Here is a 270,993-nt window from a genome sequence, read left to right on the forward strand (position 1 = left end):
CCACAGCAGTAAGAAACTCAACGGCAAATGGGAAATGCATTAAATTAAGGGTTGTCTTTGTACATGGAAAGGAGTCTCATCCTGGAGGAAAACAATCCATCTCCATACCAACCGTTTGCAAAATTTATTCTTTTAGGACAGGTAGTGAAGCACAGCAACTTTATTTCCTGAAGGTATTACTTAATACAGAGAAATTACCCAAGGAGGAATTTGTCCTGGTTTTCTGGCTAATACCTCTTCCTCTATCTTCTCTGCCAGGTCCTGTATACAGGTGATCAAGACTCACATATCTCATCTGAAAGACAACATTTACAAAAGCACTGTGTCCCAATCACAATCACAGAACACTTGTAAGTGATGAGCTTATGGGGAAAGACCAGGAAAAATCTGTTTTTCTAGTTTTTCCTTGCAATCACTTCATTCTCCTTATAACAAGCACTGCTTGGAAGCCACTTATTATTTATTTCATACACTAAAAATGTTCAGGATATTGTTGTATTTCTGTAATTGAAGCTAATGGAAACTTATTTTTAAAATACTTAAATTTTCTTGTTCTGCTCTGCTACAAGCCGGACATATTCTGACAGATTCTGAGATGTACAGCTTTTATGAAAATATCATTAATTGTCAGTAGTATGATGGATCCAAGACCCAAAGATCAAATTCCTTTTCTCCAAAATGGAAACTGATGTGCCAAGAAAAATCAGCTCAGCATGACAATGCCATCTGAGAAAGGTTCTGGACAGGAAAATGCTACCATGTTTGGCAATTTGTGATCCCGATAAAGCACTATAAATTTTTTTAGTCTGGTTATTAATTCCAACACTGTAACTTCAATTATCAGGTCTGTTAAATATCCTCTGTGACTTGTATTTCTGCACCACTTTAATAAGATGAAATTCAAACGAGAAAACAAGTGAAGAATAAATGAAATGCACTAGATTGTGTATTAATAAAAATATAGTGAAAACTCCTCCTTATAACCTTTTTTACAAACCTCTATGTCAGAAAGTAGGAATTTTTTTATGTTTGCAATTCTCCATTATCTAGTAAACTGAAGTGTGGCTTCAGTGCTGCATGAAATACAAATTCTGAGCTAAGCTGTCACTCATTGCTGCCCCAAGATTAAATTGACATTTTGGGTAATATTCTGTGGCACATAATGTAAAAACATAGAACCCACTCTGGTGAGATGCTGAGAATCACTGATTTCAATGGAAATTGAGGGCATTTGGACTCACTATGAACCTTCACTTCTTGCTATCATATCCATGTTTATACCAGCCCATCAAACCTTGTGTCACCTCAGACTGGAGTTGAAATCAAACATCAAAAGGAGAAAACGACAAAAATGCAAAAGGACACACTGGTGCTGAAGTTCATTTAAATTTCAAAATAAAACTCCTTGCCAGCTGAGCTCTGTGCAGTACTTGAGTGGGAAAATAAGAATAGAAAAAAGTGTATGGTAGACTGACATTTCTGGGAGTCACGAGTTTGAGGTTACCTGTCTGAACCTGACGTGGACATGCTGTCTGACCATGAGCAAGTCTTTTTATTTCCTTTCTGTAAAAATCAGCAAAATGTCAGGTGGGTGAGAAGATTGGGTAATGCTAGCAGTGCAGTCCCACATCCTTCTGTAAGTGGGAGAAAGCGCAGAAACTGTATATAAAAATATGGAGATGGCTATTTGAGGAAAGTGCTCTACAAGTTCAATGCATTTTGACCTTATGCAAACTAGGAAGTCGTAATCTTGAGTAAACGGACTGAACACATGAACACCTTGATGACAAAGATCCTGCAGAGCTGAGAAAGAAAGTTCCCTTTAACCTGTCACAGATTTCTGGAGGTGCAGATGGAGAAGAGGAGTGGGGTAACGGTTGTAATGTCTCTATTAGCACTTCCTGGTTTGTTGTAAAATCTTCTGTGTCATTTGATGTGCTTGTATTTGCAGAGCTCCTCCTGTTGATTTGGGGGCTACATCTGCCTCTTCTCTTAATGACACAGACAAGTGAAGACAGAAGATCAGAGCTCTGTGGATGGTGTGAATGGCTGCGTCTGAGGAGGTGTGGAAGAATAAGTGTTTACATAGCTGGAAGATAATGTGCTGCTTCATATAATTTATCAGAGAAATCTGAGACCAAAGTCATGGGGGGGGGGAAGGATAAATATGGAGCTTCTGTGCTAGATATGATTTCAACAATATAATTTCAATTATAAGAGCCACGTAAACAGCAGGAGAATCACAAGGGCAGCAGTAAAAGCAGATGTGTTCACATGAGTCCTGATTTAGCAGTTCTGGCATTTTTATAGAGGATGCTTCATCTTTGTCATTGCTATGGGAATAAAAAGAAGGGGAAATAATAAAAGCCTCCTGAATTTCCTCTGATTAATCTTCTATATCTTTTCTTGTCTATTAGCCAGAGTTCAAAAATAACTGCTAGACATAACAGTCTGACAACACAAGGGAATGATGGGGGGAATTTTATATCCTCATTAGCCAATTGTGGAAAATACAATTTCTCTGATACTGCATCCAGATCACTCCTTTTTCAAATAGCTTAAACCAGTGGCAGTACAGTACAGAATTGGAGGCCAGAGAGCGTTACATTGTTAGGGGGTGGCCTTTTGTGTAACCAGGCTGAACACTATCTCCCCGCTGCCCTTTACATTAAGCCCAACAGCTCAACTGGAATATAGCGACTTTCCTAAATGCCTTCAGACCTGATGTGAATACGAGAGAGAGAAAAACCACCACCACGAATTTTTTAGCAATGGCCAAGCACACTCATCATTAAGAGTCAGTATCTTGTTTCCCATTTAAATTTGTCTGCCTTGGTTCCTGGCATGACTTTCTCAGAATGGCTGAAGACCTAGTCCCCAGCATTTTTTCCTATTAAGAGATGTACAATTTGCAGTTAATTTGCCTCGCAAGGTCCCTTTTGATACAGTACACAGAGTGATCTTTTGAAGAATTAGGTCAAGCCATGGGAACAGTAACACAAAGCTCAGCGCGGTAACTAGAATGTAAAAGTACTGACAATCTCTTCACTGAGAAGCAGTTGCTCCCATTCTCAGATCATTTCTGTGAATCTCTTATGCACCTTTTCTAATTTTTTGAGATTGTTTCAAAACATGTTGCTATTAAAAATATGTGGAACAGTTCTGTTCCAGGCTCACCTGTCCCTGGGGTAAAAGCATGGCTTTGCCCTGCCTTGGTGTCCTCTCTTACTACCGACCAGATTTTAATTTTTCTTCACAGTCGCCTCCATTCACCTTTTCACTCTGTTTAATCCCAAGTGGTTTTCAGGAGCTGGTGATTTGCCAATAAGTACCCAATCTCTTGGTATGGGCTAAAGTTTCTATTCCTATATATTAGGATGTATTTGCTGTGTGAAAATATTTGCTGTATGAACGGGCCGGCATATTGAATTATTCAGATGTCTCAAAAGACTGTCTAGCCTTCGTCAATATTTACCACTTTACCAGTATCACCCGAAGTTTATGTCAGGAATGAGCTCAGGATTATTCCCAGATCTTTGCAGAACTTTTGGTAGTATTCATTCTACTGGCAACACTTGCAGAATGTTTGCCAGTGATTCCTCACTGAAAATTACTGTTTAAAATTTGTCTGCTAGACAAGAACAAATCCATTCTAAGATGTATTTTACTGATACCACACTCCATATATTTTTTATGATAATGGTGTCTCTTATTAAGAAGTCTGGATGTATTACAGTTAGGTGATTATTAACTAAAGTTGTAAACTTATCAAAAAAAAAAAGGAAACTGTGTTTGACCGGATCTATTTTCCATGATTTACCAGCATTAATTATGCTGTCAACTTTTAATTCTTTAACAGATGAATCCCTTACAGCTTTCAGATTGATGTCAGACACAGCCCACATATAATTACCTGGGTCATTCTGCTCACAGTATGAACATTAGCACAATGTAAGTGTTCTTCCAATCTGGAGGAATTTTCATGGCATATCAAGGCAAACATATAGCAATGGGCCACAAATCTCGCCAGCTTTTGCTCATCAGCAACCCTGCAGCTGATTCCAAGTTTGCAGGAGTTTTTATGGATGTCATTGCAACTCTCTGAGTCACTGAAAATAGCTATGACTAAACTGTTATAAAATCTTCTCTTTACAGGCAAGGTGCACTGTGTTTCTGTGTATTAAAGAGTACAATTACCCTATGGCTGAGGTGTCTTTCCAAAGCCAGATGACTTTCCTGCAGTGTAACACAGAGAATTACAAAATCTCGCACTGCTATTTAATTTTTTTTTTCCCCTCAGTGTAACATCTGATTCCTGGAACCAGTTTTGCAGTTTCATTAAATCCCTTAACACTTTCAGCGAAGTTCCAGGTCGAGGCTCATCAGATGAGCAGTTGGTAGACATACTTGATAATGACTTACATTCATAGATTCATAGATTCATAGATTTCTAGGTTGGAAAAGACCTTAGAGATCATCGAGTCCAACCATCCCTAATCCCCATTAAACCATGTTCTCAAGTAGATCATCCACCCTATTCTTAAACACATCCAGGGATGGGGACTCAACCACCTCCCTGGGCAGCCTATTCCAGTGGCTGTCAACCCTTTCAGAGAAGAAATACTTCCTAACATCCAACCTGAATCTCCCCTGACTAAGCTTATGCTCATTTCCTCTTGTTCTATCACCCATCACTAATGTAAAGAGTCCTTCCCCCACCTCCCCACCATCTTTTCTCAAGTATTTATAGGCCGTAATCAGGTCTCCCCTCAGCCTCCTCTTCTCCAGGCTAAACAACCCCAATTCCCTCAGCCGCTCGTCATAAGTTTTATTTTCCAGCCCCTTGACCAGTTTAGTTGCCCTTCTTTGGACTCGCTCCAGGAGCTCAATATCTCTCTTAAAGCGAGGGGCCCAAAACTGGACACAATATTCCAGGTGCGGCCTCACCAGTGCCGAGTACAGGGGCAGGATCACTTCCCTGCTCCTGCTGGTCACACTATTCTTGATACACGCCAGTATCCCATTGGCCTTTTTGGCCACCTGGGCACACTGCTGGCTCATATCAAGCCGGTAGTCAACCAAGACCCCCAGGTCCTTCTCCACCAGGCAGCTCTCCAGCCACTCTTCCCCGAGCCTATAGCGATGCTTGGGGTTTTTATACCCCAAGTGAAGGACTCTGCACTTGGCCTTATTAAAGCTCATGCCATTGGCCTCAGCCCAGTGATCCAGTCTGTCCAAATCCCTCTGAAGGGCCTCCCTACCGTCGAGCAGATCGACACAGCCTCCCAGCTTGGTGTCGTCCGCAAATTTACTGAGGGTACATTCAATCCCCTCATCCAGGTCATTGATAAAGATGTTAAACAGAACTGGACCCAGCACTGAGCCCTGAATGAATGATTTTTTTTTCATTCAATATGAAAAAAAAAACCCAACAGATAAAATATGTTCAAATTTAGTATAGAGACTTTTTTTTAGACAACTATTTGTGATATCAGTAAAAATTCACCTCCCTTCTTCTCCCTGAAATAATCTATTGGATATTACAATAATAAGGGAAGAAGAAATGGAAAAATTAAGAGAGTAATAATCAAGTTTTTAGGAAGAATTAGTGACTGAGAAATATGGAGATTTTGATGGAAACACTGTAAAAATAAGATGCCACCTTTTTTGAGAATTTTAGGTTGTTATCAAATTCTGAAAATGTCGCATTTTCATGAACAATATGCAATACGTATATATTTCATTAATTCAAAACTCTTCTACTGATTTTTAAAAGCCATTAGATTATTGTGACCCTCATCTGTGATCCTACAATATAGAGAGGACTTCCAAGAATATGTTACTGTTTCTTGCTTCCCTGCATCTGGTATCAGTTGGTAACGATCAAACTTTTTAGAAAGAAACATCTAGTGCTGATCTAACTTCTCTGTGTGATATTTCAGGTTTAATTATCTTCCCCGATAGATCTTCCAGTTTATTTCTAGTGTGAATATCTTTTACCTCAGCTTTCAGCTGTGTTTTTGTATCTACTCTGAAGATCCTCCATTAGCAATGTTTTCTTCCCTTTGTAGATACTTCTGAACTGAAAACAGACTTTCCCTTAACCTTCTCTTTGATAATCCAAATATATCGACATTTTGAGTGCGTTGCTACAAGGCATGTCTTTCAATCCTTTAATCATTCTCAGGGCTTTCTTCCCTGAGTTACGTCCAATTTCTCAGTGTTTTGCTTGAAGTATAGATGCCTAGCAGATATTGCACTACTGTTAAATATACTTTTTCTAGCTCTGCTTGCTCTACGTTTTTTTTCTACCACACCTATGGACACGGCCTGCACTCAACTTGCTATCAGCCACAACCCATTTTTCAGAACCTGTGTGGCTTCCCTATATAAATCACACAATCCTACATTCCTTTTACACTGAAATATTGCTTCTACTTGCCCATAGCAAAACACATATGGGTTATTTTTGCTCTCCTTTGTAAGCAATGAAGATCTCTAACTATTCTCCTTCTTTTTTTGGTCATGTATCAAGACTGTTTATTTGTGTCATCTGAATGCTTTATCAGTAATAAGGGAATATTTTCTTCCAGATCATTGATAAAAAGATTAAGCTGAACATGGCCAGGATCTGAGTCCTATTAGGTCCTCACTAAAGAGATACTTATTTCATGGTAATTTAATAATGTTATTAATGAATCAAGACCATTATTTCTTTTGTTCCTGCTATGTTTAAAAAATGCCTCTCTTGTGCCCTTGTTTCAAATGGCTACTGATTGATCCATGTTCAGTTTTCCTTTTCTTACTTTTGAGAATTTTTATTTCTTATTTACATCGCTTTCTATCCAGTTGTCCTCTTCTGTGAGCATGAGCACATGTGTGTGCACAATAATTGCTTGCACCTATTTCTAGACTAATTTTATAATACAGTACCCTTCTGGTTTTGAGTGTCGTGTTTTCCTGGGACTAGTAAACCATCAACTATCTCCCCATTACCTTGCACATTTTGCTCATAATCTTTTTTTCTGAATAATGCACCTCACAATCACATTGTGCAGTCCAACTACAAAGCTATTAATAAACTCAAAAGAAAGAAATAATATCATAACAGAGGTGAAGGACAGGCTTGAAAAGGGAAAAGAGCAGGTCATTTAAAGTGAGGAAATAAACCTGCCAATTGCAATAAAGTGAGCAGCTTGCCAGTGAAAAGAGAAGGAGAAATAGAGAGATCAGGAGTCAGGAAGATTTGTCACAAGGCAGATGACTTGACAAGGAAAGTCCCAGTCATACCTGGAAATAAGTAATAATTGAAAAAAAATATTCCACAAAAGAACTATAAACATACCACTCCTTGAAAAGGGAAAAAGGACTTTGTACTTGAAATGAGACTTAATCAACTAAACCTGTATTCAAGATCCCTGTGGCATAGCTGTATGCTTTTCAAATCCTAAGTAACATCAAAATACCATGGATGTCAACTCACATTCTAATGGAGACTCAGTTAATTGGCAAAATTGGTCTGAAGTAGTTTTAGACCATCTTATCTAGCAAGGCTCATTGGCAGGGCTTTAAACTAGATTTGAAGGGGGAGGGGGAGAATATCAAGAATGATAAAGATATGCTGGAAGTACCTGTAGAACAGAAGAAGGGAATTCCAGCCGCTCCAGCCAAGAAGTCAGATTCATACCGCTGTCAGCATGGCACCAGTGCCAGCACCGAGGGTCCAGAGGCTGAGGAAGGATCGCAGGTATGTTCAAACGAACTTACACTGCCATCCAAGAGAACCCCTGTCGCTCCAGCCAGCGAGTCGGCTTTGTCGGAGGCCCAGCTGAAGTGTATGTACACCAACGCACGCAGCATGGGAAATAAACAGGATGAGCTGGAGATGCGTGCACATGAGCAGGGCTACGACCTTATTGGCATCACGGAGACGTGGTGGGACGACTCCTATGACTGGAGTGTCAACATGGAGGGGTATAAGCTTTTTAGAAAGGACAGGAAGGGGAGACGAGGAGGGGGTGTCGCTCTCTATGTCAGCTGGAGTGCGTGGAGCTTCGCCTGGGGTCAGAGGAGGAGCTGACAGAGAGCTTATGGGTCAAGATTAGAGGACAAGGACGGATAGGGGATGTTACGGTAGGGGTCTGTTACAGGCCACCTGGCCAGGAGGACAGAGCAGATGAGGCGCTTTATAGCCAGATAGGAGCAGCCTCGCGGTCACAAGCCCTGGTCCTCATGGGGGACTTCAACCACCCTGACATCTGTTGGAGAGACAATACGGCAGGGCACAGGCAGTCCAGGAGGTTCCTGGAATGCGTGGATGACAACTTCCTCCTGCAGGTGATAGAGGAGCCGACAAGGAGGGGTGCCATGCTCGACCTTGTGCTCACCAACAGGGAGGGACTGGTGGGTGATGTGAAACTTAAGGACAGCCTTGGCTGCAGTGACCACGACACAGTGGAGTTCAAGATCCATGGGGCAGCAAGGAAACCGTTCAGCAAACTCTGTACCCTAGACTTCAAGAAGGCGGACTTCAGCCTCTTCAAGGACTTGATGGGCAAAGTGCCGTGGGAAGCGGCCCTGGAGGGACGAGGGGCCCAGGAAAGTTGGTCCACATTCAAGGAGCATCTCCTCCAAGCTCAGCAGAGGTGCATCCCAATGAAGAACAAGTCGGGCAAAAAGACCAGGAGGCCTGCGTGGATGAGCAAGGAGCTCCTGGACCAACTGAAAATAAAGAGGTTAGCCTACAGAGGGTGGAAGCGGAGACAGATAGCCTGGGAGGAATACAGAGAAGCTGTACGAGTGACCAGGGATCAAGTGAGGAAGGCTAAAGCCCTGAAGGAATTGAATTTGGCAAGGGATATAAAAAGCAATAAGAAATGCTTCTATAGGTATGTAGGTGACAAAAGGAAGTCCAAGGAGAATGTAGGCCCCCTCCGGAAGGATACTGGTGCTCTGGTCACCCGGGACATAGAGAAGGCTGAGGTACACAATGAATTTTTTGCCTCAGTCTTCACTGATAAAGCCTCTTGTCTTACCATCCAAGCTGTGGAAAGAACTAGCAGGGACTGTGAGGATGAACCACCGCCCACTGTACTTGAAGAGCAGGTTCGGGAACATCTGAGGAACTTGAAGGTGCACAAGTCCATGGGACCTGATGAGATCCATCTGCGGGTCCTGAAGGAACTGGCGGATGAAGTTGCCAAGCCACTGGCCATTGTATTTGAGAAGTCGTGGCGGTCTGGCGAGGTCCCCGAAGACTGGAAGAGAGGGAACATAACCCCCATTTTTAAAAAGGGGAACAAGGAGGACCCGGGCAACTACAGGCCGGTCAGCCTCACCTCTGTGCCTGGCAAGGTCATGGAGCAGATTCTCCTGGGAACCATGCTAAGGCACATGGAGAGCAAGGAGGTGGTGGGTGACAGCCAACATGGCTTCACCAAAGGCAGATCGTGCCTGACCAACTTGGTGGCCTTTTATGATGGGGTGACAACATCGGTGGACAAGGGTCGACCAACGGTTGTCATCTGCCTGGACTTGTGCAAAGCTTTTGACACTGTCCCGCACGACATTCTTCTCTCTAAACTAGAGAGGCATGGGTTTGATGGATGGACCACTCGGTGGATAAGGAATTGGCTCAATGGCCGTACTCAGAGAGTAGTGGTCAACGGCTCGATGTCCATGTGGAGACCGGTCACAAGTGGCGTCCCTCAGGGGTCTGTGTTGGGCCCGGCCCTCTTCAACATCTTTGTCGGTGACGTGGACAGTGGCATGGAGTGCACCCTCAGCAAGTTCGCCGATGACACCAAGCTGTGTGGTGCTGTCGATACGCTGGAAGGGAGGGATGCCATCCAGAGGGACCTCGACAGGCTGGAGAGGTGGGCCCGTACCAACCTCATGAAGGTTAACCAGGCCAAGTGCAAGGTCCTACATCTGGGTCATGGCAATCCCAGGCACAAATACAGACTGGGCGGAGAATGGATCGAGAGCAGCCCTGAGGAGAAGGACTTGGGAGTACTGGTGGACGAGAAGCTCAATATGAGCCGGCAATGTGCTCTTGTGGCCCAGAAGGCCAACCGCGTCCTGGGCTGCATCAAGAGGAGCGTGGCCAGCAGGTCGAGGGAGGTGATTCTCCCCCTCTACTCTGCCCTCGTGAGACCTCACTTGGAGTATTGCGTCCAGTTCTGGAGTCCCCAACATAAGAAGGACATGGACCAGTTGGAGAGGGTCCAGAGGAGGGCCACGAAGATGATAAGAGGGCTGGAGCACCTTTCCTATGAGGACAGGCTGAAAGAGTTGGGGCTGTTCAGCCTGGAGAAGAGGAGGCTCCGGGGTGACCTTATAGCGGTCTTCCAGTACCTCAAGGGGGCCTACAAGAAAGATGGGGAGAGGCTGTTCAGGAGGGCCAGTTGTGATAGGACAAGGGGTAATGGTTTTAAAATAGAGGGAGGTAGATTCAGGTTGGATATTAGGAAAAAATTTTTTACCATGAGAGTTGTAGAACACTGGAACAGGTTGCCCAGAGAGGTGGTGGATGCTCCATCCCTGGAGACGTTCAAGGCCCGGCTGGATGAGGCCCTGAGCAACCTGATCTAGTTGGAGATATCCCTGTTCCTTGCAGGGGGGTTGGACTAGATGACCTTTGAAGGTCCCTTCCAGCCCTAACCATTCTATGATTCTGTGATTCTATGATTCTATATCACCCTGAAGGACCATAGAAAATTATATGTGCAAAAATACCCAAGCTGTTTTTTTACCAATACAGAGCTATATCCACATCAGGAGCATTTTGCTGGCATGTACGGTAGCATACCTGCAGCAGAAAGGTGCTTTGAGCACAGGGATGGTCAAAATGTCAGCTGGTAGGTGCCTTTTCCCTGACATACAGATTTAGGTCGGATGCCTGACATATGAGTTTAGGTACCCTGCCTGAGAGAGTGCTGGCTGTAAAGCCTGAGATGGACACTGTGCAATCAGAACACATGCATTAATATACGTCAGTAAATGCTTGAGACAAATTATGAAGAGGTGTAATAAGGACAATAATGTGTTACAAATAACCAGGAGCCGTGACATGGCTGCGCTTTATTATACTGAAAGAGCTTTCTAATGAGGATGAAGTGGGCATCATTTAATCAGTTCAGTTTTTCTTACCAAGCAGATTACCCCATTGAGACAAACCTGCTTGCATGGTTTAATAAAACACGTTATAGACAAGAATTATATTCAATGATGTTGCAACCTAGAAATTCAAATGAAAAATGAGGTTAAAACTTTAGATTTACTGTTTTAATTAAGCATCCTAGCTGCTCCCCAATCTCCCATCCCTTGTCTATCCTAAGGTCATGACAGCAAGATCGGCAGTCTACAAAGAAGCATCATCAGTGCACAGGAAAAGATATTGAAATAATATATTTTTGTGTCTTATTCTTATTACAGGGTTAGAAAAATTTCATTAAGAAGAAAACTAACACACTCCCACATCCCGGCAAAAAATCCCACATTGTAAAAAGAAAAGGGGAAGGGAACAAAACGTTTCCCATAGCATAAAGAAAAACTACTTGGAGTTGCAGGACTTGAAGAGGAATGGAGGACACTTTGTGTTTTGAAGTTCTCAGCATCTCACAGGGTTGCACTGAAGCAGAGATATCACTGTAAAACATAAACTGCTTTGAAGATAGATGGGCCAGCTTTCACTGTACGTATAAGCAAAAGAATGACAGATGTATTGTAATTCAACCTCAGAGGAAATAGATACATAATTTTCCTTGAATGCCGTGTGCAGTTCTAAGTTGCTTAGTTTCTAAAATGATGCTCTGGTGTTGGGAGACGTTCAGGGAAGGGTATCACGGAGGACCAAATCTGGGGGAGGCTCCCATGGTTTTGGCTGAAGGAACAAGCAGGCCAAGATCATCCCTCTGAAAATATACGAATAGGAGTAAGTGGAAATAATCTGGATGTACAAAATTATAATGGCACAAAGAAGGTGAAGAAGGAGCAACTGTTTCTTCCAGTACGAGAACTAGTAGCCTACAAATACAGGAACTTGGTGCAAAACAAAACTAGAAATAGTTGTTCACGCAATGGTGGTAGGCTTGGGACACTTGCTGACAAAAGAAGCTATAAATGTGAAATGTTTGCATAGGCTTAAGGAGAGCTGGACAAACGCGTGTGGAGGATAGGTACACTTTGGATCACTCAATATAGAAAACACATCAGGCTCAGAAAATTCTCTAAGCTGAAAGTAGTTGGGGACTAGGAGATGACTCAAGGTATCAAATCCTCCTGTCCTGTCCCTACTCATTGCTAGCATTCACTTGTAGCTGGAGACAGGATACTGGGCAAGTCGAGCCCTTGATATCCACCATGAACAGCCATTCTGATTTTTGTTAAAGTGGTTAAACTCACTGATTTAAAATTGGAAGAAGACTTCTGAAAAAAATCCACCTATAAAGTGGCCATTCATTTCCCCTCATTAACTACATGATTAGGGACCCCATTACCTGTTTTCCTTTTCCAAGACAGCCAGCCCTTCTTTGATCATCTGTATCATAATGAGTCATTCCTCCTGGTGAAAAAAACCCCAACTCTTCACTGGAAGGAAAAGAATTTTTAAAATCTTTTTGCAAAGCTTTAGCACAGTTGGACCCTGATCTTTGACTGGGCAGTGCTTTTACACAGACCATCATAATTAGCAGGAAGAAACTAAAGAAAAGAAGCCTCATTTCCTAATCTATTGTGGCTTGCTGAATTTCAGTGAAAAGTAGAGGATCCCAGCACAAGTTGTCACTCAGAATCAGCCTTAGTACACTAATATCCTTTAAAGCACCAGCCAACTAGATATTTAGGAAAAGGCAGAAGTTTCCAAAGGGTTATTCAATGGTAACCAATGCTTCTATATTCTCTCTTGTCATCTTCAGCAACATTGCACATTTTACTCATCTCCTTTCATCGCCTTAGAGATTGTAACTTGGGATTTTTAGGAGTACTCTTCAGTGCTCTCTGGCAATGACCAGCTGTCTGCTGCATGGGAGGTAACTGTCTCCCCATTTCATTCTGTCCCTAACAGTAGTGGACAGGCGATTACTATTCTTTTCCTGTTTTGGTTGGAAAATCTGGATTCCAATTACTGCAGCAACTTGGAATTAGACAAAATGTGCATACTTTAAAAATGCTTTGTCCCTATAGCTGTGAGACTCAGATGGGGTTTCTGAGACCAGAGGTGTGAGATAAAGCACTGAATATATTTCATAAACTGTTATCCAGAGGTTTAGTGTGATGTAGGTCTGTCTTTGTCCCCTCCAGCACCATTCACATCCCCAGGCCTGCCAGGGAGCATCAGGAGCTGCTGTCAGTGGGATCCAGCTCATGGCAGCTCCAGGCAGGTGCGAGGTGCCAGGTAGGAGGAGCAGGAACCTCCTGGGAGTGCAGGGTGTTGCTTCCTCGCTTCCCTTCAGCCTCAGTCTTGTGCATCTTCCCTCATCTGCCCCCCAGCCCTGCAGGCAGTAGAGACAGCCAGACTTTCAAATGTACACCTGATGCAAACAGAGCGGGGAAGGAAAGATACTATTTCTTTCCTGGAATTAAACAGCCCCTAATACCTAAGCACTCAACTGAAACCCATTTGATGCCATACATGGCTGGGGAAAACGTTTGGTTAAACTTTTTTCCATGCACTGATATGGTTTCAGTCAAAAAGTCTGCAATGTATTGAAACTAGGGACAGGATAAAGGAAAAGGAATTTAATATCAAAAGTTTACTTGGCCCCTGCTTGGCACAAGAAAAGGAGGGCTTCTGCTGCACTTTCACATGGAGTGCAGAGAAGGTGCCCTGGCATCACTGTGGGGCTGAGAGGAGCATGGAGGAAACATAGCCATTGCTACATGCACACACACATGCACGTAAGTGTGTGCAGAACATGGTCCTGGCCACCTTCCTCTGGGAAGAGATTCACATTTTGGTGCTCCAAATATTTATAAATGAAATCCAATAATCTCGATGGAAACTGCAGATCCACTTTGTTGTCCAGTGTGTAAAGTTTTGCATTAAGCAGGTGAAAAAAGGTGGCTCATCCTTGCAGGACCTTGTTATAATGAAGATGCCAGAAACTGGAAGAGTATTTGGTGAAGAGCAGGTGCAAGTTACCATTTTAAGACTCCGCTTTGTGCTTGGGAGGACAAAAAGAGAAATGGAAATGGAGCCCCAGATATTATCTAGGGCTTGGGCAGGGGGAGGCAGTGAATAACTGCAGTATCCCAGGTATAATTGGGAAAAGATAAGACTCACATCAAAAGAGAGCACTCCACTTCCAGCATCTGCACAAAACAACACAGTGTCAATAAGGATGAGAAAACAAGTGATAAGATGGAAGTACTGTTTTAAGTCTTACAAAAAATCAGCAGGAAAAGAAGGGAAACCTGGACAATATTAAATAATACGTTTAAATCTCCCAGGATATCAGAACTGTACAGTCAATATTAATCTATTGAATTGACCATAGGAGTAACATTAGTTGATAGAAGCTCTGTCACAGTTTCCTCATCTTCTAAAGAAAATCTTTAGTAAAACATGTAGTAAAACAGATTTAGTGGTATAATACAGTTTCTGATACAGCTGCTGTATTTTGGCTCTCCAGTCTGTATTACCCTGCTGTAATTATACTTGCTGCAGCAGTATTTCCTTAGGGCAAATCCTCCTGCGAAAGCCGTGAGGTATTTCTGTGTCGGTGGCAGGAATGATGTTATTTTTACTTCACTGTGGGATTTTCTAAATGTTTCCACCTGTTAAATAGAAATTAATTCTCCTAGGGAGAAAAGTTAGACTGAAATAGAAAGGAGAAACTTTTCTGAATCTTTCTATCCTGTAGTTGTTGAGATCACATTGGAGAAGAAAGGCACAGACATGAGTGACAACTTATAAATTTTTACAATTCAATGATGAAAACTTTTCTGTTTTCATGATAAACAAAAACTTGAAGCTCCCCACCACCACCCAATACTTACCATAGTGTGGTAAATCACTGCACAGTCACTACAAATGACACAAATGATACCACTTAGCACTGGTTTGAGAAGAAATCGGTGCATAGCTAGACATGCAATGTGGAACAACATCAAGATGATGACGCTTAAAAGGTGGTGTTTTTGCCATATATAACAAAAGTTTGCAGCTCACGTCCCTCAGTAAAATACCTCTGGTTTGCAGTTTTGTGCTGAGATATTTTGCCCCTAAGGGGTTGAGCACAACTGGGTTCATGCATCCTCCAGCATCACCACTTCACTTCCCTGTCAATAACAGTAAGGTACAGCTGGAACAGAGAAGTCTATGGCTCAGCCGTACTGACCTACGGGTGCTCTGTGAGGCTTTGAGGACTGTTGACATCCACCACAGGTATGGATATCTCCAAGGTGCCTGGTTTCTTGGTGAGACAGTGTCTATTCAAGACTGACAGAGAAGGGAACAAAGTTTGCCTGGGCTATGCTGTCCATGCAGGTGTAGTTGAGGAATCAGGTTGGTGGCTCAGAGTAGGCAAAGAGAATGCAGAAAGGGCAGAATGTATGTTGTCTGAGCCTATGTTTCATTATTTGGAGCTGAAAACATATATGGGATGTATCAGAGAGAGAACATTATTCCCTTACCTGGAAAACAGTCTTTTTCTGTCTGTATAGCAAGGATAATACCACTTAATAAACATGGGACCTGTGAAGCCGAACTCTTTTGAAAATGTGAGGTAGCCAGATAGTGATGTAATGACCTGCTCTTGAGGTATTTGAGATGGATAAAAGAAGGTCACAAGTTTTGGAGGGAGAACTTGTTAAAAATGTGCATAACCTGTCACTCATTCATGTTGAAATATTTTGAGATAATGGATCAAATTTTTAAAAAATTTTGTGAGATGTAAGATGAAAACAAGCTTTGGAAACCTCCATATGTTTCTAATGGAAGAGAGTGTATTTATTTTCAGCTTTACCTGGCAGATGTAGTGGAGGTTCTGGCTGAGGAAGAACTGTGACTTCTTGGAGGTCTATTCATGCTCAGCTGCAATGAAAGTCATGTCAATAGCCAAAGGTATTACATTCATGTACTATGCCAAGTGCACACTCCCTGGGGAACTGGATAATCCCTTACGCTCTGTGTGTAGATATATACAAAATCTGTTAATGAAAAATTTACAAAGAAAAACATCTGCAGTCAAGGCTGTCAAGGGCATACAGTCTTCCTGGAAGCAACACTTCGCTGCAGCTATGACTCTGGGTTGCAAGCTTCCAAATATCTAGTGCAAAGCTAGAGGAAAAAAGGGATTATGTGCAAACAGAAACGCAGAGGAAAAGCACTTGGCATTAAACCTTGAAAATGCAGTGTCTACTATAGAGTCAAATATGGAAAGCTGTTGATTTGGCTTTATTCAACAGCACGTGTGAGGAAGGTACACATCATTTCAGTCTCATTTCCTACTTGTTCTCTCTTCCTTCTGGTGGGTGTCACAGCCTCGGTCTCACAGTGGGCACTGTGCTCTTCCCCCTGCTTAGCCAGCACCCATTTTGGAAATGGAGAACTGCCTGGCTGGCACGCTGCAAATGCACACGTTAGTCAGCTCTTGATTGCAGGAGAAACACTATGTCGAGATTTCAGAATAGAAATAACCCTGCAAGAAGATGTCTATGAGAATAAAGTTGTTTAACTGAAGTTAAAGGTGAAGGTAAATGAATAAGACATAATTAACTAAAATCTGATTTTATCAGTACTTTTGTTCTTCTGCTCATACAATATTACAGACTGGAAGGGAGAGGAGAAATAATGTTAGATCATAACCTTCTCTTTGTTAACATAGCTAGCTTACTATTGCACATCTACTTCGTTTTTCCTGCTGCTGTTGTAATCTTCCCAAGAAACTCTATCAGCTCTTCCAGGAAAATAATTTCCATATGAATGGATTGAACTTTGAAAAAGTAAGCAAAAAAAAGCTTGGATTTTGTCCTCTTTTGTTTTCTACTTTCAAATTCATTAGAAGGCAGATGGAGGTGAAAGAAAGGCCGTACTTAACAGAAGGAGAGCGTGTAGCAAATGACACATTGAAGGCTGATATGTAAATGCCTTTCTTTTTTCTTTTTTTTGGCTCGGGCTTTCAGAAATGCAATTGTTTCCAGAAGCTTATCAACATTCATATTAAGAAAAAAAGAGTTACAAAACTGACCAAAGGGAAAAATCTTTTGAATAAAAATTAGTCAAGTTCAAGCTTTTACGTCATGTTGAAATACTCTCTGGACTACTGTCGCGGTTTAGGCCGATCCGGCAACTAAACTCCACACAGCCGCTCTCTCACTCCTTCTCCAGTAAAGTGGAGAGGAGAAAAATATAACAAAAGAACTGAGGGTCAAGACAAGAACAGAAAGGGAGCACCCACCAACCATGGCCTTGGGCAAAACAGACTCAGCTTTCTTAAAGCAAAACAATTTATTAATTGTTACTTAAAAGAATAAAGACAAGCAAAACCAGTTACTTAAAAGGATAAAAAGAAACAAGGCCAGATCTTAAAAACAACACCTCTCCATCCCCCTTTCCTTTTCTTCCCGGCTCTACCTTCTACCCTCAGCAGCGCAGGGGTACAGGGAATGGGGGAGTGCAGGTCAGTTCATTCCATGTTGTTACTGCCACTCCTTTCTTAAAGGAGGAGGAGTCCTTACACCATTTTCCCTTGCTCCAGTGGATCCCTTACTCACAAAGAAAATCCACAAACTTCTCCAGCGTGAGTCCTACACACAGGATGCAATCCTTCCCCATCAGATTGCCCCAGTGTGGGCTTTACCACAGTCTCGGATTCTTAGGAGTTGTGGCCACTCACTTCGACGTGGGTCGTCACGCAGACTCTAAATGCGCCTCTACCTGTGCCCATGCTTCACGCCCATCCTCAGGTTCAGGCATCTCCTCTAAACAAAACACCTCCCCACTGGCGTGGGTCATTCCATGGACTCTAGATGCATACCGTCCTCAGGCCCAGGCATCTCTTCTCCGACGTGGGTTCTCTGACGGGCTGCGAGTGGGTCTCTGCTCCACCGAGACCATCATGGCTTCAAGGGGGCCGCTTGCCATCTCGCCACCGGTTGCAAGGGAAACGCAGCTCCGACACACCTCGTCCCATTCCATCTTCACTGACCTGCTGTAGGTGTAGCCGTTTCTCTCAGGTCTCAGTCCTCTCCAGATGAACTCAGCCCAGCAGGCACCCCGGGAGCGGGGTGCTCCCCGAATTCCCCAAGTGGCTCTGCCGCGGCCATCCTCAGCGGGTGATGCTGGCCCGACGTGGGCAGCCGCCCGGCCGGGTGCCGGGGAGTGGGGGCAGTGCTTGCCTCCCCTCTCCTCGCTCCTGGGCAAAAGCACACCTTTCCGGTTCCTCTGTCGCGACTTAAATAGGGCAATTCGCAGAGGCGCCAATTGGCTCAAACCTCAAGGGGGATGGGAGTCCGATCTGCTGGCCAGCTCTTGCCACCAGAACTCCTCCCACACATCAAACCATCACAACTACCATACTAGGCTGAATATAAAGTAAGACTTTATCCAGGAAGCCTTACTAAGAGCTTCTATCACAGAATTTAGGACCTTTAATAATTCACTTGCTTAATATTAAATTACTTCCTTGGAGTGAATTTACTGAACATCCTTTCTAAGAGATCCAATAATACCCCTGACAGGCAGTGCTGGGCTGTGCAGCAGAGAGCTGCAGAGCTTGGCAGGACTTGCTGGGGTGAGCACCTGGGCTGTAGGAAAGGAACAGCTCAAGATGGAGGAAAGCCAGGGATGCCTCCTTCATCTGCAAGAGCCAAGGCTGTTGCATAGCATCAGAAGCTACCGTGAGGAAGACCACACGCAGCCTAGGAGGGTGAGGGGGCAACTGCAGGGCCACAGAGAGGACTGTGTGTCGTATGAATTTGGGCCACAGGAAGCCAACAGAGGCAATCTGAAAAGTCTATCTTTGAGAACTCATCAAGTGCAGAAGAAATTTCAGAGGACAGAGAATGGCAGACATGGTTTCTCTCTTCAGAAACAAAATAAAGGAAGCCCTTGAGAATTTTAGAGAAGTCAGTGTAAGTTCAGTACCTGAGAAGATCCTGCAACAATTTACTACATGATTGATTTATAAGCATCTATAGAATAACAAGATGATAATAAACAGCCAGCATGGATTTGTGAAAAACAAATCCTGTCAAACATACTTGATTTCCTCTCTTTATAGGCCTACTGCATAAGAGGAGAACAGTTGATGTGACTTCTTCAGTAAGGCTTTTGACACAGTCCTAAATAATATTCTCCAACATCTCCTAGCACAGTGGGAGATGGCCTGGTTGAAATTACTGTACAGCGGATAAGTTGCTTGAAAAAATACAGTCAAAATGATTCACATTCTTATCAACACTCTCTATCAAACCAGACAAGCATTTTATACAGGCTCCCGCGGGGGGCTATCTTGGGCCAGTTCTGTTCAATAATTTCATTAACAGTTCAAATGATGGAATAGCATGTATACTAATTTGCTGATGACACCAAGCTGGGAGGGGTTGCAAGCTCTATGGAGGACAACTTTAGAATTTGAAATTATCTTGACAAATTGGAGAAATGGCCTGAAATCAATACGATGAAATGAAATAAAGACAAGTACGAAGTACTGCATTTAGGAAGGAAAAAAAAATCAAATGCAGAAATATACGCTTGGGGATATTGAGAGGGAAGGATATGGGATTATTCTGCAGAAAAGGATCTGGGGCTACAGTGAACCACCATCTTAATATGAGTCAAAAGCAGGAAGCTGCTGCTCAAAAAGAAAAATGTCACGAGATGTGTTCATACAAGTGTCAGATAAGATACGGGAGTTAACAATTTGACTGTTTTCAGTGCTACTGGAATACTGTGTCCAGTTTTGGTTCCCTCCTTTGAGAAAAGAGGGTCTACAGAAAAAGAGCAAGAATGCAACAATTCAGGCACCCTGAATTCTAAGGAAAAGATATGGTTTGTTTTCTTTAGAAAATTGAAGATAGAGGGGATATAATAATGATCTTCTTTGGTCTGTTGAAACCAAGACAATAGTTAAATTTGCAATAATGTAAAATTCTGTTATATATTAGGAAGCATTTTCCAGTTCTCAGGCTAGTAAGACACTGGAAAAAACTTTCAAGGAAAGCCTTTACATAACCTTCCCTGGAGGTTTAAGAAGTTAGACATGTCTCTTAGGAGTGGTGTGAAAATACTTGGTTCTACTGTAAAGCAAGGGTTTGACTTAAAAGTTGTCTTGGAGTTTCTTTCAGTCTTGCAGTTGTATGATTTTGGGGAAGCTTTTCTTGATAGTCTGCCTACATTTTTAAATGTGTACTCCATTCTCTCGAGTCCTGAATAATTCTTTTCCTAACAGATACATCACCACCATGTTTCCGACAAAAGATGCTTTGATTTAGAGATCTCACTGAAGTCCGTGTTGGAAATCCTGCTGACTCTGACTGTTGCCCCAAAATGGGGTTTTCAGGAGACAAGTTCAAAATGTCTTTACTTTAGTAACTGTGAAAGGCTGGGATTTAAGGTCTCTTCAGAAAATATACGATGTGATCCCTGCTAACTGGCTCCTGCTAGAGAGCAGATGTTGGTGTTTGCATCAGACAAAGCTGGGTTGAGCTAACTCCTGTTAGAACTGCTAATGGTCCATTATATTATTTGAAGAGTGCTACAGAGTGTTTATCTGGTGCTGTTAGCTGGTTATATTTCATTTGCTAATCACATCAAGTAAAAAAAATGTCATATTTTTTCATTACACCAACTCCCTTGGTTAGCCACTTGCTCTAGGCTAATCCTGTTAGAGCTGCATCTTGGCAGAGGCACTTCTGGCAAAAGAAAGTCCAGATACAGGACAAAACTCTGTTTGTCCTGCCAAGCACGGTCTTGGCTGAGATTACAAGGTTGTTAAAAACTGTGTAAGCAGCCAGTAAAGTGCAAATGTCCATAGAACAGTTTTGCGGATAATTGGTTTGCTAGTAATGCTGTCCTTGGCATGGAGAGGACCTGGATCATGCACAATATCCAAAACAGTAGTAGGAGATCCCACAGGTCTCCCATACTGTGACAGAGCATCAAACCTGTCATGGTTTGATGTGGAGGGGGGGGTGGTTCTGGTGGCAGGAGAGGGGTTTTGCTCCCTGCGACCTCCCCGGTTTTGGAACCGGGTTAGGTTTGGTTCTGGCCACCAGATCAGACTGCCATCCCCCTCGGGATTGAGCCAATAGGGCGTCTCTGCAAATTGCCCTATTTAAGTCGTGACAAAGGGACCGGAAAAGGTGCTTTGCCCAGGATTGAGCAGAGAAGGGAGGAGGGCACTGCCCCCGCTCCCTGGCTCCCAGCCGGGCAGCTGCCTGCATCGGGCCGGCGCCGCCCACGGAGAATGGCGGCGGCGGAGCCAGCTGGGGAACTCGAGGGCACCCCACTCCCGGGGTGCCCACTGGGCTGAGTTCACCTGGAGAGGACTGAGATCTGAGAGAAACAGCCGCATCGACAGCAGGTCAGTGAGGATGGAGCGGGAGGAGGTGTGCCGGAGCCGAGTTTCCCCTGCGGCTGATGGTGAGATAGCAGGAGGCCCCCCTGCAACCAGGACGGCCTCGGTGGAGCAGAGACCCACTCGCAGCCCGTGGGGAGAAGATGCCTGAGCCTGAGGATGGTCGTGTTGGGGTGCACGACGAGGCGGAGCGGCATCTGGAGTCTTCGTGACAACCCAAGCCCGAGCGAGTGGCTACAGCTCCCTAAGTACCCGAGACTGTGGTAAAGCCCACACTGGAGCAATCTGTGGGGAGGGATTGTTTCCAGTGGGCTGGACTCACGTTGGAGAAGTTTGTGGATTTTTCCTCGTGGGTAGGGGATCCATTGGAGCAGGGGAAAAGGGTGTAAGGACTCCTTCTCCTTTAAGAAAGAAGCAGCAGTAACAGCACGGAATGAACTGACCTGCACTCCCCCAGTCCCTGCCCCCTGTGCTGCTGGGGGGAGGAGGTAGAGCCGGGAGGAAAAGGCGGGGTGGGGGGAAGGTGTCGGTTTTAAGATCTGGTTTTGTTTCTTTCTGTCCTCTCAAGTAATCGGTTTTTGTTTCCCTTTGTCCTTCTAAGTAATCATTAATAAACTGTTTTGCTTTGAGAAAAGCTCTGCCTGTTTTGCCCAGGACCATGGTTGGTGGGTGCTCCCTCTGTTCTTGTCTCAACCCTCAGTCCCTTTGTTTTTTTTTTTTTCTCTCCTCTCTACTTTACTGGAGAAGGAGAGACTGTGTGAGTTTTAGTTGCTGGATCAGCCTAAAACCACTACAAAACCTTACCTAAAGGTCATACCTAAAATTCAAACGATGATGGGGATGATTCCAGCAACAAATGCAAGCAGACTTTAATTCAGTGGGTACCAACAAACCACCTTGCAATGTATCAAGCAAAACTTGTCTGCAAAGGGTGTAAATTCTTCATCTGTATGCATTCAGAAGAATGTATCTTGTCCTCTCTCAGATTCATTTGGCCAACAGCAACTTGTGATTTTCTCAGCCAGAAACTGGATGCAGGAACCACCTCTCCTGACACCTCACTGCTCTCCTGACATGGGTGCAGACTTACGCCTGCCCCATCATCTTGGTGCCAGGCACACAGGGCTATCAATACTGGGGAATTTCCTTGGAATTGGTAGACTTCTGCCTGGAATTTACTAGAACTGTGTTAACACATTAAGTCCTAAAGGGCTTTCAAACCTCTTTTCATCACTTTCCCTAGGCCACACTGCCATGGGAGGTATCTGCACAAGCAGTTGCTACTTCGCTGTGTTTCAGATGGGCCTCCAGGCAACCTGAAGTTTCAATCAAGGGTCTTTCGGCTGTAGGACGTGCCCTCTCCCTCTCTGCTTTGCCAGAAGAGAGGTGCTATAGTCCTCTGGGCATGCTATTTGGTCTGTGTTTTCTTCAGGTTGAAGCTGGTATGTGAAGGTTTGGGTTTAATTTTTATCAACCCACTTGTTGCATATACATATCATAGAATCATAGAATCATAGAATCGTTAGGGCTGGAAGGGACCTTCAAAGGTCATCTAGTCCAACCCCCCTGCAAGGAACAGGGATATCTCCAACTAGATCAGGTTGCTCAGGGCCTCATCCAACCGGGCCTTGAACGTCTCCAGGGATGGAGCATCCACCACCTCTCTGGGCAACCTGTTCCAGTGTTCTACAACTCTCATGGTAAAAAAATTTTTTCCTAATATCCAACCTGAATCTACCTCCCTCTATTTTAAAACCATTACCCCTTGTCCTATCACAACTGGCCCTCCTGAACAGCCTCTCCCCATCTTTCTTGTAGGCCCCCTTGAGGTACTGGAAGACCGCTATAAGGTCACCCCGGAGCCTCCTCTTCTCCAGGCTGAACAGCCCCAACTCTTTCAGCCTGTCCTCATAGGAAAGGTGCTCCAGCCCTCTTATCATCTTCGTGGCCCTCCTCTGGACCCTCTTCAACTGGTCCATGTCCTTCTTATGTTGGGGACTCCAGAACTGGACGCAATACTCCAAGTGAGATCTCACGAGGGCAGAGTAGAGGGGGAGAATCACCTCCCTTGACCTGCTGGCCACGCTCCTCTTGATGCAGCCCAGGACGCGGTTGGCCTTCTGGGCCGCAAGAGCACATTGCCGGCTCATATTGAGCTTCTCGTCCACCAGTACTCCCAAGTCCTTCTCCTCAGGGCTGGTCACGATCCATTCTCCGCCCAGTCTGTATTTGTGCCTGGGATTGCCATGACCCAGATGTAGGACCTTGCACTTGGCCTGGTTAAACTTCATGAGGTTGGTACGGGCCCACCTCTCCAGCCTGTCGAGGTCCCTCTGGATGGCATCCCTCCCTTCCAGCGTATCGACAGCACCACACAGCTTGGTGTCATCGGCGAACTTGCTGAGGGTGCACTCCATGCCACTGTCCACGTCACCGACAAAGATGTTGAAGAGGGCCGGGCCCAACACGGACCCCTGAGGGACGCCACTCGTGAGCGGTCTCCACTTGGACATCGAGCCATTGACCACTACTCTCTGAGTACGGCCATTGAGCCAATTCCTTATCCACCGAGTGGTCCATCCATCAAACCCATGCCTCTCTAGTTTAGAGAGAAGAATGTCGTGCGGGACAGTGTCAAAAGCTTTGCACAAGTCCAGGTAGATGACATCCGTTGGTCGACCCTTGTCCACCGATGTTGTCACCCCATCATAAAAGGCCACCAAGTTGGTCAGGCACGATCTGCCTTTGGTGAAGCCATGTTGGCTGTCACCCACCACCTCCTTGCTCTCCATGTGCCTTAGCATGGTTCCCAGGAGAATCTGCTCCATGACCTTGCCAGGCACAGAGGTGAGGCTGACCGGTCTGTAGTTGCCCGGGTCCTCCTTGTTCCCCTTTTTAAAAATGGGGGTTATGTTCCCTCTCTTCCAGTCATCGGGGACCTCGCCAGACCGCCACGACTTCTCAAATACAATGGCCAGTGGCTTGGCAACTTCATCCGCCAGTTCCTTCAGGACCCGCGGATGGATCTCATCAGGTCCCATGGACTTGTGCACCTTCAAGTTCCTCAGATGTTCCCGAACCTGCTCTTCAAGTACAGTGGGCGGTGGTTCATCCTCACAGTCCCTGCTAGTTCTTTCCACAGCTTGGATGGTAAGACAAGAGGCTTTATCAGTGAAGACTGAGGCAAAAAATTCATTGAGTACCTCAGCCTTCTCTATGTCGCGGGTGACCAGAGCACCAGTATCCTTCCGGAGGGGGCCTACATTCTCCTTGGACTTCCTTTTGTCCCCTACATACCTATAGAAGCATTTCTTATTGCTTTTTATATCCCTTGCCAAATTCAATTCCTTCAGGGCTTTAGCCTTCCTCACCTGATCCCTGGTCACTCGCACAGCTTCTCTGTATTCCTCCCAGGCTATCTGTCTCCGCTTCCACCCTCTGTAGGCTAACCTCTTCATTTTCAGTTGGTCCAGGAGCTCCTTGCTCATCCACGCAGGCCTCCTGGCCTTTTTGCCTGACTTGTTCTTCGTCGGGATGCCCCTCTGCTGAGCTTGGAGGAGGTGCTCCTTGAATGTGGACCAACTTTCCTGGGCCCCTCGTCCCTCCAGGGCCGCCTCCCATGGCACTTTGCCCATCAGGTCCTTGAAGAGGCCGAAGTCTGCCTTCTTAAAGTCTAGGGTACAGAGCTTGCTGAGTGGTTTCCTTGCTGCCCCATGGATCTTGAACTCCACTGTGTCGTGGTCACTGCAGCCAAGGCTGTCCTTAAGTTTCACCTCACCCACCAGTCCCTCCCTGTTGGTGAGCACAAGGTCGAGCATGGCACCCCTCCTTGTCGGCTCCTCTATCACCTGCAGGAGGAAGTTGTCATCCACGCATTCCAGGAACCTCCTGGACTGCCTGTGCCCTGCCGTATTGTCTCTCCAACAGATGTCAGGGTGGTTGAAGTCCCCCATGAGGACCAGGGCTTGTGACCGCGAGGCTGCTCCTATCTGGCTATAAAGCGCCTCATCTGCTCTGTCCTCCTGGCCAGGTGGCCTGTAACAGACCCCTACCGTAACATCCCCTATCTGTCCTTGTCCTCTAATCTTGACCCATAAGCTCTCTGTCAGCTCCTCCTCCGACCCCAGGCGAAGCTCCACGCATTCCAGCCGGTTGCTGACATAGAGAGCGACAGCTCTCTATGTATATCTGTGTCTGCACGTGTGTATCTTGTTCAGAAGATCTCACCCTTTCCCCTGTTTATTTCACCTTATGGAAAAAGTAACTTTACAAGTTTTATAAGTAAACTTTGTAGATCCGACATAGTGGTTTAGACAGTGTGGCTGCAGCTGGTTTGAAAGGAGATGGTGAAGCTGTTGTCTCCGGGGGTGCCCTGTAGCTCTCAGGGAGCAGGAGTGCCCTGCAAACACGCTCGCATGACGAGCACAAGTGTATTACTGGTTGGGTGTGCTGAAGTCGGCGTTTTGGAAAAACAGATCTTTCTGTGTTTGTCAAATTAGCAGAGATCCAAGGCTGTACAGCCCTATTTCTTTATAGTCATATGTTGGCATTCAGGAAAGCCCACAGCAGCTTGTTGGCTTAAGGGCAGCCCCACAAGGTTTATCGGTGGCACCAGCAGCACGAGACACGAACCAAGAGGTGTGCTTGTGTGTCCAGCTGTTTCCCAAAATGTCAAAGGCCTTCTGTAAACTGCTCAGGGAGATGGATGTATGGTACGAGAGCAGCCTTCCTGTGCATACAGACCTAGCTAAATCCTTGCCCAGAACCCTTTACTTCGTTAGCCTTTGAGGATTTATCGACCTTATCAAGTTCCTGTAAACGAATGACTCGCTTTATTTTTGTTAGCAGATGGCTGAGACTATTAGTGAACCAGTTTATGGTGTGTGTTTGACATGCAGGATTAACTTCTCTCTGGAGGTTGAAGTTGTTAAGAAAAATATTTCATATTTTTTTCCCTTAATCTAATATTTACTTCTCCTGATGCACAGGTATTCTTACTAATCACTCTAATTATATAATTTAGAGCATCCGAAGCCTGCTTTGTTTGTTTCCTACCTGATGGCACATTGTAGGCATAGTGTGGCAAAGCAGTGGTCCCTGTGTTACTCCGTGCTCTGCAAGTAGAAGAGAACCATGATTCTTATGGATGACTTCACTATTTTTATTACTCATAGTTATCATATGACAGTGTATCAGTTTTACAGATTTCAATATTTATTTCAGAATGAATGTGACCTTAGTCCAACTCCATGTTTATTTTTATTCTTCCTTTAAAATACAATAAAAATACAGTAATAGCATTTCATCATCCAAATTTTTTGAATTTTCTTCAGTCACCTATGGAGTCAAAACCAGACATGGGGGAACCATTCTGTCCCAGTTTTATAAGAATCTTAAAAGTTATCAGCAGAGAGAGAGGCTATATAACCAATTTTCAATAAAAAGAAAGGCTGTAAGCAGAGAAACGTCCATGAGTATGAGTTATATTACCCAGAAAAGAGTCTGAATGGGAGTGAATGAAATGACATCATTTCAGGACGACACAAGTTCATAATAGAAAAACAAAAGACGATGTAGAATTTCCAAAGAATCCAACAACATTGCCAAAAAGTTTATGTAATGAAAGATGAAACTGAATGACAGATAGTTGCTATCAAATTAACTGATAGAAATGCAAGGCAGAAGGCAACCTCATCTACCTCAGTACTACAGTACTCTAAATCAAATAAATCATGAGAGAACACAAAAATCACCATGGATATCTCATTGAAAAAGTTTCAACAGGAAATAAAAAAGCAGATGAAATAAATGTTAAACTGTATTAAGAAGATGACAAATAATAGCACCAAATCAAAAAACCAAATACTTCCGCTGCAGGTCACTGAAGCCCCATTAACTAACTTAGAAGGAGGTCTCTAGGGTGCATAGTTTCAAATACTCCAGCTAAAAACATTACATCTGAAACCAAAGAAAGGGGTAATACCAAAAATATGCATACAATGTATTCTTCTGTATGAAGAGAGCTTTTAAAAGCTGGGATAGAAAAATGAGCAAGCATATAAAGCAGAAAATAGGATAGAAACTGACGTCTACTACTGACACTGTCAAACTCAAGAAAAGCATCCACCCTTGTAAAAATCAGAAAATCCTCGAAGACAAATCTTTTCCATGCATTATACAAGTCATGTGGAATTCGCTGTCACTGCTTCTGAAAGCTTAGCAACAGTGTCCTGGTTTTAGCTGGGACAGAGTTAGCTCTTCTTTTTAGCAGCTAGAAGAGCTCCGTGTTTTGGTTTTACTCAGAGGCTCGCTCTGAGAAGAATGTTGATAGCAAGTTGATGTTTGTGGTTGGAAGTGAAACTCCAAGGACTTTTCAGTGTGCCGTGTTCTGGCCGGAGTGCAGAGGCACGGCGGGATAAGGGGGGAGCATGGCTGGGACAAGGGGGACATGATTCTCCTTGTGATTTGTGGTGGAACTTAAGATTGAGGGCCAAACTGGCCAATTAGTATTCCCTATCATGCAGCGTCATGCCCAGTATAAAAGTGAGGGTCAGCCGGAAAGAAGGGTTTTCGCGCTTTGGCTCTTTTGCCGCTTTTGCTCTTTTGCGCTTCTGCGCTTTTGGGTTTCCCGTTTATCCTTTAATTCTCTCCCTCATCCCTAGGGCTGGGGGAGGGTGAGTGAACGACTGTGTAGGGTTTGATTGCCGGAGCGGCCTAACCCATGACAAGCAGTTACACACTTCTGTGAGGAAGAGAGCAAGTGGGCTTTATTGTTCTCTGATGCACTGCCATGTGGTGGGAAGAGGCTCTGCTGTTGCACCAGAGTCCCTTACACATCACAGCTGCCAGCAGCCTTAACGAGATTAACTGCTCTTCTATTAGCCAGGATGAAAAATGCACAAGGCATGTATGTCATATGTCCCTGGGTACTTTACAAAATCAGATAAACCATGGCAACTTCCTGCTTTCCATAGCTTGCCTTGCAATGAAGAACAGGATTCCCCTATACATACAGTAGTGCCTGGCCTCCTTTTTGAAGGTACAAAGCTTAAAACCAAATGAAGCTGTACGAAGCTGTGCTAAACCAGTTTGCCACTGGCCATCACTGAAGGCAAAAACCGGATACAATTGATCTGGTTTGGTATAGTACAATTCCTCAGGTTTCTGTCAACCATAGTTGTCATTTACTCTTCTGGGAGGAGAACGCAACATATAACCACTTAGGCATTGCATATTCTCTTTGAAATTTTTTTCTTCTAATATTCAGATTGCTGAAGCCTGGTGTGAATTTTAAATTAAGGAACTAGTGGGGAGAATGCATTTCTTTTTGTTAATGGCTTTTCCTTTCAAGCCACATTATTATTCAGTTGCCATGGTTTATCTGATTTTGTAAAGTACCCAGGGACATACGACAATGATCGGGCACTCAGAAATACACTGATAGATAGACATAGTATATCTGTAAAGGGTAGAATATTAACATTTTCCATGTTGGTGACCACCTACTGCCTTGGTCAGCTAAAATCAGGACCCTTTTTCCCTTATGTGTTGAGTATATTAGATAATTGACTTATCATTATAATTCCTACTTAACTAGAAGAGAACAGATACCCAGCAGAACTGTTCCTTCTTTAGAAGCAATTACATATTTTTAAAGTAAAGAAAAAAATTTTATTTCAAATGTAAGCTTCCCAGTGCTTGCTCATTTGTGGTGTTCTTGCTTTAAAAGCTGTTGCGTGTTAACTCTCCTGCACTCATTAAGAAAGCATATATGCAGTAAAGCTCTGTGCACTTCATTTCACACAGCCGTCTCCGGAGACCACTGGTCCACTGCAATCTCAACATCTTATTTACAAGTCCTCTGGTGTGGGGAAAAAAAAGATCAAAAGAGAATGTTTATATTTCAACCTGAATGTATTTGTAGTACTCAAAATACAACATGCTCCACCCCAGACAGAGCTTTTGTTGGCTCCGACAAGAATGCTGTCTCCAGAACACAGGTCTTCCTGCATCACGTTGTAGGAGGGATGCTCTTGGCAGCCTTTTCTGTCACCATCTCACATTGATCTTGGAGGCACTAAGGTTTTCTGGACTATCGTCATATGTTGTTAAATGCACTACAATAACACAAACTAGTGCAAATCAGGGCATGTGTCTGGACAATGCTGTATCAGGCTCCGGCTGGCTGTGCAAGCTGAAAAGCAGCTCATTTAACAAACTCAGGTCTCCAGCTGGTCTTTTGCCTACATATTTTGAAGAATTTTTACCTTCCCAAAATGCTTCTTTTGTCAAGCTCTCGACACACACATTTGTGTCCCACACGGCCAACCAGCTCCTTTGCTGGGTAAATTCTTATCACGGTGAGTAATGATAACATGATCAATTGCCAAACAAAAATAGGATCCGGCCCTGCAGACTGACCTTGGTCCTTGCAAGGGGATGGGCACTACGCTCCTGGTCTCACCATGTACTTGGCCTAGCTTTAAGCACTTTAATTGTGCTTCAGGCTCAGAGGAGTAACTTGCATGACTAAGCCATAAGCTTGTATTTTAGACAGTTATTGCTCATGGCAGGTTGCTCAGCTTCTTGCAGGATCAGTTCCACCAGGGTACGGACGGTGTGAGTGAGCAGAAATGAGCATAGCAGTGAGGTTGTGTTGCATCCTGGTCTTTTGAATGAGAGCATTGCTTCAGCCTGCACGCAAAGTGGAAATGGTTTTGGTTTGTAAATGATAAAAATCACATCATTCCAAAATATTTATATAAAATACAAACACTATATGCTCAGGTAACTACTAACTTGCAGACTGTCCAATACCGATCTACTGCGTTATTATAGGAGGAGGTGTATGCTTATAGGTGCATCCATATGTGTATATATAGGGGTTTTATACCTATTTTCATCCATCCACCCCCATTTGAATAAAAGACTTATAGTAACCGACTGTGAGTGTGGCTTTGGTGTTACTCCGTAAAACTATTAGGATGAACTGGTATTTCTTACTATGATTTACTTCCTAGAAATTGCAGCCACATTAATGTACTTTTTATATCTTCCAGCTTTAGTCACTAAGATTAAACTAAAAACAAAGGCAAGTAATTATAAATGTAGAAATATGCATTATAATCCATAGGAGAAAAATAGTTTACAAAAACGTCTAATAATAATATATTTTCTACTTCAAGTCTAATTTATTGAAATTCATTCACTCTTCTGCTTGTAATATGCTTCTTCCTAGACTTTAATTACTTTTAAGCTCAATGAGGTATCCAATTGAGACAAAAACTCTCTGAATCCATCTTGTATCAGGAACAATATGGTCTCTGTGTCTACAGGCACAGAGCTCTTTGACATCAGTGGCCTTGCAGAAGCCCACATTCGTCCTTACAGGAAGAATTACAGAGCTCACGGCCTCCTCAATTTCCAAATGGTTCAAGAGAGACTGCAAAGACACCGTCAGTGCTCTTGGTTAGACTTGGAAGGTAATCCAAGCTTTTGCCAACAGACCAAAAATCTACCTTGTTCTTGCTCAGGCAAAACTTTAGAAAAGAATGTTCTTGTAATCTGTGGTGCATTTCAGGCTCACATCCTTTCTCTGCCAAATCAATTAAAATAGGTGCTGCTACACTGGAAAGAACTCAAAGAAAAGCAACAAAGACTTACAATTATAAAGTAGACCCATGGCCTCCAGGGCAAAATAAAATAAACTTAATGCAGGATGTACAAAACCAGCACAGAAAAGCAACTCCAAAGAGACAGCATAAGATATCCAGAAGGTAATATCAAAGGAAAGAGCAGGAATTGGTTCAGGTAGCCAGAGTCAAACCTTTTAAAAAGAACGTGTTTTGATAAACCCTGGGATTGTTAGGGATGGAGTTAATTAAACAGGTAACCAAGAGGGTGATTCTCTAAGGCACCTTGGTGAGGGACTGGAACCAGGTCCTCCAAGCCAATCAGGTAAAACACAAAAGATAATCTAGCGTTATAGTAATAGAGGGACACAACATCCTCTAGTACTGAGAGGAAGTTGATTACAGGGCCGAAGTTAACAGAGGGTCAGAGAGCTTGCTTTAGGAATGGAAGTTAAAAAAGCTAAAGAATTGATACTGAAGGAAAGCAAAAAAAGAGCATCTCAGCTGGTTACTGGTTTCTAGGGACATAAAGTGCTGCACAAAGTTTAATTTGGGGTATAGGATGGAGTGATGTGCTCAGCCATCAACTTGTTTTGCTTTTGCAGATAACTGCGACAAAACCTCCTCAGTAGTTGAATCAACATGCAACCTCTTTAGTAGTTGTATCAACATGCATCCTTTAAGTACTTCGTTCTCATGGCCCCCTGAATTCCTTGGTGTGATCCAAAAGGACGACACAGAAAGACAAAGGCTTGAAAATAAGGAGAGGCACATTTGGGCCATGTGCAGGAGCAGTAGCACCATGAGGCTGAAGAGGAGCCTCACAAGGGGCATCTCCATCCATGCACAGCTCCTAAAGCGGCAGCTATGGAACTTCCCCTCCAGGACTGAGAGGAGCTTCTGGGCACCTTATCCGGGGCAGTGAACCTGCAAAGGCCAGAAAGCTGATCAGAGAGATGGCCAAAATGGAAATGGCTGAAAAGAGGAGTGTGTGTGTCTTTGGCTTAGTCACTCTGAGACCTAAGAGTAGTCTCCAACCTGGTTTCACAGCTTAGACTCCTGTGCTGGTTGCCTGAACCGGCCTTTCCAAGCAAGAGCAGCTGAAAGGGGGATGGAAAATGATTGTGTGAAAGGAGTACCAAGGTGGGAAAAGGCTGAGAGAATGGGAAAGAAGAAATAGGGGAAAGCAAGAGGAATGAGGAATCGACATCAATCTGTACGTTAAGGGGTAGGAAACTTATCTGGAAACACCAGGTTTCTGTCCTCCTCTAAATGAGTATTTAGCAGAAAACACTGCAGCAGGGGCTGGCTTTCAGGCAAGTGTCCTTGCCACTCTGCTGTTACAGAGTTATTCCTGCTCTCAAGAAGTAGCTCCTTTTCTCACAAGCATTTCTACAAACACCCAGGAGCAGACAAAAAGGATCTCCAGAGACTTTGCAGAAGAACATTTACTGGTCACTTCAGTCGCTTAAGCATAAACATCTAGTGCCAGGTGAGTGCCTTAAGCTTTCCCTCATCTGCTTCTTTGAAGGAGGATAGCCTTCCTTAAGTCCTGTGGTGCATCCACTGGCTGTGCACTGATATCCCGAAGACACTCAATGGGTTTCAGGCCACCAAATCCTGTATCCCATCTCCAGTGACTGCTGGGACCTGACATCAGCCCTAGTGTAGACACCTGAATGCAAGGGCTTCAGTGTAAGTGTACGTATGTGTCTCTGAAGCTGAATCCCACCCTTAGCCAGCAAAAGGCATTGGTCACTGCTGGCTTTAGGTAGCAGCTGTATAGAAAATTTTGGAACGCACATTTGGCTGGCTACAGGGATAGTTTGATTCACACATCTCTACCTCTGTTGGTATAGACCTAAAACACTAGACTGTACACATCCCAGGGGAATGGACCATTCAGCCCTGAACAGAAGGTAATAGGCAACATTGCCCCAGGGGTTGCAACAGAGGAGTATCTCCTGGTACCATGCCGAAGGTCCTAAAGATGCACTAAAGCTTGTGTTAGGCAGGAAAATGGTACATGCTCTACCGGCGCTTCTTTACAATAAGGGCAGGACCATAGCCCCTTTGCACTGTAAGGTGTTAGTGACAAATCGATGTTGCAACTAACAACAAAGATGAATCTTTAACGTAATCAGGACAGCTAGAGAAAGAAGAAAGCATCCGTGGCAGGTTTCCGTATGTGTGAAAGTAAGTTGTTCCTCAAGCTGACAAAAAAAGAATTAATGAAAATGGTAATTGAAAGGAGAGTTTAAGCCTCAGTTTCATGTTTAAAGAGCCAGAGGGACCGTCCCATCCCCCAGTACAGGCTTCAGTGCTCAGCAGACACTGTGCTCTTCGATGCCAAGAGAGTGGACAGGGACACCCGGCAGAAAGTTAAGACTGTGGACTATCTACAAAGGACAATCTCGCACCTCTCAAAAAACAGATCTTGTAGAGAGGCTTTGGTGCCCCTTGCCTTCCCCAGATCCCTGCTAGTCGTGGCTACGGTAATGTCAGGAGAAGGAAGGGGTACAGACGATGTCTGGTGAGGCTGTTCATGTATTGGTGATTACAGCAAACACTTCATGTAGAGTATGAAAGCAACAGCCCACGGGATTACAGAAACATGGGTTATAGAAATATAGTATGGCAATTGGGCATACACCCATGGTATGGAGCTTGTCCATCAGAGTCACTTGAGATAGGTTTGCCCACATCTGGTTCTGTAGTTCTCAGCTCAAGAGAGCTGCCAAATTAATGGGCTGTCCAAACAAGGAGGGCACATTTTTCTGCAAGCTTCCCGTAAGAAGTGGAAAACAATGCACCTTTTTGTTCTTATGCCAAAGTTATGCAGAAAAATCACCCCACTATCAAGACGGTCACATTCAATTGAATAGCACTTGGTTTTTTTAATGATCTTCTTGTCTCTTGTCTGTACCCTGGGGAAGATTCCTGCTACCGTTTGCTCTCCAGTCCTGAGACTGATCAGAGGAATCACGTAACCCTCCCATTGCCTACATGTTAACACTCCAACAAATGCTGTATTTTATTAAAATACCATTATAGCCTCTTAGTGACTTTCAAAAATTAGGTCATTGCCAGATCAATGCAGCTATGTTTACTTCATTTCGGGGATTGATTTTGGTGCTTTAGGAGGATAAGCAAATGGCTCATAATAGTTGACTCCCTTTGGCATTGTAGCATTGAGCAGTTTGACTGTAGGCTGAACGAGTAAATCTCTGTATCTTTTAAATTTCATTTCTAATCAGTCTTAGGGCAAAACTTTTACTCTCAACCTGCAAATGACATTTTGCTTCTGGTACTGTTCTTTTATAAGCCGAAAACTCCCATTGATATACAGAAAAGACAATATTAGAGTCAGGAGCCACGCTGCAGATCTGAGAAATGGTATTGCTCTTATGATGCCCTCGCATGCTGTGAAATGCCTCTGTAAGAAAGCGGCACTCGGCAGTCGGGTTTACCATCATTCAGCAGCTTCCATAAGAGATGTGCTCTGGTTGCAAATAAAAAAATGTTCCAGTTATCAGCTCTGCGGGCTCAGAATGGGCTTTGCGGTTCAAGCCACCGTCTTTTCTTCTTATGTGCCATCACTAGTGATAAAGCGTTGTGAGTCATTTCAGTCCTCAGAGTCACTTGTGTACATCTGTTTTCCTGCAGCCCAGATGCAAAAATGTTAGGATTCAGTAAATGACTCAGTTGATGATGTTTTACAATGAAAAGCATCCAGCTAATGTCCCATCATGGTACTTACTGGTTGTTCTGAGATAAAGGAACCAAAACTGTGTACAAAAAGAGGAGATTTACCACTCCAGGACATGCTGATGACCCTAATCTAGAGGCTGTGTACATGGGAAAGCATGGTGTTGTATACAGTAGCTTTTTGGAGCAGTGTAAGGCTAATGGTTGCCAAGATGTTATATCACCCTCCTTGGCTATGGCATGTGCCCATTATGGGTAGTTGCCTTCACCCTGTGGGTCAGTTGTAGGGAAAGCCCTCTGCTCTTGCATAGAGAGCTTCTGTTGCCCGCGGGGAGCCAGGCAGGCACTGTGAGCTTTGGGTGTGCTGGTCGTCTCCAGCTGAGGAGCATCCCCATGTGCAGAAGCATCCTGCTGCCTTCCTGATCCACCACAAAGTGCTAAGAGACCTCTCCTTCAGACATTTATCCAACATAAATGAGGCTTTTCATCTGACCTGTCCTTATTATTATTGTTTGCTTTGCCACATAACATGTAGAGGTACAACATATATTTAGTTGAAAAAAAAATACGGGTTTATGGCATTCTGAATGGCTTCCCATAAAAAAAAAAAATCATTTCCCAGAAGACATAAAAGTCCTGGATCTCTCATAAATCACCCCAAGACACTTGTGTTACAAAGTAATTGAGAATCCAGAGCCTCTTAACCTTCTTTTAGCCCTATTTTTCATCACATCTCCTATAGTTGAAGAAAGTCCTGCTTGTGGCAGGATATTGTATTTAGTACATTACCCTATATGCCCTTGCTGGACCTCAACACTTGCTTTTCAGTACTTTCCAAGGTATTACAACTTATGCTTTCTTTAAATCTCTTCCAGTGCTAGTTTTGTGTTTGTGTTTTTTTTTTTTTTTAATAAACCACAATCAGTTTTAGGAAGTCCAACATTAACAGAAGTGGTTCAATAGCTACTCGATTGCCTTGAGCTTTTCAAACAGTGCTTGAAAGGAAGGATGTGGTGAGACTGATAATGGGATATGGCGTCTTTTACTTCCAAGATGTCAGCTTGCAACCAATGTTCTTGAGGTCATTCTGACTGGAAAAAAATATGTGAAATGTGCTTGTAACCACCTTCATTCTCTCATGGCCCCTTGCTTATTCCAAAAATGTCTGCCACTGCGACAGGCAGAGTTATGTAGCAGCCTGAGCAAGGGGCAGCAGGTGAAGATGAGACGGGCAACGCTTGCAGCCTATTGTAGGACTTGTGACAGTGTCTATGACTCATAGGATGACAGAATGGTTTAAGTAGGAAGGAACCTTAAAGATTATCTAGTTCCAACCTCCTGCCATGGACAGGGACACCTTCCACTAGATCAGGTTGCTCAAAGCTTCATCCAACCTTGTCTTGAACCCTCCCAGAGATGGGCAGTCCATAGCTTCTCTAAGCAATCTGTTCCAGTGTTTCACCACCCTCACAGTGAAGAATTTCTTCCTTAGATCTAATAAAAATCTACCTTCTTTCTGTTTAAAGCAGTTACTCCTTGTCCTAGCATTAAATGTACTTACAAAAAGCCCCTCTCCAGCTTTCTTGTAGCTCCCTTTACGCACTGGAAGGATGCTAGAAAGTGTCCCCAGAGCCTTCTCTTCTCCAGGCTGAACAACCCCAACTCTCTCAGCCTGTCTTCATAAGAGAGGCGCTCCAGCCCTCGAATCATTTTTGTGGCCCTCCTCTGGATCTGCTCCAACAGCTCCATGTCCTTCTTATGTTGGGGACTCCAGAAATGAATGCAGTACTCCACCTGGAGTCTCACAAGAGCAGAGTAGAGGGGCAGAATCACCTCCCTTGACCTGCTGGCCACGCTTCTTTTGATGCAGCCCAGGATATGGTTGCCTTTCTGGGCTGCTAGCTCACATTGCTGACTCATGTTGAGTTTCTCATCAACCAACAGCCCCAAGTCCTTCTCCTCAGGGCTGCTCTCAACCCGTTCTCTGCCCAGCATGTATTTCTGCTTGAGATTGCCCTGACCCATGTGCAGGACCTTGCACTTGGCCTTTTTGTACTTCATAAGATTCACACCTTTCCACCTCTTAAGCCTGTGAAGGTCCCTCTGGATGGCATCCCTTCCCTCCAGCGTGTCAACCACATCACACAACTTGGTGTCGTCAGCAAACTTGCTGAGGGTGCACTCAATCCCAGTGTCCATGTCGCCGACAAGTATGTTAAACAGCACAGGTCCCAATACTGACCCCTGACGAACACCACTCGTCGCTGGTCTCTACTCGGACATCAAGCCATTGATCACAACTCTTTGAGTGCAACCATCCAGCCAATTCCTTATCCACTGAGTAGTCCATCCATCAAATCTATGTCACTCCAATTTAGAGACAAGGATGTTGTGTGAGACGATATCAAATGCTTTGGACACGTCCAGGTAGATGATGTCAGTTGCTCTTCCCTTATCCATCAATCAATGCTGTAACCCCATCGTAGAAGGCCACCAAATTAGTCAGGCAGGATTTGCCCTTAGTGAAGCCATGTTGGCTGTCACCAATCACCTCCTTATTTTCCATGTGCCTTAGTATAGTTTCCAGGAGCATCTGCTCCATGATCTTGCTGGGCACAGAAGTGAGACTGTCTGACCTGTAGATTCCTGGGCAGCTTCCTTTTTAGCCTTTTTAAAGATGGGGCCTACGTTTTCCCTATTTCAGTCAGTGGGAACTTCAGCAGACTGCCATGACTTCTGAAATATGACGGATGGTGGCTTAGCAACTTCATCCGTCAGTTCCCTCAGGACCTGCGGATGCGTCTCATCAAGTCCCATGGACTTGTGCACCTTCAGGTTCCTTAGATGGTCTCAAACCTGATGAAAGTACTTTCTTTTTTAGTTAGCTCTTAATTATCACTGAAACAATTGAAAATTAAACTGAAAATATGGTCCCACAAAGGAGGAATAGTAAAGAGATTTTCAAATGTATTGTGTTTTCAAAACTTTAACGGTTTGCAAGGCAGCCTCACTAGTTTCGGAGATAATCATTGTTGCTGAACATTTAAACTTAATATGGAAGGAGAAAGGTCTTAAGACCCCTTTCTTTTAAGGATGATGCCTCTATCTCAGGTGAACACTGAAAGACATTGGCAAAGCATTGTGGAAAAGCTGTGCTGAAAAGCTTGAGCCATAAGTGCTCTGTGAGAACGACATTCACGCGACTCCCAAAACTCCAGACAAATCAGACGGAATATCTGATGCTTTGGGAGTCCTGGTATATGCAACACAACCTGCATGCTCCTGCTCATGAAAGGCAAACTACTACTGTGGCACAAAGAGAGACTGTCTGTAGGCCCAGGTCTACAGATCCCACCTTTGTGTCAAGACAGAGCTTATTTTCCAGCCCTGCCAATGTAACACCTTCAACGAGCCAATTTAGCATCCCAGACATGAGCCTTCCTAGAGCTGACGTGGAATTTAAGAGAGGCAAGAGGGAAACCGCAATCTGAAGGTACCTATTGGTAAGAAATTTGTCTCACTTAACACTTCAGTAGAAGCATCACATTTCAATCCACTGTCCTCACCTGGTAATGTTCTTCCCATCCAGCAGCACCACAGATTATTTCCAGGATGGCAGGAATACATGGCAGGAAAATTCAGCATAGTCAAAGAAGCTGTGTTATGTTAGTCCCAAGAGTTTAGCATCAAGGGAACTGACCTTTACAGCAATATTCTGCTGCCCCCCAGGGGAAGAAAGGAAGATGTATGGATGGGCTCCAAGTGTCCTGTACCACTTCACCCCCACCTCCAGAGCTGAACTTCTGCTCCTGGACCTGCTTTCTCCAGTCTCTGTGCCTCTGGGAAATTATGTTTCAAACTACACTGTTTAAAGGACAGGGCCAGAGGCCGTAAAAGCAGTGGGTGCTGCAAGACTCTTTATTGCCATTTCACACAATGAAGTACTGAATGATGATTGCTTACCTGGGTGCGCGGTGAGAAAGGCGAGGTAATGCATATGTATGAGAAATCTGTTTGCAGAAACAGCAATACTAATGTCAATAGGCACAAGAATAACTTTCTGTTGCCAAATAACATACATTATTTAGCAATAATACATGTGCATAAATAAGAAAGTGCACAGAGTATATTTGCGCCTTCTTTCTTTTGCTTCTGAAAAATATTTGTTAGCAGTACAAAAAAAAATGTTGTTCATGAAAACAGACAAGGCTAATCTACTACACAATTGTCTACACATTCACATAGAAATATGATGCTCAAAATAATAAATCTACCTTGCTTAGGATCTTTCTAAATAAATGGCCTCTGAAGGCCACAGTAGATGTCCTGAAATTGGGACTTCCATGGCTTTCTAAGCGAAAACTGTTGTCCCAAAAATTCCTCCTATCTACCCACCCGGGCTTTTCCTCTGTATTTAGGCACATCACATGTTGTTGAGTCCAGTGTTAAATGATTCTGGAAAATGACAGGAGGTCAGTTTGATTTACTCCTCAATAATCAGTTTCTTTACCGTAAGTATATACCATTTGCATATACTATTTGCATTTGTCTATGCTGGTTTTTTGCCTGACCCTGGTGTTATTCTGCTGGCAAAGGCCTGAGAGCTCAGTTTAGGGAAAGCACAAAGAGTGAGAACATGGTATCGAATTTCTTCCACTCTTCGGTCCTTCCAAGTTAAGAGTAGAAGTAGTAGGTAATGCAAGTCAGAAAAAAAGGTACCACCTGACCCTCAGAAGCAATCACAAGAACAAGCATTCGTGTTTCATGTGATTAGTCTTCCTTCACAGAGAAATAACCACATTAACTCACGTTAGACAGGCTATTTCTCCAGATTTCCTGTCTGAAAAGTGAAAACATCCATAAAAAGCAACAGCAACACAAAACAAGCCTGAAAAAAATCAGTGCTTACTAAATAATTCCTATGGAAATGTAAGACAAGGAAACTGCATTATCTTTATTTCAGGTGAGAAATGACACTTGATGTTCAGATTTCAAAGGCGAGTCCTCAAGGTTAGGAAATATATATGCATCTGGGGCTGAATTAAGGCTGCTGGACAATTTTGACACCCAAGATTTCGTTGTGTTTCTGCCTTCCCTGAGCATCCCCAGGCTGTAGTGGCAGGTACTGCAGCTGGTGTAGGTGCCCTCCACCCTGTTGAACTGCTGGGCAGCAGGCAGGCAGCACATCCTGCCCACTACCAGCAAGCAATCCAGAGGGCTTAGCTGCTGGAGTCTGGTAAATCTTCCCTGAGCACCTGTGTGCAGAGCTTTTCATGGTGTCTTACACTTCATCTAAACTCAAGGAAACTTTCACAGAGACAGAAAAGTTCATAGCCCTGGTGTGTGATCAGTTGCCAGACAGTAAGTCTCTGTTTGAAAGCATGAAAGCATTTGACAAGAAACTAGTTAGGGTCATTTATTTACTTCTCTTAGCTTTTACCTGAGCTTAGTCTTGGAAACAGCTGAAGTGTACCAGCTTTTTTTAAAAACATAAAAAAAATAGAATGAGGCAGCTGACTGGCATGGGAAATGTCAAATCCAGCTGATTGCAGGTAAGAGCAGGTCCTTTAGTGACCAGAGATGGCCTGGGATTCCCTTTACTGCAGGACATGCCTTCACTTGTTGTCCATGTGTGTTGACACACAACCCTTTCCTCAGCTCAGATCTGTTTCCAGGGCTGAAGTGAGGTTACCCCAGGCTGTGGACCTGCTGTACAAGGGGCTCCTCACCTTGGTTCAGCCCTTGCAGGGTCCTGCTGGTGGTAACAGAAGCCTTCTGGGAACCTCCTCCTGGTACATGGCTTCGTTGAACCTATTGAGTCAATCTAGTCTTTAAGTCTTTTGTAAACATGTCATTCAGAAGACCTCATCTGCATAAAAGCATAGTTGTCTGTCCTACCTTGGCTTGGGAAGCATTGTCTTTCTGGTGCCTCAAAGTCATTCTTGTCACTCCCATTAAGATGATCTGTGTCTAGCCTGTCTTCTCTAATGCATCATTCTTCAGATCAGAAGGACATATATTACATATGCATTGAATTAGAGGTTAAAGCCACATCTAGGATGGTGATTATTCACCCTTACCATCTATTTCCAGGAGATGAGCAGGACTATATGGTCTCAACACACTTGGATAAGGTCTATTAGAAGTTCTTCTTTACACTAAGAAGATTCAAAAGCTCTGCAGCCTAAGCAAGTAGGCTTCCTGACAAGCGTATTTCATATTATGTACACTTGGTTTTATCCTAAACTGACTGTAATTTGTTAAGATACGGTACACAAAGAAATTAAACTATAAACTTTAAAGCATCCATCAATTTCAATTTGATTTGTTTAAAAAAGCTAAATTACGGGTTAACTCGGAAGGTAATAGAATTCAGAGAGAGAGTACTTGTGATACAAGGAGTCCCTTCATACATTAATTTTCATTTTTGGTGAGATGAAGTTTGAAATTAGATTCAGATTGCAAATTATAGCTTTGTATGGGCTCCCTATTGCTAGCTTGTGAAATAGTTAGATTCCTGAGGACGAAGCAATTTTACTTCCCATAATAGACTGCAAAAGCCTTATTTCCCACTGGTAGAATAATAGGTCTGCAGCTTGAAATGAGAGAGCCAAGCCTTTGCTCCTTGACTTGGTCACCAACAGGGATATATTAAACTAAAACATATAACTGAGGTGGAAAGAAATGGTATCATAAGGTGAGTTTCATTTTAATTCAAAGCTTTTGTCCGTCCTATCCTTTTCACTTCCCCACTGAAACTAACACTACGGCCTGAATTCTGCGAAGGAGGCTGTTCATCATTTAATGCCACACATGTACCTTACTTACCCTTCCCTGTACACTGCTCACTTCTTGTTTTGTACCAGTTTTTGGGCTACACAATGCTCACAGACGTAGGGGGTGAAAGGCACTTGTCTCCTTGCATAAACTGATGGACTCATTTAGTGGAAAAGATCCATTACATTTAGGGAAGGCAGAAGGAGTAACGTTTATGGCAACAAAGCAGATGTGTGATGCCCTGTAACCCTGGAGGTAACATATTAAGTTTGTAAATTGTCTTCCTGCTGTCTCCTAAGCATCTCCTAAGCATCCATGGTTGTATTCATCCGTTACTAATGCCTTTCCTGGAGTAGCAGGGAGGAAAGCTGCGTGGAAACACACCTCAGCAGGTGCTGGCAAGCGCTGGTCAGGACCGGGTCTTTCACTGGGCAGAGGTTGATGAGCTGAATTCATGATCAGCCAAAGCTTAAAAACCAAATGAAACTGCTTTGCTGTCTCCTGCGGCTTAAAGCAAAATGAGTGCTGTGTGGGTACAGAAATAAAATGAATTATAAAAATTTCCCAGAAGAAGAATGGAGGAGATTAAAAAAAAATTTATGGTGAAATTATCCAGAAATGTGGAAAACGACTGGAGGAGGTTTAAGTTTGAAGTCTACAAGAAAGAGATAGAGAAAAAGACATATATTAGGCTATAGTTCTGACTTTTGCTGGTTCTGAAGCATTTTCTGTTTTTAATAGCTCTCAATTAACTCAGACTGATAGTGAAATTGTGTTACTGCATGAAAAATGAGGAATAGTGGTAAAATGAAGCAAGTGTCAGATGTGCTTCCAGGGTACAAACCAGACTTTGCAACCAATCACATCTTACGATTTTAGCGATATATATTTCTGAGCAGAGACCAGATTGGGACTGGAAACTGGGACAAAAGATTTAAAGGGAAGTTTCAGTGAGTGCCAGGATTAACCCTCAAGAAAACAAACTTAGATTTTTCTAAGTAAAATTGAAGTCCAGTCTGGTATGAAGCCTCCGGAATGTGACTAGCTCTTTGACAGTCAAGAGTCAGACATGTTAATAAAAAGGATGCAAAACTTGAAGCTGGAGCCTTCAAAAAACAATGTCAGAAGCTATAAGTCCTTTAGCAAACACTACAAGCTATGACAAGGTCTGACCTTTGGGAATTAATTCAAAAATTTTGGTGTAGTGTATTGCTCAGTAAGAGTTTACAGAGAACCTCTGTAAACATTCTGTAAACACGGATGCACATGCTACATGGACAAAAACACACCAGCAATTTCACTGAAAACCTTTGTATAATGGACACCATGCAGGGAGATGGAGCCTGAAAGCAAATGGAGGTTTTATTCGTTTTTAACTTAGCAGAGATGAGTTAACCATCATGGTGTTAAAAGCAGCGATACTAACACTAAAAGAAGAAATACAGGAAATAAAAGGCAAAAGGCTAAAATTTAGGATGGAGGGTGAGAAATCTAGCTTCTTTGAAGCGGTTTGGGAATTGCAAGGAGAAAAACAATTAGAAAAAGGTTTAGACATAGCGGAAATGTTTGCATTCCTGTGGTGGAAACATGTTTGTCCTTTGGTCTTATTAAAAGTGTGCGCTCATTTGAGAAGCTGGGAATCAGAGACGCAGAGAGTCGGTGTGGTGATGTATTCCAAGGGAGAAGGGAGCTGCTAGCAGAGTAGAGGACAGAGCTGGAAGGAACATCTGCCCCGTGATTCCTATCTTTAAGAACTTTCTTCTCACATAAGGCAAAAGTATGAAAAGAGAATGGTTTCATGTCTCTGCAGACCTTAGAGCAGAAGAATCAGAAATGTAATGCTGGATATATGTAAAAAGACATAATTCTTCATCTATGCGTGGCTTCAGAAGGACTTAAATCAATATGTAACCAAAACATTTCCTCCAGCTATAACACTTGAACAGCTGGAAAAAATGGCTGGTATTTGTCTATGCATCATGCACCAGGACAGTGGCATTTTCTCACTAGGCATCCTCACTGGACTGGCAGTCAAAGTTGATGCATCTCTAGCATCCCTTGGTGCCTATCTGTGGACAAACTGGATCAAATCACTAGTGAAAGTAGTCAGTGGAGTCCAGAAAGCAATTAAACTGACAAAAGGATAGAGATAGTTCCTAACACATAAGCACTCAGTGATATCTGAGATGCCTTAAGGCATCTGAGCCATCTGCATGAGGCTGGTTGTAGTAGCACAGGCTCTATGGTGACATCTCACCTCAGTGAACTAGTTGCTGCTCACCAGGTGGGCTATGCTAAGGGATCCCAAATGGCATGTAACACTCATGTGCAGGCAACTGTACCGAGCCCTTGAATGTCCCACTGGGTACTTAGACGTTTGCTGTGCCTGTGAACACATTCATGCACATATCTCCATTTAAATGTCATAGCCTTGAGTTAAATTCTGCCCTTGGAGTCCTGTATCTAGCGTATGTGGGAGGAAAGGAAACACAGTAAGGTGTATGGGCAGCTCATAGGAAGTCTAAGAGAATGTCTAGTAGGATGTCTTCACAGGACAGAGAAAGCACCACGGTTCTTTCGAGTGTTGAAACAGGTGTGGACACCCAGCCTAAATCAGCAGCTGTTGTGCAAAAACGTGTGATTGCTCTGATGTGCCATCTCTGTGCTTCTCATGAAAAGTGAGAGAAGCTGACAGAAGTATTGAGTTGGAAAGCACAAAAAAAAGTTGTACATGGATGACTTCATGCAGTATAGTTGCACGTCCTCTTGCAGTTTTGAGGTCAAAACTGAAGACTGGTGGTTAATGTGCTGTGCATTCTAGCAAAAATAGGCTGTTAGCACACCCAGGAAGAGAAGGAGGCCTTGGCTTTGTCCTGTGACTGTAAATTTTCATGTCTTTATTTATGGGAGCCATGTGCTCGCTGAAACTGGTCATAAACAGTTAGTGCCAGTGCCAAAAAGAGCTCAAGCTCTGAGGAAGCAGAGATTCATTTTTTCAGGGCTAAGATACTAACGGCTAAGTGTTACCCCATCTCAAAAAGGAGAATGAGAAATTACACAAAGATGGGCAGCAAGGTACTGAGTGACTTCCACAGAAGGAATGGTTAAATAAACAAAAACTCTTGGAATCATGGACAGGATTGGGGACTAAAGTAGAAAATGATCGTTCATAGAATCAGAATAATTTATATTGGAAGGGATCTCTGAAGGTCAGCAAGTCCAACCCCTTGCTCAAAGCAGATCCAAACTGACAAAGTTGCTCGAGGACTATCCCAGCTGAGTGTTGAAATCTCCAAGGATGGAGATTCCACAATTTTACCGGGCAACATGCTGCAGCGTTTTACCACGGTCATGATGAACATCCTGTGTTCCAGCTTGTGTGCATTGCCTCCTGACTTATTGCCATGAACTCTCAAGAAGACCCTGTCTCTGTCTTCTCTACTCTTACATCAGATTTGATGGGATCCCCCCTGAGCCTTCAAGGGGGCTGAACAGTCTCAGCTCTCACTGCCTTTCTTCATGTCACAAATGCTCCAGTTCCTTAAATATCTTTGTGGCTCTTTGTTGGACTCTCTCCAGTTTGTCCATGTATCTCTTGTACTGGGGAGGCCAGAGCTGGACCCAGCACTCCAGGTGTGGTTCACCAGCACCAAGTAGAGGGGAAGGATCACCTCCCTTGACCTGCTGGCTAACCCTTGGCTAAAGCCTGCTAAGTTTGCTGTATTCGTCATCGTGCTGGTTACAAGAACTAGAGGGCACCTTTGCAATTGTCATGCGGCTGCATTAAAGCAAGAAGAAAGATTTTCACAAAACATGCAACATAACTGTGGGACTAATTACTGCAGTCTCTTTTAGAAACCAAAAGTATAAATTTGTTTAAAAAAGGATTAGATGGATTTGTTAGCATAGGCCTATTGTTGCCTATTAAACATGATAATTCAGACACAAGCTCCAGCCGAGGATGCCGCTAAGCTGCCAATTGCTGGAAGCTGGGAGGGCACACCAAGGGGAAGGAGCACTTCTCCCTTCTACCTTTTCTCTTCGCAATTGCTATATATCATTGTGTCCTCACTGGATTGCTGAGGAAGGATGAGCTAACGTCTAGCCTGAAAACAAGAAGATCTCATTGAATTGGAGAATAATAAACCCCAGATGTATCAGCAAGGGTTAGAGGTTCAGTGGGAAGTGACAGGAGGAGAGCACTGAATGGAGCATGTCTGACAGCACCACCACCCCTTGGAGGTGCTCAGCGATGCTTTCCTAAAGGCATGAAAATGTAGGGCCACAAAAATAGCTCCAGGGTTGACAGGTACAGGTTGTATCTTTTTGCTTCTCTGTATGGCTGACTGCATAGGGCTTTAAACAGGGTGTGAACGTAGGTGCGGTGAGGGGAAGGGTGCAGCCAGGTTCTGGAGAAATCGCATTTCAGTGCATTTATCTATGTTAAGATATTCTTCATGTCACTGAAATATGTACAGTGAGGAACCCTCCAAACCACACTGTGAAAAAATATGCAACATCCCCACGTGCTTTTGCAGAATAAGCTGCAGGAGGCAGGGGGGTAGGCTGAATGGTGGCTGCTCTGCCTTCCTGGGGTAGGCAAATTCTTGCACATATAGCATCCAGATTAACAAGGATTTGGGGGAGGCAGGCACACTTGTAAAGCACTTGACAGGAATGCAATGGAGCAAAGACCCAAGCAAAATGATGTTCACGTTAATCTGATTTCAAAAATAAAAATAAAAAACAGAAACAAAACCTGTCAGTCTGGTCCCAGCCAAAACATGGATCACTGATTGCCGAGTGAGACCGCAGAGGGTGATTATGGCTCTTAGCAGGTGGCTGGGATGGCATATTCCCAGACTTTTTATCAAGGTAAAGAGAAGCCTTGAAAAGGGAACAGAATTTGGTTTGGAGGCAACAGAAAGACAAACGTTAAGGCATTATGAAACACTTTTTTAAGGAAAATATGAAAGTCATTATTGCTATGTTTTATATTGCCCTCAAATGAACAGCGATATGGATGGAGTTGTTTAAGTTTATTGTGTGTGCCAAAGACAGGACATCAAGACAAATATAAAATCTGGACAGGTGACAGAAAAAAAGTGAATCCTTTTTGCATAGTACATTTACTTGGGCTTCTGGATAAATACAACCTTGTTGTCTGAGCACTGCTTGCCTCTCTTTCTCCTAGGGCTGAGCTACCTGGCAAAGTATTAGATGTTTGGGCCACAGGTTAGGGGCAAAAAACATGGATTAATATCAATTTTTCTAAATATCGAGAAATCCATGCTATCCCCATTCAAAGGAAAGTGAGAAACAAAATTGGCACACACTGACACTTGGCACAGAGCCTCTCCCACTGGGCAACCTCAGGGAGCAGTGTAGGCAGAGCCCCGTGCTTGCATATGGCTACACTTCAGAGCAGCACCAGGGAAGCGTGAGTCATCCTCTTTTGGTGTTTCAGTCAGCACCAACTGGAAAACAAGGATGCCCGCCAGTTGGAAACCAATGCCAGAGCCTCAAGGAACCTGAAGAAATATAACACAAAAGAAAAATGCGGGTATGACTTGGAATCCTGAAAAAGTCCATCCCTTCACCAAAATGAAGCAGTGCAGAGCTGATGTGTGAACTAAGGATCATAGCCAGCAGCAGTCTCGTCATCACGTATGAGGCTGCTGCCAAAACTGATGCACATTGTGGAGAAATAGTTGATAGCTTCTTCAAACCCAAAGGGAAAGAAATAAGAGGTATGAAATTAGACATTTTGTTACAAATAACTCACAAAGCCTCTTCGGGCTAGTACAGACAACAAACATATGATTCAACTCAAGAAAATCACAATACCAATCACTTCCCTGCTACCCCACAGAGGCAGGGAAGAATTTTTAAGCAGGACTTCAGGAAAGGTGATACCATAATTTTGTAAAAGCATGGGAGAAAGTATAACATTGTGTTAAAAAATGGAAAAGAGTGAGCCATGATGAAAGGTACTCTTGATGTGTTGTTGGATGTTCTTCCTCCTATGGAAGGGAAACTGCAAATATATAAGCCTTCTTGCTTATTACAATATATGCTTCACATAGCTTTTTTTTGATTGCTTATAAATGACTTCTCTCTGTGTTAATCAGTTTGTCCTGCTTTATTTATATATACTATGAGTCCTCTCGCTTTGATGTGCCTGTGCTCCTCAGTCTGAAAGGTGGAAGGCACAATTAGCAGATCTGAACCTAAATATGCAGCCTGCCCTCCCTGAGTCCCAGGGCTTGTGCTGAGGCATCACGGCTTTGCTCCTGAGCAGGAGCCCAACGCAGGCGACCTCCTGGGAGAGAAGTTGCCAGGGATGCAGACTCAAGAGTTTTCCTCAAGGATAAGCACCGAGATGCTATCCAGAGTCCTGGAAGTGTTCCCTCTTGCCCCAGCTTAATCCGCATTTCAGCTCCAGGCCAGCTCTTTTTGGTGCCCACAGCAGACCTCTACAGAGCTAAAAACCAGATTAAACTGCAGCAGACAGCTTTCAGGAGCTGAGCTATTTTTTTCAAAGGCTTACTGAAGTATCTCTACATTACAATGCAAACTGCACTGTAGATATAGTTTAAGTATAACTTGCTTTATTTACACATATCCCTGATCTAGAGAAGAAAAAGCCAGAAGGCATGCAATGCAATTCTTCTTGCAGGAATTTTACCAAAGAGTAAATCCCTATTTCCCAGGGGTCAACTTTACTTCGGAGACTGATGCAAATCAGCACCTCTGGCAGAGAGCAAACTATTTTGCTGCTCATGCAATTCCCTCTCTCTCTAAGCTGATTCTGCATAAAACCATAGCATAACTTGAAACTCATGGTCTTAAGAACAATAACTTGAAGACTGTGTTTAACATAGCAAGCGTGCAATGGTTAACATAATAATATATTTATTCATGAGCTATCTAATAACTGAGGAAGCATATTTTACCATAATGCTCAGATACAGAAAAACAAACACTCTTTGTAGTTTTCCTTGCTGTTTCGCTTGCTTGGGTATATTGATAGTGCTAACGACCATGGTTTGTGCCTTTTTTTGCTAAACACAGAAAATCCCTTCTTTGATAATATTGTGCTGTGATGGAGTGATAAGAATTAGGGCCGTGCACCAGAGAGCCGTCTTCCTCCACAGAGTGACTTTGAACTGCCAGGCCAGAACGGCAGCGAAACGCGGTGTCACTGCCGCCAGCTGCATCCCCAGGGAGCAGGCGATCGGGCTCTGCCAGGGGAGCCAGGAGCAGCTAAAGCTGAGCAGAAAGCAACAGCAGAGGGTCATAACTAAAACCCACACGTGACATCGGTTTGAAGTAACTGCATGTATGCATGCTGCTCAGGGCAAGGGGAAAATCTGGTCTGATTGCAGCAATTTGGTTAAATCTCCCACTAATTCTGTGATTCTGTAATTCTCTTTCTATCACTGTATGATAATTTAACTCTTTCGGAATTAAACCCTTACATGCCCTGATACCCGCCTGCACAATTTCGGGGAGGACAGTGGACCATTTTTGTTCATCTGAAACCCATGTAAGAATTGGCCAGACATAGTATGCCATCACCTCCCAAAATTATCACTGGAGGAAGCTCTACAGTTTATTATGCATTTAATTTCTACATTGTTAACTTCTTTGCCAGACATTTTGGGCTTCACCTTAACTCCCTAGGGATCAAAGGCTGCTGGAGCAAGCGTTTCCCTCATATCAATGTGCATGGTGCACAGAAACTTGCTTTCAGAGCTGTAGGAGGAAAAACCTGCACGATCTATTGATACAAGCTGCACTGCAGGAGCAGAGAGACAAGAATGGATTAGACTAATATATACAAACACCTTCCCAAAGAGTAAGATAAGTTTTCCTCCATGCTGGCAGTGAATGAGCAGATTTCTCCATTTGCTTTCCCAATAGACAGGAGCACCTGAGGTAAAGGTATATTACGAATACACCCCTTGGGAGACTGATGCTGTGTTTTCTGATGACCTGTCAGCTTGCTACTTTCCCTCGATTTATTTGAGCAGTGGTGTATGTCTATCTACAGGGTGCATATTTAGAGAAAGTGGGAGCGTCTACTCAATCACTACAGATAGACATCCAAGAGTGAGATTTGGCTGCTTGGAGGTACGCTGTTTACTGCCTAGCATCAGTTTGGATGATGATCTCTCAAAGTCATGGCCCAAAAGAAGTCACAGATGATTCGTATGATTTGAATCTTATCCTTGGCTTCAAGTGTCTGTGCGTTTTATTCCGTATCTAATTAGCGTTGCAAAATCCCAGTTCGTAAACACTAATTGGAAGCATGGGAGGGTAAGTGTTCGTGTAAATCTTCCTCTGCATCTTTAAATGTATTGGGTGCTACAGGTAAACAAATCTGACACTGGAAAAATGCCTGAGAAGTTTTGCCCATACAACTTGAATATTTGAGCCTGCATGTGAAAAGAAAAAGGGTGTTTTGTTAAAGCTGGTTCAGAACAGGAGTCAGGAGGAGTTGCAGACAGGCTGAGAATTGCAGATAGCCAAAGGAGTAAATTGATAGTAAAAAATAGTAAAAACACAATTTGTAGACCTTATAATTAGCAGTAGTAGTATAATACAGCAATAAATTAAATGAAAATTTTTAGTAGAGTGGATGGCTCAGGGGACTGATAATAAGACTGTATTTTGAGCTTAGTGTCTCTTGCCAGCCAGTCACTGATTCTGAAAATGTCAGACTGAAAAACAGGAAAGATTACTACTATGTGATTCTAAATTAGTTTATTGCTTTAGTCTAGTGTTTCGCATCCAGCATAGGGCCTGTTGTTTGCTGACTCCATGAAGAGGACAAAGGCTCGATGAATGAAAAATGAAAACTGCACCTCCCTGGAGAAACTCTTGCCTGAACAGGTATGAAACAGACTGCTGAGGATTAAGAGGCAAACTTGTATTAAATGTGATTTTAAATATACTGTTGACATTTCTAGTGCTGTCAGTCAGAGCTTTTGGACAATTGCTAACAAAACTAGGGACATAGCAAGAGCTAATAATTGAGAAGTGGAAGAAATAAAATTTAAACTCACCATATTTTTCAACATCAGACTGATGAATTCTAGCATAAAATACCAGGAAAATAAATGGCTGATTCTCCAGGCATAAAGCAGATCCTTCTGAAAGAAATGTTCATCCAAATTACTGACTTTGTGTTATCAGCTTTCTGCAGAAATATCAAAGTAATACTAAACTGTATTATAAAAGACATCTGCCTATTGGCATAGGCAGACTGTCTTTTAGAATCATAGAAGCATCGACGCATAGAATCAAAGAATTGTTTAGGTTGGAAAAGATCTTTAAGATCATCAAGTTCAACTGTTAACCTAACACTGCCAAGTCCGCCATTAAATCATGTCCCTAAGCACCACATCTATACGTCTTTTAAGTACCTCCAGGGATGGTGACCCAATCGCTTCCCTGGGCAGCCTGTTCCAATGCTTGACAACTCTTTCAGTGAAGACATTTTTTCCTAATTTCCAATCTAAACCTCCCCTGGTGTAACTTGAGACCGTTTCCTCTTGTATCGCTTGTTACTCGGGAGAAGAGACCAACACCCACCTCACTACAACCTGCTTTCAGGTAGCTGTAGAGAGCGATAAGGTCTCCCATCAGCCTCCTTTTCTCCAGGCTAAACAACCCCAGTTCCCTCAGCCGCTCCTCATAGGACTCATGCTCTAGACCCTTCACCAGATTCATTGTCCTTCTTTGGACAAGCTCCAGCATTTCAATGTCTTTCTTGTAGTGGGGGCCCCAAAACTGAACACAGTATTCAAGGTGTGGCCTCACCAGTGCCGAGTACAGGGAGACAATCACTTCCCTCATCCTGCTGGCCACACCATTTCTGATAAAAGCCAGGATGCTATTTGCCTTCTTGGCCACCTGGGCACACTGCTGGCTTATATTCTGCTGACTGTCGACAAGACCTCCAGGTCCTTTTCCGTTGGGCAGCTTTCCAGCCACTCTTCCCCAAGCTTGTAGTGTTGCATGGGGTTGTTGTAACCCAAGTGCAGGACATGACACTCAGCCTTTTTGAAACTCATACAGTTGGCCTTGGCCCATTGGTCCAGCCTGTGCAGTTCCCACTGTAGAGCCTTCCTACTCTCAAGCAGAAAGGGTTGGTCTTTTTTGGTTTTGGTGTGTTTTTTTTTTTAACTTTAATTTCTATTATGAAAAACACATGAAGTAAGTAAACTTCAGTTCCTAAAGCACCATTTAAGTCAGGAGAGAAAGAGAACATCCTTCAATTACTACTGCATTATGCAGAAATTATTATGCGGAAAATAACTGAAGAATGACCCATGGCAGTGACTTGTTAAAAGCTTGGGGAGATGGGATAATTTCACATAAGTTTCTATTAACAACCAATCAAAACTCAATTTGATTTGGTCTCCTTCTTATCACAACTTTGATCAGGTTCTTCTGTGGCAGATAAGGCCCTAATATTCTTTCATCAAAAACTTAATTATTCTTTGGTGTCAATGCTATGCTACCATCCACATCAACTTGTCTCTCCTTTCTGTAAGTTCTGTTCCTCAACACTGCTAAGCCCATCACTTTCCTGGCTGTGCTATGCTGCGGCAATACCAATGAGACAGTACCCCTCCTGCAACAGATATGCCTTCAATTCATCAGGCTTATTATATATGCTTCCAGCAACGTTTACTGTAATAGATATTTCATATTTCTTTTCTTCCTCCTACTGTTCTCCTTCTCTATCATCACCCTCTCAACCTTTGCCTGCAGTTCAGGTCTTTATGGGCCTAACTCTGATACCACTTTACACTGAAAAATTTTTCACTAGAAAATTGACTCCTGATTTACAGTGGGGTAAATAAAACATAGCCTCAGGCCTTTGGTCTCGAGATTTCTATCTTTCTCAGCCTTAACACTTAAAAATGCTATGAGTGATTTCTGCTGATACATTCAGCTCAGATGCAACACTCTCTCCTCCCTCCAGGCCTCCCATATTAAGAAAAGAAAAATAAAAAAGATGCATTGCCTTATCTTTCTATGATAATACAAGTAGCAGAAAGAGGGGTTTGAGATGCCTTGAGAGCATTAAAAAGGTTTTTGTCATCTCAAGTGATAGAAAGGACTTAGTCACCATAAAATCTACTAACCATAAACTGCATAAACTTCACATACATTTTGTGTTATTAGTATTACAAAGCATTTATATAGTGCCATACATTTCCATGGCCATTTCTTCCAAACAGATAAAGCACATTCCCTTCCTCAGAGAGCCTGCAATCTAAATAAGTCAAGACAAATATTGTACGTGATAAAAATAGAGGACAAAAGTTCAGGAGGAATTGATGTGTGGAGACAGCTGATAAGGAGAAGAGTGGAAAGGGAAATGATTAAAGATTGCTATTTGGGATCCTTTCAAAACTCAGGAGAGGCTCGGCATACTGTGAAGTTTATGGCAACAAACGCAGTACTGGTAAGAACTCAGCTGCCTTTATACTTTGAAATGTATTTCACATGGAAGAAATGCTGCCCAGCCAAAATGGCTCCTTCTGGTCTGTCCAGATGAATTATACATAAAGAGAGTCTGGATGAATTATACATAAAGTGGGCATTGGTTTGGATGCAATGTTTGTATATGTGAACAATTTGGGATTTCATAAATGGGTCTGATTTTCAAAAGGGACATACTAATGCATAAATATACTGCCTTTTTGATGAGGAATCTCAAGCTGGACATCCAAGACAGAGGCATCTGACACTGAGGAGAAGGTCATAGTTTGCGAGCAGGGTTTCATTGGCTGACGAGAGCTGCTGGCCGCACTCATCCAGGAAAGCTGCTGATCCAAGGAAAAGCAGAAAGTATTTCAAAAAGCACTGCTGCTTCAGCATCCATGTCTAGCAAACTAGAGGCGACTGTGGGGCTTTCCGCCTCCAGTTCGAGTTGGAGGGCACACGTGGCCATAGCGCTTGGGGGGTACCTGGTGCTTGTGGGGTACCTGCTGTGGCAGCTGCCTGGAGACAGTCTGAGTGCCTCCTTCAAGAGAGGCTGGCGCAGGGTCCTCCAGGGAAGGTATGCACCTGAACCCCTTTCTGCCTGCTCCACCAGGCAGCCTGAGCCAGGGCAGGAACCCGCTAATTCACCTTACGGTCTTCCTCTGTCAAGAGATGTTGTGCTGCATGTAACCAAGAAGGCAGAGGCAGCTGGGGCTGAACCAGAGTCCGATCTGGGTAGCAGAGCCCTGGCCCCAGCACACGGGAGGTGCTGTCTGGGACACCTCATGCCTCTGCTGTCAATCAGCCTTCAATTTAATGTCCTGTCCTTCACGTCCTCCAAAGCCAGCACTGCCACACTCACCCCACCGTTGCAGAGGAGACTGCTCTCAAGAAATTCATCACAGGACTCCACCGCACAAACAGGGTCTCACTGAGGTCTGACGCTGTGATTTCAAACTTTGGTTTGTTATTAATATTAAGCTTCTTTCTCTGACTTGCTTCAGGCAGCATAAGCAAAAGCACAGCTATTTGGTTATTCATCCTCAGGGCATTTACCCAAAGTCATACAGGTTATTCAGAAATTCAGAAGAACTACTTAAATGTCTTAGATGAAGCAAAACTAATTAACATCTTTAAAGTTTGTAGGTACAGGCCCACCTATAAGTCTATATCCTTATATCAGTGCATATTTTGAAAAAAATATGGAGCATCACACAGTTTACATCATGGACTAGGAAGCAAAAGCAACGTTATCACAGGAGAGAAAGCAAACACAGTTAAGTTGAATATTCAGAAACAAACAGGAGAGGAGGATGTAAACAACATCAATACATACATAATTCAAGAAACATTGTTTGAAAGTGCACACTTCACTTTAGAAAAGACTTCTAATTATGAACAACACAGGGAGGAGAGGAGGAAAAAATGTCAAATAAGTAGCATTTGATTAGGCCTGCTTAAAAGAAGTAAGGGCAAATATTTAGGTCCAGATTCTTTAAATGTACAATTTTTTGCATGTTCTTATTATGTGCATAGTAAGAATTATGTATAAAATACACAGCAAGAACCAGACAGATAGTCCAAAATATATCACTTGTCTCCCTCCATAAGCATAGAGGCTTGGGACCTCCTCCTTCTTCATGAGCCGAGCCAGTATCTAAACGTGTGAAGTGCTGATCTCTTCCTACAAAATGCTGATTGCTCTTAGCACATCACGAGAGAAAAGATGTCAGTGGAAACTCCAGCTCAAGAAACAAAACAGTCTCCCCTTAGATTGGACAGAGCATTTCCAAAACCCCTGGGAAATAGTATTCCTCAAAACAGCAGGCATGACAAATGGGAACTAAAAGCCGAGTTTAATCCATTCACTTCCTTTTAAATAACATGACCGTGAACAGAAGCTGAAAAAAAAGAATGAGTCTGGAATGGATTTGTTTCAAAACTGGAGACACAAGTAAATCTCATGTTTATGAAAGTTGTTCTTATTGGGAGACAAAGTGTAACTTGTGGAAAAATAATAACGGCATGCAAGAGAGATGCAATTCGTCACTATTTTCTACCATAAGGAAAGACCTACCTCCAACTCAGATTGCATCCCAGCAGGAGATATTAGGAGTCTTTCCAATTTCTAAAGCTTTTTGAAATTATTTTCAAGACCACAATTTATGCAATTATTAATGCTGTCCTCCAGTTCCTGCTTGCTTCTTTACATGTTTAATCATAACTGAGAGAAAAAATCCTGCACGTAATGGCTGAATCCACCGCAAACCCGGACAAATCATACTGATGAAATGTTTTGAGATGGTATCTACCCAATGCAAATAGACACAACCCGCCAAGATGCTGAGCTGCTTCCTGGATTTCTAGCTCATTAGACTAGGGGCATTTCAGGGCAGGGACAGTCTCTTCCTTTGTGTTTCCAGAGGAAATATCTAAAGGTTGTTATAGTCCCAAAGAGGGGCTTTTGGTGCTACTACATTCAAAGTCGCTGAAGAGCAGTCATACCTGAGCTGGTAAGGATTTGATCTTCTCCATTAACAAGACTGGTCTCAGGACCACTGACCTTGCAGAGAGGGGAAGGAGGGGAGGGACCCATTAGCTGCCCCTTTTTTTGCATCCTGGAGTGTTGCCAAATTGCAATGTGCAGTGGGGCACTGTGTAAGGCAAAACCCCTCCTCCATCAGCTGTGGTAAGCACGCCTCCCACAAGAAGCTGGGCTTCTGAAAAGGCACACATTCCTCTTCTTACACACTTGCTATCAAACATGGAGCACAAAGTTACATCACTTATGGTGCAGGTAGTATTAGCAGCTCTAGTAGGTCCCAGCCGCACTGTGCTCATTTTGGAAACTCATGTATTAGGAGTGTTTTGCTGCTGCGTGCTCCCCAGCAAAGCTGGACCATGGTGTTGATGGGATAGAGCCGAACAGGAATTTGCATCTCCTTAGTTTGAGGCACTGGGAATGGACAGAGGGAAAGTGTCTACATGTGAACTAGTCACCGTAGGACCAGTTGATATGATTAGAGTGAAATAGGTGTGGGGGGAGTGGTTTAAGATTTGTTTAGATGTGCGTTTTAGTATTAGAACAATCATGCTTCCAGAAGGGCATTTGTGGGATGGCAAGCACTGTCCCATCTCCCTGCACTGTGGAAGGATGGCCCCCATGGGAACAAGTACTTGTACAGGGACATCCACATGCATGAATGACCCTGATGTGGTTCTTGTATGTCTTCAGAGAGGCGCTTTAGACAACAGTAAACCACAAAACAGTAACTCACCTGCAATATCCTGGTAGGGGAGGGCTGCCAGTAGCCTCAGTATTCTTCTGTCCCAACACCTGGTGGCTGGGGCACCGTGCCAGGTATGCTCTGGCCTGTGGTGCTGCTGCAGTCTTGGTCTGGCACATTGCTATGGAGGCAACCACCACAGAGGAGCCTCCCAGAAGCACCTGAGACTCCACAGCTGGGACAAGTTCTTTGGGGAAAGGTAGGACAGGGAAGAAGACAGGAGCTGGGCAGTGGACGGGCTGCGACAAGTAGCAGCAGCCTTACGAGTTCATGGCATCAGAAGAAAAAACATTTCCAAGGAAGAGTTCAAGGCCATGTTGGATGAGGCTTTGAGCAACCTGCTCTTGTGGAAGATGTCCCTGCCCACAGCAGCGAGGTTGGATGATCTTTAAGGTCCCTTCCAACCCAAACCATTCTATGATTCTATGAACCCAGAAGGAACTATGTAGAGTTCATTGCAATGCAGGAAGCTCACAAAAGTTTTTGGACAGAGAGCAAACCTTGATAAAGCACAAGGAGATGGGAGAGAACTGCTTATGTGTCCTTGGCTGTAATCCACCTTACTCTGAGTTTCTTGATTTAAGACATTCACTGTTTTAGTTTCTCATACAATTTGCCCTTAGACATGTAAAACTCACTGATATCACTTTAAAGACACCATGCAGGTAAATTTACCTCCTCATGCTGGCCAAACTGGGATCCTATATCAAGGACTCCCTCAGAAATGGGAGACATGGGTTCAGATCTCTCTTTGTTTTGTGAGACTTCAGACCTGTCTGTCTTACATCTGTGCTGAGCACTGCCAACATTACGCTATCGAGTTGGGGGCGATATTTGCTTTTCTTATTTGAGCTTCTCCAAATTGCAGAAGATTAATTCAATAACCGTAGGCCAAATAATATAACTAATTGAGGGTCATTGAACAAGAACTTCTGGTTTCAACTCCTGTACTAAGGAGTGCTTAGACATTTTATTTATACCAGCCACTGGATACAATGCAGAAGCTTTTTCTTCCAGCAGAGACTGTCCTTGCACCATCCCCTGCTTTCAGCTGAGTGTTGCAATTAGGAGGTTACAGAGTTTGTGTTTTGGGAAAATGCAGCAATTTAAACAGTGGGAGATTTTGGAACATATATGATATTTTCAAGGCCTAAGTTCTAATGTGCCCTTGACTATGCACCTAATTTTAAGTATATGAGTAGCCTCAAGTAGCCAACTCTAAATGAAATGCAATTTGATCACTTGTAAATAACTTTTCCTTTATTTTTACTTCTTATTTGCTTATTCTGATATTGCTTCAGGAAGAAAACAAGATATGTCTCAGCTTCAGAAAGGTGAAAGCTATGAAACAATCTGGTATCATTTTATCAGACACGCACATTTTCAGTCACTACGTTTCATACAGCTCGCTAATGCGCCCACTGAATATTCAATAAACCTAAATAAACAGGTGAATAAAGAATTCATTTTATATATATATATATATATATATATAAAAGAAGAAGATGTGACACTGCGCTTCTGCACTTACTGTGGTCCTGTGCATGTCTTATCTTCATTTGGTACAGAAACTATTTAATTGATTTTGCAATCTGCCTACACCTATTATGGGTCCAAATGAGCATTTCCTTTCATGCTATAAAGACCTAAGAGAAGCAAATTAAAAACTGTTCTCACGGACACATTTCTTTTGCCTCTTGGAGCAAGATTCTCCTTCTCTCTCTGCAGCATCTTGGGCACTTACCTAGATGAGAGGTCTCACCTCCACCCCACACCCAGGGTCTGCAGCAAATGAGGCCAAGCAAACCCTTCCAGGTACTTAGATGAGTTGAATACCTTTGAAATGTGAAAGCTTAAGATCTCTTTTCAGAACACACCACTTTGTGGTCCTTCCTCTTCCTGAGAAGCCACACGCACTATCGGCGGGTCACAAACGAGACAGTCCCTGTGTCCTAAAGGATATGGGACATAGACTTTCACAAAGATGTGAAGAATAGGACAGTGAAAAGTGATCTATAGTATTGCATATAAAATTCAAGGAGGTATAACACGTAGGGGAATAATGCACACGAGAGAGGAGATAGATATCCGTAGTTACTCAGCATCTGGTACTGGCAATGGCTCCTGGAGTTCAACCTCACCAGTCTTCAGACAGAGCCAGCTTCCACCTACAAACTGCTCAGTGGTGCAACAGTCACTTCTTCATTTTCTGCCTTGGCAGGAGACGAAGCCTTCGTGAGAAGCTAATGTCACCTTTCCAGGAGGGACCAGCGAGGAGACCTCCTATCTGACTTCTCTGCAATTAAATTACTTCGGTTGTGTCCTTCCTGAAGTGCTGTCCTTGTACTCCATAACAGGAGATACCTGAAGTAGTACTTCTGCCACTGGGACTGCCACTGGCAAAATATTTCTGCAGCAGAATCTTGTATTTTCCCAACAATTATTTAAACTTATTGTGAGCTTAATCACATTGGAGCCTTATCATAGAAATCGTCAGGCTATTTCTATCTTTACTTCCAGTACAGTCTACTAACCCAAATACTTTGTTTACAGTTATTTCTAGAGAAATTAGGATATCTTATTAGCCTTCTGTCAATGTTGTTGCTGCTGTGGTTCACATTGTTAATTAACCCCTTACATAGGACTGCGTTTTAGCACTCTTCTTGCTAATATTCTCAGCTGTGTTAGCCTGGCTCTAGCTCACACTCTTCTTATTTAAGTATGCTCCAGCAGTGATTGTGGTGTGAAAGCGATGCCTGAAGGCTAGGGGCGGGGTGGGATTTGGGATGAGGGGGAGCTTTAAAGCCAATCCCACACCACCGCAGTCAGGGGCAAATCCTCAGTGCCCACCATGGCCCAGAGCATCACCCACCACCCTGCTCCTCTCCCTTCTGCCTTGTTGGCTTGGGGTCTCTTAGAGTAAATGTCGTAGAGAATAAAACAGGTTACACATCTACAGCTGCTTGTTGATTGCCCCCTTAACATTAAGCCTTGGCTCATTTTGTGTCTGTACCCTTTCTCTCTGTCTGCCTTCTTTTTCACACGTCTCCCTCAGATTAACACTCCTTTTAGCTAATGCTAGATATTTTTAGAGATGCTCTCACCTATGCGCACGCTTTCCTGTTGCACTTCAAGAGAAAAGAGAGTCAATACAGAGAGGAAGGAAGTCATTGGCCCTACCAAACAACACCACGACTCTGGAGGCAACTGGAACAAATAGCACATCTTTTACAAACGGCAGAAGATTCAAGTTGCCTTCCTGTCGATTTATATAAAGCCAATTGGATGGATTTATTTCAGAAGTCAGAAGCAGAAAACATTTATAGACATACAGAAATGACTGATGATGCTGCAAACACGCTCTCTTGGCTTTGCTCCATTGTTTGGCTTAGAAAATGCTTTTGACAAAGTAGAGCTGCAGTCTGCAAGTAACTTTCTTCATGGGTGATCAACTTTAACAAGAAATATATGGACCAGATTTAAAATCTGGTTGAATAAGCTATAGTCATACTCTTACGAAACACGGGGTCATTGCAAAGCTGCCCCTTTGTCCTTTAGGTAAAAACCTCCTTTTGGTAATCAAGTTCTACTCAGACCGTTAATGGATTACGAACTGGCTGTGCTATGTACAAATCGTAAAGTTCCTGTTTATGCTGCACAGTGCTTGCAAGAATAAAAATCACAGATATCTAATGTATGCTCCCCTCTCCTGCAAGCCTAACCAGACCAGACCAAATGATTTGATGAAGAATTAAGGGAGGGATAGCCATTCTGTTGCCTCTGCTGTTTGCCATTCTGCAGACCGCTGTTGTATCTGGTAGAAGGTCTGTCTGGCAACAGACAGTGACAAATCAGAGCCGTCACTGTCCTTTTACAGAAGCTCGTGCAATTACAATACACTCTTTACTAGACAGATGGGTCCTTCCTTGCAGTTCTTCCAAGTGCAGGCAGCTTTCTGCATCCTTACATCTCCACAAACCGAACTTTTTTGTGTCATTTGAAAGAGTCATTTCTATATGTTGTAAAGACTCTTACACTTAATGTACATCAGGGTTCGATTTTGCGGCAGGGGCCTTGACTTCCACATACTCATTCCTTACCACAGAACTTCTAAATATCAGAAGCACAGTTTTATTATAATAGGCATATGCTCCTTCATTATCCATATGTTGTTGCACATGTTAGTATTTCCCCTTTCCTCTCTCAGCTTTAGTATGCCCCATTCCAATTAGTCCATGCTCAGTTTGTCTATGTTTTGGACTATCAGGAAGATCTTATCAGGAGCCAATATTACAGTATCATATGTTAAAATGTTATTTTGTGTTGCTTAAAAAGTCCACATAAAAATAGATTTTACAACCCACTTCAGAATCCTCAGTTCTGGCTATATCATGTAAGTGATAAATTATTCAGCTTTATTTTATGGAATTTCTTGTAATGTAATTACATGAAAAATCTCAAATTGTGTAAGTGATAGAGTGATTAAGATTTTAAATATCTCATTTACATGCTGGTGGTAATCTTTTCATGAATAGAAGATGAGAAGTTATTGGTTTATGAATTCTGTCTGAAAGAATGTTATTCACAGAATTCAAAAAATAGCTATATAGCTACTCTTTCTCCCCTGACTTTTTATCTCCAGATGCACAGAAACACAGTTTTGATTCCAGAACATGCTCCGCATTTAAATAATAATGGAGCATAAGATAATAACAGAGCACAAGCTCTGGCTGAAGAGTAATTCCAGCTCTTCTCCAGTTCTGACAGGCACATGGTTTCCTTACACGAAATTTACGACTGTAGGAGACATAAAGGAAATTCTTACTGGACACACTGTTACATAGCTATGATGTACAGTTCTTGAATATCGATTTGGTTTTCAGACATGTTAAATTTAGGTCCCTACCTGGCAACCTCTCCATGTGTTAGCCCTTTCTGCAGTGTTCGTGTTTCTGCACGCAGTACATGAACATCACTACTGTAGTCTTAGCCATTGGGCAAGGTCTTTGCCAGGTTTTAGGATCAAGTGAGCTTTGAAGAAAAGGACCTGGGAGTCTTGGTGGACGCCAAGTTAACAACAATGTGCCCTTATGGCAAAGGTGGCTAATGGTGTCCTGGGCTGCATTAGGAGGAGCTCTCATCAATGTATATAAACACCTGAAGGGAGAGTGCAAAGAGGTCAGAGGCGGGCTCTTTTCAGTGGTGTCCAGTGAGGGAGTGGGCACAAACTGAAACACAGGAGATGACATCTGGACATCATAGAATGGCTAGGGTTGGAAGGGACCTCAAAGATCATCTAGTTCCAAGCCCCCTGCCATGGGCAGGGACACCATCCACTACACCAGGTTGCTCAAATCCTCATCCAACCTGGCCTTGAACACTTCCAGGGATGGGGCATCTACAACTTCTCTGGGAAACCTGTTCCAGTGTCTCACCACACACAGAGTGAAAAATTTCTTCCTTATAGCTAAACTAAATCTGCCCTCTTTCAGTTTAAATCCATTGCCCCTTGTCCTATCACTACATGCCCTTGTAAAAAGTCCCTCTCCAGCTTTCCTGTAGGCCCCCTTTGGGTACTGGAAGACTGCAATAAGATCATTCCAGAGCCTCTCTTCTCCAGGCTGAACAGCCCCAACTCTCTCAGCCTGTCTTCATAGCAGAGGTGCTCCAGCCCTCGAATCATCTTTGTGGCCCTCCTCTGGACTCGCTCCAGCAGCTCCATGTCTTTCTTGTGTTCGGAACTCCAGAGCTCAATGCAATATTCCAGGTGGGGTCTCACGAGAGCAGAGTAGAGGGACAAAATCACTTCCCTCGACCTGCTGGCCATGCTTCTTTTGATGCAGCCCAGGATATGGTTGGTTTTCTTGGCTGCCAGCGCACATTGCCGGCTCATGTTGAGCTTCTCATCAACAAGCACTCCCAAGTCCTTTTCTTCTGGGCTGCTCAATCCATTCTCTGCCCAGCCTGTACTTGTGCTTGGGATCACCCCGACCCATGTGCAGGACCTTGCACTTGGCCTTCAGGGAACACTTTTTCACTGTGAGGGTGACAACACTGGCACAGCTTGCCCAGGGAGGTTTTGGAGTCCCCATCCCTAGAGATATCCAAAAGCTGTCTGGACACGCTCCTGGGCAACTGGCTCTGGGTGGCCCTGCTTGAGCGGAAGGTTGGACCAGCTGACCTCCAGAGGTCACTTCCAACCTCAATTATTCTATGTTTCTGTGAATCCAGCAGTGCTTTTAGGCATCCATATCCCGGGCTGCATCAAAAGAAGCGTGACAAGCAGGTTGAGGGAAGGGATTCTTCCCTCTGCTCTACTCTTGTGAGACCCCACCTGGAGTACTGTGTTCAGCTCTGGGGACCCCAACAGAGGAAGGATATGGAGCTGTTGAGCGAAAGACAGCTGCAAAGATGATCTCAGGGCTGGAGCACCTCTCCTATGAAGACAGACTGAGAGAGTTGGGGTTATTCAGCCTGGAGAAGAAAAGGCTCCAGGGAGACCTTCTAGCAGCCTTCCAGTTCCTAAAGGAGGCATACAAAAAAGCTGGAGAAGGACTTTTGATGAGGGTATGGAGTGATAAGACAACGGGTAATGGCTTTAAACTGAAAGAGGGTACATTTTGATTAGATCTAAGGAAGAAATTTTTCACTCTGAGGGTCATGAGGTACTGAAACAGGTTGCCTAAAGAAGTTGTGGCTGCCCCATTCCTGGAATTGTTCAAGGCCAGGTTGGATGAGGCTTTGAGCAACCTGGTGTAGTGGACCATGTCCCTGCCTATGGCAGCAAGGTTGGAACTAGATGATCTTTAAGGTTCCTTCCAACCCAAAGCATTCTATGATTATACGATCCATAAAATGTAGTATTCTGGACGTTGTTAATGGTGTGAATCCAGGATATCTGATTCTCATTACTTGTTCCATTTACACTTTGTACTTTCATCTTTAGAGCTCTTAACACTTTCTCAACCAATCTATTGACCAGACTTCAAATTCAGTCTAACTTCAAACAGAAAATACCACGATAGTGTCAGATGGCTTTAATACAACTTTGTTTCCTCACCAAGAATAAGCTGAATTCTGTTTCTCTGAGCAATAAAGTAATGCAAGGAATGCCTTAGCAAATAATGTTTGTTTCCTGATGTTTTCTCTCGTGTTTTCCTAGATTTTTGTGTCACAACTTCTCTTGTCTGGCCAATACTGCTGTCTCCTCTCTCAGTGCCTCTGCTCTTCCTACAGCTTCTCTCAAAGACACAAAGACCTTCACAAAATGTACCCAGCTTAACACCTCCACCACCATTTGCCTGCATACACCTTTGATTTGGATGGCAGCACAAATCTGTCTTTAAAGTAGAGATGGCTGCTGTTTTAGCTACCTTCTCCCATTGGCATGTCAAACTTTCTTTGAAGTGTGGCAGGTTGGTTACATGCCCCCAACTTGATCCAGAGATGTAGGAGATCTAACCTGTCATGTATCAAAGTCTGGCAAACTGCACATACTAGATCAGCTTGTATTCTACAGTGTTGAATTCTCTGTTACAGTGGTAATGCAACACTGAATTAAAGTTTTTCCTCATCTCCTATTTTCTGCTTTGCTTGATTTGTGGATTAGATAAAAAATAAAATACAATGTATGGGTATATGTCCTGACAGATACTCCTGCTCACACATTTTATAATCCAGAGTGTTATCATGCAAGCGATGGCTTTCCTAGAAGACCATTCTATTAGAAACAAGGGGTGCATTTCTGCTCTGGTGACAGTGATGTCAATCAGGACTGCACATCTCCTTTGAAGCTGATAGAATAACAATGGTTAAAAACAGTGAAAGAGTGAAAGCCCAGGAGTTATCCCAGATAATCCATAATTTTAGGGTTACAATATCACCCTGCTGCACTGCATTTGCAATCAATGGAGGGAAACTCAGCACTTTCTTATCATTACAGATCTCCAACAGTCCATTAGGTAAGAGATGAGAGACAACAGAAAAACAATAGATAAGAGTTTCTGAAGTTGCAGTAGCCTTTTGGCTGAGACCCATGGGGTAGTTTTTATTCCCTCCCAAGCTCAGATACTGTTGCATATCAATGGACTGAACCGCCCCACAGTGCCATGACTGGGCTGACCCAGGTACGGGCCTGGCTGGCCCCATGGCTTGGTCTCCGCTGGAGGCTTTACTCCAGCCCCACCTGCTCCCCAGCCCCAGCTCCCTGCAGCACCACCCACCCCACCAAAAGCCCCTCAATGAGACCATTCAGCTTTGCGACAGATTCTCTGTTTTTCAGGATCTTTATCTCCACCTCTGTTAAGATTTGAGTAACAAAAATAGTCAGTCTTACAACCAGTACTTCTTTTATTTGCCAAGACTCTGAACAATCACTGCTTTTCACTCGCAGAGTAATGGAATGATTACAGCAGAGTCAATTACTTGTTTTGGGGTAGGTGTTACTACCAAATAAATAATAAAATGTTCATCCTCTATTCTCTTCAAGAATCTTTTCTTATTGGATAATCATAATGGTTCTGCTGATGCATTATAGCAAAGCTGTATCTCCTTAGTAAATGTTGCAGCAACTGTATGGTGTCTCCAAGGTGCTGTGTTCCCAGGGAGGGATGAGGTCAGTGAGTCTCCCAACTGTGTCGCCCAGGACCACCACGTACCAGCTCCCATTTCCACAGAGGCTTTTCTTTTACCTCCCCATCCTCACACTTCTATCACAAGTTGAGCTGAATTCACACCTGAAAAATGAATTTACCGTTTGTCATACAAGAAACTTACAAGGATTACGTAAATCAACACCAGCCAGAAAGTGACCTGGACAGTTGCTTGCAGGAGAGGAAAATCTGATATAATTATTAATGGCAAAAGGTTACTTATCTCATTATTTTAAATGGAATTCAAAGTAAGGAAAGTTGATAACACAATACTGTCTTCCACTTCATCAGTGTTTCTGAGCAAGTATTTCCTAGTGCTTTCTTACTCAGGACATTTAGCTTGTTTTCTGCTTGCAAATTATTCATCAACAATCTTTGGTCTTAAAATATGGTGGTTTTGTTGTTCCAGAGTAGTTTAACAGACAGATTTCAGTCTCTCGAGTTCTTAATTTAGGGTATTTGCTATTCACTTTTCATCCAGAGGCCACCATAATTTCAATTCGCTGACTAGAGTAGAAATTCAGCCTGTCAACCAACTTCCTACAAAATAAACATATGTGCTACTTATTTTTTCATCTTCTTCTGCTTCCCTTTCATATTTTCTTATCTCATTTCATTTTCAGCAGCTTTTCCTCCTACCTCTCTTTTTAAGTACCTCTTTCCCTTTTTTCTTTCTCCTTGCCCCTTTTTCATTCCATCCTCCCCCAGTCTCCCATCCAGCATTTTCTTGAGTTTCATACAAGTTTAGAAAAATGTATTTTCTACAAGTTCTCAAACAAGTTTTCCAAACTTGTATGAGACTGTTTTCAGAGGAGAGAAGGTTTGCCAAGTCAAGCCCTTTTCTCCAGAGACTGTTAACACCAGTTTACTCCGGAACAGAGTTAATAAGAAAATTGAGAAAACACCAATTCATAGTTTCAGACTCAGCAGTGCTGCATAAAAATGTGCCTTATTTTAAAGAATGTAATAAACTTTTATCAGCAGCTGAAATCTGAGGATATATATATTTGTTTGTTGCCTATGGCAAACTAAATATGTTCAGTACATGAAAATTCTCCTAGTAGGAAGAGCTCACTTGGACATATTACTAAGAAAAGTACTTTGAGAGTTTTCTGAAAACCACCAGCTCATTGATGGGAGCTTGTCAGAGAGCAGAGGTCCTGCTGAGAACCTCAAAAAATGCCAGTATGATATTAATGGTTCTGATGAAGAGTCCTTTCCATCCGTCCAGCTAATGTATCTGAAGTCGATAATGAGTAACACTGCATGAGTTGCAAGCAATAATTTCTTAAAGCATATATGTCATGGGAAAAGCAAGCAGTGATCAGCTTTACTTTCTGATCAATTAACAGCACTCAGACAAGCAGAACTCAAATTATTTTGAAACCCCAAATGAACTGATCTAGTCATTAGGAAGTCTGTGGTGCTGCTTCGTGCAAGCAGCTGTTCATTTTATCATATTTACTTTTACAAATGACTGTTATCATCCTGCAACCTTAGCTTTATGGCTCTTTGGAAACTACCCAAGGTTTGATTTTTGAGGACTCTATATGCGATTTAATCTACTTCAAGAGAGAATATTGGAAATGTTGAATGAATTGGAATTGCAGTAGGAAATGTTTTAACAGCTATTTGCAAGTAACAAAAACACGATGTAAGCTCCCTCAGACAGCCCTTTCCCAACCGTGGACTTTTTGGTCAGGGAGTTTGGTCCAACAGGTCAGGCAAGCCTCTGTGATTAGGAAATGCCTGACAGCTGCTCCCTTTTAAACAGTCTGAGATCCATGCCTCACAACGGCCTGCAGAGACCAGTCCCCAAGGCCAAACAACCTTTCACTGCACACATTTCCATCGCATTCACATGGAACTGCTGGAGCGAGTCCAGAGGAGGGCCACGAAGATGGTCCAAGGGCTGGAACACCTCTCCTATGAAGGTAGGCTGAGAGAGTTGGGGCTGTTCAGCTTGGAGAAGAGAAGGCTCCGGGGTGATCTTACAGCAGTCTTCCAGTACCCAAAGGGGGCCTACAGGAAAGCTGGAGAGGGGCTTTTTACAAGGGCGTGTAGTGATAAGACAAGGGGCAATGGATTTAAACTGAAAGAGGGCAGATTTAGATTAGACATAAGAAAGAAATTTTTCACTCTGTGTGTGGTGAGGCACTGGAACAGGTTTCCCAGAGAAGTTGTAGATACCCCATCCCTGGAAGTGTTCAAGGCCAGGTTGGATGAGTCTTTGGGCAACCTGGTGTAGTGGAGGGTTTCCCTGCCCATGGCGGGGGGGTTGGAACTAGATGATCTTTAAGGTCCCTTCCAACCCTAACCATTCTATGATTCTTTGATTCTATCATCATCTGTTTAACTCACAGTGCCATTGCTCTCCCAGGAGCCTGAGTAACCCTGTGACTTCAACTCATTGTCAGATGACAATCATTGTTGATGGCAGGAAACAACGCAGGATTTGACTTCCCAGGACATGAGCAGAGCCTTTGGGATGGGATGTGTTAGAAGCGGGAAGGAGAAAATATATAAAAAACAATTTCTGTGCTTACTACAGCAACGCCTAGGAGCCCGGCAAGTGGGATCACATGCAGCTGGCCAGCGCCACCAGTGTCCTGCCCCAGACCAGTGCTGAACATGCTAATGAGCCCCAGCACAAGCCAAATCCTACTTTCCTTCCAGGACAACTTCTCTTCCTCTTGTTCTCTCTCTTATCATTACTACTGTTGTTATTTTAAGAACAGAATAATTGGAAGGGAAGAAGGAAAATGAAAGGAAAGGGCAATTCAGGTGAAGAGGGAAAGACGAGAACCAGGGCAGAGGGAAGCACCTGCTGAAACTCTACGTGTTGCTTTCCCCTTTAACTTTCAGGCACTCCTGGATCCTTTCTTTCCTTTCCTCTCCTTTCCTTTCCTATGTGCAGGTTGCTTTTCAAGATGGATTGCTTGGCATTCACTGATTTTTTTTTCCCCAAACTCTTCATTTGGCAGCACATGCTACAGCTAGTTATGTGTGTAGCCCAGGAAAAACAATTCAGCTGTAGATAGGTAGCTTGTAACTCTATTATATTGTAGAGAGACCCAAACTTTGCGAAAGAAACCTCAGTGTCTGGTGTGTTCTCTGTCATCCCTTAGTGACAGCACATGGTAGAGGTTAGTCTGTGTTGTTGAACGTCAGCTCCACCATGAGGGATGAAACATTGTTCCCCAAGAGCAGCAACCTCTCCTCCCCTTCCCCATTACAACTGTCCTTTAATGCCAGGAACAGACCCCCGGGGCTGGGCGAGGGGAGCTGTGCGGACGCACAGGCAGCCAGCAAAGCCTTCGTGCCAGTCCTCATCCATCTCAAGTTAAGATCAAGGCAGCGGGGACAGCAGGAGGGACTTCATCTGGGCTGCCATGTAACTAACAGCAAGTCACAAGCCAGTGCGCTTGTTTTACTAAATATGTTTTTATCCTGAAAAAAAGCCACAATTTTTCTCCAGCTAGGCAGCTAAAGCGTGCTTGCTTGCGCACACGCTACTGTAGATGAGGTTAACTCAATATTATCTTTATTTTGTATGGGCGCAGCATCGGCTGCTGAAAACACAAAAAGCTCTGCGGGTCTGGTGTTACCTTTTGCTGAAATGCTGAATGGAGCTGTGTTTTGTTAAAAGAGGAAGAAATTATCTACCCAAGGGAAGAAGTCCATCTGCCTGAGCTTGGGAGAGAAATTCAGTCTTTAATATGGGTCTTTCCTAAATTATTTATTCCCATTTGGATAGAATAAGGTTTCCATGGTCACTGCCCAGCTGTGATTTCTAAAGCACTACTCGCTGCAGGGATCCTCGTTCACTACCTTATTTCCAGTTGTCTTGCTTTCCCTTTATACGGGGGGATTTAATTGCAGAGTGCAGTTGAGCAAACCTGCCTTTCCATCCTCTCCGTGCCCTGCTACGAGGCGCTGTGGCTCTTCTGAACGACTCTGCTCCCGCTCATCACCCCACTGGCCTCTGCCCACGCAGGACCGTACACTACGATTGCCTGGCACTCCTATGGGTGATGGCTTTTTTTTTCATTTCCCTTAACAATCTTTATATAATACAGAGTTATGCCAAGATGAGACGCACATAGCAGCCCGTCCCTGTTGCTTATACACCTCGTAGCAATACTCACCTCTAACAGAGACCCAAGCTACAGGCTGCTTACATACAGCTGGGCAGCGCATGTCTGAGACATATGAGTACAAATTTCTTTTAATTTTTCTCTTCTCCAGTTATGCAATTAAAAGCCAAAGGTGTGTTGGCAAGATGACCGTCCTCGTCTCCAGGATGAAAGGTTTTAAAGCCTGAGAGGTGCTTGTATTGCTCCATATATGGACTCTGTACACGGCAGCGTTACTGCCCCTATGTCTTTATTTACTTCCTCAGCCGTTCAGAGTTGGTGGGAGTTTTGCAGACAGCTAGTAATTATTACTTCAGTTTTTAAAAAAACAGGAATATGCTTAGTGCTCTGATGGACACCTGAGCCACAGCCCTCCCAGGCAAAACCGTCCTCCAAGGAGCACTGCTCCTGCGACTCAAGGCTCTGCATCCCAGAGCTCATCCAGGGCTGGGCTCACCCCGAGAACAAACCCTCTTGCCCAGCAGCTTCTCACTCCCACTATGTCCTGGTTTCAGCTGGAACAGAGTTAGTTCTTCTTTTTAACAGCTAGAAGAGCTCTGTGTTTTGGTTTTGCTCTGGGACTCATTATGAGAAGAACGTTGATAATGCACTGATGTCTATAGTTGGTGCTGAGACCTCAAGGATTTTTCAGCTTGCTGTGGTTCTTGCCAGTGTGCAGAAGCACAACAGGCTGTGGGGGAGCATAGCTGGGACAAAGAGCCCACAACTGTACCCTGTCCCCAGGTCAGAGACCCTGCGGATGCTCCAGCTCCCTGTGCCCACAGCCTGTGCCAAAAAGCAGCAGAAACCTCAGTTTCGCACTGAGATAAATAAAAGGAGAAGAGAGCGCTAGGGACAACGAAGTGGCAACTCCAAAATGGTTTGTTTTGTTTGTGTGAAACCCCGAGGTAGCTTTGGCAAGCCTGTTCACAGGGTTAGGCCAGAAAAGTGCCTGGATTGAAAACTTGGCACCTAGCATAACAGCTAGCAGAAGACTCTCTGACCTAAGTGGCAAAATGCTGGCACAGACACAACTATATTGACAACAAGTGTTGTGACAGAGCCCCAGCTTGGCCTCAGTTTTGAGACCTACACTTTGTCCTTATCAAGCCAAAGCCACAAGAAAGCCATCGTTCATTAGAACAGAATTTAAAAGGCTTTGCATTTTCAACATAGAAAACTCGAAGGGTTTTATATAAGCTTGCAAAGGAAAAAAGTTTGGGGCAGGACAGTGTGAGAAATAAAGTTCTTTGTGGATAAAACATCCTTGCAGATGTGTATTATGTGTTGGTCATGCGAGAAGAGCCAGTCTCCCAGAGCCCACACCTTACTACCACCTTGACCTCTGGATAGGCTAAAGGCCATTTTAAAGGTTGCATTGCCCTACATCTCTAATAAAAGGGAATTATCCTCACAGGCTGCAGGTTCTCCAAGGAGCAATAATACATCTTCCTTGGAAACAAGAACCATCACACCACAGTGTTAGTGAACTGGCATTTTCCAGTCACACAAAAAAGACCCATGTGGGACAGGCTTGGCCCCCAAAGCTATAATCTAGAAAATGTATTGTTCTTCCAGGGTTTGATAAAAGAGATGCAAGGACAGATTTGCCTGGACAAATGCTAAGCAATGAGCTGAGGGGGAAAAGTTCAGACGTACATCTGCATGTGTTTTTTGAGAACCACCACCATTCCCCATTTCCACTTTCAGCTCACGCATCATTCACTCAGCACTCACTTTGCTACATTCACACGATGCACTACTGTGATATCATGCAGTTGGAAAAGTTTCGAGCTTCGCCAGGAGAGAGTAATAAAAAGCCTGTTATTTTTCAGCTGCTTACTTGGATTAGCTGATCATTTTTGCTCACAAATTCTGCTGGGTCTGGACCTCCTGTGCAATCATGTATAACCATGGCTAGAGAGCGGATGGGCTGAAGAAGAAAAAAGTCCTAGGAATTAGCTGCTTCCCTGATCAGTCTCTAATTTGTGTCAGAGGAGATATTTGCTGTTTCCAGTAATTCATTAACTCTCTATTGTTTCACAGCGCATACAGCAAAATCTTTGTAAAATGTTTTACCGCTAAATCCCTTGCTGCTATTTGTGGCTCTGCTGCTATTCAAAGGGATTTTCAAGGCTCTGGCTCACATCTCCATGCACCGCTCCTTCTAATGGCCGGCACTATGGGAATCAAAGACTCCATTATATCAATAGATGGTACCTGTCACTTTGTAACATGCTTTTTATGGCAGGATATTTATTTTTCAAAGATGTATTCCTCCCTCTGTAATCCTGCATGTTCCTCCTTTACACTTGCAACGTGCCAGGCTTTAAAGCAAAGGACAAAGCAGCTGAAAATAGGAGTCTTTCCACCCACCCAGTCCATTTCTTTTCAGATTGTGAGAAATTAAAACACAGGGCTTTGTGGATGAATTGCTGTCAGAGTCATTTGATAACTAGGATCCCAGTAGAAGCTTTTATAACAACATTAATAACGACGCGCTAGCACTAAGATCCCCGCATGCCGCATACCAATAACACCAGTTAGAATTATTGCCTTCAGATAATAAATCACACTTTTTTTTTAAGGAGACAAAAAATTATTAAATCTGCCTCCCCTCCCTACCTCCCCAGGATTCAATAATGGGAGGGTTTTTTTTAAAAAAGCTGCTCAGAAGCACAATCCTGCTGCATCTCTGTCTGCCTGATGGCTGTACCTCCTGTGCCCTGCAGTGCAGTTATTCACTTAGAAGAGGCAAAAAAACACCCCCCTGTACTTTGATATCTGCTTTCTGCTTCATTAACAGTGGGGCAGGTTTTGCTAGTCACCAGCAGTGATGTGGGCTGGGGCTGGAGGGAGGACTGCCTCCCAGCCTGGCTGGGAGGATGCCAGAAGATACAGCATCTTTTCTCCTCAACCTAAAGGACGGGCAGAAGAAGGGGTGAATGGAGCACAGGGCAACACATCCATCAACTGCACCCCAAGACATGAGAAGTCAAGCACAAATTATGGCAGTCTTGATGTGACTCTGCCTTTCAGGGACTAGCACATGGGGTTCTCTGATCACCCCCTTCCTCCTCTGCAGCAGTTCCAAGCCCCTGAAGTTGAATATCAGGTTAACCAACCTTTAGGGTTGCCAAAGGAGCTGACTCTGGGCTGGGGAGGTCCAGTGAGGAGGAGGAGGAGTTTCCAGATCTGAATCCCACACTCAGCTCCAGGATAATTTTATTGGGCTTGTTCTGGGATGCCTGATACATTGGGATGCGCTCCAGAGAAAGCACGCTTGCTACCTGCACCATAGGGCTACAGCGGAAGACGGAGGTGCCAGACTAGTGTGGCACAGGGGGAGGGGCGCTGGGCACTTGTCTCAGAGGGATAAACAGCAGCTGGGCTGAGAATAAGTGAGATGAAAGCAATTTTGTTTCTCCTTCATTTCCCACACCAAGCACAGCTCTAATGAAAGAAGACCAGGATGGCTGAGTTTCAAGCAATTATAACAGCCTGGACTTGGTGTTACAGACCAGCAGCATCGATTCTTCTGGGATATGAGACTCTTTCTCTGTTCTTACCTTTAAGCAGTGCCAGTCGGTGGAATATAAAACTGGAAAGGAGCTCCTGAGCCTTTAATACCAGTCACTTGCCAAATACGCTGGTCATGCTATTTCATGAGCTGACCAAACTTCGTTTTGACAATGACCCCGTTTTGTACCACCACTATCCGTTTCCACATCCTCAGTACACTGATAATGAAAAACATTTTATAAAATCCTGCCTGCATGTATTCCTGGTTGTTTCTATGTGAATGATATCCTTTGGCTTAAAAAGCTTTTCTTCTATTCCTCCAGAATTTAGTGTCACGATGTATTTTCAGGGAACAATTGCATCTCTTTTCAGCTTCAGAAAGACTAAGTGAGCCAAGCCCTTGCCTTTCCCTCCCACATCCATCCCACAGGCCGTCCTCTGCAGCTCCTCCATCTCTCATGCACGAGGGTGCCACCACCATGCACAGCACTCTAGACAAGGTCCCAGCATGGTCTTCTACAAAACTGCCTGAATGCCACTTTCACTCCACTGAAAACATGTTATCAGGGATATCCTCAGTCTGGATTTGTCTTTCATGGTTGGATCACACTGATGACGATATTCATCCTGACTGGTTCAGTGACCCAGTGCTTTCTAGGCATTTCCATTTCCATCTGACAAATTCCTAGTTTTTAGTGCAAATTCTCCGCATTAACCTTTAAGTAATCTTGTCCTTTATTCTGCTGAAGTTTATCATACCATCTGCCTCTTTGGGATAGTCACTTTTTCAGCCTGATATCTTCATCTTTAGCCTGGAGAAGAGGAGGCTGAGGGGGGACTTGATTACAGCCTACAAATACTTGAGAAAAGATGGTGGGGAGGTAGGGGAAGGGCTCTTTACATTAGTGATGGGTGACAGAACAAGAGGAAATGGGTATAAGCTTAGTCAGGGGAGATTCAGGTTGGATGTTAGGAAGTATTTCTTCTCTGAAAGGTTTGTCAGCCACTGGAATAGGCTGCCCAGGGAGGTGGTTGAGTCCCCATCCCTGGATGTGTTTAAGAATAGGGTGGATGATCTACTTAGGGATATGGTTTAATGGGGATTAGGGACGGTTGGACTCGATGATCTCTAAGGTCTTTTCCAACCTAGAAATCTATGAATCTATGAATCTATGAATCTTCTGCCGTATTAACAATGCTTCTCATCTTCCTGTCACCAGCAAATTTCAAAAGGACCCTCTTACTACTAGATTTAGGGATCGTTCACAGAACTCTGTCTCAATATTTCTATATTACATGTGTTTTTCCATGTTAGTTGATAATTTACTTAAACAGATAGTTCCTAATTTTTTAAGAAGAGTGTTGATATTTTATTCTGTTCCTTGAAGAATGAGAATTGCTTTATATCTGAGACTGATTTATATTTAGATCAATGCACCAGTTGTTTAGCCTCCTTGTTCTCCTCAGTATTAGCACTTTCCTTCTTCGTACTGTCCATCCCTCATCTTCCGTACTTCCATTACAGATTGTCATATTGTTGTTTATTTGATTTTTCCCTTTTTTAGTAATAGATCTCCAAGCATGGAGGTTAAAGAAGACCCTTCCATCCTTCTCCATTTCCAAGTTAAAATTCACATCACCGTTTATGTCAGCTTTAAGCCAAGAGGAATAATGCCCCAGCAGACAGACAGCTTTCTGGTTTTGCAGTGATACACAGAATCAACCACTCAGCATATTTGTGTGAGTGAAAGATGTGAAAATGCACCCAAGTGGTGCATTTTTTTTTTAATTCAGGGCACATATCCTAAGAAGATTCTGAAATCTGTACCATTTCCCTGTGTACCATTGTAAACATGACCACAATACAATACTTCATTTGCCTATGTATTCAAGCAACTCTCAATCTTGGAGAGGCTTTTATGCAACGGCATAAAAGGGAGTTTGTGGGGATGAAACAAGAGAGGAGTGGTATTTATGACACTTGTATGATCAAAAAAAGCCTTTGAATTTTTGAGGCAGAGGAGCAAGATCCCTGTGAAACTCTGAGGTTGCTCATCTGACAGTTGTGGGGCTGGCCCGGGCTGCCAGCACCAGCTGAAATGGGGGCAAACACGGGTGGCAAAGAGAGAGGAGTCAGTCTTCGGGTCACAGCATTGGGTCCTGCACACCCACACGAGCCCAGGACCAAGAGGTCCTGGCCAAACCTGGTGGGTGGAAGCAAAGTAGCACCTTTGACTCTGTTGTTTGCCATGAATAGCTATCATGCTACCCTATCACTGTGACTATTAATAAAAGAGAACAGAAAGAGTACTTGGAAAGACCCGTAAGCCCCTCATGCTGTGTTACAGACACAGCAGCTGTTTGTTTGTATATACAGCTGCTGTTACTCTTCAGTTGACAAATTTGATTTGTGGCCCTTAATATCTTCAAAGTAATGCTCTTGCTAATTGTAGTCATGCTATTGATTTTCATAGAGCCATTTTACTCCATATGAATCCATTGCTTTTAAGCCAATTAATCATGCATCGCTAACTTAACTGCAATGGCGGTTTTAATGTGAATATTCAAGTAGTGCTTCCCTTCAGGGTTTGTCAACAGCTACCATCTGAAGACAATTTCAAAGCCTTAAGAAACTGCTTAATATAGTTATTGGATGCTCACCAGTTCATAAGACCCTGCCCCAGCTGCCTCATATATTTTATGCAGAACAAAATCTTCTAATTAAGTAGATGAAAGAAAAAAATTAACATACCACCTAGGGGACCGAACATACATGATTATTAAGTATCATAAAAAAATGAAAAAAGCATGCCCAGCTCAAAAAAGGGATTAAAACCAAGATAACTGAGGGAGCAAACCTTCATTACACTGCAACAGGAAAATGAAAGAGACTTTAGGCAGACCTATTATTCGGACTGACACTGCAGGGATGTGCTAGAAGTAAGGTATAAGATTTTTGAAGCAGCTGTGTGTGCTCTTTAAGTTCCTCAGTCCATTTTCATTTCCTTTTTTGGGACGTCACTGGGGAATTTTTCTCAAAGAGGCCCTGCACATCTGGCCATGGATGCGGTGATCCTCCCCACCCAGCAGGCGCCAAGACCCTACATCCCACCCCTGCTTCTGGCTGCTGCAGTCCCTGTTGGAAACAAAGGTCTTGATTTTCAGCCCAGGTTCAACATGGACACAGGGCAAAGACACATTCCCCTGACCTTCCAAAAAGAGTGTCAGCAGCCCTCCTGTCCTACTCTGTGTCTAAGGACTTCTACTGCTTCAGCAACAATGTTTGCTACTGCATTGATGGTAGTCAACTGCACCATCACACCAGTCCACGTCCTCTCCCAAGCGATATGCACAGGCTAATGTCTGGAGAGCACAGGGATAATGGATGGATCCAGAGCATTGATTGCATCCAACCACTCCAACCACAGACACAATTATAAAGGTGCTAGCTGGCAACCACTTTGGGATAGAGACCATAGGAAAGAGGTATTTTCATTTCAGGTTTAACGTGACAAACTTAATGCCAGAAACGATAGAGCTACTGTGGTTGGTCCACCCCACCTTCCCACACCTCCAGTTTTCCTTTCCTGCCTGCAGAAACAGTTATCTTTACCAAGACTTTTTCCAGCTTCTTGTCTTTCTCTGACTGCATGAAGAGAGGTGTTTATTCTTTGATGGGCATCAATCACATTAGGGATATACTTTTGCATACAGTAACTCAAACTGAAACACAGCAAGGGAAAGAGCTGTCACGTCAGCATCAGCTGCACAGCCAGAACCAGAGAGTCAGTCCATGCTGGACTGGGCTCATACAGTCACAAGTCTGAGAGTGAAGATCTTAAACAAACTGAAGTAAAAGATTAGGGTGTGCAGTTCAGAGCATATGAGCCAGTCTTGATTCCTATATGCAGCCTTGGAGTCAATTTTGAAGAAAAACTAATTAAACATGGAAGATCAATGCAACATACCTGTCAGATAAGCCTAGCATCTTTCTTGGAAACTATAATTAATATTTTTAACTACTCTTATTATGCATTACTAAGACCAAATTCTCATTTGTCTAGACATCTGTGAAACATCTGCTATACAGTGACCCAGGAAATTATTTTGTTTTGAGAAGAATGAATACGAACTATGTAGTGTGAGTAAGGATGCTTGAAGGCAAAATGTCAACAGGATGGGCTGGAAGGAATGTTACGAGACTGGAAGGGATGGTGCAAGACTAGAAGACAATGATCAATGAAGTTTTTCAAGGACTGTTTGTGGTTTAGCATTAGCAACATTAATAGTGCAAAAAGTGGACGAGTCGTAACCAAATTTGCCAAGGACACCATCCTCAGTATGGGTGATACTGGCTGACACACAGAGAGAGATGGTCCTGAGCACAGGAGGAATCCCAAAGGAGTACCATAACACACAAGGCCACGCACTTCAGCAATAATAATAGTAGTAATAAAAGCGTGCACTGTAATCTAGGAGTTCCTCAGCTGGCAACAAACACTAAAAATAATGTGTGGATATATATGTGCATGTGCACATGCGTACTTATGTAAATATACATGCTTGTACACATACACAAGCACTTGTGTGTATTTGCAGATGTCCCCAAGCCTTGCAGCCATGACAAAGACAAGTGAAACGTTGTGGTGACTCTGACAGAACATGGGGCGTCATTGGTGTCTCATACAGTTCCAGTCACTTATGTACAAGAAAGTTGGATTTTAACTGGACTAGACATAGGAGAGAACTTTTAGGATGAACAAGGACTAGGACAGCTCCATTTGCTTAGCTGAGCAAGACCCTCAGGAAGGATGAGGCTCCTCAACATCAGAGGGGTAAACTCTAGGAAGGGAAAAGCTATTTCAGACAAAATACAATAATGGCACAACAGAAAAGTTACAAAAAACAGACAGGAAAAAATACAAGATTGGAAATCAGGAGGTGGTTTCTGACCACTGGAGCCAGCAAAAGCCACAAAGTGAGGCCAAGGCAGTCTCAGATGGGATTTGTGACCCAGTGCGTTGCAGGACCAGAAGATGCAAAAATCCTTTCTGAACTTGTACATGTAGGAAAGTCAGAGGCTCAGCAGTCCAGCACAGATGATTCAGTGGTGAGACAGCTATAGCTTGTGATGTTTGGGTGAAGGGTGCTTCATTCTGTGACAACACCAAGACCGACTTCAAGTGACCCCAATTCCATTTCAAATATCTCACATAGCTTTATTATCCATAAATCAGTTAGCATATTAAAATAAATTACAGGAAGAAATCCTTTACCTAGGGCCTTTAATAAAGCATTTAAATGTGCTCTCTTTAGTTTTGTTGCTTCCTATTTGAAATATATAAATAAATAATCAGTACATCAATTATTTCTATCTATTTTATAGTCAAAATGTAAAACATCTCCTGTAAGTACCCTTGTTTATTAATTTCTTTTTTATGTCCAAAAGAGAATTAGATAATGAATAACAGTTACGCTTATTATTTAACAATTATATTGAAGAAAAGTCTTGAGGCCTCCACAGCAAACATTACACGAAAAATATGGAGATATAAAGGAAGCACTCTGCTGCAAGGGACACTAGAGCCTTCCTCAACATAAATGGTAAGAAACAAATAGGATAATTTATCTAATTTTCTATCTATGTGGATAAAAGTACAACATCCCTCAGCACACTGGGTCCGTAAACTTGTAGCTATGAGACACAAATGCTGTGCACTTACATTCAGTATTGTTCATAGCATTTCCCCTGAAATTGGAAACTCTTCTTTCAGCCCACCTTTCTTGGACAGAAAGAAGTAAGAGACACATTTGCACAGGAACAACTAAGAACCGTCCATCACCATTGATTCTGTCTAACATTCTTCTTCTGCAGTGAACATGACTGACCTAATTCTTTTAGCAATTATTATTTATTATAACTTATTGTAAATCTAGAGCTATTTCAGCATCATTGGTGAAGATGCTCCAGGTTTACATGCAGGAATGAGAATAGAATCAGAACCACTACTTACAATAGAAAATAATTAAACAAAGCCTATTTCCTTCATACGAGTTACCCATGAATGGATTTAAATGTCACTGCTTTACCTTTATTCAAAATTTTCCAGTGATTTCAGCAGACTTATTTCAGCCCAAGGAATTCTGACACTCAGCAGGTGGCAATTCTTTCACAGGGTCACTAGACACAAAACAAAGACAATATTCTTCTGCAGGCACAGGAGAAAATGGCACATTTTAAATGCAGAAAGAGGGTCTATGAAGTATTTATGCCACTAGAAGCAAGCACGCCCTCACACAACTATTTAACTCTTTCTTCTTAATTGAACAAAAAGTTTTTTATGTAGATATTCACAGAAAGCCTATTATAAGATTTTTACAAGAGGAAATTATTTTCACTTGAATGAGCAACCACACTTTTTAGAATATATTTATATATTTATATATTCATATATTTATTCCGTATTTTCTCAGTGTGTGTAGAAATGCTGGCTCAATGGAGCCAATTTTTCCTGAGAGGTAGCTTCTGGCTCCTTTACAGCTAGTGACAATGTTACGTTCTGAAGTGTTATTACAATTACAGCACTGAAGAGATGTCATGATAACAAAAGTTAAGATTTTGTATATATTTATGAAATTCTACTTATCCCTGTGGGTAGTAATATATCCTCAGGTACAGAAAAAAATGTCTTCAATGCATTAACATTGATAGTATTATTTGTGTCTTAGAATTATAAATGCGGGATGTTAAAAAAACCTTAAGTACTGAGAAGTGATACGTTGCTTCAAAGATAATCCTCAAGGGATAAATCCCAAATGTCAGCTTTAAAAAGCTTCACATAGTGCATAAATATAAGAGCAGGAGGGCTGCAGGGAGCGAGGCAAAGAAGGTGCATCGTGGCTTTGCAAATACGACTGTCATCTAAACTTTTGTTGATTTATTTGGACTTTGCATCTTGCACCTTTCAAAGAGGGCAAGAGCTTGACACAAGGCTCAGTTCCACCTGGTTCAGTCTGTGAAGAGGGAGATGCGAGTGCACGGGAAATATAAGAAGGGCAGAAGAGATTGGTTTCCATCTTACTTTGTCATTTTTTTTTCCTGAAGGACAGTTCAGCACTGTCTGAGCTGGAGAACGCTAAAACTCTACAGCCATAAGGACTTTTTGCCATCCGAAAATATCACTACTGCTTTTTATTTTTCTCTACGCTTCCCTCTTGAACTGTGATTCAAGCTTTCCCATAGAGCTACCAGAGAGAAGCACCACAGCTGTCTAAATTAGCACCACTTAAAGTTTTTTTGGGGAAAAAAAAAAAAAAGAGAAAAATGTGCCCCTAAATTGCTGGTTTTCTGTGTTCTGGTCAACTGCAAACAGCTGCAAACTGAGAGTCACAACGCAGTGATAAGCTATTGCGCACGATTGGACAGTAACAGGGGATGCTGAATCAGCTGCGGTGTAGCCCAAAGGATGCTCGCTCGGTGGCATCCAGAGGGTGACTGTGCAAAGTGACGCTAGGAACACTTTCTGTTGCTTTTGGACATTGATTGAGACCAAAAGGCTGAAACCTCTAAGAAAGGAGTAAAAAAAAAAAAAGTAACACCAAGGTGGAGAGGAACAGACACAGATGGGAGAGTTGCAGAGGAAGAAAGCATTTCAGGGTAACTGCATGGAAAAGGAAGGAGTCGCATAAAAGGAGAATGCTATCTTGAAAACATGGTTGAGAAAAAAAATAAAGAAAAATATGAAAAGAGAAAGAGGTGCAGAAATACTAGATTGAAAACAAATAGCTATATCTAGAAATATAAAATACCATGATCTGGTCAGGAAGAATATCGGTGCAGGGGAGAGAGAGACACCATTGTAACAATCCCTCAGTTTTCTAGGAAGCTGCATTCAGAGAGGATCTTAAACTTACCTAGCCCCAGAGGCTCAGGGCTATATAACCAGCCACCAGTAATCTTGGACCTTTGCAGCTGTTTCACAAACTCTTCTAACAGAGCAAAGAAAAGGGTTCATGTGTCTAAAGGTCTTGCTCTGTGGAAGTCATCTGGTACTTAAAGGGGGCCTACAAGAAAGCTGGAGGGGGCCTTTATACAAAGGCATGTAGTGATAGGACAAGGGACAATGGCTTTAAATTGAAAGAGGGTAGATTTAGATTCAATATAAGGAAGAAATTCTTCCCTCTGTGGGTGGTGAGGCACTGGAACAGGTTGCCCAGAGAAGCTGCGCATGTTCCATCCCTGGAGGTGTCCAAGGCCAGGTTGGACGATGCTTTGAGCAACCTGATATAGTGGAAGGTGTCCCTGCCCATGGCAGGGGGTTGGAACTAGATGATCTTTGAGGTCCCTTCCAATCCTAACCATTCTATGATTCCATTATTCTATGACTCTGGACAATACTGGGAGTGCACAAGCAGAGCTCCTGCTCCTGCTCAGCTCCCTCTGCAAGCAGTGAAGGGCCTTCCCTGGCAAGGCAGCACACTGGGGAAATGAGGAGTATCAGCTAATGAACCTTCAGCACTCAGAAATAAGGGCAATGCCGGCTGTGAGCTTGTCCAGCTCGCACAAGGACAGGCAGCAATCGAAACACAGGAATACATCCCTGGCTGAGGTCTCCCGTGGCCCCTTCAGTGAAGTGGCTTTCAGGACACACAAAACTGCCTGAGAGGGTGGTTGCCCAAAGCTGGTAGCACTAACGAGGAGGGTGACCAGCCTGATTGAACAATAACCAGGGAAAGACAAAGAGACCAGGGTGGAGATACATTGGAGCAGGAGGAGGGGTAGTGACTGTGCTGGGGCACTGCCAGGTGTCACCCCTCAGCAGCCCCAGCAGCTTCTTGGGGCACACGAGAGTAGCTGGCACCCAGCAGGGACCCACAGCATGGGGGTGGCACTGGGGGGAACACATCTCCTGCGGGTGCCCATGAGGCCGGGTGGGACACTGGCCCACGGTGGTGCCTTTGTGGGATGCTGGCAGGGGTGCATGTGCCACAGAGCACCTGTGTCTCCACAGGAGGGTTTGCACATGGGTGCTTGCACCCACACACGGAGCATGGGATGTGCACTCTGCCTGGGAGGGGGGCCCTTAATCGTTGTGTCTATAAAAGCATGCTTAGAAATCTGCAGGCATTCGTTAACATTTTGCAAGTGTCTAGTGCTGTGGTTTATCCGATGCGTTGCTGATTTCAGTCCTGAGCACGGAGTTAGAATCATAGAATCATAGAATGGTTAGGGTTGGAAGGGACCTTAAAGATCATCCAGTTCCAACCCCCCTGCCGTGGGCAGGGAAACCCTCCACTACACCAGGTTGCTCAAAGCCTCATCCAACCTGGCCTTGAACACTTCCAGGGATGGGGCATCCACAACTTCTCTGGGCAACCTGTTCCACTCTCTGGGCAATCAGTTCACTGATTGCAGGTTAAATACACGCTGCTAATAAATCAATCAATTCCTTTAATCCAAATTTGATTTAAACCGTGTGAGCTGAGCAGTTTTTCCTTGCAGTAGGGCTGCACATGCCAGTGACGCTGCATGAAGCCAGGACTGTGTTCTCCATAGTGGTAGCAGTAATTGTGACACTGGGGACACTATCTTCCATGACCAATTTTAGCATCTAACCTAACTTCCAGCGTTCTCTTGATGGTGATCACCAGAGTAAAGCTACGCACCGTGCTCTTCACATTGAGGTCCAGGTTAATTCTTTTGTAGCTCCAGTTTCAGAGACAAAATGTCTCCAGTTGTCTGCAATGGTTGTGCAGCGTTGGATTATTTCAGATAAGTTTCAGTGGTGGGTAAATGAACTTGTGATTCTTAATGACAGCTGTAAGAGCTCGTGTCTTTGCTACTGTCATTGTGTTGCTGGACCATGACTGAAGAAACAACCACAATTTGGTCAGTTAGAGAAATGCAGTGAAATGCAGAATAACACCAACTGTGTGCATCTTGAAAAGGTACCTAAAATAGACCCAAGCCAACCTTCACTCTTTGCTGACTGCTGGACAGTTAAAATTGAGATCTAAATCAGGGTATCTTCTACATCATGAAATTATAATTTTCGTACTAGAAAGTATGAAAGAACACTGGCCTCTTCCTATGATGCAGCAGTGTACGCTGCTGATGCTGATGTGCTCCTGGGTAAATGTCAGCATAAGCTCTGCATTGTAGATATACTTCGATGACACACTTGAGTATATTATTCACAGATTTTTAGGACAAAGACTACGAAATTATTTCAGGTCGCAGAATGTTTAATTTCTGGGCAAGTTTCATAAAAAGGACCCAAATCCCAGCAGTTGATGATAAAATTATAGACCTATCTAAAATAAACAGGCAAACCTGCTTGGTCCAGATCAGCAGACGTCTGCCTGGGTGAATCATCACAAATGATCTACACGTAGAAGAAAAACCATCAGAAGTCAGTTTCTCACTGAACACCTTATGAATGTTTCCACTGCTTAAAAAAAAAAAAAAAAAAAAGAAAAAAGAAGGTTGCTTTGCTGACTGAATTCTGACAGAGGAAAATGATGTATTTCTCAGGTCCACTATGAATTGACTGGAAACCAGCCTACATCCATCGAAAACATGATTTTATGTGGAGTTGAGTAGTATGCTACATCTTCCTTTCTGCTTCCCAACGCAAGAGCGAATTTGCCCTAATTTCTTAACTACAGACAGGAAACGTGCCCCCAGCATGTTCTGCAAAATTGGGAGCTGCTCTATTTGAGCAGTGACCCCAGAACATCCCATACCTCCCGCCGCAGATTGACTGGCTCTGTTGGGCCAGAGGTGCTCCTGGTGGTGCTTCACGGTTCACCGCTTGCTGACTGCATCGGCCGGCTTACTATTCTATGGAAATAGCAGCTGGAAAATCGATAGCTCTCTGCTGATTAATAACTGATTTTCCACTGACCAAAATGCAGAGCTGCGTGGGTCGCACGCGGTTGCAACTCCACTTTTCAGGTGCCGGATCCGAAAATCCCCCTTTTTTCCTTTCTTTTTAAGAAAACAAACAAACAAAAAACTTTAATTTTTCTTCATCCCGGCGAGTCCTTACTTGCGCAGGAAGGGCGCAACCGCCGGGGCGCTCGCCGCGGTCAGCGCAGGCAGCGCGCACCGTCCTCCCTCGGCCGGGCGCTAGGTGGCGCTGCAGCCCGCCCTTCGCGCCGCCCGCGGCGCCCCGCGCAGCGCTGCGCCCCCGCGGAGGGGCCGTGGGCGCGGGCGGGCGGGCAGGTGGCGGGGACTCCCCCCCCCTCCGCCCCCATTTGCCGCCCCGCTCCGCCTGCAGCGCCGAAAAAGGGGCTGCGAGTTGCGACAGGGCCCCGCAGCGGCGCTTGGGTGGGTGTAGCGGAGCACTTGCCGCGGACCCTGCTGAGCCGCGGGGGCAGCTGCGTCCTCAGCTGGCGGCTGTTGATGTGCCGCTCCAAGAAAATCGTTTTAATACGCGTGGGTCGCGTCTTCATAACGGGCTGCACAACTTACTTGCAGGTAGGTTTTTATTTCGCAGCCTTCTACTTAACATTCTCATCTGCTTCATCTCACTGCAGGGGTGAGGAAGGGGCTGCTGGTAACATCACCTGGTCAGGCATTTCGGGGAAGCCAAGGGCAGGGGATGGTGCGATGGATGGTGCTGAAGACCTTGGATCAAGCGATATGGGCTCTGGTGTCTCACTGCAGCGTCTGCAAAGTGAGGACTGATATTTGTCTTTCATCACAGGAGCGCCATGAGCCCGGTGAGGATGCTGGCAAAGGGCTCTGGCATCCCCCGGCTCTGAAAGCACAGCGGGCTGCTCCTGTGCCGAAAGGCTGAAGAGCTCTTAGGGTGAGTAACCCAAAGGATCCCCCACATTTTGCAAATCTCTGCGGCAGATTTTCATTAGCATCACTTGTGGAAGAGCCTGCCCCTGCTCACGCAGCCAGGCACACGTACACTGAAGGCTGCACGCACGACCGCTCCTCTCCCAGCCAGCCTCTGCCCAGTCTTGCCTTCACCTCCCAGCCCAGCTCCAGGGCATCCGGCCAAGAGCACTGCCGTGATGGACAGCCAGAGCAAACGGTTCGCAGGGGTTAAAGCCAAGACCGTTAGACCATCTAATCAAATCTTTATTTAATACAAGCCCTTAAATTTACTCAGGGTCTCCTCTGCTGAACCCTCTGTATGTGCCTTGCTACAGTGTGTATTCTTGCAGGGTATCCAGCATGGATAACCAGAAATGGAGAGTTCACCACCCGCTTCTGCTGTTTCAAGATACTATTTGGCTTCACCATTTCAGACTTGCTTCATTTCCCATTTGATTTTGTTCTGTTTTATCCACCTGCCTGGGAAGGTTCTTATTGTAGCTTTCCTCAGCAGTTTGAAGAGCTCTTTAGCACCCAGATTTTTTCTTCTCATGAAGGTGTTTGGTCTTTCTCATAAGCCCATCAGCAGTAGGGCTTGTCCTTTGCTACAAGGCAATCCCTCCAAGGCTTCTTCAGCTTCAGAAGGCTTTCTGCACTGCTCACGATTTTTCAGCAGATGAATGTGACCTCCCTTACTTCTTACGGGTGAACAGCGGGTGCGTGTGACACGTCAAAGGGAAACATGCACCGCCATGTAAAATCAAAGGTCCTGATTCTCGTTCACGTTGTCGACCTTTAACTAACTCCAGGAAATCACATTTCGTTTATATCCAATGTATGGCTCCCCTAAAATGCCAGTGGTGGAAAGGGGCTGGACTGTAAATAAGGAGTTGGTTCTCAATTATTTTTATTGACTTAACACTAAACCACTGACCACACCGGTCAGGTTACTGCACTTCTGCTTCTTTTGCTCTATTAGAAGCACACACCGACTGGCACTCACCCCGAGCCGGCTGTGCGTGCATTCATAGTATTTTATAGTGGAGTACAAAGATTTATTTCCATCTTTATTTATTTAGTGAGGGCAGAGGTGCAGTTCTTGAGGGGGCTGATGCTCCGCGTTCGACTGGAGATGGGACACCTGACCGGCTTCTCTCCAGCCCTACCTTGGCACAACTTCATTCACTCCTCCAGTGGATACACATGCCTGATTTATGTCAGCATTAACAAAATAAGAATCAGGCCTGCTCTTTGTGCCCTAAATTTCCACTAACTCGGCCCACCTCGCTAAGACATCCCTGCTTCTGCATTCAGAAATTTCCTTTGTTCCCTTTCAGTACACAGCAGGTAACAGCTAAACAGGAGGGCTGAAAGGCAATAAATACATCTGCATTTCTAAGCGTGGCTGATGCTTCCTTTTCTTAAAATTACTTACATGTGGCATCTACTTGCCTGAGTCATTAATTCCCCTTTTACAGAGACTGCTTCCATTATTTTTATACTTTGTCCTTGGTGTTTGCTTACGTCGTCCCTGTTTTCCATGTCAGAGAGGACAAGGTGCTGTACCCCATTAAGGATGACTAATACATGGACAGAGAGGAAAAAAAGTGAGAGATTAAACCAGAAAGAAACGCATACTAAAAACATCACAGAGTACTTAACAGAAAAACCCTGCTGCTGGCATGAAAGCAATCTGGGAAAGGAGACTATTAGACAGCGAATGCATATGACTAAGGTGGAAATACAATTAAACCACCAGAGTAAAATAAGAGAAAATGTAGTAGTGAGGTTAATAATAAACTCCAGTCATGAAAGCACGAAGTGTAGAAGGGAAATTACACTGCCAGACATCACCTCTTTATGAGGCAACTCATTAAAACCAGGGCAGTACCACTTCTTCCACAGGAAAATTTGGATGGGCACGAGTGGGTGCGGACTGGAAAGAGGCAGCCTCGTCCAGGAGAGCTCCGTGTGGGCGCAGAGGATGGACGATCCCGCTGCAGATGCTAATGCAATATTTTCATTAATTGGTTTATGCGCTTACTGTGCATGTGCATCACAAAGACAGCTTATTGCTCACTACTACTCCCTTGGCTTCGCTTTATCTCATTCTGCCTCGCCTACCTGGCAATTTAAAGCCCCGTATTTCAATTTCATGACAGGACAATCTGTAGCAAAATCTTCGCTCCTCTCTGCTTCAGTCATCCCAGCTCATCTTACTCGTGTTTCGCCAGTACTTGACTCTCTTCATCCCGCCTGTCCTTCCAGCTTCAAGCTTTGCGCTCCAAACCCCCTCCCTAAATTCCTTTTCCCCCTGCTCTCCTCCTGCCTCTGCCTTTACTCAGGAGCGAACCCACTGCCCTTGGCTCCCTGTGCAGCTGGTCCGCAGTGTGTCAGGAGATGGGGATGTAAAAAGACGGGAGAAATCAGGAACCTTGCGGTGACAAGAAGGTTACTAGGCATGGGGGGGTGGGGGGTGTAAGTGTGGCTGCCTGTATAATTTTTGCCCAGTAAAAAGGGCAATAACAGTGAAAGAAACATCTTGATGAAAACAGCACATTTGCAAAAACATTTCAGGTTTGGTTTTTATTGAAAGTGAAACCGCTGTCAATACAATTTGCTGAGACTCAGAGACCTTTAAATAATTAGAATAACTTTTCTGCATCTAATCTGAAAAGTGCAGGGGTTGCCAGAATAGATGTTGTTTCCTTGTATTGCTCCACGGGTATATTATAAGCACACACTCATGCATTCATATGGGGAGCTTGTGAGCCTTAGCTGTAGAAGATAAGAATCTTCTCTAAATTCTTATAAGATAAGAAGTACTTACAAGATAAGTACAGAAACTAGAGATGAGAGTTTCTAGAGAAACTCTAGAAAGGATACCAGTGCAAAATTTCACAATGAATTTTTGTTTTCATTCTTTTCTGTTATGAAAGTTTTAAAAAATTGTATACTTACAAAGCCAAATGAAAAGTCATCTTGAAATTGCTTTAAACACAAATGTTAAGCACTGAGAGAGGTTCACAAAGAGACAGTTGGGGCTGGATGCCCCCTTCCCAGGGACCTTCAAAGCCTGTTAAAACCTGGTTCAAAGCTGCGAACGGTACCTCTTTTAATAAAAGAGTAGGAGGCTCTAACTTTCTATGAACTTTCTAGATATGGAAACCTCTGTGTTTATTTACTGGACCAGTCTGTATTTTTAGAAGGCAAATACTTTGAAGAGGGGTCCTATTTGTATAAATACATATATGTTTCTGTATGAATGGAACACCGCACTCATGAAAATGGTAACTTCAACACGTAGAGTTTGCTGATGACACCAAGCTGTGTAGTGTGGTCAACACACTGGAGGGAAGGGATGCCATCCAGAGGGACCTTGACGGTCTGGAGAGGTGGGCCCGTGCGAACCTCATGAAGTTCAGCAAGGCCAAACACAAGGTCCTGCTCATGAGTTGAGACAAGCCCCAATATCAATATCAGCTGAGGGATAAAGGGATTGAGAGCAGCCCTGAGGAGAAGGACTTGGGGGTGCTGGTGGATAAAAAGCTGGACATGAGATAGCAGTGTGCATTTGCAGCCTAGAAAGCCAACTGTATACTGGGCTGCATCCAAAGTTTCAGGGAGGTGATTCTGCCCCTCTACTCTGCTCTCGTGAGACCCCACCTGGAGTTCTGCGTTCAGCTCTGGGGACTCCAACAGGAGGACATGGAGCTGCTGGAGCGGGTCCAGAAGAGGGCCATGAAGATGATCTGAGGGCTGGAGCATCTCTCCTCTGAAGACAGGCTGAGAGTTGGGGTTGTTCAGCCTGGAGAAGAGAAGGCTCCGAGCAGACCTTACTGCTGTCTTTAAGTATACAAAGGGGGCTTATAAGAAAGAGAAACTTTTACCAAGACCTGTAGTGACAGGGCAAGGGGCAATGGTTTGAAAGCAAAAGAATGTAGATTTATATTGGACGTAAGGAAGAAGTTTTTTTCACAAGGGTGGTGAGGCACTGGAACAGGTTTCCCAGACAAATTGTGGATGCCCCATCCCTGGAAATGTTCAAGGCCAGGTTGAATGGGGCTTTGAGCAATCTCATCTAGTGAAGGATGTCCCTGCCCATGGCAGGAGGGTTGAACTAAATGATCTCTGAAGGTCCCTTTAAGCCAAACCATTCCGTGAATACTAGATGTGTAGTACTTTCTCCGTTGCCTCTCCTGTTCCAAGAAAGCAAAGACAAGCTGAGCATAAGGATATGGAAAGCCAGCTAAAGCTGTGGGGCCCCACAGGGCTCGCAACCCCAGCCCTGACCAGGCTGGCCGGGGAGTCCAACCCTGCACACCCAACCAGCACTCCAGCACAGCAGGCCTGGGGGAGACCACCAAAGGTAAAAGAAAAACGTAAAGCCAAGGGAAAAGTCAGGGAGAGATATTTATAAGAGCAGAACTGGCTAATGTTTCATGGCATCTCATTTTACGTGTGGGGGATGCTTCTGAAGGAGGGGTGAGGGTGAGCAGCAGCTTAGTTTCCAAGAGCTGCCTTTTGCTCCAGCTGTTTGTTCGACTTGCCACTGGCAGGATTTGGGCTTGCATGCTGTTTTCTTGTTTGATTTTTGCTAGTTCACTGTGCCCTGGAGGAGCCTTGAAGAGCTTCTTCCCTTTTCCTTGCCCTTATTGCTGCTACTGTCTGTTTTCCTGCAAATTGTTTTCTCTGCTGCTGCTATGAGTTTTCACACTTTGAGTTTCTTTCTAAGGTTTTCAAGGCTGCAGTGGCCTCCATACAAGGTACCTGGAAGCAAACGAGTTTGTATCAACCGAACCTGGACAAGAGGAAGTGTAATTAACACTGAAAGTCTTCAACACCCAGCTTATCGCAGCGTGGTGATAAAGCCAGACTTTTAATTCTCAGATCATCACATGGCTCTGCTTTGGGGCTGACCTAACTGAACATCCTCATAGAGCATGTGGGTGCCATCAAGCTTTGTGGACCATGGGGGTCCTGGTGGCAGAAGTGGGCCCCGCGGCCTGTGGTGCGATCACCCTCCTCCTCCTCTGCTGTGCTCCTGGCCAGCCTGGCCCCTTGAAAGGGGCATGGTGCAAGAAGATGTCTCCTCCTGGACAGGCTGTGGACTTGTGGGACATCTCCAAAGAGAAGCACTAAAACTATTGGTTCATAAACTCAGAGAAAAAATTAAAAGAGCTGGAGAAAGCAGACCCCGTATTTTATTTAATATACTCGTGATTAGTGAATGCCTCGCTCAGAGACAAACACAGGGTCAGCAATTCTACAGCCTGGGGAGGCTCCAAGCGATCCCTGCTGCCATCCCAAGTGGGAGGACCAGGCGACATGAAATCCCCTTTTTCTCCTCTCTAGCCCTGTGATTCCTGCCCTTCCTGCCATCTGTCCACTGGTGTCTCTTCAGTCAGTGCATAGAAATCACGATTTATTTTGTCCTCTCATCTCTAGTGTAGCTGGCATATATTCTCACAGAGAGGACATGCTTCTGGAAGGTGACAAACGTGGGCTTAAGCTGTCCCAGCTGGTTTTGGGCTGAAAGTAATTGCTAAGCTACTAGGTCAAGGAAGGGCCAGAGTAAGACGAGCCCAGCGAACACTGGAGTCAGCACACAAGGACGTGTACCCCATTTAGATGTCTGCAGGATGGTGCAGCAGCTGAAAAGAAAGGTTTGGGGGTGGCATTGGGTCATAAATTTGGGCTTAAGAAAATCAAACCTTTCATAAGCTCCAGTCTTAACAGAGGGTGGTAAAAGGGGAAGAATCCCTGGTGTGCTTTTCAGTTGAATGTATGGTGATATAACCTCTACATTTAATTCTCCTCTAGTTAAGCTTAAACTTGTGGAGAAATACTTGAATACACGTAAACAAGAAGTGACAGTATCCAGACCTTAAACACCTAACCCAATAGCCTAAAAGAAAGCTTTTAATGAAGGGGAAAATAATCCTCTGACAGAAAATAAACCTTACAAAAAAAACCCAACATAAGCAAAAGCTGAATACATGCTGAGATTCAGGGGAGGCAGAAGAAGGTTTTCCTTTAGGATCAAAATGGCATCCAGAAATCATACTTGAAAAAAAATAACCCTCAAACCTCCTCCCAAAATTGTGTAAGCATTTTGCAGTCCCTGAATGTCTTCAGCTTCCCTCTCCTGCAGTGGATGAAGTTCTTACTATATGGCCTTCTTCACTATGAAATTTAAATTACTTAACTATAAATTGCCTTCCTAACAGTGGCTGGCACCTTGTATTTTAGTCAAAGTCACTGGCGATGTGTCCAGGTTTCCTGGAAATACGTTCAGAAAGACTTCTATCGATTCAGACCTTCACACAGATCTATTATTCCCAGCAAAATTCTCCAGGGAGTGAAGTTTGTTTTTTCAGACCGTGCTCATGCCAAACAATCCTGTAGCACCGATTGGACAGGGCACTTGACAAAAGCGGTTTGGGGAAGATAGAGACATTTCATTTGATGGAGAAAATAATGTAAGAAAGTTCTATTGTTCTGGATATTTAATTCGATTTTCTTCCTCCTGGTTTCACCTCACCCCTGCAACTTGTTCTGGTGTGAAGCTTGAATGAGTAACTGAGCCTGACTATGGCAGAGCTGTGAATTATTTTGCCCCCAGCCTTGCGATGAACCTTGTGCAGGTGTAGGAGCCTATCTGCATTGCCGGATTAATGAATCCGTGTAAGGTGAACCCCTCTGCAAGCTGATGCAGGGAGCCTGATAGCTGGGAGTCTGACCTCCAACAGGTCCTCAGCTGTTGGAGGAAAGAGCAGAGCTGTGAGGAGCTGCAGGGGACAGAAGTCCTACAGAGGAGTGAGCTCTTTGCCAGCCTCTGCTGGAGTCGGAGGAGAAGAAATGAGGCTTGCCCGGGACCCGTTTGCCTTTTATTTGCGAGACTGGTAGGGCTGCTCCTGGTAAGGTACAGATACATTTCCAATTTGGGGTTAATAAAATTCTATCATTCCTTTGTGCTCTGCATTAAAGGAGCATTGAGCACAACTCTGTTTTGAACAGGTTTGATCATGAGACCTCAGACAAATGAGAATGGGAAGTTGAAAAGGAAAAAGCTTCTCCTTGGGAATCATCGAATCATAGAATAGTTTGAGTTGGAAAAGACCTTAAAGATCATCTAGTTCCAACCTCCCTGCCAAGGACAGGGACACCTTCCACTAGATGAGATTGCTCAAAGCCCCATCCAACCTGGCCCTGAACACCTCAAGGGATGGGGCATCCACAACTTCTCTGGGAAACCTGTTCCAGTGCCTCACCACCCTTGTTGTAAAAATAATTTCTTCCTTATATCTAATCTAAATCTACCCTCTTTCAGTTTAAAGCCATTACCCCTTGTCCTATCACTCCACATCCTTGTAAAAAGTCCCTCTCCAGTTTTCCTGTAGGCCCCTTTAGGTGCTGGAAGGCTGCAATAAGATCACCCCAGAGTCTTCTCTTCTCCAGGCTGAACAGCCCCAACTCTCTCAGCCTGTCTTCTTAGGAGAGGTGCTCCAGCCCTCTGATCATCTTTGTGGCCCTCCTTTGGACTTGCTCCAACAGCTGTCCCTCAGGCAGGGCTGCATGTCTGTCTGAGCACTCTGCACCCAGGCATCACCTCGGGTCACCACCAGCGACAAAGTAAGAGGCGGCACAGCAGGACCCGGTGCAGCAGCTGTGGCTGAAGAGTCCACTTCGGGCCAGGGCTCACTGGAGGAGGCAAGAGATGAGATGCAGGCAAAGCCCTGTAAAGCTTTGGGCTTTGTCTTTGAATATTTTTTTTCTGTGACTGAGGAAGAGTTGTTTACGGAGTGGACACAGATAAAGCAACTGTGTCTCCTGCTGAGGTAATTTAATTCCATGCAAACTTCTGCAAACAGCTCCTATCAGAAAAGTAGCATCACTCCTCCTAAACTTACTCTACCTTATCTTTATTTTTTGAAATCTAGGAGGCTGGACAACCTTTGTTTGTTGTTTGTTCTTATTCAATATTTCACATGTTCCTTATATCACTTTAGTGTCTGCTTCTCTTTTTGTTGTTGTTTTCTCCCAATTGGAATGTTAAGAAATCAGGCAAGCAATTTTTATTTCCAGAAAGCTATAAGCAGTTGAAGAAAAAGTTTTAATAATGAAAATGCCTGTTTTATTGCATTGCTGTCTAGAGCAGCAATATCTAAAAGGTATAAAAAGCATGTAGCTCCCTATTGAGGAGAAAAGGTCTGTTTATCACAAAAAAGACTATTTAGCATTGAAGGAAGTATTTAGTCTTCTGTAAGAGCTTAAAAACTTCTCATGCTTCCTTTAGTTTTCTACCTCTGTGCTACAGTCACTTACTGTCTCTGTTTGAAATTAGATTATGAATTCTTCGTGACTAGAGCTTCTTTATGTGCAACCAGTGCTGCAAGACCTTCATCCTGGTGCATTCTGTCTGTTTATCCATTCCCTGCAAAGAAGTTGTGCGTAAATGAGGACAAATACCTTTATTTACCTTGTGGTTGGATGAATTACACAATAGAAATGTTCTACTGAAAGCTTTGGACAAACAGCGGCTGATGCTCTGACCCTGTTAAAGACAGTGGCAAAGCAACCACCAAGTTACCAAACTGTGAAAATTTCATTTAGACATTCTAACGACCCTTACCACCTCACCTGACATTGTGAACGGGTGAATCTGCATCAGTACAGAGAGCCTGTGTGTAAGTAAAAGGAGCACACACAGGGTTTCAGGTGATGTTTTGCATCTGTCACAGAAAAACGCTATGGCGTAAGAAGGAGGAGCTGTGCTAAAAAAAAAAAAAAAGCATTAAAAAAGGTAGAAGTGTAAATTTGGTATCGGTCACAGACAGCCAGCTGGAAGAACAGGAGCAACCTGAAAAAATAAGGATGATCATTGCTACGTGATGCATCTGAGTACAGATATTAACTATCTTTCAAAAGTATTTTTATCTTACATTCTGCCTGGGCAAACTTCATTCATGCACTCTATAAATACAGGTAGAGGCGAAGGCAATGAATTATGAGAAGAGAAAGGACTAGCAAACCTAGCTCTTAAAATGATATATAATTTAACACTTAATCCTTTAAAAGATTCTGAGAAAGAGAAATGATTCAGACTTCACCATAAATCGTGATCTATAAAGGACTGATCTTCTCATGGCATGACTTTGGTGACTGTGACTCCATCGCTACATTTTAATCTAGCCAGAAACTGTTATAATAGAGAAGTTAATATATTTGTCACATGGAGCTCCAGGTGGAATTTGAAATCACTGTGCTGCACTTGGTCCATGAGGGTTTATATATTGCAATGTAGGTGAGGTTTTCTGAAAAGTCTACCCAAATATGCATAGCATTTTAAAAGCAATATGCGTGACTGACTTTGCATGAAACTCCTTTTTTTTCCTTTATTAAACACACAAAAAGAACAAAGTTATTTTTGACCAGCTATTTCATGCAATATTTCATGCGTGACGCTGTACTCGCATCAGCTGGCTTTAAGGAAATTTCTCCAAGAGTATTTTAGGACTTATTCTGAGCAACCTCTGAACTGTTAATGATCATTTCTGAAAATTGCAGGTGGACAGGAAGTCCCAGAGGGCTGGAAAAATGCAAACAACATCTATCTTAAAAGCAAGACTAGGAAGAAATCTATGGGACATACAATGATGGACGAGTTTAACGTCTGTACCTGGAAATACTCTCACAGAACAATCATTTGATAACCAACAAAACAGACAACAAAACAGTTTTGTAAAGAGCAAATCATATGATAGCATCCTAAGAAAATTCCTTAACATGGTTAGAAACCAAGGAAAAACACAAATTTAGACAGAATTTGTACTGACCGTTACTCATGACAATCTCACACAATATTCTCATAAGTAAGCTGAATGAAAATGACCCTGAAAAAAATTGAGGTGGAGGTACAACTTACTATGAAACTCTATTTGAGTTTATCATTCAGTGGGTTACTTAAACACAATGATACAAGAGATGGGGCCCTGTAGAAGTTTGTCCTGATCTGTTTGGTTGTATTCTGCTGCAGAAAAAAAGATCCAGAAGATGACAATGGATTGCAATTGAAAGTGCAAAATGTAACACTCTTGCAAGACATTCACATGCCCTTCTGGGATGCATTAACAGGTACAAAATATAGGAAGTGGTTCTTTTACTCGGCTTGGCACTAGTGACCTCAGCTGGAAAACTGTGTCCATTTTGGGGCTGAGTATTTTTAGAAGAATGTAGCTCTATGAATCACACAGCTCAGAGGTGAGCAACACAAATGGTAAGAAATGTGACTTCTTGGGAATGGCTGAAGGAATTCAGTCTGTCTTTTCTAGAAAGAAGACAAGGATGATGTCAAGGTTTAGCCCAGCTGGCAACGAAATGCCACACAGCCACTTGCCTCTCCCACTGCCAAGGAATGGGGAAGAGAATTAAAGGAGAAATGAGAAAGAGACTCATGGGTTGAGATAAAAATAATTTAATAATAATTAATAATAATTAATAATAATAATAGTATTTGAAAAAACACAATAATAGATATGAACAAGTGATGCAGAGTGTAATTGCTCACCACCTGGTGACCAATGCCTGTTCCATCCTGGCAAACAATCCAAAACCAGGTAAGTCCCAACACGGCAATCCCGGACGAGCGAGAGGCCCGAAAAGAGGGCGAGAGAGACATAGATACCACTCCAAGAGTCCAAGAGCGAGAGTCCCAGGAAGAGAAAAAGCCATTCTTTCTGGTCAACCCTCATCTATATACCAGGCACAATGCTGCATGATATGGAATACTTCATTGGCCAATTTAGCCCTTACTCCTAAGTCTAAGTTCAAATCATAAGGGCAGTTGTGGACCCTTTGTCTCGGCCATGCTCCCCCCCAGCATGTTGTGCTCCTGCACACTGGCAGAACACGGCAAGCTGAAAAGGCCTTGATGCCCCAGTGCCAACTATAAACATCAGTGTGCTATCAATGCTCTTCTCATAACAAACCCCAGACTAAAGCCAAAACACAGAGCTCTTCTAGCTGCTAAAACTAACTCTGTCCCAGTCAAAACCAGGAGAGTTTTCACATGTACAAAATATGTACTTTTCCTCTAAAATCAGCAGGGAAACAAGTAATCTCAGTTGCTGAGAGTAAAGGTAATTTAGATTAGACATTGTCCTTTTAATTGAATTAAAGGGCACTGAATTGAGCATTGGTTACCACAGGGACTGCCAGCATCCTCTACACTGAAAGATTTTAAGAGTGTCTGAGAATGGTGTAAATCTGTTCAATTTTGTCTCCAGGATGGGGATAGACTAAATCAGGGCTCCTTGTTCTGCCAACCATCCACAGACTGCTTGGACAGTTTGCTCAGCCTGCTGCCAGACAGAAGCCAGTGTGACCTGGGCGAGCTGTTCGGGCTGCCCAGCTCACTGTTTTCATAGAAAGATCCCTCAGACAGTGGGTATGTGTTGGCTTCCCCCACCAGAGAAGGACCAGAGACATTTGCAGAAGATGGTGGCTGGTAGCAGGCTCTTGCCAGCACAGTTGGTATGCTCAGAGCTCATTCTCTGCTCAAGTCTGAAGATACCTTGAAAATGGGGGAGCCAAGAATAGGTTGTGTGAAATACGAGGGCAGCAGCAGTATACACCCGAATCTGCAACAGAGGAGATGACTGAGCAGCTGTTCCTGATCTCAAGATATCCATACTGACGTCCTGGGACAACTAGTGGTCTGCAAGTCTGGAGTTCAGTGGTCCGTAACTGGCCTACAGAATCGCAATTCAGTAATTCCCCGTTAAAGAAGTGCCAATAAAGCTGGATGGCAGCCTGGGAAATATTCTGAACTTTGGCACTGATCCACTGGTTGAAAATGTGTGGAAATCATTAGATGAAATGACCTCTCGAGGTAATTTTCAACTTTAGACTGCAGAGATTTCTGTGAAGTAGTGGAATATATTCACTCCTCTATGGAATAACAGCAGGAGTAAAAATGGAAGAACAAATAACAGATAAAAAATTGTATAGTTCCAGTATCCACTACTGATAGAGCAAGTTCACGAGATTTTTCTCTTTATGCTATAATAATAGAATGTCAATTCAGATTTGGAAGAGCTGGTGTGTCAAACTATGCCTTTTGAGAATTACACAATATCTCATCTTTAGTGAAAACTTCTGGCAAATAGCTAAACTATGTTAAACTGGACTACCTGAAAATTACAAATAGTATAATTTGAGAGGAAAGTTGTGACAGATGCAACCACTTGCCTTGTCTTTCCATAAAGGATGAGATGCCTTATTCTTCTCAAATGCCAAAATTTTGGTCAAGGATTTCTGAAAGAATAATGTTCCTTAAAACAATACGATAAACCCAAGTCCTTGAAGTTCCACCTACTGGGTAAGAAAAGAAATCAAAGTTTCTGCATATGGTATCTCACTGATATGTACCGAATTCCAAGCTGCAGGGCAAGAAATCTGCTCTGGAAAGACCTCATTTTCATGCTTTGGGGCTTCACGTCTGTGAAAGCCATGGTGTCATTACACTGACACACAAGGTTGGATGAGGGCTTGTTTTCACTTGGGACCTGCTACTTGTGAATATCAGAGAAGTCCCCTGGCATACAAACACCTGTCACAGCCCCGTTCTCTGAACGAGGTGACTGATCTGGCTGACAATACGCCCTAAGCGCTATCTGAAGCTGCAGTCCTACATACAAGCCTCAGCAGAGCACGGCAGGGGTGGTCCATCCCTACTGCCATCCAGCCCTAATTATTAATTGTGGTGTATGCTACCATGTTTCTGTATCCAGCCTTCACCCTTAAAATGATATGAAATCAAAATGTTTGAACATGGTGAATAGGAGTGTAAGCTGTTTACATAATCACTGTTTACATTCTGTTAGAGGTGACAAAACCATCAAGAAAAAAATTGTCAGTGTTGATAAAGAGCATATCAGTAAACAGCAGATTAAGCAGGACACAGAGAGCCTTACAGCCCAATTATACTTAATTTGCCACGGACATGGTTTGAGAAAGAAATGCACACAATGACTTAGAGAAAATTGCTTAGCTTGGCCGCATCCTTATTAACAAAACAACAGTGCCTGAGGGCAAATTGTCCTTGAAAAATAACTCCTGGGAGTTATAGCGTGTCCTCATCCTTTGCCTTGAGATGAAGAAGAGCCCTTTCCTCCCATTCCTGCTCCCTTCTAAGGTATGAGACATGCCCCTTCTCCCTTGGAGAGCCAGGGTCTACACCACTAATCTGTTACGGGCCTTCAGCAGTTTGGTTTCGGGGATCTATGCAGCGATTTCCTTCTATCTTACAGCCAGGGTACCATGGATTTGGGAGGCTGCGATACCTTTCTCATCCCTGGTCTGCTGTTTTATCCAACTAACATTCCTGCATCCTGCGCAAAGTCTTATTGCCACCTTTTCCTGTGCTCATGCATCGACTGCAAGCACAGCGGCAAATCAAATTACCCTAGAAGTGAGTGTATGAGCCTTCAAGTAGTCTAAGGAAAGCGTCTCTACTGCTGTATTTTATCTCAGCTGTTCATGAAAATTGTGCTTTTTGTCCCACCACACCTTCAGCAATGATCCTGTGGGGCATTTTGTTGATCATATCTCAGAGTGATAGCGACCTTGCAATGAGTTTTCAAAATCATGAGGAGGAGAAGGATGGTGACATGTTGTCCATTGTTTTCAGGCAATGAAAAACAGATTTTAGAAAACTTTTATAATTTCATTAAACTAACATGAATATTAAGGACAGACCGTCAAAAATGACAGCCTAAATGCCCCTCTACTCTGCTCTCCTGGAGTTCTGTGTTCAGCACCAGGGTCTCCAACAGAAGAAGGACATGGAGCTTTTAGAGGAAGTCCAGAGGAGGGCCACAAAGATTATTCGAGGGCTGGAGCACCTCTCCTATGAAGACAGGCTGAGAGAGTTGGAGTCGTTCAGCCTGGAGAAGAGAAGGCTCCGGGCAGACGTTCTAGCAGCCTTCCAGTACCTAAAGGGGGCCTACACGAAAGTTAGAGAGGGACTTTTTCAATGGCGTGTAGTGATAGGACAAGCGGCAATGGCTTTAAACTGAAAGAGGGGAGATTTAGATTAGAGATAAGGAAGAAATTTTTTACAATGAGGGTGATGAAACATTGGAACATGTTTCTCAGAGAAGTTGTGGCTGCTCTATGCCCGGCAGTGTTCAAGGCCAGGTTGGATGGAGCTTTGATTAAGCTAATCTAGTGGAAGATGTCCCTGCCCATGGCAGGGGGGTTGGAACTAGATGATCTTTGAGGTCCCTTCCAACTCAAACTATTCTGATTCTAAAACAGACTGAAAGGTTCAATGTCTTTACTCATCTAATTTTTCCTAAAAAGATGAATTATGAGGAATTACCTAACGATCTTTAAAATGAATAACAAGAAAACAGGCTAGAATAGGAAAAGAATATTTTCAGGTTATTTGGATGAACTGGAATTACTCAAATTACCATTCCTGTGACAAAATCTCAGAAATCACTGTGCACTTTGTGAGTTCATGGGGAATGGAGAAAATCCTGAAGAACAAGAAGAAGAAGAACAAAGAATCCCGAGAAGGACAACCATATTATCACCTTTAAAAGGGAAGGAGTAGGATTATGTAAAGAATACCTGGCTAAGGACAGTACCACAGAAATGGACCTAAAATAGGTAACAAAATTAATCTAATTGTTCCGAGCATTGTATGGAAGGCATGGATGGGAAATACTGTCCTTCACACAGCACTTGTGAGATCTTAATCAGAGCAATATGAAAGTGGTGAGTTATTCTGCGTTTGCACTGAGACAGTAACCTGTGAACATGCAGTAACAGTAAGGCTTTTGATAAGCATCAGGAGAGCTTTCTTACCATCAGGACACTAAGGTACTACATCAGGAGATGGCTTGATTATCATCATGGGAAGTTTAGACAAATGTCTCCTGGCTTGAAATCAGCGGTTGGACTACATGACCTTTTGTGTCTGGCATTTCTACAATTTGTTTCTTCCTAGCACATACCTTGATTTTTAAAGCAATTCAGTTTTCGCCACATTCGAATTCCTGCTGCAAGCTCTTTGTTTTGTTGGCCATATGCTTTCAAGCGCAGAACAGTGTGCTGTGCTTGACAAGCTGGAAGGCTCCAGGGACATCCTGCTGGAACAACGCAGAGAAGAAATACTGGGAAGGTGAGTGAAGAGGGAAGGAAGAATATATTAGCTCTGCGGCTCGGTGGCAGTGTTAGAAATACCTCCAATGTAGGGCCAGTTCCCCAGTGTCGTTGAGCTCGGCTAATCATGGGCTGAGTTTGCAAGTTCAGCACAAGGGTACCGTATAACACATATATTTATGGTATCATGACCACAGCTAGGGTTTAATGAGAACTTCAGTGTGGGAGGAGACACCATGAACAGATGGAAAGGCAGCAGTAATCCACAGACATATTGACAAGGCATGCAGGCCAACTGGGTGCTGACCAAGACCAGCTGTCCCCTCTCTCTGGTCTAGTCTATTTGAGACAAAAAAAAGAGGCAGAGTTTCAAGTAACGGTCCCAGTGCATGAGTTTCTGGTTGGTGATGGCATACCATGACCTTTTTTCCACTGCCTGTCTTACCCATAACAAAGATGTTATCTTCACTGCCTTGGAAGTACCACTATACACAGCCTGCATCAGGATGCAGTAAACTCCTCTTTCTTTTAGGTATTGGATCTGTACAGGCAAGCCTATCTCAAGGAGAAAAATGTGAGCTTAGGGAGGAGATGGTTTGAAAAGGTACCTGCTCTTCTCCAGTCACGATAAATCCTCAGCTGTTCTGGGACTGTAAAGTGGTTATTGGACAGGAATCACACCTTCATACATGCCTTTTCACGTTGCCTGCCTAATGTCTCCTAAAATCCTCACAGAATCACAGCATCACAGAATGTTAGGGATTGGAAGGGACCTCAAAGGATCATCTAGTCCAATCCCCCTGCCGGAGCAGGACCACCTAGATCAGATCATGACACAGATAATAATGAACGGTAGGGAAATATCCCCAATTTGGCCAGCTAGCTCCCCAAACTCCCTGGAGGTTTGGGGAGGCAGGTACATGCTCTAGGTCTTCTAAGAGATCTGCCAGTCTCCAACTGCTCAGACACTACAGTGCCATAAAACACACATCATCTCAGAGATGCCATAAACATTCTCTCAGAAGTGCACTCTAAACACCAGTTTTCAAAACACATCTTCATGAAAAAAAAAAGCCAGATTCAGCCAGGTTGGCAAGGGCCAACCTAGAAATACATATTGCATTGTGAAACCAAGTCGCCAGCCAAAACGAAGGAACTTTCCTTTCTGTTGGTTGACAATAGGAGGCGTCACCCAGCTGCCTTGCAAGACAGTTTGCAAGCCTTGTCGTACAGTACCCACTTACCATGGTGATTGCCAGCTGTCTTGGTGTCACTGCTGTCAGCCCCAGCGAGACAGGGGGATGATTTTGTCTTCAGGTAGGGTGAAGAGTGCTTGCAGAGAAGTTTGCTTGAATTTGGCAATGCTGGTTTAAGTCTGGTTATGCTACAACAATCTGTTTTGTCAACGAGGCCTCATGTGGGTCTGAAGCATAGAGGTCTGAGACGTTCCTTTTTGCTTTCAAGAGAAACTGGAACAAATCTTTTGACTTCTCAAAGACAAAAAGAATACTCATCAACTTGAGGCTCTTACAAAAATCTCAACATGGTGAAAGAACACATTTTTTTATGAGGAATAACTCCAGGGAGTAACCTGGACCTGTTCATCTTTCAAGGGCATTTCAGTAAATTGCTGTTTCAGACCCAAAGAAAGGTTTGTATGCCTGAACACTTGTGTGCTTGAGGTTTATGTACTGTGTCATGTAGTCTACTAAAAGATATGTCTTCTTACAAGCTTGCCTGACATATGCTAGGACACTGGTGCTACAACAACATTACCTCATTAATATAACATTACATTACAAACAAAACATGGAAAAAAACATTCAACCCTCTTCGTAGCAGGACCAAGGGTCAAGTAGCCTTTTTCAACCATACGGCTTTTAACGTTCATTTTTTCATACCCAGGGCCTGCTCAAAATATAAGCAAACCAACCAGCTATCAGGTCTCTGGAAGAACTCAGGGGCTTCTGATACAAGTTATGCAAATGCAGGGGAGGGGTAGCCAAACAGCGTAAGGAGGATCTTCTTCGTATTATCTGAAAAGGTAGATTTAAAAGCAGATTGAAGGTGCAAAGGCTGAATCATAAGGTGAGCACTCGAAGACACTGCTTTAAGGTTCAACAACCAATTCTAGTTGTAGTACTTCTGATCCTCGAATGCCTGAGTTTGCTCTTCTGTTGATATTCTTGTAACAGGTTTTTTGTGCACGCCGTTTTCTAGGCTGTAAAGCAAATAAGCACTTCCCCTTCTGCGTAATTATGTTACCCCTGAGAGTTATGCCCAGAGATTACATCTTTCCCTCTGTCCCACCGACCTTTGCCCCTTGAGCAAATGCTGTAGTTGTGAGGAGTCACCTGAAACGCGGCTCAGCACCAGCGGGAAAGTCACTGGCACAGGTTTTGGAGGTGTTTGCTGTCAGCCAACGTTTGGTGAGAGCGTTGATTTCCATCTGCACCCGCGCTTGGAGGACACCTGAGCAGGTTCTTTGCACATCTGTTACCCACCTCTTCCCGTCGTCATCACTGAAGCCTGTGGCACAGAAGGATAATTGAATCTTTTCAGCATCGAGGATTCAGCTCTGCATTTCAAACTTATTTTGCCTTACGTATAACACATTTATTTTCCAGTAAAACAAAGTTTATTTTTGTGATGGCTTCCATCAATCTACGCATAGCCCGGTTCACTCTGCATGTCCCCCTCACACTACGTCACACCATGTCACGCCTGCCTCACCCCGCTCTGTCCCTACGTGGCATTTCAGAGCTCTGGGAGGCAGGTGTGACACCTTGCTCGTACCAACCGCCTGTGACCACAGAGGTCCAAACGGACTTCCGCAGCTCTTCTTTCCAGGAATCTGTCGCTGGTTGCTATAGTGATAAACAAGTTGGCTTATTAGGAAGAGGAACAAAGCACTAGAGAAAATTATTTCAAAATGGCCTATGTGGGTGCATAAACATGCAATCTCGTTCTTCATTGTCAGCTCAGGCAGCTGCTTTCTTGTTTCTGGAACAGCACAGACCCCATATCCGTTATTTTAGCAATCCCAGCCTGGTCTCCGCTGCCTATCTTTCTGACACACAGCGTCCTTCGCTTCGGAGTTAGATGATTAAATTTCTTGGGGGCTTCCACAACTGGATAGTGTAGGAAAATGTGCTTCTCTTAGAGAAAGTGTTAGGCAATCTGATGAGGCTGAAATAAGTTGAGGAGAAGAAGAGGACAGAAGAAATTATGCTTCTGCTGCGTCCTGTGCTGCTGCTGCTTGCTTTTTTTTTTTTCCTTTCTTCACCTCCCGCTGATGCCAAGATACCTCTATGCTGACACTTAGGGTGGTGGTCTGTGCCCGTCAGATGGCAGAACATTACATTCTCTGTGGGATGCCTGGCTTAAGCGTTGGTCTTTTGGGCCTTCACTAACATAAAATAAACCTGTTCTCATCTAAACCCCTAGACGCACAGTAAGTCCACTGAGATCAGGCTTGTGCGGTTGAATGTGCAGTAGACAGTGGCTGTTCTTTGACGCTCTGGTGAGATGTAGCCTCAGAGCTCTTTTTTTGGCTAATCACGCATTTTGATTAACTGAGCAACGCCCAAAGGTGTAAATTCAAACACTAGAAACTACACTGCATATATTTAATTTAGACAGGCAGGCTAGTCTTTTGCCTGCTACAATTTGAGTCACCTGGTATCTGGTTTTACCCGTCACAGAAACTAGGCTGATGAGCCACCTTTGCATGCCAGAGCTGATCACCCACTTTCAGTTATCACCAGTCACTGCTGTTGAAAGAAAACCATGAAACAGCCCAAAGAAATGAACCATCCTTGGGTTTAATCTATTCAATTACAGCCATGTGAAATAGGAACTATTTCTCTGCAGTGCTTTATCCACTAGTTAAAAATAATTGCCCATTTTTATGTTTATCCAAGTGGTTTTGCTTCTGCTTCCTGCAGGACTGTAATAGTTCTATCAGCTGCAGAACCTACAAAACAATCAATTTTAATAGCTTTTTTTCCCAAATGCTATCTATAACTCTCACCATCTTTCCAATATCTGAAAAAGAACAGTCTATAATGTTGTACCTAGCTTGACCAAATCCTGGTGTTCAGAAACTGAGGAGAAATCCAGATGGAGTAAGCAAAAGGCTTGGCCAGCCTGCACCCCGAGCATGTCCAGCCGAGAAGCTGGGTGGGTAGGGTGGGCTGTAGAAGAAGCCTTTAGACGGAGCTGCCTGGTGGGTGGGTGATCCTGAGTGGTGATGGGGGTATAAGTAAAAATAATTGAGTTGATTTCGAGAAAGTGGAGAAGTACTCGCAGATGGCACAGCTATAGCAACTGTCCCGCCATGTCTATCCTTTTCAACAGATGTTGGAAAGGCTGAAACCAATGAAGAAGAAAGAAACCGGGGCCCACAATTGCTGGTTGGCATTACGGTCCCTTATGATTATGTCCAGTCAGAGCAAGGTGAAGAGTTTCCAGTGTGCTCCAGTTAGAAAAAAGCCCCCGTAGGTCTGTAGCGAATGTTGTCAGGGATGAGATGGCTTTTGTATGTATGTGCACATGCACACTTGCACACACAAACGTTGCTTTCTAACACTGTGTCACACATCCCCCTGCCAGAGCCAGGCAGCCACCAACGGTAAGAAGTGCACAAAATTGAAGTGGAGGTAGTGGTTTTTTAAAACAAAAGAAAAACCAGGTGCCAAGTCCTGACACATCTCTGACAAAAATCTTTGGAGACTGGGGGCAGTGATCAGCAATACCATAATAGATGAGCCAAGCAATAAACTGCTGCAAACAAACAATTCTGGACCAGATCCTGAAGAGAAATGCCTGCCCACACATCCTCATACAACCCAGAATATGCACTGTACTGCTTATTGTGTGTGAAACCATAGGAACAGCCTGAGTCACACAGATTGGTACCATCCATCACAAGTTAGAAACGCGTCCTTTGTTTCAGAGTTGCACCTGAGGCCTCAAATCAAATGTGACAATTTTTATAATAACCAGTGCTAAGGTGTTTGGTAGAAAAGAATTATCTCTGTAGACAGTAATGGAGTGGTTATTTGACTGGGTTCCTCTGGTTTCCAAAGGAAGAACATTTGCTTTTCTTATCAAGAAACAACAGTTTAATAGATAACATTTGGATTGTATGTAGTGCCTTCATAAACTTTTACCTTTCCATCTAATACAACCCATACCTAAAGCTAACAGAAGATGATGCGTCATTGTTTGATATCACATCTGATGTACCTGACTCATGACCTCTGAGTCTGTTCTGTGGCACGTGAAAACATGTTACAAGGATTTTGGGGTAAAAATACAGTTATTGCGATTTGGTATCAAAGAGATGAGTGTCTCATACCATTACATTACAGATCTTCTGTACAGTTAGAAGCAGTAAGTACTACCTTAGCAAGCATATAGAAACATGTAGTTACCAGCTTTCAGGAACATAACTAAAGGGATGGAAGAACACCAAATAGTTCCTCAGGATACCTCCCTGGTGCGGAGTTAGTATTCGTGCTCCTTCCTAAAGCGCTGCAATTACGTTTAGCTGTTCTTACTGCTGCCTTTATTAGGGCCTGATAGCTGTAAACTATTAAGTATTCTCTCTAGGCTAAGCTCTGAATATGACACACAAGTCCACTAAAGATAATATTTATGGATGAAAAATAATATAAAGACAAAAATAATGTTTTTATTATAGTATTTTTAACTGTGAAGACTGTAAATTACACACAAACATTTGTAACCCTTAGTTTCTGTGTTCTGCCCCAATAGTTTTTTACGGTCCTGACATGGTATCACATAATATCCAGAATTGACCAGCTTTGAATTAACTTTTTGGAATGACTCTTGACTTTCAAACGAGAACAAGCAGTAGCTTCTTGGTATGTTGCTTTGATACATATGTTTGCATTATTTGAACGAATTATCTCTGTAAATAGGATTGTACTGTAAATGAGAAAACAATAGTATGTTCAGTCATTGGAGAGAGACGGTGGTTAGATGATTGTCCTCTAGATAAACTGCATCAGCACAAAATGGGCAACTGTAATTTCGTGTCCGAGATGTTTTTGATTTGGATATATTGAGCTGTTTATGCTCACTGCATTCCCCCATATTATTTCATTAATCACGTAACAGCCCTTCCACTCCTCCACTAAACATGCTAACTCTAATTATCTCTCTGCTACACAGATGTTTCCTCATTTAGATGTTCGGTGCCTGGTCATGTGTCACCCTCGCTTTCACATGGATTTCGGCTTGTATTACATCACTTCAATGTTTTTTCTGTGTGTGAGCCCTCTGGGTTAATATGTCCTTTTCAATAACACATTGATTGCTAGATGGATATGAATGATAGATACACACTGTGCCCACATTATCTGTGTTTGTTATACACAGGCAAATCTGAAGGGTGTGTATGAAACAGAAACAGAAGCAGTAGTTTAAGCCAAGGAGGGTAGTGTGTGAAGACACGACGGATTTCTCTAACCTGTGCTATTCCCACCGATAAGCCAATGTATCAGTGATGAATCACTCCATTTCTGATCTCAAACAGTCGACAGGACGGTGAGACCGCAATTTAGCCTATACAAGGTTAAATGCTTCAATCAGAGAATTAAGGAGAATTCAGTCATTTGTAAATACCAACGCTGTGCCTCTGTGTTTTTACAAAACACAAAGTTTTAAAAGCGTAATTCAAGCTATAAGGAGGTGTTTAGTTATGACAGCAGGGAGTCTTGAAAAACGCATCGGAAACTTCCCTGGAAGGAAAGGATTCGTAAGAGGTTTCAGATGGTGCATTTCGTGTGTGCTGCGGCACCTGACGAACGCCTTTTTCTCAAAATAAAGACAGGTGGATTATTATGAAATTCTCATATACGAGTGCTTTTCAAAAACGAGCTCTCAAGTCCGCCTGATCTATAGGGAAGCAGCACGGTAGAAAAACAGGGAAACGCGGTTCAGACCAGCGCAGGCACACGAGGCAGTACCTGCTGTGTTCCCCGCGGGCCCCCCGGTGCCTCCGTCGGGGGGCAGAGGACGGGAGGGATACACCGAATGACGGGCACCGAGGAAAAACGAGGAGAACCGCACAAAACGGCCGCTTTATTTACAACTTCGGACTTCTGCGGAGCTCAAAAACATTCCTCCGTTAAAAGAGCAAACAACAAAAATGAAGCGAGCGGCTGTCCGCCGGTACGAGGGGTGAGTACTCCGGGACGCACCCCCGCCGCGGCCGAGCACGGGGGTCTCCCCCGGCACGGCTCGGCACGGCCCGTCGGGCGGGCGGCGCTGCCCCGGGAAAGGCGTCCCGGCCGCCGGCCGAAGTTGGCGCTTGCCGCGGTGGCAGCCGCGAAGAGAAGGAGCCCCCGCCGCCGCTGCAAGCCGGGCCCCGGGGTCGCCCCCCGAGGGTGCCAAGCGCGGAGTTCGGCAGGCCGCCGCCGCCACCGCCCCCTCCCCGCGGCGCCCGGGGGCGGCAGCCGGAGCGGAGCGGGGCGGGGCAGGAGCCCCCCCGGCCCCCGCCCGCGGGGACCCTCCCTCCCGCCTCCCCGCCCTCCCTCCCCTCCCCGCCCCCGCGCACCGCCAGAGCCGCCCGGGGAAGCGGAGGAGAAGGAGCGTCTCCCCCGAGCCCCCCTCACCGAGCCCCGGCCGCGACGGCGCGGCGCCCCCGGCCCGGCCCGGCGATGCTGAGGCAGAAGGAGGAGGAGGAGGAGGAAGGGCGGCAGCTCGCAGAATAGAGGCGCGGCGGGAGCGGGGCCGGTCACCTGCCCCGCCGGGCTGCCGCAGGGCACCGCGGGGCGCCCCGAAACCTGCCCCGCCGGCGGCCCTCCGCGCCCGCAGGAGGGAGCGCCGCCCTGCCCGGTGGCCGCCGCCCGGCTGTCCCGCGGAGGAGCGCGGGCGGGCGGAGCGGCAGCCTCCGCCGCGCCCCGCAGCGATGCGCTGAGGAGCCGCCGCGCCCGTCCATGGGGCGGCGGTGAGGGGCGGCGCGGCGCGGCGGGAGGGAGGGCGCCGGGGGCAGGATGAAGTCCCTGCTCTTCAGCCGCTTCCTCCTGCTCCTGCCCTGGGTGCTCATCGTCATCATCGTGCTGGACATCGACAGCAGCCGGGCGCCGCTGCCCGCCCTTGCCCCCCGAGGCGGCGGGGGCGGTAGCGGGGGCGCCCGGCCGGCGGCGGCCCGGGCGCCCCCCCAGCGGCGGCCCGAGGCGGCGCTGCCCACCATCTATGCCATCACGCCCACGTACAGCCGCCCGGTGCAGAAGGCCGAGCTCACCCGCCTGGCCAACACCTTCCGGCAGGTGGCGCGGCTCCACTGGATCCTGGTGGAGGACGCGGCGGCGCGCAGCGAGCTGGTGAGCCGCTTCGTGGCGGGCGCCGGCCTGCCCTGCACGCACCTCCACGTCCCCACGCCGCGCCGCTACAAGCGGCCGGGGCTGCCCCGCGCCACCGAGCAGCGCAACGCCGGCCTGGCCTGGCTGCGGCAGCGGCACCAGCACCTGCCGCCCCCCCAGCCCGGGGTGCTCTTCTTCGCCGACGACGACAACACCTACAGTCTGGAGCTTTTCCAGGAGGTGCGTGCGGGGCGGGGGGCGCGCGCGGCCGCGGCGCTCCGCCGCCGGCCTCCCCTCAGGTGCCGGCCGCTTCCCGCCTCTCCTCGCCTCCCCTCAGGTGCCGGCCGCTTCCCGCCTCTCCTCGCCTCCCCTCAGGTGCCGGCCGCTTCCCGCCTCTCCTCGCCTCCCCTCGGGCACCTGCCGCTTCCCGCCTCTCCTCGTCTCCCCTCGGGCGCCGGCCGCTGCCCGTCCCGCCGCTCTCCGTGCCCCTCACCCGAAACCCGGGCGCGGGTGAGTCCAGCCCGCTCCCCGCCGCGGGCACCTTGCAGCGCCCCGTCCCTCAGCCAGGCTCCCTCTCTTGATTTTAACAGTTTCTTGTCCCTCCCCGCTTTCCCCAACTTTTTACTGCTGTTTTTCTCTCTTTCCTGCCGAGAGAGGCAAGTGTAGGGTTTATATAAGGGATCCTGTCTTTGTGTTAATACTGGGCTGAAAAGTGCGCTGTCTTTGATGTGTGTTTTTTATTTTTTTTTTTTTCACGCTGCGTCCCCTCTCCCTGTAGGGCAAACTCGCGTCATGAGTCCCCATCCTTCCCAGTTTTTCATCCAGAGACGGCTCCTTCGTGTGCAGTAGCCCAGGCTTTTCGAAGCCTTTCGCTCTTAAAAGCAGCAAATCGTTTGTGTAATGACTCAACACCCTTTCAGGAGTCTCTTCTGCGAAGGGACCTGGCTTTGTCTTTATTCACAGCCCCTTGGTGAAGCGCTTTGCCCCCTCTTTGGTGGGAACTGGCAAGCGCTGAAGAGAGGTTATCCCGCTTTCTTTTTGGGTTGCCCCTGGCAGGAAGGCGGGGTGTTTAATAAGTGGACATAAACCAGCAGAAGAAAGATCATGTACATCTTCCGTGACAGCTGGAAGAGTAACTTTGGCAGGGAAATGAAAGAGGGAAATGTAAAAGTAGATTGGCAGCAGATAGGGAACGTACAGGACTTCAGTCGAACTGCGGCACGACCCGTGCCTTTTGCTGGCGGACACACGGTATAGTATTTAGTGGTGCGCGCCCGTATTCTGCAGCTTGGAAGCATTGTGCTTCCCTGGATGCTTTGCAGTCAGTAGGTTAAAACGAACACGGTGGATAGAAATGTGAAGCACGTGAAATTCCCGAGAGCAAGTTATTTTAGAAATGCTTATGTTTGTGTTTAGATTCGTAATGCATCCTTCTCCGTGTGCAGGGTCTCTGTTCAGCAGGGGTGCCTGCCCGACTTCCTTTGCCCGTTGGGCATTCAGCGCTGAAGCTGCTAATTTGAAGACGTTTGCCTGGAGGCTAAACCTTTGTTGTAATTGATTTTCTTAAAATCTCCTGGCTGTGCTTAGCGCATTATAATGCAAAGTAGTTCCACCTACCGATCTTTGATGTGATGGGAGTGTCCACCTCTGTTCGGGGATATAATACTAATCTGATTAAATCTTAGGGAGTCTGTAAATTGATACAGAAAATACACTTCAGCACAATGAGTAGTGTGGGACAAAAGATATTCAGAGACGAGTCTCTACTTTTATTTTTTGAGTATAAACGTTAGGGACAAGGTAAAGGAACAGCATTGGCAGGCATGTCATTTGAGAGACCCACAGGTACTGAAAGGGGGTCAAGTCAGGTTTATTCTCGTATCGTTTTCTGCATTCTTCTTCTAATTGCTGTGAATGGTAAAACAAAAAGGCCCAAATTACCTCTCTAATCAGCTTGGAAATGCAGGAAAGGAAAGGGATAAATCTGTCTGAAGGGTTAACCTTGAAAATTGCAAGCACAACAGGCCATCTGTGTTTCCTTTTGCTGACAAGCATGGTAACCTCGGGCATACAGCTCCACAGTCCTAACGCTTCTCTTTCACCACGGTTCAGCAGCTGGAGAAGAGGTGTTTATGCCGAGTCCCGCGTTTGCAGGCAAACACACCTGCATGAACGAGTTTTCCTGAGAAATGTAGTGGCTGGAAAGCTCTGTTACAGGAGTGGAGAAGGAGCTTTTGCTTCAATTACCGCTGTCACGTTCCCATGACTGTTTTCTGAGGTCACTGACGAGCTGCTTGTAAGGTCTCTGGGATGCCGCTGGTGGTAACATGAGGAATGCCTTGTCGACCTGGCAAAGTTAACCGAAGTCCCTTGGCAGACTTTACCAACGGGATATGCCTTTACAACGAGTGGGAGGTTGCGTTTGGAGAGAGACAGTAGTCTTGTTTTCTGTCGAGGGAGTGTTTTTTCAGTTTGTTATCCTGCCAGGAGCAGTTCTCCAGACCTGCAGCCACGTAATCCCGAAGGAGGTCTGATAAACTGTCGTCTGCTCACTGGGGAGGGTAGTATAAATGTAGAGGGATGCGACAGGAGCTCTGAATTCTGGTCCTACCACCATCCTGTGCTGGCTGGGTGACCTTCAGCATGTCACTGATGCAGGCCCAGGGACATCTGGGTCCCAAACTGCCGGCAGCAATGCCTGCTAGCATCTGCCCGCAAGCAGTTATGTATATTTGCTGGTTTATGAAATAGAAGGTCTGTCTTCTTTGTAGTGGCTTTTCTTTTGAGTCGAAGTTGGTTTCAGTAACAGCAGTGAGAACTTGGGGGGATGGGAACCAAGGCTAGTCAGGACGGTAAAACCAATGTGAGGAGAAGCATTGGCGTTACGGGTGCGTTTCGCTCAGAGGTCGAAAAAGCATTACTAAGGAGCAGAAGGCATGTCAGGGAATTGCACATCAGTGAAGGATTATGTTTAAGGCAGCTCCTTTGCTGCGGTTTTCCCTAGTGTCCTTACAGAAGACGGAGCCTTTTTAACAAAGCAAAATCAGCCAAGCTTTTACTGTAAGTGGAGGTGTATAAACCGTAAGGGCATGATCAAAAAGGAGCATGCTTTGACATGAGATGCCATGGGATACTTCTGAGAGCTTTTGATGAAGAAATTCTAATCTCTTGTCCAAAGTATTTCTGTCTGGTACTTATAGGAATGAGTACCTTATATTTGATACGGAGTGAGCTGGGCCCAATAGACCTGGGCAAAATATGTTTTATGGAAATCGGGGGGAAAAAAAACCAAACCCAAACAGCTTACAGTAGTGTTTTGCTGGAAAATGTCACCATCTGGAGTAAATCAGGAACCCTTTAGTGCTGTTTATAAATTGTCTTTTTTCCTAAGACATACGATGGCATGTGAGTGTATAGCTTAGTTTTTGACTGGCAAAGCTACATCCTTCAAGATGAACTGGGCAGCACCTGAGCAGATTTAGTTGTCGTTTCTAGAATAAGGTGGAGAGCCTGTTTTGTCTTTCTGCTGCTACAGCGTATTCAGCATTGTCTCAGCTGCCCATTTTGTTAGGAAAGGCTCACTTTCCCTGGAAAGGCTTCGGGGAAAGGACCCATTGGTTCAGTGACTGTGAAATTCTTTAGAGTACTAAGTGGGGCTGCAGCAACGATGAAGAAGTATTTCCAGGAGTGGAGGTGTGGCCTTTAAGTTATTCCCAACACTTTCTGCCTGAGAGCATAATGATGGTCAGGTGAAAAATCATAATTTTCCTTTAATGCTGGTGGTTCTGGCATACTGTATTTTGTCATTTATTATTTTGTGATCTAGACCTCAAAAAGTAATTTCTATTTTCTCTGCTCAGATGTGATCTGTTCAGCTGGAGGTGTCCGTCTGCATTTTTCCATCAAAAACAACGGTCCACTTTCTGAAAATATCTTTTATCAGTTGAATGTCAGCCTGTGTTCATAACAAAGCCTCTGAGAGGCCTGAAATCCCAACTCCTGTGTTTGATATGCTTTACAGATATTTCTATATGAATCATCATAACTTCTATTATTTACTGTATGCTGTTCTTTTTAGAGTGACTTTGTTATGGTTCTTGTTGTGTTTGTGGTTCATCTTATTCTCGAATGCAAGCTATTGTAATATTGTGACTGATGCCTAGCAACTGCCAATTTTATATTTTAGACTTCCAGAAAGAAAACCTTAGATAAAGCTGGCATTCCACCTTCACAGAGAGATTTCAAAAACAAGATTAGCCTAAGCAGTGGAAACAAAGGATAGGCATAGATAAGTTCCCTTAACTCTTCACATCCTTTGTGTGTTTCTGTTTTCTCTGCCTTTCCCGTGTTTTGAGTAGTTGGCCAAAGGCCACCACTTCCTTGGCCCATGTGGGTATGTATGCAGGGTGGAGGAATTGGCATTGGAAGTCCACTCTGCTGTTGATTGTGTAGAGTCCCCTGAAACCTTTGAGGGTGAGGGGTGAGCCACTTAAGGAGTACAAAGAACAGGAGCAAAGGTCTTCATCATGTGTGAGAAAGTGAGCTTGCTGCATTCAGAAATGCACTGATTTTCAGACGTTCCTGTCTAGGTTACATCTGTCACCTTTGCTTGTATTTTGCTCAGACACCCGAACTGAGTCGTATGTGAAATTAAAATGCTTATATCTAAAACTATGATTTCCCTCACTGCCACCCCTAGGCCCTTGGTCCTGGGTGTCTAAAATTTTGAAGCAAAATTTGCTAGGTGCCTACAGCGTGCAAGTATGGTATGTATTACTGTCTTGTCTAAGTTGATGATTTGCACACTGGGTCTCCCTAGAGGAACCCATGCTTTAAGGTGTGATTTGAATACAGCCTTGCAGCATGGAGTTTGGAGTAAATCACAGCATTAAGGGGAAAAAAAAACCCCAAACTCTTATTTAATAGCTTAGCAGTTAGCCCTGTTGCCTGTTGAGTTGGGGAACAGAATTCAATTTGCTATAGCTGGTTGCCTGCACAAGAATGCCTTGACTAGTTGGAGATATCCCTGTTCCTTGCAGGGGGGTTGGACTAGATGACCTTTGAAGGTCCCTTCCAGCCCTAACCATTCTATGATTCTATGACTATGATAGCAGAGTTGAAGCTGGAAAGGAGGTTGGAGGAGAGAGGTCTCAACCCTTTCTCTTGAAGCTGAGGCAGCCTTTACAAGTAACTCAAGACTCATGGAGCCACAGTGAAGGTAAGAATCTGATCAGTGTAGAGGACAGTCAGCTGGATTGCTCTTCACAGTAGTAATTTAAACATCAAATTAAACCAAAAACTCTAATGTTTTGAGGTATTCTGTTGCTTATGTAGTGGCCTGAATTGCTCAAATAGGGTCATCCTCAAATCAGCCAGGTGGGAACAAAGATTCATGAAGAACAGAGACAAAATAGGAAACGTTTTGTTTGGCTAACGGATGTGACCTTCTCATTGAAGGCTGGGGCTGTCCAAATCTGGTAGTTTTCATAGTGACACTGTCGAGCAGAAGGCAAGTTATGTGAGTGATCCAGACTGAAAACATTTTCTTATACCCTTGCCCTTCACGCTCCCAAAAGGTGTGTACAAAGGTAGCGGATATTCTAATGGCTCTTAACAGTTTATAGCCCTCCAAAATAAATCCTTGTTATTAAAACCAGAAGGCATTACGTGTCACACAGGCTTCAGTTTTGCCATTATCATCTTGGTAAAATATTTTGAGAGAAACTCAAAAAAGACATTACAGAAGGTGATTCTCCCCCTCTACTCTGCCCTCGTGAGACCTCACTTGGAGTACTGCGTCCAGTTCTGGAGTCCCCAACATAAGAAGGACATGGACCAGTTGGAGAGGGTCCAGAGGAGGGCCACAAAGATGATAAGAGGGCTGGAGCACCTTTCCTATGAGGACAGGCTGAAAGAGTTGGGGCTGTTCAGCCTGGAGAAGAGGAGGCTCCGGGGTGACCTTATAGCGGTCTTCCAGTACCTCAAGGGGGCCTACAGGAAAGATGGGGAGAGGCTGTTCAGGATGGCCAGTTATGATAGGACAAGGGGTAATGGTTTTAAAATAGAGAGAGGTAGGTTCAGGTTGGATATTAGGAAAAAATTTTTTACTATGAGAGTGGTAGAACACTGGAACAGGTTGCCCAGAGAGGTGGTGGATGCTCCATCCCTGGAGACGTTCAAGGCCAGGTTGGACAAGGCCCTGAGCAACCTGATCTAGTAGGAGATATCCCTGTTCCTTGCAGGGGGGTTGGACTAGATGACCTTTGAAGGTCCCTTCCAGCCCTAACCATTCTATGATTCTATGAAGAGGTGAATATTTACAGTTTATATCAAGGAAGGGTGAGTGCTTCTTTGATAACTTTAACATAACTGTCCTAATTATTTATACACTGTACTGAGCTAGCTTCTGTGTATTTTTTAATGGATATATTTATGCAAAAGATTTAAAAGTAGTATGAATGAATCTGTTTATCTTTGGAAACATGGAGATCTTTTGTTGTATCTCGTTGAGCTGGTTGGAAAAATCAAATTTTGGCTATAGTCTTAAAAATAACATTGAGTAGACTAGACAGAATTCAATATTAGCTGGCTGTCATTAGTTATTTTCTTCATAATAATAAAAACATCTAAATATGAGTTAGCAGTGCATTAAATACCTTTCTAGTATATAAATGATTTAAGAATACATGACAGATTTTAAATGCAGGCTGACATTCCCCTTGCACAGAGACATGTAATACCTATCCTAAAGAGGTTGGATTAGAAAAAACTGGGAGAGAAACAATGAAATCGCTTAAAAATGAGAGGAAACAGTAACCAAAAAGCTATTTGAAACACATTTATCCAAATGAGGGACTCTGGGTTACAAAGTACCAAGCACTGTCTGTTTCTGCACTTTGGCGGCAGTCTTTTTTTTTTTTTTTTTTTAACCTGTGAAACTGATACTGTTACTATTAAAATTAATTAAACATGGTCAGCAGCTATTCAGAGGTATTGTGAACACAATCTCGTACAGTAACAGAAAGTAGGATGAGAAAAAGAATTATTAAGTAGAAGGGCCAAAAGGAAACAGGAATAGCAAATGTTTTGGAAGTCTTCCCCTGCAGAGAAATTGGCTCCTAACTGCTTTAGTTAAATTTAGTACAGTTTTCTCCTGTAGGGAAGCAATATTGACATTTGTGCCCAAGGATGCTGGTATAATTTAGAAGCATTAATCATTGTATCTGAAATGTAAAATGATGCTTGATAGAAGGGGGAATGAATTTGTCCTCCCTCTGCAGTGTAGATTGAGTATGAATCAGCACAGGAGGTTTAAGGCAGATGTTTGGAAAAAAGTTTACTAATAGTGAGGATGGTGAAGCATTAAATCAGATCACCCATGAGGGTTGGGGAGCGGGCTAGATCAATGACAATTTTTTTTTTTTTTTTTTATTTGTAGACCCTTTCTAGAAGTTTTCCCATAGAGACATACCCTATACAGTCAAGTTTCTGAAGAACAAACTTGCTTTTTGAAGTTACTATCCCTTAAATGTCACAGTCCCTGAACCACGAAAGCCACTGGCACAGATTTTCTATGACTCAGTACCTCCTTTGAAGTAGTGATGAGTAGGGGCAGAAGCTCCATTTAATGCCTAAGTAAACAGGCATAGCATCGTTGCAGCTGAGCTGTCCCTCTGGCTTTTAGTGCAGTCACGTAAGTTTTGTTGCAGCAGAATTTGGCTTTAAGTGGCCTGTGAGTAACGCAGGATGCCTGTTTGAAAACTGATAGGGAACCTGGCTGTGCTCATGCTTTAACCTGTAACATTTTCCTCTGTGGAAGAGTTGTAGTGAAGGAGCTCTAGATCGTGTCTTTGGTAATAATAAATCGGAATTTTGCATAGAAATCTGCTTGAGTCTTGCTGGGGGGGGGGGGGGGGGGGGGGGGGGGGTGGCGCGGGAAAGCAAGCCTGGATGACAACCTGTACCCTCACCAGTACAGACCATGAATTACACAGGGGTTGAAGTAAGAGAGAACATGGGGAGGCAGAAAACTTACCATGTGTGGCAGCCAGGTTTGCGTTTGCTGAGAGCTTTGAATCCTGGATACAAATACATCAACATAATGTTCCAAAAACACCAGGATGGTTGTTTCAGCCTGGAAGCCTTTTCACTGTAGGATGTATGGCCATGTTTCCTTCTGTCTGTCATTTGCCTTCATTCCCCTCGGGTTTTATATTTTGTTACTGGCTTGGTATCTTCCCTATCCATCAGTCTGGTGCATCCCATTAAGCAGCTTTTCTTGATTGACTAATGAGATTGCTATTTCTGGCAATGCTTTTATCACTCTCTTTTATAGCTCGGCTACATTTTCTGCATTTTCACTTGTTAATCTTTAGTGGTTCCTCTACTGTTGCTGTATTTACTGTTATATGCCCATCACATCAATGGGGTTTCTTTGGCCAGTTGTTACTCCTCTTTCCTGTCATATCCTTGCCCACTCCTTCTCAATTGTGTCCCCCTGTCCCCTCCCCTCTTCATTTGCGTTTGTTCTACCATCTTACAAAGTCCTTTTCTCATCTTCCCTCCTCCAGTACATCACTCTCCTCCTGTGCCCAAGACCCCCTTTCAACTAATCAACAAGTAAATAGAGGACAAAAGCATTTCCAGAGGGAGACTCATCCCACCTTCAGATACCTGTCTAAGACAGGCAGGGTGAACCACACAAGTATGTTCCTATCTCTGTTCATTAACTATACAAGTCTAACTAGGAGAGACCAGATGTCTAACTTGCAGAAAGTGTAAGACAAACATCATTCATGTAGGCTACTAGGAGTTGAAATGCTGGGTATTAAGACAGCATGTGCTACCTCATGTTAAAATGACAAGTAGAAGAGTAATTTAGGAAGCTGTTTGTAAGTTATAGGATTTTGGCAGTTGTTTAACCCACAGTGATATTTAGAATTAACATGTTTTTGAATCACCTTTTTGTGTCCCAATGATCAGCAGCATCGAATCCCAGATGCAAGCTGGCCTTTTAATCCAAATAATAGCTTTCTCCCTATCATACATAAATACAGCCTTAACACATCAGTATGTTAACTGCAGTAATGCTACTCTCAGAAGATTAAAAGAAATATTCCTACTTTCATGTGCCTAGCAAATCTCGAGGCTGTAACGTATTTCAGAATTAGCATAAATACTGGTCTAGATGTGCTCTTTCAGTTTGTACTTAAAGGGTTTGCTGTATTCTTGACACCGGCTTATTTCATTCTCCAAAAATTTAACCTGTGACAATAAAGAAGGTAACACAAGGACAAAATGAAGAGCTCTGTAAAGGGTTACTTACTTCCTTGTGATGTGTGGTGGCTTAACTGACTTGACTCATAGACACAGAGATGGACCCAAGACTGTAGTAACCAGAACTTCTTGGGTCATTTCATGCTGGTTTCGTGAGGTCAGTAAGATACTTCTAATTGACGAGATTTTCCTACAGATTGTGTATGGTAGAAAGTATTACTGTAAACCAGTCTGGTTCTGCTAGTGTAAGTGCTGTGGCTGCTACTGACCCAATTCAGAAGTCTCCTGTGATCTGGTTCATTCTGCAGTACAGCTGCCCAAATATTTACTGGGGCAAAAGGCAGGATGTGGACTCGACACGCGTTAGCTACTCTCTTGTAGTTAGAGTGTGCCTGCCCCTGTCTTGTGGCATTTTGTATTTACCATGGGTTACAGGCAGTTGGCACAGGGTGGCTAAAATGCTGTAAATCAGAACACTAGTAATTTGTTGAGGTATCCATACCCTCCGGAGGTATTAATGGCAACACAAAAAGGTTAGTGGGCGTCTGTGTTCATCCTGCAGTTAATACTGGTGCAGCGTAGTTGGGTGTGTGTGGCTTGATCATAGCCTTGGAAATCTATTGGAAACTTGCCTGTGTAGACAAGCCCAACAGGATGATTCCCTGTGTCTGATGTGTTTGGATGTTACTATAAATACACTGTTAGAAAAATTTGTGAAAAGTATGTATCATTAAAACCAGAGCTAAAAGATCTTAATGAGAAGGTTTAGCTGATTTCCATATCCAAATAGTTAATCGCTAACTCTGCATTTCCTAAATAAAGGAGTGGGAGAGATCAGAAAAATAATCTGAAGTAGGGAGAACAGTCACAGACAAACATGTTTAACAATAACCTGTAGGAGATTCCTGGCAGTCTCTCACTGGCAATTAAATAGTGATTTGGCTAGAATCCTTATGAGAAATCCCTATGTTGCCAACTGTGTTCTTATACAGTACGGACTGCTGCTACAGAGTGAGATGGTCTGACTTGCTGCAGCAGTTATTAGGGTGGAACAGAAAATTTTGCTAAACAAGTTTAGAGATACATGAGGAACTGAAGGGAGAGAAGGTGCGCCCCTCTCTTCTGTGTGCACATAGGTATTTGTGGATTTTTAAATATGTATTTTATGCCTTCCCTATGTGAAAGTTCTCCTAAGAATCTGCTAATGTTTCTAGCTTAGAAATGAGAACCAGAGTGACGTGATGTCTTTGTTTTTTCTGGTGCATCTCCTGGGAGTCTAGATGATATGCATGATAAATCTTTCACCTTGGCAGAAACGGAGGGAAGTGCTTAATATTTAACCAAGGTTGTCTTTTACTTGAACATCTATTGATAGAGGACTGCAGTTGCAAATATGTAAAACTGTGTTTGTTTTTGCTAAGAGGAGTGCTTGGGAGGAGAAAGGGGATAGCCCTTCCCTAAGGATAGACTTCAACTGCAACAGAAGACAAGAGATTGTTTTAAAAATCGATCAAATTAAGCCCAGGTTATGCTGAAATAGTTTAATACTTGCTTAAATAGGACCATATTTAAGCACAGTAGTTAAAACAGTGGCTTTTGATTCGGTGTGGTTAAATTGTGCAAGTTGCTGTGTCCATGCACTCATCCTCTCAAGTTCTTGTGCCAGACTCTGTGATTTTCCCATCAGGAGCTGCGCATCAGGTTTGTGTCATGTTATCTCGTGTTTACTGAAGGAAATGGTCTACTAACCAGTAAACTGAATTCACTGACTCCCAGTCATGCATGCTTTTTGCTAAGGAAAGAGTAATTTTTTAGTATCTCTAGATTCCTCTAGGTTAGATGAGGACCACATCTCCAGAATTACATTTAGTTACATTTACACCTTTGGGAAAAAACTCCCGTTACTGATAGCAGACTAGCAGAAACATCCTGCCCGACCTGCTTTCTGTCCTTCTCAGAAACTTAGCAGAGCTTTTCAAGAGAAAATGTAGAAGTTAAAAAGACATAGCACAAACTTTTTTTTTCTTTTTTTGTGAGCCTTTAATAGATCTGAGGTGCATCTATTGTACAAACCCAGTGTGTTGCAGGTAGGGGAAGAGATGTGTGTCACAATTTCTTATACTCTTTGTATTTGTTACCAGTTTCAAACTAGTTGTACTTATCTTAATGAGGTGACTATTTGTTAATCGTTATTATAATATTCTCTCTCGCTGGGCTCGTACAATATATAAGCAATCTGTAGAAATAAGCCTGCTGCAAGAATGCTCCAGTCTTGCAGATAAAAAAGATCCACTACACCTTGGAAAACCCAAACAAACAAGAAAACAAATACTGTTTTTTCATGGCTTTTAAATTTTTTGTTATAAAAAATAATATGAACAGGATACTTTCAGTAGAATTGGGGTATGTATGGGCTAAAGAGCTGGAGATTTCACAGGAAATGAGTGGGCACATGCAGCTTTCAAATGCTTACGCTGTTGGGCTGAAATCCATAAGCTAGAACTGCTTCTGAGTATCTAGTCTTGACGATTAACGCGTAGGCTTTCCACCATCACTTGCAAAAAAAAGCCTGCTGGGATAACGTACGTGCTGTCACGCTGTGCCTGCCTCTTGCAGATGCGTACAACCCGCAAAGTGTCGGTGTGGCCTGTGGGACTGGTGGGAGGACGACGATACGAGCGCCCGGTTGTGGAAAACGGCAAAGTTGTTGGCTGGTACACTGGCTGGAGAGCTGACAGGCCCTTTGCTATTGACATGGCAGGTAAGTACCACGCCTTGTGGTACGTGAAGGTTTCTCATAGTACCTATTCTTTTTTTTTTTTTTTATGAGTGGGCCAGAATCAGATGTCTTGGTGTAAGCAGCCTTTAAGACTTCTGAAGCGCAGCCGCTGTACGTAGCCTTTCAGCACTAAATATCCTGGAAGTCTTAAGCTTGCACATCTCATCTAATTAGGTTGCTTCTTGGTGATATCTGAACGTACTTTCACTTGGTTTTAATTTTATGCAGCAATTTGGCTTTTATGTTGTATAAATTGTTTGTCTGAAACAAGTTAATTGTAAATTAATTCATCCAATTAATTTTTGCAGAGAGGCCCTGCCTTTCATTGTGTCATCAATCTACTCCAGACAGTATAATAACAGACCCTTCTTAGACCTTATGTTGTAAAATGCTACTTTATAATGAAATTATTCATTTTTTTATTGGTTATTTGGAATGATGGTGATAACGGTAGATGGATATAGTTTGAAACGCTGGGCTTAAGGGAAAAATCACTGACAGCTATAGCCTAGTAGATGAAGGCAGAGAAAGCTTCAGAATGCATCTGATCAATCTTCTGCTGTGAAGTCAGCACACTGCATAGCTCTATCTTGCTGTCAGTCCATGCTTAGACAATCTTTTGTATATATTCACAACTGCCACATGAATCACCACTGTGCAAAAGTCCAATTTGTGACACAGCAGCAGCTGTTTTCCCAGGAAATGATACAATATTGGCACTTAAGCATAGGAAATGATACGATATTTGCACTTAAGCATATTCTGTATTCAGGAAGGAGAGGAAAGGGGAAAAGTAGGAATACAAGGGCAAGAACAGGGTAGCAATAGCCAGCCATTTTCTTTTTTTCTGAAACTCTTATGTTTTGGGAGTGGGAAAGGCCAGGGCTTTCTCATCTCAATAGAGTATTTTTACATGGATGGAAATGTTTGAAAAATGCATACAGTATTTACAGTACAACTGGTTAAAAAGAGTACAGAAGAACTAATAGTTGTTAACATCTCAAAGACAGAAACATCAACAGGTGAGTTTTTCTGCACTGAAGAAGAATTTCAAGTTAATAGCATCACCTGCTATGAAAATAAATATTTGAGTGTCTAGGAAGAGGCATTCCTCAGGGGAGAACTAGGTATGTCAATCCCTAAACCCATGCAACCCAGCTGTGCATTTTAACAGCCTCTGCCTGTGGATTTATAGATACATATTGATGCTGCCCTATAGAAGTGGTTATTTATGGGCATTTTAAAGATGATAGCATGGTTCATAATTCATTAGCAGTGGGCAAAAAGCCATTACACAACATTGACTGAGGGACTCTAACCCAGACATGAAGAGAAACACCGAAAGTTCTTAAGTTGTTGTTTACGCTTTGCAGTTACTGGATGAAACACTGGCATGAGGGAAAAGCAGCTCCATTAGGAACATTATCTGCTCGTACTTTTACCTAAGTCACAGAAGGGAAAGTTATAGAGACAAAGAAACAAGGGTTGCAAGTATACGAAGTTGTTGCAGATCCACAAACAAGGAGTTACTACTTTTGTGAGAGAACTTTTATTAGTCTTCAAAAAATAACTGAAGAAATTAAATTATGTTTTTAATTTCAGCAAGGAGGGAAGTGGATGCTGTGTAGGCTGGTAAAAAATTATGTTAAGCTTGCATCTTCATTGCCCTCAGGAATAAGGTGGAAGGGCACTGACAAACCGAACAGAACCTGTAAATCCAGAACTGCATAGGTGTCTGGACAGGTGCAGTCTACAGGATGCATGTTAATGCTCCAATTTCAACCCTCGCTCCCCCAGCCCCCCAACATACCTGTGGGGACTTGAAGGACTTGCTAACAAACCTGAGTCCATGATGTAGTACATCACTGGCAGTCCTTCTTCTGCTGGCACCAAATGGATAAGCAACTGAGGTTGTACAATATAGTGCACATAGGAACATCGAGGATCTCTTTTGAAAATACTACCATGAAAATAATTTGTGTATATATTAAACTGCCCAGCTGTCCACAGCTGTTTTAACGTTCCGATTCCCAAAGCACTGGTAAGGAGGCTCCCTTCGGTTTACAGAACTATCTTTGTGTAGCGATTTTTCACAAGAATTTGATCATGAGGCTGGGTGTGAAAAGAATAGCTATTTAAAAGGTTTGGGACCACTGATTTAACTTGTGGCTGTTCAGAGGAAGTGCATCCTTGCTTTTAAGCACATAAACTTCTTGTTCTAGACTTCACGACACAGGCCAGATTCAAATCTACTGCAAGTGGAGACAGGTCCTGCTGCTTTCATTGGCATCAGCTCAAAGACCCTAGCTGGCCAGCTTCCTGAGGCTGTTCTTTGAAATGTACTCACACACACTTTGAAATGAAATGAAAACACACTAGATCAGTTCAGTAAACATTGGTTATGTCTTTCGAGAAGTTTGTGCTTGACACTGCCATTCTCCAATGCTAAGTTGCATTCAGAAAGTAGAGTAGCTGTTTCCTGTGTTGCTTCTTCTCTGGCAGCCAACACACCATATGAATTAGTTCAGGTGTTTTTAAAGTTCTGCGTCAGTGTTAACTGTAGGTGGGTTCTAGAGTCTGACACAGACTTTTCTTACCCTCAGGGAAGGAAAGGGAGAGAGAATTGGGTGCTGTAAGCAAAAGGTGACATCGATTCTGAGGTAGGCACTGTGGTGTTTGTTTTAGACCTTATTTAAAATCTTTCTTAAGTGATGCTGTTAGTGGTTTACATTTGGCTTGTTCCCAGTGCCAGAGTTTTTAACCACCATGAGAACAAGTTAGATTGTGATTCTCCTACTGTCAAGATTGTTCAAAGAAAACAGATGCATGGTGTAAGTTGGCATTCCAGGAGCTGGTTACTTCAGCTGTAGAGATTAATCTATGCCTGTGAATCACTGGGCAAGCAGATTTTGGACTTGTGGTCCAGAGCTCATCCACTGTGCCCTAAGTCCCTCTGCTAGGGCCTGAGCAACCTTTTTTTTTTTTTTTAATTTTGCCATAGTATGAGGTCTTTAGCACATCTCACCTTTCTTATGGCCTGAGGAAAAAAGCTAGTCTATTAATGACCCTGCAAAACATCACGTATTTTGTATCAATCTAAAAGAGCCACTGCTGGAAGTCAGAAGTACGAAAGATTTTAAGTGAGTGGCTATGGCAGACACCAAACTCAAAAAACACCCAAACCACCCCTCCAATCGAAGGGTAACTACCATTTTTAAATGTTGAGTTTAAAACAGACAGCCTCTTTCATGGTGAATTAACCGTCAGCAGATGCCTTTACTATTAACTGCAAAACCTCCTGCTTGAGCACCCTCTGCCTTACTGCAACCCAAACAGTATGCCACAGGGAGAAGACACTCGTAAGAAGCCGACCTCAAACCACAGCATGTTCAAGGTAGTACCTTGAACTGTGTGGGAGCCAGTATATCTGTTTCAGCATCAGCACTGAGCATTAGCATTTATACACCCTGGAAATGATAAACATTCTCAGTTTCGAGCTTGCCTTCAGCTACTATCCTACCTAGAGCATTCAGGAAGCGAAGGCATTAATCATGGCAACAAAATCTTTAAAGGCCGTCTCAGTCTAACCGGATGAAGAAAAATGGTCCTGCCTTTTAACCGAAGCCATTGATCTAACGCAAGTCAAGGTGTGAATTAACAGAAAACGACTTCCACAGAAAGAAGCACAGATGTAATCTTCACTGTGTCTCCCAGGTATCTTGTCCTCCAACAAATGAATTCTTATCTAGGTGGCTCTTCAGCCAAATAGGTTTAATTTACAGCCTTGCATTAAACACAAGAACACCAAAACACCTCTTCATGCTCTGGCTATGGAATTGTCCTGTGATCTTAAGCCCAATATGACCTTGTAGGAATTATGATAAAGTAAAAGAATTGTATGTGCATAGCACTCTTCAGTTATGCTACATTGGAGACAGTAATCCTAGATTAATCCCTGTTTTGGGGATAGAATTCAAAATAACAATGTCTTTTCATCTATTACCACAGGATCATTATCTACTGAGAGAAATAACTAGTGCCAGTCTGGTCAAAACCTGAGCCATCTCCTCTCTTTTTGATGCCAAAATGATACGTCTGTCATAAAAAGTCAACTGAAAGTCATCACTAGAAAATGGCTTTCCCTCAAGTCCATCCGAAGTCTATCTACATAAATGCAAAATGTCATACATGTGAAATCAAAGCCGTTACAAAGCAGAGCTGAAGAACTAGAGAGCCAGGAGATAAGTCTCCTTGAATTACTTTATCTTTTCAAGTTGCAGCTTTATCGGATTCTTTTAAGAAACAAAAGACTGCGTGACCACTGATCAAATAAACTAACCTCAGGCCACAGGCCAGTCGGTGCACAGTAGTCTGAGTCCTTGCCACATACAATGCTCAGTTTAATAGTCTGACTTTTATTTGCTGCCTGAAAACATGGGGGATTTTTGATGGCACCCTAAAATGGTGGTTTGCAATAGCATGGTAGCAAGAGCACGTGATACATGCCGGGGGGGATGGCACATCTGAAGATCTGAGCTTAGGAACAATTCATCCTCAGAACCGAATCCAATTTTCTCAACAGAACCTAGGAGAAATTAACATATGGATAAGTATGGATTATGGGGGCCAGGGAGCCAAGCCATGACACGCAGACACGCAGTAGAAAATCTGTGTGTCTATTCTGCTTAGAACGGATTCCTTTTCCACTCTAAAAACTAGGACACTACACTAAATTTGGTGTTTACTTCATCTTCTCCTTCATGGATGACCAGCTTAAGTCTTAAAAATTAGATCTTAAATCTTCTAAAAAGAAACAGCAGCTCACAGCTGATCAAGGCTCCAACAATGCCTTCCCTTGCAAAGCAAAGCAAACATTATTTTTTTTTGTGCCCAAAACATCAACCACACTGAAGCCCAGTTGCAACAAAAATTTATATTGTTTTTCTAATTGAGAGGGGGGAAAAAAACCCCACAAAAGCCCTAACCAAAAATACAGAACTGAACAAGGCAATTTGTCCATCAGTGCTAAGTTTACAGTTGTCTTCCACGGTGCAGAAAGCTGGCTTTATGCGCTGCAGCTGTCTCTTGCTGAGGGAGCTCAAACGCTCAACCTTGGCTCTCCACAAATGCTGACACTTGGCTCCAAACAGCACTGGGACGGAGCCCACTTCGTGCTCCCTCACCGTCAGGCTACAAGACGTAGGAAGCAAGAAAGGCCTGTAGCCTGCTGAAGGCAAATCCCTACTTGGGAAGTCCAAACTGCTGTTCTTTTCCTTGGTTCCACTTACCTAAACCCAGGAGCTGCAGCAGCTTCTTGTAGCTTACTTCTTGCAAGCTTACTTCCTTGCATGTTCTTCTTTAAAAGCTCTTATAAAAGCCACAGATACTTTCAAGGAAAATACAGTAGCAAGATAATTCCAGTAAAAAAGGGGACAGGTTTATATTTCATTAGAGAAAGTTATACTCCTCCTTAGATTGAGAAAGTTTTAATACTGGCTTTAGAATTTAATGTTCTTCCAATTTTCCAGAACAGATGCCAAAACTGTTACTACTTCTGTCATAAAGGGGCAGCTGGAACCACTCTGAACTGACAAAAAAGGGATTTCTTTGGTAGGCTTGGCAATTAGACATAAGGAGTTACAAATGTGATTTTTCTTTACATCGGTTGGGTTTTGAGTCCCATTTAAAGAAGCATACGTGCGGCTGAACCTTGCTGAATGAAAACTGGACAGATCTGTAAGTAATGGCGAACTGAGAGATTCATGGGAGCGGCTTCGGGGAGGGCCAGTTTGTTCCAACCAGTGTTTTCTGAGTTTCTAACCTCCCTGGGAGGGGCCCAATGCCAACACGAGAGGAACGCACCGCAGGGAGAGGCACGTGCGCTGCTGCACTGGTCCTCCCGGTCGTGCTGTGCAACGCACAGACCAGCCACAGCCGGTCTTGCAGACCACTGTGGATGAAGATGACTCTCAAGCCCACAACAACTACACGGTGCACAAGGCAAAACATTCATGTGACTTGTCTTTCATCAACAACAATAATGTTAAAACTCTCTAAAGGCTAAAAATTTCTAAAGACCACAGTTGTTTTAAGCAACGTATTTTAACCTTTTTTCCGATTCTCACCTTTAAACCTAGAAGTGTTTGTACAGTATAAATTTTGTACATTTACTTTAAATTTAGGTTTACTTCTTAATTAGAAGCAGAAAGGAAGCATAATCTGAGATCTTAGCAGTACCTGACACTTCAGGCAAAAAAGCATATATTCTCTACGTGACAGGAAATTGGTTAAACACATTGAAAATACGGTGCAATTAAAAAAATCTGATTGTACCTTCAGGGCAAAACAAAACAATGTAGGAGGTACAACCCTACCAACTATTTTCCCTCCATATAATCAAATTTTTACACTTTTAAAAAGAACATGGGAGACTTCTAAGGCTTAAGTGTAACCTGCACAAAAATGTAAAGCCTAAAGGATTTTCCTAACATTTCCCCCCTCTGCTCTCTCCAAGGATTTGCTGTGAGTCTTCAAGTGATTCTGTCACATCCAAAAGCTGTATTCAAGCGTCGTGGCTCTCAACCAGGAATGCAAGAATCTGATTTCCTGAAACAGATAACGACTGTGGAGGAACTGGAGCCAAAAGCAAACAACTGCACAAAGGTACTGATTTCTACACTCACTAAAAAGCCTTTGTATCATTTCTGTAGATGACTGTACTAATACAAACGTTATTTTATAGGTTCTTGTATGGCACACACGAACAGAAAAAGTAAATCTAGCTAATGAGCCAAAATACCATCTGGACACAGTCAATATCGAGGTATGATGTGGAGACAGAGTTACAGAGGAAGGACAGTACAATGGATGTGTCAGAAGGTGTTCGAACTCAGCCAGCTAAAATAGCCTACTTCTGTGTGAGACCACCTTTTAATAGTCATCTGATGGACTTCTGTGGAAACAAAAGGAAGTTGTCAGATACTCTAATACGCAAATCAAGTGGGTGTGCTTTGTTCTAACTTGTTTGCATGCATTTCTGACCTCTCGTCTTAATAGACTGATACTTACCTTTGTTTTAAGGCTGTTTCCACCTAGTCAAAAAAAAAAACCAACAAACAAACATGGCTGCAATGGAGTGTTTTCAAAATCATCATTTATGTATATACTTTTTGTATTTATCCAGCTTAATGGTATAATTATAAACTGATTTTAAATCATGAACTGTTGATCTAAATATTTGCATAAATGGAACCTCCACATCGAACATGTTTTCTTTCATTAAAAATAGACTTCTTGAAGAAATAGTGGTCAAATAGGTCACAGAATAATGAAATAAAAACCCGCAATCGTTTATGGATTTATCCTTTTAATATAGGGAAATAACATTTTATCATTACGAGGCACCATAAAATGTAAACACAATCACTGTCATAAACCTGGATATCTCTGCAAGGAAAAATATATCTGTTCACACCGAGTCACCTTGTATGCATATTGTGCCACCAGTTCTCAGCACTAATACTGTGTATGTGCCTCGTGAGCCAGATTGGATACTTCATCACAGGAAACTCAAATGGATCAAACACTCATTTTTAAAAGAATAAACTATCGATTTGCAGAAGTACAGCAACATCCAGGTTTATCTTTCTTTCAATAACCATATTCCCTGTTATGCACACCATAATAACATCACAGTGAAATGTATGATGAAACAAAATTTGTCTGATACACTAGAAAACATTGCTCAGTGATACATTTACATTCTATTTATATATGATTAAACATTTGTTCATACAGTACCTTCTACAGGATTACTGGGTAATTTTGGGGGGTCAGGGTTCATATTTTTGGATATTACTAACATGATAGCTACATCCCTTATATGCAAACATTTGATCTAGAATTTCCAGGGGAAAAAAATCAGTATGTGGTTAAGCAGCTTCTTAAATATACGGTCTATGAAATCATGTGTTGTATGAAAACGCTGCCAATGATGTATAAATGGATTCTTGATCTGCTTTTCACTACATCAAGTTTAAATCAATATAGACCACAACACGGTCAGTCAGTTATATTCTTAATCTGAACAGCTGGGGAAAAAGAAAAAGAATATGTACATGGAAGGAACAGCAAAAGTAAATGCGTTTGAACAAGGAATGTCAGGTGGCTGTTCTGGGAGAGGCTGCTATTGCAACTTTCATTTCCACAGTTGTGTGCTGAGAGTCTGACCAGACGAGCTTCCAGTCCATCCTGCCGCTGTGCTGGGGGGCTGCCCAAAGCCCATCACGTTGCTGGAACTGCTGAGATTCATCCCAGCCATTTGCTGATTCATCTGTGAAGCACAGACAGGAGCCTGGTTAGCATTGGTGCTGAAACACAACACGCTCCTCGCCAAAAAGCAGTCACGCCGCCAAGCAGCAACCCAGTTGAAGTACGTTTCCCTAAAATTACTATTTCTTAGTAAATCAAAATATCAACTCAATGTAAGTTTCAAAGCATTTTTCAAGACAGCAGCTTTGCTGGAACCGGTTTCTTTTCAAGTCATCGCTGTTACGCATCAGCCGACTGGCTGCAGCACTGGGCGCCTGCGCCAAGTCTGTGCCAACGCTCCACGAGCGGATTTACAGAGCGTATGCGACAACAGAGCCTGATGTGCCTCCTGTGGCAAGAGCTTCCTTTCAAGTGTCAACGCTGACCAATACAATTGTGGCCACTGCGACAGAGAAACACCAAAGCAAGTAACTGAGCCTTGACTACGTTTGCAACTCCAGGTGTTTCAGCAATGTTTATTTGGAGACCTCAAAATCTCGAACACACAAGTTTTTATAGAAATTGTCTGTTTAGGTGGCAATCAACAAAGAACGAGGCAGATTTATAAACTGCAGCGTTAACCAAGTCTAACCGCTTTTGCTAAAGAATCTAATCAAGAGATTACGTCTTAAAAACCAAGTGAAATAATTCACATGAAATTAAAGACAACATCTAGTTAAAGGCGGGAAAGAGTCCAAAATTCAGCACATTCACTTCAGGGATGGTGCAAAAATATTTCTACTCTCTACAAATATTATCTGGTCACTGTAATATTCAGGGCTCGATGTAAAAGTATCCTTCAGATTACTCTCCCTTGCCTTCCAAAAAATAAATACTTGTTGACAAGCCAAAAACCTAGCTGTACAGACAGAGTAAAGATGTCCCTTCTCGTAAGCTGGAGAGCAGAAGAGCATTTGGAGCAATTAATATTCACAGCTGATGAATAGGGATGTCAGATAAGCAACATTAGATCCAAGCTAGAGCCAGCATTAGTATCATGGTTTAGCCTGCCCAGCAACTAAATGCCACACAGAAACTAAACTCTGTCACAGTCGAAACCAGGACAATTAGGTAAAAATCGGTTCATGTAAACATGAGCAAACAGTACCAGGTTCCAAAATGAAACTGAAGCACTGATGGAAAAAAAAAATTGTTAAATAAATTGCAAACTAACATTTCAGGGTAGAATTCAGTACTGTGTGCTTTCACATGCTTATCCGCAAAAACAACCCATCACTGAATGTGAAAATTAAAAAAAAGCTGATGAAAACATGCTTTACCTAGTCGTTAATCCCTTCCAGAGTCGAACTCTTAAGTAGTAGACTACGTATATAAAGCGTGCTACTCTGGTATGTAAAGCAAGCTCTCTCCCTTTCAGCTGGAGCCAGAGATTAGGTCACAGTTCCCCTACAAACCGTGGAACATCAGCACACTGACATCATCTGATGTGCAAATAGTACAGAAACACATTAAGGGCCTGTTCTATAAGCCAACTTTTAATATATATTTGATAAGCAGCATGATTTTCATTTCAAAGCTGATATGGGTCTTTTTAGAGTTAAGACACCTAGAAAAAGACTGTTAACAGTAAATCCACAGACTTTTTTGGTTTGACATGTGAAATTCTCACCTGTACTTTCAAATAGGGGCTGGTTTATCCACGTAAGAAATGCTGCACACCTTCGTAAACGTTCACACCACAGGACTGAGTAAAAACTAATACGATCCAGCCTAAATAAGTCACTGAGGTTCACTTGCTGTGGAATTATTAAATTGCTCTTATAATTTAAAGAACAATGTGAAAAAAAAACAGTTGCTATGATCCCTACTGAACTCCAAGAGAATCACATAGGTTTGTGTGTGTCCCCACAATAACGTCTAAAACACCTGATTTCAAGATGTTTCATTGGGAAATGTACAAATATAGCACTAAGTGCACACTAACACTTTTAAAGAACCTTTTAAACGTGTTTAAGAGATAAAAGGATCGCACGGATATACTACAGATAAATAATAGATTAGCCTAAGCAAACCATCTACAGAAGAATGTTGGAGTGCAAAGCGCTGCACATTCCACTGAAATTTATCCAGAAGTCTGTAAGTGAAAGTATCAATTGTTAATGGCTATCCTCAAGCAATCAAATTCTGCTATTAGTTATAGGGCTGTGTTTACATTTCAGTATTTTGTAACTACAGCTAAGCCAGCTTTTTACCTGGCTGGTTCAGGTGCCGGGACGAGAGCAGCGACAGAGGCAGAGAACTGAGTGTCATAGCAAAATTGCCAATAAATTGGCAAAATTTATTCTCTGCTTATATGTTATCTTTAATTATTCACAGATTTTTTTTTTTTGCCACGTGCCTCTGAGCAGTTCATAGTCCAGTGGTCTGTAACTTGGCTACACTGCAACTTTCCTCCTACAGCCAAACGTTTTGTGTCTGCAAAGAAGCATCTTTTCTAAAGCAGCCTGGTCTGGGAAGAGCAAGTCTTTACCTGAGGGAGGTTCCATTGAGCTTGTTGGTTTTGTTGCAATCCATACTTATTTTGTGGCGTGACCATCTGTCCCACCATTCCTCCTTGAGGTCCAACGACATTTTGAGGAAGTCCCATCACACCAGTTTGTGCAGTACCAGTAAATCCATTGGGCATTCCCATTCCTACCATCACGCCTGTGCTCTGTCCCATGACCGGCACCGATTGTCCCATCATGTTCCCCATCATCCCAGTTGCTGCAGGCACAGGAACTCCCATGGCTGGAAAGCCTTGAAAATGAGTTGATGGTTGTGTGGTAAATGGCATTGAAGACGACCCCATGAACATACCTGTACCAGAGAAGGGAAGATTTCAGCAAAAGCGTTTTGTGATTTTCTCCCTCGTCCCCACAAGCCAGCAGTGCACCAGAATAATTTTAAATAACTTTCTCCAGTGGGACGTCAGTGCTGTTAATTTAGTTTCTGGTAAAAGTAAGAAATCGCTTAAAACCTCTCAGAGGAAAGGGACTCACCATCAGAGGTTAACTGCCAACAAGAGTTTGGCAAATCCCTGTGGTGAACCAGCATCTCTGAATCGCTGTGTTGGAGGTCTTTGTTTCCAGACAAACGCAGCTAAATTCAAGATACAACAGCCAGTACTGACGCTGGCAGCCTGCTGTTTGCACAGCGGAGACTCGGACCTTCACCGATGAATCAGATGGCAGAAGCTGAATTCCCAGATCTTTCAGTAAATTTTATTCTTGATAATTTGAACGACTAAAAATAAATTAAAATCACAAACTTTTTTCCCCTTGGCTTCTCTATTACATTTTGGTGATTTTCTCATTTTTCTAAATGGTAGAAATAAAAATCTTCATTTGACTATGGGCGGCAGGGTACCCAACCATAGTTCTGTACTTGTAGGAGGCGACTATTCTAGGTAAAACTTAAAATAAGACTGCATAGAAACCTTCATAAAACCATTTACCCGGAGCGCTTTGCTGCTGCATGGTTCCTGTGCCATACAGCGATAGGATGGAGTCTTTGGAGAGTTGTTTCTTTGCCGACTCTTCGGATTTTGTTGTTTGCTCAGTGAACAGATCGAGATCCCCGGACGCCGCAGACAAGGTGGCAGCTGCTGGTTTAGTGGAAGTGCTCTGGGATAGAAAGGTCAAGACAGACCACTGAATGAAACCGGCAAAAGATGTTACGTTAAATATTTACTGCGCATCCTCGCTCCTGAACCGAACAAAACCCAGTTCGTTTACAGAAATTAACGTTAAGTAAATGAGGATTTTAAAATACGTGGTATGACCAAAGACAAAAATCAGTACGTATGATGTGGAAAGACCACCAGAGCAGACAGAAGTTAGAAAACATGCAAAACTAAAACCCCAACCAGCTCCAGGGCGTACACATACAGATTATTCATTCCTGTTGTTGCTCCCACGGTTTTTACCGGTAAGAAGCATAAATCACGAGCTGTAGTTAGATTATGAAAAATAATTAGGAAATCAATAAGGAGATTACAATTCACATCTCATTAATCCTCTCATACGCAGAATAGATTAGAGAAGAGCTAAAACAAAAGATTAAGTGCTTTGGAATCTATTACTACAACTAAGACGAAGAGTATTTTTGGAGAAAAGGCAAAAGTAAAATTTCAGTTGATCTACTTAAAGTAATAACATTTCTAAAACACAATTCTTTGTAATTGGCTTAGAGTTCTTTAAGCGCATTTCATTTATTGAAAAAGCCTAATTATCTAAAACTTACCTTTGTCTATGACTGAAAAACTAAAATATGTGCAGGATCTCGGGCTTTCTATTGCTCTTGCACAAAATGTTTTGGAAACAAATGACATCCAGGTGTGTCTCGGTGCTGTGGTTTTGCTGCTCGCACACATGCAGTTCCGCCTGGGGGCTCGCTTAGGTGTGTGTATTAGCCCATACACGGCATTCTCCTTATATTTCATAAAACACACAGCTCATCCCGTGACCAGTGGGAACTTTTAACGCAACTTAACTGTATATGCCTTGAAAAAGAGCCAGGATTGCAATGCATAGCTAAGTTATGGCCTTATTTTAGTCGAGCTAAATGATCCCCAACTGCTTAGCATACACCTGCCTAATCACAGAATGTTAGGGAAGGATCCAGAATCCACCTCAAAGGACCATCTAGTCCAATCCCCCTGCCAGAGCAGAACCACCTAGATCAGATCACACAAGAACACATCCAGGCGGGTTTTGAACATCTCCAGAGAAGGAGACTCCACAACCTCTCTGGGCAGCCTGTCCCAGGCTGTTACCCTTACCAGGAAGAAGTTCTTCCTCATGTTTAAGCGGAACCTCCTATGTTCCAGCTTATATCCATTTTCCCTTGTCCTATCATTGGATGCCACTGAGAAGAGCCTGGCTCCATCCTCATGGCAGTCACCCTTTACATATTTATAAACATTAATGAGGTCCCCCCTCAGTCTCCTCCAAGCTAAAGAGAGCCAGCTCCCTCAACCTTTCTTCATAAGGGAGATGCTCCACTCCCTTCATCACCTTTGTGGCCCTGCGCTGGACTCTCTCCAGCAGTTCCTTGTCCTTCTTGAACTGAGGGGCGCAGAACTGGACACAATATTTCAGATGCGGCCTCACCAGGGCAGAGTAGAGGGGGAGAAGAACCTCTCTTGACCTACTAACCACACCCCTTCTAATACACCCCAGGATGCCATTGGACTTCTTGGCCACAAGGGCACATTGCCGGCTCATGGTCATCCCGCTGTCCAACAGGACCCCCGGGTTCCTTTCCTCTGTGCTGCTCCCCAGCAGTTCAGTCCCCAACTTGTACTGGTACATGGGGTTGTTCTTACCCAAATGCAAGACTCTACACTTGCCCTTGTTGTATTTCATTAAATTTCTCCCTGCCCAACTCTCCAGCCTGTCCAGGTCTCTCTGAATGGCAGCACATCCTTCAGGTGTGTCAGCCACTCCTCCCAGTTTAGTGTCATGAGCAAACTTGCTGACCGTGCACTCTATTCCCTCATCCAAGTCATTGATGAATATGTTGAACAATACTGGTCCCTGTACCGGCCCTTGAGGGACTCTGCTGGATACAGGCCTCCAACTGGACTCTGTCCCATTGACCACTACTCTCCGGCTTCTGTCCTTCAACCAGTTCACAATCCACCTCACTACCCGATCATCCAGACCACACTTCCTCAGTTTAGCTGCGAGGATGCTGTGGGAGACTGTGTCAAATACTTTACTGAAGTCAAGATAGACCACATCCACTGCTCTACCATCGTCCACCCACTGGGTGATGTCCTCATAAAAGGCTATCAGGTTTGTCAAGCACGACTTCCCCTCAGTGAAGCCATGTTGACTGTCCCTAATGACCCTTTTATCCTTGATATGCCTAGAGACGGCACCAAGGAGAAGTTGTTCCATTATCTTTCCAGGGATGGAGGTGAGGCTGACCAGTCTATAGTTACCTGGGTCTTCCTTCTTGCCCTTTTTGAAGACCGGAGTGACATTTGCTTTCCTCCACTCCTCAGGCACCTCTCCTGTTCCCCACGATTTAGCAAAGATGATGGTGAGTGACCTGGCAATGACATCTGCCAGCTCCCTCAGCACCCATGAGTGCATCCCATCAGGACCCATGGATTTATGGATGGCCAGGTTGCTTAACTGGTCCCTAGCCAAGTCCTCATCCACCAGGGTAGACTCCTCCTCTATCATGACTTCCTCGGGAGCCTCAGGTTTCCAGGGCTCATCAGGGTAGTCTCCAGCAGTATAGACTGAGGCAAAGAAGGCATTCAGTAACTCTGCCTTCTTCTTATCCTCTGTCACCAGGGCACCCTCCTCATTCACCAGTGGGCCTACATTGCCTCTAGTGTTAGTTTTATCTGCAGCGTATTTGAAGAAGCGCTTTCTGTTGTCCTTGACCTTTCTTGCAAGGTTTAATTTCAAGGAGGTCTTAGCTTTCCTAGTTGCCTCCATACATCCTCTGACAGCAGACCTATATTTCTCCCAAGTGGCCTGCCCCTCCTTCCATGATCTGTACACTCTCTTTTTCCACTTGAGTTTGCTCAACAGTTCCCCATTTAACCATGCAGGTCTCTTGGTGCCCTTTCTTGACTTCCTGCCTGTTGGGATGCACTGGTCTTGTGTTCGGAAGAAGAGGTCCTTGAAGGCTCCCGCAGCACGTGCAGTTTTCAACTCTTTCTTAAACTTAAGGAATATCTTCCTAATGGCACCACCATGAACGGACTGGATCTGCAACCAGGTCTGTCTGTTTATTGTTACTGCACGCCGAAGTTTATCAGCCAGGCAAGCAGCCACCATGACACACACAGATATGGTAGCACACCCATCTTCTTGCTTAAAGCAACAGCCCCCAGACTTCTCCTGGTTTTGCTGGCGGGCTGCTGACCAGGCCCCGAGAACTCCGTGATGGTCACACTGGACTCGTACAAACACTGCAACATAAACATTCACCATTCAGCTTCGGAAACACATGTCTGACTCCTGAATAAGCTCGTGAATAAGGCAGTGCTACAAATTAGGGAAAGAATAACTACAAAACAATTCTGGTACCAGCTAAACTGGCCACAAATCATCAAGAGAAAGGAGTGTAGATTCACATTGTTGATGGGGAAAAATCTCCAAAACTGCTGTGGAAAAGGAAGAGAAAAAGAACAAGAAATGGAAACTCTGGCAACTGAAAACTTGCGTTTATATAACAGCCGATTTGGGCCACGGTCACCAGACCTTAGTAAGTAACACAAGGCAGGGCGGCGGCACTACAGTGGAAAGCAGACAGAAAAAGACCAGGAATTATTCAACTCCTGTGACAGCTTTTCTCTGGCCAATGTACAATTAAACTATCCATTTCTTTCTGTAAATACTAGAAAAGCTACTGCCTCTTGCTTATTACTGACAAAAATGTCTGATTGCAAAGCAAAATCAAAGTCTTTTTTAATGGGTAGTAGGAAGCCCTCTCCATTTGAGACAACTCTTTGTCAGTGTGGCACAACCAATCTTTGAAAATACCAGAGTTGGATTTAATAACACATTCAGGTTAAAGCCCATTCTAAATAACAGTATTTGTGTTACCGTGTATATAGCCAGGAAGCATATGAAGGGGGGCTGGAGCACCTCTCCTCTGAAGACAGACTGAGAGTGTTGGGGCTGTTCAGCCTGGAGAAGAGAAGGCTCAGGAGAAATCTTATTGCAGCCTTCCAGTACCTAAAGTGGGCCTACAAAAAAGCTGGAGAGGGACTTTTTACAAGGGCATGGAGTGAGAAGACAAGGGGCAATGGCTTTAAACTGAAAGAGGGGAGATTTAGACTAGATATATGGAAGAAATTCTTCCCTCTGAGGGAAGGTGAGGCAGTGGAACAGGTTGCCCAGAGAAGTTGTGGATGCCCCATCCCTGGAAGTGTTCAAGACCAGGTTAGATGAGGCTTTGAGCAACCTGGTGTAGTGGAAGGTGTCCCCGTCCACGGCAGGAGGCTTGGAACTAGACAATCTTGAAGGTCCCTTCCAACCCAAACCATTCTATAATTCTAAGTCCCATTACTGAAGTATTCCATACTGACACGGTCCTCCTACTATGGCATCTGTCTAAGACAGCCTCTGTACGACAGCCATGCTCAGCAGACTAGAGGAGTACCAGCAAGCAGTGGAAGGGAGTTAACAGAGGCAGCTTCTCCTCTGCTGGCTGCACTGCAGTAAGGAAGGGTTTTGCTTTTCTCTAGAAGGGAGAAGAGCAGACATGTCTGGTTTAGTTGTTGTTGTTTTTAAACAAATAATAGTATCAGAGAAACCTTTCTCATCTGGGATGAACCACAGTTTGGAGTGTCTCCAGATCTATGAAATACTGTTACTATTGGTGCTTTAATGGAATAAAGCAACACACGACATACGTGTACAGAAGAGAAGGGAGAGCCGAAGGCCTGGTGGACTGATCATCTATTATGTTTATATCACAAGATTAAACATTTATTTAATGTCTCTTCATTCAGTTTGGTTTTGGAAGATTCTTGAGAGGAGCCAAAGCACTGAACAAGCACTCCCTGAAGTTTTCACCAGCTAAATAAATGGAAAGTAATGCAAAATCCATGGCAAGAAAACAGCAGGTGGCATGAGAGCAGCCCTGAGGAAAAGGACTTGGGAGTGCTGGTGGATGAGAAGCTCAACATGAGCTGGCAATGTATGCTTGCAGCCCAGAAAGCCAACCATATCCTGGGCTGCATCAAAAGGAGCGTGGCCAGAAGGTCGAGGGAGGTGATTCCACCCCTCTACTCTGCTCTTGTGAGACCCCACCCGGAATACTGCGTTCAGCTCTGGAGTCCCCAGCACAAGAAGGACATGGAGCTGCTGGAGTGAGTCCAGAGGAGGGCCACAAAGAAGATCTGAGGGCTGGAGCACCTCTGCTATGAAAACAGGCTGAGAGAGTTGGGGCTGTTCAGCCCAGAGAAGAGAAGGCTCCGGGGTGATCTTATAGCAGCCTTCCAGTACCTAAAGGGAGCCTACAGGAAAGCTGGAGAGGGACTTTTTACAAGGGCATGTAGTGATAGGACAAGGGGCAATGGCTTTAAACTGAAAAAGGGGAGATTTAGATTAGATGTAAGGAAGAAATTTTTCACTCTGAGGGTGGTGAGACACTGGCACAGGTTTCCCAGAGAAGTTGTGGATGCCCCATCCCTGGAAGTGTTCAAGGCCAGGTTGGATGAGGCTTTGGGCAACCTGGTGTAGTGGAGGGTTTCCCTGCCCATGGCAGGGGGGTTGGAACTAGATGATCTTTGAGGGCCCTTCCAACTCTAACCAAAAAAAACCCAAAACCAAAAAACACAACAAACCACAACACTGACATGATTTTCACACATCTAACATTCTCATGCTACCCAAGGCCCCTGCAAAAACACACCTGGCACACACATAATAGTTTGTCTTTAAGAAAAGCTACACGCAGCACTCTCACACAGTCATTACTCCAAAACTAAATGCTCGTCAAGTGTTTGGGGAATAGACTGCTGGGCGGTTTCGTGATGCTACTGTAAGAGAATTTTTCAGAACTACTGGAAGTCATCTCCAATATGCTTCATGCTTAAACATACATAATTTTTGTCATCGATAGCTATGTATTACCTGTAAAAGGCAATACCTATCCGAAGGAAGTTTTCACTGTGAAATACTGGTCAGATGTGTCAGGACCACAAATCTGGTAGCTGAATCCATCACTTCACACTTTCCATCTGACTACACAAACAGCACATGGCTGACAAGGAGCTTAGATTAATACACAAGACTAAAAATAAGTATCTTCAGTTTGGCTTTCAATTTCTCAAAGACTGCAAAACAGCAGATAAAGATCACAACATCCCTAACATTTCAAGTTGGTCTGACAGCTGTAGCAGTCCAGATGGCTTTTGTCCATTGCCTGTGGTCTGTCACGGGGCACCACTGGCTCCATCCTCTTTGCACCCTCCCATCAGGTATTTATACACATTGATGAGATCCCCCTGAGACTTCTCTTCTCCAGGCTGAACAGGGCCAGGTCTCTCAGCCCTTCCTCCTAGAAGAGATGCTCCAGTCTCTTCCTCATCTTGGTGGCTCTTTGTATGTCCGTGTCTCTGTTGTACTGGGGAGCCCAGAACTGGACACAGCACCTCAGGGATCGAGGTGAGGCTGACTGACCTGTAGTTCTTTCGGTCCTCCTTCTGGTCCTTCCTGAAGACAGGATTGACATTTGCTTTCCTCCAGTCTTCAGGCACCTCTTCCAATCACCACACTCCTTCAAAGATTATCAAGAGTAGCCTCATAAAGACATTAACTAGCTCCCTCCGCACTTGTGGGTGCATCTCATCGGGGCCATAATCTACGTCATTTGCTTCAGTATTTCCTGATCTGATCCTCTTCCACCAAGGGTACGTCTTCCTTGCTCCAGCCTTTCCTCCTAGTCTCTGGGGCCTGGGATTCCTGAAGGCTGGTCTTGCTTGTACAGTCAGAGGCAAAGAAGGCTTTCAGTACCTCAGCCTTCTACATTCACATGTCCTATTGTCACCAGGACCACTGCCCCTTTCAGCAACAGGCCCACATTTTCCCTACTCTTCCTTTTGTCGCCTATGCACTTATAAGTCCTTCTGTTGCCTTTGACATCCCAGCCAGCTTTGGCTTTCCTAACTCCATCCCTGCATGCTCAGATAGTGTCTCTGTATTCCTTCCAGGTTACCTCTCCCTGCTTCCACCTTCTGTATGCTTCCTTTTTGTGTTGGAGTTTGGTAGGAGCCTCTTGCTCATCCATGCAGGCCTCCTGGCATCTTTTGCCTGACTTCCTACCTGTTGAGATGGACTGCTCTTGAGTTTGGAGGAGGTGATTCTTGAGTATCCATCAGCTTTCTTGGGTCCCTCTTCCCTCCAGGGCTGTATCACATCAAACTGTTTCAAGCAGATCCCTGAAGAGGCCAAAGTCTGTTGCCCTGAATGCCAGGGTCACGATCTTGCTGTTTGCTCTGCTCCCTTCTCTCAGGATCCTCAACTCCACCATCTCATGGTCACTGCAGCTACCTTCAACCTTCACATCCTCAATGAGCCCTTTCTTGTTTGCAGGTATGAGGTCGAGCAGAGCACTCCTCTTTGTTGGCTCCTTTATTACTTCGGTCAGGAAATTGTCATTGATGCTCTTTAGGAGCTTCCTGGATTGCTTTTGTCCTGCTGTTTTGTACTTCCAACAGATACTGGGGTGGGCTGAAGTCCTCCATGTGGACCAGGGCCTGCAAGTGTGGGGCTGCTCCTGGCTGTCTGTAGGCGGCCTCAGCCACTTGCTCTTCCTGGTTAGGCAGCCTACAGCAGACAGCCAACACAATGTCACCCATACCTGTCTGCTCTGAAGTCCCTACCCATAAGCGCTCAGCTGGCTCATCATCTATTCTCAGGCAGAGCTCCATGTGTTTCAGCGGTTCTCTCACATCAAGGACAACTCGACCTCCTTGTCTTCCCAGCTTGTCCTTCCTGAAGAGCTTGTGTCCCTCCACTGCAGGACTCCAGTCATGGGAGCCACCCCACCACGCCTGCACAATCCCAACAAAATCGTAACTCTGCCACAGCACACAGATGTCCAATTTCTCGTGCTGATTCCCCATGCTGCGTGCAGAAGTGCACAGACACTTCAGTGCACCTGTACAAATGCTCCAGCATGCTGACTTCCCCAGGGGGGTCTGGTGGCTCTTTTGATAATGGTGCCTTATAGGCACTTCCTTGCTTCCATGCAAAGCAAATGGAAGCATGCAAATGCTTGAGGTGACACCATTTAAGACCTGCTTTCCTTTTTGTTCACATCACTGCAGGTTCTTTGCTTGTTGACCCTGTCCATCACTTCCTTACAGGGCTGCTGGCAACTTCCTCACTGCCCCTAGTTTAAAGCCCTCCTTACCAGGCCACCTATCCTGCTTTGCCCTGCTTGGTGAGGTGGATCCCATTTCTTGCAAGCAGATGCTGATCCTCAAACAGGATCCCACAGTCAGAGAAACTAAAACCCTCTTGCCATCGCCAGTTCTGCAATCAATTGTTGACAAGCAGCATCAGTGCTCTCCTCTTTGCACTGTTTCCCTTCACCAGCATGATTGAGGAGCACACCACCTGGGTCCCTGTACCCCTCACTAACCAGCCCCAGAGCTCAGTAGTCAGCTCTTCCCTCCAGATCATCCCTGGCAGTGCCCACCTGCAAGAACAGCAAGAAGTAATACAAGTCTGGACAAGCTTCAGCACTTCCTTCACAATATCCCAGATCCAAGCCCCCTGCAGGCAGCAAAATTCTCTAGACAACCAATCAGGTCAGCAGATGGGTGCCTCTGTCCACCACAGCAGGGAGCTGCCCATTGCTATCACTTGCCGCTTCATCCTGGTGGCCTTGCATGGCTCAAGCATCAGTTGCCTCAGATGCTTCATTTGAAGCCACCTCTTCAGCTTTGAGATGAAGCTACGTGAAACAGTTCCGTAGTTGCAAGTCTTTAGGTGGAGCTAGAGCCACTTTCTCAGTTCCAGAAGTCATCAGCTTCCACTCTTCACCTTCCCCAGATTTTGCGCTTACTGCTCTGCCAGGAGCAGACTCTGCTGGTGTCTCCACTGCAGTCGGGGTCCAGGGCTCTTGAAGCTGCTGCGTCTGTGAGAAGATCCTGTCTTCCTCTCATCCTCTCTGATGCTGCACAGCTTCCTCACTTCCTGCCATAACTCTCCCACCTGGACACAGCTCTTGAAGAACAGCACACCTCCTGCAGGAAAGGACATCATCTCTCGGGGACTCGGCAAGAGGCTTCAGGCGCTCCCCGCAGCCTGCGACTTGCAGGGCTGCATCCACCATCCCAGGCTCTGTCTGGGTCAAAGCCTCTGCCCTGGCAGGGACAGCTGCTCCAACACCTGAAAACTGAGAGTTGGCAGCGGTGGAAACGAAAGAGAGAAGCAGACGGTGGGACACATGCAGTTGAGTGAAGGATCACAGAGGAGAAAACGGCACACGTGCACTTTCCTGATACCTGCAGGTCTCTGGCACTGGCTGGTATCTTGTAGGCAAGACAGGATGGGCTGTAGAAAAGCCAGGCCTCTGCTGCTTCTCATTTATATGGGGATAAATAATGGCCCCATATAACATTTCCAATTTCTCCCTGCTGACTGAAAAAGCTACCTGCATTCCAGGGAAGCAGAAAAAATACAGTCTAGCACATCATTACTCTTACACGAGTAAGTAAGGCAGTAGACAATTAAGGCCTTAAATTCTGTGTACAATTCTTATCCTTTACATATTTGCCGAGTCAATTGACTTGCTGGTTATTTCAACTCTTCCTGGTTTTGATTTTGCATATTCTGTTTTTAGGCATCTAGACAGTTCCACTAAAAAACATCAACTGTTATTTGCTGGTAATAACTGATGAGGAAACAAGAGCACTCAGCTGTATTCGGGTCACTACGAAATCACATCTATTCTCTTGCTTTAAGGAATTAGCAGCTATACCTGAAAAAGTCAGATGAAGATTTCTATCACTGTCTCAGGCGATACAAAGGAACATAATTATCCTTATAATAAAATAAAAAATTCTGATTTATTTCTTGCTGTAAGTCCAGTACCCAGGGCAAACAATATAGCCTTTTCTTTGCAATCAACCTTTTCTCAGCTTGAAGACATTTATCTCCCCTGCAGGCTCACTTCTAACTCTCCAGTTTTCCCCTCTCTAGAACTTCCAGTACTTTTCCTTTCCTTTAGACTCTGTCCAGCTGGTCCATGCTGGTTTTGAAGTATGATGCCTGCTCTGGAGGCACTGTGCGCCACCTAAGGCATTTCCAGCACTAAGGAGAGGATAATGTCTCCTCTGGATGTGATACTCCAGTTTTTCACTTGCTGTAAAAACAAGTAATATTTCTTCTGCTAAAGTTCTGATAGTTCAGCTTCTCATTTCAATTTTTCTTCTGTATATTGAGTTCATTGCCTCCTTCCTTGATTAACAAATTCAGCTCTGAATACTGTGTGCAAGAGTACAGCGACTACCTGAGTAAGATGTTTCAACATGACCCCTAAATCTAACTTGCCGCAAAGTACCGGCAGTCATCAGTGGACTCCCCAGATTCTCAGACTTATTGACAACAGTAAGCTGGGCAAGCACAAGCAGACAAGAAACTAAGAAACAAGCCAACTTCCCGTAATTGGAGACTGAGAATTCAATAAGTTGAGTATTAACCAATTATAGTCACCATGAACAGTGTCAACCCATGTCCCTCACATACAGAGGAAGGAATTAAACTTAAGCTTTCAGATATCCCAAAGTTTAGAGAGGGATAAAAGAAACATAAGCAGAAGCAATTAAAACTGATCATATTCGAATGAGAGGACTAAACAGCTCTCCAGTAAGACCCTGCTTAAATAGCATTCATAGTAAAGCAAATGCCTGAAATAACTCATTTTTTTCCATAAAACACTGAGGACTTTGACACATTATCATCATCACAACTTGTTAAAAAGTTGTTGAAGCTTGTCTGCTGATCTATGGCAACCATGTTAGGTACACACACCTGGCCTCAGGGGAAAATGAGCATTTAGAGAACATCTAGTTACCTAAAACATACTACAACTTTATATGAAAGTTTGTCCTGAAACAGACAGAAGGAACATATACCATCTCTACAAAAGTGTATTTTTGTAGCAATTGAACCAATTCTCAGCTCCCAGTACAATGCAAATCATGCACATGCACACAGAAAAATCCAAAAAAGTGTAAGTTCACTGGATTTTAGTATTCTGCTTGGAGAAGGATCTATGTGAATTAATACTTTCAATTAATACCTCACAGTTCTTCCCTTTGCCCCCTTCCTACAAGTTTCAGTGAAGAATGAAGATCACACTTTCACTGGAAGACATACCCATGCAAAGTCTGAAATTAAAACCTGGCTACAACAATTCAGGAAATTGTTTTAAGTACAGCTAAGAATGAAAGACCTTTGTCCAGTTCCTATACAATGTTTAGCAAAAAACCACTTTGTTCTAATGGCTATAATTCAGCTATGCTCACTTCACATGAAAAAGCATCACTAAACATAGAAAATGTCATTTTTTCTGTCCATGAATACTGCATAACAGGTACATTTATAGCATATGCCTTTTATCTAGCTTTACAGTAGGAGCTGGTTAAGTTAACTCTTCTTAAACATCCTTGAGTTTGCTAATATGCAAAATTCTAGGAAAAAAGTTACTTATTCATATATTGTTCTTTACCAGTACTTTGCAAATTCAACAGTTCTTAGTAGCATCCGGCTATACAGAATAGTAGGAAGAAATATTCGAAGTGTTCTTGAAAACTGTAGTAAAGACACATAGCTGAAAGCAGAGTAAAAGTGCAAACAATCCTGAATGCTCAAGTCATGTTTGAAAAAGGAAAACCAAATGCTTGTTTTCATTTGAAAATCACATCTTGGCTATTTCAACGGTCATAAATCCTAAGGTTTGCAGACATCACATTGTTTCAGCCTCATAATAAAACATTCAAACAGACATTTCTGTGCTCCGCAGTGCCATAAAAAACATGTGCATTTAGTACGCTGCCTTTCAGGTTAAGCTGGAAAAGAAAAGCAATTCTGTGAAAAATCAGTCATACATTGCTTCTACAAATCAGTTTGAGGAGCATCATTAAATTCCCTTCTCTTCTGATGTTCAGAAATCCCACTGTGGTATCTCAGAAGCACCTTCTATGCAGAACATCATGATGAATGTCTCCGAGGTGAGAAAGCGAGCCACACTACTCCACATTTGATCCCTTTCTCTACTTCATTTTTTTTTTAACTTCAATGCATTCTGTTAATAGATATTCAAACAATATCATTAAGTTGTTCATCTCAACTTAAGAATTGGCCATGGATTTGTCCTCTAAATTTTCCAATTCCAAAGGCAGGAACTGAACATTAGGGTTACTCAACTGCTGGGCTGAGTTCTAGTTTATGCTCACTTTTCCATTTGCAGTCTCACACAAAATAGTTACACAACACAATCACCCCACTTCTTTACTTCAAGTAATTAACCAAACTGAGTCCTTAAAACCCCTCATTATGGAGCATCCTTTCCAGTCTCCAATATTCTCCTGACTCTTCTCTGAAGCCCATACAACTTCTATCCATATTACAGGGTGAAAGACCTTACAAAATACTCATACAACTGCCAAATGAGAGGCAGCCCCAACTCCTGTCTGGCATCAGTTTCTAGACTAGATACCACCACCCTGAAACGCAAGGCTTGCAAGGCCTTGTTAATACCAAAGCAAATCAGAATATTCCCGTTACCCCAGTTTACCACACAATCCATTTAATCAGCATCAGAAACCTATCTTCTGCTACTTACCCATGTCCCTGCCTCTTATCTGGGGAAATTATCTGATTATACTACGTTTTCTTCGAGATTGCTGATTAAAAATGGAAGATAATCAATAATTAAATCTCGCTAGATGCCATAAGGACCATGTGTTTGATGAAGGTTCTGTTTGCTGCTCCTGATTACCGCTCTCGGAAAAAAGCAAAATGTCACTAAAAACCTGGACTGGTTTGTTAACAGCAAGTAAATATATGCATGCTTTCTAGTACACAAACAAGGTGATAGTTACCAGCTATTAAGAATATTATCCTTTCTACCGCTTTTTAATCCATTTAATAAGTGCCATACTTGGTCTAAAAACTAGCACAAATGAAAGATAAACCACATTTCAAAACATTTCTCTCTCACAGAAGATCCAGTGACCAAATCTTTGTCACAGAAATGCACTTTAAATGATCTATGTTCTTTAATTGCTAATATACATAATTCAATATGCTTTAGCAGCCACTCAATTATTTAACCCATCACCAACTATCACCACCCAGGGAATCACCCTTCACTTTGCTTTTCTCACTCTTAAATATTTTGCCTTCTTTTGGACTTCCTGTATTCTATAGCTAAACCATTCATTTAACCAGCAGGTCCATCACTTGTTCATGGAACAGAAAAAAGAGAAGCTGAAATTCTGAAAGGTCTCTGAGAAGACTGATTAGTCAACATCAATAGTAGACCAAAAATCTTTCCTCCTAAGCAGACAGTAACTACATACAGAAGTAGTCACTTCCAGCTTCAGAAAGGCAAGAAAGGGCAAAAACCAGAATTCAACCCTATCCATTACATGTGTTACTACCATCGGCCCATTTATTTTCAGGCCAAGTGGTAGATTCTATACTTGAGTTTACTCAATCTACACCCAAGCCAGATACATTAAAAACTCAGTGAAGCTGGAAATGGGCTACTGTTTTTCACATTTAGCTCTACGGGAAGGTTCATCTAGATCAATTTTGACATAAGGCAGTAGAACAGCAGAAAACAAGCAGTCAGATACCGTTATTTCTGGTACTTTGAACAGAGATTTCCACAACAGCCAAAAAAATCTCTACCAACACTTTCCTTTGCAATTTTAACTAACACTTCCAAACCTAAATGCAGGTATACAGCTCATTTCCCTCACCATTTACAGGTGGCTTAAGGCACGGTGGGAAGCGTGCCCTGTCTGTGGTTTTATGTTTAAAATGAAATGTGGCTTCAGTCTCTAAAACCCTACCTAGCATGTTGCACAAAGTCAGCCTTCAGCAACAACTAGGGGAAGGGAGAGTAATGGATATAGAATAAAAAATTACAATCAAATCTGCTGGACAACACGTATATGCTTTGAGGTGACCACAATGATCAACAGAATATTGGAAAACAAAATTACAATATGCCAGTTCAATCAGAATTCCTTTCCATCATCATCCCTTCCATTTGATATATTATGAAAACTACTGGATAAAGACAAGTACAAATCACAGGTCCCTTACAATGAATTCAGGAATATATATAATTCTCTCCGGTTCAGCTGAGTGAGACAGAAAGCCTTCTGAAAAAAAAGTTTCTAAATTACCCTAAAAGCACCTCACAGATGGGTAGGTACCTGAGTACTTCTCCAAAGCTTCCCTGTCAGAAGCCAGCCTGGGTAAGGAAGCCTGCACATGTGCATTCTGATCTGCACCAGCCATGCTCAGCACCAACACCTCATTGTTTGAGGCCGAAAGCTACTTTAAGAGAGCTGTAGTTTTGAGTATTTTCATTTTATGTCCCAAAGCTGCTTTTCTCAGCTACAACAAGCATGGCAATGGGGTCACTTCCAAACCTCATTATAACCCCATATAGCTTACGATGGCTATAAGGAAAGGGAGCAGGCCAGGTGCAGGGGTTATGCTACCCTTCCTTGAGGAAAGAAAGGCATACACATTCCAAGATGAGACAAAGATAGATCAGTCCAGGAAGCAATATTAGTTTTTCTTGATATCAAGTACGAAGCTTGAGACCCCAAGTTTTTAGCAGCTCTAAGACAGAAGCATCTGCTGTAGCCTTTCCTCAATATCAGCATCACAAAGCAATAAGAGGTCTTAACAAGTATGACTTAAAGTCCAATAATCTGAGAATATAAAGTAAAAACATATTCAGTAACACCTATTAAAAAAAAAGACAAAATAATAGAAATTAAAAGAAAACGTGACTACCATCATCAGGGTAAAACAGAACCCAGTTTAGCTGGATAGCGAGGGAGAATCAGAGGAAAAACCACACTATTTTCTAATTTTATATCCGAGTAGTTCAGAAGCTTGAAGATGTGAGAAAAATATAGCCATTAAACCTAAAGAGTCTTCAGCCATGAGTGTCGAGAGCACACATCCTTTCTGTGTGAATGAACAATTCCCTGAAGGAAAATATGCATATGCATGCACATGTTCATGCACACATATAACTAAATAAATTTTACCTGAGCAGGAGGTACAGCAGCTGCTGGTAAAGGATTAGAGATCATTGGACCGAAGATATCCAGGTCATCATTCAGCGCTGTGACAGTAGCAGTGCCTCCATTCGTAACAGATGCTTCAGCTGGACCATCTTAAAAAGACAACAGAATTACATTTAAAGTGGAAATTGTTAATATTTTAACAGCATGAGAATAATTAAAGCTGCCCATTCCCTCCCACCCCGCCCCCATCAAAGATGTATTCAATTTCTGAGATAAGACATTTTTCGGACTGTGGCATTGTTCAGATTTTTAAGTGCTTCTTTCCCTAAAAAGATGGTATACTAGCATGCTTCAGAAAAAACAAACAAACAAAAACCCACCAAAGCAAAACACTTAAACACTTCCCTAAGGACAGCCACGCCAACTTATCAGTACACATTACTCATTTTTAAAGTGTCTTTTTCAAGCACACCAACGTTTTTAGTGACAACTTAAACAGCTGTCTTACTGAGAAGGCCCAAACTTGGTAGTCATGTATCAGACAAAACACACCGATCTCTGTTCTTGAATTAAAATTCGTATTTTAGAATCCATAAAGTTGTTCTTGATACGCTAATTTAATCAAGCGTACATAATCAAACTTTGCATTGGGAAAAAAGTTCATCCTTCCTCCTTTTCCAAAAGTACTTTGCACTGACTTTATTCTATAGTTCTGCACGAACACCGCTGCCAGGCACACTGTGCTAATTATCCATAAGAACCTACAGCTCCTGCTCTGTACAGAGTTAACCTTCTATAGCCTTGGTGCTTGTAACCACTTTAACGCATGAGTACGCTCAGTGATCTAGGTGAAAGTCAATACGTGCAGGACAAAAAAATGGGCTGAAGAATTATGCTTTTAAGAAGAATTGCAAGAAAACACTTTCAAATATGTAGGGACAAAAATATCACAAAAAGTTCTTAAAGAATAGAGCAACCGTTTCTCATTTGATTTTAAGCTGCCTGAGAACAAATGGAAATAATTGGCTAATAAATTTTATTCCTAAGCGTATCACAAGTGGGTTGCCGTTACCACAGAGCTCAAAAGATAAAAGGTGAGTCTAGATTCTGCTGAACACTATGACAACTGCATAGTGTTAACAGCAAATTTCAGAAAGCTTTTTTAGGCAAAGCAAGAAGTCTCAAACTATCTAATACTCACTGGAGAAATCAGACTTCTCTGACAGAACAAACTAGCCGAATTAAGTCAAAACTTCCTCTCCAAATGAGACATGGCCTGATAACTGGCATAGCTGTTTATATCATGGGATGGTTGGGGTTGCAAGGGACCTTAAAGATCATCTAGTTCCAACTCCCCTACCATGCCTACATGGGCATCCATGGTATCATCCTGTATATCATGGGATGATCAGTATTCTAAAATCCCTAGATTACAGTACACTGAAAAAACTACAACTAACATCATAAAACAATTTCTACCTCATGCTTTAGCATGTTTAAAGAACAAACTTCCTTCTAGCTGCATCTGTTTTATCTATACTGTTTTCAATATTCAGAGTAAGTTTCTGTAATGCAAATTTTAACTCACCTAGCACCCTAATTAAAGGATTTGGGTTGATTTGTTTGCTTGTTTTTAAAGTCACACCATTACATATAGGTAGCTAACTTCAAATATATCCATCAGAAACTTCAGACATATATTTGCAAACGAACACAGCAATATATTTCAAATTTTAAACACAACACAACAGATCGCCACCTTTAAACTTTAATAAGCATCGAGGACATTAAAAAATAGTTGCTATATATTTCAGAGAAGCAGTCACTTCTTCCTTTTACTAAACCGCAAGAAGTTATTTTCCAGTGTCCTACCCCCATCACAGTTCTCCGCCTGAGTGAAAAGATCCATTTCAAGAGCAGAGGTCAATCATTGGAATATCAGCATTAACAGTTTAGTGATAACACATGAAACATGTGCCTTACTACCACAGAGAAACATGCAAGGCTGAAGCAGATGTGAAGTTTAGGCATATTAAGGTTTCCAGAATTCTAATGAAGAGAGAAGTGGTCTGATTGCAAAAGAGCACAGTTGAGATTCAATATTTAATTAAAATCAAATCATAGGAAGCTTCTAATACTTATTTAAAATAATACAATTCCATCTTTCACATAATTGCAACACTCCTTCCCATCTGTGAAGAAAATCACAGAAGAATAGGTATTTTATTCTTCTAAAAAAGACAAAAAAAAATAATAAGTTTATTACTTAGAAATAAGCTCTCCTTTTGCTCTCTAATTTTTTATTTAAGAATGTGAATAACTGGCAGAGTAGAGCAAGATTTATCTCCTTGCATGTCGAATATTAGGATTTTTCATTATTTTGTTCTGACACATGCAAACTCACTGCAGTTGGAGACTACCCTTCCCAGTAGCTCAGGATGTTGACAAGTTGGAACAAAATAGCAGAAACAGTAAGAGGCACCAGTCACTTCACCAGCCTGGAAATCACTTAACTGAGGAAACTATCACAGAAGACTGACAAGATTTTTGGCTGTTAACTCATCTGAGAAGGCACTGCATTCTGAAAACATCCGTTCAGAAGATCGCCACTCAGAGATGCCTTCTCATTTCTGTCTGCCTTCCAACTCTGACAGAAGGCGGCCCCCCTTTAGCTGCCATGCCTGAAAGTATTGACTTATTTTAAAGACTGTCACTGCTGTATATTTAAAAACTTGACACGGGAGTCAAATGTCAAAATACAACAACGTGGAACATGTCAGAAGCTACCACCATCCATGCATATCTGAATTTGTTCTTACTGTAGAGATGTTAACCTTTCCACCTTAGTACATAGAGGAAATGTGGCACAGCTATAGCTGCTACAGAAACCACAGCTTTGAACTGATTTGGGTATATGTAAAATCCCCGGCATATTTTTTAGGCACTCACTGCACGTTTTTCATACAGGGAATTACGAAACAACCAAACGGAAGGCTGCTGGCTTGCAACTCTTCGGGAGCTATATGCTTGCTTTTGTGACTATTTCAGATACACAAGCAGTTTTATACTCTAATTTACTATATATGGCAAGCAGACTCAGTAACAAAGACCAAAGTATATCGAAGGCAGGGATATGAGAAAGACGAAGTGAGTGGCATTCACAAGAAACTGAACCTCAGTAAATTTATTTATTGCCCAAATTTGTGCCAAGTTCGTTAAGGATAACTATACTGTCTGCAAGGACTAAGAAAGACCCAACTCCACAAAGGCAAAACAGCCATGGGAATGGCTTGGCAATATTACATCTTCTATGCTAAGCAAACAGTGAGTGGCTTGAACAACGGCCACAGGAGTGAAGTAGTAATGAAATTCTCTGAGGTGGCTATGTCGTGATTTGACTTTGCTGGGAGAATTGCTCTTCCAACAATTCTGAAACGCAGTTACAAAGCTCATCTGTGATTATGACAAAGCTACATACATACTAGCTACAAAGGCCTTCTTCTTCCCTTATCTCTGTTCTAATAAATGGAAGTCAGTGGACAGCAAAATGACCAAATGTATAATCTGCTCCAGCATTGCATCCCCACCAGTGCTTCAAGATATGTGCAAATAAATCTACTGGCAAATTAAGTAACAAGCTTCATTTGAGGTTATTCTGTAGACAGGCAGTTCCAAAAACATCTCCCCAAAGGTTCACTCTTTCAGATAAATTTAGGAATGTACACTGCATAACTTTCATGCAAAAGGATTGTCTGGAATTAATAATTTAGTGTTCTCATTTTCTCAGTGAGGCATACATACCATAAAAAAAAAAATCTCTTGTCATATTCCAAAGCGGTTCAGTTTCCCTGAATGTAAAAAAGCTTACCAAATATGACTGAAAATTTATATGTAATCATTTACTAAAACAAGCATTTCACATATTGAGAACATTCACTGCAAAACACATTCAAAAGAATACAGTATTTTTCAAGTATTTAATATGCTGCTTATAAATTAATACTACAAAACCCCAGGTTTTTGCTACATCACAAAAACCTTCCACTTCTTGCTGAATTTTACACTATAAATAAATATTTCCCCATCTGTATTGGTGCAGAGATCAGACATATTGAATTACTGTTTACAACACAGTTTTAAGTCTGTATGAATAGTATTAACAGGTGATCCTGTCTTACTGATTTCTCAAAAACGAAAGGTCAGAATATTTGTATCTATTAAAAAACAATTCCAAAAACACTTTCCCTGCCCCCCATGAAACTAAAAGACTTCAGAAAAATCTAAGCCTCAGAATATAGAAGAAACCTAACAGTGTTTTCTCTCTAGTTTATTACTTGTAGCAATATTAATATCTTCATTTAAGTGTGTGCATATATATAGGCATACACAAACTTGTACGTGAATATAATATTGAACACTTCTTTGTAGAGATTACAGATACTCTCAACTTCCAACGCACCGGGCCGTGGATTAGAATGTATGTCTTCCTTTCTCTCCCCATTTTAAAATACTTCTGTAGAATAAGAAAGATGCTCCAGTGGAGTTCTGAGTTCTAAATTATTCTAAATATGTTGTTTTTCACCCAACATTTGCTGCCTACCATTAAAAACTGTTTAGAAGAGATGACATGTATCCGACAGAAGGATACATGGCTGTAGTCCTTCCAGGGAACAGGTGAAAATCAGACTGAGTTACACAGGCCTGTCAAAGTATTTTGAGAAATTTATAGTTTTAACGAACAGAATTCTTATTACGGAAATGATCACAGAATTACCTTGAAACAACTAACTTTTAATCAAAAGTTTCTCCATCACTTCTCTGGAGAATGCATCCATAGCTAGGAATGAAGTATTAGATGTGGCAGAAACCATTGCAACGACAGCGTAGGCAGGGCCGAGCTTCCACGCCCCATCAGAGAAGGTAACGTGGAAAGCCAACAGATGCTGGTTTTCATTGCTGCTCCTAGCTGTGGTGCCAGAACTTCTCTTTATACATTTATGACAATATGACGGATAATATCCGACTGCTGTCCGCCATACTCTGCAATAGCAGATGCTGCTTCTGCTTTCTGATTAGGAAGTTTTGTTTAATTTGATAGTAGAAGCAAAAGCTATTCACCAGGATATAGTAAGTGAAGGGTTCCAGTGAAGTTTACATTTACAGTGCTTTTCTGCATATATTTTATTAATGCCTGACATGACAATTTCCAATTCAGTGCTGCCTTTTGTTATGAAAGTTTCACACACAGCATTAGCCCTCGGTATATTTGTCTGTACCAGTAGTGAGAATGACCAACAGAAGAGCTTCAAAGGAGCAGCGAGAAAGGGAAACAGCAAGAAAGAAGATCTGCTCTTAAACTTTGTGTTATGTTTCTGAAACTCATTTTCTATGGGGCAAAATATTTACAAGAACTTTGTTTCTAAGCTGCCAAGTATTTTTATATATAAAAACATTATGACAGCCACATTAAGACTTGCAGTGGAGGGAAAGAAGATGATTTTGAATATGCATATGACTATTTATTACACCAAATCATTAGCAAGGCAGTGCTGAGAGGAATAATTCAGTACTTTAAACAAAATCTTGTGCAAAGATACAAACAACGTTTTGCTGTCCCAAATTACTGTAGAATTATTTATCGAAATCTCCCCTCTTTCAGTTTAAAGCCATTACTCCTTGTCCTATCACTCCACGCGCCTTGTAAAAAGTCCCTCTCCAGCTTTCTTGTAGGCCCCCTTGAAGAACTGGAAGGCTGCCAGAAGGTCTCCCCAGAGCCTTCTCTTCTCCAGGCTGAACAGCCCCAACTCTCTCAGCCTGTCTTCAGAGGATTGGTGCTCCAGCCCTTGGATCATCTTTGTGGCCCTTCTCTGGACTCGCTCCAACAGGTTCATGCCCTTCTTATGTTGGGGGCCCCAGAGCTGAACTGACCGCGCCCCCCCAAGTGGAGTCTCACAAGAGCAGAGGGGCAGAATACCCTCCCTTGACCTGTTGGCCATGCTTCTTTTCACGCAGCCCAGGATACGATTTGCTTTCTGGGCTGCAAGCACACATCTCCGGCTCATGTTGAGCATCTCATCCACCAGAACTCCCAAGTCCTTTTCCTCAGGGCTGTTCTCAATCCATTCTCCGCCCAGCCTGTACTTGTGCTTGGGACTGCCCCGACCCACGTGCAGGACCTTGCACTTGGCCTTGTTGAACTTCATGGGGTTCTCACAGGCCCACCTCTCCAGCCTGTCAAGGTCCCTCTGGATGGCATCCCTTCCCTCCAGTGTGTCCACAACACCGCACAGCTTCATGTCGTTAGCAAACTTGCTGAGGGTGCACTCAATCCCACTGTCATTTTGGGTAAAATGAAAATTGAAGCTTTGCTTACTTAAGCGTAATCCTAACATAGCAGCAATACTATAAATGTTAACAAGTATCTATGTATGCATATATGATGTTTAGTATTTATAAATACATTTTTGTTATTTCTTAAATGCAGCTTTCCAACTTATGATCAACCGTGCTGCTTTGGTACTTACTAGACAGTACTGACAAAAGTACGCTTCTCAGATACGCAACATTCAGCTACATTTCATACCGTGATTAAGCTCTCAAAACTTCACAGAATTGCTTTAGAGAGCTTCTCCCCGACACAAGCAGATATACAACTTTTGAATATCATACTTTACCTCCAAGCATGCCAGATGAATGACCCATGACCCACACATGACATTCAGTTAATAACAACAACATAATAAATCTCTCCTCTCCTGGGCATCCATCGTAACTTACTTCAATGGTTATTCCTGAATGTGCAATTGTCTATTTTATGAAGGGCACATCTAAACATGATAAACAATATGGAATACATAAAATGCACTTTCATTCTTTCTGATAATTCTGTAAAGTAATATAGTTTAAAAATATTTCCATTTTTTTTCTGTATGCTAAAATAATTTCTAAGTGGCATATACTGATAAACAAAATGGTCCAAAATTGTCTGTGTAATATTCCAAGAAAAGATTCCTGCTATCATACACAGGTATCATATAATTTTTTACAAATATTAAAAAAAAATTGTTTTTATTTACATCAATCTGGCATAAGTGGAGACATCCTACTTGTAAGACAAAACCTGAAAACATCAAGCAGGACAGAGTGCACAGTTAACACCAGTGGGATGAAAATACAGCACCACCAATGACTTAAGTGCTGGAGAGCTTTGGTTTACATGCTACAACTTTCAAACTGAAAAATGTTTCCTATAATCCCCCTATTAAAAATTAATGTTATAAAATCCTGTATTATTGATTTTAGGATCAATTTTAAGTCCCTACATAGTCAATAGGGCACACTCTCAGCATGGACGAGATCCAATTAACTGTAGAGACCATTTAAAAAGCCACTTCAGTTTTAGTCTACAGAAATAGGTTGTGATTTCTCACAGCTTGGGAAGACAGGGCAAGAATTTGGGGTTGCACAGAAAGAACACTAACACTACTGCTTGTGGTGAACATAAGAATATTTAGCTCATATATGTCCATTTCCCCACCTTTCTGTGTGGAGTACTGAACTAAAACCTACTCTTAATCAAAAGGTCAAAAGCCACGAATGTTTATGTAGGTGGATCATCAAAAAGTGAATATCCAAGCAGCATCTCAGTAATAAACCCCCTGCACAGGAACTCGAGGGAACCACATGAATCTATTTAAAAAGGCTCAGAAGACGCATAAACACGATAGTACAGTCACTGAGGATATTATGCCTCTCCTGCTATTACAAGATTTAAAGCTACAATTTGCCCGAGTATATTATCTCGAGATTTCGCAATTGGTAAAGAAAAATAAAATACAATTTATTTTTAGAAAATTATCTTGTGTAGCTACAATTGCCACTGGGTAAGTCCTATCTCACAGGATGTTCACCTTCTGATGAGATCACTATTAAAAACTCAATTGAGACAAAAAGAGCAATGACCCAAAGCTTAACTCCATACCCAAAGCTAGCACTGAAGCCTACTCAAGAAAACACTTTGCAAGAGGCTAGGCTGCTTTGAAAATCAAAATTATTCTAGCATGAATTGTGATCCATTAAAATTATTTAATCTGCTCTCACAAGTGATTCTGATCTGCCCCAGTAAAAGCTACCACTGCTCTTCATTTGCAGAAATGAAGTCCTAAGAGAACAAGTCCTCATTAGAAACATGTCCACTCAGTAAGAAGAATGAGCTATGCAATTACATCCATTTTAATATTGTCTGATATGACATATCAAACGTTTTAATCAGCAGTGTGCTGCTGCAGCAACAAAGGTAAATGGGATTCTGGGCTGCATCCGCAGAGGCATTACTAGAGGAGATAGAGACGTGACCATCTCACTGTACTCAGTGCTTGTCAGGCCACACCTGGAGTCTGTGCCCAGTTCTGGTCACCACAATTCAAGACAGACGTGGACAGACTGGAGAGAGTCCAAAGGAGGACCATGAAGATGGTCAAAGGGCTAGAGAACCTGCCCTGTGAGGAAAGACTGAAGGAGTTATGTCTTTTTTCTCCCTGGAGAAGGCGCAGGGGGAACCTCATCACAGTGTACCAGTACTTACAGGGTGGCTACAAAGAGGATGGAGGCTCTCTCTTCACGAGGAACCACATGGAAAAGACAAGGGACAACGGGTACAAGTTGCACTGGGAGAGGTTTCATCTCAACATAAGACAGACATTTTTTACAGTGAGATCAATCACTGGAACAACCTCACCACGGATGTGGTAGAGTCCTCATCACTGGAGGTTTTCAAGATAAAATCGGACAGGATCCTAGAAAACTGAATCTAGGCTCCCTTTCCCATACGTTTCCCCTATGTTCCTTCCAACCTGGGCTATCCTATGGTTCTATGATACACTGGGTTGAAGTGATCTTTCTTTTAACACTACCTGAAGTCGTCTACTGCAGGGATTAATTAAAAGACAACCCTCCAAATGAAATATGCGAATCTGCTCTCATTAATACATAAGCTCATTTGCAGCTCAGTGGATTCCAAGTGATAGTAGCTTATTCCACTGCCTTTCAATTTGTTATTTAAGAGATCTTTTAACACTCCCTCCCCTAAAATTATGTTTTGTTAACATACAAATTATAAACTTTGCCCTTTGTATATCTCGCTGTGTCTCTTTACACTGAAGAAGCACAGCTGTTGAACACCAATTATAATACTCTTTCCATTGCATATTTCATCTCAAGTTAGCCTGTGCAATTTGAGTTCATTATCATATCATAAAACAGTGCTACCAAGATTCTTTTCAAATCATGACTAAAAGGATACAGAACCCTGACAATCTCAGAAGCACATATTGATTGAATTTTAGTTCTTAATTAGGTTGTTGGTCTGGTAAAGGAAAATAAAGGAGAATCAGCTTCCCATTAAGTCTGAATGACTTTTGGTTTTAATAGGTTCATTCTACATCCATAATCTAACTTCTACTGTGTTAATTAAGATTTGCTTGCTTATGGTAGCAGATTACTTGCAATGAGATATGGATCACAACACATACATAACTGGTACAAAAATAGTATTTTACAGCTACTCTACATCCAGAGGAAAAATAACATGCATTTCGAATGATAGTGTGAATCCTAAACCAGGGAAGACGTTCCTTGTTTTGCTGCAACATTATTCATACCTTAAAACCAAAAATTAAAAAACAACAAAATATTTTTCTACAAATTCAAGTTTTTAGAATAATTACATCTAACAGACTTATCAGCCTCCTCTAATATCCTGTAAAAATTACATAGAAATTTAAGAATAACCATTACATTGATACAAAATGAATATCCACACACAACTTTGAAAATTTTCCTAACAATGAACAATAAAAGAGATCATTCTTTCAGTTCCATTTTAAGATTCTATCTGATGGAAAAACACACTTAGAGTAAGACTAGATAAACGAAAGAAAGATTTTATGAATATGGTCTTCAAAAAGCAGAGAAAAAGCATAAAAGCACAACAGTATAGCCACACAGTACAAATTAAATTGTTTGAGTCCAAAGACAAACACACAGTTACCTACCAGTCAGAAAACAAAAGGTACATTAGATAAAAATGAGTGATGGTCACAGTCAGTACACTAAAATGTCCAATATATAAAGTTTTACAAGATACTAGCCAGCTGCAGTCAAACAGTTTACTGTTCTTTTTACTAACACAAGAGTTTTATGGTATAAGGTATTTTACAGATACACAATTCAGATGACCTCAGCATTTTCCTTAAGAAGTACACTTGTGCTATAAGCACTGAGGTACCAATATCCACTAGCCCTTTGAAGATCGCTTTGATAACTTCCCTTTCCCACAGGAGCTCATTACTCTCCTTAGCAAAATACAAGTATTGATATACACAGATCCCATGGCATTTTCCTTCATAGTTTCAAACTCATACAGACTGAATCTTACGGTTTTCATATTCAGCTATCAGTAAGCACTGAGAAAATGAAAGTATATTTATTAAAATATAAAAGGGTGTATCTGTGTTTGATTAAAAAACGGGTAATTATGTATTACTTACCAAGTCCTAAAAGGTCAATAGTGGGTTCTGATGACTTTTTTGGACTTGCTTTAGCTTCTGATTGCTGATCCTCTTTCTTCTGTGGCTTACAAGGAAAAAAAAAAAAACAAACACAAGTAACTTTTGTGAAAAAGACACAGTGCTTTAAAAATTCCCATTAAAGATGCTGCTCCAGTATAAGAAATAAAAGCCGCCTTCTGTATTTGCTTATCGTAATGAATCTGATTTGTAATGAAACAACAGGGCACATGACTGTAAAAAATTATCCTATACTTTCACTGGTATACAATCAATTTTTAAATAGATGTAAGCTCCAGGATAGGTTAAAATAAGCTGAAATCTTAAACTGAATGACTGCATACCATGCACTAGGCAAAAAGTCTATAATTTTATTTATTGACTAATTTTAGTATCCCAACTCCGCAGTTCTGCAGCATTAAAGAGAAAAAACCTTCAAGGTTTTAAAAGCTTAAATTTAAAAATTAGAAACTGACTAGTGGCACTATTTAGCCTTCCTAAAAAGAGCATCTGCAGAACATTCAGACTTTATATAGATGCTACACACAGATGGACGTAATCTGTGTTCATGGTCTTTTCCTCTGTAAACCTGAAGATAAATAACAGTATTTTCCTCCTTTGAAAAAGGGAACTCTTAGTATCTTCGTGCCTAGAGACTTCAAAATGTAAGATGGTACTGACATGAAATTTGATTATGAAAATGACTTCATAAATCTGTTTATAGTTTTCTCATACCAATATCAGGCTGATAGCCCAAATCCATCAAAACATCAATTTTTAAAATGAATACAAACTGGTTTATAGTAATGACATGACAAATGCATTCTCTTGCATGCATTTAATATATATTTACTCCGTACTTATCACAAAACTGTGAAGTGGGTTGGCTGATCCATGAGTACAGCCGTAACTGGAACAGATTACTGAACAACGGCAGTAGAGTGCTGTCAGGCTGGGCACTGGGCTGACACCAACAGAACCTGCTTCACTCATCTTTATCACTCCCATAACATGGCTTTGACAGAGTCACCGAGGCTCCTGAAGTCGTTAATTCCTAGTATTAGGAGAACTTCATAGTTCAACACACAGGTATAAAGTTCTCCTCATTTAGGCAATCCTTCACTCTCCTCTCTTGCAAACTGAGGATAAAGAGTAACGAGTGTGGTGTTTGTAAAGAGCCATGAGGAAGTTCACGAGTACTGAAAGATGGCCCAAGTGAACTGAAGCCTACCATACTACTGACACTCGTCTTACGTAAGCAAGACTCCACTGAAAATCTCCAAGAAAGAGCTACAATGAACAGAACTCCATTTCCGAAGCTACAGCGAACAGGCATCTTGACACTCAAACTGATCCTTCCTAAACTCTCAGAGAAATACTTGCTTCCTCTTGCCAAAAATCCTTATGTTGACTTTACATATCTTGTTTAAGACCAAAATTGTTTGGGAAACTGCCTGCTGGGAAAGTATTACATGGGTTCCCTGATTCCATATTGTATTACAACTTTCATCTCTGAGTATGTAACCTGAAGGATAGCACACTGATTCCAAATGCTACTCAATATTGCAGAGAAAAAAATGTTGTATTTGGGATGAGAAAAAAGTATAGGTTTTCAAAGTAAACTTTTGCATATCAAGATTTTTTTAAAAGTGATCATTCAAAATGAAGCTTTCTACAACTGACCATACCTCAGTAAATATGCCATAAAGCTTAAATTATGAACATCAATCGGAATTAACAGCGAGTATTTCAGAACGGAGTTTATCATAAAAAAATTGCACGTTTGGTTCTTCTCCAACACTGTAAGGAACACCACAGGTCACACAAACTGTAAAAAGAAGCGTTCCTGATATGTTGCTTAATGTCATGAAACTGACTTTTTTTGCTTAAATAGCTTAACAATTCTGAATATAGAACAACTTCTTTAAAATGAAAAGTAAAACTGTTAGAATGCTATTAAATGTGCAAATTTTCACTACTCCAGATTAGAGTTATGATAACTACCTAAAAGCACAAGTTTGAAATAAATTAAAGCTTGACAGGGTTGGTTTAGAATGCAAACTCTTCAGAGAAATCAAAACACTTTTGCATACATTAGTAAGAACTAAACAAATAGAGTTCAGCTAGCACTCTCTTTTATTTAGTACTTAGTACTGTATCAAATTAATCTGATTACCTAAACTAAAACTTTATAAATACAGTAGGAATAATCTAATTAAGTCCTCTGCTTTGCCAATGAACGTTTTCAGTAATTATTAAACGTATATTTGTTTCATCACTCTCTAAATACGAAAGGCAATGAAGATACAAGGTACAAAAATATGAATTTCTATAAAATTAAGATCTTTTAAGATACCCTTTTCCAACATCATTACCATATTTCTTCATTAGCAGTTTCTTCCCCATTTTGCTCCCTTGCCAGTACGTAAACTAACAGGCTTTAAGGTTACTTCATAGTTGAAATTACAGCAAATATTTCTAGATATTAATACTGCATTCATTTCCTTGAAAGAGATTTTCTCCTTAAAGCACTATTCAGCTCCTTTACAGCTACACAGTCTTCACCAACACACTAACCTTCAGTCTGAAAAATGAAAAAAAGCTATTAGTCATCTTACAATTTACCAGTACTTCATCTGTACAACAGTGGTCACACAAAGTAATATTCAGCAGCTATCTGGAACAAAAACCCTCTTTCTCTTACCCTTAATTTTACCTGCAATATTACGTTGTCCCTCCCGTTCTCTCATCATAACACCAGTTGCTGGAATTTTCTCTCCTCCTGCCTGATATTTCAAACAATTTTAAAATTCTGTATGCCTTTATTTCTGGTTAAGATATTTCATGCCACATACGAGAGCTTTGGGGAAAATTCAGAAGACACTTGTTTGGTGCTTAAGGTCTGCCATGACTCAGAGATGGACAGAGATTTCTCAAAAGTCACCTAAACTTAGGCATAAATTAAGTAAGGTTGGCACTAATGGGATGAGTTAGAACAAGAAACTTGCATGCCCGCAATTATTCTTAATTTAAATTGAGTACCTAAATAACCCCCCCCTTACCATGCTGTTTCTTAAGACAGCCTTGTTCTCCCTTTGGCCCCATGGATCTTGGGCTACCTGCCTGTACTGTGGTCCACTTGAGAAAGGTATAACGAAAAGCAACGCCTTACTGAAGTGTTCTGTAGTAAAGATCACGCTACATTTCTGGGTCTGGAGCAGAGGACTTCAGAGGTCCCTTCCAGCCTACATAATGCAGGCATAAACAAGGTGTTGAAACTTTCAGAAAAGAACAAAAAGGGAAGTCACGCTGGAGCCACTTGAAAATTTTATTCCAAAACAAAAGAGAAATGTGATGTTTAATTTCTTTTTAGTAGTTTTGCTCCAACAGGACTCATACATGACTAAACTTTACATACAGAGTGGTCTTTTGAGATGTTACACCTAAATACTGCACACAGTGAGCATAGACGTGTGCGACAGGCAAAAAATTGCATAACAAGGTAGTGACATTTCTTAAACTTAATGTTTAATTTAGTGTTGTGCTTTATCTAAAAATTACCGCATTTTGCAGAGGTGCAATATAGCATGACAAATGCCTGGGAATCCTGCTGCACTAAAATTCATCTCAGTTTCTATTACTAGTCTGCTTGACTCTCACAGCAATTATTTTTAAGTATTGACACCAGAACTAGATAAACTATTCTTCGTTGAGTCCTTTGGAAAAAGGTTGCATAGAAATAGGAGACTAAACAGCATTAAATAAACTGAAAATAGCATTAAAAATCTGCTATGAAAAAGCCCAGTAGAAGGGAACGGGTACACAATGTTGTGCACTTCTTTTCAAGTGGAGCCTTCAAGGTTACTGGGGCTACTATTTTTTTTTTTTTCAACTTTCAAAGTTGGCTTAGCAACATACACTGTTTTATTAAATTAAATACGTGGTTATAGCAATTCCTAGATATATTTACTTCGAGTCGTGCATGAACAGCTTCTCATTCAAAACCACCTTTATGGTACTAGTACAGTCTTCTGAAACACTGTCCTTGCAAACAGCAGAACACCAAAACATCTTTGATTTGCAGGCCTTACATTTCCATTTTTCACAGTTGTCACTAACGGCCACTAAACTGTTCTTCAAAGTTGTTCTCGCGTTAGAGTATCTGTTGAAAGTAAAAAATGTCCTTTGCCTGAAATTATTCTGAGATTACTAAAAACAGCTTGCTTGCAAATATCACTGAAAAAAACTGAGGCCAGAACAAGCTCCTAGGGAGTCAATTCTTCTGCGTCCTCCACATAATCAGCTTACTATCTAGCATGACTTGGAATTTTCTGCCTTAAGAAAAACTGAGCTCCTGTTTTGAAAAGAGCCACAATAATCCATTTAAGTTATCCCTTGTTCAGCAGGTATCAGGTACTTCGGTGAACTTAAGGCAATTAAAGAACTAACCTTACAAATATTTTCACCTATAAAGCACATCTCTTCAGTAGAGTAGCAGGGACACACTCATTATTCAGATCCAGTATAGGCATCATAAATTTTTGCAATCACATAGATGACAGGTAACTGGGATTCAGTAATCCTTTATTTATTTTTTCTAATGCTGTCCTTTTAGCCTTTTACTTCAGTACATTCTTCTGTAACTCCTATCTTCGAGGGCAAGAAGGAAGATCCAGGGAACTACCAGCTGCTCAGCCTCACCTCGATACCTAGGATGGCAAAGGAACAAGTAATCCTGGAAACCATTTCCAGGCACATGAAGGACAGGAAGGTGATTGGGAGGAATCAGCATGACTTCACCAAGAGGAAGTCATGCTTGACCACCTCAATAACTTTCTACATTTTCATGACTGGTTTGGCAGAGAAGGGCAGAGCACTGCATATTGTCTACCTTGACTTCAGTACAGCTTTTGACACTGTCTCCCATAAGATCCAGACAGTGATGTAGATTGAAAACTAACTGAATGTCCAGATCCAGAGAGTGGCCAGTCACTAGTGGTGTACATCAGGGATCAATACTGGGTCCAGTCCTGTTAAACATCATTAATGAGCTACACGACAGGGCAGTGTACTCTCAGCAAGTTTGCAGGTGACACAAAACTGGAGGAGTTGCTGATACACCAAGAAGGTTGTGCTGCCATCTTGAAAGACCTCAGCAGGTTGGAAAAATGGGCTGAGAGGAATCTCACGCAGTTCAGCAAAGGGAAGTACAACGTCCTGCTTCTGGTAGAAGCAACCTCAGGCACTAGTACATGCTGGGGAACCACCAGCTGGAAAGCACCTTTGCAAAAAAGGATCTAGAGGTCTAGTGGACACCCTGTTGACCATGAACCAGCTCTGGAATCCTCAGCACAGAAAATACACAGATCTGTTGGATGAGGTTGAGAGGAGGGCCACAAAAATGCTGACAAATGGAACACCTCTCCTATGAAGAAAGTCTGACAGAATTGGGGTTTTTCAGCCTGGAAAAGAGAAGGCTCCAGGAAGACCTTATTGCAGCCTTTCAGTACTTAAAGGGGGACTACAAGAAAGAAAGGGACAAACTTTGTAGCAGGGCCTGTTGCAATAAGACAAGGGGTAATGGTTTTAAACTAAAAGAGGGTAGATTTAGACTAGATATAAGGAAGAAATTTTTTTACAGTGGGTGAAATACTGTAGCAGGTTGCCCAGAGAGATGGTAGATGCCCCATCCCTGGAACATTCAAGGTCAGGTTGGACGAGATTCTGAACAACCTGACCTAGCAGAAGATGTCCCTGCTCACTGCAGTGGGGTTGGACTAGACAACCTTCAAAAGTCCCTTCCAATCCAAACTATTCTATGATTCCATAATATGCCCTTGTGGCAAAGAAGGCTAATGGTATCACTGGGGAGTACCAGGAAGATTGTTTATTGCCAGCAGTTTGAGGGAGGTGATGCATTCTTTCTACTCAGCACTGGTGAAGCCACACCTGGCGTGCCGTGTCCAATTCTGGGTTCCGCAGCAGAAGAGAGACATGAACACACTGGAGCAAGTGCAGAGATGGGCCACAAATCATAGAAACATAGAACGGTTTGAGTTGGAAGGGACCTCAAAGATCATCTAGTTCCAACCTCCCCGCCGTGGGCAGGGACACCTTCCACTAGGACCAGTTTTCTCAAAGCCTCATCCAGCCTGGTCTTGAACACTTCTAGGGGTGGAGCATCCACAATTTCTCTAGGCAACCTGTTCAAATGCCTCACCGCCCTCAGAGTGACAAATTTCCTCCTTAGATCTAATCAAAATCTCCCCTCTTTCAGTTTAAAGCCATTGCCCCTTTTCTTATCACTACATGTCCTTGTAAAAAGTCCCTCCTCAGCTTTCCTGTAGGCCCCCTTTAAGTACTGGAAGGCTGCTATAAGACTTCCCCGGAGCCTTCACTTCTCCAGCCTGAAGAGCTCTTTAGAATGCTCCAGCAATTAAGTGCGAGTATCTTCTGCAGGAATATTATGCAATATTAATACTCTATACTTAATAAAAATAATCTGGGGAAAACAATCAAGTACTACTGCAGGAGAAGTTGCTATGAGGATCCTCTGAGAGTCATGCCACGCTGATAGTATGGAAAGGTGAGTATTTAACAGGAGTCAAGAAAGAATGGAATAAGGTCAAGAGTAACTTTTTCTTCTATTGTCTGATCAGAATTTTTATTTTTTTATCCTTCTGAACAGACTGTTTGTGATACATTGAAGACTGATACAAATGCTACACCTTCATAAAATATCTGAATTTTGGCTTAATATTTAGAAAGTACACTAATTATCAAAATATTAGATAATCACATAGATAACAGTTCTCTAAGACTTGTGTTAACTGTATTTTATTAAAAGTATATAAAGCAAACACATGTGGTTGTGTGCTAAAAATTGATAAATGTGCTATCACGGAAACAACTCCCTATTCAAGTTTCTACTTTCATTCAATCCTCTGTTGAGCATTCAGTGATGACTGAGTCCCAATTTTATACCCAGTCAAGCTACATCTAAATCCTGCCTGCTGTACATCTACAATTCAATAAAAACATAATGTGACAGCATGGTACTAATACCTTATCTGTAAGTAGTCTCTAGGTAACAAGATTAATCATCTTTCAGAATCTAAAGAGCAAATATTTTAGAACAGTTATGAACTCCCCATAACTTTAAGTCTAACAAAATGAACAGTTGAGAAACTATGGCTACAGATAAAAAGCAGCATGTCTTTTCTACTTAAATAAAATGGAAATATAGAAATGAATTTTTGGATCTTCACTTCATTTCCACACAATTTCACTGGTAGTCAATTGGCTTGAAATTAGTGGATAGAAATATATGTGCTGCCAATCCACATATACTTCACATTGCACTTTGGTCAACTTTTAAATGGTTTGTGCTAAGAAACCAACATAAACAAAATTCAAAAGTAAAAAATTGTGGAGAAGATCAAGCCACCTGTCATTTATTACAATTTTAAAGCAAGCAAGTGCATAAATCTGCTTTAATATTTTTATGTAATGTAAATTGAGCTGATGCCTTCCTTAGTAGATGCTGCACCAGTCAGTCTGCTTGTAATTCACAGAGATACTGGCTATGATTTAATCAATCTTGTTCATTTTCCTATCACTTCACCTCTAAGATTTTAAAGCAATTTCCAGTCCATCAGGTTTTCATGGAAAAATTACAAAAATTTGTACCAAAGTTTTAAGTTTTATTTTGCTCAAATTCTGACTACATCCTTAAAGATCAAAAGAACATCATTGTAGAAAACTTCCCCATTTACATAAAATGAAAGCTTTCTATTCCATCATGAAAGAGTATCTTTTAATTCAGCAACCTGCATTTAATGTTGTGTTGCTGTGCCCCTCCCTTATTCTTTCTTTACTCATATTGTGCAACAATAAAAGTTATCTGAGTTTTAGGGGTAAGAACACTAGTTTACCCCAGCAAAAAAAAAATAAAAAAAGAAATTGTCCTTACTAGATCTCAATTTAAAAAACAAAGTTCAGTTTTATACAAACCCATATTACCTTTTATCGAACTCTCACAATGCATTGCTCTCAATACACCACTAGTAACACCAGTCTAGTTCAATGTAATTTATGTGAAACACTTCTCTTGAGCTAAATGAAACAAAAAAAATCAGCAAGTAACAGTGTTAATTAGTCTGCTCACACATTAAGTTCTAGAGTTGATTTCACAGACTTGTTTCTCTCTTATATGTTACTCTAAAGCAAATTATCTAGTAAATAAGGACATTTCTTTGACAAGGACAAGAGAACTGATATCTACTTTATACCATACGTTTTGGAAATTAATTGCCTGTATGGGTCTGGCTGGGATGGAACTTTATTCGTAGCAGCCGGTATGGTGCTACATTTTGGATTTGTGGCTAAAAAGCTGTTTATAACACCCCAGTGTCTTGGCTGCTGCCGAGCAGTGCTTGCACAGCGCCAAGGCTTTGTCTTTTTCCTCACTCTGCCTACGCAGCAAGTAGGCTGGGGTGAGTAGGAAGCTGGGAGGAGACACAGCTGGGACAGCTGTCCTGATCCGATCAAAAGGATATTCAATACCATATGACGTTGTGCCCTCTGAACTTTGCCCCATCAACACATGCCATACTGACATAATACTTTTGATAACTGTATCATTTTAGTTTTTCACAACCATATTCCTTGTTTTGCTAATTAAAGCAAGATAGCCTCTAAGCACCTTGTTCAATAAATTCAAGGACTACATCGCACACACACACATATACATATATGGCCAGCAATACTTCACCGCTGTTGGTGTATTTTTTTCATAGCCACCTTCTCTTGCCTTTCTCTATGTTCATAGACTTTGGCAAGCAGATACAAGGAGCACATTAGTCAAGTGAATCAACCTATATATTGAACTCACCCTACAAACCACAGTGAATTCCCAGGTTCTGTTTTCTCATTGAAGCTCAGCATATACAAGCCCTGAATCTGAGCATTATAGTTTTGCATTAGACTCATCCAAAGGTAAACTCCCACCCCCTGGAATGGGCAGCTAGAGAGCTGTCTGGCAGAGAGTTAGACAGCAAGTCTGCAAGAGATGGAATTGTGAAGAACATAAAGTAACACCTGAAGAATAAGCCGCATACTGTAGGAAGCCCAGTGTCTCAGTCGAGCCTTTCATTAGGTTTTGTTCAGCCAGCTATTTTTGGAGATAACCATTAAATAAATATTCATTCTGCCTCAGAGAAAAGAAAAATAATGACAGCAGTGCCAAGTCAATCCTCCTCCTTTCTCTGTACAAAGATTACAGTACAGCACACACCAGGTTGTCTACAAGGGACATGGTTATCTCATGGGTAAGACAAAAAGGAGGGTCAGTACCACTATGACTGACATAAATTCACACACGTAACAGGGTGCCATGAGGTCTGTTGCTGTTGTTCCCAATGCTCCCTTTCGGCAAAGCAACAGCTTTTCCTTTCCTGACTCTCAGTCCTGTGCCCATATGTCTAGCTACCAGGTGTAGAAGATGGGTAGGGGAAGACGAGAGAAGTGGAAAGCTTTTCACCAGCTTGCTTAGTTGACAGAACAGACAATGTATGTGAGGTCTTCTGATAAGTGTTAGACTTCGAAGGAGAAAAAAATAAGAATATTCGATCGAGCAGCAACTACATTGCTCTGCAGTTAACCCCATTCTCTTTTTTTAATTACTATTGTAGCAAAATAGGAAAATAATCCAAGTTTGTGAAATGATTAAGGACACTGCAATCCCTTCAGAACATTTTTTAATATGACCATACACTCCAGAGCCTATGGTCTGTCTAAACTCTGCATTTATGGGCTACTCTTCTGCACATCCCTGTTCACCAGCTTACTCTCCTCTGACAGAGGCGACTGAAAGCATTTTGCACTGGAATTGACAATGATGAAACAAACTTGTTTGGTAAGGCCTGGTTCAAAAGTGTCAGCATGCAGTGAAAACAGTGTGGTTATTTTTCATTGTAGATGAATGACTTCGGGGAAAAAAGAATCATAGAATGGTTAGGGTTGGAAGGGACCTCAAAGATCATCTAGTTCCAACCCCCTGCCATGGGCAGAGAAATCCTCCACTACACCAGGTTGCCCAAAGCCTCATCTAACCTGGCCTTGAACACTTCCAGGGATGGGGCATCTACAACTTCTCTGGGCAACCTGTTCCACTGCCTCACCACCCTCAATGTAAAAAATTTCTTCCTTATATCTAATTGAAATCTCCCCTCTTTCAGTTTAAAGCCATTGTCCCTTGTCCTATCACTACACACCCTTGCAAAAAGTCCCTCTCCAGCTTTCCTGAATAATCTTAGGTAATTCAAGTTTCCCTTTTCTGCTTCTGTAACCTTATGCCAATTATTTTCATATGTACAAACTTTCAGGGTTTAACACTTCTAAAAGACATATGACACCCCATAGAAAGATAAACCTCCCAAAATACTTTAAAAACGAGTGGAACTTTTGCTGAATTCACTACTACAAGATACTCGTGCATATAATTTAGCAGGTTTCAACACCAGCATTTAGGATTGACATTGACCTTATTCTCAGTTACGTTACCTGAAAGCATTAGAAGGCATAGCGTACATGGTGCAAGACGTAAGCCACATGACTAACAGCTCTGAAGCAGAAAAACTCTCCAGTCAGAGCAGTCGTAAGTTACTACCGTAAACATCTCTCCTACTCTGAAGCAAGATATCAGCCACTGTCAAAAACCTGATCCATCAGCTGTCCAGACCAGTTATCTGCTCCTATTTTCATACTGTAATATTACATGCAAAAAAGTTACTTCTCTGCACATTTTCCTCAATTTTCTACTTCAATGAAAAATTCATATGAATCTAGAATTCGGTCTGTTTCATACATACGTGGCTACCCATGCATTTCTTATTTCTATACCCTACCTAAACTGTAAGAAGCTTCATGAAAGCTGGAGATCCATCAAATAATTTAGTGAAAAGGACTTCTAACTTACTTAAAAGGTATTTCCAGTTTACTCGCTAGAGCTCATAGACGCTTCTATGGTTACTGAACAAAGGTCTTCCTTCGCTCTTATTAAGTAGGAATTGTATGCTTTGTGCATAAAGTAATTGGATTCCTTCCCTCTTCGTTACCTGCTTGCAACAAAACTTGCAAGACAGCATAAATGTTTGAGAATTCCCATAGGAGAAAATAATCTTAGTAATTTACTATAAGCTTGCAATAGGTTTGTAGACATGATTTTTCCTGACAGCTCATATACTTCTACTGTACAAGTTAGTTTAGTCCATATCTATTTAAAGCATTACTTACGTAGGTATCCCAGAATTTCTAAAGAACATTTTTACAACTTTTGTATCTTGACATGTAAACGAGTAAAATCGAATTCTTTCATAATACTGAATTTAAATCACATTAAAGATGAAACTTGTTGTTCTGTTTACCCTGCTATGAGATACCAGCATGTTTTTTCAGACTGGCAACTAAATATGAAGAAACTTAGAAATCAGACTAAGTCTTCAAAACTTACGATACTTTTAGCAAGTGATTAACTTCTATTGTACCTAACTAGCAAAAAAGCCAAAAAACAAGTTTACTATATTGAATCACAAGATTCAGTGGTATCATTATGAAGTTGTACAGACTACAGCAATGCTGCAAGCAAACTCCAATGTGTTTCTAATCAATAGAAAAAACTGCATGTCAACCAAAAAAAAAAAAGCTGCCACTCTTATTTATAAAACTAGAATTACCTCAAACAAACAGCTAACCTAAGGGGAAAATGTAAGGTTATTATTTAGTCTATTGTGATTATTCCAATGAATCACCCTCAGACACTGAACTACTTGTGCTGATGTGGGTAAGCTCATTTAGAGACATTTATACCAAACAAAACAACAAAACCAAACTGCTTTTTTTTTAAAAAAAAAAAAAAAAAAAGAAGATTCTGTACTCATGAAGGTCATCCAGTCAAAACACATTTCTGAAGGAAAACATTTTAAAGTAGTCCTCGATCTACATCTCCACTTTAAAACCTGAGTATACGGATTTCATCAGATTTTCAGAGTTAGGGCAATGTACTTGTACAAGATTATGTAAAATGTGTTATACCTTTAGTCATTTGAACTAAAAACTTCACAGCAGAACTAACAGACAGCTGCACCATAATCTTATTCCATTAATAGGATCTTATCTGGGTCTAGGCTAATATGCAAATAATACCTATGGAAAGTGGATTAAGACTATTCCTTTGTTATCACTTATTGACCACCCAGTACTACCATTTTAACTGAATTTAAAACGTTAGCTCAGATCTCATTTACTTTAGTAAATGTATTCCAAGAAGGCTTAAAACCTTTCATGTCTTGTACTTAACTGAATCAGTTTAGCTCTCTTCTAATGCATCAGATATTCTCAAAGGCCCTTTTACCTCACTCAAAACAAGGTATGCAACTGTAGAAGCATAATTTCCTAAAATGAACTTGTCTGTCAGCTTACTGCTGAGACTACAGCAAAATACCAAACATTAAATCTTTCACTTTAAATTCTTATATTCATGTATTAAATCTATATAACAACAACCATATTGGAAATGCTAGTTGCATGCATTCATTTCCAAATATATTATGTTCTTAAAGCTCTCAAGCTCAGAATAGGGTCTGAAATAAAGAGGGCAAGCTCTTTCTCTTAAGTTTGGCACTTGAAGAGAAGTGTCAAAAGATTGCAAGATGATTGCTAGGTAACAGTCGCAACAAGACGTAGGAACCTAAAGCCAAGCTAGAGATGGTAGGACTGCAGAGAAGGATAGGCACATCGTCTGAGTGCAGAGGTATCAAAGTTTTCTAGGGAAAAAAGGGCAAGGATTTGGGGGGCAAGGATTTGAGTAGAGTTTGCTGCAGCTCTGAATCTTTGAAATGACTGCATTTGAGCCCAGAAGCAAGGACCTGTTTACAAGGACACAAAAGGCAGAGGGAAAAGCTGTTTATCAACCCTTTTCCTATTTCGTATTATCTTGTCACGGCACTTGATTCAGATAAAACCCAAGCATTCTACTTTTAATCCAATAAAACCCATTTTTTACATCTTTTAGAAGAAATCATTATGAAGCAGAAAATCTAGGCAGATCCATCTTAAAGCTGTAGCTGATCCAGTGTACCATTACAACATCTATACATCAGATTAGGGTGGAAGTGTTCTAATGCACCTCAGTTTGCAAGCTGTGAAATACAATAAACATGGTCTGTATTTTTACAAGCTGTTTTAAATACATCTTCGGTTTTAGAACCGCATATTACAGTTATATGAATTCGGCTTACATATTTCTATTTTATTTTATTTTCGTTTTTCATTTAATTTTTTATTTCATTCTATTTCTATTTTCTATTTCTACATATTTCATTTCTATTGAGCTGATTAGCCTGGGCAAGACTACAATAATGTCGCTATATTAGTTGCAGTTTCCATTACGCTGTTTTCTTTTATAACTTTCCTTCTAAAAACCTTTTGAGTCATACATAATATAACATTAGTGTGCCCAATCAGAACTAAGTTGTATATACTTGCAATTCCTCCTTCTTACATCTCTAGACAAGACTGAGCTGTTTCAGGCACGGCAACTGACTGAGCTCACAGCGAAAAAACAATCCAATACAAGCATGGCTTTCTATCCCTGTTCATGAAGGTATGGTTAGCATTCTTTTTCTTGACTGTAACAATAGTGCTTTTTTGCTGAAAAAGGCTTTTTGCATGACACTTAAGTTCACCCAGTGTCTAGAACCTATACCCTTAGCCACTCAGCAGCTCAGACCTTGGATCTTTCCAGGTGCTGATACCCTACTCACTGGCTAGTCCAGCGTGAAATTTGCTAGCAGTTACACCCGTGTGTGAGCACAATATTGGTGCCTCCAGCAGCTGGTCTTAGACCTGATGCCTTGGCAATAATTGGCTTCTAGATGCTGGTCTCTCCACTTGCTGACCCTTGAGCTCCTCAAACCCACCATGCCTTTCCAGTGGCCGACAACAACCTCTTATCCTTCTTTCCTGGCAGTCCAACTTGAAGTTTGCTGGTGTTCACACACAGACACAGAAGAGACAATGCACTCACACACATTATGGTTGCAAACAGAATTTGGCAAGAACACAGGACAGCCTGCAAGTGACCAAGTGCTGGGCTCAGATGAGTATACTGCCCAGTAACCTGCATATATGTGACTGGTGCTTTTTATCCCCTTTCATCTTGCTTCCTCATGCTTTTTCCACCCCAATACACCATGATTCCTCCATTCCTCTGCTTTCGGTCTGTCACCTAAACATCCTATAATAAGCTTCATACAATATTCTCTGCCCCATCCTTGAATTCTCTTCTCTCTGCATCCCATCATAAGTCCTCAGCCTAGTATGCAATCACCCCTTAGTTGCCTGGGGTTCCTGGGAGAGAATTTCTTTCCTTGACCCACCCCACTACTCTCCTTTGACGGATCTTGGAGAAGCAGATCTGTTCTCTGAGTGCTCTGCTCTCACTCATTAGATTACTCTGGTTCTTCTCCCTGCCCTTGTTATTCTGATTCTTGCAGTCTTTATGTTTTAGTCATATAGTCTTAGAGCATCACACTTAATATTATTTTATATAAACCAGCTCCGAATTAGGACTTTTCCTAACAGAGTTCTGTTTCTTAGAGTGTTGGACTGACACTCTGTACTGGCATCTTTTCTATTGTTATGGCAAGCAGTACGATACAAAAACTTTATGAAGTCTAAGCATACTATGTCTATAGATTTGCATTTTAAAAAAGCCTCTCAATTAGCTCCATGGAAATTCAATCCTGTCACTGACAGCTAATCAGACTGAAATAAACCCATAGGTTAATTTTTCTTATTTCTATGCCAGCTTGATGCTTTCTTCTGCTGCTATAGAAGTTAGGAGTGAATTGATGAGTACTTTGTCACCCTCATATACAAGTACACAATCCTGTTTGACAAATGCAGAACTTAGTAAGAGGGAGAAATGTTTAATAAATACTTGTGCATTATTAGCTGTTCATGTCTACGACCATTAGCTGTATTAGTTTCTTCTTCCAGTCATTTTTTTCTCTCAGTTTTGTTCTCGTTTCAAATTTAACCACTTTGAAGCAATTACTTTACAAGTTAATTAATTTTAACCTATCACAAACAACACCAAAACAGATTTCTCTTTACTTGAGTAAACTCCATTTTGTCTTCACCCTCCACATCACCGTAATCTTTAACACCAACTATCAAGAAGCATTCTAGCCACAATCCAGTCTAGCAGTCTACATCGCAACTGGAAATGAGTCAAACTTATTTCTCCTTTTATTTCTCCAGTTTAAATAATGTGAATCTATACGAAATTTCTGGGTATTCTGAAAATGAATATTTTAATCATACTTACAAAATGTAAGGATTGCTAAAACTTTTTAGATTCATAGCTTCAAAGTTTCTGAAATTTTACAACTGACCCTTCAAAGTGATACTACAAGGGTTCTGACTTGCTTGTTCAGGCATCTATTTCAACATTTATGCTGAGATTCAACGACACAAACTTCTTTAACAGCACTAAAATAATCCATGTTTAAACAATGGAAAAAGATATACCGATATCTACTTACAGTGTAAACTGAGGATTACGTATATAAGACAAAAAAAATCTGTAGGTTATCTTGAGCAGAAGTTACCCATGTTACTACACAGTGGAAAATACACCATCTGCCTAAGAGACAAGCCTCCAGCACCTTACTCTGACATGAAGTACAATATCCTCCAGCTGAGAGACCATACTTGCTAGGCAGAGAGGCAGGACACATTTATTTTTCAACAGTAGACACTGACATGCATGGGGACCAATCTCGGAACTGCCCCCATTTTCTAGATGCAGGTGCCAATTTTATAAAGGAAAAACTTCAAGTAAACCTGAAGGACAAGCTCATCCAGTTGTAACCTTTTTTTCAACAGAGACAGGAGGCAATTGATTGCAGATGGATTAACAGTGTTGACTGATATATAAAGAATTTAGTTTTAAAGAGATGCTAGTTTTTGAACAACTAGGTCACTGGTGACGTTTCTGCCATACATAGCATCTCACAAAATTTTCTAGAGTGAGAAACTTGTCTATTTCCTTCAAATTGTGTTAAAGATGCTGCTTCTACTTTATCTTGGTCTTAGTAACAGGATGAATGCCAGAGACATAAAGTTTTCTGTGCAACTGCTGTAGTGCCATGAATATTTATCAAAACATAATAAATTCAACAGTCCAAATAAATACTCTTATTAGTTTTAGTAAAAATACACGCAGTCAACACCTATGTCAACTATGAATTTGAACTGGAAGCCACTGAAAGTTGCATGACACTGTTTGGAAGCTTGTTGAAACTCCTTATAACATTTTATTACTTTTTTTAAAAAACAATTTAAAGCTTAAGCTAATAATGGGGTTTTTAATTTTGTCAATGGCGTCTAAAGTTATTTTTTACAGAAAAGAGAGTTACTATCTTTACTCATAAGTATGATTTACACATCTGACAATGCCCCCCACTCCCCCATTGCCCTATCCTGATGGTTACACACTGGAGTGAGATCTCATCCATGCGGAGTTTAAGCACGTTCTAGCTTAAGCACAGTAAAATGAAATAGAACACACAAAGACACATGATTGCTTTTCTCATGCTCCAATGCTTGCATTATTTTAGGAAAACAAAGGAAACCTATTATTCAAAATAAGATAAGATTACTATTTGGAGTGACATTATTTAAATGAAATGTCTTTTTCCTGTTATCAACTTCATCTCATCCAATCCTTACCCTTCTCTACATTCAGTTCCATATATCAGTACCAATTCTTTAAAAATGTCATGCTTTTTTTTCTTGCACAACTGATTGATTGCACACAATCTCCTAACTAGTACTATAATTTTTATAAAACATTTTAGATGAGATTGTATATTTGCACTTTCAATCATGCATGCTCCTGGGGTTTCAAATGTCTCAGAATGAATAAGTCTTGGTCATACAGATGTTTTTATCTAAAGATACCATCCATCCACGAATAAGGCTGATTTAGTTCATGTTTATTTAAATGTGCCCACTTTTTTTTTGTTCAATATACACGAGTATATGTAGGTGTTGTCTTCCTAATTGTCTAAAAGTGATCAGGAAAAAAGGTGAAGCTTAGCACAAGCAAGCAGGAGAAACCTGAAAATGCCATCTATTAGTAAGTACTATCAACTGAAAAGCCAGGGCAGTTTTGGGTTTTAACCTTGCATGGAGCAAGAGGATCAATTAAAACTAAGCATATTTAACGATATCTTTTTTGTTAAAAATAGTTTGGCAAGTTAAACAAAGGCCAATTCAATCAAAGCAGCCCAAACCCAAGCTTGTTCTCATAGTTTTAAGATACCGTATCTATAGAATTAAAAAAAAAAATTACATTAAAATACTGTTCTGCTGCAGACCAAAGTTGAGAGGATCAAGCTGATACAGAGAGCACACACTGGGCAGAGGAAAAAAGTGATACCCTTCCTGTAGGTTGACTCCTTTTCAAACTCTAAAAAGACAAAGACCCTTCTCATCTGACAAAAAAGGTTTTCTTTCAATTGCTTCTACCTGCAATATCTATTTCTTAATTCCTTTGTCTACAACTCTCAGTACGTAATAAGAGCCATGACAGATTAATTTCATTAAGTAAGACTATTTTTCAAGGCAATTCTCAAACATAAGGAGTTCTTTGTTACGTGCAAAAGGAATGAATTGCACAGTTTTCGGAAGAATCAATTTGATTTGTCTTTCTCCAGATTAGCATTAGAAGCAACCAAAGAACTCAAAATAATCTGATCCCTTCCATAAGACTGAAAAGGTATGATTAGAAATAGAAAACCAGGCTGGGACAGGTCCATAAAATGCAGACTGGGAGAACGAAAAGCCTTAAAACCCTTCACCCTCTGTGAGGGTGGGAGGCAGGCATAGGGTTGTCCTATGTCTTATCATATTCTCCTAAATTCTGAGCTTTAATTTATATCTGCTCAGTCTGAGTTTGAGAAAACAAGGACTAAGAGTAAAAACAAGGCTATGTATTCAACCAGAGGGCAAAACAAGTTTCTATTTTTCTGTCCCCATGATAAACACTTGCTTTCCTATATATTATAATTTAGATTTATATTACATTTTATATAAAAATAAAAGAAAAAACATTTAAAAAATGAAATTGCTCAGAAAGGCAAATCACATTTAGAAGTCTAGGGAAGCATATTATTAACAGCTATTCAAGTGACTCAGCAAATATATCATCAATACAGTATGAAAATAAAGAAAACATTTAGAATATTTATAATGTAATTCTGTATTTAAATAATCATTCGAGTTGATATTTGTGAGTCAACTTATTACCACAATTTAGAAGTAAACACCTAAATATATCACTTCCACCAAAATGGTGCTTAAGTAGACACCAAAAATTTTCATAGAATCATAGAATGGTTAGGGCTGGAAGGGACCTTCAAAGGTCATCTAGTCCAACCCCCCCTGCAAGGAACAGGGATATCTCCAACTAGGTCAGGTTGCTCAGGGCCTCGTCCAACCTGGCCTTGAACGTCTCCAGGGATGGAGCATCCACCACCTCTCTGGGCAACCTGTTCCAGTGTTCTACCACTCTCATGGTAAAAAATTATTTCCTAATATCCAATCTGAATCTACCTCCCTCTATTTTAAAACCATTATCCCTTGTCCTATCACAACTGGCCCTCCTGAACAGCCTCTCCCCATCTTTCTTGTAGGCCCCCTTGAGGTACTGGAAGACCGCTATAAGGTCACCCCGGAGCCTCCTCTTCTCCAGGCTGAACAGCCCCAACTCTCTCAGCCTGTCCTCATAGGAAAGGTGCTCCAGCACTCTTATCATCTTTGTGGCCCTCCTCTGGACCCTCTCCAACTGGTCCATGTCCTTCTTATGTTGGGGACTCCAGAACTGGACGCAGTACTCCAGGTGAGGTCTCACAAGGGCAGAGTAGAGGGGGAGAATCACCTCTCTCGACCTGCTGGCCACGCTCCTCTTGATGCAGCCCAGGATGCGGTTGGCCTTCTGGGCCGCAAGAGCACATTGCCGGCTCATATTGAGCTTCTCGAAGCTCAATTTTGCTGGCTTTCATTCTTTCATGCATTCTCACAATGCTATTCAGTTTTAAAGAAGTGAAGAACACGAGAGCACTATTTGCTCCAACTCATTTCTCCTTGTACAAAATGATTAGGATGACAGCTTGGAATACTTTGCATAAGTAAAAAACATCCCCAGAGAACTATGGGGACTAATCGTTCCTCTCATCTCACTTGCCTAGACAGGTTGATTTTTGTGGGACTTTTAGCTGTCTTTAGGGGAAAACAAACAAATCAACCAAAAAAACACCCTAATAAGCTACATTAAGTTCTTCCTTTTTTTTTTAACTGAATATTTGACACACTGTTTTTCCTATATGAAGGGAAAAAGCTGCTAATACGATTTGCCCTCACTTTTATTTGAGGGGTTCTCCAGCACTTTTTAAATGCAAATAAGCTTATGTCAGTACCTCCGCCATGTGGGCCATCTGCTGCTGGTTGGTATCAGCTGACTGAGAGGCAGCAGCTCACTGTTATTGCTGAGTTAAAGAGGGCAATTTAGTCTCCACTTTGGGGAAGAAAAACAGCATTTGATACACTATATACTGAAAGATACCTCTAACTGACCCATTCCCGTCACTTAAATCAACTCTATAAACAAACAAGAGCCAATTTCAAACTCAAAATGCAATATAATAAAACAAACTGAACTCACAGTGTCAAATAATACTTCAGTTAATCAAGTTTAACTGCTGCGATCCTTCAGAAACATTCATCATCCTGATATGTTCAGAAGAATGAAAAAAGTCTTGGCTTTGAATGTCAGTATTAGTTTGCAAAAGCACAAGTAGTTTGTTCTTTACATCTTAACCATTTAACTTTACTGTCGTGATACAACACAATCTTGTCTTAAAAGGGCTCACTTTCAATAAATAGATGTGGTTTCACGGTAACTATGGCCTTCAATATGCAGTATTTTACTGTGAAACCATAACAATACTTCCATGAAAGTCTTCAGCTGATGTGAAACCTCTAAAATAAACACCACAGAAAGCTGAACTCAAACACTTCCAAAGCATTCAGTGCCATGGACTTAGCTGAACTTTCTAATTTTGGATATCAGCAATACTTGCCACATTTCCCAAGGATGGTTCTCCAAATCATGTCTGGCTTAATTCTGGATAGCTGGCACTGACATACACAACAGGTTTTCCTCATTTAAAAATTAAATGATATAAAAAGTTGAACCCTAAAAAAAAATCTGAACATTTAGGCATATGAATTTTCTCCCCCTTTACTTCAGGACCGCTCCAAAGCCTCAAGACGTCATACCTAGTTATGCCTTTTTGGTCTTAATTTGTACTGTAGACAGACATAAAAGCATCTTGAAAAAAACCCTAGAATTGTCCTAGCTGCTCTGAAATTCAAGTCATTCATAGAGCTCAATCCAAGTTCTACGTTCTAAGTAGTGCAATGCAAGCGCCTTTACTAAATGAAGTATTATTCCTTACACCATTTGATCATTCTCAAACACAGTCTTCTGCAGTCCATTCTTTGCAGCTCTTGTTTATCCTTGGGGCACACAGTCTCCCCAGTTCACTCACTGGCCATGTCCCAGCCATGTCCTTCATAGTCCTGATCCCTCAGCCCAAATGACTGGACTGCATCCCCTCTCCTTCCCTTCTATACAGGCTTCCCTTCAGTGGAAAATAGGTACAAGGTGGATGGGTGCACACAGAGCCTGCTCCAACACACTGCATGAAGAAGCACTCCTCTGTGCTATGAGCAGAAACTCTACCCAAAATGACCACACAGTTTAAATTTCAGTTCAGAAAACTACTATGAGGCTTTGGTAGCTCCCTCATGCACCAGCAGAATATGCATGCTACCTATTCTTTTTAGTCACCAAATGACTGTAAACTGAGCACATTCAATTACTCAAGGATCAACAAAAGTCCTGCTCAGCAGACATACTAGAAATAAAAAGGAGTTACTCTGTTCCCAACAGTCAGCTTAGGCAGAAAAGAAAGAAAGAAAAAGAAAATCATGGCTGATTTGGGAAATGTCACCAACTTCAGCTGTGCGAAGGAGTAATTAATAAGAAGGGAAAGCTCCTCAGCAGCTGATGAAAGGGTGGGCAGGATGATGAAGTTTAAAAAATGGCTATTAAAAGCCTAGCTGTTTTTTCTCAGCTACAAATTAAAAATTTTCATGTATTACCATTAAAAAAATGCATAAGATTGGTGGTCAAACTACCAACTTTCTTACCTCCCCACTGAAACAGGCTTTTAAAGTATCAGATTTATTATTTTTGGCCAATTTAAAATCTCTTAATCTTAATTGTGTGTACAGAACATCTAAAAATCGCTTTAATTGCATGACAGTCTGCCTTGTGCTATATTCTTCTTGCTATTGGCCCATTAGAAGCATTAAGAAGAATGCTATTAGCTCAGTTTGATTATTCATCCTTGCAATTCAACATGTTTTTATATTGCTAAAATTGGCATTTCTGTTGCTTGCAAGTAGTAGTTGCTTGCAAAAGCTGGGCTTTGACTGGACATCTCAGTCCCAACCGGCCCCAGTTTTCATGTCATGAACAACTGTATAATACTGTTTCAGCAGTCTTCCTGCAACCTTTTTTCCTTTTCTCAAAAGTAACTGTAAGGATAAGGTTATTTTAAGCATGAACACTGAGGAAACTTGAGGTCTGTAATTGTGGAAATGGCACAGGGAGAGAGGAAGGAAGAATCCTGGGTAAGTTACGTAAGTTTCTCAACTTTCTTCAATTAGACTGAAAAAAACATTACAGCTGCCAGCAGCTTGGCAATGTCACTTACTTTATTTTAAGAATTCTGCAGATCTGATGTGGAACATCATGTTTTTGGCTGCTTCCAATAAAACGCTAATCACTGAACTGGACTCAATGTGTAGCTGATATAGTAAGATCTTGTTATATTACAAATTACCCAGTAATTTTGTCACAGAAAGTGGAACAGCCCAGAAAAACAGAGTCAAACAAGTATCCTTGCTACTCACTGTTCTGCAGTAGATCCCTCCAATCTTGAGGAAATTCTACTCTACATCTGAAATCACTGTCTCCAACTCAGACGTTCATAAAAAAGTGTTTCCCACAAAACCCGCTTTAAGGACATCTCTCTTTAAGAGAGATATTGAGCTCCTGGAGCGGGTCCAAAGAAGGGCAACTAAACTGGTCAAGGGGCTGGAAAATAAAACTTATGGGGAGCGGCTGAGGGAGTTGGGGCTGTTTAGCCTGGAGAAGAGGAGGCTGAAGGGAGACCTGATTACAGCCTGCAAATACTTGAGAAGGGATGGTGGGGAGGTGGGGGAAGGGCTCTTTACATTAGTGATGGGTGACAGAACAAGAGGAAATGGGTATAAGCTTAGTCAGGGGAGATTCAGGTTGGATGTTAGGAAGTATTTCTTCTCTGAAAGGGTTGTCAGCCACTGGAATAGGCTGCCCAGGGAGGTGGTTGAGTCCCCATCCCTGAATGTGTTTAAGAAAAGCGTGGATGAACTGCTTAGGGATATGATTTAATGGGGGATTAGGGACGGTTGGACTGGATCATCTCTAAGATCTTTTCCAACCTAGAAATCTATGAATCTATGAAATGATGATTCTTACTGAGGAGCGATTTCAGTAAGAAAGCCCACTATTGGTAAATCAGTTAAAAGATGATTTTCTGTTCTTTTTACTTACCAAAGCATGCTAATCAACAAAGTATCTTTTATGCTGTGATTATCTGACACATTAACACAATATTGGAATAATGCAGTTTACTAAATCAATACTACAAGCTTTCAGCAATGTTTGAAAACGTAACAGAAATCATGCTAGACGTTCAGCTTGTTAAAGGCTAAAGATCAGTTAGTCACTGGAGAAAGGCTCTTACACGGATGTAGGAATGGATTAGTCAGTTCTGTGAAGCAGAGGTCAGAACAACAGAATTGAATATGAACATTTTAATTTTTTAGGATGCATATTCTTAAGAGCTAAGAAACTTGATATAAGATATAAAGAAGACACTAGGAACTTAAGACTTGTAGAAGTACATGACACCTGTAAAGAGATCTGAAGTTTTCTAGTTTCAACTTTTTACCGGTTTAAGTTTTGCCATTTTTTCCATCTTTATTGATTCTTCTACAGGATGGCTAAAACACTGCTGGAATTACCTTAATCATGAGATGTCTCAAAAATTGTGGTAGAACTGCCACTGCTTGGTCATGTCTTTTTAATTAATTAATTTCCCAAGACTGGAATGTCTAGACTGGAGATATACCATGCCTGCAATAAAGGCGATCAGTGACTTCAGATATGAAGTGTCCAAAGAATTCTCATATTCTGTTTCCTTCTGCACAAAGCTAACAACTGTGATAAATGGCCACTTACTGCTTGAGGTTGCTGAAAACATGATACTATGGTCAGGATGCCAGCATTCTCCTACTGATTCAACATGCAACATTTAACATATCCTATAGACAGTGTCTAACCAGATGTGAAGTGTAGTCAAGCTAAGAAGAATACGAACATTTATCAGCTCCCAGAAGCAGAATCACACCACAAAAGCAGCCATGTATTATTCCACGTATAAAAATAAAACCTTTTCATCCTCTATCTCACCAGTACTTTCCAGTGGAAATGCAAGCATTTGATATAAGTCTCTTTCCTCTGGGTTCTAGAAAGCGACTGTGATTTTAAAATACGTAAAGTTTATAGGCTGTGTCTAAAAATAGTTTATTTTGAATGATCTTTAAAAGCCTTGAAAAGCCTGAGCTTAAAGAGTCTCTTAAATTAAAAAGATGACACATAGATGAGTTCCATTTGAGCAGTCAGTGCTGACACAATAATAATGAAATAAAATATGCTGCAGTATTTCAAATATTTTGCAGCTGTTACGACAGCACTATTATCTAATGCAGATATATTTACCAAATGCCACATTCTGTAGTACAAGCATTTAAAAATCAAAATACTTCTTTCCACTTACTTAATCATTAACTAGTAATCTAATGGCATTTGAAATATAAATCTAATCAGTGGCATTTGAATTGGTTTTTATTTCAAGTGTTAGAGTAGTCCCTCAGCTGTAACTATGCACTGTCCTCTTTTCTCCTCACCCAACCGAGTATTCCCAGCCATGGAACAAGGTTCAGGCATCCTTGCAAAGGAAAACCTCTTTCCCTAGGACCAAAACTAGACCATTAGGCTCTAAAAAGTTAAGATTTCCAAACCACATCAATATTTTTAGCCTTTATAACAAAAGTATATCTTCCTAAGGACCAAAATAAAACATTTAATTTGGCTGGATGCCCTTGTAAAACTTCAATAACCAACAATTTTAATATTTTTATCGGTGTCATCCATAAATATGCTTTAACCTCCTACCATATGAATAAGGCTATCCTTTTTCCACTAGCTCAGCAAAACTACGTAAATTGTCATAAGTAAGTTTCATTCTGTACTAATTTATTACAAAACTGCTTTCTAATTTCAGAAAAAAGGAAACTGTATTGAGGAGGGCCTTTTTTCCCCTCCAAGTGTGCACATATTTTTGTATCTCTTTTTATTATGCAAAAAAAAAAACCCACTTCTATTTGAAAACTGAACTAGAAATACATCTGCAATCATAATGTATGAATACACAACATTTCTCACAATTGTAACACAAGACTGTTAGAGAATAAACTGACAGATGGAGACTTCAATGCATTCTGTGCACTACACTGCAGATCGGAACATACTAATGGATTCACATCATGTGAGAGAGGACATCTGTCTTAGAAGAAATTATTGTATATAATACTTAAATTACCCATTCCATTTTTGTATAATATTAACACATGAAATATTACTTGTACCTATGTTGCTACTGCTGCTCATTATGCTTTAATACAGCTTCATAAAGATGCACCTTAACTGTTTTGTCTGACGTGTTTTGTGACATGATCTACTTGAATATTTTCAAGTTATCTAGACTAGAGTTATTAATTCAATTCTATAAATAATACATTCAGCTTTAAAATGGATTCATTTATGAAAGACAGGTGATCATACAGTGCTCAATAAAAAGGAAAATTTTCTGTGCAAGAATAGCAATGGCATATCTTAAAAACTTTAATTATCTGAGCTTAAATCTTAACTCACTTCTCTCCTCCCCCAAACACATTCCTCATCATATTGTCAACCAACTTCCACATGCAAGCAACAGCACAAGTAAACTATTCATGTGGATTATCCAGATTGCTATTCATATAGACCCACATACATACATATACACACACATATTAAAAATTTCTTTTTTTTTTTTTTTCAAATCTTTATACATGTGTAATACTACGTGTGACTTTTAAATAACTGGAAAAAAATAAACTACTCTTACCTTTTCAACTGTTAATTGTTTTGATGGTTTTTCTGATTCTCTCTCTCTCTTTTTCTCTTCTTTCTTTTTCTCTTTCTCCTTCTGAAAAAAAAAAGGTATTTTGCTAGTACTCAGTAACAATGCATTTGCAAACATATTGAATGTCTTCAGTCATATAGAACATAAACAGAAATCTTCAGTTATTCCCTTCCAATTCAGAGTTTATGCTTCTATCAGCTCTGCTTCCAGAAGTGACTCATTTTACTCAAATAGTACTACTAAAAATGTTCTAACTGTGAGAATTCAAGAAATTCTCATATATAGTACTACTAAAAATACTGTAACTTTGAGAATTCAGGAAAGTCACTATTTCACCTGCTCATCTGCATTTCTGCTTATAAGCAGAAAGAAAAAAGAACCAGTGTTGCCTCTTCTAAGCTAAGCAGATCTGAAAAGAAAAATCCATTTACAAGTACTCCGTTAACTCTGATAACCTCTGTCATTAGGACGGACGCCATTCTCTTTGACCAAAGAACTATAATAAGGTAATTTGCATGCAGTTTTCTGCACAGAGTTGACAATTTTAAAGGCTAATCTACTAGTTTTTTAAAAATGCTCCTGAAAGCAAAAAGTTGGCTTGGACCATATGACAAACCCGCTGAGTCATAAGACACAAAATTTTTCCATAAAGAGAAAACATACGAGATCCTTTTTCTCTGAATGTGTCATAATGACATCATAGAAGATTTTTCATTTTAGTTTTGAATGCATAAATGGGGTAATATTAAAGACTCAGCCTGACTGAAGAAAAGCATAAAATATTCCTTAAGGCATCGTAACATACAGAAGATAAGGACTTTTTAGGCCAGCAATGACTTTGACACAGTATTAGTAGCGATTTTTAGACCCGGTAATCTCTCTGCATTTACCTTGTACAACTACTGCATAGTACTGGTGGGTATGCTTGGACGTTAAAATGGATGGAACAAGAGTTTACTATCCACAATAAAGGAGATCAGACAGTAGCTCCTAAATGTTCTTTCTGTCAGTAGACTTGGATCCCTTCGTTCAAAGCTTCAAAACAGCTTTGTTCTACACAACACTATTTTTGGATGGGTTGGATGGGGCTTTGAGCAATCTGATGTAGTGGAAGGTGTCCCTGCCCATGGCAGAGGAGGTGGAACAACATCATCTTTAACCTTTCTATGATTCTATGAACACAAAAAAGAGCATAGTATTCCAAACCGGAGGTTCAGTCCACATCATGTCTCACCTGTGGCAGTACCAGGTGTTCAAGTAAAAGTTTGTATGACTGGGGCAAGTATAGAGCAGTGTTTTATTTTGAGGCCATCATAACAACCTGAGACTTGCAGGCCTACTGAGCTAAGATTACAAATAGCCACACCTTTCAAATGAAGCTTAGCCTTTCTTCCACTACTGCGTCACCAATCCTAGCACCAACCTGCATTCTAAAGACTCCCTAAATGCTGTCACCATAATAATGTATTGTAGACAAATATACTGACAGAGCAGTAACTTTTCAAAAAGTCTTTCATTCCCTTTCCCCACTCCAACCTTCCCACGTCAAATAACTTAAATCTAATCTCTTCTCCTGTGGGAGTTTTTCTGTGTCTTAGACAACTGTGATTTGTTTCCTCTCCTCCTGGGAAAGGTTGTTGGAAGTGTCATAACAGTACACCTGTATTTCAAACACGTTACCTTGAGTTTACTTGAATAAGCGAAAGCAGAGTTAAAATTTTTGCATATGATCATCTTCAGGACGTCTTGATTTCCAGTTTGACTTCAACATTTTTTTAAAATATGTTTTGTTAGAGAAACCTCACTCCTAGACGAAAAAGTGTCTGGGAAGTTTTATTCTTCTGGACCTCGAGAACAAGGAGGGCTTGCACTAAATGTTGTATAGCAAACGCTCCATAAAGGTGACCAAATATAAACAAATGCCTCTCATTGCCCTTAACGAATCCCTGACAGCTTCATAGTGAATATATGAAGACTTAAAATAAACTGTTCACCAGCATTTCTGCCTCCACACGTCACAAAGACTACAGGAACTCTTTCGATTCCCAGCGACTTTACTTTCATTCACTTCATTTCCACTGTGGACTTGAAAATCCATACGACTTTCATCTTCACACTTCACAATTTCAATATGCAAGCTTTCTGCTTCAGCTCCATTAGATAAAAATGAATTCAGACTAAATAAAAACATTTCTCAGATGCTGTATTCTTGCCAGAATTTCAACTCAAGTGTTTCATTACTTGCAAAAGCAGTCAAAAAGCACTATGAAGATAATAAAATGAAATTGGCTTTATACCAGTCTTAAATTCTAAGCAAAAATTACTCATTTTCTTCCCCAAGTTCATTTCTAACAACATGGCATACTAGTTACAGAGAGGAACTTTCAAATCTGAATGCATCAAGAGAGGTGGGTAAGAAAGGAAAGGCGAGTTTCATTCTAAGTAGCTGCTGCTATTCCTGGTACAACCTAAAAAACACATCAAATTCACCAAGGCTTGTGGTCTAGTCCATGACACTGTCATTTAAATTTTAATTAATGTTTAAATATAGCTGCACTAAAATAATTTACAGCACTTGTTCACATTTTCTGTATTTAGAAGAAAAAAAATTATTTATGTTTAGATCATAAGTTATTTGATACACCGTATACAGTCTCAACTTAGAGTGAAGTATCCAAAAGAGCCTAATATTGAACATTCACATTCTAAAAAAATATATTTAATTATTGCTGAAAATTGTGACATGTACTGAAAATTCATACAAACGATACCTCATCTACTACTTGTTTGTCAAAGGCCTTTCTAAACAGTAAATGTAATGTTAGCACATACACACATATCCCAGCTAGAAGGGATATTAAAACCAGTATGAGTTAACAGAAGTGTCCCTGAATTATTTCTACATTTATCTCCAAGGAGATTGAACTAAACAGCTGGAATAGTATCGATAACTTAGATTCTGAAACAAGGAAGTAGTATAAAAAAAGAAACCAAAAATTATTCCTGAGGAGACAAGATAATATCACTCATGACCATTAGATGGGAATGAAAAGGTGTTTCCACAGTTTTGTGATACTAAACCAGAGCAGAACCAGAATTTTGACATATAAAAACCAAGAAGTAACAATCATGCATGTGCTTTGTCCCGCTGTATTGGTTCTCTTCCTTTTTGTGTAGTCCAGGAAGCAAGAAGAGAATTATTTTAAATGCCTGAAGTATTACCAGCAATTCAAATTCTCTAGTTACCTCAGTGAAATTACTCTATAGAAATGTAAACATTTGTGCAAAGCAGTAACCTGACAAGAGTTACACTCAAAACCAATATACCTCTGCTTTGCTCTTCTCAGCAGCAGCTTGCAGAGAAGGAGAGGATGCCAAAGGCTGAGCAGCATCAGAAGAGGATATCTGTATAAAACAGAGGAAAGAAATGAGAAAGAAAATAAGCAAGAGCAGCTGGGAAGGGAGGGAGCAGAGGCAGCTAAGAGACATGATTTTCATTCTTTTTTTCAATAATTTTAGGGATGGGGGAAAAAATACAACATAGAAGAAACAAAAAGAGGAGATAAAGTTTTTTGGTGTTTTTTTGTTATTTTTTTAATCAGTACAATTTTCAAAGGAAATCTGTCAGGTAGGAACGACTGGCTTATAATGAAATTTGATAGAATAGAATATAAGAAAATGAACCTGGATAAGATCACATCACAGGCCTAAGAAAAATAATTAGGTTTTATCCATTGTTCAATTTTATCCAGTGTGACTATTGAAATATTAATGTCCTGAAGCACGAAGCCACACTATCCCAGAGGAAGGGGAGAGAAGAGAGTGCCTTTGTTCTTGTTCACTGTAACAGAATATTTTTATTAAAAGAAACACAAAATAACTCTGAAAGTTATACGTTAATTAAAGTTCTAATTAACTCTAAGAGCACTCTAAATGAGTAAAGAACTTAGGGTTAACATAAAGCTGCGCCCTAGCAGGAGAATGCCAGACCTTCCAGACAGGTGGTACTTCTTTTCTAGGAATCAGTATAAAATTGCCATTAGCACCACTAGACTTCCAGAATTATCCAAAACGCATAACCTGTATAAGCAACAGATGCAGTTTGCTCAAGAAAATAGGATTTCTCTAAATGCATTTTCATACATCTTCCTAGTCTATTATTTTATGCATAGTTGATCACTTTAATGGAAACATTATCTTCCTATTCCACTTACTACAAAAAAGCAACTGAATTACATTTACCAAACATGCAGAAGATCTTCAGAGCTATAAAGCTGACACTTCTACACTGTCTTGTATCACCTCTACTATCCACAAGGAAAATTTAAAAATAAATGAAGCTATTACAAAGCATGCATTATGTTGGATCAAAATAACCAATTTAGATTACATGTTTTTACTTAGTTTAAAAAAAATATCTTGCACTGAAAGGAAACTCAAAGCTGAGAAAAAAAACCCAAACAAACAAAAAACCACCAACCCGCCCTCATGTCTAAATACCCCTTATTTCTTACAGAAAATCCTACCAGTACCATAGCTTATATAGCTGGAATATTCATAGAATACATATATTCAGTATTTTTAGAGACTCAGAAACTATAACTATCCCTCAGGTAGTGTAGACCTTCAGGAAAGATATTTATAAGGTTTAATTTTTAAACCAAATTTTACCAGCAGAAACATGAAACAGAAACCTCATTTTTAAATTTATTGTTTTAAAATCCTCAGGTTATTAGAACAGTTATGGATGCACCTGCTGCAATGAAGTAGTTTCTCAAACTGTAGCATTCTGTTGCTATAGGAACACAAGGATCTTGTTTATTCTGATTACACCACATTGTAACCAAATAAAGACGTCAGAAAAATGATCAGGTAACTACATATATTAAACTATGAGCTCTAACACTATGTTCCTTACTAAGATTTCAATTAAATGCAAATGTGTGAAATTATGATAGTGGAACATCTTAGGTATACTTTCAAGTTTCTAAAGTGAGATTTTTGGAGTGGTTTGTTGTTTTGGGGGGTTTTGGTTTGTTTGTTTTTCATTCTTTTGCATGCTTCAATTTTTAAGATAATTTAAGATCTCATAGGTGCACAGCAGGTAACACTAGTCACCATACAGAACCAGGTAAGCAGAATTTCATTTGGGGGTTAGGAGAGAAATCAGCACTATAAATGTTTGCATCATGTTTTCATCCTCCCATAACAGTTCTTCTCAATCTGCATACCATCTTCATAAATTAAGGCATTATCTAACCTAGGATAAGGTAATCCTATGAAGGCCTGAAAGTAATTACTATAGTTTTGCCAGTCAAGTAATGGAGAAATGTCATGCAAGCTATAAGCAGGAGACAGAGTGAAAAGCAGTTGCTGTTTATACAGGATATACAAGTTGAGAATGCCCAAACTTAATGTTCAAAGACAAACAGCAGCACTACATTCACTTCAGGCTAAAAAACAGCACTTGAAAGCACACTTTACATATGCAAATATTCAACTAAGCAAGAGTACCAAAGGCATATGACTGAAGCTACTGTTTAAGAGAAGCCACATTGCAATAGATAAAGAACTGATTAAGTTTATATAATGAAAGCAATAGCATAAGTTTGGGCTGCTGAACAGCTTTATCACCAGTGCATTGTGCTAAATTTGTTACCTACCATGCTGCACAGGATAAGAAAATCTGAATGAAACAATCCAATCAAGTCAAACTGAGCAGCTGGGTAAAGCTAAACATAAAATGGGATCAAAAGAGAGGCTGGTGCAGTCCAGTGTGGCGAGTGGTTATGCAGTCAGAGTATCAAGGGCCGATCAGGGTACCAGAGAAGCCTGGAGAATACTTGCCATTGGGACAAACTGATGCTTAAGGGACAGCTGACCTGTTAAGGTTCCCAGCTGGCACTGAACCAGTGCTGAGAATCAGGGCCTCCTGACCTGAGAGCAGCCCTGCATGACCCAGGCTGGGTGCAGAGGAGCCTTAGCGAGAGGCAGCGCTCTCCAGCTGGAACGGAGTCCCTGCAGTGCCAGCTATTCTGCTCCTCGTCTGTGTTCATGTGTCATATTGCAACACATCCATATACCAGAACTAGAAACAAATAAAACTAAAAACTATAACAACACTGCAATGCAAAGGTATTCTTTTATTATCTTGGAATTTATTTCAGTTAAAAGACTGAATTTTCACTAATATCCAAGTCATCATTATTATTATTATTAATATCCTCTTCAAGAATGAAGAGAAAGCAACACCTCAGTCATCAAATACTTGGTTTTCAGGAGTTTTCAAAATACTCATTTTTAACTCAGACTAATCCACATGCAATATTTTAGCAAATCAGTGTAGTTGCTTGATATTCTGAGATGTCAGTAAGACCTCACAGGTTTCATTTTCCCAAGTTCCCCCCAGATTTTACTTTGAAAGATCATGGTATATTCATCTTTTCAAACTGCAGCACACTTTACAGATGTAACGTATAGCAAAAACAAATTATTCTTCTCATTAGCATAAGTCAACCCTAAACAACTTTGATGCTACTCTGATGACTGTGTTGCCAAAATTCAAGTTAGACCACTCTAAAGTTACTATTAATACCTTCTACATCCTGTTTGCAGTGCAGACATACCGTTAGCTAAGGGGGATATTAGTTATTGAACAGATGAAACACCAATAAGGAACAGTGGTTGACAGCAAGTTGTGTGCTGCCGGCTTGTATTTCCAGTAAATCTTTGTTTTTAAAACTACTGCAGTGATAAAGCAGCTCATAGAGCTGCTCCTGTTTGTAGTCAAAAGAGATTCATTAGCTTGCCAACAAATGGCAACTGAGAAAGCATCTGCTCAGTGACCTAAATTCTACACTTGTGGCCAGCAACAGGATCGCTGAGGTTAGACTAACCCCTGGATCAAACCACTCACTCATGACAGGTAAATGCATCCCACTCTCCCGGAGTAACTGCTGCATTCAATCTTGGTGAAATTGCCTTTAATTAGCTGAAAGCTACAAATGCACTTTAAATATTTACAGCAGAATCCCGATCACCACTCAGGATTGCCAAGCAAGGTTTTAATCATAATTTTTAAACTGTTCTTTAGGAGACTGAGATCACTGAAAAGCAGGACTATGTAATCCCACAGCAAAGTAACATACGGGTTTTCTATTTGGTATTTATCAACCTTTATTAATAATGACTTGTTTCTATAGGCTTGATCAGAAGCAGCAGTAAAGGAAGATCTATTCCATGTACTTGGGTCTAAATCTGAGTACCTGAAAATACTGTTGTTTACAAGCAGACATCCCTCCTTTAGTGTAGGAAAAAAAAAAATTTTGTTTGAAAAAAAAACCCCAACACTATACCACAGCAAGAATTGCTTTTGTTATGACTTTTCTAATTTGTCATTTTTAATCTAATTGTTATATTCCAGTAGAAACAAATAGATAAAAGCTAAAGAATCAGTTTCTAGAAAAACTGGCCAGTATTGACAACAACTATGAATTTTGTAGAGCAGACAGCAGGGAAGGTAGAAAATACCATTGTTTTATTTAAATCCAATGGAAAAAGACATTTGAGCAAGTAGGTGGTAAGAGTAAGATTTGTCATCACAACCACTAAAGACAAGTGACAAAACCTCCCCCACTTTTGGTCACATGTGTAAAGCATTCATCTAAATTTCTATATCAAAATTCAAAACTTGATTTCCAGCCATCTTCCAGAATTCAATTAAGAAAGCACACACTGATCTACTCTGATAACGTATGTTAGCAATACACTCTGGAAAAGTTGTCAACTAAGACATCCTTGAGTATTGGCGCTTTAAAGTATCAGTCAAAACCAATGGCAAGGCCTGCGACTAACCATACACGCTGCTAGAAAAAGAATAAAGTTGACGTGCTTGTGTGCATTGAGAATGTATTGCAAACTGACAGCTAGCATCTGAATATTTCATCTTAGTTTTTAACTTAAGAGTAGTTGGGTCTTTCGATTAAGAAACAAATTCATAATCGCCTAAACGAGGGAATGAAGGCAAGAAGCTGTTTAAGTTTCCACATTTATACTCTATGTCCACAAAATTTCAATCACATTTCAGACCAAACGACTTGTAGTCATTTCATTTTTAGCAATTCTTGAATCTCTTTCCATTGTTTGTGGTTTTGGACTCCTTTAAGAACGCTGATAAAATAAAAATAACCATTTTCTGTAATGAAACTCAACCCTGTCTTTAAAGCATCATGTACATTCAGTGCTGAGCAAGAAAATACATACACATGCAACAGTACTGTAAGATTTCATTTTCACCTATGCTCTGGAAGAGAGTCTTTGGTTCACAAAAACCATAAGATCAGAAAAGAAAGGATCTGCAGGTTTACAATATTACTCTAGTTCCCTACCCCTTTTAAATGGCAATGTTTACCTGTCCCTATTTTGTCTGTTAAAAACTTCTATAGGATTTATTAAGTTATCACTTAGCAGTGGCACTATCCAAATAGATGCTATGTTAGCAGTTCACAGAAAAGCACCAATACAAACAGTATTTGGCCCCGCAGCTCTGCTGTAGACTATGCATCAGACTATGATTTCGAGGGAAAAAAGTAAGCTTAAAGAAGCACTAAATGAAGCTATTGGAGAATATAACACACAAAATCTAAGAATTATTTTACTTTAATTCAGTCTGTACTAATTTTATTTCTGATAGTAGGTAACAGTGGTACAAACACTTAGGGTCATTAAGGTCAACGTACTAAATAAAGTTTTCATTGCAGTTTTTCTAAAAATCCTGTTCTTGATACAACGCATGTTGTTATATACCCTTTTATTAAAAAAGGTTCAAGTTAAAGCTTTAGAAACCTGTATTAAGCTTCCATTTAAATATGAAATTTAGGGCGCTATCACTCAGAAGATTCAAGAGATTAAGAAGTGAGTGTGCTATCAAACTATGTCAATATAGTCAGGAAATTAGCAGCTGAATCAAATACAAAGGTGCCCTCGAGTGGCCATTTTATATGCACACAATATACAGGGAAAAATTCTAATGGAAGAGGACTACTCTATATTCATTTTACGGGTTTTAAGTTCAGCTACTACATATGTTTTTTCCTCATTTCAGCAGACTTTAATTACTGTACATCATCAACAAATGTTGACAACACTAAAACTGGTATTTTATTTTAAAGCAGTAGCAATTAAAGACTGTTATTAGATGCATATAAACATATAATCAGTTGCTTACCATTTTTTAAAGATGTCTATTCTCAAAATACTGACAGGAATACGAGTACTAATGTATCATCAACAACATTTATCTACGAATTTCTGCAGAAGTTCTTTAGGACAACTGGCAAGACTGTTTTTAAAGTTACTAAAATGTCTCCTTTATCCAGTGTTTGGACACCACATAAAAAAGGCTGAGTGTCTGCTTCACAAAACACAGCAGCAGCCGGCTTTTCAAAGCAGCCTGTACTGCTCTTCCGTCACTATTCCGAACATGCTCATCACTCCTCCATCCCTCCAGAGTGCCCGTATCTCATTACAGAAATACAGCGAAGCTTGTGCGCAGGCTAGCCGTCATTCTGGATGTGTGCAGAGCTATAGACGTTCACAAAATTTACATCAAGCAGAGATGAAATCACTCAATGTTCTGGGAAATACAGATATATTCAATAGTACTAGACTTGAGCGCGAAGTATTTTTTCAAACTCTGACCAAGAGCATTTCTTCAGATTATTCAGCTTTGCCTTTAGATAACCAACTCTTGAGATATCACAGAGTCACTATGGCTTAATTAAAAGCTAACACAGGATAAACAAAGCAGATGCTTTTAATCTCTTACTGGAGTGCTCTCCGTTTTCCCTGTCCAACCCAACAGATGCTTTCTGTATTTGTTCCAGGGAAACCTGCCTTTAATGAGAGCTTCCAAACACTTCAGAATAATACCTTTTCTTTCCTCTTAAGTGGCTTGACCTGCTGCATATAGGATCAGTTACATTTTCACGATCCACGTTAAACTGGCAATAGAGTCACTGCAGATTCCAGCTTTGGCAGAAGTTTTATTTACATGGACATAGTGACTTGCAGCTAGGTGGTCCAGCTGTGTGAACTACTCCTCAAATGAATACTTATGCAAGTGAAGAAAACAAGACTCTGCACGCAGGAGCTACTAAGAATGCAGTCAGATACTGAAAATCCACACCCTGGCTTCTCTAACTCATTCGTTTCATCATTTCTGTGCAAAGTCCAGCTCAAGGGCAGCCACTAGTGGTACACCCAGGCGTTGATATTGGAGGCAATTAATTAACAAATTATTTACACCCCACACAATGGGACACAGTATGTCATCAGCAAGTTTTATACAAAAATTATACAAAACGAGGAGGAGTGGCTGATAGAGTAGAGAGGTGTGCTGCCATTCAGAGCACCACTGACAGGATGGGTCAACAGGAACCACATGAAGTTCAAAGGGAAGTGCCAAGTCTTGCACCTGGGGAGGAATAACCTCATGTACCAGTACAGGCTAGGTGTCAGCTGGCTGGAAAGCAGATTTGCAGAAGACGATCTGGAGGTCCTGGCAGACAAGCTGGATGTGAGCTAGCAATGTGGCCAGTTCCAGGCTCACAAGTACAAGAAAGAGACACAGGCGGACTGGAGCAAGTACAGCACAGGGAGACTAAGACAATTAAGGAATTGGAGCCCCTTTCAGGCAAGGAGAGGCTTAGTGAGTTGAGACTGTTTAGCCTGGAGGAGAGAAAGTGGAGTGGGAAGGAAGGGAAGAAGTCTTATTATCGTGTATAAATACCTGGTGGCAGGGAGCAAAGACTGAGGTAGACTGCTGCCTGTGGTATCCAGAAACAGGATCAAGAGGCACTGAAGGTAAATTGAAACACAGGAAAGTCCATTGAAACCTAAGAATAAACTTTCTTCCTTTTTTTTTCCCCCTCTCCTGTGGGGTAGCTGAATACTGGAACAGGTCACCCAGGGAGGTTGTGGAGTCTCTAGCCCTGGAGATACTCAAAATCCAACTGGACACAACTCTAAGCAATCTATTCTAGCTGACCCCACTTTGAGCACAGAAAACTGGATGATCTCCAAGAATCCCTTCCAGTCTGAGCTATGCTGTGGTTCTGTAATTAAAGCCATTCTAGCAGCATGATCTTGCAAAATGAATGCATCCCACTTTTCCTATCCCTGTCCTCAACTCATAATTTTTGTATGGTATTTCAGTGCTTCCTATTGATACCTACCTTCATTAGCGTATTTCAAAAATACTTTATATCACTTGATTGACAAATTCTTCACAGTCCACTAAAAAACCCACTATGGTTCTTGCAATATTGGGAGGGGTAACTGGTAACCTCTCTCCAAGCCCATGACTGAACGCTTCTCAATGCTACTATATCCTTGCTGTTCACGTACCCTATCATATCCCAATTTATCCATCTCAAGATGTCCACGTGACATATTTTACTGCAGAAAATGTATTATGGATTTAATCTCCTTTAACATAACTTTCTGGAAAACGTGCCATCGCAATCTCTAAATTCACATCACATTTTATGCAGTTGCCTGTCTAAGTTCATACTTCTTAAATTATACACAATGTCTTAGGAAAGCATGGAAAATTTAGACCCATTATTCTTTTCCTTCAGCAAACTTAAGAGTTATATGAAACTTCTGCTCCATACATAATTCACACTCTTTCTTAAATATAGAAATTTTGTTTACTATTCTCTAAACATTGTCAGGACATGATAATATATTCACACTCCATGTAGTGGAATAGATTGTGCCAGTTTATAATTTTTGAGACTGAAAGTATCTGGAATCTACTTAAATTAATTCACAATGCACCCTGAATAAGACAATTTCCATACACATGCTGAGAAGTTGTGCTCTTTCTCCTCCTATGTACTTATTTTTATTACAAGCTGCAGAGATTGTTTGTGATAATACCTACATAGCTAATCTTTATCCAGACTCAACACAGTGACCTCACTGCTTCTCCTCATTATTTGTATGGCATAAGGGTCATTGTACAAGATACAAATAGGAAAAAAAGTTTAAGAAAGATTCTATTTTTACAGTTTTTATTTTACATCAAAGAGGAGGTGCAAAGTTTTTTAAAAATTTAGAAAATATGATTGCTTCAAACTTGATTTCCTGAACCTCTGTGCAACTTAGTAGACTTTTAACTTAGCAGCATGTAGATACAGTCAAATTAAATTATTTGGATTGGGTATGCATACCCAATCCAAATAATTGTATACTACTTCATTAGTGTAGTCCTGTGTCTCAAAGAATCAGGCCAGCAGCTTGTTACTCAATAATATATTTTTGGCAGATTTTTTTTTTTCTAGAACCTCAGTTCTAAAAACCACACATTTCCTCTTGCATTATTGGTTAACTGTGTGATCATGCACTTCAAACCTTACTTCCTCTAATCAGTAACTTTGGGAGATTCTTACTGATTCCCAAATACCTAAAACAAGCAATGTTTACTATTTCTATTGGCCACTGCCTCTCAGATCACAAGCCTCATTAACAACTGTCCCTCCACCTCACCAGTTGCACAGCTTTGATTACAAGTATTTGGGAATCAATATAGAGATCATCAGTCAAGATGAATACTCTGTGCACAGCTTTGATTACAAGTATTTGGGAATCAATATAGAGATCATCAGTCAAGATGAATACTCTGTTCAGAAATTACTTTCATAAAAACAAACATATTTGGAGACGCAGAGCACCAGTCCCAGAGCCACTGGTCTTATCCTACTTCCGCCTTATTTCCAGAGTGAACAAATGACTTCTGCTGAAGATAACCCAAGTGAGCACTTCACCCTGTCAGCTATAGGCACTATGTTGATTTATTCTGTTTGTAACCAAAAATCAAACAGCATCTCTCGTCCAAGCACAGAAACCCAGTCAATGCATTTTTATCAGCTCTGTTCAGACCCGTACCAAGCCAAGGGCTCTGACCTTTCATAATGGCTTCCCTTCAACAAGAGCAAATTATACCCACTATTGTCACTTTAGACATCATTCCAGGTACTGGTGATAAACCTATTAAAGGATGGGCATAAATTAGCTAGGAATATTAAGCAGAGAAGCAGCCTTGGGATCACATAAATTCTTTTAACAATGACAAGATGATATATGCATATTTTCTCTCTTAAACAACAGGATTTCTGTTCTTTAAAACTGATTACTAATTCTGAAGTGAAGAGTTGCCAGCTCGGTAAGTTGTTACACACTCATATTCCTACACAACTAGAAACTGCCTTCACATTAGTTGAGCAGATGACATCTATCTGTTTCTTAAGATGTAAGTATGGAGGGGAAGCAATGCAGTCTTATTCTCCAGGTTTTATTATTACAGTCAGTAATATGGGTAAGTCTAATCTCTGAAAAAGTTCTTCTGCACTAGAAAGTGACCTCTCCAGCAATCTTCCATTTTCAGTTCTGGATTCAACTACTAAGTCTTAGGATTGGTTAGATAATCAAGGGAAAGCAACAAGGCCAAAAAGTGAACTTGTCAAATAACTGCTTTGTCACAATAGTCGTCAGCGTGAATTAACACTTGAAATCTCTCTCTTTCACTGGAAAATGCAGTCTGTCCGCAAGCATTTGTTGTGATATTCTGAACAGATTCCTGGGAACACGCCTCATTCTGCATTCAAACCAAGCTGTACGTCATCCATTTTCAGTTTCATTCAAGTGTTTCAAAAGAATCAAAAGTTATGATAGTTCAACTAAGACAACAATTAGCCTTGAATATACCATGATGTCATTTTTTTCAGCCTGTAAGAGAATTCTATTAATGAACTGCAAACATTCCATTTTCAATTCATTAAACATCTTTTATCTGCTGGCGATGTTAGAAAACCTACTGTAAACATTATTTCCCCAACACAAGTAACAAATTTCATGAGAACTGGGAGAAGAACCTGACCTAAAAGCCAAGAACAGCTAAATCTGCCACAGCTTCCAAGAAAATACCACCATGGGAAATACTTGTAAAAAATAAATAAAATTAAAAAAAAAAAAAAATCTCCTTGGCATAAACACACAGGCTGCGACAACCACAGGCTACAGTTAGAAGTCTTACCAACACAAATTTCTCTTTTCTGGATCACCATCACCATCTTCATCCATGTTTTTTTTGGAAGCAGAAGAAAGTGGTATGAGGAAGTAAGAGAATACCAAGTTATTCAGAAAATTGCCAATATATCCCAGACAAAAAAAAAATAAAGTAATAAATAAATAAATACAGAAACAAAAGAGTAACTGCAATTGTGCCAAGGTCTGGTGGGAGGAACACAGGAGAAAGGCCTAAACAGGGAAAAAAGGGGAAAAAAATTACTAAAAAGGGAGTAAGTTAAGGCAGGCCGTTGCCTAGCCTATCTGATGTGTTTCCATTTGGGAGTTCCTTTTGTATACCCAGATTTAGAACTATGCAAGTCTTTTCTACTGTAATAAGGAGACTCTCTAAAACAGTAAGGCACTTCATCCTCCTGAAAAATCATGATAGCTTTATATTTAATTCTCTTGGAATGAATCTTGTGTCTCCAACAAGGTTCATATTTGTTCCACTTATATTTACTGCAACAATTCTGAAAAAGTCCTTTAAGTGATTTATTTAAGCATATAAGTTCAGATTCTTGGGGAAAGGTGTTTGTATGATTATAAGCTGTGCTCTTCTAAGAGTGCTCCAGGAGACAGTAAACTAAAGGAGCATAAACAGTTTAATGAGAGCCCAAAGCAAACAACAGATTTAATAAGCAACAGTCTTCAGGACTAAGATTGTTCAAGAAGAAACTGCTTTGCATGCTTTACCCTTCAGTTCTAGGATTGTTGTGTACAAAAAAAAACCCTACGATTCCTATAAAAAGATTTGCCTATGCTTGAAAGTGATAATCAGCTGCAAGTCTGAAGTGGAATGATATTCCTGAGCAGTTTCATGTCAGCACCCATCTGAAGGAGAGTTTAACACAAAAAATTACCTCACACCACTTGACCTACGTCAACTGTCTGTAGTTAATTACAGAAGTGATGGAAGCTCTCCATTGCGTTGTACAAGCTTTCAGGCATAAATTAAGTCAAACAACAGTAAAATCGCATAGTAAAATGCTCATATTACTGTATCTTAGATGCACCACATTTACAAAGACGCCCTAATCACTTCACTACTATGTGAAGTCTGTTTTATTGGGTTCAGTGCTATACCTTGCATCATTACTTAGGCTTATTTATGCCTAAAAATTAAGAAGAGGGTTTAGCAAAAAAAGTACAGTAGAGGAGTAGAATATTATGCTGAGGATATTTAAAATAAGTTGACTTGCTAACAACTACTGCTGCTCCTAAGTTGATTATTCAATGAGCAAAAGAAGCTCCTGCTGTTAACAATACCAAATCACACGTGTTATTCACAGAACATATATATATATTCCCAAGTAACATTCTGTCAGCTTCGAGTGTTTTTACTTGTGTTATTCCTCTTTTTAAATTTAAGCATTCATAGAAAGCATAAAAAACCATGAGGTCTTGAATGTTTCAGAATTACATCATACCAAAGCAAACCAGGAAGGCAGCTGGCCAGATCAAGAGATGTGGGTTTCTTAAGCAATCGGTCTTTAGAAGTCTTGACAAATCGAGGTCTCACCACCATAGGACTATGAACTACTTTCTGAGAAAAGAAGTGTTGATCTTTTATACAGGTGTGACTCTTGTTAGGGAGAGAATTATGATAGGCACTGGCTTGAGAAATAGTACTTCTAACTCTGTCATGGGCTACACTGCTTAAATGGAATATATATTTATAATAAAGATAGATTTTCCTAAACATTATAAATACGATATAGTTGTCTTCACAGTTTTAGTCATAACATCACAATTCTACAACTGTGTCTAAGCATTTACAGATCGTTTCAACTGTAAGAGTTTGTCAAAGAACTGATACGCATCTGAAGATACTTCCATCGAGTTAAAAAAAAAATATCAGTTTGCCTCCTTGGGTAGGCTGATGTATTCAAAGTTTTCTTCTTTATATTGATCAGAATAAAGCTTAAAAATAAATGCTGCTACTTTAACAGCAGCTAAGCAGATTTTTTTTTTTTTAAAGATGGCAATATTCCAGTGCTCTGGAAATAAAGTATTTCTACAAATGCATTGTTAGACATCTTTCTAAACTTTTTCTTCCTGTCTTACAACATGCAGCAGCAAATGCATATGTAACTGCCACAAAATTTCTAATTATTAGAAAAAGGTTTGTGTTCCAAGTAAGATCTAAAAAAGTATAAATATTCAAAAAAAACTGAAAGGCACCCATAAAACTCATCTACATTAGCATATTCCTTAAAATGTCAGATTTATTTTAACTATATTATTGTGTTGATAAAAAATAATTAATACATCATTTCCATTGACATTTTTTCCTAGGCTTCCCCCTCAGCTACATTGCTTATTCTGAATCAGAGCTCCTGTTATTTGTTTCATCTGAAGTACATGTGAAAGTATATCTATCTCCAAAAAGAAGGGAAAAGCATAGCGTGACCACTTTCATAAATTCCTTGCCTACATCACCTAACCTGACTCAGAGCACTGTAGTTTGCCTACCTGGGACTATCATTCCTGCTGCATTCCAGAAGATTTTTCTCAATGCTAAAGCCTAGGATTGTGCTTAAGAATAAGGCCTGATACTAGAACGTTTCCCAGCACCAAACAAAACAAAACCATAAAAAATAAATCAAAGAAAAAAAAAAACCACACCAAAAAACTCAAACAAGGGTTATTCAAGGATGTCAGTCTCTCAGGTCTTTCAGCTGGTGGACGTGCTCACTGAGCCACTTTCTATCATTTATCAGCAGTCCTGGCTAACCGGGCAGGTCCCAGCTGACTGGAAGTCAGCAAATGTGACGCTCATCTACAAGAAGGGCTGGAAGGAGGATCTGGGGAAATACAAGTTTGTCAGTCTGACCTCAGTGCTGAGGAAGGTTACGGAGCAGATCCTCTCAAGCGTCATCACGGTGCATGTACAGGACAACCAGGTGATCAGGTCCAGTCTGCACGGCTTTATGAAAGACAGGTCCTGCTTCACTAACCCGATCTATGACAAGATGACTCACTTAGTGGATGAGGGAAAGCCTGTAGATGTTGTCTACCTAGACTTTAGTGAAGCCTTTGACATTGTTTCCCACAGCATTCTCCTGGAGAAACCGAATGCTCATGGCTTGGATGGGCATACTCTTCCCTGGGTAAAAACTGGCTGGATGGTTGGGCCCAAAGAGTTTTGGTGAATGCAGTTAAATCCAATCGGCAGCCAGTCACAAGTGGTGCTCCCCGGGGCTCAGTACTGGGGCCAGTTCTGTTTAATATCAATGATCTGGATGAGGGGATCACGTGCACTTGCAGTAAGTTTGCAGATGACACCAAGCTGGGCAGGAGTGTTCATCTACTTGAAGGTAGGAAGGCTCTACAGAGGAATCTCGATGGGCGAAGACCAACCGTAGAAGGTTCAACAAGGCTACGTGCTGGATCCTGCACTTGTGTCACAACAACCCCATGCAACACTACAGGCTTGAGGAAAAGGGGCTGGAAAGCTGCCTGGTGGAAAAGGACCTGGGGGTATTGGTCAATAGCTGGCTGAATATGAGCTGGCAGTGTGCCCAAGTGGCCAAGAAGGCCAATAGCATCCTGGCTTGTATCAGAAATGGTGTGACCAGCAGGATGAGGGAAGTGACTGTCCCCTTGTACTTGGCACTGGTGAGGCTGCACCTCAAATACTGTGTTCAATTTTGGGCCTCTCACTACAAGAATGACATTGAGGTGCTGGAGCTCGTCCAAAGAAGGCTACAAAGCTGGTGAAGGGTCTAGAGCACAAGTCTTATGAGGAGCGGCTGAGGGAACTGCGGTTGCTTAGCCTGGAGAAAAGGAGGGTCAGGGGAGACCTTATGGCTCTGTACAACTACCTGAAAGGTGGCTGTAGTGAGGTGGGGGTCAGTCTCTTCTCCAAAGTAACAAGCAACAGGACAAGAGGAAACAGCCACGGGACGCTTAGATTGGATATTAGGAAAAATTGTTGTCAAGCATTGGAACAGGTTGCCCAGGGAAGTGGTGGAGTCACCATCCCTGGAGGTACTTAAAAGACGTGCAGATGTGGGGCTTAGGGACATGGTTTAATGGCGAACTTGGCAGTGCTAGGTTAATAGTTGACTTGATCTGAAAGATCTTTTCCAACCTAAACGATTCCATGATTCCATTATTCCATAAACAAGTCACAAGCCTGCACTGAGTCTAAGCAAGAAAATAAGAGAGTAACTATTTACTGATAACCCACTTGTAACAGCTGAGTAAACTGTACTACTCATTTAGTCGTGAGCAGTGATACAGAACCATTTCACATTTTCCAATAATGATAGATCAGAAAACTCTGAGATCTATGCATTTTAATAGATTTTAAATATTTTTTTTAAGTCAGGCTGCTTTCATTTAGCATTAGATTTTTCTAATGTATATTTGATTTCTACTTAAATGCATTATTCTATTTAAAATGTAACTAGCCAATAAAACTGCAGATGCTTTTTTTGCCCATAGCTTTATCCTGCATTGCCTTTCAGTGAACCGTGAAAAAAAAATACTAATTTTTCATATTTGCCTATTTTTAGTCTGCATCTTTGATGGCACTACTGGTCTCTGCACTAGGTAATTTTGTAATTATAGTGTGTGTTTCTAAACCCCAAATTTAGTAATACAACAGTCTTGTCAGAAAACAAAACATCTCATATAATTAACAATTATAAACAAAAATTTTGTAACAAAAGAAAAGATACATGAATCCTGGGCATCACAGAACCAAGAACTGAACTATGACCTATATTCCTGGGCTTCAATCAACAAAATACATTAACATCAATACAGGTGTTGTACTGTTAGACAAACTTGAAAAGCTTATAATCTTGTCAAAATTAAGCTAAGAGAAATATCATACTGCATGTTTTAAGAGAACCTATTCGAAACAACATGTATGCTACAGGAAGTTTTTACCACAAGCAACTTGTAACAGTGGACCAAATCCAGGAAAGCCCTTTAGATTTTTAAACACCACCTCAGTGAAATTATTGGTTAAAGAAAGTGACCCTTAGGGCATAGCAGGCCTGTTTCCGTACTTCTTTATTACTTGCTCATACCCAAAACAGACTCATTTTACCAAATGACAACATACATATGCATCTCCAACTTAAATCAGTATTAATCCAAGCAGAAGGCATTGCTATTTCAAAGGTGATAACAAAAAGTGTGCTAAAACCTCACGTCACCCCAACAATGCCGATTTAGACTAAAAATAGGACACAGGGTGCTCTCTGCAAAAGTGGGTAAAGAAATTTTTCAGAAGAAAAGAGCTTGCCATGACATAAAGCACAGACACCTCACCCAACAGTTCACAAGACTATTACTCATGAAAGTATTCTGCTAGCAAGTGCTTTGATGCTACCAAAACACTTGGCAGAGGGCTGTTGACTACAAGTAGGAATCTCCCCCTTCCTCCACAGCCGCCCCTCAGTTCCAAGGGAATCTCAGCCACCTCCTGGCAGAATGGGAAGAGGGAAAGTGTCTCAGATGTCATCAGGACTGCGAAAGGAAAGCTTTAGAAACTGTCACCATCCCCTGCACGAGCGCACAGAAATGCATACCCCTACAGAACTCCCTTCCTCATCTCGTTCTTCTCAAACTCCCCAAAGACCTCCATGTGCTGTAAGTGTAGGGTAACTTCCCCTCTTACCTGCCAACAATACCCAGGAGCAGAAAAGCAGTGTTTCAGACAAGCAGAATGGAAGCCCAGCTTCCCCTTTTCTTCCTCTTCCCTCTCAGTCCCAGGCCCACTCGAAAGATGATCACTGAATACCAGCCACAGCTGGGCTGGGGCCAGAGCAAAGGAGGGTAACCCAATTCAAGCAGCACACTACGACTATAGGTGCTATGCTAGTTCAGCTAATTTATTATCGTGTACTTTTAGGATTTTGCCATAACTGTGATTTCAGATTGCCCACCTCAAACCTGATGTTTGGTGGCCTTGAAGAAATGCAGGTGAATGTGAATGAGCATGAGTCATCTATTGCTAAAATATTTCATAATCAGATTTTATTCCTATCTCAGAGAGATTATGCCATTTACGTTAGTCAATGAAAGAAAAGTCCAAGTAGGAAGAAATGAAATAGTGTTCCCTACTCAGCAGTAACATGCACCTCTTCAGCTTGTCTGGATTCTATCCTTGCTGCTATGACAAGTAAGCAATTCTTATTAGGCTGCAGTGTGATAAAGCAAAATCAGATTACTCCTTCAAACATATTAAGGCAGCAGTGGACTACTATATTAGACACCTAGGCTCTCTGTTTAGAAAGACCTTCGGAGTCTTTTGAACTTTTAAAAGTAGTATAATTTTAAACAATTCTTCCTATTTTCTGTTTTGGAATAAAAATAAAGAAGGGTAATTGACAGTGTAATTGAAGTCATAATTGTATTTTACCTTTTAAGTGAATCAATTTCCCCCTACTTCAACAATGCTTAATGATACACACTTCTCTAGTTTTCAGGTTTGTTATTTTGCTTCTAAAATGAAACCATCATTCAAAGATCCATCTTCTCAGATTAGAAAGGTAGCATAAACTCCCACTCTTTACGTTCACCCTTGCACTTGTTTCCCTGTCAAAGTTCACTGTCTATTAAGATGGAGTAGTTAAGTTACATGTTAGGTCATACTTAAATAATGTAGGTATAGAGGACTGTGTGTTTAAGCATAAATACACTTATATGAATAAAAATATATAAACTAGATTGTATGCCCCAGAAATAGACGTATCCAAAATCCGAACAAGGCTGTGAACTTCGGTAAACACAGACATTCTTAAAACTGCTTTGCCAGAAAAGCACTCACCAATTTACTGCAGTGAACACACAGGTACATGATTAAACAGCTGGTTTGCCATACTGCCCATGTCTGCTATTACAGTGCACCTCGCTGCAAGCAACTCTGGAATTCAGCAGAGCAGTAAGATCCTCAGAAGAGGGGCCCAAAACACTCTAGGATTTCTCATCAAGGTATGACAGAGAATGAGGAAAGAAAAAGTCACCAGAAATAGTAATCCTATCTTATCCCTGTAACATGGAAAAAGATACTCAGAAAGGACTCAAAGTATACTGTTGAAGAACTGCCCATCACTGAAACAGGGAAACACAATACAAAGATTTGGAAGCAAGCTAGTTGTTGGATCATAATGCTTTGCTGCTATAAATTTAATAGACAATGTATGCTGAACTTAGAGAACCTAGGAATAACTTTCAAGAGATACAAAAGAAAGCATTTAGCTCTGTATCAAAAAGTTTTCAACTGTGAAAGACATTTTCATATACATAAAGCTTCCTGCATTTCTCTTACATAGCTTTCAAAAAAGAAAAGTAACAGAATTCTTGTTGAAACTGTTTACTTACATTGAAGGCGTTAACTGCATTTTTATCATAATACTTCTTCTTTTCATACTTATCCCTGATGAAAAATTCCACAGCTCTGGAAGTAGCAAGTTTAAGGAAAATATGCATTCAGATAAATAGCACCATTAACCTAAAAAGCTGACAGGTTATTCAGATTAAAGACCTGCACCAGATTCTTGCTCCATCTCATTTTGTAGTTTTAAAACAACAGAACAAACTGCTCTGCACAGAACAATTGCTATTGCAGCATACAAAAAGAGCTTCGTTTTACTGCAGAGAATCTCAGTTTAATCTCTCAACAAAACAATGTGAGAAAGATACACTAGAAGTAACTCAGTGCTCCACAGTTAGGACGTTTTCACTTGGTATTTATCAGCTACAGGGCTGTAGTACTACAAATACTTGAACAGAGGTACTCGTATAAGGTAAATGATTAAAGTATAGTTTACCATCAAGAACTTGGAAAAAATACTTTCTCTTCATATAAAAGGTGAAATGTATGCACCCGTTCTCTGATTTGCACAAATTATGTCACGCATCAAAAGCTGATCATAAACCGTTCTCTGACATCATTAAGTCCTCCATGAGAGTGTCCTATAACAATAAACATCTTTGTGGAAGGGAAAGAAAACTAAAACACTGGTGACAAAAAGATATTGAAGCAAATGTGGAAACAGCAGCAAGCATATTGATGTCCAAGACCAGAACTGATAACTCACTAGCAAAGACACAAAAAGGACAACTATTTGGTTTCCTCAGCTATTCTCTCAGCTTAATAAAGCAGCTCATTCAAAGCAGAGTGAATAACTTTAGTAAAGCTGATTCTCTGGTATCTGTAGAATAAATTTCAACTAATTTGTTCAGCAACGTAATTATCCATCCAAAAATCAAAATTGCTAACCGTGGAAGCTCAGATTCACTGCATCTTAAACTTCCATAGCAATTTTTCCTCAATTGATAGAAAGATACCTTAGCTCCACGTACTATCACTTAGGAGTAACACTGAGCTCAGAGCACTCAGTTCCTTCATTCTGTGCATCAAATTATATTGTCAAAAATCACATTTAGTTTCCAATTGTATGCAAGCGTCACCTGAAAACACTGCTTCGTAAAAGCTGCAAAACCCAAAACATTACTTTCCACCTCTTTCCAAATATATCTACACTTTAAAGCGCACCTTAAGCACTTTGAATGTACAATTATCTCAGTACTAATAGTGCATTATTCTTTACGCATACCAAAAGACTGTAATTTTGAAAAAAAAAAAATCAATGTATATTATCACATTACAGATGAATGGAAGTTGTGCAATATGCAACTCCCACAACTCTTCAAATTTAGCTAAGACTAAACAGGAAAGTTTATTTTCAATCTGCCATACAAATTACTGCATTATATAATCCCAGTGGAGGGAGGAGATAGAGAAAGGGAAATCAATTCCCTTTGCTTGAACGGGAATTCAAGCACCCATGCTTTTTGGCTGTAACTGTATCAAATTATAACTAATTTGGAAGTAAATAGAAAATATTCAAAACTTGATTGTTGTAAAATATCTTAGAACAACCTATCCTTTCTTCAAATAAAAAGTCTTAGTTATTTTCTAAAATCAATATTTTCAGATGACATTTATTTTATCAGGTGTTTTAAATTTTGGTTGCTTAGGTTTGCGTGTTAGATATTTTAGGTCTTTTGCAAATATTTCCCTGTTTTTAGTAGTTCCCCAGAATGCATACTTGATATTTCAAACAATTAGAAAGTTTTCATTAAAAAATTATTAACGTAGAATCCTAAGTATTTAAATTTCATTTGGTTTAATTTTTCAGGATGCTATTACACTGGGTATTAAGTTGTGTATTTTGAAAAATATCCACTTTATTCAAGTTATTCCACTTTAATATGCATGAATTTTTGGACTACATCTAGTTTTCTTTAGATCAATAACCTACTGTGTTCTTGTTAACAAAAGAATTTAAAGCAATCTCAACAGATGCCAAAACTGTTTTAAGAAGTGAGTAAAATGAAGAGAAAAAATGATTTAATCTACACTTGGGAAAAAAAAAAACCACACACAACTTTCAAACAGAAAGCTAAAGCTGACATACAAAAAGCCACCAAGATGATACTGATGAGACATAATGCTGATTTTGTAGTGATACAAAGGGCAAAGTGGAAAGGCAAACAAAAGCCCATAACACAACAGCTTGGCATTCATGACAAGCAGGTAAGTAGCTGACAAAGTTAAGGGGAAACTGAGAAATAAACCAGCAAATGTTGTCATCCTCTGTCCTGGCACTGTCTTTTTATTAAAAAGAACACATACAATGAAATACATACATTGACCAAGTCCACCACTCAGAAACTGACAATTGTTCAAAAGGCTATATAATTACTTCAAGGTATACAGTGTCAACAAAAGAATTATTTTTAAAGTCTGAAAATAAGACTGCTGGTCTGATCTGACAAGAAAAGCTTAGAGGAAAGCACTATTGCTTCTCCTGCAATAGCACCAGGGAATTCAAGTTAGCTGCAGTAAGAATAAAACATACAACTTCGAGATCCACTTTTGAGTAAGTTTTAGTCGAAGTATTTCAGTCTTATAGCTGAAATAAAGTTCTAGAATATTACAGCTGGAATACTACAGTGCTATCTGGTTTCAGTTACTTTTTTCTCATGCATATGTATGTTTCATTTAAAAGCTACTGGAATATGGAGAAATGTATCTGTCTTGCTCAAGTGCATTTTATCATGATGAGTCTAACTCTTAAAAAAAAAAAATCTTCTGCACATAGCATATCCAGCATAGTGTCTAATAAACACAAGAACCAGAATTACTACCAGATAGAGAAGGAGAAAATTCAGATCCAGTTACAACAAAGTCCATTGTATCAGCCTCCATAGCCTGTATCGTCATCAGGCTAAGAGAGCCGGGGAAAAATTCAGCTCTCTTGACACTAGGTGTTTAGGATCTCATTATACTTAAAGAGTTCCAGTAAGATCAAGTGAAGCAAATCCTACCTGTGGAGTAACATCACTAAACCAGAAGACAATATAAATCTAAACTAATGCCATTATACATTATCCTAAAGATTCAGTACATTCAAAAATGGTATTTTTTGAGGAAAGCTATTTATTAGTGGTAGACAATTTTTCTTCCCACTGTCTCCTTCCAGGTACATGGTGATAACCACACACCAATACAAGGGGAAGCCGTCAGCGAGATCTGGTTTATTTAGACCATGTTAGTCATTTGTGCTCACACGTCTAATAGAATGCATGTACTTCAACTCCAAAAAAATCACAGAATAGTTAATCTAGAGGAAGAAATCCATACTTCACTTGAGTAAGATCCAATGGCTTATTTTACTTTACAATTCAGCTCATTATTTCCTGCTCAAATGCTTCTAACTTCAGCTGGCAGCTACTCAAGACAAAGACAGAATACTCAAAAGCTCTCTAGTATCGCTCTAACTTCCTACATATAGGGAATTTATGAAGTCACCTCTTCTGAAAGCAAAAATAAATGGGCCTTGCCAAATCTCATTACAAAGCAGATTTGCTATAACTGGAGTAATTTAAACCTTTTCTGAACTGTTCCCAACTTCCAATGCCATTTCTCATACAACAATATCAATGAAATAAATAAGGTGAGTTGCCAAACGTAGCAGTTCCTTGAAACAGTCGTAACACCTAAACTGCATTAAAAGTCATTTCAATGTGAAAGCTAAAACAAAAAGGATACTGATCTGTTTGAGGTCTTCGGAAGTTCTCTGGTAGATTAGCTTCATAGAGTAGTCTTGCTTTAGTATTTCCCATTTCCTGCATGCACTAAGGAAAAGAGGTAGAAAACAGTTCATTCACGTCCATCAATACTTTAAATCCTGAAAAACTCAGAATGTTATTGGTGTGCTTAAACGACATTGCAAGGTTTTTAACTTGGAGACCTCTCTACTGCTCTATGTCTTGCAAGATGCTCCCATGGCATAGGAGGGCTACCAAGACTTGTTGGACAAAATTTAACAACATAGACACTGTTTACACTGTAAATTAACCCATCCAGTGAAAGATAAACTTTCATCTCTCAGGACGGCTCTTCAGATCAGGAGGAACAGGAGTAAGAAAATTTATCTGGCAGCAGAAAGAAGCTTCAGACTGAAGCATACCTGGTAAAGTCAGTACTTGGTACACCAAAACAATGTAATCAAGAATCAGACGGATGTGTGAATGCTACCTTACTGTCTCCTACTGAAAAGGAGAAGGCTTACAAAACATTTTCTACATATACAACAAAGCAGCAGCTTTAGAGTCCCCATGGCAAGGTACAACACATCTAAAATGATATAGAAAAGATAGTTCAACCAATTTCTGAAGTGATTTTTCAGAACTTATTACAGTAGGAATATAAGACATCAAGAACTACTTTGACTGTAAAGCATTTAAGTTGGGGTATCATGACAAACTCAAATCCTTTCAAAAATACTCCTGGCATTCCCTTCAAATTTAAAACATATTTTAAACATTTTACCTGTATTTGCTCTGGTGTCCATTGGTCCAGGTTGACAGACTTGACCCTTGATATATGAACCCCGAGATTTCTATGTATTCCAGCACATCTGATGCAAATAAAAACACCGGTGTTCCAAGAGGCCCATCTTGGACCTAAGGGGAGTGAGGAAATAAACTACTTATTTTCAAAATTCCATATACTGTGAAGATTTTCTTTGGCATAATTCTATACTGACAACAGGAATAAAGAAGTCTGAATAAAGGCTAATGGCTGTTTCTCTAGGACATCTAGTTACTTTTAACAAATCTCCACTGTTAGCAATTTTATTTATTGCTTTCTACTTCTAAGTGATGTCACATATACTTGAGTTAGCCAGATTAAGCTAGGAAGTCATATGTTGTGTTCATTGCTCCCTTTCCCCCATCAAACAACAACAACAAAACCACAAAAACCTGAACAAACTTTAGAAAGTTGGCAGACTAGTGGCAACAAGATTTTGCTCACATCTTTAATAATCCTTACGGCTATGTGTCAGATGCAAGCATCAACAGAAATCAGTAGAAGTTGCCTCTTTTTCTCCAATTAAAGCTTCCTAAGACATGCATCTGTATCCAACTTGAAATTAAGCGCAGGGCAATCTTATATCAATGCAACAAATCCTTTAATACCTCATACAGCGCAGACTTTACAATAGTAGCATGCAAGCTCTTAGGGAATGATTAAATGATTATACAGAGATTTGCAAAATGAACAGATAAAAATATCCATGACTAAAAATGGTGGAAAACTGAATACATTCAGTACCCTGGATTCCTAAACTACAGTATGAGTTGCCATTCACAGCCCAGGCAATTTTCTCACAGAATCAGGTTGATCTATGAACCTTACAGTCTGTAGATCTATTGTACAAAAAGATATCTCTCTCACAATTTATACTGTAAGCTTTAGTGCTCCAGGATAGAGTTTTGCAGGCCATTTGCCTCAACATGACAATCAAGTTTCAGCTAAAGTAGTACACCAGAAGAAACTTAATCAAAAAACCTCCTTAGCCACTCCACTGTAGATAAAGTACTCCAGCTTACGCAATTGCTTCATGTAGTCATGATGGTTTAGAAACAAAAAGGTAAGGCAAGGTCTTGTGTGCCCAACAGTTTGTCTAGTTCTTCCCCAAACTATAACTCAGAGATGTGCTTTCTAAAGCGGGAAGACAGTTTTGATCAGGTTACAGGGACAGGAGATGTTTATCTGTAGTATCTATATGCTATTCATATTTTCATCTTATAGGGTGTTTACACAGCCACTACAAACTTTTTACCCCAACAGAGACAGTACAACTACACATGACATGAGTTTCCTATTCTTCAGGTTCTTCCTCAGCTGTAATATCCCAGATAAGTAAGTTCTATATTAATGAGACAAGCCTGGAATGAGGGCTTGACATGACTGAAGTCTATCTCAATAAATGAGGAGGAAGATCATTAACTTTGTAGTTTAATATTTTAACTTAAAATTTTGTTAACGAAAAGAAAGATGATCACACAACTTGTGAATTAGCTGGTTTTCTCCTGGAAAAGAACAGTTTAACACTTTCCCAGAAACTCAGATTTCATTAATTTGTACTGACTTCTGAAATAACTTGGGGAAATCAAATGTATTTAAATTAAGCAGTGGAACAACAGATAAACTTGAGACAAGACAAAAATATTCACGTGTAATCTCTGAATTTATTTCAGACTAATGACAATACACTATTAAACACTTCAAACAAAAAGCGTTTTAATTAACACCAATCAATCACAGCCACAGTTAAGTGTAGGCAAAAGAAGTTACAAAATCATGTTTTCTGTGTGGGCATCAAATCAGCTGTGCTTGACTTAGCCAAACAGCCAACTACAGCTTAGTCTGCAAACCTTCTTGTGCAAGAAATGTTTAACAGTAATTTGGACTGATTCAATAAATAATTTACAGTTATCCCTGTTCTCTATGAAGTCAGGATCTTTACTTCTGTATGCAGGAAACATTTTGAACTTAACAGAATTATTCACAGGTTTCTTCTCGTTGGGTCCTTAAAGACACATTTTTCTTCAGCAAAATTTACAAAAGTAATCTAGTTTATCTGCTGTATATATTTTGCTATCCAATTAAGAAAACAGACATTTGGCTTCAGAAATGAAGACGGGATGTTAAGAATCTTGATGACTGCTATTTCATATACCTTCACATGTCAGTAGTAACGCTATCGTGGCTATCAAGAACTGCTTTATACAGTGCAACTCCAATCAGCCAATATTAACATGAAATACTGTTTGACATAAGTCTTAATAAAATTGTAATTTTATTCTTTTGAAAGCCATTGAATGCAAGTTTTTTACTACAAGAGGTGAGCTGCACTTCAGCAGCTTGCTACACCACTAGCAATGCAAAAATACAAAAATACTCTTTAAGAATTAATTTCTTCAGTCATTTAAGATACAGATAACTGCTTAAAAAAAAATTTTCAGCCTCTTCCACCTTTTGATAAAGTAGGACATCAGAAGAAACTTAATAAAAAGTGACCAATGTTTTTTCTAGGCTACATACTATACTACATACTCTATACTATGGAGTCCCTGAAACACTGCCTGGATGAACCACGGAAAAAAGTTCAGCAACTCCAAGACAGATTACTGCTTCTGAGATGAGAAACTAATATTTTTTTTGGTCAATCTAAACTTTTGTTTCTTTTCTATATTTGTCTACTAGCCAGACTTAAATTTCCTTTTCAATTCTTAATAGGTAATTAGGTCATCTGTGAAGGTGTGTGCTATTTCCAAGAAATTATCAAGACAATATTTTGAATGCGTTAGGCCATTCTTGTGAACACCTGACAACCTTCCTTAGGATGGTCTGACATTAGTTATTTTTTTAAAGGTTGCTTAAATTGTTAATCTGGAATAAAACCCCACAAGGTTTATCGTGCGTAGATAGTCTTACTGGCAACTGTAATTCAGTTACCTTCACACAAAGCAGTGATTAAGTTTTGATTTGAAATTTAAACACAGCGCAAGTGCAAACTTGTTGTAAGAGCTGAACAGAAAGATGGATTTGAGCTGTCACATGGCTTCACACAAATTAATTTGGAGTCTTGGCTATTATACGCTAAGCAGAGAATACCAAGCAACACTTCCCACTGTACTGGGCCCAGCTGGGATGGATTTAACTTTCTTCATAGCAGCCAGTATGGAGCTATGCGTTGGATTTGTGGCTAAAACACTACTGATAACACTAATGTTTGGATACAGCAGGACAGCGCTTGCACAGACTCAAGGCCTTCTTTCCCATCCCAACCCCGTGGGCAGGGGGTGGGCAAGAGGCAGGGAAAGGACACAGCCAGGGACATCCAAAACCATATGACATCATGCTTCGCAACAACAGCTGGGGAAGGAGGAGGAGGAAGGGGGGACGTTTGTGGTTATGGCATCTGTCTTCCCAAACAACCGTTACACACTCTGAGATCCCGCTTTCCAGGATGTAGCTGGACATCTGTCAGCTGATATGTAGCAGTGAATGAAATTCTCTTTTCAACTTCACTTGCGTGGGCAGTTTTTGCTTTCCTTTTTACACTGTCATGATGTTGAGCCACAAGTCTTTCCACATTCCTTCTGGTTTTTTCCCCATTCCACAGGAGAAGGGAGCACTCGAGGTAGGGTCAACTGCTCGCCGGGGCCAACTCACCTCACCTGCTACTACATTAGTTTGCATTCAGGAATTGTGTATCAAGTTTTTACTAGAAACTAGAATTCAATTAGATGTGCAGAAGCAGCATTAATTGTGACATATTTAGAGTATTTAAGGAGTCTCTTATTAGAGGCCATCTAGACTTCTAACGAAGAAATACATAGCCACAAGACACAACATTTCCTGGTGTCTTGAAGTTTTTAAAATTGCTAGATAACTTGTGAATTTAAGAAACAGCCTGAAGAGAGTCTTTTTTTTCCCAGTTACAATAAACTTTTATGACAGTACAGCTATTGTACAGAACATCCTCCTACTTGCAGAAATACCTGCAGCTACCAAAAAACTGAGAACATTTCAAACACCGACTTCAGCTGTTTAAAAGTTAAGTAATAAAGACCTTGAAAGTAATTTACATAATTTTAGACACAGGTCTTCACATTAGTTGATTTCAAGCCAATTTTTAAATTGCTGAAAAAGTTATCCATCTTCACATGACATTCTTTTATTCTAAAATGCATTACAATGTGAATTTTGTGAAGAGGCCTTATTTTTACATATTCTCTGGTGAGTTGAAAGCTTTTCTCCCAACATATTTCAAAAATCTTCCCACTTTTCCCCCTACTTTCCCCTCTTCAAGACATCATTTTTTATGAGATATTTCTCCTCCATATTATTTAAACTGGCCTAGTACCTTGCACATGCTTAATGTGTGTGCATATACTCCCTTATATCCTTTGCTTCCCCGTCCCCATAACTCAATTCAGTTTGGACCATATGTTCTACTCCATTATATTAGACAGCTGATGGAAGAAGCTGCAATAAACATTCACAGCATTGCTGATACACCCTGCTAATGTAATTATAGCTGATAGAACCAACTTCTTGTGGGTACCGCTGATACAGATCTTCAGACAGGAATAATGACAGGAATGGTAATGCTGAAGCTGGTATAGTGCCTTACAAAAGGAAATGCAAGACAAAGCATATTAGTTTTTAGAAGTCTAAGGTTTAAATTTTATTCCAAATTGATCAAGTTTTATTTTGCAGTAGCGGATGCATAGGCCTACATCATACACAAAAACACAAGGCTTACAAGACACTGACCACTTAAAGATGCTGAGGGAAAAAGTGCTTTTACCTGCATTACAAAAAACATGGAAGCCTCATATGCCAACTGTATATGAATCAAAGCAGTCAATACAAGGTCAAACACTGCTTTAGCTCTCCTTGTGATTAGTCTGTACAAAAAAAATGCTTTAAACTTCTCAGTCAACACTCCATCCTCTACTCAGCAGAAAGAAGTTAGTGAGAAAGGTTACATACTACCAGACAAGACTGGGCAGGAGCAGGTGTATCTCCCACACAAACAAGGTAAAAACCAAAGAAAAGTAGTGGAGACCAGAACAAACTAAAGAGACACAAAAGGAAACTAAAATACTGAGATATGACAGAACTGGGAGATGTCCACAAAGAAGCAAGTGTAAGATTACTGCAGGTATGACTACAAAGTAGGAGAATGATAATGGTTGCCTCCCTTATCGCAATAATTCAGAGTCTCCTTCTCTCCATCAGTCCACTACCATCTGTTCGGCTTTCCGTAACTGCAGGTTGATGCTGAAAACACTTATTTTTCTGCAACACAGGTGCTGCCCACTGGTACTAAACATCTAAACTTACAGGGAGCAAACAGAGGTCAGAAATGGGGTAAGAGAACAAGCACACCGTCTTTCAATTTTGTACTTGCTGTCCAAGGGAAGGGTGACTGTTTCACATCTCAGTGAACTGCTACACTATATGCATAAAATCAGTTAGCCAGCAGACTAGTAAGTTTGAAACAAAGTTTTAAATGCAGAAACAATGAAGAAACTTGTCAAAGACTAAGTTTAAATAAGGTTTGTATTACAGAGGCACTGTTCTTGCAGTTACCAATTAGCAGTTCTACAAGGAGGGAAGCCAAGTGTTACCTGTAACAGAAGACTAACTGCTTTGCATCTCAATATAGTCTGTAGCAAACTTATCTTGGGCCAACATCTTCAAAGACTTCTGACAGACTACAATTCTTCCTTTCACTCAACTGCACCCTGCCTGTCCTTTGATCAAGGAGCACAGTGAAGTGACTTCAATTCTCTTCTGTTTCTCCAAATCCTGCTGCTGGTCGATGGACTTTATTTGTCAAATCACTGGCTCCATCTTGTGGAATAGAGAATTAACTGCAAGAAAATCCACACGTTTCTTCTGACTCATCCTGAACAGTTGCTAGCCAGTTCCTGAAAAACTATTACTTTTGGGCCAAAGACTTACCAAACAGCTTCAGTGGGTGCATCAGTACAAGCATGACCACGCAGTGCTAGCTCTCTCTGCATTACTCTCTCGTGCAATTTATATTGCACAAGTGTTCTGCTACTCAATGTTTCAATCAAGTTATCAATGAACATTTTCCAGAAACATTTGTAATTTCTCCAAGCTGAGATACAGATAAAGATCAGGAACAGAAAACAAGTATTTTTATGTATTAGATATAGAGAAAAGAAGGAAAATGCATAAGCAACAGTTGCATTTTGTGTAATTCAACACAGGAACAGTTAACTAACACAAACAGTCTCTCCTCCAGCGGGTATCCAGGGAAGAACATAAGAACAAGGTAGAACTATAGCGACTCTCCTGAGTTTCTCTCCTTGAAACAGGAATTAAGTCCAGGTAATACTAAAGTGCTCAAAAGCAGCACTATTACTATCATCTATTTTCAGTATAATCCTACTGCTTCAAAGACCATCTCTTACTAGTGTCATTGGAGGCTGCTTAGCTCTCCCCAAAAAATCTAGAACCGTATCCACCGCCTCCAACCATTTTTGAGTCACAGGCTCTCAGAGAAAAAAGCAGGGGGTAAATCCAACAAGAAAACACACCCCCTCCCCAGTACAAAAAGCTTAATTGCAATGTTAATCATGTCCACTGAATCAGTTTAATCTTCAAAAGAGTAGTAAGAAACCAGGAAGAAATGTCAGACTTTGTGAATTAAAAGAACGAATCTTCTTAGAAAGAATAAAAGATCTTGCATAAATATCTTGAAGCAAAGGAAACTGTGCAAGCACCACAGTACAAGAATCTTTATTCTCAAATACAATGTTCTTCAAGGTCCTTGAAACTTTAGTCTTTTGAGACTACTGATAAGGGACTATTTACCTGTCACCTGATCCACTGAACCGGCTTCTGATTAAGCAGAACAAATAGCCTGGAGTACGTTCTTGTGTCACATCTACTCCCTCACATCAAGCTTGATTTATTTTCCTCTACAGTGAAAGAGGCTTCCTTGCTTTGCCTCCATACCCAAAGACTAGGCAAACCACGCAAATGCAGTCTTTGCACACTTTTCAGATGCCAAAGTACGCAGCAAAATACTGTTTTATATAAACAAAGGCAACAAAAGGCCATAGCCTTAATGTTTCACTAGTCTTTAGAAGTCTCTTATACTTGGCTTAGTAAACCTGTGCTTTGATAGTCAAGGCCAGAATTTGAGAACTTAAAATTTGCTACATTAAAAATGGATAGAAGGAGTTCAAACCAGAGGGACTGTTTTAGTAGTTTTAAATAAAATCAAACTCAAGAGCGTAAAGTTGCACTGAAGGCAGACAATTCAAGCAACTAAATGCACTGTTCCAGAGCCCAGCTTGATAATGGCTGAGATTTGTGTGGTTCAAGGTTTATTGCAAGAACAGTGGGAAGACAAGCCTTAGAAGCATCACTTGGCTCTTTTCAGCCAGTGTCTGGTAAGTGGTATAGAGTTTCAGGGACAGAATTCCCCCAAGTTTGTCTTTTCTATCTGGATAACTGGTTTGCATTAAAGTCATAAACAAATCCATTAAGCTCAGTTTTTTGGCCTTATTAAAAAAACACCCAGTTACTAAAAATCTGAATTTTGACTGAATAAGACTGTGATAAGATGTTTGTTTTTCCAAAACTCAAAAATAATTCTACCAAACATCAGGTGATGATGATATGATGCAAATGCTAAGCGGTTAAACAAATAAAATACAGTATTTTGAGTTCACTGTGAAGTTAGATACATACATAGATGATCACTCTTCAGGCAAAGGAATATTAAGAGAAAAAGGAGCTCAAGAATGCCTCTTGGGCGTTTGTTCCCCAAATGTCACCAAGGCCTCCTATTCATCTTATTTCTAAAGTGACAGGGCCTAAATAGACACCTTCCTCATTAAAACATTTTTATTTAATGCAAATATCAGTTTAACTCAGTGTCCTGTACTGAAACTTCCTTTAAAATTTTCTTCCAAAGTTCGTATTTCTGACTTGGAAGTATTTCACATCATAGATTTCCCCAATCATCCCAACATTGCCCAGGCAAGCAGGATTATAACCAGCTACTGAACTGTCAGAGAGCAGCTCCTGATCCTTGGCTGGCAACCATGCCTGGCCATACTCATGCTTGGTCACCTGGAGCCAAGTATATGTATACAGAGAGCATATGCAGAGTACATGGGATACTGTCACAGCACTCCTACCAGCCTTGTAGGACACTCGTCTGCCACAGCACACCTTTGGAAAGTAAAGTCACTGCCCTAAGAATCAGAAATGTCAGAGGTGCCAACCCTGGCACATTCAATAACCTAACAACTTCAGAAATCAAGTTTCAATTTGGCCAAGCAGTAGTGCTCTAATTTTATCCTGCCTATTCACTCGTAAAGACTGCTAGTGTCAGAGTTAGAGCTGCAAGAATGAGGTGTGCAAGCTGTCATTTCCTGTTAGCAGCATTTGGTACTTTCTAAAAAAAAAAAGACAAGGTTACACAGTATATTACCGTATTAGCAGGAAGCTTCTGGAGCTGGTCTTGACTGCAGTTTTTCCCTTGTCAGCAAGGAATTGCTAAAAGGCTTACTGTTTTAAGTGTACAATTTATATTCCTTTTACATGCAGAAATAAAAGAAAATTTAGGAAACAGTGAAAACTTACAAAATGTTTTAATAAGTTGATAGCTAAGCATTAAGTAAAAGCATCACTTATAAAAAAAAATTAAAAATGCGTAAATCTGTGCTACTCTGTTGGGATGTAGCAAGAGCCCCCCTGTGTAGCCGTGCACAGGATAAAGGTCATATGAGCATCTGCTGCAAAAAAAAAAAAAAATCATCAGCCAGCAATTGAAGTTCTTCCTTTAACTATGACAAAAAGCTCAGAAATAGGATTTTTTTTTTTGCAAGATGGGTTTATAATATAGCCTGTTTGCTATAAACAAGAATCAAAAGTTACCTATGTATCTAGTAATTGCACTGATTAGCTTCCCTTTACAATTTTTACTCAAATACAACTGAAGAGACTGCTTAAGCAAACACTCCCTGAACTACACAACCTCTGTGCAGCCCTCAGTGACTACGGAGATGTTCTCCCTTGTACATTCTGTATTACAAAGTGGCTAAATGCACCTCCACGACCTCTCCTACGTGAACCTGTGTTTGAAAAAGATGCAGAGAGATACCAGAGATCCAAGTCTGTAGACAAGAGTGCCAAGTTTCAGGCTCTGGTCTGTAGAAATACACTGAAACCATCGCAAATACTGGCCAGTTAGTTTCTTGTACCAATCTTCTCTGCTATATTGGTTTGGCCTGGGACGGAGTTCATTTTCTTCATAGCAGCCAATATAGTGCTGTGACCAAAACAGTGTTGAGAACACACCAATGTTTTAGCTATTGCTAAGCAGTGCTTGCACAGCATGAAGGTCTTTTCTGCTTCTCAGACTGCCCCACCAGCGAGTAGGCTGAGGGTGGGCAGGAGGCTAGGAGGGGACGCAGCCAGGACAGCAGACTCCAACTGACCAAAGGGACATCCCATACCATACGATGTCATGCTCAGCAAGAAAAGCTGGAGGAAGAAGGATGGGAAGGACGTTCAGAGGGATGGCGTTTGTCTTCCCAAGTAACCATTACACATGATGGAGCCCTGCTTTCCTGGAGATGGCCAAACTCCTGCCTGCTGATGGGAAGATGTGAATGAATTCCTCACTTTGCATGGGTGCAAAGCTTTTCCTTTATCTACTAAACTGTCTTTATCTCAACCCATGAGTTTTCTCACTCTTATCCCCTCCAATACTCTTCCCATCCTACTGGCAGGGGGGAAAAAAAGGCAAGCAGTTGTGTGGTGCTTAGCTGTTTACTGAGACTAACCCACAATATCCGTGTTCACTGCAGAGACTCACCTACTTTCCTCTCCTACATACTGTCTTCCCTCACTTCCTCTGTGGGTTAAACAGACCAGACTAAGCAGATTGTTATGCTGCACTATTCACCATTCTTATCTACAGAAAGCCCATCTGCCCACCCTCAAACACTAATATGTTGCAGTTCTCAGGCACAGGAACAACCTACCACGTAAATGCAACTCCATTCTTGGATGACCTCTGAGTTCTACCGTAACAGTATTATTAACCTCCAGAGCAGCACTCGCTGTGGACCTCAGGGTATTAACTTAACAAAAGACCATGGGAAGGAACAGGCTGAAGACGACAGAATCAAGCCTTGTCCCCACTTGGAACTCCAGTGGCATGGACACAAATCCTGCCCACACATCCCCAGGACACGGACACCAGCCTAGCTACACCCCAGTTCTGTACTCTCCCAAAGCCTCAACAAATGGCTCAGACCTTGGAGTGCTTCAATATCCATCCTCACAGCTGGGTTTGGGCCAATCCACACAACACAAGGTATGTGTGCTGTGAGATGTTTAACACCTACTCTTTAAAAGATACAGGTACCATATCTCCTCAGTCAATGAATAAAAAGTATAAAATAATTCAGATGTGAACCAACTTCCCAAGAACATTTAGGCTAACTTGATGACCCAATCAGATCTAATTAGACAAGGCTGCTCAGGGCTTTGTTCAGTTGCCTTGAACACCTCTAAGGTACGTTCCACCACCTCTCTGAGCATAACTTGGTCCAGTATTTCACCACATCATGGTTAAAAGATAAAATTATAAAAACCACCTTCTTTATCTCCAATCAGAACGCATCATGCCACACAAGCTGAAATGTGCTTTGCATTTTTCTAAAGGCATCTTCTTGCTTTCTAAAACTGGGGCAGTCTCCTCTGAGATGCTACTAAATTAAATCTAATTCAAATTAACATAGTTAAGCACTCCAGCATAACAGACAATCATCACCACTCAGACATCATGCGTCATTTTATCAGCTACATGTCACTGGGAAGGAAAAAACAAATTTACTTTTAAGTAGCTTTCTTCACAGTTGTTTTAACTACATTTGTGTTAACACAAAAAAAAACCCACTCCCAGCTTGCTCTCCATTTTTTTTAAAGTTATTTTTCCAAAATGATTGCTACCTTCTGAGGTGATAAGAAAATAAGTTGTGGCTGTAAAATATTTTTCCCCCAAAATATCACTTTCTTCAGAAGCTAGGAAGAGAAATTGAACAGAATAACAAAGTACTCCGCTGCATTTAGTCTGGAATACAGAATTGTGAGTAAGTGTTCAGAGCAGAATTAAGGTTGCTTGAGAAGTATTCTCAAAATGCATTCCCAAAACTCTGCAGGATCCTCTAGCATGTGATATTGTATCTGTTGCATTTTTTTTTTTAAGTCTCCTTTAAGACCACTTGACACAATCTTTTTGCTGTATAAACCTATTTTTGGAGTAATCTTTTTAAACAGGAACTCCATGAACATCCAAATCCCATGGAATTGCAGTGAACAAGACAAGTGTGAAGGAGCATTTAGCATCACTTCTTTCAGAGGCTGTTTGCTATGGGCTGCAGAACACCCAGAAAAAAAAACAAGGCTCCACAATCTTTGTTAAGGGGAACGATAGTAAAAACTTAGAACGCACAAGAAACCCTTGGCAGTTGTGACGGGTTAACCTTGGCTGGCCATCACATGCCCACCAAGGGGGAGAAAAGATGAAAAAAACTCATGTGCCAAGATAAAGGCAGTTTGACAAAGAAAAGCGAAGGCCACGCGCAGAAACAACAAAAAAAACAAACCAACAAACAAAGATTTATTCTCTACTTCATATCAGCAGGCAATGTCTAGCCTCAGTAGGGCCTCAGTCCACACAGCAGTTGCAGTGGAAGACAAACACCTTAACAACAAATGCCCCCACCCCCTTTTCTCTTAGCTTTTATTGCTATGCACATCACATGGTATGGCATATCATTTTGGTCAGTTTGGGTCAGTGTCCACATTCAGCCTGTATCCAGGGCTAAACAATAACCAGCTGTTCTATTACCCAATGACCCCTCCCCACTTGAGAAGGGGAATCAGGAATATAAAGGAAGACCTGTGGGTTGAGGTAAGAATAATTTAATATTGAAATAAAATAATAAAAATTATAACAATAATAATATTTGCAGACAAGTGATGTTCCGCACAATTGCTCACCACCCCTTGACCAATGTCCAGCCCATTCCCAGCTAGCAATCCCAGAGCAGGAAAATCCAAAAACCACAATTCCTGAAGAGAGAGAGTAAGCCTTGGGAGTAGAATGATGGGTGAGATCCTCCAAGGATGGTGACCACTGAGAAAGAGAGGCCGTCCCCAACAAACTTTCTAAATTATAGTGAGCATGACATCACATGGTATGGAACATTCATTTGCCAATTTAGGTGCCCTGATCACACTCCTCCCAGGTTCTTGGACATCTGGGTCATTAGCAAAAACAGGCTGAAAAGTCCTTGATCATTTCAGATACCTCCATACCCTGGCTGGCTACAAACCAAAATAAAGTGGCTTATCGTCTTTGTTCTCACCTAACCTGGTGCTGCAGTCGTCTTAAAAATGCAGCTTACTTTAGAAATATAGCTTTTATGAATACAAAAATCGATTCTATGACTCTATCTCAGCAAAACCAGGACAGTCATCTGTCCTAGCTATGTCCTCTCCCAACCTCTTGCCCACCCTCAGTCTAGTGGCCGTTGGGGGGAGCTTGGAGAGACAGCCTTGATGCTACTGGAGCACTGCTCAGCAACAGCCACAACCCTGGTGTGTTACCAACGCCATTCTAGCTACAAATACAGAGCACAGCACTATGAGGGCTGCTATGGGGAGAGTAACTCCGTCCCAGCCAGACCACGTACAGCAGTTCGGTACATTTGAAGTTGAGAATAACTCACCTCGGTGTCACCTGGCAATGAGAACAAAGGCCAAAAAGCCTACACTCAGTGTGTCATTGGCATGTCCCTTTGGTTTAACCACTGCTTAGGAGAGAGGCTCAAACGCACAAGCACATTTGTCGTGGTTTAGGCCGATCCGGCAACTGAACTCCACACAGCCGCTCTCCCCCCCCCCACATCAAACCATCACAACATTCCTGCTGAAGATGTAAAGAGTGAATCAGTACGGCATTTTTCATCTTCCAAGAAAGGGATGTTTTGGCAATCATCTACAGATAACAGGCAACTGAATGAATATCCCATTGGAACAGACCCTAATGGGAAATATCAGTCCCTGTATTTAAAAGTATTGTTACTTATTGATACACTGGTTGTTTCTAGAAATTGTTGTGAATGACAAATTTAAATCTAAACTACTTGAGCACACATTACAAGGAGCTCATTTTAAATGATCACTCAGCCCCAGTTGCCACTCACTGCCATGTTTGGAATCCACCTGCAAGTTCAGCTGTATTCAAGAATAGGAGGTTACGCACAATGAATCGCTTCCATCTTCTTTTGCAGAAATTCCTACAGGAATACTACTGCCTTTAATCCTACTAATGAAGTCCTCTACTCTGAAGCTTTATCCATTTTCATTCAAGCACTTCAGTAAGATTGCATTACAGATCCTGGTTCTCTTCTTCTTGAAAAGGAGGCAGTACAAAAGAAGAGTATGGCAATCGATAGCCAAACATGGAACATGACATTCATTTTCTCATCTGTGCAAGAGGGGCAGTTGCCTACTCTTCATCACTTTTTTTTTTTTTTTTTTACACACCAAATCAGTCAGGCATAGCTTTGAGAAACAGAACTGCTCTTTTACTAAATCACAGCTGCAAAGTTAGTTGCTTGGCAACACTGCCTCTAAGTATCACACATTGCTGTCCACAGCTCCACCCGACAAGGACTGAGCTACAATCTCTCTTTTTTCCTCCATGGTCTACTGGAATTAAATCCCCTTCCTCAACGGGAGGGTGGGGGGGGGGGTGGGAACTGACAGTCTAGGTTTACTGAGACAGGCAGTAAATTGACTTGTGCAATTTTCACTTCCTCCATAAAACTTGTCACCATTACCGTGAGCTACAGAATTAGTGATCTCCATATCCACATCTACCACAGACTTGCAGCACTAGAATGTCCTCTGAACCTCCAAGTTCTTCATCCTCTTCAGATGGTGACCCCAGAACACAAAAGCATCTAGCTTCTCTGGGCAGAGGGACACAGATCTACTCTTAGGTAGTTCATAGAATCATAGAATGGTTTGGGTTGGAAGGGACCTCAAATATCATCTAGTTCCAACCCCCCTGCCACAGTCAGGGACACCTTCCACGAGATCAGGTTGCTCAAAGCCTCATCCAACCTGATCTTGAACACTTCCAGGGATGGGGCATCCACAACTCTTCTGGGCAACCTGTTCCAGTGCCTCACCACCCTCATTGTAAAAAATTTCTTCCTTATATCTAATCTAAATCTACCTTCTTTCCGTTTAAAGCCATTGCCCCTTGTCCTATCACTACACACCCTTGTCAAAAGTCCCTCTCCAGCTTTCCTGTAGGCCCTCTGCAGGTACTGGAAGACTGCTATAAGATCACTCTGGGGCCTTCTCTTCTCCAGGCTGAACAGCCCCAACTCTCTCAGCCTATCTTGATAGCAGAGGTGCTCCAGCCCTCAGATTATCTTTGTGGCCCTCCTCTGGACCTGTTCCAGCAGCTCCATGTCCTTCTTCTGTTGGGGACTCCAGAGCTGAATGCAGTATTCCAGGTGGGGTCTCACGAGAGCTGAGTAGAGGGGCAGAATCACTTCCTTCGACCTGGTGGCCACGCTTCTTTTGATACAGCCCAGGATACAATTTGCTTTCTAGGCTGCCAGTGCACATTGCCGGCTCATGTTGAGCTTCTCATCCACCAGACCTCCCAAGTCCTTTTCCTCAGCGCTGTTCTCAATCCATTCTCCACCCAGCCTGTACTTTGGCTTGGGATTGCCCTGATCCACATGCAGGACCTTGCACTTAGCCTTGTTGAACTTCATGAGGTTCTCACAGGCCTACCTCTCCAGCTTGTCAAGGTCTCTCTGGATGTCATCCCTTCCCTCCCATCCAGCGTGTCCACAACACCACACAACTTAGTGCCATCTGCAAACTTGCTGAGGGTGCACTCGAACCCACTGTCCATGTCTTCAACAAAAATGTTAAATAGCACTGGTCCCAGTACTGACCCCTGAGGAACACCACTCGTCACAGGCCTCCAAGTGGACATTGAATTAACCACAACTCTTTGAGTGAGACCATCCAGCCGATTCCTTATCCACCAAGTGGTCCATCCATCAAAACTTGTTCCCTGCTCTGCTGTCCCTCCAGCAAATATCAGGGTGGTTCAAGATCCTCATGAGCAACAAGGTCTGTGAATGTCAGGCTTGAGTTGTCTGAGGAAGGCCTCGTTACTACTTCCTTCCTGATCAGGTGGTCTGAAGCAGACATCCACAGCATCACTCATGATGGTCTGTCCTCTAATCCTGACCCATAAGCTCTCAGCTGGCTCATTAGCCACCTCTAGGCAAAGCTGCACACAGCCTTGCTGCTCTCACAGAAGATGAGAGATCTCCCTTATCGTCTTCCCAGTCTGTCCTTCCTAAAATGTCTGTATCTATCCATTGCAGTCTTCCAGTTGTGCAAGCTATCCCTCTCTGTCATGCCAATAAAATCATAGCTCAGCCTTAACTCATTTTTCCTCTTCCATAATGGCTGAAAATAATTTGTTGTTGACAATACAGTGAAGACAGAGTCAACTAGTCATGGGTTCAACAGCGCTACTCTTCAAGAACCTCAGCATGAGAATCAAGGCAAAGTCATTAAGTCTTGGGGAATTTAGTTGTGGCCACAAGAGAACAATACAAAGCATTTAAGTTTGTCATGTAAAGCTGAATCATGCTCAAGTGAGCCAGCCTAGGACAATGTGACACCTGAGCTAAATTAACTGCTGACTAGTCCCTGAAGAATGGCTGATAATTGACTCTCTCAAATCCCACAGGAAGCATGGACTAAAGAAGGGGCCACCCCTCCAGAGAAAGGTATCTCCCTAAGAGTTTACTTACCTTATACATATATCTAATTGCTTCCTCTGTATTGTTGACAAGGACTTCTTGGGGCTGCAGCACGGCTGCTCTTTCTTTACAGCATTCAGACCAAAGAGGGCAAATTCACAAGACAGCGTCAGTTTCAGTTCCACAAAAGGATATTTAGGAACAAACCAAGGATCAACTGCTGGTGTCAATGGCATCCTGCAGTAGCATCTTTCTCATGTCACCAAGGAGTGGCAGAACCACAGCTTAAGTACCATTAGGAGACACACACCAGTAGCCTCTGAACAAAAGAACTGGGGTGTCTTGCACTTCAAGAGGCAAGAGTATGGTCTCATCAATGCTATTAATGACTTTTCGGGAACTGTCCCACCTTTATGGTCCACACAACAGAAACAGCTTAGATTGCCAAGACCTACACTTCTGAACGTAGGGCAGCAAAATAAAGACACAAGGATTTCTGCATCTGTATAATCCACTTCAGAGAACCTAAAAAGTTACAACATAATAATAAAAAAAAAAAATCCAAGTCCCACAGATATTTTTATCAGTAGTCACAGAAAAATTTAGGTTGAAAAGGACCTCCAGAGGTCATCTAGCCTGGCCTCCTGTCAAAGCAATGTTAACTTCAAAGCTACATCATGCCACTTTGCGTCTCATCCAGTCAAGTTTGGTTCAGTCCTGAAGAACGGAGACTGCAGCCACAAATGCCATTTTAAGGGCTTTGGTAAAAAGCCTTCAGGCTGTGCACACAATTTCAACAGCAGGAACTTGTATTCGCAAACAACCCTGCTCTATTACAGGCTTAAACAGATTTTCTGTGACTTATTTCAGACTATTTTTCTGCACTATAAGGGTCAGGAGATGGAAACAAATCCTTTCTTTACAGGCAGAAAAAACACCACGAGTCACCCAATACTGCAACACCTCATCCACTTACAAGTTTTAAGCTAAGCTGCCATGCCTCTCTTCTCCCAGCAAGAGAGGTATCTTCTGAAGAGCTCTTTTCTCAGGTGAGACAACTAATTGCAGCTCTCAGGGCTGCAGGAGCAACTAATTCTTAACAAAGCTTCAGTCTCATGCAACCAGTATCCGCAATGGGTAAAAGGGTACAGAACAAAACCAGAGCACTGGGGTAGCTTTATTTAGAAGCAGGGGATCAGGAAAAAAATACTGGTGATACAGTGTCAGGAGAGATTGAACGGAGTTTCTGGTCCCTTAAGGTCTTTGAAGGCACTACCTTTCACAAAGAGGCCAGAAAAACAATAGTGTAAGTACCAGATGACCACTAGCATTTTTTAGTGATGCAGTTCCTCATTATTGTAAGAGGTCAAGACTTATCACTCCAGTTGTTAAGCGTAAGCAAGACCCACACTGAATCAAAGCAGTTTGCCTTCATTATTCCTTGGGGAAGGATATTGCAAAGCCTCACTGGACAGCCAGGAGCCTCCGGTTGTTTTATCTGTTGATTCATATTCTAGTCTGTTATGCTTATATGATCTTCACCAGTCTGATCTCAAAGTAGCAATATCAAGCTGGCAACAGAATCACACAGAGGAGTACCAGCAACTACTTGATCCAAGTAACCTGAAGCCACATCTGATATTTGCAACTATATTTACTGCTCTATGGATATCTTGTACCAGTAATCAGCTACTGGTTGGTTACTACTTTGTGTTTGAACTTCAGTATAGGGTAGAAGTTGCACTTGAGCTGATGTGTGGAACTAACCTCCAACATAATCCAACTCCATTACGTTTCCCCTGGTGTCCTACTTCAGAGTTTCTCCACCTTAGGAAGAGGACAGGGAAGGTCTTCACCTGAGGATGTACAGTAGCCAGTGCCTTCTCCTACAGCAAGCTAATACTGTTGATGGCTGACCCAAAGCATTCTTACACTGAGAGTCAGAGGCAAAAGCTGAAGCCATGCACAGGCTAAAGGCAGTGGGCTATAAGAATTATCCATCTGCCTTAGGTTAATTCCTGAAGGAAGTACACTATTTATTAAAGCATACAAGGCAAGATTAAGACAGTGAGAAGACCAGTCATCAAGCAAGTAAACAGCAAAAACAGCTTCACAAAAACTGAGGTTCATATACATTTAAGTTGGTCTCCCAGCCACAGAAGAGATCATATGCAGGACTTAATCGACTACAAAAAAAGCTGAGTCTGAACAGCTATAAACATATCTGGAATATTCCAGATTTGTTTTGATAGCTGGTTTGCTGTCATGGTTTTAGGCTGATCCAGCAACTAAAACTCACACAGTCGCTCCTTCTCCAGTAAAGTGAAGAGGAGAAAAATATAATAAAGGGACTGAGGGTTGAGACAAGAACAGAGGGAGCACCCACCAACCACGGTCCCGGGCAAAACAGACTTGGCTTTCCTAAAGCAAAACAATTTATTGACGGTTACTTAAAAGGACAAAGGGAAACAAAACCGGTTACTTGAGAGGATAAAAAGAAACAAAGCCAGATCTTAAAACCAACACCTTCCTCCCCCCCTCCTCCTTTTCTTTTCCTCCCGGCTCTACCTCCTCCCCCCAGTGGCGCAGGGGGCAGGGACTGGGGGAGTGCAGGTCAGTTCATTCCGTGCTGTTACTGCTGCTTCTTTCTTAAAGGAGGAGGAGTCCTTACACCCTTTTCCCCTGCTCCAGTGGATCCCCTACCCACGAGGAAAAATCCACAAACTTCTCCAGCGTGAGTCCAGCCCACAGAAAGCAATCCTTCCCCACAGATTGCTCCAGTGTGGGCTTTACCACAGTCTCAGATTCTTAGGGAGTTGTAGCCACTCGCTCCGGCGTGGGTCGTCACGCAGACTCCAGATGCCTCTCTACCTTATCGTGCATCCCAACATGACCATCCTCAGGCTCGGGCATCTCCTCTCCACGGGCTGCGAGTGGGTCTCTGCTCCACCGAGGCCGTCCTGGTTGCAGGGGGGCCGCCTGCCATCTCGCCACCAGCTGCAGGGGAAACTCAGCTCCGGCACACCTCCTCCCGCTCCATCCTCACTGACCTGCTGTCGATGCAGCTGTTTCTCTCAGATCTCAGTCCTCTCCGGGTGAACTCAGCCCAGTGGGCACCCCCGGAGTGGGGTGCCCCCGAGTTCCCCAGCTGGCTCCGCCGCTGCCGTTCTCTGTGGGCAGCGCCGGCCCAACGCAGGCAGCTGCCCAGCCGGGAGCCAGGGAGCGGGGGCAGTGCCCTCCCCTCCCTTCCCTCTTTGCTCCTGGGCAAAGCACCTTTTGCGGTTCCTTTGTCCCGACTTAAATAGGGCAATTCGCAGAGGCGCTGATTGGCTCAATCCCGCGGGGGATGGCAGTCTGATCTGGTGGCCAGAACAAGGTCTGACCCGGTTCCAAAACCAGGGAGGTCACAGGGAGCAAAGCCCCTCTCCTGCCATCAGAACCCCCACCCCCCCACACATCAAACCATGACATTTGCCCATTTCAATTCACACTAGATTTTTTTCCTCCTCACTGCTGTGTGTTTGAGATTGTCAAGTTGTTAAGAGAACTTCAAGTTAGGTTTACTTGAAGACAAAATTGTAATAATTGATTCAGGCTACACAAGTTTCAGTACTGCAATTTTTCCTGTTCAGTCTCTCCCCACACTCCTAAAAGCCTGTACCTGCCACTCTTCAGACAGAAAAGACCAAATCTTCAGTCGTATACAGATATCTAGGAATTGTATAGTACCACTATAATCCCATAGGATCATAGAATGGTTTGGGTTGGAAGGGACCTTAACAATTATGTAGTTCCAACCCCAAGGGCAGGGACACCTTCCACTAGATCAAGTTGCTCAAAGCCTCATCCAACCTGATCTTGAACACCACCAGGGATTGGGCATCCACAACTCGTCTAGACAATCTGTTCCAGTGCCTCACCACCCTCAGAGGGAAGAATTTCTTCTATCCAATCTAAATCTGCTCTCTTTCAGTTTAAAGCCATTACCCCTTGTCCTATCTCTACACACCCTTGTAAAAAGTCCCTCTCCAGCTTTCCTGTAGGCCCCTTTAAGTACTGGAAGGCTGCTATAAGATCTCCCCGGAGCCTTCTCTTCTCCAGGCTGAACAATCCCAACTCTCTCAGCCTGTCTTCAGAGGAGAGGTGCTCCAGCCCTCGGATCATCTTTGTGGCCCTCCTCTGGACCCGCTCCAACAATATTGGCCAATACTGACTCCTGAGGAATGTCATTTGTTACTGGTCTCCACTTGGACATTGAGTCATTGACCTCAACTCTTTGAGTTCAACCATCCAGCCACTTCCTTATGCATCAAGTGGTCCATCCATCAAATCCATGTGTCTTCAACTTAGAGACATGTGGGCTCTGTCATGTGGGACAGTGTCAAATACTTTGCACAAGTCCAGGTAGATGATGTCAGTTGCTCTTCCCTTATCCACCAATGCTGCAACCCCATTGTAGAAGGCCATCGCATTTGTCAGGCACAATTAGCCCTCAGTGAAGTCAATCATCTCCTTATTTTCCATGTGCCTTAGCATAATTTCCAGAAGCATCTGTTCCATGAACTTGCCAGGCAGAGGTGAGACTGACTGGCCTGTAGTTCCCTGGGTCTTCCTTTTTTACCTTTTTAAATATGGGGATTATTTCCCCTTTTCCAGTTGGTGGGAACTTCACTGGTCTGCCACAACTTCTCACATACGATGGACAGTGTCTTAGCAACTTCATCTGCCATTTCTCTTAGGATGGACAGATGCTTCACATCAGGTCCCATTGACTTGTGCACCTTCAGGTTCCTTAGATGGTCTCAGACTTGATCTTCTCCTACAGCGGGCAGTTCTTCATTCTCCCAGTCCCTGCCTTTGCCTTCTGTAACTTGGGCTGTGCAGCTGGAGCTCTTGCCAATGAAGACTGAGGCAAGGAAGTCATTGAGTATCTCCCCCTCCTCCATATCCTGGGTAACAAAGTCTCCCGCTTCCTTCCACAAAGGGCCCACATTTTCCCTAACCCTCCTTTTATCACTGACATATCTACAGAAGCTTTTCTTGTCACCCTTGATGTCCCTGGCAAAACCAATTTTAATCTGGTTGAACAAGCAACAGTGTTAAGGTGACTCTTTGTTCTAGGATTCTGGTAAGAAGTCATTTAACCAGGCTTCAAACACTAGCAGGCAAGAAGTAAGTAAACATTAAAAGAAAAATCTAAAAAAAACCCACAAACAGAACACCTCCTCCAATAGAGAAATTTATTCACCTTTTATGAAGGGTCAAGACATGTGCAATTGCCTACACAAAGGCTGCAAGCTTCCAATTATGTTATTTTAACTTTGTTACAGTTAAAAAAATTCTAAAGCAGTTGACAACTCAGGTAATTGCCTTGATAGAGGGATGAATTTACAAGCAGACCTCAGTAGTCAATCCATTTGTACTAAAGCCAGCATTCAAATGCAGGCATAACAACAAACAGGAAATATATGCTGGAGAACATTCACACTGGTTTCAAACATACCTCTTTTGTTCACACGTCGTTAGGACGTCAGAGTCTTAGAGTCCATATTTGCAGAGACGGTCATGCCAGACCAAGATTGATTGTCTTCAGTTTACTTTAGGCCTGCTTGCCCAGACAGCTGCTAGTACTTCAATACTGCTGATGTCTTGTCCCTTTCTAAGAAAAAGCATCTCCTTTTGTTCTTCATTACACTCTCCAACTTCCAAGTACTTGATTCAGTATTGTTTAATATCAGTGCCCAAATAATACCAGCCTTGCTGCCAAGCAATAACACAAGCCTTGGAGACTTCCAGCATGTTATAACTAGATAGTAAGTACATAGAAATAGCAAATTATAGCCCCTATAGCCAAAGGGTTGCTGACTGAAGTTAACAGCTCTTGATTTTGGTTCCATTTGACAGATCTCTAGGATGTATTATTGCTTAAGAGATTCAAATGTCTGCATTGCAAGAAGAACAAAAATGCGTTTAGTCTCCCCTTACAGTAGAAAGGGGGGGAAAAAAAGTGCTTTACAACAGCTTTCAGCATAGTCTACACGTGAGACAGAGACAGATACATAGCTATTTCCTTCTCACAGATTATTCCAATTCCTGCTAGCTTTACATAGTTATATATACACAAAAGGAACACTAAGGAATTTCAGTTCCTTACCCCTTTCAGAAATTCAGGACGACTTCAGTTACTGCCAACATGCTTTACTATTTCCTACAAGTATTAGAAACATTACAACTACTTCCCAGTACTATAACATTGGGAAGACATCTACTGCCTTATGCAGATGGTTGTTCAGATAGAGATGGAACGAACAGCCAGTACACAGACAAGCTCTGCCCTGTCAAATGTCATCCCAACCTCCTCACTCTTTCAAAAATCTCAATGATTGCAAAGACAGTTCCAGAACCTTTGATTTTTAGGCTTCTTCCCCACAGAAGTGTCATCTAATCTTTCCTGCAGCTGTAAGACATACAGTTTGAAGATGACATATGGCAACTACAGTATGGCCCTACAGCAGGTAGTTTTCAACACGTTTTAGCGGTGACAGTCAGATTCATAGCAGCTATTTCAACAGTTAAAAGGCAAATACAGAATAAAAAGTACTTCCAGAAACAGTTGCCAGAGTCAGCAATCCTAATTATTGCTTAATGCTTACTCTGGCAGATGTGTCCTCCCTCAGCTGTATTCTCCATCTTCCAAAAAACTTGCAGAACAAAGCTGTCTAATGTATCTGCATACCTCATACTTGAAAAAGTAGGCCAGAAACCAAAGGATGGCTTTTTCTTTTGATACAAGACCACTATTAACAAGATTAAGATTATTTTGAGGAAGACCAGGACATCGTTTTTTTAATTATTTACACAGAGCAAGCATGCAATAACACAGGAAAGGTGCATGCTTGAAACTTCCTCACAAGCAATGCAGATGGTGGCCATACACTGAAAGCAAAGAGAACTAATTCAGTAACTTTGGAGTGAATCAGCAGTAGGACAGTAGTGAGTTCTCAGGATCTTTTTGATGCGCGAAGTAAAAGACAGCAGAGAAGCCTTAACGATATACAGAAAGAGTTCAACAGTGGCATTACAGTAGATACAATCAAAGCAATGAGGGATGTAAATGCAAACAGGATCACATTAAATTTTTTAGGGTCAAAAGGAAATTTATAAGATTTTAAATGGTATCTAGTTACCTAAGAGCCTCAAAGAACAGCAGTTAAAACATACACACAAGTACAGTCTGCAAGATTTCAACATCCCTGGAATGTGACTATCTGAACATAAGCCTAGGGTAAACATAATACCTAAGGTTTAAGAAAGACTCTGACATCGACAGTGAGAGGCAGGAATTAGTGATGACAGCCTCTTAGCTACAGTTAAGAACCCATGTTGAATTTGAGCTGACGCCAGCTGTCTGAACGATCCTACTGAAAACAATGGGTTTAAGCACCGCCAGAATAAGACCCAAAATACAACTGAAACTCAGTTAACGCGACAACGTTACCAAACAATTAGGTAAGCAGGAAGAAAGTAAAAGACAGAACTCAGGGGATCCTACAGAACAACAGAAAGGAGGATGACAACAAAGGAGCAAAACACACACAAAAAAGGAAAGTAACACAAACTGAAGGGAACAGCATTAAAAAAAAAACCAGTTACATTAACAAAAGGAAAAACATTATGTTCTGAACTAGGACTGACATCAGAGAAGTCCTAAATCTTTTGTCATGAATGGTTTCATGTTCATATCTGCAGAACAGAGGATGAAGAGAAACTCTAGTGGAACTGGCAAAAGGAAACTCCAGACTGTAATAACAACCACATCCAGAGATAAAAGGGATGCTGTTGGTGATGCAAGAGGTGAAGGAGACTGTCATAGTCTGGGGAAAGCCACGCAGACAGCTCACTAACATTGGTTAGCTAATAGAGCCATGTTAAAAATTGCTGCCTCAGACATCACTGCACATCAGGACTAGCAAAACTACAACTTTGCTGGTCTTGTGTACTTTGCTAGTACACCAGAAGTCATTAGCACTCAAGCGCCATGGATTAAGTGTGAAACATCTTAGGGAAAAAAAAAAAAAAACAGCTGGCTGCAACTCAAAGAAGTATTCTTCACTTTTCCTCTTCTTTCGGTCAACAAAAAGTTTCAAAGACTGATATAACAAGGAGGTGTTTAACAGTGGCATTATGTGCTCATGGCAAGCTTGATTTTCAGCTAAACAACCGATCATTTTTTTCTTCTGAGCCACGTGTCTTCTGGCAGTGAACAGAAATTTAGACTTCAGGGTACAGCAGGGGCATCTCTACATTGTTCACACAACTCTCCTTCCTAAAGGAAACTTCCTAAACTTAAGGAAAGAAATCTGCACAGAGTGCCCATATATGACACTCTGTGTCATCTAGAGACCTTTGACTGAGTGCCTCTGTAACAGCTGAAACTAAAATAAGTTCATCATTCCACTCCGTCCTCTCCAACTATAAGAAAACCATACACTTAACTACAGGAGTACAGGCAAAGGCAGATGGCACTGCGAAGCTAATACGATACAAGATTTAAAATAAGAATTGCCAGAACAGGATGAGGCAAGCACAAATCAAACTTGACAGGAGAAAGAGAATTAAAAAAAACCAAAACAGCTCCCTCAATATTGTAAGCTCACATCGCATCTCACACTATTTTCATGTCAGCTTTCCTGGGGGACACAGTGAAAGAAAGCCATGCCTCTGGCAAACAGAGACAGCAAGGGAGAAGTGGGGTTGAGCAAAAGAGAAAACAGAGGAGCCTTCAGAGGTGCAGTCAGATTTTAGTAAGGTAGCTAAGTAAAATAATTTACTAGAAAGATGGAAACTGAATGACAGGTACTAGCAGAAGACAGCCTGGTCAAGAGATTGGTAGGTCCCCTCCAGAACCTGAAAAGAAAAAAAAAAATCCAAACTCAAGATATGTCAAAGCTTGAATTTACAAAAGAAAGCCCTTGTGACAGAAGAGAGGTATGAAAGTATCAAAGAAAGGAACAGTGGATAAACATACTCAATAACACAAATATAAGAACGAGGAAGCTGAAAGTATCAGCATCGCTGAACCAAAGTGGCAAAAGATACCAAGGACCACGGAGAATTACAAATTATACTTTGACCAGGTGATGGTTAGAAAGAGGGAACTCTGATGACAGGACAAAAATTAGTTGGAGAATTCCAGACTCTGATCTTGAGGAACTCAGCTCTGAAGGCCTAAGCTATGGAACAACATGCATAGGGAATTCCATCAGCAGGCAACTCAGAGCAGCATCCAGCATAGAAATCTCAAGTGCCAATAACTCACAAAATATACACGCAAGATTATTCCAGAAAAACAATGGTTACAATGAGTCTGTTACACAGTAACCAGAAGTAGGGGGGCAAGACCAGCTGTGCTAGAAAATGATTAAGAAGAGTTACTTGCAAAATATAAAGATGTACTATCTTTGGTGTAATCCACATTATATACTTCTTAGGGTTACATACTAGGAAAATAAAGTTTAATTTTTGTCTTTCTGACTTATCAAACAATGGCATCGTGCAAGGCACTGCACAATTTACGTCCGTGGCAAAAAAAGGTAGCATGCGCGGATTGGAAAGGGAAATTACAAACACAGTGCCATTTCTGGATGCTCAAACTAGCTCACCATACTTGTCCTCCAGTTGAGGTGGGGAAGGACTGAATGAAGCAGTTCTGGAGCTAATCATACACTGCAAACACCTGGTTGTTATTCAGGAAGTAGTACACTTAATAACTTACTGTGCGATCATCTTTCTTAGGGTAACATCTTAATGAATCAACTCTAGATGAAAGAGGGATGGTGCTACATTTCTCAGTTTCAAAGCCACAGAACCCAAGGTAAATACAAATATATATCTGCTTTTGTGCAGAACAAAACTATTAGACTAAAGAGAGGCAAGATCTGACAGCGATATAATCTTTCAAAATGTCATTCATCACCAAAGCTACATCTGTGACATGTTTAACCGGACACAGACATCCAGACTCAAAGAGCCTGGCGTTTACACGACTGAGTCAACACTGAAGGGCACCGTTTTGGACACTCAACATCCAACTCATCCGGCGCCTGCCCCCATCACCGGCCACCGACTTCCTGAAGGCCCACGGACACAGCCCGCTCCCGATCAATAGCTGGCAACGCAGGGAGAGGACGCGGCACTGAAACTTCAGGAAAAGGCCAGGCCAGTCATTGCATAAAGCCTCAGCCGGGGGGTTCCTGACTTCAGGATCACGCAGCTACAGCCCAGCTGGATGGAGACGCCGAAATCGGTTCGCGACGAAATTAAAGGTTATCCTGGCTTTCACCATCGCTCTCCCCGAGCCGCGCAGATCCCTGCTGCCGCCCCTCCGGGCCCCGCTCCGGGAGGGGGCCGGCCGCCGCCGCCCCGCGGACGTGGAGCGGGGCGGGGTGGCGGGGCCGCGCCCCTCCCCGGGCCTCCCGGGCCGCCGAGCCCCTCGCCCTGCGCGGGCGCCGGCACGGGCGGGCACACGCAGGGCCCCGCCGGCATCGCCTCGGCCGCCCGCCCGCTCCCGCCGCGCCCCACGGCCGGCCGGCCGGCCGCCCCGCCGTACCCTTGGCCTCGCAGTCCGCGCAGTACTTGTTGTCCTCCTCCCGCAGCAGCTTGGCCAGGATGGCCTGGTGCTGCTCGTTCTGCTTCTGCGCCTTCTCCCGGCAGGAGCGGGTGGCCATGGCGGCGGCGGGCGGCTCCCCGCGGGCGGGCGGCGGCCGGGCTGGAGCTGGTGCTGGAGCTGGGCCGGGGCGGGCTCGGCACCGCTCGGGACGCGGCGCTCCTGCCCTGGCGCGGCCACGGGAATCGGCGGCGGCGAGCGCCGACTTCCTCAACCGGAACTACTTACGGCCGCAGACGCATCCGCGCCGCCCGCCCGCTCCTCCGTTCGTTGCCCGCCCCCGCCCCCGCCCCCCCCTCTCGTGCGCGCGCACACGCCCACCCCAGCCACGGCGGCTCCGCGCCGGGCGTGAAAAATAGCCCGCCGGGTCTTAACGCCGCGCCCCGACGCGTTGCCCTTCCTCGCGGGGCTTTCCAAGGAGAGGCGGGGCCGCTCCGCCCCGCCCCGACGCGGAATTGGAAGGGCACGCGGGGGTGTCTGCGAGTGAGGGTCACTTCGCGAGGGCGGGCAGTATCCCTCCGCCGGCCGGTCACCCCGCCCTGCAGGTAGCGCCCGGCGGGAGGGCGGGGCTCGGCGCGAGCCGCCGCACCTGTGCGGGCGGGGCGGCCCCGAGGGGCGGCGCGTCCCGCCCCGCCCCGCCCCGCGGCCGCGGCCGGCGTGTGAGGCGGCCGGCAGGGCCAAAGTGCCTGGAGCAGCGGTGGGCGCGGAGCCGCGGGGCTTATCCTCCCCGGGCGGCTGCGTTGTTGCTGCCCCTGTGCCGTGCGCGGCGGTGCGGGCGTCGCGGCCCTTTTCACGGCCCCGGGACCGGCGTGGCCAGGCCAGCCGTGAGGGCCGCGCTTCGGTCCTCAGGTCCTGCCGGCCCCAAACCCGCCCGTTTCGCCTCGCCCCGCTGGGGAGCCCCGGGCAGGAAGCCGGGGTCGGGCTCCCCGGAACAGGGCAGCGGGAGCACACTAGCCCTCAGAGTGGGCGGACTGGACTCAGTGCTTCGTCTGTGGTGAGGTGGATCAGTGCCTTCCGCTGTGCAAAGCAACTGTTTTACCCTTAGACTGTGAGGTATCTGGTCGGCTGTGCCTCTCCAGGTGGCAGCCCACAGGTGGTAGATACCCTGAAGCACACAGCCAAGCGATCCGCCGGTGCCGGTGGTATGGTGTAGTCCTGCGTCCCTGGGGCAGGCACCTCTCTGTAGGCCAGAGCCTGGGAGAAGAAAAGCTTTTACAGCCTCTTGATTGAACGGGCATAGCTGTTGCATTGATTCGCCCTCCAAACTTTCTCGGAAAGCATGTGTTTCTGTCTGAAAAAAGGCATTATGGGCAGCAGAGGCCTTACAATGAGGAGTCTGCGGTGTGCTTCACTCCTGCTGAGATGGTGTGAGTCTCTGAGGAAGTCAGTGTTGCATCCCGGGGCTGCTCTGTGGGTTGGACCCAACACATGTGCAGAAGGTGTAGCCCAGTGTGGATTTCTGTGACCAAGGCTGCGCATCTCTGCACTTGTCCTCCCTTAAGCGCCATGTCTCTTCCCAGTCTCCCCTTTTTCCATTTTGTATTGGATCCTTTTGCTTCTGCTGATTATCTTGAGCTCGTTCATCAGTAACATCCTTTTTTGTCAGCTTGTTCCTAGCTTGCTTTAATTTTTTCCCTCTAATCCAACTCTTCTGGAAAGAGCTGAAGCCTATATATAGCCTATAAAATAAAGTGAGGCAGATGGAAATTCAGGTCTTTCTCAGCCATTAAACTACTGAATCATGCTCTGTATCTTTCTTTTTCTCAGATCTAATGTTAACTAATTACCCCCTAAGTTTGGAAGAGTTACAACGGAAAGAACTGAGAATACTGCACATCAAGTTAATTAGTAGTTAAGCCAGGATCTAACACGGGAGAATGTGTTTAGGTCTCCCTTATATGAAGTAGGGAGCTAAGGTCTGCCCATAGACTGGGAGAGTGTCCTAGCCAGTGAATTATTGGATATGAGGTCACAAAACGAGGATGTGGTATTGATGCATAATTCCAAGAGATGATTTGGCATCCTACTTGGAGGCAGGCATTGAGGGTTAAAACTAAAAATACAGAATGGCACAACAAAGTTGAGCTCCAGCTGCCTTGCTGCAGTGCCTAAATCCAAAGACTTACTGCACCAGGAGGAGTGTAAAACAAATGTTAATGTAGCCTGATATTAGCCATACTCTGCGAGGGACTCAGTTACTGGAGCGCATTAGTCCTGGCTGCTTTACGTGACTTTAAACAGGACTGACTTCTAGCTGAATGCTTTCCCTACAAGCATGCAATCGTTTTCCTTTTCTAGCCCAAAGTGTTTTTAGTTATTGGATCTTTTGTAGAGACAACCAGCTTCAGCTAGAAGGGCAGCGAGTACCTCTACTCCTCACCATCATCCCAGGGGATGATCCCAGAGGAACAAAATGCTTTTCAGAAAGGCAAGAGCTGTGGGTAGGAATTCTCTGGGAGAGAAAAGGAGATGTACTTGCCTGTCATATGCTAGCTAAGCAGCAGCACTACCGTTTTAGAAGGAAACAGTAGTTGCTTTTGTATGTTGTGACAGACTTGACCTGTAAATTACACGCAGTCTGAAACTCTCAACCATATTGCCAGAAGGTATCAAATAGCTCTGAGCAACCAGTTTCATTTACTGTGCATCACTTTCTGTGATTCTAAAGTGAACGCAGCGATACTTGTCATGAAATGTGGCTATTGATCCAGTTCCTTATGGCTATATCACCCAGCTGGGTTGAATTGGTAATTATCTAATTAAGGTTTAGGCCCTGCCTACAAAAGGTGAGCCATTTCCCCCTGGCTGTGGGAGATGCAATGGTGTCCTTAGAGCTGTAGCCTAGGCTGGTAAGCAATAGTTCCTGTGCTTGAAAAAATCGTGTGCAAGGGCAGAGTAAGTGTAGATGTGTGCTGTGGCCCTGAGTGCCTTAAAACTGGATGTCCTGATTGCATTATTTCCTGGGTGTAACTCCTGCTTTGTGTGGGATATCCTAACTGTTGAGCATAAAGACGTGCTTCTTGTGTTCAGCTCTGAAAATTATCCTTTCCTTTGAAGTACTTATCCATGCTTCTGTAAAGTAGTAGAAGTATGAAATCAGCTGCTTCACTATGGGGCTAAGATGAACAGGTTATTAATATTTTAATAGATAGTGCTTTGAGACCAGCATGCTGTAAAGGCATTATTAGATATTTCCCTGAGAGCTCAAATGAATCTAAGGAAGACAAAAATGCATCCCTTCTGTGCCTTTGCTGCTTTTTCCAGATCCTGAAGAGAAGCAGACTGTTGCAGATGCAAAGTTATTGCCTGAAGCATTTTTCAGAGGGAAGAAAAAAAAAGAGAAGATGTATATTGGGATACAGTGTGATTTATAGAATGAGTTTAAGTCTACCCACACCATGCCGTGAAATATAGTGCAGAGAGGCCGGAGCTGTTGCCACCTAAGGCCCCTTCAGAAGGAGAAGATACACAGTCGCTGTGCTGATCCTGTCAGCTTGCTGGCCTTTGCTTCACCTTTCATTAAGCCCTGCAGAGCACAGCCTATACAATCCAGTTTTGGAATTGTTTAAGTACATACTTACGTGTTTCAAGACCTGTATCTTCAGAATTGAGTGAGTTTCATGTAGCTCACTGAATTTTCCATAAAGTAACTTAAATACTGGAGTTCTGCAGTTTCCAATGCTAGAGATTGTGTTGTAGTCAGTAAAAGCACAGATTTACCCAGCGTGAAAAAGACCTCTCCCTAGCTGTCACTACTTGTCGTTCTGTAGGCTATTCCACTGTTTTGCAGGGATACCTATAGATAACTTGTGAAGTTCATGTTGTCTTATAATCTGATAGCTGAAATTCACTGAATATAATCTTCCTGGCTGAAATTTGCTGAATCTAGACACCTACCTTATTCGGAAATCATCCCATAAATCAGCTTTAAATAGTAGTTGCTAATCAGGACAGTATTAGCATAAATTTGACTTAATGGCGGAGAATGTTATCAGGTGCAAAGTTATTAACTGGATTGAAACCAGGTGTTAAAATAGCTGTGTTTTTCTAATGCCTCATCCTCAAATATCAAAATCCAGAAATAAACAGGGTTCCAGTTGGAGTTGTTGAGTTTGAGAATTTCTGATTCATAAGAAACCATGGTGCTTCAGGTGTTTCACACTCTTAAAACAAAACCAAACCCACAAAAAAATGTCCTGTGAAACCGACATTTCAATGACATTTCTGAAATGCAACTCTTCGAAGTTGGCTTCCCAGGCTGCGGGGTCTGGATAGCCCGTGGGGTCGGATAACCTGGTACCTGCGTTCCTTGGCTGGCAGAGAACAGCAGAACCTGAAAAGTTCACCTTAACCACTGTGTTTCAGCAAACACTTTAGACGGAATTTCTGTCACAGACTTCAGAAAATCTTGAGCTATGAGCCAGTCACCCTGTCCACCCTCGATAGCCAGTGGAGAGAAGCAGACATTCCGAAGGCGGTTTGTCTTGTTCTCAGACAGGTGTCTGACTGGGGTGAGCTGAATTCCCATCTGGAAGGGCCGGTGTTAGAAGTAGGTGAATCATTTTCTGGATCGTTTGCGTCTCCTGGTTGACTTTAAAGGGTAGAGAGGGTGACCATCTCCTACCTGAGTGTGCAAAAGTTAAGACATTTAAGAAATGAATTCTCAGCGTTGTTTTTAATTAATGAGAAATTTTCCAGCGATGTATTTTGTGTAGGAAAATTCCTGCCCAGCTCTAGTTCTGATTGCTTCAATCGAAAAAAAAAGAGAGGAAGCTGTAGTAACTTCATGTTACATGAAGTAACATTTGTGTCAGGGAATCTACAACTATACCAAGAGTTTCCTCATATTTTTCTTCTTTGCTTAAAAAGAAAAAATACAGCCCCACAAACAAATTCAACGAAGTGTTAAAAATCTCAGTATGTTTCCCAAAAAAATACCCAACAAGCCCCAGCCTTTGAAAATCAGAATGTTTAGTTTCCAAAGCTCAATTTTAATGCCACTTTGATAAACCTTTTTAATGTTAATATAAAAACTGTATGCATATTTGAACATAATACATTGATTTGTGCTTTATAAAACCTAAACTCTACAGGACAGAATGCATTGTACTATAAAAAGAATCCTTATGCGATGCAAAAGCTGGGACAAGACTGTCTCTAAACCATAGTTGAAAATACTACGTACGGAGGAGTAACGAGATTTTAACTCATCATCCCCAAAATGAGTATGAAATGTTCGACAGCCTTGTAGGGTCACTGGAACGGGCAGTCTGACAGACAACGGTGTGGGCTTGCCTCAGGAGTTGTGCATTCTTACAGTTCGAGCCCTGCCTGCCGGCTCCGTGAGGCAAGGAGTTATGGTGTCGCTCCCGAGATGGTTGAAAGGTATAACAGGAGTAAGATTTATAGGTGAGGCTGCATTTTCAGTGGCTTCTAGTTTCTGTGCAGCAACTTGACTGGAGAAATGAGATATTAGAGGTAGTAAATTTTTCCTCCAGTTTCTCGGTTCTTCCTTTACTTCTACGCAGGGACGGAGCCCCTGGTGTTAGATGAATTATCGACATTGTGACATTCCAGGTAACGCAGTCTGATTTCTATAGGTGCTGAGCATTTGAAATATGCTGAAATGGAAAGATTATGGTGTGTTTGCACTTCCGAAAATTAAGACAGAAATTCTTAAAACTAGAAAGAGATCTCCATCATTTATGAAGTGGCATCATCTAGTGACATCCCGGGACATAATGACGCTTCCCCAACAATGTCGTTCTCTTGACAGTCATTAGTAAATCTGCATTGTAATTGTAAATACAAATGAGTACCTGGAAGGTAACTACAAATTAAATAGATGGATGCAAATGACTAAGTACATTTCAATGAGCTTTGCTGTCAGTCATAATTGTGTAAGCTCAGAAAAAAAAACAACCATACTGTAGAGCTAATATGCATATATACAATTATGTTTTAAACTACTGTGTGTATTTAGAATCATAGAATCGTAGAACGGTTTGGGTTGGAAGGGGCCTCAAAGATCATCTAGTTCCAACCCCCCTGCCATGGGCCGGGAAACCCTCCATTTGACCACTATGTTATAATGTAGGATAGTGTGGGTGTAGAATACAAGGAAATGGAAGCTCCGTATGGTGTTGATGGAAGCAGAATGAAAGAGATCTTAAAAATTAAATGCTTTGCACTTTCCAAGCTCATGGCATATTTTCAGCTATTTAAGGCTATGTACATGTTTCAGCCTGAGTCTTTCCATTTCAATTTATCTCCTTCTAAGATTGGGCTTTTTGAACACAGAGACTGTTGGATGGAACTTTGTGAATCATGCGTTTGGCTCATTCAGGCTTTGAGGATAAGAATACCAGCCTTAGGTAGCAGTAGTCCTTGACATCTAGCCAAGAAGAGGAGCAATAATCAGATGTAAAATCAGTTGCAAAATCATAAATTTGAAAGATTAGGGAAAAATGTGAAAAGCAAATACAAAGAGGAACAGCTGAGCTCCATTGTTACTGCTGTTTCATGTGCTATTGTGCAAAAGGTAGTCTTTGGAGCTGAAAAACATTTTGTTGACTGAGTAAGCGACAGGATAGACACTAAAGCTAGGACAGTTTTTTATCTTGGTTTCACATGGAAAGAATCTTAATTTTAGTACTGTTCCGCACTAGGAGCTGTGATTCATTTTTTTTCACCCCAATGAAATAATGAACTTGCAGACAGTGCAGGTTAAAGACTAACTGATGAATTGCATCTGAAGGGGCTTCAGACTGTCGCAGGCAAAAGAGACTCTGTATATACATAGCTTTTAAGATGTTTTTTTCCTCTGTAACAATGTGTTTTTCCTTCTCTTTTCTGGAGAGAAGGACAGAAGTACTGTTGAAACACTGGTGTAAATAAATCAGTGTGTATCTTCTCAATGCCCCTTACGATGAGGAGCAATTAATACTTGCATGTTAGAACTTACCTGTTTGAAAGTCTGCAGTGGTTCTGCCAATGCTGCCTATTTTTGTCTTAGTAGAATCTTCCTCAGAGAAGTGGAAATGTTGAGAAGAAGCACTTTAAATACTTTCATTTTATTTTTTCTCCTTCAGGACAATTTCATAGTGGGGGAGACTGAGGAGGTGGGGTCATAGCAAATCATACTGCCTTCTGAGTTTCTCTGAAGTCCAGAGATACTGAAGAAGGATCATTTCTACTTCAAAAGCTGGATATTTTTAGTGAGCAGTGAGTCTTTTATCAATTAAAAGATTGTCCATAGCACTCACAAGCTGAGCTCCTATCTGCAGGAAAACATGTTTCTCCTCAGCCACTGGATACTCAAGAAATGAGAAAAGTGATTTGCTGCAAAAAAGAAAACAAATAATCTCTTCTTTCAGCCCTTCTGTGATTGATCACTTGAGGAGAAAAATACTTGGATGAGTTCACAGGGCAGTAACTACATCTAGCAGATAAAAAAGTCTTGGTGGCTGCCTCTCAAAGCATGAAGTCATTGATGATTGCTGTGGTGTTTTCCTTGTTTTGTGTATAAAACTTGCAGTTATGCTGCGTAGGAAGTGTGATGTCAGGAGAATATGAGCTCTGTCTCCAACAATTTAAGGGTAAATCATGCCCGACAAATTTGATGACCTTGTATATTGGCGTTACAGCATTGGTGGATAGACTTGTGCAAAGCATTTGGCATGACATCCTTGTCTCTAAATTGAAGCAACATGGATTTGATGGATGGACCACTCGATGGATAAGGAATTGGCTCGATGGTCACACTCAAAGAGTTGCAGTCAACAGCTCAATGTCCAAGTGGAGAGCAGTGGCAAGTGGCATTCCTCAGGGCTTGGTATTGGGACCAGCTCTGTTTAACATCTTTGTTGGCGACATGGACAGTGGGATCGAGTGCACCCTCAGCAAGTTTGCTGACGACACCAAGCTGTGTGATGGGGTCGACACACCAGAGGGAAGGGATGCCATCCAGAGGGACCTTGACAGGCTGGAGAGGTGGGCCTGTGAGAACCTCATGAAGTTCAACAAGGCCAAGTGCAAGGCCCTGGACATGCATCAGGGCCACCCCAAGCCCAAGTACAGACTGGGCAAAGAATGTATTGAGAGCAGCCCTGAGGAGAAGAACTTGGGGGTGCTGGTGGATGAGAAGCTGAACATGAGCTGGCAATGTGCACTTGCAGCCCAGAAAGCCAACCGTATCCTGGGCTGCATCCAAAGAAGCATGGCCAGTAGATCAAGGGAGGTGATTCTGCGCCTCTACTCTGCTCCCATGAGACCCCACCTGGAATACTGTGTTCAGCTCTGGGGACCCCAACAGAAGAAGGACATTGAGTTGCTGGAGTGGGTCTAGAGGAGGGCCACGAAGATGATCCGAGGGCTGGAGCACCTCTCCTCTGAAGACAGACTGAGAGAGTTGGGGCTGTTCAGCCTGGAGAAGAGAAGGCTCCGAGGTGATCTTATTGTAGCCTTCCAGTACTTAAAGGGAGCCTACAGGAAAGGTGGAGGGGGACTTCCTACAAGGGCGTGTAGTGGCAGGACAAATGGTAATGTCTTTAAACTGAAAGAGGGAAGATTTAGATGAGATCTAAGGAAGAAATTCTTCACTGTGAGGGTGGTGAGGCACTGGAACAGGCTGTCCAGAGAAGTTGTGGATTCCCCATCCCTGGAAGTGTTCAAGGTCATATTGGATGAGGCTTTAAGTAACTTGATCTAGTGGAAGGTATCCCTGCCCATGGCAGGGGGGTTGGAACTAAATGATCTTTAAGGTCCCTTCCAACCCAGATCATTCTATGATTCTGTAATTTGCAGCTCTTGAAGAGCTGCGTGGCCCTACACAGTGTGTGCAAGAGAACATGATCTGTCTGGACAGGCATCTGACTATCTGGAATTCCCTCCAGCTCACTACCTTCCTTCAACTTTTTGCTGCCTCCCTTTAAGCTGACTCTGGAATTCCCTCCAGATCGGATCAAGTTTTCATAGAATAGGGGAGTTTTTGTGGGAACCTCCTTGTAACCACATTGGTTTTCAACAAGAGTTTTTCTCTCCATGCAGAATCTGTGTTGGTCCTTTGCCCCTCAGCTGTTTCCTTTCCTTACCTGGCATGTTTGTCTTTGCTGACACTGACCCAGATAGATATGCCATTAATGAAAACGAAAAATTAACATTGCTATGTCTGTGCTTTTATTACCACAGCATCTTTGACATCAAAGTCCTGCTCAAAATACTAGTACAGTGAAGGAACAGGGGTTTTCTAAAAGCAATATTATTTTGATTGTTTAAAAACAGACTTCTATCTCTAGAAAGTATATTGAATTTTCTCTTTTGTGGCTTAATGATTTGTTGTTATGACAGACTTAATCAATCTGATGAGTCCATGTTCAACGTTCTGGCAAATATAATCAGCCCTGGAGTGTTTTCTTACTCCTCAAAGGCACATTGTTTCTTTGCTTATTTCATTCTGGTGTTTCTTTTTCTTCAAGAAAAGTGTATTGTTCTGAGGCATACCTTGAAATCCGTGTCTTTAATTTACTGAATATGAAATGATGTTTTTATTTAGGAAGTGAAAGGAGAAGCTTCTAGAACAAAAAGTCCAGCTAGGTAATGGATGCAGAAGTTAGAGAGAGAAAAAGGAAAAGATTGATCATATAAAAATCACAGGGCAGATTTAAAGAGTTTGTAGTAATAAAAAAGACTGTAGGGGACTCCGAGACAAGCCTTATGTCTCATTTCTAAAAATGATCTACACAATGTCCATTTCTTTGACTGCAAGATCAAAATCTACTTTCCCTAAGCCATTTCTTGCTTCTGAATCTTCATTTTGTCTTCTTTAATGTCACTTCTCTGCCAGATTATTCCCGGGCCTTTGAAGTGCAGAAAGATGGTCTATTTTCAGGCTTTACTCCCATACAGAGTTCCAGTATGCACTGCAAGTCTTTGGGGGAGGGATTTGTCTCCTGAAAAATACGAAGCATGTTACTCAGTACTATAAAATAATGAATAAAAAAACCCAGAGAGATTGTAGGCTAAAAAACCAAAGTAGATGTAAATGTATCTTGTATGTGATGTTGAGTCTACTAAAGAGGATCGTTATTTAACAAGCACTGCTTCATTTTCAGTTTCAGTGCCTGATTTTGTGAAGACAAGAGTAAGTGCGTGGAGCAGCAGAACTGAGCGTTCCTCTTCCTCAGAAAGTGTGGGTCAGAGCCTACCATGTGGAGTGGTTTGTACCTTTCCTGTTGCAGGAAAGGCGAGAAAAGCTTCTCGTCGTGCTGTAACAACTGCTGCTTCATGCTAATAGGTTTAGTACAGGGCTAGACCCTGCTCGTGTTCTTGGATGCTGTGCAGAAGGGGCTTTTCCTAATTGGACCAGTTGCAGGGATGACCTGGAGGATGCAGATTATTGAAATAAGGTGTCCAGTGCAACTCTTGAATGCTTTGTGCATCAGGATGATTTAGACGCGGTGCTCTATTTAAATGTTGTTGTGTTAACACAGCACCTTTAATCATAGTCTAGTGCTAGGCAGGACATAATTACTTGCTCTCTAAAGGATAATTCATAACGAGCAATGTTGTCCTGACAACTCTGATGATGTGAGATCATCTCTAAATCTTCAGTTTAAATGACACACCCAAGGTCAGCCATTATCTCTATGTCTTCTTACTATCATACAGTCTGATAGGAATTGTCTTTAATATCCACGCAGAGAGCACTCATGTCCATGACAGCTCTTTAATGCCAAATAAGACCTTTGGTATTCTCTTTATTACGAAGTACAAGTGGTCAGCCTTAGCAGAAGGCTCTGAATAAGTGACTTAGCAATAGTTAAAATAAAATGGTTGTGTACTTTTAAGTGATGTCAGTTAATTTATAGTTCTAACAAATCTTACATCTTACCTAACTACAACAGTTCTTAAATTCTGAGAATCATGCAGCTATCTAAAATGTCATCCTTTTGACACATATTCAGTAGAAATCCTAACTGGAGTGCTGAGATGTACCGCTGGACCCCTTAAACTCACTCAGGGGAGACTTAACAATGATAGTACGATTTTTAACCCACGGAAAAATGCAAAATTAAAATGGAGTAAAATTGCACCTGATGGAAATGTGTTGTTGGACAGGTGTCCTCCTCTGCTATTTCCACGGGAGAGGGTGTATTTCAGTTTGATTAGACGTAGATGTTAATAAATGCTTGGTTTCACTTCTAGTTTGGGGCTGTTTTCCATGAAATTTCTCAAGATCAGCAGTGAGTTTTTCTGTCTCCCTGATGATTCTGATGTCCCCTGTAAGTCAAAACACTGCAATTCACAGCTTCCTCTGGTTTCAGCTGAATCTCACTGCCTGCACCTCAGATAATCAAGAAGCAAATTTCCCTGAGTGTCACACCAGTATTGAAATTTATCCATGTCAGTGTTATACAAGTTCCTTATATTCTCTGTCACTTTCTCTCTTTGCATTTCAAAAGTTAAAGACAAGGTTTCATGCCCTTCCCAGTTGCAGCTTTCAGAGATGTGGCAGATTAACTGAGCTCTTTAAATGGCTCTGTAATTTCAGGGTGGTTTGCATGACATTGATGGTGCAATTTAAAACTACAATTCTGAGCTTTTTCATCTTTTCTTTTCTTTTTGTAGCACACATTTCCATAACCTACTTGTATCATATAAAAGGAAAGAAAAAATAACTTCCTATGGCTTTTTTTGGACTGAAGATTTAACTTACCAATTGCATCAACCTCACTTCCGCACCGCACAATATTGCGAACAGGCAGATTTGTCACCACATGTATTGTGGGTTTTCTTGTACTTTCCCGTGGTGTGTCTGGTGGCTGTAGTCAGAGAGAGCTTTTTTGTCTGGATGAAAAGGGTCTAATCCAATACAGGCAGACTCAGGTCTGCTTTTGGCCAAGTCATTCCACCTCCAAGGGCTTAGTTTCCCCATCTATAAGATGAGGATAATGTACTGGCCTCCTTTTAAAGTGATTTCAGATTTACAGAGGTGAAGTGCTGCTAAGGAACATTTTATTATCAAGTCCTGCATCCCTGGAGCTTGGATTAAGGTGAAGGGGTTGGTCTTGTGCTCATTCATTCTTTCTGAAATATCTATCTGCTTTGTGTTTATTTTTAGAAAGACAGCATGGATTTTGAGGTTCAAGGAAACACTTCCTGCACTTGAGAGCCGCTGCCTCACTTTGTTGACCCTTTACGACATGAAGCTGTCTCAGATACAGGATGGTTTCTGGCATGACTCAGCCTGGAATTGCAGCTTCCAAGAATTGCATCAGGGGAGCAGAATTGGAAGGTAAGCAGGTTTTCCCACTTCTAATCCCATTTCTGACTGAGACTAAAGTACTCCGTGTGCCTTAGATTCTGTATCTCTTAAGTCGAAGGCTAGTGCTCTTAAATGTACCTAATTCAGAAACCAGTTTAGGGGGATTAGAAAACAGCCTGATTCATACTCCCAGATTACTCTGTCTGTGAGAAATACTACAAGAACCATCAGTATGAGAAACAGCAGCTGACAGAAAAATGCTACTGCTGCCTGATGAGGCATGGACAGTTTGGCCAGCTCAGGCAGGGGATTTACAGCAAGGGGCTTCATGAGTCCCCAGTGCTCTGAGGTAAGTATCTGGGAGGAGGCTGCAGGGCTTGGAGCTACAGCTAAAGCCAGTTGGCAGCCAGCCATATTTCATGAAGTTTGAGAAGTTCTAGCCCCTCAGAAAAACAGGGTGAAAACTGCAGTGCCTGCAGAGCTGGTCTCCAGCTGAGACGTGCCCAGTTGGTGGGTACCAGTTGGGCTTGAAAATGCATGCACTGGGTGCTCTATGTGCCTTGCCTTAGCTATGGGGATTATATATGTGGGGGTATAGCCTTCTGTTTTGGTCCTAAAGCTACCATCTTTCATCTTTAGGCAGAACCAAAAGGTTTTATTTTCTGTTCTAGAAAAGCCTGTTTTTAGTAAACTAAAAATCAAGAACATTTTTTAAAGTATTTTTACTTTTATTAATACAAATGTGGATGAAGGAAAACATTTGAAAATGTATCAAGTGAAATCTACATGGTTGGTAGAATTTGAAGCATTGTTGTTAGTTAGTGTTGTTGTAAGGAGTCCTACTCTTTTCCTTTAAATTTTTGAAGATTACTTCCATAGGTGCAATTGGTTTAAATTGCACTTTTAGCATAAACAATATGAAAAAATATTGGCTGTTATGAGAAAAGTGGAGAACTCGATAGTAAATTTAAATTAAGAAGAAATGGGATTTCTCCTCCTTCAACTAACCTGATTTTAATGTTAATGCAACCCTGACAAAAAAAGGAAAACTCCAGGAAGCATAAAAACTGAGAAAAAATACTGAGTGTTACAGAAAAGAACCACTATAAAGTGGTTAAAAGAGCCTAAAGTGTTGCACAAGCACTGATAAGGTTGCTCCTTCTGAGAAGTTTTATTATAGTCACACATGGAGATACTTGTTCTGAGGAAGACACCAAAAACTGACCAAGTACCCACATAATGTAGACAGTCTGAATGTGACACGTGGTTTAGTGTGCTAAAATCAGAGGTTTAGCTGATATTTCCAAGAGGTCACTTGCCAGAGGACGTCGTGTGCTTGTTTTCACCTCAGTCTAACTGATAAATGCAGCTTATCAGTCTTCCCCTGTTCCTCTCTCCTCCTGTGTGCTTTGGCAGACCCCAGCTATGTGTCTTTCTCTGACACGTGCACCTGTGCTGCATGAAATAGCCCGCAGCCGTTGACTGCCAGGGAGCCTGAGAAACAGACTCTTTCCTCCACAAAGGAGTTGATCTTCACCTGGCTGAACAGTGTTATCTCACTGCCATATCACAGCGTTACCAGATTTCGTTCAGGTGTCTCCAGATGTGCGAGCTGTTGTAGATGTTATGTGTCGTCCTGGCCAGGAGCCTTGTGTTCATCATTGACTCTTGTCATGTTTCTCAGCTTGCATTGTCCTCTACATGCAATGGAAATAATCCCTTCTTATTATCACAAGGGTTTAGGTGAATAATTTCTCCAAAATTCTGCTGATACCCCTGTGTTCTTTGAGGGAGGGGACAGACACTTGTTAATGTAACAACCTACAGGAACAGTGTCAGCAGCCTGGACAGGAGAACCGGACCTTAGCACTCAATCTTTGCTCTGATGCTTTCTCAGGCTGCACACAGTATACACATTTCTTTGCCTTTAAAAATACCTCAGATTGGCATCCGAGAGTATTAATACCTGTACGCTTCTTTAGAGCAGTAAACTATGTGAATACATCTCATTCGACTTGATTCTTACTCAAGAAGTATGTAAGGGTTATGTGTATGAGTACATTTCCAAAGAAATTTTTAATTACTATTGTCCTCTTCAGACCCTAATTCCTTACTCCATGCAGTAACTGGCACTCCCCACCATCAGCCAACTACAATAAATTCGTTCACACACACAACCTTTGTTGCTCTGGCACTCTTCCTTGTTTTAATTGTTCTTAAACACCCTTCAGCCATGACTGATGTGGTTTAGTTCATACGACACACTGAGCACTGCTGACCATAAACAGAGAACACTGATTACCAAGTATTACGCTCTACGTATTTTCCAAATTCTTCCCATTGTTTACTGATGATGCAAAGGAAGCAATTTGTGCTGGTTCGGTGGCTGTTGCAGACCAGCAATGCAGCCTACAAATAGAAGAGCAAACAGTACGAGGTACAGAAGCTGCATGAGCCTCTCCTGGATAAGAAGAGTAAGAACTATGGGCTATATTTGGCCAGGAATTGTTTTTTTAATGTCAGGGATACAGCAAACTGTGCATACCTGTGGAGAATCACAGAGTCATAGAATCATCGAATGGTTAGGGTTGGAAGGGACCTCAAAGATCATCTAGTTCCAACTCCCCTACCATGGGCAGGGAAACCCTCCACTACACCAGGCTGCCCAAAGCCTCATCCAACCATATAGTTCTCCAACCTCTTGTTGTGGTACAGGCAGTTAGAGGGCGGGATACAGATCCTGGAAATTAGATGCTGCTCATATTTGAATTTCAGGTGGAAATTAAAGTTATAAAATTAACATATGTGAATAGGATTGAACCCCATATGAACAGGTAAAAGTAAGTGCTCACTTATGAGTGTAAATTTTGAAAATGGAACTAAGCAAAAGACTGATATGCTCAGAGAGATTTCCCGATTGAGAAATATAACTGCATTTTACAGCACTTCAAATTTTCTTCTCCCATTATTCTAAAAGCATGAGCACATTGTTACAAATGAGAAATAGCCAACATGCCTTCTTGTGGCTTCAGCTGAATATTTGCAATGAGGGAAAAAAAATCTTTATTCACATTGGATTCAGTCTCAGATACATTAAAGTCAGCAGAAATGTTCCAGTTAATGAGGTCTCTAGTATCTTAAATTTATTGTCTATATTACTTTCTTTAATTATGTTTATCTTTTTCCACTTAGGAAGCACTAGAAGTCCTCTTGACTAATCAGAGCATTAAAAAATCAACCATTAAGAAACAATTCCAAAGGAGAAGCTGATCAAATGCTCCTTGAATTGTTTCCAAAGCTGATTTATACATTTGTATATTAGTTCTGTCTCTTGCCAATTTTTTTTTTTTTGTGTACAAGTCATAAGACTGCTTGAGAAACACGGGGCCTGAAAGAGAACTGTACTGAAAAACTACATGTGCTTAAAAGCTAAACTGTAAGACCACGGTAAGAGATGGAAGAAGGAAACAGAAAATTGTCCCACTGTTGTTCCACAGTGCCTGTTAAAAGGGAATTCTACCAAAGTGCTTGGTGATACTTCTGTCAGATAAGGGATACTGGCCTAGCTGGATTTTGGTTTCACCAGATACTATCACTTCCTTTGCAGTTTTGTGTGTCCCATCAGGATTCCTCTTTCATGACTGCAAAAAACATGCATTTTCTAAACAGCTTCTCAGTAGTGGAGATGAGACATTAGCATTTGCTTTTTACACCAGTCTTGATCTGCCTGTAACATTTTCCATTTTAATAATGACACAAAATATTTATAAACTAATCAAACTCCAGAAGAAACACTTCTATTAGCTGTAGTTCTACTACATAAAATATTGTATTATAGTCATTATCTATGAAGTTTTGATGCACTGTGAAACGGTTTCATGAAGTGCCAACCTCCCACACAGGGATGGAATCTGCGAACATGTCTGTGTTAGGTGTGTATATATGTGAATAAGGATGAGCAAACGTATGTAGATATTCACGTTCTAGAAACGGTTACAATTTTCACTTTCAGCTCGGCGTGGGAGGCTGTTATTCAAAAAATTTCCTTCCATAGAGAGGAACAACATACACATGTTGTCTTGCCAAAGAATACCAGAGAGGAGAACTGCATGTCTAGTACTCAGCAGGAAACGCTAGGAGTCCAGACTGCTCCCTGTGTGGTGGCTGAGAGCTCTCAGGTAGGTCAGAGGACAACCTGGGCTTAGCAGCCTACAGAGCCTATCTGCCTCCAGAGAGGACAACATTGGGATGCTGCCAAGCAAGACTGTATGTTATCCTGCATCTACATGAGATAACGGGAAAGTACAGTGACTCATACATTCTGCAGCTGCTTGGGTTTGCCCAGCCCTTAGCCAAGAAATGGGGAAAGAGAGTGGAAAGTACTGGGAGAGAGGTGATAGGAGAGGGTGATGAATTTGGGATGGGACGTAGCATAGAGGATGAGTGAGCGGTGGCTGTGACATTTAGTGATATGCTAGGTTGTACTGTACAGTTCTTAACTGTTCCCAGGAAACTAAGCTGGCTGGCTTCCTGCAGAAGTTGTTCTTGATGTGTGCCACCAGCAATGCACTGGAGTGTGTTCTACTGCTCACGTACTAAGCAAAAATAACGCCTGTGTGCTGGTTAATGTCAACAAATTACCAAGGCATCCGTGGCCAGTCTCCAGTACACTGAACCCTTCCCAGAATCCACGGTAAACCCAGCTTGTCCTCAGCTCTAGCAAAACGGTGTATTCATGCTAAAACTGGCTCTGATAAGGCAACTTCCTTGAGACAGCCTAACTTCCAAAAAAAAAAAAAAAGTCAACACAAGCTTAGGAGAAGTTTGTTGTATGTCCAGGAATAGTACAACATCCAGATCATTTCTGAAGTTCTATGAATATGTGGCTGGCTCTTGAAGTACAGCAGATGGAAAGGGTTCTGTGGACTACAAAGTGAAATTTGGGCCGCTATTCCCAAATTAGGTTGTATGAGAATTTCCTACAGACAAGGCAGCCAAAAAATGTTGGAGGGGTTTCTTGCCAAGTTTCCCCATTCCCACTCATCATCTCATTCCCTACCTTGCAGTTTCTTTCCCAGTGATCAACAGATGATGAAGCAAGCTCCATGCAGTAATTTTCTCCCAAAGACCAGCAATGTTCTTTCCTCTCCTCAGTCTTAACAAACCAACGTCATGTTTTCCGGTGCCACTGTGGTCTAAAATAATGCCCGTGCCATCATTAATGCTGCTCTGCCATCAGTTCCCTGTTTCAGCACAGTCTGAGAGGACATAACTCTTTCTGGTGCCCATAAACCGAAAGCAAAAGCACATGCACTGCTATGACAGGGAAAATCCTGAGATCATGTCAAAGCAGAGATGGAAGAGCACAAAAAAGAGGTAAGAATTGAAACTTTTTTAATGGCATAAAATAAATGAGTAAGTTTTCCATTTTCTTCTGATGATCAGACTTGAAAGTTATGCAGCACTGTAGGTAAAGACGTCTTTTTAGTGTGGGACAAGCGCTCACCTCCACACACTGCCAGTTAGAGGGCTCAGAACATTTCAGGCTAAAGGAGGTGCATGAGGAGGGACCTGCTGATGGACATGCTGAGGGACTTCCTTGGTCAGCTGGCATTTTTCTGAACTGCAGGAGTCCCTGCCAGATCAGGACTGCAGGACTTGCTGCAACAAGAATAAGGCTAGCAGAAAAGGTCAGTTAGATGTTACAGTGGCCGTGCTGCTCAGGAACGGGAGGAAGGACTCCAGAAAGAGAGGCCTGTTTGCTGGGATTCGGAGTTCTGCCCAGGCCTGGTGCCAGTTCAGATAGGGAAGTTTACTCCTGTCTCCCCTCTCTCCATGTCTGCAACCAGCGTCTGCTGGCAAATGCTGGCCCATTCGCTGCTGCAAGCGCACGTGGACCTCTGCGCTGTGCGCACAGGGCAGGCAGCAGAGGTGCTCCCACAGTGCTCCTTTGGCAAATGGTTGTGACCCCTTCCCAGGCATGTACCTCTCCCCACTCGGGTGCCTGTCTGCCCCAGCAAAATTCAGCTGACGACAATCAAAAAATTCTTGTTCTCTTCAGCCCCAAAGTATATGAGGCCATGGGCCAGAAAACAGACAAAATGAGGCACTTTCAGACACAAGTGTTGCACCATGTACAACAGCTAGTTAGTAACACACGCACAGAGGGTTACCTCAGATAGGTAGAGTGACACAGCATGCTACCATAATGCTCCGGACATCTCATTCTTCCCACTTATTTTCAAAAATATAGGGAAATTAAATACTATTTATTGCCTTGCATTCCTGTAATGTGTGTGCTTTCTGGCTTCCTGCAAAGCACCATAATTGCTGCGTGAACCTTGCTCAGAGTATTCCACTTTTTGTCCTCGCGCAGGGTTTGCGGAGCACAGCAGGTCTCTCTGATATGGCCAGTATTATCCACGCCTTACTACAAATGGTTTTACAGGAAGGACCATCTGGTCGTCAGCTGCCCAAATGCGCATTTGCCTGCCCTCCTGCACCTGTTCAGTGTGTAATTCAGCCTCTCCCTGCCAGGTGCTCTCCCATCAGAGGTCTTCCTGAGCGAGGGGATGAGACAACACAGCATATCTCCCAAAACAGCAGCGGGTACAGACATCTCTTTGAGATCTCTGTTCTTGAAGAGGAATAAATCCCAGTTTATCTTCAAAATGGAGGTGATGTATAGGACCAGAAGGTAACTGCCTGGCTCAGAGATCAACCTCGTGCTACTCCAAGCAACTCCCATCAGTGCTCAAATGGAAAGGTCAGGTCCAGCATCTGAGCTGACAGCGCACATAGCAGGCATATGCATCACTGATGATGTCACCATGTTCTGGGAAGCCCATTTACCCAAAGCTCTGTGCCATTTAAGAGATATTTCTTCCCATAGTCATTCACAGGCGAGCCAACAACGTACCTGACTGTCAGAAACCTCAGCACTGGGTTTCTCTGTACAAACTGAGCCACCAACCTGTAAAAATCACCCGAGTGACGTGTTTCGTGACTGCCCAGACATACCCGTGCGTCCGTACTGGACAGACCGGACCACAGCCACATGCTCTGAAAAATGTTAAATAACGTAACTGTAACAGCTAAGCCACCCTCAACAATGCCTGATTAAAGGAGGCCTTAGAATGAGTTTGGGTTTATGTGTAAGACTTTGAGGGAGGCTGAAACGGAGACTTGTTGGAGGCATCTCTCTCTCCCTCTTTGCATCCTTGACTTCCCACAACAGCTGCATTTTGCTAGAATAATGAACCTAAATGTGACAGTCGGATGCAACTCAAGGATGGTGGAGTTCCACTCCACGGGGATTATCTTTTTCGTTTGTCTATCAACAAGATCTTCACATACAAAGGACAAATTATCAAGAGATTTCCTTCAGAGAATGGAGGGAGAGGGAGAAACATCTGCAATTTGTGATTAATTTTGTGAAGTATCCTGTTACTACTCCAAAGGAATTAAGGGTACCTACCAAAAAATGGCTTCAAGGATGGAAAAAATTAAAAGCAGGATTAAATAACACACAATTTAATAGTAAAAGAGAGCTATAGCTGTCACTACCAGGCAGAAAAAATGACATTACCGTATACAGAGAAGATGAAGCAATACGCTTGCCAGATCGAACAATTACCTGTCATTATACTGCAGTCCTGTCTCAAGAAAAACTTATGGAAAAAAGCCTGTCTAAAGATCACACATACATACTGTAGAACTTGCAAGTGAAAGCCCTGGGGGAAAAAAATAGGCTAAAAGCAGGATGTTCTCTGAGCTAAGTTTGTGTATCTTCTAGGAGATGGTGAAATTTTCCCCAGCTTTCAAATGGAAATTGGAAACACATCATCCTTTGTTCTTTAACCTCTCACGAGGAAGTCACACAGACTAAGGGTTTGCTGAGCAAATATATTAATTTTTTTGTAGTCAGACGGTTTTATCTTGATATTGGCTCCCTCTCTTTCAGCAGCACATTGGATGAAGACAGCTTAGTTGTTAGTTTGACACACTTCATCCTTTCCTTGTTAGGAAAAAACCCCACAAATTCCTACGTTTGAGATACTCCCTGTCACCCGGACAGAAATATATCCAGTGTTCCCCTCTTGGCAATGTGATTATTCAGGCGTTTCTTTGGGAGGTGGATAGGCAGAAGGAATTTAAAGTCTTAGATTCAGCCTTCATCCTCTGCTTTTAAGGGAAGCAAACTCCTCTTTACAAGGTGCCTAAGAGCAGGCCCTGAACGTCCCCTTCCCTGCCAGCCGCGTTTGGGAAGGGTACAGGCAGCAGAAGCACTGCAGGTCCTGTCACCTCATTGCAGCCCTCTGTCTGAGAAGGAATCGAGTAGTTTACACCTGATGTTCACTGACACCCTGGCTCTCTACTGTCACCACCACAATGTTGACACATTCCATTTCATCCATGCCGTTTCGGCAGCCTTTGAAGTTAATGGAGGGGACACACTTCCAACTTCCTCCCATTCACCATCTGTAATGAAGAATTCGTCTCCCTGTACCAAGATGGACTACTTTTTACAGGCATCTGCCCCCACTGCAGCTAATTAAGAAGCAAGCACAGATGGCAAGATAAGTCACTTCATTTCAAAGCAGCTGATTAGGAGGGAGTCCCAGTGTAAACCAGTAGTTCAGTATCTGGCTTCTAGAACTAACAACTTGCCCATCAATTCACTAACACTTGAGAATTACAACTGTGTTTTAATGGCTGGGTACCTCAGCTTCATTAGAAATTAATTTGTTAAGTGAGAACCTTAAAGAGCTTATTTGAGCACTCTCATCCTAAAAATGGCAACACTAAAATATGTCATTTTTTACAGGCCTGAGACTGTAGCTGACTGGGAGATTTAATGCCTGGAAAATGCATGTCAAAGTCTTACCGCTGTAAGATTTAATTGGCGCTTCTGACGTTCTTTGAGGGGGAAAAAATAAATCCGTTCTCACAGTAGAAAAATGTAGAGAGATGAATATTTCTGAAGAAAATATATATGGTCAAAGTTATTCATCAGCTTGGTTTCCAAAGGGTGGGAGGCCAATATCTGCACTGCCCCATGACTTTGGAAGCCAGTGACTGACTTCAACCTATTCTGAAAAGGTGTCAAGGAGAGAAGAGTTTCCAAGGTAATAAGTTCTTGCAAGCTCTGTGAAAATCAATGGCTGGAAAAGTTTCAGGTAATGCCCCCACGGGGTGAAAGATGGGCAGAAGGATGCCCCGTGTCTTGCCTAGTAGAGATAATGTCAATCAACGAGGGAACACGGAGAAAGACACTGAATCTACAGGAGACGTAAGACACTCATAAGCATCAGAACTTCATCAGTTCCACTCTTCACAGCACTTGTTTTAAATAAAGCTCTTTTCTCAGGATTTTCCAAACGTAATTTTATAATTATGATTCGATTTCTACTGTGCCACCCTTTCTGCAACAAAAGTCCTTGGGTAGATGACACATGACTACCCGCTACCACCATCTGCCAAGATGTAAGAGGGAGCACAGGCACACCGACACGAGGATGCGGACTGAACACCTCGGCTGGTCTGACATGGAACGCCAACCACCCACTAAACAAGGGTATTTTCATATTGCATGTTACAAAAGCATGAAAGCCACCGCAAATTTTTATGGTTTTGGTAACCATCAGCACACAGAAACACACCTCAGAGCATTTCCTTACGCTTTGATATGCTTGATGTTAGTGACTGATGAACAATTATAAAAAACAGAACTTCCAAATCCTCTTATCTTATAAACAAATACACAGTTTCACTATTTTCCTGGCACTTCAGAACAAGGTGTTGCAGTTTTTTTTAAATAACAATACCAAAATAAGTGTCATAAACCCACATGTAATGTATCTGCTACTACAGATGGCTGGAATTTGTGATCGTTTATTGCAGTCAGCTGAAAAAGTCGTAAAGTTTTGTAACATTCTACTACGGTCCTTTACAACCACCTGCTACCATAAAGGGTAATTTTACTCTGATTCAACTATATAATAAACCTTGCATTTTAACTTCGTAAAATCAGCACTGAAATACATACTTTCCAAACAAGGCATTTTATAGCAAATGTTTTCTTTAACTGTAGGGTGCAACTTTATATATATAGTAATAAAGTAATTAGAGAAGTTCCTTCAAACAATAAAGGCTTCGTCATTTTAATAATGTACCAAACATATCTATGCAAACTAGCAAAACAAGTGTAACTTTAAAAAAAAACCACCTAGTGCAGAATCACAACATACAGCTTTTTGGTAAAGAAAACAAAATGGAGCAAGTATTCTCCAGCACTACAAGAATTTCTTACACAGGCAGAACAATTTTCCTTTGTCTTCCAGAAATTTGACAGAAACAGATACAACTCCTGTTGCTTTACACTGTTATACTAACAAAGAGAGTTACAAAAGTAGATTCAAGTATTTATGATAAAAACATACCCGTGGGTAATCTGATGGCTAATGCCACAAACCATTGCTTTTCTGTATCCCAATGAATTGCTCATCTTAATCATCTGGGAAGAACAGGAAGGCAGCACTGGAAAAGCACTGAAGTGCTTCTTTCCTCACTGCAGACGCTGCAGGAGAAAAAACCAGAACTGATTGTTTATGCTCTACAGTATCATTGTATCGGTTGTTGCATTCAAACCATGACTGGTTTTGACAGACACCACAAGTGATTTTGCGGCACAACAGGACGTTATTTTGGGCTTGGTTGTTACCAGAGCCCAGGACTCCTATTTTTGGTAAATGCCAGATTGCCAGACCCCACAGAAAGGCCCCTTGGCATTCGCTCTTTGGCCGTTACATGTTATTTTGCCCAAACGTTCAGGTTCTTATCTCTCATTGACACACTCTCTCACGAAATTATCACAGGAGATAATTAAGCAAATACTTGGTGCTAACTGGCACTGGCCTGTGAGGTGGGAAGGAGGGCCTGAAGCTCCTCAAGACTGAAGTGGTATCCTCTGTTTCCTGAGTGCCCCGTCCTTGACAGCTGTTTGTAACACTGGTTAGCCAGAGCCCGGGCCTGCCTGAGCTCCAGCAAGAACGACTGCCGGTGGCTCCGGCAGGGGCGGCATGCCCCGCGTGAGAGCAGACACGCAGGAGCTGGGCAGCACCCCGGTCTGCCCTTCATCACAAAGCAGGGGGAGACTGAGGTTAACAAACTGAAACACAAAGAAAACCACGGAAAAGTGAGACCAGTTCTTTATATGCCAAGTCAAAAAGGTGCAATTCTGCAGTCAGGGAGGACTATGCAGTCTACGCTGAAGGTGGCAGTTAGAACTGAAAATCAGGAATGCCAAGAAGTGGAACTAGGTAAACATTCATGGAGCGTGTGCTTGGAAGGGTAAAACCTGGTAAGAGAAGATCATGATCCCTGTTCCTTGCAGGGGGGTTGGACTAGATGGCCTTTGAAGGTCCCTTCCAGCCCTAACGATTCTATGATTCTATGAACTCATGCAACAATCTATGGATAAGGAGAGTAAGACTTAGAATTCAAAAATAAAAATAACTGCAGTAGCCTTACTGCCTCTTTGCTAATTAAAATGTTAAGCCTATTAATAACAATGCAGAAAAGGCAGAAGTTTCCAATTAAAATTGCTGCTTCCTATTTGAAAAGGTGGTGTATTGTGTGACTAAGTATTTTCCAACCCACTGGCAACCGAAGAGGGATAGTATTACTAGAAGTAACTATTTTAATAAACAGCATATATTAAAGAGAGCTGACCCAGCATATCTTTAGGTAACTGAAAATTTCAATAGATTTTGGGAAAACGTAACTGTCACACTACAGAAAGGCAACTGGAATGAATCAGGTATAAATACAGACCAATTTTCCAATATCCCAACCATGCTGCAGAATTTAAATTTGTAAAAGATTAAAGGTTCAAAATGCAATTACCACTAGTTAACATCTTTTATAAAAAACGGGCTTTAGTAAACCTCATTTTGCTCTTCAGCAAGGTATTAGGTTGATGAACCTCAATGAAGAGATGTAGCACTTTTGCAGGGCATCACAGTGAGTCCAACGTCTTAACACAACGAGCAGCACGACACTGTGTCAATAAAACACACACTGCGTGTACAAACGGCCAGATTTCAACCAGGAGCTTCCCACTGGCTACAAGCTGGGTGAGTTTTAGGGAGGTTATACAGATTTGTGACAGGACTGACACATGTCAATGCTCTAGTTAAGATCAAGGAAAAGGCAAAGCTGAGCAAAGCCGCGCACTCTTAAACAGAGCCAGAGTAATGCAAAACAACAGAAACCATGGAGTGAAGCTGACTGTCATTCAGGTACAACTCGTTTTGGCACAGCTACTACTGCGTTCAGCTCTGGTGTCCTCAACACAAGAAGGACATGGAGCTGCTGGAGCGGGTCCAGAGGAGGGCCACGAGGATGATCCGAAGGGTGGAACACCTCTGCTATGAAGACAGGCTGAGACAGTTGGGGCTGTTCAGCCTGGAGAAGACAAGGCTCCGGGGTGATCTTATAGCAGCCTTCCAGTACTTAAAGGGACCTACAGGAAAGCTGGGGAGAGAATTTTTCCAAGGGCATGTAGTGATAGGACAAGGGGAAATGGATTTAAACTGAAAGAGAGCAGATTTGGATTAGATATAAGGAAGAAATTCTTTACATTGAAGGTGGTGAGGCACTGGAACAGGTTGCCCAGAGAAGTTGTAGATTCCCCATCCCTGGAAGTGTTCAAGGCTGGGTTGGATGAGGCTTTGGGCAACCTGGTGTAGTGGAGGGTGTCCCTCCCCATGGCAGGGGGGTTGGAACTAGATGATCTTTGAGGTCCCTTCTAACTCAAACCATTCTATGATTCTACGATAGCTAATGGCAAAAGTATTCACACAGGAAAAAGAAACGTACGCCATAAAACGCGAGACTGTCCTGGGCTCTCCAACAAACTTTTACTTCGTTTTAAAGCCCACTGTGGTGCTGTGGCAAAAGCAGCTAACAGGAATTGTGAATATATGAGCTGGAGTGTGTAGAGTAAAAAAGAGGCTGAAAAATCAGCAAATCACCAGGAAAGAAACACAAAGGGATGAAGAAAACACTTACAGCTGAAGACCAGAGAATATCCATTTGTTTAGGCTATCAAAAAGAACTCATACAGAAATAAAGAGAGCATATGTTCACACATTTTAATAATGACAGCTTATTCTTATTAGTAAGTACCCACACAAGTGGCAGATTTGCACTCTACTACAGTATTTGCAACGAGGCAAATTCCTGAATGAAGAACTGAGCTCAGTCTGACTGAAAGACACTTAGTGCAATGCCAGATAACTTAGTTTGAAGAGCTGGATATTAGATCATCTAATGTAATCAGTCCCCTTTGACCATCAGGTATCGGAAAGTAATGTTATTTTTCCCCCGAGCAGCATTTAGTCAGTTTTCAAACAGGCATCTCCACTTATCCAGGAAAAGATAACGCAAACAGCATGTAATAAGGCAGGTTATAAAGAACAGTATTCTAAAAAACTGCACACAGAGCACCCCCACACTACTGGCAATCATCAGCTGACCCTCTCAGAACGAAGCCTCCACTTCTGTCCTGCCATTCACAGCCCGTCAGTCTGAGGTGAGATAAAACTGAGCTTCAGCCCACTGAGAAGCCCCAACCCACCCTAACGGAGACAGCGGGATGGTTCCTGAGTCGGGGCTTTTACCAAGGAACCACTGCGCAAACAGCCAACACCAGCCCAGCACTGGTCTCCTCTGAGGTGGCTGTACTCTGATGAACGGTATCGAGGTTCATCAACTGCAAAGCTCTTTCAGCACTTTGAAGACACTACAAAAAGAAATCCAAGCCCTTACGCATCTCAGCAAGATCCTGACTACTGATTTCACATCACTACACTTGCATTTATACTTGCGTAGCGTAAATAGCACTAAAGATCGGGTGTATCCTGAGCAAACAGCAGCTCCAAAATCTGAGTTGCAGCATCACGATTATTTACATAAAATCTCTCAGGAAATTCATCACAAGCACAACAGAAACAAGAAGCTTCACAACCAATTCAGGTGAGGTTTTTCTGTACATTATATTTTTCAACAACTAGAAATATTTCATTAGCAATACAGACACATTTATACATTAAAAATCTATACAACGTCCTTTTCTCTCCCAGTCTCCAAAACGTGTAGGTTCAGGGCCTTTAGGTCCACCTCTCTCTTTTGTAGCAGGATTGATTCCATCAGGGAATTCTAAAACGACAGGGAAAGTTCATTAAAATGCTCGTAGTGTTGACAAATATAAAGATGTCACCACCTATGACGTTTGCCTCTTAGTTTCACTTTCAAATACAAAATCAATTCTCTTTTGTTTTTAAAGACGTCCTTGAGGTAAATGTTTCCCAGAGTCCTACAAAATTTCAGAGTCATACATAATTTCAGAGTTTTGTGATTACAGTCAGCCATATATACGATCATATTCAGTTTTGTAAACACAAAAGCAACTCAATGTCCAAAGGCACTAAAGCACCACAGTTTCTCATGAATTCACAGTGAGAACTTGCGTCGTTCAGGTGTGCTATACATATGTTCACTACCTCTAAAACACCAGGTCACTTCCTGTGTTTGTTTAGGTTTTAAGCACTCAGTTTTTAATTTTAGCTTGAATTTCAGTCAAGGTTCTACTATTCTTATATTTAAACCACCATGTTTTCATGGACATTGATGTGTTTTTCAAGAAATAGCATGTTGACATTCATCAACACCAACTAAACACCACAGTGACGGGGTACTATAAAATCCTAAACAGCTACAACAGACTTTTTACCTTCCGAAACTTAAACTAAGCTCGCCAAGTCACCGTGACGCCCTTTCAGGAGAAGGAGACCCTTCATAAGCAGGGTATGAACGGGACTTTCAGATCTCTCTGGTAAGCGACGTGTTAAGCTTACACGTTAGCAGTGCTGCTTCTATTCCCAGCACCCTACTAACTTATGCCACCTCCTTGAACACCACAGAGCTTTCTGCACCTCACAGTCAACATCCTTACGCTACTCAGTGCTCCCTTCCTCAGGGCCCTCTCTTAAGAGCAGCAACTCAGGCCACCCCACTAGGCATCGCCAAGCCATAAAGTACTTTTAGGCACAGCACCATCCTAGGCTGAGTGTTCCCTCATCCTGCACTAGCCTGCAGGGCTCCGTGGAGCTCACCGTACACCACATAACCCTTTCCCATGCTGAATCTCCAGAGCTTCCTGTATACACGCATAGCTCAGGGCTCCCTCGGTCGTATCCCTAACTCAGCCCTGGTGAGCAACACGAGTTAATGAAGAGCAGGGCTGAAAATGAGAAAAGACAACAGAAATCCTGGAGAGCAGAGGAAAGGAACAATAATGGAGGGAGACTCGGGTAGCTACAGGCTATATGGAATGATATATTGGGATGCCTGTTCAAAAATTCATGCGGACCAGGATAGGAAATGTCAGCATTTGAGCACTTCTGGCAAAACAAGGAGCACAAATGCATCTAATATTATTTTGTAGGTGTCATCATCCCCAAATCCAAGCACTATTGATGTGCTAACAGTGGATGCAGAAACCCCAAAGATTTCTCCACGACAGCTACACAGCAGTGGGAATTCAAATAGCCAGTTTAAACTCTTATGTTTTTTCCTAACAAGACAAAGGGCAGTCAGCATTCTAACTAACTATTACTGGTGTTACATGTAAAAAATATACAGGTACCACTAAATTTAAAGCCAAAATAAACCTTGAGTCTCACTCTAAACCTAGAACACCTAAGCAAAAAGCAGAAGACAATAATTACGCATTTGTTTTAAACGAAGCAGTGACGGCATTTATCTTCTTGGGAATAAAAGGAGAAGAATTAAATCGCTGCTTACACAGTAACTCCAACTCTGAGCCAGTTCTCAAGTGAGTCACAATCTGAAATTGCTTGCAGTCATTTCAGAGACGATACTATAATTTTTCAGTCACTTTGTCACCTGGATATTCATAGTAATCTATTGATATATTAAACAGGCTTGTCCTAGAGACCTCAAAATAGATAAACATGGGTTATCACTGCTGGTAAACAGTGGCAAACGTCACACTATGGTGAACAAGACAAAGCATGAGTAGCACTCTTAGTTAAGGGACGACAGCTAATTAAAAAGAAGAAAGAGATTTTGTCTTTCTGCTGTCTTTCCAGTGACTTCAGCAGTGATGTATCTGCGCCTCAGTCTTGTCAGGTCCTCTAAACGTGGCCCCACCAAGTTCACTGGAACACGAACAGCCGTTCATTAGGTCTCCCTGGATCCCACCGAGTGGCTCAGTGAACTCAGTATCTGTTGTTGCTTTTCACAACACTATCCACAAGACTAAGAGAAAGGCTGACCACAAAATACAGCATGAATCAGAAATCTTCTGTGGACTGAGAACAGAACAGGCTTTTTGGATAATAAAAAGTAGCTGGTGCCCTCATGAGTTTACGATGACTGTTTATAGTTGTACTACAACAGGCCAATACCAGCTACATTTCTCAGAATCATGCAATGGTTTATGGTGAAAGGTACCTTTGGCAGACATCTGGCCCCAACCCTGCCCAAAGCAAGGCTGGTAATCAGGTTAAGACATCCAGGCAAACCTGAGCATCCCAAGAGGAGAGGGATCACAGATTCCCTAGGTGATTTGTTACAGTGTTTCACCACCCTTGTTCTGAAGACCTTTTCTCTCAGTCATCATTTGCTGCAACTTGTGCCCCCTGCCCTGCCTCTCTGTTTTTTTTTTTTTGTTTAGAAAGTGATTCTGAAGAGTGCTGAATGCCTGCCCCTCTTAAACTGCAGTCAGCACAGCATCTCAGGACCTTGACTTTAAAACATGGCTTTCAATTTCGTAAAACATGACTTACTTTCCAGGGGTTCCCTCTCTATACTGGACTCCTCTGGTTCATCAAATCGACCTACTGGTAACTTCGGTTTCTTAAGTGACTGCTTAGCAGGTTCAGATCTTCCTCCTGTCTTAGAGCTGGTGCTCCTCAGAGAGCTGCAAAGCAGTGATGACTCTATCAAACAAACAGACACGTGTAGCATAAACATGAGAGTTTAATACTGAGTAGCTCTATGACTGTTCAGAGCACCTCTGAAAAACCCTCATTTCAGAAACCAGGGAGTGAAGGGTAGGAAAACAAACTCCAAATATTAACATTCAACTCACGAACACCTAAGAAATCAGCACAGATAATTATTTTTGGCCCTGGAAACATATGCAGGCAAAACTGTGTTAGTTGTATAACTCATTCACATAAACAGTGTATTTTAAACTGCTTGAACTTATCTCCACTGTTATCTTCTTGTATTTTAGACTCTAAATAGTAATTATGCTAGCATAGACCAGTACATTCTGTTTTCCTGGAGAAGTCTTAACCTCCCCCAAGAAGCCTGCTGATTTCCAGGTCTTGGATCATTTCCAGCAGCTTTTGAGTCAGAAAAAGCTTCTGCTTTCCCAAAAGGAAAGTTTTAAAAAAATAAAACGTTGTTCCCTTAGTAACAGGTTTTCCAGAATGTTGGTAGCGAATAGTTGGGCTTCCCTTATGATGGTAAAACAATTCAGCTGGTAGTCAAAAGCAAGACAAACTTTGAACACATTTAAGTTCAATTATAAAACTGCACACAAATAATTTAATTAAAAGCATAAACTTTTTTCCTTTAAAGTCCTACTAACATTTTTTAACACAAACGTAGGAGAAAGCTATTAATATCCATACCTAGAATTCTTTCAAGTAGTATAAAAATGGAAGTGCAGAGATATCGTAAGTCATAAATAATTCAAGAGTCATAAACAAGTCAAAAATTACTTAGGAAAATTGCTCAAAACGAGTGATATCTCTGCATTTGGTTAAAACGCCAAATGTCCACAGTGAGCACAAACTACCCTCTAAAAATAATGTAGCTACGGACATGCGCCTATGACTTTTCTTAAGAAGGAAGATTCAATCAGAAATCTTCCCTGGATGCAAAGCCTGGATGAAAAGTACGTGAAACTACTATTATTTTACCTTGCTGAAGAGACAGCATCAGGAAACCTTCCCAAGCAGCATGGATTTGACTCACCTCTGTATACACCAACCAACAATCCAATGGTATTACCAGAATCAGCATATTCATTCATCCTAATATACCACAACCTTAACATTAAACCCTACGGTCACATAAACTGTATTATGTCTGCCAACTGTTGCCAATGTCCCAAAGGAATAAATTTTTTTTCTTGCTTTAAGCATGACATAATGGACTATCAACAGTAAAGAACGTAATCTTTCTGCAAACACTGGATCTTTCTACTCCTGCCAAGCATCCTGTCATTCTTCAGCAAGCTGAAAGAGAAGCTAGCTAGAAAATTAAATTACAGCTGATATTCTAGTCCAAATTCAAATAAAAGTCAGATTAAGGTACTGATATGAAACTGATTATCTCAGTCAGCTGCGAAGAGGCAAAATCCATTTTCCTATTTGCAATATTTGATATTGTTGACCAAAATACATTCTTCTTGACACAGAAGTGACAGAAGTTCGACACTGAGTACCTTTGAAAAAGACAAGATGAACAATCAACTTTATCAGTAAACAACATTCTACAAACTGATCTTTGACTCCCTCATCCTTTACGGGCAGTCACAAAGCCATCTAATTTATTACTTATATAAATGAATTTGAAAATAAACTGAAGATCTCAAGTTTTTAAAGCTGCTGCACAGCCAACATCTGCGATGTCCAGTCTTTTGAAGTGGTCCACAGACTGATTTATCATAACAAAGCCATCTGCACAGTGGGAGCTGGGAACTTGTCAGGATGCTTGGAGGAAATAGGAGCACCAGCCAAATCTTGCCGTGAACCTAATGGCCAAATAGAGCCTAGGAGGGCCCACAAACATCTAACAACGTTTTCTTCCAGCTCTTCTATTAACACATACTGTACCGGTCTGTTTCAGAAATATCTGACTAGGATCACAAATATCTCAATTTTTGATGGAGAAGGAACTGGCCTGTCCTGCAGCCCTCCAGAACTGCCTAAACCGAGTGTGCATGTGAGACAGACACTGTTATGGGGGCTACTTTATTTGTCCTCTGGCCTGGGCTTCTCCACGAACAAAGCACTCGAATTTCCTCACATAAAGGGCACGGATCAGTAACTTCCAAGGACACTGTAAGTTCCTTCTAGCTGTTCTACAAATATTAAACCCGGGCTTAATATATTACTACCGTTTAAAAGTTCGCAGGAATGGTAGCGAAAGAAAACCTCCAGAATCAACAGTGACAGCCGCAGGTTTGCGATATAGGGCAGAATATTAATGTCTGAGGGAGGGAAGCAGGAAATCTGCAGAGCCAGTGGGGGGGCGGGCGGCAAAAGCTGTGGCACCTCCCCGCCCCCCTCAACCGATGCCGAAGCGGCTGCGGCCACACCGCGGGGTCACGCGCGGCCCTCACCACCCGCCGCCATCTTGGCCACCCTTCAGCAACCCCAGAGCCGACAGTCCCGGCCGGTAACCGCCCCTCCCTTCTTTCCTCCTCACTTCCCTGCATGAGGAAGGGAAGGAGAGGCCTCTCCCGCCCTCCGCCCCCCGCCGCTTACTCGCTGCCGCCGGCGCGCAGCGCAGCGAACGCAGAGCCATGACAGCGCCCAGCCGCCACACGCGGGCCGCCCGCGGCGCATGCGCGAACGGAGAGGGGCGGGTGGGCGGGCGGGCGGGGGCGGGGCTCGCGCGGCGTCGGGACGCCGCGCGAGCCCCGCCCCCTCCCGCCCGCCCCCGGATTCGGGAAGCGGCGCTGGAGTGACTCTCCCCTTCATAGGATCACAGAATGGTTAGGGTTGGAAGGGACCTCAAAGATCATCTAGTTCCAACGCCCCTGCCATGGGCAGGGAAACCCTCCACTACACCAGCTTGCCCAAAGCCTCATCCAACCTGACCTGGAACGCTTCCAGGGATGGGGCATCCACAACTTCTCTGGGCAACCTGTTCCTGTGTCTCACCACCCTCTGAGTGAAAAATTTCTTTCTTATAATATACGATATTCCTTATAATATAATATACGAAGGCTACTGACATGAAAGTATTTAGGCTGATGCCATAGTGAGGCGCAGACACAGTGCATCCGTGGACAGTAAAGGCTGTATAAATTCAAAGTTACCAGAAAATTATTTAAATATCATAATTATTTTATTAATTTAATAATAAACTTGATTTCTCTCAGTCCTATACCCTGGCTGGTGTCTTTTCTGCACTCGAGCAGGCATTTATTCACCTTCCCAGGAAGAAAGCAGCAAGAAACTAAGCAACCCAACTCAAATGCTGAACCAGAAGACTTCAGACAGCATCTTTTCAGTTTCCCAGTTTACCTCGTGAACGTGCTTTTAACACCAGTCTAAACCTAACGCTGGGAGAAGTAACACCTGTGCTCATGGGGGTGCAGCTCCAATTAATTAGCTCCAGTTAATGTTCTGAGTACAGCAGTATTTGCTTTTTGTCACTCTTCAAACCTCTCCAGCTAACCTTGTTCTTCTCTGAAACAGAATCCCAAACCCTGTCCCCAGATACCGAACTGCAGAAGATAATTTTCACTCGGCGTTCCTGGAGGTCGGAGTCTAAACCAGCACTTTGTGTTCACATCTGCAGAGTCTAAGGAAGTAAATCTCCTTGGTAAATGAGGAGCAGCAGCGCTCCGCTGAGTTTATTGCTCTGCATCTGGCAATGCCGACGCACTGAAGGTGATTAAATTTAACTGACTGCCTTGTGCGTGACACTGTCTCCATCAGCTTTCTGTAACATGGTTAATTGGACATTAGAGACTGAAAATAATGGGAAACCCTTTTCTTTATTCTAACAGCAGCATGCTGGGCCTCTAGGTCAGAGAGAATAAAGAGGAATATGGGTGGTTTATGCAGAAATAAACGCTCTTCTGCTCAAAAGCAGCAAGAAAAAAAAACCCAGATCTATGCCGAGTTCAAGACCTTACCAGGCATGTGCTCAATACAGCAAAAACTATCATGAAATCCTTACCTTAAAAATACTCACACCAAGCTCTCTGCAGGTACCAAGTAATGGTAAGCTCTGCTCCTTAACAGCTTAACACAAACCCATGGAAAATCATGCTTACGTGCAATCTCAAATGGTAAGGATGAAAAAAGCAATGCAATGCAAGATTAATTAGGAGCTGTTCTTCCACCTAAAAATCAGCTGAGGTCTTCAAGACATTTTTTTCCTAGTCTTAATTTATTGAATTGCATTGCAAAATTCACTTTCAACTCCTGAAGTGTGTATTTCTGGATCTTGTGGCTGAGGAAGTAATAAACATGAACACTGGTAAATACAAACGTAGCAGAAGCCACAGCAACTTTTTACTTTGTGATTAAGTGCCATGTTTTCTTTTTTGTTCCCCTCCGTTTACTGCTCATTTCTCTCTTACACTGCAGTCTGCCTTGCGAGGAGGACTCCAACGATACTGTATGGTGCTTTGCTGTTCTAAAAAGCGGGGAATAAAAGACTCGGAGCCAGCACAAACTCTGCAGCAGGTCAATTCAGGTGTGCCGAGTGTCAGCTGGCCACGGTGGCTACCTGGAGAGTACCACAAGCAGCACTGCCCCAGGCAGCAAGCATGCTGATTCTGCCTAAACACCCCCTCTTCCTCACTGACCAGGTCAAGAAGCTTGGTGATCTAAACACCACACCTGGTCAGGGCTGTGCAAATAAGACTGGCTTGGAATGAGGGGTGTTATGTGGTTACAGACTGTTTTCCATCAAGGTGGAATCTCTCAGCTCTGCTGCAAAGCCTGGTGATTTCCATAGTGGAACATGAGCTCTTTTTCCAAATCAGTAGCAATTTCTAGATCTATAGAATGAGAAAATTTAATTTTGATGGAAGATTCAAACACAAACCAAGGAATTAATTTATATATGCTATGAGCAAACAGAAGTTCAGACACTTATTTTATGCAGTGACCTCCCAATACCATCGCTGAGAGCTTTGTGAAATAACGGCAGCAGCCTAGTGCCTTCACGGAACAAGAGACTGGCAGCTTTCTAAAGGAATGTTAAGACCTTAATTTTCATCTCTCGTTCTGTAAGCAGCATAATTGTCTTTCAAGCAGCTGTAGGGGACCTGCATAAAGGAGAGGTCACTATCACTACAGGAAGATGAAGCCTTGATTCGAACAGAAGAGAGGTGAGATAAAGCACTTCATAGATGCTACTGCATCAGATGACATTCAGCTATGTACGTAAGAGTCCGTATTTCTACCCAGTAAACAGAAGGCAGAAACATGCGTGAGTAGGGGGAGTGTGCCATGCACAGGTGTCCAGAACATCCAAGACGGCACGTTTTCAGACAGCAACCACAAGTGCACCATACAGTCCATAAGCATAACTTCATACGCTCCAAGGATGAGTTGGGGCCATTGTGCCACTCACTGCCGCCCTACGGCACACGAGTAGCCACCATTCCATTCCTTTGGGACTCCAAGGTGTCAAACAGCCCTCACCAAAGCTACAGTGCTGAGAGGGCTGCGGATGGACTGCACTGGGCAATACAAATTAGAGAAGAGAAAAGGAAGTTAATCATCTCTTAATTTGCACTGTGCCTTGATGAACTTACATACAAATATGACTTCCTGCACCATCCGTTTTCCTCAAAGAACAAACCAAATTCAAGCCTACTTACATGGATGGGATCTAATATAAAAAAAAAAAAAAAAAGTAGCTGTTTTTGCCAGGATATGTCTGCTTTGCTAATCACGAAAGCATGCTTTACACTTTCGGATTTCTAGAGAGATGCAGTAAGACAGACATTTTTCATCAGTGACAGAAAATTCTAAATACTTATGTACTAAGAGAAGTTTAACTTGATCACTGTGA

At 42.1% G+C, this 270,993-nt stretch overlaps 3 protein-coding genes across 5 annotated transcripts; 1 reads left to right on the forward strand and 2 right to left on the reverse strand.

Annotated features, from left to right (window-relative positions):
* Nucleotides 1–107,776: 107,776 nt before the first annotated feature.
* Nucleotides 107,777–126,969, forward strand: B3GAT2 (beta-1,3-glucuronyltransferase 2). Its single transcript, XM_086608285.1, has 4 exons — nt 107,777–108,325; nt 119,978–120,122; nt 126,655–126,803; nt 126,883–126,969. The coding sequence occupies exons 1-4, from the start codon at nt 107,777–107,779 to the stop codon at nt 126,967–126,969; spliced, it is 930 nt and encodes a 309-aa protein (XP_086464411.1).
* A 1,368-nt stretch (nt 126,970–128,337) lies between these two features.
* Nucleotides 128,338–235,917, reverse strand: SMAP1 (small ArfGAP 1). 3 transcript variants are annotated; one of them, XM_086608286.1, is made up of 11 exons: nt 235,800–235,917; nt 209,280–209,413; nt 208,497–208,582; nt 204,758–204,833; nt 186,611–186,688; nt 183,266–183,346; nt 157,773–157,857; nt 147,247–147,374; nt 131,908–132,076; nt 130,942–131,270; nt 128,338–128,472 (listed from the first exon to the last, which is right to left on the reverse strand). In XM_086608286.1, exons 1-11 carry the CDS (start codon nt 235,915–235,917, stop codon nt 128,338–128,340), a joined length of 1,419 nt encoding a protein of 472 aa, XP_086464412.1. The 3 variants fall into 3 exon arrangements, with proteins under 3 accessions (XP_086464412.1, XP_086464413.1, XP_086464414.1); XM_086608287.1 differs by having other exon boundaries at nt 157,773–157,848; nt 183,260–183,346; XM_086608288.1 differs by lacking the exon at nt 186,611–186,688 and having other exon boundaries at nt 157,773–157,848; nt 183,260–183,346.
* Nucleotides 235,918–262,071: 26,154 nt separating this feature from the next.
* Nucleotides 262,072–267,762, reverse strand: SDHAF4 (succinate dehydrogenase complex assembly factor 4). The gene is made up of 3 exons (XM_086631354.1): nt 267,717–267,762; nt 264,999–265,151; nt 262,072–262,344 (listed from the first exon to the last, which is right to left on the reverse strand). The coding sequence occupies exons 1-3, from the start codon at nt 267,754–267,756 to the stop codon at nt 262,235–262,237; spliced, it is 303 nt and encodes a 100-aa protein (XP_086487480.1). The 5' UTR covers nt 267,757–267,762; the 3' UTR covers nt 262,072–262,234.
* Between the last annotated feature and the right edge of the window lie 3,231 nt (nt 267,763–270,993).

The sequence above is a fragment of the Tauraco erythrolophus genome, chromosome 2, assembly GCF_009769465.1.
Source record: "Tauraco erythrolophus isolate bTauEry1 chromosome 2, bTauEry1.pri, whole genome shotgun sequence".
In the NCBI taxonomy this organism is placed as follows: domain Eukaryota; kingdom Metazoa; phylum Chordata; class Aves; order Musophagiformes; family Musophagidae; genus Tauraco; species Tauraco erythrolophus.

Coding starts and splice junctions, on each gene's coding strand:
- SDHAF4 (XM_086631354.1), bottom strand. CDS start 267,756: ATGGCTCTGCGTTCGCTGCGCTGCGCGCCGGCGGCAGCGA. Junction 265,152..267,716: donor CTGCGCGCCGGCGGCAGCGA/GTAAGCGGCGGG, acceptor TTTGTTTGATAG/AGTCATCACTGCTTTGCAGC. Junction 262,345..264,998: donor AGAGAGGGAACCCCTGGAAA/GTAAGTCATGTT, acceptor CTGTCGTTTTAG/AATTCCCTGATGGAATCAAT.
- B3GAT2 (XM_086608285.1), top strand. CDS start 107,777: ATGAAGTCCCTGCTCTTCAGCCGCTTCCTCCTGCTCCTGCCCTGGGTG. Junction 108,326..119,977: donor GTCTGGAGCTTTTCCAGGAG/GTGCGTGCGGGG, acceptor TGCCTCTTGCAG/ATGCGTACAACCCGCAAAGT. Junction 120,123..126,654: donor CTTTGCTATTGACATGGCAG/GTAAGTACCACG, acceptor GCTCTCTCCAAG/GATTTGCTGTGAGTCTTCAA.
- SMAP1 (XM_086608286.1), bottom strand. CDS start 235,917: ATGGCCACCCGCTCCTGCCGGGAGAAGGCGCAGAAGCAGAACGAGCAG. Junction 157,858..183,265: donor AACAATTAACAGTTGAAAAG/GTAAGAGTAGTT, acceptor TTTCCTTGTAAG/CCACAGAAGAAAGAGGATCA. Junction 147,375..157,772: donor TATTGACCTTTTAGGACTTG/GTAAGTAATACA, acceptor TGTCTTTTTAAG/ATGGTCCAGCTGAAGCATCT.